Raw genomic sequence first — 288,358 nt, 5'->3', positions numbered from 1 at the left:
TGCTTAAAATTATGTAAATACTGAAATAGGATATTTTTTTACATGATCCCTGTCCAGAGCGTGTCGACCTAATCTGTTTTTTGTCAGAAATATGAGAATTGTATTACTCAATACATTGGATCATCAGACCGGCAAATTGCATTTCATAAAATGAATAACATCACTACATCATTAAGAGAAAGCTGTTTGTATGTGTATATATCCCCTCAGTTTGTACCAGATATACACCAGAAATGATTTTATTGAAACAGAAGACGATGTATCCGTTAATAAGCAAAACATGACATTGACTGGGGATTTTAGTGCCAAATCTGTGTGTGATAATATCTTATTACATTGTAACAGGTGAAACATTATCCTAAATAGTGTGGATATCAATGATGATAGAGATAATATGTACTTCTATCAACAGTTACTTATTCAATAAAAAGATATAGCATGGATACCGAAGTCCCATTCAATATCGTTCTCGTCTAGTCGGCGTTCGTCATAGAGGAAAAAAGTATAGAGTCTGCAGGAGTTAGTTCCCTTGAAACTGTAGGAGATAAATTAACTGATAAGTTACAAATATAAAAACTTCATCGTTATACTCTCGGAAACACCAGAATGTATGCAAAATGCTTTAGATAATATAACGGAACTGTGATATATAGAAACCAGAGGTAGATATAAGTAAAACCAAAGTAGTTTCTAATAAGCGGAAAACTACACAAGTGTATAATTTTGTGTTACATAGAAAGGTCGTAGATAAAACAGACATTTTACATATCTGGATATTACATTTAAACGATATTTTTTCGTGTGTTATAAACGGATTGGTTGTACAAGCACGGAAATCGATTATCTAGAATTCCAGTCAGTTTTTCCTTGTTTGTGTTGTTGTTGTTGTTGTTGTTGTTGTTGTTGTTGTTGTTGTTGTTGTTGTTGTTGTTGTTGTTTTTCTGTATAATGTGAACCTGTTGTGTAACACAATAGGACTATGTAGCCTACAGTTAATATCTGACGATTATCGGTTTTTTTTTCTATAGATAGCTATAAACGGTTTATTCTCTTTTCTCCCACTTTCTTTTAGATTAGAGGAATTATATAAACACTGGAAAACAAAATGTATTTTGTCCTGATATCGGAGCGAATTACCGTGATTTGTCAAAATCCTCTTCCGTAATGTCGCTTTTTTGTCTTTGGTGATATAATTTCATAATACTGATCCAGCTGATGAAATCGGTACATTGTACATAGTATGTAAAAATAGCTAAAATCATAAAAAAAAACTATCGCAGTTTGTGTGCTATATATATAGGATACATATATAGTGTAGGAGAACACATCCTACAGACAGGTACCTGTAGTATATATATATATATACGATACATGAGAACACATCATACATATACGATACATGAGAACACATCCTACAAACATGTACCTGTAGTGTATATATATATACGATACACGAGAACACATCCTACAGACAGGTACCTGTAGTATATATATACGATACACGAGAACACATCCTACAAACAGGTACCTGTAGTATATATATATATACGATACATGAGAACACATCATACATATACGATACATGAGAACACATCCTACAAACAGGTACCTGTAGTGTATATATATATACGATACACGAGAACGCATCCTATAAACAGGTACCTGTAATATATATATATATATATATATATATATATATATATATACAGACACAACCTGTAGTATATATATATATATATATATACGATACACGAGAACACATCCTATAAACAGGTGCCTGTAATATATATATATATATATACGATACATGAGAACACATCTTACAGACAGTTATACGATACACGAGAACACATCCTACAGACAGGTACCTGTAGTGTATATATATATATATATATACGATACACAACCTACAGACAGGTACCTGTACTATATATATATATATACGATACACGAGAACACATCCTATAAACAGGTACCTGTAATATATATATATATATATACGATACATGGATACATGAACACATCCTACAGACAGGTACCTGTAGTATATATACGATACACAACCTACAGACAGGTACCTGTACTATATATACGATACACGAGAACACATCCTATAAACAGGTGCCTGTAATATATATATATATATATACGATACACGAGAACACATCCTACAGACAGGTACCTGTAGTATATATATATACACAACCTACACAGGTACCTGTACATATATACATACACGAGAACACATCCTATATATATATATATATATATATATATATATATACGATACATGAGAACACATCCTACAGACAGGTACCTGTAGTGTATATATATATATATATACGATACACGAGAACACATCCTACAGACAGGTACCTGTAGTATATATACGATACACAACCTACAGACAGGTACCTGTACTATATATACGATACACGAGAACACATCCTATAAACAGGTGCCTGTATATATATATATATATATATATATATATATACGATACATGAGAACACATCCTACAAACAGGTACCTGTAGTGTATATATATATACGATACACGAGAACGCATCCTACAGACAGGTACCTGTAGTATATATATATATACGATACACGAGAACACATCCTACAGACAGGTATCTGTAGTATATATATATAATATATATATGATACACAACCTCCACACAGGTACCTGTGATTGTTTATTGCACCTGAAGTCACTAAACATCAAGGCAAGGACACAACAAAGTATCTCTCACTTACTATTGGTGTGATAACAAAACATCTTGTTAGTGTGTACTTTAAGACCTTTCTAACATACTGACAACGAGTTGTTCTTGTTATGTGTAGCAAAGACTGTAAACATCGAAAACAAAGGCAAATCAGATGAAACAAACCCCACGTGTATCCGGCGATATTAGCTTTAATTTGCATGGATAATATTCGTAGCGATTTATTTATTTATTCTAAATTCAATGATTGAGACGTTAAGTTCAAAGCACTATATCCTCGATACTCACTATCTCAATCTGTACCCCTGGAACCATCCTCCATACTCCAGGGGTTATGCTCACTATCACTCTCTGTACCTCTAGAACCATCCTCATACTCCAGGGGGTACGCTCACTATCACTCTCTGTACCTCTAGAACCATCCCCCAAACTCCAGGGGTTGCAGTCACTATCACTCTCTGTACCTCTAGAACCATCCTCCATACTCAAGGGGTTACAGTCACTATCACTCTCTGTACCTCTAGAACCATCCTCCATACTCAAGGGGTTACAGTCACTATCACTCTCTGTACACCCCTGGAACCATCCTCGATACTCCAGGGGGTACGCTCACTATCGCTCTCTGTACACCCCGGGAACCATCCTCGATACTCCAGGGGTTACAGTCACTATCGCTCTCTGTACACCCGTGAAACCATCCTCGATACTCCAGGGGTACCCTCACTATCACTCTTTGTACCTCTAGAACCATCCCCCAAACTCCAGGGGTTACAGTCACTATCGCTCTCTGTACACCCCTGGAACCATCCTCGATACTCCAGGGGTTACTTTCACTATCACACTCTGTACCTCTAGAACCATCCTCGATACTCCAGGGGTCACAACCACTATCATTCTCTACACCCCTATAACCATCCTCAACAATCTTGAGGTTATTATCACTTTCACTCTCTGCACCCCTCGAATCATCCTCGATACTCCTGGGGTTCCGCACACTGTTACTCTCTGCACCCCTAGAACCATCCTCAATACTCTAGGGTTACGCTCATTATCACTCTCTGTACCCCTAGAACCATCCTCGATACTCCAGGGGTTACAGTCACTTTAACTCTCTGCACCCTTGGAGCCATCCTCGAATACTCCAAGGGTTACAGCCACTATCACTCTCTGTACCCCTAGAACCTACCTCAATACTCCAGGGGCTACGCTCACTATCGCTCTCTGTACCTCTAGAACCATCCTCAATACTCAGGGGTTACGTTCATTATCACTCTCTGTACCCCTAGAACCATCCTCGATACTCCAGGGGTTACAGTCACTTTCACTCTCTGCACCCTTGGAGCCATCCTCGAATACTCCAGGGGTTACAGCCACTATCACTCTCTGTACCCCTAGAACCACCCTCAATACTCTAGGGGTTACGTTCATTATCACTCTCTGTACCCCTAGAACCATCCTCGATACTCCAGGGGTCACAACCACTATCACTCTCTACACCCCTATAACCATCCTCAACAATCTTGAGGTTATTATCACTTTCACTCTCTGCACCCCTCGAACCATCCTCGATACTCCAGGGGTTCCGCACACTGTTACTCTCTGTACCTCTAGAACCATCCTCAATACTCAGGGGTTATTCTTACGCTAAACCCACTGAATGTCGCCTTTTCTTTTCATAAAATAAAATGACGACATTGGGCAAGTTTTTGCTTTGGTTATATCAAACTCGAAAATACGAAAAGACGACAAATGTTGTGCGAAAAAGGAGAGACTTTTCAAGTTTAGCATGGCGCCTTTTTGTTTCACTGTGTTGCCTTTCGGTAGGCAGGTTTGTCTAAGTGTACAGTTTGTACCACTGTATCTGCTTTCTGTAGAACAATTCAATATATCCTGTTTTAATGAGAACATTAGGTTATACTGCCATTTAGTACACTTAGTCGTTCTCGATCAAACAGCCATTGTAGCTTTCTTAAGTACAGATGTTGACAAACCATCCATTCCGGACAGGGAAGAAAAGAAAGCTAATACCGGTATATTACTGGCTTATTGTATCACGAATGATACATAAATGATTCGCGATTTTAACTAGTAACCTGTTCAATATATTTCAATAAAATACAACTAGTTAATTAATGTCTGACGTCATACATTATACATATAGTTCTGTATTTGTAGCACGTCACGATTATGATTAATTGTGCGAATACTGAAAAAAAAAAATAGACGCTCCGGTGTTAATGACAAAACCAACTGCATGAACCAGTAATGTATGGAATCATTTACACTTTTAACATCTTAATTTGTCTTTATTTCATCAAAATATTTCATGATTCCTTTCAAAAAAGAAATGTTTAAGCTTCAATTTAAATCAAGTAAAACATAATCATAAATTGACGCCGGCGATACCGTTCTCGCCCGAAACCTCTCCGGCAACATCGTTCGCGCCCGACACTTTTCGGGCAACTCCGTTCTCGCTCGACAATCCTCGGGAAACACCGTTCTCGTCCGACACGTCTCCGGCAACATCGTTCTCGCCCGACACTTCTCGGACAATTCCGTTCTCGCCTGACACTTCTCGGGCAATTCTGTTCTCGCCCGACACTTCTCGGGAAACACCGTTCTTGTCCGACACTTCTCCGGCAACATCGTTCTCGCCCGAAACTTCTTGGGCAGCACCGTACTTGTCCGACACTTTTCGGACAACACCGTTCTCGCCCGACAAATTATCCCAACACAGACCTACATGTGTAACTAGTCTTTTCTGTGTACTTGTCCTTAATATCTATATCGATAGTTCAACCAAAATAGTTGAAAAATAAAGGATTTTAAAATATCACGTTTCTAAATTCAAGACATAATCTTACATCTAAACGATAAAAGTTGATTATTTCGAAAGTCTTTCTCTTACATACATGTACAGATCTATGTAAACATGTACAAGCTGTATTAGTAATGATGTGTAACTTTTAACCATAGACATATAAAACAGATTTATACGTCCCTGCTTTTAAAGGATGTTTTCTTATAGTCAATAATTTCAGGATCAACCAGAGAACGCCTATAATTTACATCAACATCTATATTAATGTGAATTATTCACCACAGCTTCAATAAACTTAATTAAACGTCCATATGATTACTAATGAAAAAGAAAGAGAGCAGGACATGATGTCCAAAGTGCCTGTATCACTCACCTGGCCTTGGCTAGAACTGCTTTATCTACACAGAAGAAATTCTGAAGGGTTATATAGATGTCCCCACCCCTCAACCCCGAGAGGGTCAGCCAAACAATTTATACAAGCCTTCACCACAGGATGCTTTAGACTAAATTTAGATAGAATCCTGCCATTCCTATAGAAGGATTTTGAAGAATTGCTTTGTTTCACCTCCTTTCCCCAAAAATGTTCCCGGCCAAATTGGTCAAAGTCAGTCCAGTCGTTAGCATTAGTAGATAATGGCAGAAAAAATGAAGGGAGGACACTGCAGTATGCCATCTGACCTAACCCTTCAGGCTTGGGTCCAGGTGAGCTAAAAATGATGTGGATACATAGTGGGTATGTCTGGTCACACCCCTGTACCAGGGACACAGCTAGACTAGTATGTATGTAGATACATAGTGGGTATGTCTGGTTACCATGAACACAGCTAGAATAGTATGTATGTGGATACATAGTGGGTATGTCTGGTTACACCCCTGTACCAGGGACACAGCTAGACTAGTATTTATGTGGATACATAGTGGGTATGTCTGGTTACACCCCTGTACCAGGGACACAGCCAGGCTAGTATGTATGTAGATACATAGTGGGTATGTCTGGTTACCATGGACACAGCTAGACTAGTATATATGTAGATACATAGTGGGTATGTCTGGTTATACCCCTGTACCAGGGACACAGCTAGACTAGTATGTATGTAGATACATAGTGGGTATGCCTGGTTACACCCCTGTACCAGGGACACAGCCAGGCTAGTATGTATGTGGATACATAGTGGGTATGTCTGGTTACACCCCTGTACCAGGGACACAGCTAGACTAGTATGTATGTAGATACATAGTGGGTATGTCTGGTTACACCCCTGTACCAGGGACACAGCTAGACTAGTATGTATGTAGATACATAGTGGGTATGTCTGGTTACCAGGGACACAGCCAGGCTAGTATGTATGTGGATACATAGTGGGCATGTCTGGTTACCATAGACACAGCTAGACTAGTATGTATGTAGATACATAGTGGGTATGCCTGGTTACCAGGGACACAGCTAGACCAGTATGTATGTAGATACATAGTGGGTATGCCTGGTTACCATGGACACAGCTAGACTAGTATGTATGTAGATACATAGTGGGTATGTCTGGTTACCATGGACATGGCTAGACTAGTATGTATGTTGGTGTATTGTTGAATATTATATACAATAGACAAGTAGCTGAGGGTCACTGCTTACATGCCTGTGAGGGGACCTAGGTATTCTCTGCTGGACTGATTTTTGCAACCTGACATCATTTTGGCTGCCAAAACCTACATCTCCACCTGACAAACGTATAACGTGCTACTTCAGTCTTCCGTGCGCTTGTAGAGATGTATCAGTATTTACTTAACTGCATCATTTTTTCTAGACTAAATGTGAAATCATGGCAAATCCCTTTAATTACAACAAAACAACTTGTCTGTTTTTAAATAAATTTAATAATGAATGTATATAGGTATACATATTGTCAATGAATAACATTGCAAAAAAAATCAATAGATCACTTTTAAACAAAGTAGAAATGTATGCAATATTAACATACGTTTTATAAAGTTGTGAAAAAAGCTTAAGAAAACAGCAGATTTCCCTTAACCAATTAAAAAAAACTCCTGTAACAGATCTTTCATTGAAAATTCAACCATTGAGACAACAAAACGGGAAAATAGCACTTCAGGTGAATTGAACATTCTCACACGGATTCATAAGAGCAGTAAGAACACAGTCTTCACATAGAAACAAATTCCTACGAGGAAAATAGAAATTTTACCAGCTCTCTGTAATTCTACAGGAAACGTTTGTCTCCATGCTAAATTTAATTATAGATACAAATATTGAATATTGAAATGCAAATATCTGTTGAAATGCAACAACTACATTATAAAAAAGATTGATCTCTTTCATCAGTGGTCTAATTTCCTGTTTATCTCCCATCAGAACGCCTCCATCTTTGTCACCAAAATTTTCCATTTGTTTTACACATCTCAATATATACACATAATTTCCACTACCTCATATAAACAGCAACAATTAAGAACTTGTTACAAAACTTCTAGGATCAAAATATAAGTCTGAGCTTCTGTCATGTGCCACAAAACGTCCAACTATGATAATTTCGGAGCAGTCCTACTGTTAAAGTACTAATGATGGAAGTTTGTTGGTTGAAATGCACGTCATATGGAATTTTGTCCTTTTCTCCATGGTAATTTTTCAGCAAAATATTAATTTTATTGTGAGTTAATCACTCCTGATTTTTTGACTATAATGACAATTCTCTCCAAGTGATCGCAGTGTTGTTGGAAATATATTCGGACAGGTATCGACCTCCAGAGCTGAAACACGACACTTATATTTCATGTAGAGATTTTGATCCATGATTCACAAAGGAGAGTTAGGAACAGACTTCCACAGGTTTCATAGTTAGGTAGAATTGTTTCGATTGTCAATTTTCAAGATATTCTCAACGGAAATATTTCCAGTTTATTCATTTCACCAACAAAAAAAACATCCATTTGAAAGTTTTCTTTGATCAGCTGGACAATCAAGGGAAAAAACATGCAAACAAAAGGATTTCACTCTCCATCAACTAAAAATAGTTCTTCAATCACAAGAAAAATTTTATAAATACATGTCAGTAATTTTATTAATAGTGATAATGTTGTGATAGTATATCATAAGCCAATAATAGAGCCACATTCATGCATATTCATATACCATATATATCAATACGTTACTTTGTTCATACTTACAAAAATAGACATAGTTAAGGGATATTCACCATCAACAGGGCCATGTTGTTTGATGGTAAACTGTTTTTACAAGCCTTTAACCAAGATTTTACAAAATGCAAGCTTTGGAAAATATAATGTAAATTTAAAGTAGCTCTAAAAATGTCTTTGTAAGGGAAATTGAAATGAAACATCTCAAAAGAGACTGACCATTAGGCCATCTTCGGATTCTTCAGGCCATTTTTTTGTAACAATTTACCATATCAATGACTACACATTCCACCAAAAATGCTTAAGATGAAACGCTCGCAACATTTTTTCCACATGGTAATGAGCTTGGATCTGTCTGGTCCCCCATCTTTACAGCATATTCTTAAGATCACAAAAGGAAATTTTGCACAAAAATAAAATGTAAATGTTTTAATATTATCACAATTTTTTATCCCAGTGTTTCACAATTTAAAGGCACAACATGTGATTTCTCAGTAAATTTATTTCAATATACTAACAAACAACAAATCTAAAACATAACCTGGCCAGAAAATTTATCAGGAAAATTTCAAACTTCAGAATGTGCAGGTATCACACAAATAACACATAGGTGACTGGAGTTTGATTTACTGGACAATGAAAGTATGTTGGTCACGTGTTCAACAAGAGGATTTTCCCTAGGGACACTGTTCCCTCCCAGTCCTTTCCATGCTTCTATCTGAGCCAGCAAGAGTTTTCAATTTAAGCTGTCAGCTTGGTTTGTAGTGAAATAAATATTACTAAATAAAGTTTATATATGTAGAAATATTATTTTTAACGCTTACAAGACCTTTTAACGTGTACAAGACCGTCATTCTCAACAATTATATAAAAATTTCACATTTTTACTACTTGCTGTTATCAGAACCTATCAGAATCCACTTTCTGAAAGTTTTCCAACAGAATATTTTATTTCATAGCCATCGTTTGAAATCACAACTGGGATTTAAGTTTTTGTTGGTATACAAATTTAACAGGCACTACATACGTATGGATGGATATGTCTGTCATAATTATCAGGATACAAAAACCTCTCACACAACTTGATTATACTTCTATACCATAAAAAAATATCAACATACATGTATATAGGTAAGGTTGAACACATTTATGTTTTCATTAAAAAAAAATCTAAGATGAGAGTGTCCTCTAAACGATGAAAAAAAAATTTAAATTCAATTTAACCTCAAGTCCTCCTATAGAGATCACAATCCCCTTATCAATTGTTCAGTCTCTACAGACTATTCAAAAAACAATTTTCCTGATAAAGTAAATTTGTTGTGGGTAAAATAGCCATTCTGTATAAGAAATATGCCAAATCCTTCTTTCCTTCAAATGATTTATTTAAACAGGAGGAAAAAATAATTAGCATAAGAATTTTTCCTGGGCCTATATAGGGGGAAAACACCCATACATATATCAGTCCGTATCCTTTTAAACAGTAAAATATTTTCTGAGGTTTTAATTCTCTGTTATAATGTTTGCTGGACATTTCATTTTGAGCTATCTTTATAAACTGCAAAAAGCATGAAATTAAATCCCCTTGAATATTAGCAAGTCAACAGTATCACAAATGAAACCCTTGTTTCCCATTCTGTACCATGACATGTGACCAAGCAATAGAGATTATTATTGATTTTGTTAAAACACACTGGCACCACTGTTTTCCAGAGTTAAACCACATACTGCACCAGATATAACAAAACAAAAATCAAAAGTTCAATCTTGATATCGATTTATAATAAATAAAACAAACAATTTCACTTTTATGTATTATCAAATTGAATACAAAGTTTTATAAAGAATAATATGTCCTAACAAAGATTCATAAAAACAATGTGTTCTATCAAAAATGTACACATCTTCTAACAAAGCTACACCCATGTACAAGACACAGATCTTCCAACTGTAGTACCAGCTTAAAACATATTGGCAAGATACTTAAATGTACATATATTGCCATATTTTCAATTCAAAATAGTCAATCTGTAGATCTGTTATATACTTTTGTCAGACCAAAGCTTTGATCACCGATATATCTCCATTTTACAATTTTAGACAAAAACTTAGTGCTAAGTAGCAGATGAAAGACATATCTTTAATATGTCAACTGTTGAACACAAATGTTTTTTTTGTTTTTTAGAATACTGAATCTTGATCATAAACCAGGATCTTTGCTCTATCAGGACTTATTTACGTTTTAGTTTACCTATAAACATTGTCCTTAAGAATAAGTGAAAGCAAGCATCCTATACATCCATTGGGTAATGACCAGTTTATTTTATACATCTAAACATTGGTAAACAAACATTATACATTCTTAAATAGAATTTATGAATATCTAGGAGTGTGAAAAATATCACAGTTTATCTGAAAGCCATGAAAATCTGACTGTTAATTGAGACTTTTAAGCTTCCGGCCAGTGTAGGGCTAGGTCAGCGCCCTCTTTACGAAACATTGGTGTACTGGTAGCAGCAGCTGGTCGTATTGCTACCTGACGTCTCTTGTTTCCCAACATGCATGAGATGGGTTTGGATATGGTAACCTTTAGTTCTTTGCCTTTCCTGATGAAAACAAATTATAAAAAAATTTCAAACTATACTGTCAACACTTGAAATCAAGCTATATTTTCAACACTTATAATCTTAAGGTACGAAATTACAGCAAATATTTTAAAGTTCCACATCTCAGATATTTCTCAAAAACACAAAGAGCTTAGTATATACTCACAATTGCCAAAACCTGCAGAGTGTACCGACAAATTCGCCGACTCGTTCCTCCTTGCCTGGACTGGACAGACAGATGACCAGGTCATTTCCCCCATTAAGGTGAATGACCACCAGCTGGTCGGAGTCAGCGGTTATGCTTAGACCGGTGACCTTGAAAACAAGACAAGGATCAATTCTATACACATCCTCAATACTCAAAGGGTTACAATCACTTTCACTATTTGCACCACTGGAACATATGGTAAAACTGAAGTTTCTCATGAATGCAATAAAGAAATTCATTTATAATAACTGAATGTTGTTTTGTTACTTTAATAAAATAAAAATACACTCAGTTCTTAAAAGGGGGAAGATTTTCCAGGACTATAAATCTTAGATAACTCTATGGTAGGTATACAGTTAGACATGATAACTGTACAGGACACCGATCAGGTTCAGCAGTGAAGTCTTACATCAGCTGTTGGTATGCCTTTCTTCATGGGTTTAAACTTTTTATGAGGGTCCAGCTTATAGATAAACTTGTCTGTTACTGCTACTGCTCGCTCAGCCTGCTGGTTGTGCTTGTTTACCTGTTATAGGGGAAACAACTCTTATAAAACAGTATAACTACACCATATGATACAACTCATTGCACAAGAACAGAAAGTCTTGGTCAATATTTGTTCAGTCCTAAACTGCATATCTGAATATAATGATATCACACCCACTTGTGTTTAAATAATGATGTCCTACATTCATGTGTACCTAAACTTAATGATGTCACAACTTTGTATAAATAATGATGTCATACATTCTTGTGTACCTAAACTTAATGATGTCACACTGTTTATAGTTGATATTGTACAATCTTGACTGTTTACATGAACTTTTCTTGATATCATGTGATACACTGTAGGGTGCTTTACCTTCTTGACATAAGAGGAGAACAAAATCTTGGTGAAAGCATCATGAGTTTTGAGGGAATTCATCTTCGTTACAAAGTCTGCAGTGCTACTGTTGTCCTTTGTCTGAAATAAAAACCACTATTACACACAGAAGTTCTCAAAATTTTATATGTAACTGATTTTATCTCGTTAATTCAGAGTAGTACAATGTATTTGATCCGATTAAGCCATATTTGCTGTTATATCTTCTCAAACTCTGCCCATTCCATCAGACCGTCCAATTTCTAATTCTACAGTATAACACACTTAATCTGCATCAGTAAATCTAAGGAACAGTCCACATGTCACATGATAAAATGTTATTGATCAATAAACATCAACATTGGATCTATTTAACTCACCTGAGTTCAGTTATGAAACGTATACATACAACTTAAATTGTCTCACACTCCAAAATAAAAATAAGAATTTTCTCCTCACTGTCATATGAAACTGTATTCATTTTATCTCAGTTTTGTACAAATGATCATTTTAATTCCATAACAAAAAAAAAAAAATTTTCATATTTTTTCATAACTTTATGTTGAAAATATTATCAGCTGTAATTTTTCTAAATTCTTGGTAGATCACAAAAGATCATACATGCAAAGAGAAATTTGAAATAACAACTTTTATCTGAACAATTTTTTAGGCATGCCTTTTACCTGAACGATTTTTCAGACACGACTTTTATCTGAACGATGTTTTAGGCAAGCCTTCTACCTGAACGATTTTTCAGCCACTACTTTATCTGAACGTTGTTTTAGGCATGCCTTTTACCTCCACAACTATTTAGATACACCTTTTACCTAAACATTCTTTAAACATGCTTTTTACCTGGATCATCCTTTACCTGAACCATCTGTTAGACTGCCTTTTACCTGCATAAAACACCTTATACCCAAAACTTTACCGAACCCAATATTCCCTGCCAGAGAAGTAAAAAATCTAACACCATTATACCGACATGTGTTAATACTTCAATTCATGCACCATGACAAAATTTCATGAAAAATATTTATTTCAGACCTGAAAATAGTTCACATTTCTCATCATTTATAAAAACTTAATGTAATGAAAGTTTGTCTGAAAACTAATGTAAAAATAGAATGAAGCAAATTTTATCAACAGAAACATTGAAAAATAAATTGTCACAATGTTTAAATTAAGATTTCTTGTACAGTAATAGATTCAGGAAATATCTGCAATCAAAGTACCAGTCAATAATAGTGACCCACTGTCCGTGTCAGTCTGCAGTCAACGTACCAGTCAATAATACTGACCACTGTCCGTGTCTGTCTGCAATCAAAGTACCAGTTAATAATACTGACCCACTGTCCATGCCAGTCTGCAGTCAACGTACCAGGCAATAATACTGACCTATTGTCTGTGTCGGTCTACAGTCAATGTACCAGTTAATAATACTGACCCATTGTCCGTTCTTTTAAACGTACCAGTCAATGATACTGACCCACTGTCCATTACTGGTCTACAGTCAACGTACCAGTCAATAATACTGAGTTACTGTCCGTTACTGGTCTATAGTCAACGTACCAGTCAATAATACTGACCACTGTCCGTGTCAGTCTACAGCCAACGTACCAGTCAATAATACTGACCACTGTCCGTTACTGGTCTGCAGTCAACGTACCAGTCAATAATAATGACCACTGTCCGTGTCAGTCTACAGCCAACGTACCAGTCAATAATAGAAACCCACTGTCCGTGTCGGTCTGCAGTCTACGTACCAGTCAATAATACTGACCACTGTCCGTGTCAGTCTACAGCCAACGTACCAGTCAATAATAGAAACCCACTGTCCGTGTCAGTCTACAGCCAACGTACCAGTCAATAATAGAAACCCACTGTCCGTGTCTGTCTGCAGTCAACGTACCAGTCAATAATACTGACCCACTGTTCGTTACTGGTCTGCAGTCAACGTACCAGTCAATAATACTGACCACTGTCCATGCCAGTCTACAGCCAACGTACCAGTCAATAATAGAAACCCACTGTCCGTGTCTGTCTGCAGTCAACGTACCAGTCAATAATACTGACCCACTGTTCGTTACTGGTCTGCAGTCAACGTACCAGTCAATAATACTGCCCACTGTCCGTGCCAGTCTGCAGTCAACGTACAAGTTAATAGTACTGAGCCACTGTCTGTTTTGGTCTACAGTCTACGTACCAGTCAATACTCCTGAGCCACTGTCCGTGCTGGTCTGCAGTCAACGTACCAGTCAATAATACTGACCACTGTCCGTGCCTGTCTGCAGTCAACGTACCAGTCAATAATACTGACCACTGTTCGTGCCTGTCAGCAGTCAAGGTACCAGTCAATAATACTGACCCACTGTTCGTGTCCGTCTGCAGTCTACGTACCAGTCAATAATACTGACCACTGTCCATGCCAGTCTGCAGTCAACGTAGAAGTGAATAGTACTGAGTCACTGTCCGTGTCTGTCAGCAGTCAACATACCAGTCAATAATACTGCCCACTGTCCGTGTCTGTCATAATACTGACCCACTGTCCGTGTCTGTCAGCAGTCTACGTACCAGTCAATAATACTGACCACTGTCCGTGTCTGTCAGCAGTCAAGGTACCAGTCAATAATACTGACCACTGTCCGTGTCTGTCAGCAGTCAACATACCAGTCAATAATACTGACCACTGTCCGTGCCTGTCAGCAGTCAAGGTACCAGTCAATAATACTGACCACTGTCCGTGTCTGTCAGCAGTCTATGTACCAGTCAATAATACTGACCCACTGTGCCATATAACATGGCTGTTTTTTACAGGGGTTAGTCAGAATTAAGGATGCTAAATCTGAACAAGGGAAGCAATGTGTACTTTTACAATTTCCAAGCATTTAAAAGAGAAAAAAAATAGTGATTTTCGCTGAAAGTCTTAACATCCATCCCATATTTTTCATTTTTTTTGACAATTAATATACTTTGAGGCTAATCTTTATTATTATGTAGCGGCCTGAAGGCTCTACTTGACAAATGTGGTCCTATTTACTTATATAATGACAGAATTGTCTGACTTGTGTACTGATGATCATTGTGTTAATCACAAACTGGAGTTAGGTTACTATTCTTCTAAATAATTCAGGATTTGGAAAAATGATAAAACTTCAAACAAATCCTGATTTTATCAGATCATTATTGTCTAATCTTTCATCGTTTAAAAGTGAGAAATATATGGGATAGATTACAAGGTCATTGTAAGAGTTTTAAAATCAGATAACTATCGTGTGTAAACAAAACAAGCAGTGACAAGAATTGGAAACCAAAATGTTAGCTAGACAGTATAATTGTTTTACCTGGTTATCTATATCACAAAGTTCTATACTTTAAGCTAGCTTGTATATGTCATAGTAAAAATATAGTAATATATTGTTCTTTATCAATCACAGATTTTCAGAATATACCTAGTTGGTTGAGACCCAACATTCTCTAAATTTTGTCCTGTTTCATGTGTACACTTAACATGATACTGTAAACTAGCTTCCTTTGTGGCTAATGACTTTTTCAGCAATACAACAAGTTTGTGGCAATATGACTATTGTAAATATGGTACATATTATCCTGATGAACAAGCATACAAAGTACTGCTGAAGCAATACATGTCCCAAACTGGTCCCCAAAAGCTATCAAACTGTAATGATTTATAAATTTGCTAAAAACAGAAACATTGACCTTTAATTTCTACCAACAACCCTGAAACAAGATGTAGTACAAGATAATTTGATGTAATATAAGTTTGTAAAGTTTGATGAGAATCCCTCAGGGAATCAAGCCATTAGATCTCTGATAATGATTTCTTAAGATGTTAAGTGACCTTGACCCTGACTCAAAATACATTAAACTTGAACATGTCCAAGATAAGTTGATGTTTAATAAGTTTGTGAAGTTTGATGAGAATCCATCGGGGAATGAAGGCACTAGAGTGCTGAAAAATTTTCACAGACACAGGGATAAATGGATGGACAGACACAAGGACAGATGGACAGACATAAGGACAGAGGGATGGAGAAGAAATCTATTATAGTCCATCCTGATTTCACTGTCAAGGGACTAATAAACTAACTTCAAAATTCATTATGTGTTGCATGCTTCTGTTTTGATAGCAATGTGAAGGTCATTCAGAATTATTTAAAAGCTTGTACAACTTTCTATACAGGTGACACTGTCCTTATACTCAAACACACTAGCGATCTCCATCTGATAGTTATCACTAAATCTTTCCTGACACTAAACAACAGAACCAAACACACTACATATATATATAGCTCTATGTACTGTACATGAATATTCATGACATACTACACACAATATAAATAATCATGTTTATTAATAAACAAATTCTTATCATTACTATGAAGTACATTTTATTATTTTTAATTTGAAGTCAGTAATTTTTGTGATTGTGGCTCCATCACCAAAAATCGTGAGAGTAAATTGAACAGAAAAGAAATTAAGAGATGTGTATTTTTTTTTAACCAGTTAATTTGAACTGATTTGGCTCCCTGGGCAATTCAGTATAACTTTTGTTTCACTTCGATATATCCGAAACATCATTTTTTTAATGTCAAATTGAAAAAAAAATTTGCATTGCAAATATATTACATTCAACCTTCTATGTTTTTACTTTGAAAATGAGACCACTTTAAGCTGTAAGTCTGGCACAATACTTGCAGACAAACTTCTATATGTTCTTAAACTATGATTTAAATATACAAGGCAATCTACTGTATATAACAGCCTACATCTACACACTAAAACCTAAACATTTTAGTGATCACCAGACAAAGAGTAGGGTAGGATTTTGTGACGTCATTGTTTAGAAATCCAAGCAATCTTAGACAATAATAGTGCTTAGCAGAATAAAAATACTGTTTGTCTTTCTTCTGTGGACGAGTCATATCTATTACACTGTATCATCAATTATGTAATACATTACAATACTGTAAAATCACTCATTTTTGTCGGATTTTATTTTCCACGATTTTGTGGTTACTCTAAATCCATGAATTTATTAATCCAGAAAGTAATAAATGGATGAAAGTTGACAGGGATTAAAGTTAAAAATAAAAAGTAAATGAAAATGTATATTTTTGGAAAAACACAAAATTTGCCCCATGAAAACTAATGATTTTAAAAGATTATTAGAATTATTATGATTGTGTGTGTTTAGATTTCTTATTCCCCCTTTTTTTTGTAAAAAGGTATACAAATCTTAGAATTTACTGATTGGTTGAATGTTTAGGTTCTTAAGTGATACTCATTCCATCCACATAAAAAAAACAAACAGGGAGATATAAAAAGTAAGGCGTTGCCCTGGACAGCAGCAAGCTAATACTTATACCTGGGACACTTCAGGCGCCTGTCAGATAAAGGGAAGAAACTCCAGTACAACAACTCATGCAGATTGTGTAAATTACAAAAGGATATAGATTACTAAAACCCTGAATCAGAGAGTTTAAATCTTATTTCCAGATAAACAATATCTTATCAGTGATAAAAATTCTGTCAATTTATTTCTCATTTCCCCCGTCCCCCTCCCGCAGAATTTAGAATGTTTATTTAGAATGACCAGAAGTCACACATCTTTTGCTATACCATATTATATTTATGATTATAGATAAAATATTTTAATACCAGATCAGGCACAACATTAACAATATACAGTTAACATGTCTGTTATACTATGAGATCAAGTAGAAAGCCAGGGTTTAAGATATAACAAATAATACACTTAAAAATAAACAAAACCGAAGCAAGCACAGACTCACATAAAACTCCCCCCCCCCCCCCCCCTTTACCTTCTTGTTTATTTATCATTATTGTCTGCTGAAAGGCTGGAAGCCATAATAGTGGACATAAAACCCATTAAATCAATCTTCATGTTTTTTACTCAATCTGTCTGGAGGATAATGAAACATCTTTTACTTTACTTATTCATTTCACTGCTGGTCAAGTTTGGCCTCTGGCCCTTTAACCTTGACCACCAAAATATTATCAGGTGTAGACCTTCTTCTTGTTTTACTGTGAATATGAATGAAGTTTATATGTCCAGGGGTTCATGAGATATCTTATACACAAGGTTTTCATTTCATGAGTGGTCAAGGGTGACCTTTGACCTTTACCAATGACCATCAAATGATAATCATCAGGTATAAAATATAATGCTATGGTGTGAATATGAAAGAAATTTGTTCAAGGCTTCATAAGGTATTTGAAAAAGCTTTGCATGCACACACTGATATACAGCTGCACTCACACACAGGAGCAGTGAAAAAGTAATTCCTATATAAACCCCTATTTACTATGTGTGGGGTACATAAATACACTTTTGATAATACATCTTCAAAGTCCAAGGGTTCTGCTTTCAAATTTGAAGATGTTGATATGCTTGTGGTAACAACATGAAACACACAGATTTACACCCAAAACCAGTGGGAAAAAAATGAAATTATTATTTTTTCACAACTTGAATGACATTCAACATCTACACAACTAGTGTGTCTAACCCTAATAATACTTACAGATGAAAGATAGTTGGCCTCCCACTTCCTGCGGTATCCCCAGTCTGACCTTTGTCCTCTGAGAACATCCTGTGCTGTGACCTTGAGTCTTAGTACAGGCCATTCTGACTTAGGCTGATTTCTGAGAATCATGTGTGCACGCCACCTATACAACATAAACATGCACTCTATATATCATACACACGCCCTCTATACATCATAAACACGCGCTCTATACATCATAAACATGTCCTCTATACATCATATACACGCCCCCTATACATCATAAACACGCCCTCTATACATCATACACACGCCCTCTATACATCATAAACACGCCCCCTATACATCATAAACACGCCCCCTATACATCATAAACACGCCCTCTATACATCATCAATATGCCCTCTATACATCATCAATAGGTCCTCTATACATCAAAAACATGCCCTCTACACATCATAAACATGCCCTCTATACATCATAAACATGTCCTCTATACATCATATACACGCCCCCTATACATCATAAACACGCCCTCTATACATCATACACACGCCCTCTATACATCATAAACACACCCCCTATACATCATAAACACGCCCTCTATACATCATCAATATGCCCTCTATACATCATCAATAGGTCCTCTATACATCAAAAACATGCCCTCTACACATCATAAACATGCCCTCTATACATCATAAACATGCCCTCTATACATCATAAACACGCCCTCTTTACATCATAAACATACCCTCTATACATCATAAACACGCCCTCTATACATCATACACATGCCCTCTATACATCATAAGCATGCCCTCTATACATCATAAACATGTCCTCTATACATCATAAACATGCCCTCTATACATCATAAACATGCCCTCTATACATCATACACATGACACCTATACATCATAAACATGCCCTCTATACATCATAAACATGCCCTCTATACATCATACACATGACACCTATACATCATACACATGACACCTATACATCATACACATGACACCTATACATCATACACATGACACCTATACATCATACACATGACACCTATACATCATAAACATGCCCTTTATACATCATAAACACTTCCTCTCAAAGTTACACCTGGAAATTACTGACGAGTTAAAAATGTAGGCTAGATATCTAATTTTGTTCTACATTAATTGGATATTACCAGCTATGCTGTACCAGTTTAAAAATAATCAGTTGGCAGGTATATGTGTATTAACAAGGCTGCTTTAATCCACAAAGAATCTATGAGAAACCATCATTTCATCCATTTCACTGGTATTTCATTAATAGGAGAGATCTCACTCACCGTCCATGGGTCTGTTGTAACATGGCCACCATACCTTCCAGTACGGACGGCGGCTTCGGCCACTGTATGGACTTCCCGAAGTCCTTCATTTTACGGACATTCCTAGGAGCGACAAAATCAACAAACACTACATTCTTGTCACTAACAGTAAATCACTGAAGTCACATCAGGTTGTTGTCAAAACAATTGCTCTTTTAACAGGACAAACTTTAGTAACATAAGATTTGTACATAATAAATGAAATAATTACACTGTACCACAACAAAGCTGTATAATATAAGTAAACAGTAACCCTGAAGGTCAGTATCTACTGGTCAAAATACTATTGGACACTTAAAAGGCATTATTGGGCAAAAACCAAATAATTCAGAGCTTGTTATACAAAAAGAACATTTGAGAGTGATTACAATGTCTGATGGAGACTATCCCGTAATGGTTTAAGAGAATTTGAGAGCGGTTACTACAAGGTGACTAATGGAGACTTACCTGAAGTGGTTTAAGAGAATTTGAGAGCGGTTACTACAAGGTGACTAATGGAGACTTACCTGAAGTGGTTTAAGAGAATTTGAGAGCAGTTACTACAAGGTGACTAATGGAGACTTACCTGAAGTGGTTTAAGAGAATTTGAGAGCGGTTACAACAAGGTGACTAATGGAGACTTACCTGAAGTGGTTTAAGAGAATTTGAGAGCGGTTACTACAAGGTGACTAATGGAGACTTACCTGAAGTGCTTTAAGAGAATTTGAGAGCGGTTACTACAAGGTGACTAATGGAGACTTACCTGAAGTGGTTTAAGAGAATTTGAGAGTGGTTACGACAAGGTGACTAATGGAGACTTACCTGAAGTGGTTTAAGAGAATTTGAGACCAGTTACCACAAGGTGACTAATGGAGACTTACCTGAAGTGGTTTAAGAGAATTTGAGAGCGGTTATCACAAGGTGATTAATGGAGACTTGCCTGAAGTGGTTTAAGAGAATTTCCGAGTATTTACCACAAGGTGACTAATGGAGACTTACCTGAAGTGGTTTAAGAGAATATGAGAGCGGTTACCACAAGGTGACTAATGGAGACTTACCTGAAGTGGTTTAAGAGAATTTGAGAGCAGTTAACACAAGGTGAGTAACGGAGACTATCCCGAAGTGGTTTAAGAGAATATGAGAGAGGTTACCACAAGGTGACTAATGGAGACTTACCTGAAGTGGTTTAAGAGAATATGAGAGCGGTTACCACAAGGTGACTAATGGAGACTTACCTGAAGTGGTTTAAGAGAATATGAGAGCGGCTACTACAAGGTGACTAATGGGGACTTGCCTGAAGTGGTTTAAGAGAACTTGAGAGCGGTTACTACAAGGTGACTAATGGGGACTTGCCTGAAGTGGTTTAAGAGAACTTGAGAGCGGTTACTACAAGGTGACTAATGGGGACTTACCTGAAGTGGTTGAAGAGAATTTCTGAGTATTTACCACAAGGTGACTAATGGAGACTAACCTGAAGTGGTTTAAGAGAATTTGAGAGTGGTTAACACAAAGTGAGTAATGGAGACTATCCCGAAGTGGTTTAAGAGAATATGAGACAGGTTACCACAAGGTGAGTAATGGAGACTTGCCTGAAGTGGTTTAAGAGAATATGAGAGCGGTTACCACAAGGTGACTAATGGAGACTTACCTGAAGTGGTTTAAGAGAATATGAGAGCGGTTACCACAAGGTGACTAATGGAGACTTACCTGAAGTGGTTTAAGAGAATATGAGAGCGGCTACTACAAGGTGACTAATGGAGACTTACCTGAAGTGGTTGAAGAGAATATGAGAGTGGCTACTATAAGGTGACTAATGGAGACTTGCCTGAAGTGGTTGAAGAGAATTTCCGAGTATTTACCACAAGGTGACTAATGGAGACTAACCTGAAGTGGTTTAAGAGAATTTGAGAAGTTACTAAAAGGTGACTAATGGAGACTTACCTGAAGTGGTTTAAGAGAATTTGAGAGCAGTTACTACAAGGTGACTAATGGAGACTTACCTGAAGTGGTTTAAGAGAATATGAGAGTGGCTACTACAAGGTGACTAATGGGGACTTGCCTGAAGTGGTTTAAGAGAACTTGAGAGCGGTTACTACAAGGTGACTAATGGGGACTTACCTGAAGTGGTTGAAGAGAATTTCCGAGTATTTACCACAAGGTGACTAATGGAGACTAACCTGAAGTGGTTTAAGAGAATTTGAGAGTGGTTAACACAAGGTGAGTAATGGAGACTATCCCGAAGTGGTTTAAGAGAATATGAGACAGGTTACCACAAGGTGAGTAATGGAGACTTGCCTGAAGTGGTTTAAGAGAATATAAGAGCGGTTACCACAAGGTGACTAATGGAGACTTACCTGAAGTGGTTTAAGAGAATATGAGAGCGGTTACCACAAGGTGACTAATGGAGACTTACCTGAAGTGGTTTAAGAGAATATGAGAGCGGCTACTACAAGGTGACTAATGGGGACTTGCCTGAAGTGGTTTAAGAGAACTTGAGAGCGGTTACTACAAGGTGACTAATGGAGACTTACCTGAAGTGGTTTAAGAGAATAATAGAGCGGTTACCACAAGGTGACTAATGGAGACTTACCTGAAGTGGTTTAAGAGAATATGAGAGCGGCTACTACAAGGTGACTAATGGGGACTTGCCTGAAGTGGTTTAAGAGAACTTGAGAGCGGTTACTACAAGGTGACTAATGGAGACTTACCTGAAGTGGTTTAAGAGAATATGAGAGTGGCTACTACAAGGTGACTAATGGGGACTTGCCTGAAGTGGTTTAAGAGAATTTGAGAAGTTACTAAAAGGTGACTAATGGAGACTTACCTGAAGTGGTTGAAGAGAATATGAGAGTGGCTACTATAAGGTGACTAATGGAGACTTGCCTGAAGTGGTTGAAGAGAATTTCCGAGTATTTACCACAAGGTGACTAATGGAGACTAACCTGAAGTGGTTTAAGAGAATTTGAGAAGTTACTAAAAGGTGACTAATGGAGACTTACCTGAAGTGGTTTAAGAGAATTTGAGAGCAGTTACTACAAGGTGACTAATGGAGACTTACCTGAAGTGGTTTAAGAGAATTTGAGAGAGGTTACCACAAGGTGAGTAATGGAGACTTACCTGAAGTGGTTTAAGAGAATTTGAGAGTGATTACGACAAGGTGACTAATGGAGACTTACCTGAAGTGGTTTAAGAGAATTTGAGAACGGTTACCACACAGTGACTAATGGAGACTTACCTGAAGCGATCCACACAGCTGTTGATGTAGCGCCTCATCTTGTACTTTCTAAACCGTGACATGATCAGATAGATTGCCCGCATGAACTTTGCCTTTCGTCTAGCATTAGCTCCTCGCCACATCTGACCAAAAGAATCAAGTTCTATAATCTAAACATTTCTTTTGTAAGAATTGGTGAGGTCAAGCTGGACATTCGTACTGATATTTTATCATGATATAACATTGGCTGTCCATTCTTTCTCTAAAAAAGACGTTTTTACTATATGTTCCTTTTATTTTAATTCAGAATCCAATTAATTTTCTATTTTTCAGGTTATACAATTTTCGTTTTGTCAGTACTTTGAAGTGACCAAATCATGCCTGTAGATTAAAAAACAAAAGAAAACAAGGTAAATATTTAACAAAATACCTAATAATTATTCAAATTATTAATCAATATTTTATAATTAAAATGAAAATATTAGTTTGAAACTTGTATGCTTCCAATCTATTGTATAAAGATATAAATAGACATAGTGATTCCAATATATTGTATAAATAGAGTTTTATCAAAAAACTTATAAAAACAGATTTTTATCAAAAAACTTGTATAAATGGGTTTTTATAAAAAAAGCTTGAGGTAACTAAATATATGTGGTAACCTGTTTTTTGTTCAACTTTATTCCATCAAAGACAATAACAACCCTTACTACACATCTTAATCATAGCAGGAAATATAATAATATACCACTCCATTTTCTTTGTTTCATTAAATACATTGATTGTGCACCTTCTGCATGAAGATTATGATCTTTGGTAAAGACCTGTCCCTCTCTTCCTCAAGGGCAAACAACGTCTGGGGTGAGCGGATAAATATCTTGGATTTCCCGTACTTAACATCGTCGTTATAATTGAACTGGTTAATGATCATTTTCACACCATCAATATCAAGTCCTCGGAAGTTTGGCCAGGTTCCTTTAGTGGTACATTTGTATCTGAAAGTTAAGGAAACGAAATCAATGTGCTTTCAGAAAGGTCTTTAATTTGAAACAAAGTTTTAAGCCAATTATATATAAACAAATGAGCATGTCAGAATTTTGGCATGGCCATTTGGATACATAACCATCAACTGAAGGATAGCTGATGGTTACCATAACAAACAAAATAATTAAATGCAAAATTAACACTCAAAATATATCAAGCTGACCTGTTTCAATAAGTTACAACAGTGAAATGAATGTTTCTAATTTTCTTCAATTCTTGTTTGAAAATTGCCACTTATCACCGGTTATCTTTAACAAGCCATTGAACAACTGGGACCTGATGGTTAAGTTATCTGATGTTTAAGATATATAACATAATGTCTGATGGCAAATATATGAACTGTTTCTATGAGTTTAACAAACATCAACCATTGCTAGATAGAAAAGATAATTTTCACTCTATACCGCTGTAGGAATCTGCTATATCCAGCCCTGTAGGCGAAGCCAGCCCTCCGTACATGGACATTCTCAAGCAGGCCAAGGTACATCACCTGATGTTGGACACGCTCAGTGTCAATGCGTGACGGAGACTTGATCTCATTTGGCTTAATACATCTGACATAGTGAGGTTCCTACAAAGCAAACGAGAATGCTTAAAAAAACATTTTTTCCAGGATTAAATGAATTTTTGAAATTTTTCAAACTAATCAATATATTTTGTTTATCATAAAATGTGAGTAAAATAAAGTTTGTTTACTATTTATTTAATTAACTATACATCTCCAAGGATTGTACCCCTAAACAGTCTAATATGGACTGTATTCCTTTTCCAGTACACCATGCTATACTACCTAGTGTCCATCCCTCTATACTACACATTACTGTCTGACAACTTGCTGTAACCACTGTCCATCTTAGTCACTTTAGTGGAGGATAAGCCATACTACAAATGATTATAACTAGACCTTATAAATAGTTAAATCATTGACAGCCAAAATGTGTAAAACAGATAATCCCAATTAACTGATGAAAAGCATTGTTTATGAAGTACAATTGTACCTCTCCATACAGTCTGTTTTTCACTTACTTTTGAGGCAAGGTTTTGCACCAGAGCTATGATGGAGTTTTTGAAGTTTGTTCCAGCTGTTGTAGGACGTTTTGTTGTCTCTGTAATTTTTTGGCTGCCCTCTGGCCACATTTCCTTCAACAGTGCTTCTTTACTGTAAAACAGGAATTCCTTTTATACCACATACACATAATGACAGTGTAGTAAAATTCTCTCGATCTGTGTTATACTGACAATATACCAATGTTCACTGAATCTATAGTACACGTCTGCTCTGGTAAAACCGTCTTGTGCAATTATTGTCGGATTATACAGCCTCGCACAAGTCTTGACAAGAGAAGTGGTTCTACCTTTACTATTTACAGAAACAACTTCTGTAAAGTAATCGTTTGCTATCTTACCTGTTGTAGAGTAATCGTTTGAAGTCCTGAAACAACGTATCCTTGTTCTTGTCAATGAAACCAATGACACTGTACTGCACTTGACCAGCGTAGTGTTTAATTCGAAAATCCCGACTGTGTTCCAAAGTCTTGTCTGATGGGGCTAGCTGTAACAGTTATTTACACGTCCGACTTTTGTTTATTATAAGTGTAATCAACACAATGTCTACTACTACAATATCAGCTGAAACGGTAAAATGTAGATTAATCAGAACAGTTCATAAAGTGATGCTAATTACTTACACAATTAGACAAATATTAACGTAACAAGACACCAGAATATATTTCACTATTTTGTTTACTTGATTTCGTTAGTCATAAACAAACTTATTGTTCCATTTTCTCATCTCACATCAATATCAATATAAATCAACATTCTTTATCTGGTAAAATCGGGCCATGATTAAAATAACATTACTGAGATCAAAAACTAACACAGAGAAACTATAAATATATTGTTGATTTTGTTTCTAAACCAAAGTCATTTTTATGTCACTATCACATCAAAATAGTTGACAGTTGAACCAGAGAGAAAACCTTCACTAAGGCACAATGACATTAAGACTGATTGTTATGAACATATCAGAAAGGAAACATGTTAATGGATTCTAGCCGGTAAATTGCAGTACTGTAATACATTGTCTGTGCAAAGAGTTTTTACGGTTTTCTAAGTTCAGCTAAGTCTCTGTTTTTTGGCTTTTTAAAGTATTTTTTAAATTCAATAATATCATAATATATATCAACATTAAGTGGTATACGGCTATTGAAGGCTGATATTTCATGCAGTTCACTATTGAATATCCTTCTTATCTAATACATCACTGTTACTAATACAGAAAATCCCCAGTTAGTGGTTTTGATTTGATATCAATTATTACAATAACAATTAAAACATTAGATTGAAAAGTAAGTAATTGTTTAAAATTGTGGAATTCAGTGCCCCCCACCCCTCACTAAAACCAAAAAAATCAATAAAAAATAAAATAAGAAGAAAAAAGCCCATTATTTAGTGGACATTTGATTTCATGGATAAATGTCACTGAATAAATGTCTTACAACTAATGATATCAGTTGAAGGACATTTGAATTATGGATTAAGCGTCCATGAAATCAATAAACATAAAAACCCCACAAAAATGACTAATTTCACAATATTGTCTAATACAGGAGACCTTTATAACGTGAAGGTTATGGTCATATTTGACAGATAATAAGCTAAAATTATAACGATAAGTCTGTATTCAGTAACATCACTGCCTACAAACTGTACATCTAATGAATAAGAACCTGATTGCCATGTAAATGAAAGAGTTATCTCCCTTTAAGTGATGTCGGCTTAACAGATGATGCCTTCATTTATCAATGAAAAAATGTTCAAGCCTGATACATATGTTGTATTCTGTCACAGGTAAGAGTAGTTCTTCTGTGTCCAGGTAACTGTGTAAGCTGGCAATGATAAGTAAGAAAAAATAAGAAAAAAGATTTAAAAAGAAGAAGATTTTGGCTGTTAGATACATATATATCACCATATCCCACTTACCTCTCTACATGTAAAATGGTCATGCTTGCCAAGTTTCTGTGCCATCACCGATAAAAACATCTGAAAAAAAAACCACATCAAATAGCACAATTAATTTAAACAAAAACATCTCACCCTAACATTTAATTACAAGAACCCCAGGGTCTGATATCGTATCTAAAAGAGGAATGCCATATCTTATTTCACATGTTAAAAGACATCATGTTAGGAAAACCGAGAAATTCTAACGACACACTACACAGTAAATTTTTCAGCTCCTGAAAATAACAAGTGCCCGATAACCCCGAGAAATAATGTCAGATGACAATGGAAACCTGCAGTTTTATCACAAATGGTTTCTTGTTTGAGTTCATCCATAATAAGAATAATGATTCCATGTTTGTGAAAATAAACCCTACAGATCTACCACTACTAGTTATGATTTTGTTTTGTGATTGTGAAATCCTTCTGTTCTTCTAATAAGTTTGAGTTGTACCAATAATAGTTTAAACAATTTTGTGAGCGAATTCCTACAGTTCTACCAACACAGCTTTCCTAGTGTTTTTATAATATTACTGACACTTTAAACATTGTGGGCTGACATTATGATCATGGGATCAGCACAACGAAACAGGGAAAGTGCTTAAACCAGGACAAGCAAACAGAACCTGTCACATTTCTGATGGACACAAATAGCCATGACTGGGATTATATTATTTGGCTACAGTTACAATACCTCGTCAGTGACCTTGCCCACACTTAGGCAGGCTTCATCAAGGATAGCCAGTACACCTTTATGTGGTTGTTCAACCAGGTCACAGATGATCTTGTTGTTGAAGTATTCGATGTGTGTCCACTGTATCCCCTCCCTCATATACTCTTCCTGTTCCTGTTTCAGTACCAGCTCTATAAATAACTGCTGGAGCTTCTCGTTACAGTAATTGATACAGAACTGCTCAAAGCTGCAATAGATACAATGAGAAATCTGTTGAACAACATTCTGACTTCAAGTAGAACTAAGCAGATTATAAATACTGATGTATAAAAAATCTGTGAAATTTTAAACTGGATATAATACATTGTGCTGTCATGTGTGGCTGCCATCTTCATTTCTATCAGAAATAGGCTAAAGCATTGTGGGTAATAAAAGCATTGTGGGTAGTTATGTAATGCACTTATATCTTGAACACAAGCTATCCCAGAGGGATCATGGTCAATACCAAGTTTGATCTTTTCCGTTCCTTTTTTCTTCTTTCCTGTGTATTTCCTCTTAAGTGATAATCTTTAATATCATATCCAAGATAGTTGCCTGTCTACCATTTGTTTTCTCGGATCAATCTCAAAATTGTAAGGGCACAACTAGGGACGAAGGAAACCAATTTGTGAAATATGAGAAAGATCCATCAAGTACTTCCAGAAATAGTGATAACAATAACTATATACTGATGAACAGACAGACCACAGACAATGAGGTGGGCTAAAACTTTTCTACAGTAAGCTTTCAGTTTGTTTCTAAAACCTGATTTCACATGCAAAGAAGTATTATTTGGTAGATTTCTGGTGTTTCTGTGCAGACAGTGCAATCAAAAACATGATATCAAAGATATCATTACATCAAGAGATTGTTTCAAAACACTGCAGTTTTATACAGATGTACCAGAGTTGATACACAAAGATCTAACATGGATGAAAAGTAAACATTTTTGTGTTAGTAAAATCTCTCTGCTGTTGTTGTCATGTGTTTTAAATTTGTAAAACCTCTCACCTGTTGTTGTCGAAGATTTCAAATCCATAGATGTCAAGGACGCCAATGACTGTGTTTTTTCCGACATAGCCTACCCCGCTGACCTTGGGGTCAATAGCCTCATTGATCTGTGCCACAATCCACGAAAACATGCGGTCATAAATTGCCTGTAAAATAAATGAAGACGAGAAATATTAAAGCATTAGATGCCTTGTTGTGTAGCACACCATTATTGTATACCATCTAATCAACAGTCAAGGTACTTCCCAGACATTTACTGAAAAGGTAAGACATTACAATGGACCATAACTCTGTAAGTTACAACTGAATCAGTCCCATAGTTCTTCAGATCCTAGTGCTCAGTTATAGTAAGCTGCATACTATGTTTTATTGGAATCCGTTCATATTTACCTAAGTTACCATGTTCACAAGGTCCAATGGTAATAAACCTGGAAAGGGCCATAACTCTGTACTTATAGTTGAATTTGTCTCATTGTTGAATTAGTCCAAAATCTTACTGATATATGGCCGTATACCAAGCATGTTTAGTTAAGGTAACATCTTCACAACAATGGATAAAGAATGATTTCAACAGATCACCTTGACCTATGGTGGAGGTGGTAGCAGATTGATGATCACAATTTGACAAAATTATACCTTGGACTGTGTCTCAGATCTAAAACAGTGAAAGGAATACAATGTTAATCATAACTATAGATATCATTACAAACACAACCTTTAGACTGAAAGGAACAGGATAAAAACAGCGTAAATGCATCCCTTACATACTAACCTAGATGAAGGCATCCCTTACATACTAACCTAGATGAAGGCATCCCTGACATACAAACCTTGCTGAAGGCATCCCTGACATACAAACCTTGCTGAAGGCATCCCTGACATACAAACCTTGCTGAAGGCATCCCTGACATACAAACCTTGCTGAAGGCATCCCTGACATACAAACCTTGCTGGAGGCATCCCTGACATACAAACCTTGCTGAAGGCATCCCTGACATACTAACCTTGCTGAAGGCATCCCTGGCATACAGAGCTTCTGATGTACTGAGTCCCTTCTCAACAATCTGTCCTCCTGCTGCAATAACACGGTAACACAGCGCCTTCTCGAGTTCATCAGGGCTTACTGACAACATGGCTGCTATGTTGCTCAACAACTTCTTGTCTTGGACAAATGCCACATCATGATCTTCACTTGTTCCATATTCCACATTTCCCTGAAAACACATTCATCTCTTGATAATGGTACATCAATAATTCTATCTTCAAATCACACAAATACAACAATGATAATCCCACAATGTCAACAGAATCCATTTAAACTCTAGTTCCAGGAAAATAAACAATCCCACAATGTCAACAGAATCCATTTAAACTCTAGTTCCAGGAAAATAAACAATCCCACAATGTCAACAGAATCCATTTAAACTCTAGTTCCAGGAAAATAAACAATCCCACAATATCAACAGAATCCATTTAAACTCTAGTTCCAGGAAAACAAACAATCCCACAATATCAACAGAATCCATTTAAACTCTAGTTCCAGGAAAACAAACAATCCCACAATGGCAACAGAATCCATTTAAACTCTAGTTCCAGGAAAATAAACAATCCCACAATGTCAACAGAATCCATTTAAACTCTAGTTCCAGGAAAACAAACAATCCCACAATGTCAACAGAATCCATTTAAACTCTAGTTCCAGGAAAATAAACAATCCCACAATATCAACAGAATCCATTTAAACTCTAGTTCCAGGAAAATAAACAATCCCACAATGTCAACAGAATCCATTTAAACTCTAGTTCCAGGAAAACAAACAATCCCACAATGTCAACAGAATCCATTTAAACTCTAGTTCCAGGAAAATAAACAATCCCACAATATCAACAGAATCCATTTAAACTCTAGTTCCAGGAAAACAAACAATCCCACAATATCAACAGAATCCATTTAAACTCTAGTTCCAGGAAAACAAACAATCCCACAATGGCAACAGAATCCATTTAAACTCTAGTTCCAGGAAAACAAACAATCCCACAATGTCAACAGAATCCATTTAAACTCTAGTTCCAGGAAAATAAACAATCCCACAATATCAACAGAATCCATTTAAACTCTAGTTCCAGGAAAACAAACAATCCCACAATATCAACAGAATCCATTTAAACTCTAGTTCCAGGAAAACAAACAATCCCACAATGGCAACAGAATCCATTTAAACTCTAGTTCCAGGAAAATAAACAATCCCACAATGGCAACAGAATCCATTTAAACTCTAGTTCCAGGAAAATAAACAATCCCACAATGGCAACAGAATCCATTTAAACTCTAGTTCCAGGAAAATAAACAATCCCACAATGGCAACAGAATCCATTTAAACTCTAGTTCCAGGAAAATAAACAATCCCACAATGTCAACAGAATCCATTTAAACTCTAGTTCCAGGAAAATAAAACATCACCCAAAGGTTGACACAGACAATCCTAAAAAAGTACACTGAGAATAAGTCCAATTACTAACTTGCTATTCAACTTAAAAAAAAAAAAAAAAAAAACAGTCAAACATCCAAATTGAAACATGAATATTAGATAAAATTTTTAATTGTAATGTTATGAATGTGACTACTGTATATAGAACAAGGCAATTCAGAGCAGATTCAGTGTAGAAGAAATTTTGAGGGAATAACTCCAAGAGTCACTACTGTTATTTAAGTGTATTGTTTTAGTACCAGCTGTAGGATCGCAGACAGAACCCTCCACAAGGCCTCAGCATTGCTGTAGGCGAATCCCATTGTCTTCATGGCAGACATGACAGCACGGTAATCATCACGGTCATTCAACGTTGCACACTGTAATGAATTGATGTCAGTATGACTAGATTACGTTTGTGTAGATATGTTATATGACAAATCCCTGTGTTAATTACAATATTCATGTCTGCTAAGCTAGATCACCAACCCCTGTGTAAGTTACAATATTCACTTCTGCTAAGCTATATGACCAACCCCTGTGTAAGTTACAATATTCACTTCTGCTAAGCTATATGACCAACCCCGGTGTTAGTTACAATATTAACTTCTGCTAAGTTGTATCAACAACCCCTGTGTTAGTTACAATATTCACTTCTGCTAAGTTGTATCACCAACCCCTGTGTTAGTTGCAATATTCACTTCTGCTAAGCTAGATCACCAAACCCTGTGTTAGTTACAATATTCACTTCTGTTAAACTATATAACCAACCCCTGTGTTCGTTACAATATTCATGTCTGCTAAGCTATATGAGTAACCCCTGTGTAAGTTACAATATTCACTTCTGCTAAGCTTGATCACCAACCCCTGTGTTAGTTACAATATTCACTTCTGCTAAGCTATATGACCAGCCCCTGTGTAAGTTACAATATTCACTTTTGCTAAGTTGTATCACCAACCCCTGTGTTAGTTACAATATTCACTTCTGCTAAGCGATATGACCAGCCCCTGTGTAAGTTACAATATTCACTTCTGCTAAGCTATATGACCAACCCCTGTGTTAGTTACAACATTCACTTCTGCTAAGCTATACAACTAACCCGTGTGTAAGTTACAATATTCCCTTCTGCTAAGTGATATGACCAACCCCTGTGTTAGTTACAATATTCACTTCTGCTAAGCTTGATCACCAACCCCTGTGTTAGTTACAATATTCACTTCTGCGAAGTTGTATCACCAACCCCTGTGTTAGTTACAATATTCACTTCTGCTAAGCTATATGACCAACCCCGGTGTTAGTTACAATATTCACTTCTGCTAAGCTATATGACCAACCCCGTTGTTACCTGGTAGTTACAATATTCACTTCTGCTAACTTGTATCACCAACCCCTGTGTTAGTTACAATATTCACTTCTGTTAAACTATATAACCAACCCCTGTGTTCGTTACAATATTCATGTCTGCTAAGCTATATGAGTAACCCCTGTGTAAGTTACAATATTCACTTCTGCTAAGCTATATGACCAACCCCTGTGTTAGTTACAATATTCACTTCTGCTAAGCTATACAACTAACCCCTGTGTAAGTTACAATATTCCCTTCTGCTAAGCGATATGACCAACCCCTGTGTTCGTTACAATATTCACTTGTTCTCAGCGATATGACCAACCCCTGTGTCAGTTACAATATTCACTTCTGCTAAGCTATATGGATAATATCAATAACTGAATTGAAACAAACTTATAATAAACAATATATAAAAATAGTTGAACATTTTTCAGGTTCAATACCATACTTAAATGCAATATAAGAAATTTTCATCAACAGCACTTCAATCATGACCTTAGTGATAGGTTTCAAATTTCTGATATTGTTGGTGAAATAACAAATTTATGAATTCTCGTGCAAATTTTTACTTAGAAGTAAAAAACCTGAAATTTCAATACTTGAACCAATTATGTTTACATTATCTAAATGGATCTGCAGAAGATAATTCTCTGTTTTCACATGTACCCATATATAGTACCTTTGGATCCCCGCCCTGTCTGATGAAGTGATATTTCATGGGGTCTCGTGTTAACTTCAGTTCCGCTAGCTTCTCATCCTTAGCACCATACAGTAACTACAAATAAGGAAATTACAAAAATTTCTTTGTTAGCAAACATTTGATTTCCTCATACCTAGCTTTCCAGACAACCAACCAAACAGTATCACAACAAAGATATTTTTACTTTACTGAAAGACAGGAGGGAACAGCAAATTCGAAAGTTGAAGGTCATATTTACAATCTGACGATGACAAACCCCTCTTGTTTGTAGCATCTGTACATATACTTTGTCACTGTGTCAGATTGTAGAAATGAAACCCACTGGTCTGTACCATCTGTACATATACTTTGTCACTGTGTCAGATTGTAGAAATGAAACCCTCTGGTCTGTTTCATCTGTACCTATAATTTGTCACTGTGTCAGACTGTAGAAATGAAACCCTCTGGTCTGTACCATCTGTACCTACAATTTGTCACTGTGTAAGACTGTAGAAATGAAACCCTCTGGTCTGTACCATCTGTACCTACAATTTGTCACTGTGTCAGACTGTAGAAATGAAACCCTCTGGTCTGTTTCATCTGTACCTATAATTTGTCACTGTGTCAGACTGTAGAAATGAAACCCTCTGGTCTGTACCATCTGTACCTACAATTTGTCACTGTGTAAGACTGTAGAAATGAAACCCTCTGGTCTGTACCATCTGTACCTACAATTTGTCACTGTGTCAGACTGTAGAAATGAAACCCTCTGGTCTGTACCATCTGTACCTATAATTTGTCACTGTGTCAGACTGTAGAAATGAAACCCTCTGGTCTGTACCATCTGTACCTACAATTTGTCACTGTGTCAGACTGTAGAAATGAAACCCTCTGGTCTGTTTCATTTGTACCTATAATTTGTCACTGTGATTGGATCCAGACTATTACCTGAGCTGATTCAGTACATACCTGGTAGAAGGAATGGAAATTCCTCTCACCCATCTGTTGATGAACAACTCGAGACTGAAATATAACATACACATGTTAATATTGATGGCAGAAGATTTTATTATGCAGCTTTTTGTTAAAGGTATTTAACTTTCATTTTATATATATTAATTTACATATACATGAAAGAGTTGATCATTTTGTTATGAAAATGATTTGATATTTCATTCAGTTCATTAAAGTTTTTAAGGGAGATATTGTGTTAAGATCTAGGTCAATTATCTCCTCTGAGAGGAGTCACTTGTTGAGGAAATCAGTGGTAACTAAAGTCACAAATTTTACGAGTCACTGGTAACATAAATCACTATCTCAAAGTGGGACACTGATAACCAAAGTCATAATTTTACAGTGAGTCATTAGTAACTAAAGTCACTATTTTACAATCAGTCACTGGTAACTTAAATCAATATTTTACAATGAGTCATTGGTAACTCAAGTCATTAATTTACGAGTCAGTGGTAACTTTGGTCACTATTTTACGAGTCAGTGGCAACTATTTTACAGCAAGCCATGGGTAACTTGAGTCCACTGATAACTGATAACCAAAGTCATGATTTTACAGTGAGTCATTAGTAACTTAAGTTACTACTTTACAATGAGTCACTGGTACCTCAAGTCACTTTTTTAAAGCAAGTTACAGGGAGTCACTGGTAACCAAAGTGACTATTTCAAAGTGAGTCACTGTTAACTTACAATTACTTGAGTCAAGTATGAATCACTTACTTTTTCTAATAAGTAATTACTGATGTGTCCACCAATAGGATCACCTTTGAAGTCAAAGTTGATATCCATGTACTTGCCAAAACGACTGGAATTGTCATTACGATTGGTTTTTGCGTTTCCAAATGCTTCAAGGATGATGTTAGATTTGATGAGAACATCCTTTACTCTGAAAATATTTTAATATCAATGAAAGCAAACACATATTGACATGTCAACACAAATTTATATACTGTGTAATTGCTTACAGCCATGAGTGTTTTTAATTTGCTAAATTTGCAAATTCATTATAATTATTTTTGTCTTTTTTTTAATGCTAATCAAGGTTTACAAGTCGCATCACATATCAGATATTAAGACAACTTGATATCACACAATGTCTGTCCAATTTTTTATAATGATAGAAACACATTTATTAACATTTTTACTTTATTTTTGCCAGAGGAGAGTTTTAAGACACATGGATTTCCTGAAATAGATGTAAATGGATCCTGATTGTGACTAAATACTGACTCTGTCTTGAAGACGACTTTGTTGCTGGTCCAATCATTGTCATTGCTGTTTAATATCAGTATCGTACTCTTGAAAACAGAATACAAAGCTTCCGAATGTTTAATCAAGTTTAATGTAATTGCTTATTATCATGTTTGTTTTATATAAAAAGGCTGTAGAACTGTGAAAACCTAATCGTTCAATTAAAGTTTCAGTCTGACTTTGGTACCAGCTTCCTCAATCATCCAGTTTATACAATGTTAGGGACTAGGAATTATACTGTCTATTTATGGCAAGGTTTTATAATACATGCAAAAATTCTACTCTGGCTGCTTGTCAGAATCTGTGATAAAATTAGAACACAGAACCTATACCAGGTAACAGACGGATCGAGTGATCCTTTTCCGAAAGAATTGTTTTGAAAAGCTGAGATTTTGCATTAACAAGTGACAGTGTGAACAGCTGTTTAACGTTGCCCAGCATGATGGCTGTTTAATATTGACTTCTACTGTAATAGTGAACAGACCCTCGGCAATGGATGTCTACAGGACAGGCTTACTATATCAATCAATACCAGCCAGTTACATGACAAGTTTAGATATTGTGCTGTAATCTTGTTCCAAAATATTTCAGCATTACAAATCGATGTTGATTACAATGAAACGAGTGTGATATTCCACAATTACTTTGAACATAATTTCATTGTCAAAATAAAACATGATTCAATTAATTAAACACGTTCCTAACATAACAATGATGAACAAATAACAATAAAGACAAAGTTACGTAGATATAATAACTGTTCCTGTAATAACAATGATAAACAAGTAACAATAAATACAAAGTTAGGTAGATATAATAACTTATCTGAATTATAAAGAAAATTTCAACAAACTATTTCAATGGAAGTTCACAATGAAAAAAATCAGAGATTTTAAAATCTGGGTACAAAAAAATACAGAGATGAAACTAAATACGATGAGAGATTTATGAGGCACTAGTTGTAGGCAGTAAAGTTTGGCGTTCTAAGGTAGGCTAGATGTGATAAGGTGTAGCAGAATCTATCAGTGTACAGAGACAGCAAGGCTGTTCCAGATCTTCAAGAACAAATATAAAACTGCAATCAATATCTTTATGAAAATAAAGACTCAAAATTTAAATTGTGATTTGTTAAATTCACAGCAAAGAGATTAAAAGAAATAAAACACAAAATCAGACATGGTAACTTAATTGTGTTTAATGAGATCTATGAAATGGGATTATCTATTTTTTATTTTTTATGACAAATTCAACAAACCCAATCTATCAATACAGCAATTACATGTAGTACATAAGCAGAGAAGAAATTCAGAATGAACACAAGCTTCTAACACAAATTTAGAAAAAGCACATGGAAAATTGATCACAACTTAGAAATAATAACTAAAATTTAATCATTGAAACTATTTTTCAATTTCCCAATCATAAGATCGTTACTAACAAGGATATCAATTTTATAACAACTACAATTTTGAAACTGACATGGAGAATCAAAATGAATCAATTCAATACATCACTGAAATACTCAGTTACATATAATTGTCAAGTACAACCAGAGAAAGTGACAAGATAGGATCTATGACTGTTAATGATTCAGAGTGGATCTGACACAGAGATGGGTCTTTAGACAGGTGACTTTGCCGTAAAATCGCAGAGATGATCTCTGTATAAAGACATAGTGTTTCATCAAATAGTGCATGCACAGATAATGACAGACATTCACAAATTCTGTAGAGATGGATTAAGTGTACACAATCAATCGAGTTACCTTTCTACCTCATTCCTGTAAAAACATTTCAATAGATATCATCATGTGATTTTGTTATAAAAAATTTCTGAGTATGTAGTCATAAAGTCTGTACAAATTTAGTGTTCCAGCTGATTTGTTTCTAAATTTTTATTTCTTTTACTGTCAACAGTTTATCAAGCTATCAATTTTATATCTCAGATTAAAAGACATCACTGCAAAAACCTATTAAGATAATGTTTAAGCAGTCTATTTAATATTACACTGGGATAAAAGCTAAACCCAAAAAGAGATTTGCTGTAACATGCCTTGTTTTCCAGTGACGTGTCTTGTTTTCCTGTTAACTGTTAAATGTCTTGTTTTACTGTAACATGTCTTGTTTCCTGTGACGTGTCTTGTTTTCCTGTGACGTGTCTTGTTTTACTGTAACATGTCTTGCTTTCCTGTGACATGTCTTGCTTTACTGTGACATGTCTTGCTTTCCTGTGACATGTCTTGCTTTACTGTAACATGTCTTGTTTCCTGTGACATGTCTTGTTTTCCTGTGACGTGTCTTGTTTTACTGTAACACGTCTTGCTTTCCTGTGACATGTCTTGTTTCCTGTTACGTGTCTTGTTTTACTGTAACATGTCTTGTTTTCCTGTGACATGTCTTGTTTTACTGTAACATGTCTTGTTTTCCTGTGACATGTCTTGTTTTACTGTGATGTGTCTTATTTTCCTGTAACATGTCTTGTTTTACTGTGATGTGTCTTGTTTTCCTGTCACATGTCTTGTTTTACTGTAACATGTCTTGTTTTCCTGTGATGTGTCTTGTTTTACTGTTTTACTGTTGTCTTGCTTTCCTGTGACATGTCTTGCTTTACTGTGACATGTCTTGCTTTACATGTCTTGCTTTACTGTAACATGTCTTGTTTCCTGTGACATGTCTTGTTTTCCTGTGACGTGTCTTGTTTTACTGTAACACGTCTTGCTTTCCTGTGACATGTCTTGTTTCCTGTTACGTGTCTTGTTTTACTGTAACATGTCTTGTTTTCCTGTGACATGTCTTGTTTTACTGTAATGTCTTGTTTTCCTGTGACATGTCTTGTTTTACTTGATGTGTCTTATTTTCCTGTGTCTTGTTTTACTGTGTCTTGTTTTCCTGTCACATGTCTTGTTTTACTGTAACATGTCTTGTTTTCCTGTGATGTGTCTTGTTTTACTGTAACATGTCTTGTTTTCCTGTGACATGTCTTGTTTTACTGTGATGTGTCTTATTTTCCTGTAACATGTCTTGTTTTACTGTGATGTGTCTTGTTTTACTGTGACATGTCTTGTTTTCCTGTGATGTGTCTTGTTTTCCTGTGATGTGTCTTGTTTTACTGTGACATGTCTTGTTTTCCTGTGATGTGTCTTGTTTTCCTGTGATGTGTCTTGTTTTCCTGTGATGTGTCTTGTTTTACTGTGATGTGTCTTGTTTTACAGTTACATGTCTTGTTTTCCTGTGACATGTCTTGTTTTCCTGTGACATGTCTTGTTTTACTGTGATGTGTCTTGTTTTACTGTGATGTGTCTTTTTTTCTTGTAACATGTCTTGCTTTAATGTAACATGTCTTGTTTTACTGTAACATGTCTTGCTTTCCTGTGATGTGTCTTGTTTTCCTGTCACATGTCTTGTTTTACTGTAACATGTCTTGTTTCCTGTGACGTGTCTTGTTTTACTGTAACATGTCTTGTTTTCCTGTGACATGTCTTGTTTTACTGTGATGTGTCTTATTTTCCTGTGACATGTCTTGTTTTACTGTGATGTGTCTTGTTTTACTGTGACATGTCTTGTTTTCCTGTGATGTGTCTTGTTTTCCTGTGATGTGTCTTGCTTTACTGTGATGTGTCTTGTTTTACAGTTACATGTCTTGTTTTCCTGTGACATGTCTTGTTTTCCTGTGACATGTCTTGTTTTCATGTGACATGTCTTGTTTTCCTGTGACATGTCTTGTTTTCCTGTAACATGTCTTGTTTTACTGTGATGTGTCTTGTTTTCCTGTAACATGTCTTGCTCTAATGTAACATGTCTTGTTTTCCTGTAACATGTCTTGTTTTACTGTGATGTGTCTTGTTTTACTGTAACATGTCTTGTTTTCCTGTGACGTGTCTTGTTTTACTGTAACATGTTTTGTTTTCCTGTGACGTGTCTTGTTTTACTATAACATGTCTTGTTTCCTATAACATGTCTTGCTTTCCTGTGATGTGTGTTGTTTTCCTGTAACATGTCTTGTTTTCCTGTGACATGTCTTGTTTTACTGTAACATGTCTTGTTTCCTATAACATGTCTTGCTTTCCTGTGATGTGTGTTGTTTTCCTATAACATGTCTTGTTTCCTGCGACGTTTCTTGCTTTACTGTAACATGTCTAGTTTTACTTTGACATGTCTTGTTTTATTGTAATGTGTCTTACTTTGCTGCAATACATTTTGTTTTCCTCTGATGTGCCTTGCTTTGCTCCAATATGTTTTGTTTTGCTGTTACGTGTCTTGTTTCCTGTGACGTGTCTGTTTTCCTGTGATGTGTCTTGTTTTGCTTTACTGTAACATGTCTTGTTTTACCGTAACGTGTTTTGATTTACTGTGACGTGTCTTGTTTCCTGTGACGTGTCTTGTTTTCCTGTGACATGTCTTGTTTTACTGTAAAAATTTTACAAGTTTGTAGGCTCTCATTTTACAGTTTCCAAAAATATATATTTTCACAAGTAAATGATTTCATAGACATGTCTTACTAACAATTTTTGTAAATATATTTCTCTATCATTTAATGTATATAGAAATTCATGATGATGGTTATCCATTAATGAAAATAAATCCCGATGAAAAGGCTTTTATTCTGGGACTTGATGTGACAAACAGGGGAATCTATATGTTAGTTTCCAGAGAAATAGAGATAAACAGATGATTCTATGGTATATTAAGGTAAACAATATATATACCTTTCCACTTCCTTCTGTCCACTAAGATTGGTCACCGCGGCGATGTATCTCATGATAATTTTGGAAGCCTCTGTTTTACCTGATCCACTTTCACCTGTAATATAAAAATTAATTGGAACAGTTTATAGCTTTTTGTAAAATAAATTTGATGTCTATTTAATCTTTATTTACTTTTCAAAAATCTACGTCTATTTAATCTTTATTTACTTTTCAAAAATCTACGTCTATTTAATCTTTATTTACTTTTCAAAAATCTACGTCTATTTAATCTTTATTTACTTTTCAAAAATCTACGTCTATTTAATCTTTATTTACTTTTCAAAAATCTACGTCTATTTAATCTTTATTTACTTTTCAAAAATCTACGTCTATTTAATCTTTATTTACTTTTCAAAAATCTACGTCTATTTAATCTTTATTTACTTTTCAAAAATCTACGTCTATTTAATCTTTATTTACTTTTCAAAAATCTACGTCTATTTAATCTTTATTTACTTTTCAAAAATCTACTTCTATTTAATCTTTATTTACTTTTCAAAAATCTACGTCTATTTAATCTTTATTTACTTTTCAAAAATCTACGTCTATTTAATCTTTATTTACTTTTCAAAAATCTACGTCTATTTTATCTTTATTTACTTTTACTAAATTTACTTCTATTTTACTTTATCCTACTTATTTTTACTTCTATTTTACCGTCATTTTTATGTGAATTTTATTTCTATTCTTATTTTACTGATTTTTGTAGTCTACTGGCCAAACATCATTACCTAGATCTACTGGCCAAACACCATTACCTAGATCTACTGGCCAAACATCATTACCCAGATCCAAACACCATTACCTAGATCTACTGGCCAAACATCATTACCCAGACCTACTGGCCAAACACCATTACCTAGATCTACTGGCCAAACATCATTACCTAGATCTACTGGCCAAACACCATTACCTAGACCTACTGGCCAAACACCATTACCTAGACCTACTGGCCAAACACCATTACCTAGACCTACTGGCCAAACACCATTACCTAGATCTACTGGCCAAACACCATTACCTAGATCTACTGGCCAAACACCATTACCTAGATCTACTGGCCAAACATCATTACCTAGATCTACTGGCCAAACACCATTACCCAGATCTACTGGCCAAACATCATTACCTAGATCTACTGGCCAAACACCATTACCTAGATCTACTGGCCAAACATCATTACCCAGATCTACTGGCCAAACACCATTACCTAGATCTACTGGCCAAACATCATTACCCAGATCCAAACACCATTACCTAGATCTACTGGCCAAACACCATTACCTAGACCTACTGGCCAAACACCATTACCTAGACCTACTGGCCAAACACCATTACCTAGATCTACTGGCCAAACACCATTACCTAGATCTACTGGCCAAACACCATTACCTAGATCTACTGGCCAAACATCATTACCCAGATCCAAACACCATTACCTAGATCTACTGGCCAAACATCATTACCTAGATCTACTGGCCAAACACCATTACCTAGATCTACTGGCCAAACACCATTACCTAGATCTACTGGCCAAACACCATTACCTAGTACCCAAACACCATTACCTCTACTGGCCAAACACCTAAACATGATCTACTGGCCAAACATCATTACCAAACAAACATCATTACCTAGATCTACTGGCCAAACACCATTACCTAGATCTACTGGCCAAACACCATTACCTAGACCTACTGGCCAAACACCATTACCTAGACCTGCTGGCCAAACACCATTACCTAGACCTGCTGGCCAAACACCATTACCTAGACCTACTGGCCAAACACCATTACCTAGACCTACTGGCCAAACACCATTACCTAGACCTACTGGCCAAACACCATTACCTAGACCTACTGGCCAAACACCATTACCTAGACCTACTGGCCAAACACCATTACCTAGACCTACTGGCCAAACACCATTACCTAGACCTACTGGCCAAACACCATTACCTAGACCTACTGGCCAAACACCATTACCTAGACCTACTGGCCAAACACCATTACCTAGATCTACTGGCCAAACATCATTACCTAGATCTACTGGCCAAACACCATTACCTAGATCTACTGGCCAAACATCATTACCTAGATCTACTGGCCAAACATCATTACCTAGATCTACTGGCCAAACATCATTACCTAGAACTACTGGCCAAACACCATTACCTAGATTACCTACTGGGCCAAACATCATTACCCAGATCCAAACATCATTACCTAGATCTACTGGCCAAACATCATTACCTAGATCTACTGGCCAAACATCATTACCTAGATCTACTGGCCAAACATCATTACCTAGACCTACTGGCCAAACATCATTACCTAGATCTACTGGCCAAACATCATTACCCAGATCTACTGGCCAAACATCATTACCTAGACCTACTGGCCAAACACCATTACCTAGATCTACTGGCCAAACATCATTACCCAGATCTACTGGCCAAACACCATTACCTAGATCTACTGGCCAAACATCATTACCTAGATCTACTGGCCAAACATCATTACCTAGATTGTATGTTATTTCAATCTTAATTGATCATTTTGTCTCATTTTTTTGAGATGGGTAGTTTCAGAAAGTCATAGAAAGGTAAACAAGGTGACCAAGCTTAATGGCACTATTTGAATACCTGATATGACGATACATGTGTCGCGACTGTTCCTTTTCATCGTCTTGTAAGCACTGTCGGCCAGGGCGAATATGTGTGGTGGTCGTTCGTAAATCTCACGTCCCCGGTACTGGTCGACATAACTACTATTGTAGATGTCCAGCGTCCGGTATGGATTAACAGACACAACCACCTCCCCAATGTATGTGTAGATTCTGTTTTTCTCATATCTGAAATAAGGAAATATTAGAGAATAATTTTCTATAAATAGTAACTGTAACCTTTTCTTCAAACTTTGAAACAAGCACCCATGAAAGGTTTTGCTGTTGTTGACCTTTGTATAAGGTCTCATGAAAATCCCTTAACAAATGAAGAAGCGAGTACAGACATTAATTTGTGATGGGATCACAAATCGGATGTGATGGCAGGATTCGACAGTGTGAGACAACATTATAATGCCCCCCACCCCCACCACACATAACATGAAACAAACTTAAATTACTGTCTACTACTTTGTCCATTTCCTGGGTTCTAAATAATTATCCTCATCTATGCAATGCCTACTGGAGTTAGAATACTTATGGAATTTATTCCAATGGAAAATCAAAAACAAATTTCTTTGGAAATCTAATGAAATTTTCTGTGTGGTACTTCTTCATTAGACATTACTAATTCAACTCTTGTGACCTGGTAAAAACCAGTAACCTTAAGCTCAAGGTAAGTTTTAACCTGGATTTGCAAATGTTGGAAAATAAAGGATATTTTTTGTTTTAATCAAAGTACTGAAAGTACTGGTATGCTAAGACCATTAAAAAATAAATTCTTTGTTATTAGCTTGCTATATACTGAAACCAACTATATGCAATCAGTAAATCATTGCAGCCCATAAAAAATGACCAGCAGATATCAGAAATAACAAGCATAGTAGTATTACTTATGTAATACATGTCCCAAGTAGGCTCCAAGATGCAATGATAGGTAAGTTGTCCATTTCTTTGGATACATTGTAGGGAATGTTGATCATGGACACCATATCATCACTTTAAAGACTGTGTATCCTATTGGTTTAAGACCATTAGTTAGACCATCATGCAAATAACATGCTACATACAAATATTGGACAGCTTCATTTTCCAGATTGTTTGTAAATGACTGCATAAGAGTGCCAATTTTCTAAAACAAACATGACTTGTCACCATAACTTAAAATAGAAGATGCCTATTCTTCCAGAAAACCTGGTCTTATTCTCCTTGTACTTTTTCTGGGAATCTTCAAGTAGATATTGACTTTGTTCCAATTTTTCATGTTTATATATTCTTTGTTCTCTAAAACTTGTCACAAGATATTTTATTCCTCTTGTATTATCATTTTTTTTAACATCCTTACAGTGACCTTGAACCTTGAAATTTACAAGATGTGAATATCTTTTAGGTTGTGAAATTTGATAGAAAAACGAGGGTAATACAATGGAAAAACACCCCCATGCAACTATCCGTTTTTTGACTGTGACCTTGATCTTTGATATCTGACCCTGAATTTCTAAAGAAACCGACTTCTCCTCACAAGGGATACATGTTCCAAATTTGATTAAGGTATACTAACTGTCTTGGTCTCAATGCGTTTACAAGGTAATCATATAGTACTTATGCAAGTACTGTGACCTCTACATTCAATCCTCAAAATCATTACTATATCCTCTCCACATTGCCCAGGGATAACTGAAACTGTAATCCAAATGATAACTAATACCCCCATCACCCACAGCCTTAGTTATCTCCTCATGGTGACCTTTTGCAAAAAAACATCCTCTGAAACACAGCGGCATGTGCACATGTTCCCTAATATTCCTGCGAAGTTTTGTTGAAATTGGTCCACAGGTTTAGAAGTTGACCGACATGCAAAACCTGTCTATATTGACCAGATGCCATGGCAATCAATATTTCCAGGGGAAAATGGTGCATGCACATCTACACATTGTCCCGAATATTACTGTAGTTTCATTGGAGTTGTCTAGACAAGATGTGTCTACAGACAGACAAACAGATGGATGGACAGATAGACAACTTGATTCGATTTACCCACCCTTTTGGTGGTATAAGAATGCACAAGAGTGCTTACAAATTCCATGTGGACAGACATCATGGAAAAATAATAATGATAATAATAAAAATAAAAACATGATAAAGATGCTTATATCTTGTTTTCTTTATTCAGTATTCTTTCCATGCTTTGATCAGCAATGTAATCTTGTCATGTCAATATCCTAGTACAAGATTGCATACACAAAATTGTTGTAGGTAGACTTTTAAGATAAATAAAAAAAAATACATGTCTAAGTTTAAATGAAGGTTTTAAACAGAAGTCGTATTATGTTCAGTATACAGTGATTTTTCTAGACAATTGTAAACTATAAACTCGGTATACAGCGATCTTTTCTACACATTTGTAAACAACAAACTCAGTATGCGGTGATCTTTTCTACAAAAAGTTTTTTTATATATTGTATATACATAACTCAGAAAAAAAAAAAGTAAACCTTTCTATGTACACTACAAACTCAGTATACAGTGATCCTTTCTACATAAACTTGGTATAACTAGTGAATCTTTCTACTTAAGTAAATTGAAGATTGTAAAGAAATTTACTACAAATGCAGCATACAATGATCTTTTCCACATTTTTTTAGTTTCTGCCATTTGTTGATTCTTCTTTTGTGATGGTAATTATATTGCCGCCTTTAGAGAGTACTGTGACCTTAAAAGGCAACATGGTTGTTAGCATATCCTCAAGTGATTAACCATCTTCAACATCTAATTGGAGGTCAGAAAGAAGGACGTTTTTCTCCACCATAAGGTCCTCAAATCCATTGTTGGTCACAATGGCCAATTCCAAGTTAGAATAATCAACCATTTCTACCATTCCAGATTTCATTTCTTCAGGGACATCCACCTGCTGAAAGAGAGTAAAGCAAATAAATAACTATATTTCTTTATTGCTATGATTATGTGCAAGAAATATACACTTCTGTATAAGCTTATAGTCTTGAACTTCCCAATAGGAGTCTATATTAAATATAATTAATTGTTTTGACATTCAGGACTGTCAAATTATGAAGTGATGGACAGCTAGAAAATAAGAATATCTTGACCATGGTCATACAGAGATTGAATCATAAAGTTAAATTCATGAGATAAATCTGTGCAGTATGATAATTTATTTTGACGTTTGTATTTCAAAAATCATTATGACTTGAAAGGTAATGTGTAATTTAATTAATTACATTGGACCGTCATGCAATGACAATGCCATTTTCATAATATAATTGTAATTTCATTAATTACATCATCATGTAATTGAACCCATGCCTGTTACAAACAGTAGCTGTCCTAACTGATCCTAAAATTAAATTTGGCTATGTCTATCACAAAATTAATGTTGGCTGTCTATTACAAATGCCATATTTAGCTACAGTAGAGGTATTTCAAAAATGTATGTCATTGTAACTGAAAGGACACAATTAATGGTTACTTAACCAGAACAGTTCTGAACAAACCACTACAAAGCCTGGTTAACTGTACTAAGAAAATGTCTTCTCAATTAATCAATTTCATTGATTATTGACATCTTATTGTTGTACTTACAGTCACTTGAGTTTCTTAAAAGTTGCAATTTGACTTTTAATAAGGCCCAAAATGATAATACTGCAATGTCTTAATTAGCTCTCGAGGGGTATTGGTTAGACTATTTATCTCATTTCATTCCATTCACCATGAAAACAAAACTCTAAAAAACAGTCGACAATTAATGACAAATATTGAGTCTAGGGCTGGGTAAAATTGATGAATCAAAAGTGTTGAACTGAAAGTGGACGCAGTTGACATAATACTGAAATTTCTGAGATGAACAAATACAGTACATATATCAAAAAGTTCAATTGTACCAATAATACTTTACACATTCACACTGGGACTTTACACATTCACACTGGAACTTTACACATACACACTGGGACCTAACACTTTGCTAGGTTTATCCTAATCTTTATTAAAATACTTTCCGGGAATCAGATGTTAATTGACATCTTCATTATTCCTAATCTTCATATTGTAATCGTTCACATGCATCACTCTTCAACAGAATCAACGAGACATCATGTCAGAAAGACAAAAACTAAAATTAAGCTAAAACTATATATATTAACTTCACATGTAAACCTTAAAATTAGCATAGCTGTAGAGTTCCCGTACGATTTCATACTCTGGCCTTGGGCCGTTGGGGTACTTATAAATTATCTCCGATCAGAAATTTGAAAGAGCTAGACCTACAATAGCGCGGACAGTGACAGATATTTTAAAGTAAAATCGATATATTACCCGACAGATTCCTAGATCTATTCACAGTAGCGTAAGTAGTACAGTACAATATTACGGATAAGTTTTTTTTCTGGTTAATTTCCGATCTGTTGGGCCACTGACAGAAGTGACTGCGATGAGACCATTATGAAACGATCATTCCAAAATAAATCCATTTCAAAGTACTGAAATACTTTACGGAAGCAACAAAAATGTGCTAGATGCTTACATAACATTTTTCAAATGCATACTGCTTCAAGGGAAAGGTCTTGAAAATATTTTGAAAAAAAAGTGCTATGGCGGCAGTGCCCAGCTTGCGCGTCGCCGTCAAGCCTAAATTCAATAGACGCGAAGGCTCATTCCAAATGAATTGTTGCAAAAAATGCAATTGATAGTTCAGTATAAGTATTGACTTCAAATTCAGCTAACACATATATATATAGTGATACTTACCTACATGAATTATCCGCCATCTTCTTTCAGCCGCCGTCTTCTTTCAGGGTCCAGCAGCACAGAGCACCCCGGCTGTTTCCGTCAAAATTTTATGCTACTCTAAATCATTCTTATTTTAGTTTCATTTTTATTTTCAACTACATATATCAGTATTTTTAATAGTTATCAACAGTATTAAACGGGAAGTAAATTTTCGAAAAAAGAAAAATAGAAAGATATACAAATGTATATGACTCCCACAATGCATCGCACGGAAAAGAAAGTTAAGCCGCCATGTTGGCATCGCCTCGCAAAATTTACCACCATAAACGTGAGTCTTTGTCATTGTATTTACAAATTTCGATGTCTGATTATCATTAATACACAACAAAAAACATTTTCTTGATGTACAGGTAATGAAGAAAATGTCGATAAGGTTGTTTCATTTAATGACTAGCATCAGCAACTTGTAGGGGCGATAATCCAATGATTACGGTAATGTCCGGCAGATGGAGTAGGAGTAAACTTTCGATTTATGAACCAATGAAAACGAAGTACTGATACTCAGCCTCAGGGGCGATAGCAACATGCTGAAGAGCATTGAAAATGCTCTTAGCATAAAAATGACTTCTTTACAGAGTTGAGGCCCCAAATTGTGACAGATCTGTGATATATAAAAAAGTGGCAAAAAATCAATCACAGAATCAACTGCTAATGAGTAACATGTAGGATATGTAAAAGTAGAGTACAGGTCACATTCCTAACCTTGAGTGTTTGTATTGTCATCCCTCCTAGCATGTGTCCATCATAAGTTATCATTATGTATGTACTAGCTGTCCTTCTGACAGGACCCTCATAACTAGGAGTAATATATCAGTCATAAAGATCACCAGTCACCACTCTCCACCCTAATGATAGCTTTACCTTTGATGGCTTCAATCACAGTTCAGGGGCCAAGGTCAAGGTCAATATCAAACTGTCAACTTCAGAAGTACCACTATATTACTATCCTATTTCATCATTTTCTGATCCCAATTCATTCAATTTCTATACCCTCTGTAATTATTTTCTCAGTTAAAACATTAATCAAAATCCTTTAAATGTTCATCAAATGAGAAAGATACCATACACCCACTTAATTTGGTGCAATCAAATTTTTGTACAATGTCACTTTTGCATGTGTGCAATAATTACTATTATTATCAGAACAGGCCAATCTACCAGTACAATAACATTTTGGTGCTTCAGCTAGCATGAAAAGATTACCAATGAAATATCACACATGTTTATAGCATTTGATTTCAGTGATTTAAATCCCTCAGAACAGTTCATAGAAAATGTACAGCACATTTGGGCAAAAAAATGAACCAAGTAAATAATAGAACTGAACTAGTTTTCGGGGTAGCCTCTTTATAGAAATGTCATAATATTGAACAACTAAGTGATATCAAGAAATGTTTTTATTTTAAGCACTAATCACCAGTGAGATTCAAAAACATTACATAAAATAAATCACAACACATACATTAAAATCAAATATACTTTCCTGGGGCTCAAATTTCATAGATTTACAAAAAACACTTTTTGGTGGACACTTAATTTCGTAGATAAATAAAGCTCAATATGTCTAATATATTTATTTCAAAAGTTCATGAACATAATGAATTGGTGGAATAAAAGTACACATGAAATTAACAAAAATAAATCTCCCACGTAAAATTACTGATTTAACAGTATATATAAATAGTAATTATAGATCCCAGGAAAATTACTGATTTAACAGTATATATAAATAGTAATTATAGATCCCACGAAAATTAATGATTTTTCAGACAGGAGGCGATTAATAGAACACAAATTTTCATAATTTGTTGGTCATGACATGCCATGGCTGCCACTTAAAAACATTGTTTAACAAACTGACGAATTACTCAGCAAAGAATGCATTTGAAAATTGCAGTAATTGTTGTCAATTGCATTCTGATAACCTGAATTCTTGTATGAAATGACACGATGTCAACCGTGTCAGCTTCAGTCAAAAACATACAATGTATAACAAAATAAAAAAACACAGCGGTATATAAGCCAGTCTGTTTCTTAATAAATCCCACATACCTTATAACAATGTCTGGGACAAAACGAAATTACGACACTGCTTTCAAGCTTAAAGTAATCACCTTCGCAGAGGAGAAGGGTAAACATGCCGCCGCGAAAGTGTTTGGTGTTGACAGAAAACGAGTGCGGGACTGGTGTCAAAACAAAGAAAAATTTAAAAATCTTTCTAAAACATCTAAACGCTGTAAAGGAAGTGGGAGGCATGTCAGATATGAAGATATTGACAAAAATCTGATGAGATGGCTACAGGACAGACGGGAGGCCGGAATACGAGTGACTGGGAAAGCATTGCGGTTTGAGGCCCTGCGTATGCATAAGGCAAATGGTAGTCAATCGTTCAAAGCCTCATATGGATGGTTTTCTAGATTCAAAAAGAGACATAACATTTCGTTCAGGCGATCTACGCATGTGGCACAACATGAAGTTTCATTAATTGATGATCGTATTGACAGTTTTTTGAATTTCGTGGTAAGAATGCGTTGGCTACGAGAATACCCCGATAGCCATATCGCTAACATGGACGAAACCCCGGTGTGGTTTGACATGCCAGGAAAATCGACATTGACAATAAAGGGGGGAAAAGGAGGTCAGAGTTTACAGTACTGGCCACGAAAAACAGAAAATAACGGTGACACTGGCAGCATATGCCGATGGGACTAAAATTGCCCCCCTTGTGCACATGCCAGGCATTCGTCCCCTTCCGAAAGATGACATACCAAGTGGTATTGTGGTATACATGTGCGGGGCCGGACAAAAATCCTGGACAAACAAGGAAAGTATAAAAATTTGGTTAAAAAAACTCTTGGGTGTGAATAATACAGCTGGGCGGTTATTAGTATGGGACGCTTTCAGTGGTCATCTTACTGAAGATGTAAAAAAACTGGTTTGTCAAAAATATAATTCAGACATCTGTGTTATACCCGGAGGATGTACATGTAAGCTACAGCCAGCCGATGTGTTGTGGAATAAACCCTTCAAACAAAAACTTGGAGTTGTATGACGAATGGTGTTTCAGTAGCCCCATTGAGAAAACCAAAGCAGGGAATTGTAAAGCCCCATCTAAAGCTGTAATGTTGTCTTGGGTCAAGACAGCAAGGGATAGCATTAGCCCGGACACAATCAGAAGATCGTTCAAAAAATGCGTTATCACAAACTTGTTGGACAGTAGCGAGGATCATATTTTCCAGCATGATTCTGACGATGAGGAATTCCAGGGGTTTAGTGAAAAGGATGTCCAAGCTGCAGATGACGTTTTGCAAAATTTAATGGGTGATGTGAACGCACCTTCTATTCCACAAATAGAACTTAGTGAAAGCGAGACTGGGGAAAGTGAAAGTGAAGACAGTAGTTCGTACGGCAGTCCCGGCCATTAGGCCTGCAGTATATTGAAATGAACCATGGATTAAATTGATATTACTTGTGTACATGTCGTGACAGTGTAATTTTCTTGTGCCAAAATTCATTTGTTCATGTTCATGGATACCAGGAATTTAAAATTTATTAAAAGGTAAGCTTTGTAAGCTGACTCCTGAGTTGTTGAAATTTACTGAGAAAACAGGTGGGAGGCGTTTATTAGAGACGGCACGTTTATTTGAATAAATACGGTAAAGAGTAATTATAGATACCACAAAAATTAAGGATTTAACAGTATATGCAAATAGTTATCATAGATACCATGAAAATTAATGATTTAACAGTATATGTAAATAGTTATCATAGATACCACAAAAATTAATGATTTAACAGTATATAAATAGTAATAATAGATCCCAGGAAAATTACTGATTTAACAGTATATGTAAATACAAAGGAAAAGAGATCCAATGTCTGGTGCAATCGTACGGTAAGTTCAATAGTCCACACAAGGCGGATTCCTTTATATTCAATATATCAGACAGACCGGCAATTCTATCAGGGAACGCTTCCATGGCCGATATTAGAAATAAAAATATACACAAGCCAGTCTCGCGTCACTTCACCTCCACGGGACACGACGCAGGGAATGTTAGAATTATTGGTCTCCAAATCACCCCAGTGAATGTAAACACACGCCTACGTACAGAAGAAGCCTTTATTACATATTTGAACACCGCGGAACCACAGGGACTCAATATCAGACACAGATAATTATAATCCTCACTACGTCTGGATACCGGATATAAACTATTCATTATCGCATTTCAGTGTATTTATTCTATAAATATTAATTTGCATACCGAGTGATTAACCATGTGGTTTTACATTTGTTAACCTATAACTTACAGTTGTTTGTATATATACATATGTACAGTATTAATTTTGTATTGAAGATAGATGTGCAAGCCATTGGAACTGTAACTCAGAGGAGATACATACAGAACAGGATTGGATTACTTACCGATTGGGTATATAAATCTTCAGCTATAATACACTACGCGGCATATGTTTTCATATATATCGGAGATACTATTGGTATATTATTGGTATTTTTTATTTATTATAAACTCAAATAATCAGATTTGTACAGTACTCAGTAGTAACTTATTACATTGCGGAGTTCCGCCTATATCTACTTTCTAGTATCATGACGTCACTAACACACCACGTCATTGTAACCAGTGTACTATCTATGACGTCAAATATCAATGACATGTGTAGTTGCTATGCATAGGCAGTATATATAGCCCTGTAGTTTGAATATTTACTCTGTTCTGAGGACGACACACCTAGTGTGTCGAAACTTGTAAACCATTAAACTCGACTGAAATCTACCGAAGGCGTTGTCTGGCTGTCTGTTCCTTTAGTATATGTAAATAGTAATTATAGCAAAGAAATTTCTTCTAGTGGAAAGCACACTAACATATGCATTCCTCTTTACATCAACATAATATGCTGTAGTACAACTTTACCAGTAAAATACACTATCATCAAGCTAGACAATGAGTAATGTTTCCATGTGATCAGAGTTGATACCGAAAACTTGGTTAAAACACAATTTGAATTTGAAAAAAAAACAGATGTTATAGGTTAAATACAGAACATTTTGTCAGCACATAAAGGACTTTACACAAGTAATTATATCACTTAAAGTGGGTCTAAACACAAAATATATATATATATACATTCTACAAAAAATATGTTTATCAGGCAAAATGAAATTATAATACACAATGAGTATAAATATAGCTCAGCAAACAGGAATAGACTGCTTTTTTAAAAACTATCAGATGAAATGATTCAACCATACCAGAAAACAGGTTGAAATCTGCTAGTTTTGATAAATATTTTAGAGTACTGTTTATGACATCAAACATGATATCATCAGGCCACGCCCCCCAGTGTCCTATTTAATGACTACTGGGGTGTAGATTTCGTAGTCTTGAACATTCAGGTCAGCTGTTACATAGGAATTTTACTACTTAGTACACTGACCTACTCCTGTATATAAACTGGTTACTTAGACACCCATCATTGAATACAATCCACATAAATAGCTGACAGGGTGTTCACAATTTGTAGTACAACTATCAGGCAGGTTACATATCATTGAATATAGTCACATAAATAGCTGACAGGGTGTTCACAATTTGTAGTACAACTATCAGGCAGGTTACATATCATTGAATATAGTCACATAAATAGCTGACATGGTGTTCACAATTTGAAGTACAACTATCAGACAGGTTTATATAACTTGACAGCAATCAATGAAAACAAGGGTTACTGGCTGGATTGTTGGTGTCAGGACAATGTTTGGCGATTTATTTCTAGCCCAACTTGAATATTCCATAAGTTCAGTGTGACAATCATTCTGTTAAAACTAATATAGTTTATATATATACCTGTGATATTAAAGATCAGTGAGACCTTTGTAATTCTTAAGTTTTCTGCCTCTTCAGTTCTTCCTATTTATTGCTCGGCACTATCTCACTGGAAAATATCAGTATTCTAGTGACACAAGAGGGTGACCAGTGTATCCCCTCAAGAACAACTATATCTAGACTGATATTAAACCTAACACTGTGATACTGGCCACCAAAACATTGGCAGGAATGAAATGTTTATGAATCCCTTGGAAAATGTAAGATTCCTGCTAGACATAATTACAATACAACACAGTCCCATCCTTCCTACACCAACACAAAGTATCCTAACAACATATGCCATGTTACTGAAATCACTTCAAAAAGTGTCTTGCATTGAAAAAGTCCTGTAAAATTAATCACTATTTATTCTGTTGTGTACAAAACAATTACCTTCCACTACCAAACAGTAGTCCCCCAGCACAGGCCAGACATCACCTCTAATTGGGGGTATAATTTAACTTCTGACAAGTGGTCTATCTCACACATCAGTTTGTATCTGTGTTCCTGAAGCAGCCTAGGTGGCCCTTTATCAACCTCTTACAGTTCTAATAATACAACATCTTCTCTTTTGTTTTGGTTTTGCACTGGTCCAACAGCCAATACATCACCACACCATGATACACAACTGTGTGTTATCTACTGGTGTAAAAAACATTGAGTTTGTTATAATATAGAAATCATTGATGCTTAAACATGGTCTAAGGTCACAAGGGCCATAACTCTGTAAATTAGGTGTGACATCTATTCACTATCAGAGTGCATCAATAACATCAATCAAATTGATCAAATATTTACACATAATGAAATCTGTACAAGAATGAAGATCACAAACAAATTTTCAAATCCATATTCTGACTCTTATGAGTAAATAATGATTAATGTTACGTTTATTTATATCAATGGTTTGTTCATAAACAAATAACGTAACAATGACTACCTGCTAACAAGGGCAGATAACTCTACATTATGGAAAGACAGAATATGGTTTTGTGAATTATATACATCAGGATCCTTAATGTGGGAAATAGACAAAGTCTATCGTGTATGAGGGAGGTATGTCTGAATGTGTACACTGTCACCTCAAGCCTGTAGTTTACTCCAGCAGATATACAATAAAAATCAGATAACCAAACTCAATTTTAAATATCAGTAAAAATTCTACAGTTTTTCCAAAACCTTATCCATGATTGATATGTTATCAGTAATTTGTACTAAGTAAAATTAAGTTAATAGATCTATATTTATCTATAGTAAAATGTGACATCAAGACAGAAATTTCTTAGCAACATTATATACCCTTTGCTGATAAATATTTCTGACCAAATACCCCTCTTTGGTAACTATATCTGACCATATACCCCTCACTGGTAACTACGTCTGGCCATATACCCCTCATCGGTAACTATATCCAACCATATACCCCTCATTGGTAACTATATCTTACCATATACCCCTCACTGGTAACTAAGTCTGACCATATACCCCTCATTGGTCTGACCATATACCCCTCATTGGTAACTATATTTGACCATATACCCCTCATTGGTAACTATGTCTGACCATATACCCCTCACTGGTAACTATGTCTGACCATATACCTCTCACTGGTAACTATACCTGACCATATACCCCTCATTGGTAACTATATCTGACCATATACCCCTCACTGGTAACTAAGTCTGACCATATACCCCTCATTGGTCTGACCATATACCCCTCACTGGTAACTATGTCTGACCATATACCCCTCACTGGTAACTAAGTCCAACCATATACCCCTCACTGGTAACTATGTCTGACCATACACCCCTCATTGGTAACTATGTCTGACCATATACCCCTCAGTGGTAACTAAGTCCGACCATATACCCCTTACTGGTAACTATGTCTGACCAAATACCCCTCTTTGGTAACTATGTCTGACCAAATACCCCTCTTTGGTAACTATGTCTGACCATATACCCCTCATTGTTAACTAAGTCCAACCATATACCACTCATTGGTAACTATATCTGACCAAATACCAGTCATTGGTAACTAAGTCCAACCATATACCCCTCAGTGGTAACTATATCTGACCAAATACCCCTCATTGGTAACTATGTCTGACCATATACCCCTCATTGGTAACTATGTCTGACCATATACCCCTCACTGGTAACTATGTACAACCATATACCTCTCATTGGTAACTATGTTCGTTCTAGTACCCCTCATTGGTCCATGTCCTATTATACAAATATTTCTGAATACCAAGGAAATTAATCAGGATCTAAATATTCTTATTTCTTAGTAACAACATTTTATCACAGAAATTCATTTAAATGTGTAAGTAATGAAAAATAAAGCAATGTAACATATTTACAATTAGAAACTTGTTGTAAAGAGTAAAATTCATTAAAGTTTTAAGCCTCAATAATAATATATCAGATCAATATATTTGAGTTTAATGGATAATTTGATGAGCTTAAAATTGATGTAGAGTAAGTTTGTGTAAAGCTGACCCTGCAGTAAAACTGACGTGAATTTGTGATTCAGATCCTGTAAGTCTTCCTCAATATCATTTGTCTTAAATACACAAGGATATACCAGCCAATACAGAGTGGGTGTTGTCAAGTTCTAAAGTGTTTTGGTTGGTAATTACAAAAATATCTCAATTAGTTTATCCTGTCTATGGAGAGATTTTAGGTCATAAGTTTCACCCTGTTTCCTAAAGCAGGAAGTTTTGAATTTTACTTTTTTCTTTTAACTGCAGTCAACTTTGAAACTTTATGCAGATGTTAAATAATATTACAAATTTTCTTCGAGATTTAATCTACATTACTATGAAAATTTTCACCATCATATCCGGGGAGCATGTTCAGGACTACAGTTAAGTCCTCAACTTTTCTACTTATCACTCATCATGTGATATTACAGATATTGAGTTTCAATTTGGTTTTGACATTTCCAAGAAAAGTCTTGTCAATTCATAAGTATAAAAATCATCAATTAAATGATATGGTAAACAGCTGATCTTTAAATTTATCAATTAAGATGAGCAAGAAATAGAAGTCTATCTTACTACGGCATTTACAGCTGTATTTAATGATAGAACTTCGCAAGCTTTATACATCATATTTGCCAATATTTAAGTAGTTCATTAACTGCGTGATTCTCTGAATGAAAACTGCCATTTTGAAGATGCACTATTTTCATAACGTCATGATGGTGACAGGTCATGTGATTAAATGCAATTATTGTCTATGACACTTTAGTCAGGTATGTTACTATATGGGAAATATTATGTAAATATTATCCAGATGAAGCAACATCAGATCTGTCCTCAAACAAGTAAATATAATATAACGGTATGTAAACATATATATATATTTCAAAGTTCCTGGACTTTCGCAGTATACATACATGATAACAAATTCAGACATGTATCAGTGGGTTTGGGTCAAGTTACATTAATGGGAAACTTCTTAATTAAACTTCTTAATTAAACAATGAAATACTTTGTTTACTTATAGGACACCTTATACCATATGACAACTTTTACAATATACATGCCAAAGAGGACACAAATCCTCAGGGAGCAGGGAGGAACCCTAGAAAGTATGCTCCTTTAAGTAACAATACATGTTTTCTCTTGTGTCAATGATCTTTTTAGCATTTGAAGTGACGAGGTTCAAACTACAGATGTGAAGCACTAATTTGAATCAGAAGTATGGTGACAACCCTACTATCACTCCATGACCCCTTCAATCTTGTGAAGTAGTTAAGACCTATTATAAAACCAGGGGTCCACGGGTTACCCACAGGATACTGCCCCACCAGGAACAAACATTAAAATCTACTATATAGATATCCAAAGATTTCTCTCGGTGTTTGGCAGTTATGCCTAACTTTGGAGGAATTTAACCATACAGGACCAACGAGTGTTTGATAAAAGAATTCTTTGCGAAATTTTTGATAAAAAACTGAAGCATTTTCAAAGGCAAGTGTTACAATTTTCTGCAAATTGATGGCTTTTTTTTCATTAATGGGAAGGGACACATCCTAAAGTTTGGAAGATTTGGCAAAAAGGGGGAGGGTAGTGGGGAGAGGGGGTTATCATTACTGAGAATGCCTCCCATCCCTCCCACCCCCCCAACCACCAGACTCATTTGTTGAATAAATCTAATAAATAAAATGGCATGTTGATATAAATTATGGAATTTTCTTTACTTTTAAATGTCCGTCAGTAAAGACAAGAATTTTCTTTCATGGTAATTATACTATCATCAATTCAGACCAAAATTTCCCAGTAAGTCTATGTTATCAACAAAGACATGGAAGTAAGCTCAAGCCTTTTAACTTATACAAAGTTTACACTTCAAGGCAAACCACGATACATTCTACAATTATTATAGTTATTTTAAGAAATTCTCAAAATCTGTTTATCAAATTTGAAGCAAAATTAGTCTTGCATATCATGCAGTGTGTATACAAGTCTTGTTTTCATGCTTATATAGTCACTCATATTAAAATGGTTTGTCAACGTTCCAAGCAATCTGGTATAAATATATACATTCATTGTATAGCTATACAAGTAGCTGATTAGGTACATATATTGCATGCATGTTGCTGTACATCGATAAATCAATCTGACCAGGATGCACAATGGTTTGGGAATTCAACATACAGCTGTGTATCAACATTGATATAACTTAACCAAAGACTATTAATGTGACATTTGTTTTGTTTCTGAACCAAGGGCTATTTGGTGTGTTGTTAGTTTTGTTGCTGAACCAAGGGCTATTTGATGTGTTGTTAGTTTTGTTACTGAACCAAGGTCTATTTGGTGTGTTGTCTGTTTTGTTACTGAACCAAGGTCTATTTGGTGTGTTGTAAGTTCTGTAGCTGAACCAAAGGCTATTTGATGTGTTGTAAGTTCTGTAGCTGAACCAAGGGCTATTTGATGTGTTGTAAGTTCTGTAGCTGAAACAAGGGCTATTTGATGTGTTGTAAGTTCTGTAGCTGAACCAAGGGCTATTTGATGTGTTGTAAGTTCTGTAGCTGAACCAAGGGCTATTTGGTGTGTTGTTAGTTTCGTTGCTGAACCAAGGGCTATTTGATGTTGTTTGTTTTGTTACTGAACCAAGGGCTATTTGATGTGTTGTTTGTTTTTTTACTGAACCAAGGACTATTTGATGTGTTGTTTGTTTTGTTGCTGATCCAAGGGCTATTTGATGTGTTGTTAGTTTTGTTACTGAACCAAAGGCTATTTGATGTGTTGTAAGTTCTGTAGCTGAACCAAGGGCTATTTGATGTGATGTTAGTTTCATTGTTGAACCAAGGGCTATTTGATGTGTTGTAAGTTCTGTAGCTGAAACAAGGGCTATTTGATGTGTTGTTAGTTTCGTTGCTGAACAAAGGGCTATTTGGTGTGTTGTTAGTTTCGTTGCTGAACCAAGGGCTATTTGATGTGTTGTAAGTTCTGTAGCTGAACCAAGGACTATTTGATGTGTTGTTTGTTTTTTTACTAGCTGCACTGAGGGCTATTTGATGTGACTTTAGTTCTGTAGCTGCACTGTAGGCTATTTGATGTGTCTTTAGTTCTGTAGCTGCACTGTAGGCTATTTGATGTGTCTTTAGTTCTGTAGCTGCACTGATGGCTATTTGATGTGTCTTCAGTTCTGTAGCTGCACTGAAGGCTATTTGATGTGTCTTTAGTTCTGTAGCTGCACTGAGGGCTATTTGATGTGTCTTTAGTTCTGTAGCTGCACTGTAGGCTATTTGATGTGTCTTTAGTTCTGTAGCTGCACTGATGGCTATTTGATGTGTCTTCAGTTCTGTAGCTGCACTGATGGCTATTTGATGTGTCTTCAGTTCTGTAGCTGCACTGTAGGCTATTTGATGTGTCTTTAGTTCTGTAGCTGCACTGTAGGCTATTTGATGTGTCTTTAGTTCTGTAGCTGCACTGATGGCTATTTGATGTGTCTTCAGTTCTGTAGCTGAGCAGAGTGTTATTTGATGTGTCTTCAGTTCTGTAGCTGAGCAGAGTGTTATTTGATGTGTCTTCAGTTCTGTAGCTGAGCAGAGTGTTATTTGATGTGTTGATGATTGATTAAATTGGGTAGGGTTATAAATCTCAGTAAAGATTATTTGTAGAACTTCTTCATACAAACTGCAACTTTAAAATGTAGAATTAAATCTGCTCTCACTTGTGAAATAAATCATTTTTAAAATCAATTATTTATTTATACCTTAAGAAGTGATCTCATTGGATCACAATCTATAGGAAGTATGTTAAAAGTTTTAGGAAATGATGAATTTATAAAACAGGGGAAATTTTTACAGAATGTTTAGTCATACACTCAAAGTGTAGGGAATGAGTCAGCTTGGCAAATACACATAGTTTTATTAATGTTAAATACATCATTGTACAAATCATTACTACAAGTGACACCACACATGAAGTCATCATTTATAGGGTTAGACTAGATTAAGTGGGTCTAACACGAGCCCGATCCAGCAGCCAGAACCTCTGTGATCTGGGATAACCTTGACAAATACCGTCTTTTTCATTTTTCAGAAGGCACTTCTTTATGTTTTTCATTTTCTTTTTTCTCCATTTTGTGAATATATATTTTTACATATGTGACAGTCATTTTCAGTTGTAAAGTAGCTCAAAAATCAAAGCAAGAAAGGAAATTAAACATTTTATCTCAGCTCTGTTTATTAAGAGTTGGTGTGTGTTATACCGAGGGAAATAAATCAGTAGCGTTATCTGCTTTCAATTTTGATGTGGCACTGAATGGAACAACTACGGTATTATGTTTCATCACTTTCATTTTCAGAGGTGCCATGGGTTTTTTTTCAGGAAAACGTGCACATTTTAGTGAAAAAGTGCACACTTCAGAGGAAAGTGCAAAACAGACGGTTAAAGAAGAATGTTTAATTTACTGAAAAAGACACCGTATATGGTAAAATGAAATCTACATCAAACTAGGAAATGAAAAAAAAAATACAAAAGTTACGTCCCTTGTTAAATACCGCGGATTCTGATATTTGTCGTCCTATAACATTTATGACTAATATTCATTTCCTATATATCCTAATAACGACAGATACGAACCAGTCTGGTTTAAACCCGTTAAACGTAATGCCAAATTATTCAGAAGAGGACCGCGTTAACTGCCATGTGTAATATCACTATATTTGCAGGTCCCGGCAAACTTCAAAAGAGCGGAGAGGGTGCGGACCCGTGTGTCGCCTGTCTGGGGATACGTAAACAACTCACCTCAGCTGTAAATTAGACATAAATGCTTGCATGGACACTTCTGGTAACAGGACAAAATCCCCTGTGCCATATTCCGGCCCTTCATGGATGCTGCCTGCCATTCTGTTGGTTTTTTCTTTTTCTGGCAGTTACATAGTACCTAAGTCGATGCACCACGAAACTCACCGCACAGGTACTCGTTTGCTTTGCGATCGGTAGATGGCGTAACCTCCTGTGTATTCCGTGAGGCCCGCCGAAGGGAAATTCTAGATCAGTCTTATCGCTGCAGATCTCATGCCAGGAACTTGTTTATCAACATATAACAGTTTCAGCCGGCAATGTTTGAGAAGAGAAATGTTCTATAAAGTTTATCTCAAGTAAATGTAACTATCGTGAGTATTATTATGTATTAAAGGGAAATTTGTACGAAAAAAAAATGAAACGTTCACTTTGTTTTCTTCGTGTTTTCTTTTGTGTTACGTTGCGTTATTTCATATAAGGTATGGCACGCCAACATGTGAAACAAGACATAGATACTTAAAGTTTAAATACTTTACCTTAATGTCAAATAATATGTTTTATACTCAAAGTAAAATAATTAACGTGAAGGTAAAAATTATAGACACGCGATTTAAAAAATACCGTCAGATGATATTTTTACGTAGTCAGTAAAACTTTCATACACAAGTATTTGTTCACATTTCATTAACAGAAAGGGCTAAAAAGTAAGATAGAGAAAACGATTGATTATTTTAGTCCGGGAGAAAATCAGCTTCTTTCTTTGATTGTTTTATCAAAATCGTAATGAAATCGTAGACTAAATACTTGAGAGATATCAAACTGGTAACATGAGGACTACCGTCAATTTTAGTGGCTGACGCAAATTAATGCCCCCTCCCCTACATTAGAAATATCCTGTAATCACTCTACAGGTGAAAACTGACCATTAGGTGACCTGATCATGACCTTTATACTGAGAAATTACCTAATCAGTGTTACATCGTTAGATCACTACCCCCTTTCTCGCGGTCGTCACGCTCGCGTACACACACCACTGATGAGTAAGCAATGACATTAGGCGTGTTCTCTGAACGCCAAAAAATTTTTCTTAACAATAGGAAGGTGATGTTTCGGGAAACAATGGCAAGTTAATTATATACTCTTTCATTCAAACTGTCATTTTTTATCTGGATTCTTCCCTGAGATCGGTATCTGTATTTCATTCAATACATTTTTGATGAATAATAATTTTGAAAGCATTAAAACGTTGTAATTAACATAATAAATGCGTGAAATTTCAAAATTGATGATTTATTATTTATCTTATTGTTGTGGTATATAAATTATTATAAAAATATCACTGAAAATATATATGGAAAGAATTGCTGACTTCAAATTAAAGAGATGAAATTAATATGAAAAAATTGGGATTTTCAAATTAACGGGATGAAATACACATGGAAACCATTTGGGACTTTACAGACGAAAAACTCCTAACTTACCTAATAACATTCCTAAACAAACAAAGTATTTGATTTTTTCCATTTTCAGAGTTCGCCATCAAATCTATTTTTAGCTACAATAATTGTCCCTCTACAGATTTACGAAATAAAACATAGGCGTGGTACATACGATTTGTGGTACGTCATCGCCTTGTGTTTGATTTCTGCTTTATAGTTATACAATAGTTCTCTATTTTAGGTATTGAAACAGAGGTACAAAACTTAATGAAGGACAACCGTTTTTGTGCTGCTTGCCTGTCTGTCTGTTTGTTTATTTGTCTGTCTCAAAATTTAAAAAAAAAAGCATTCTGACAACTGACGTACAACGTAGCTGCATAAATATTAAAACAAGCATTTTACTTTTGTATTGAACTAGTTCAACCTGTGTACACAGTGGGTTTAGATTTCTCTTCTTGGTTTAAAAAATGGAACAGCATGAGTATGATATAAGTGATCGTGGGTGAAAATGTAGGGGGTATACCACTTAGAGTCTAAAGTTTGGAGAACGACAAAGAAAATACAACAGTCATCTAAACCTTAATGTCTTAAATTAGTTTTCATCTCAAATGAGTTTTTATGAAAACAGTTCTTTTGTGGTTTTTTTTGTCAAGCCTTCAAGAGTGATATACTTAAAACAGATGAAACTCCAAATCAAATGATATTATGTCATATCACCTGTACATTCCGCTTGTGTACTGGTATATAGGTATCAGATATTATTGTATACTGGCCTCAGGCATCACGTGATACAGGTCTCAGACATCACGTGATACAGGTCTCATACATCACGGGTTACAGGAACCAGACATCACGGGTTACTAGTCTCAGACATCACGGGTAGAAAGGTCTCAGACATCACGGGTTACAGGTCTCATACATCATGGGTTACAGGTCTCAGACATCACGGGTTACAGGTCTCAGACATCACGGGATACATGTCTCATACATCACGGGTTACAGGTCTCAGACATCACGGGTTACAGGTCTCAGACATCACGGGTAGAAAGGTCTCAGACATCACGGGATGCAAGTCTCAGACATCACGGGATACAGGTCTCATACATCACGGGTTACAGGTCTCAGACATCACGGGATACAGGTCTCAGACATTACGTATAACAGGTCTCATACATCACGGGTTACAGGTCTCAGACATCACCGGTTACAGGTCTCATACATCACGGGATACAGGTCTCAGACATCACGGGTTACAGGAACCAGACATCACGGGTTACAAGTCTCAGACATCACGGGTTACAGGTCTCAGACATTACGGGATACAGGTCACAGAAATCACGGGATGCAAGTCTCACACATCACGTATAACAGGTCTCATGCATCACGGGTTACAGGTCTCAGACATCACCGGTTACAGGTCTCATACATCATGGGATACAGGTCTCAGACATCACGGGTTACAGGAACCAGACATCACGGGTTATAAGGCTCAGACATCACCGGTTACAGGTCTCAGACATTACGGGATACAGGTCACAGAAATCACGGGATGCAAGTCTCACACATCACGGGTTACAGGTCTCAGACATCATGGGTTACAGGTCTCAGACATCACGGGTTACAGGTCTCAGACATCACGGGTTACAGGTTTCAGACATCACGGGATACAGGTCTCAGACATCACGGGTTACAGGTTTCAGACATCACGGGTTACAGGTCTCAGACATCACGGGTTACAGGAACCAGACATCACGGGATACAGGTCTCAGACACCACGGGATACAGGTCACAGACATCATTGGGATACAGGTCTCAGACATCACGGGTTACAGGTCTCAGACATCACGGGTTACAGGAACCAGACATCACGGGATACAGGTCTCATATATCACGGGTTACAGGTCTCAGACATTACGGGATACAGGTCACAGACATCACGGGATGCAAGTCTCATACATAAAGGGTTACAGGTCTCAGACATCACGGGTTACAGGAACCAGACATCACGGGTTGCAAGTCTCAGACATCACGGGTAGAAAGGTCTCAGCTATCACGGGCAACAGGCCTCAGGCATCACGGGTTACAGGTCTCATACATCAAGGGTTATAGGTCTCACACATCACAGGATACAGGTCTCAGACTTCACGGGTTGCAGGTCTCAAACATCACGGGATACAGGAACCAGACACCACGGGATACAGGTCACAGACATCACGGGATACAGGTCTCAGACATCACAGGTTACAGGTCTCAGACATCAAGGGTACGGGTCTCATACATCACTGGATACGGGTCTCACACACCACAGGATACAGGTCTCAGACATCACGGGATACAGGTCTCAGACATCACAGGTTACAGGTCTCAGACATCACGGGATGCAAGTCTCAGACATCACGGTATACAGGTCTCATACATCACGGGTTACAGGAACCAGACATCACGGGATACAGGTCTCATATATCACGGGTTACAGGTCTCAGACATTACGGGATACAGGTCACAGACATCACGGGATGCAAGTCTCATACATAAAGGGTTACAGGTCTCAGACATCACGGGTTACAAGTCTCAGACATCACGGGTTACAAGTCTCAGACATCACGGGTAGAAAGGTCTCAGCTATCACGGGCAACAGGCCTCAGGCATCACGGGTTACAGGTCTCATACATCAAGGGTTATAGGTCTCACACATCACAGGATACAGGTCTCAGACTTCACGGGATACAGGTCACATACATCACGGGATACAGGTCTCAGACATCACAGGTTACAGGTCTCAGACACCACGGGATACAGGTCTCACAAATCACGGGATACAGGTCTCCCACACCACGGGATACGGGTCTCACACATCACGGGATACGGGTCTCAGACATCACGGGTTGCAGGTCTCAGACATCACGGGTTGCAGGTTTCAAACATCACAGGATACAGGAACCAGACACCACGGGATGCAGGTCACAGACATCACGGGATACAGGACTCAGACATCACAGGTTACAGGTCTCAGACATAAAGGGATACGGGCCTCATACATCACTGGATACGGGTCTCGGACATCACGGGATAAAGGTCTCAGACATCACGGGTTACAGGTCTCAGACATTACAAGATACATGTCTCAGACATCACGGGTTACAGGTCTCAGACACCACGGGATAAAGGTCTCAGACATCACGGGTTACAGGTCTCAGACATTACAAGATACATGTCTCAGACATAACGGGATACAAGTCTGAGTCGTCACACGAAACAGGTCAGACGTCATTGGGGTCCTATGAAAAAAGTTCAATAAACGGTGAAAAAATGACGATGTATGTACGTCGGCAAACATAAAAAATTTTACTGGTGGAAGGGAGCTAACTCGGCTTTTTCATGAAGTTTTAATTTTAACTACTCCTGTCAACAACCAGATTAAATGTAGATTGCAAAAAAACGAATAAATAAAGAAAGAAATCAACTTTCTTTTTTCAAATGGAAGGTATTTGACAGGGCATTGAGGAGGAGGAGAGTATTCTGATACAGGCGGGAGGTGATTAAGGAAAAGGATTTATACAAGTTGTTTAACTTGTTTCCAATTCCAATTCCTCTGAATACTTTGCTATGTATTACTCGCATGTTGTTATGGGATAAAAATAAAGTTTATATCAAGGAACGTGTTTTACTTGGTTTAATTTAGATTAAAGGGTCGAACAGGGGACAAAGGTGTCACAACGACAAGTAATACATTGTTTTTGATAGACTTTAAAATAAATTTGATATTTGATATATTTCTGAATTGATACATTCTTAAACTAAGGAACCTCTCATGTTACAGGTTATTTAACCAGGAAGTTAAGGAACCTCTCGTGTTACAGATAATATAACCACAAAGTTAAGGAACCTTTCGTGTTACAGGTAATATAACAAGGAAGTTAAGGAACCTCTCGTGTTACAGGTAATATAACCTGGAAGTTAAGGAACCTCTCGTGTTACAGGTAATATAACAAGGAAGTTAAGGAACCTTTCGTGTTACAGGTAATATAACAAGGAAGTTAAGGAACCTCTCGTGTTACAGGTAATATAACCTGGAAGTTAAGGAACCTCTCGTGTTACAGGTAATATAACAAGGAAGTTAAGGAACCTTTCGTGTTACAGGTAATATAACAAGGAAGTTAAGGAACCTTTCGTGTTACAGGTAATATAACAAGGAAGTTAAGGAACCTCTCGTGTTACAGGTAATATAACCAGGAAGTTAAGGAACCTCTCGTGTTACAGGTAATATAACCTGGAAGTTAAGGAACCTCTCGTGTTACAGGTAATATAACCTGGAAGTTAAGGAACCTCTCGTGTTACAGGTAATATAACAAGGACGTTAAGGAACCTTTCGTGTTACAGGTAATATAACAAGGAAGTTAAGGAACCTCTCGTGTTACAGGTAATATAACAAGGAAGTTAAGGAACCTTTCGTGTTACAGGTAATATAACAAGGAAGTTAAGGAACCTCTCGTGTTACAGGTAATATAACCAGGAAGTTAAGGAACCTTTCGTGTTACAGGTAATATAACCAGGAAGTTAAGGAACCTCTCGTGTTACAGGTAATATAACCTGGAAGTTAAGGAACCTCTCGTGTTACAGGTAATATAACCTGGAAGTTAAGGAACCTCTCGTGTTACAGGTAATATAACAAGGAAGTTAAGGAACCTCTCGTGTTACAGGTAATATAACCTGGAAGTTAAGGAACCTCTCGTGTTACAGGTAATATAACAAGGAAGTTAAGGAACCTTTCGTGTTACAGGTAATATAACAAGGAAGTTAAGGAACCTTTCGTGTTACAGGTAATATAACCAGGAAGTTAAGGAACCTCTCGTGTTACAGGTAATATAACCTGGAAGTTAAGGAACCTCTCGTGTTACAGGTAATATAACCTGGAAGTTAAGGAACCTCTCGTGTTACAGGTAATATAACAAGGAAGTTAAGGAACCTTTCGTGTTACAGGTAATATAACAAGGAAGTTAAGGAACCTCTCGTGTTACAGGTAATATAACCAGGAAGTTAAGGAACCTCCCGTGTTACAGGTAATATAACCTGGAAGTTAAGGAACATCTCGTGTTACAGATAATATAACAAGGAAGTTAAGGAACCTCTCGTGTTACAGGTAATATAACAAGGAAGTTAAGGAACCTCTCGTGTTACAGGTAATATAACCTGGAAGTTAAGGAACCCCTCGTGTTACAGGTAATATAACACTGAAGTTAAGGAACCTTTCGTGTTACAGGTAATATAACCAGGAAGTTAAGGAGCCTTTCGTGTTACAGGTAATATAACAAGGAAGTTAAGGAACCTCTCGTGTTACAGGTAATATAACCTGGAAATTAAGGAACATCTCGTGTTACAGATAATATAACCACAAAGTTAAGGAACCTTTCGTGTTACAGGTAATATAACACTGAAGTTAAGGAACCTTTCGTGTTACAGGTAATATAACAAGGAAGTTAAGGAACCTCTCGTGTTACAGGTAATATAACCTGGAAATTAAGGAACATCTCGTGTTACAGATAATATAACCACAAAGTTAAGGAACCTTTCGTGTTACAGGTAATATAACAAGGAAGTTAAGGAACCTCTCGTGTTACAGGTAATATAACCTGGAAATTAAGGAACATCTCGTGTTACAGGTAATATAACACTGAAGTTAAGGAACATCTCGTGTTACAGGTAATATAACAAGGAAGTTACGGAACCTCTCGTGTTAAAGATTATATTACCAGGATCTCTCGTGTTACGGGTAACCTTACCAGTTCAACTGATCTCTCGTGTTACGGGTAACCTAACCAGGTTAACTGATCTCTCGTATTACGGGTAACCTAACCAGGTTAACTGATCTCTCGTGTTACGGGTAACATAACCAGGTTAACTGATCCCTCATGTTACGGGTATTCTATCTAGGTCAACCATCCCCTTGTGTTATAAAGTTTGTCTGATGGAAACGTTACCAGTGACAAGTGAGTGATTGAACATTAAACTTGAGCAACAAAATCATAGACACACTTACTTTATTGTAACTTATTCAGGCAGATTGATACAATATGATGAAGTCAGTAATTATTGACGTTTGTGATAGAATAGCACAGACCTTTATCTACCACAGACTTAACCTCTGTTAATCATGACAATTTTATGTCTGGTCGCTATCTACCACAGTATTGCTAATAACTGCTACCCGATTATATGATGAACATTGTTAGTTTACAACAAAATCAAATTGTTCATTGTACCTACATCGTCTATACTGCCCCAATATACACACATATATATATACAAGTAACTAGGTCTATAGACAAAGACTATGTACATTATCAATAATGTTTAAAATTGAATGTTTACAATTTGTAAATAATACAGTTTTATTTATAAATAGTAATTCAACCGAACCCTTGCACTAATCAATTCAAACTTGTAAAGAAACCCAAATGCAATGAACATGTTCGCCATGTTTCAACAGTCATGCTGGTAGTCAACCGGTCTATACACACAGATGTGGTGCTGAGATAGAGGCCGATAAGTGCCCATCAAAACTAAACCAGAAAAGTCTAGATGGAGCAGTCAAAATGACGGACTTGACAAATATTACTTTTGGCGTATTGTCCCTTTGACGGCGGCGAGATAAAAATACGGTTTGTGTTCGGGTCCACGCTGACAACATCTCCTCTTGCTTTGTAAATTTGTGACCTGAGTCCTTTTGAATATACACTGAACTCTTCCACGTGAGTTGGACTTGTCACCACAATATCGGGCCCACGTGTTGCAACCCCGCGTGTGCTGTAGTTCCCAAAGTCTTGGGTGCTGATTACCCTCAGTGAAGTACCATGACTACCATCCACGGCCAAAGTGATGAGACGGTTATCTTCGTCGTCTGTCACATACAAAATGTCGCCATTGTCATCGAATGCCAGATACCACATCCCACCTGGTTTCAAAGTAGGCGCTTTCTCTTTTATCCATGTTCCCAAGTCTTTCCCTTCTGTCCGATTAACGACGTGTACGGAACTCCCCTGTCTGCTCCTACAGATGAAAGCCAGTCGTTGTCCTCGAATGTCGATACCATAGCAACGACCTGGAGTTTTGACATTGCCCATTGAACCTGTGATTTTTCCGCCCTTGATTTTGAAGAATTGAATGAAATTGTCGTCAGGGAAACTCACAGCTATGGCGTTACCCCCAGCATAACAGACATCCCATGGATCGGAGCTGAAACCCATTTCCGACAAGAGATTGAACGATCGGCCAAAGAATTTAATCTTGCCGTTGTTTTGGTCGGTGATAGCGAGAATCCCATCAGGTAAAAACGTACTTCCGGTGATCAAACAATCGTCTTTATCCCGGCTTGTTCGGACGTTGAGATTTCCTTTCGGTATGAATTGCGTTGCATTCGGATTTAAGCGTGAGGTATCCCAGCGTTGGACCAACTGTGCCAACTGAGTAGGAGACGGAAATATCCTTGGTCCTGCTGCTTCATCACTTAAATTCTTTTGAAGTGATGCTGAAGTAACAGTAGTTTGAGGGACAACTAAACTGCCAATTCCTGATAGAGACTTTTTCAAGGATTCGTTTCCTTTAAAACTAAGTTGAAAATGGCTGTTATCAGAATCCACAGAATTGATTACCTCTGTAGCTTCAGAGATGACGCTGCTAATACTAGTTCTGGCTTTCAGAATTCTCTTATTGCTTTGCGTGCTATCACAAATGTCAGTTTTAGCATTTTTGAGGTTGTGCATGATGTGCTCGCCGTGCTGGATAGCCTGCTCCAGTTGACTGATATCTTTGGCTGCCACAGTCTGCAACTGCTCCGTTACGTGAGATTCCCATTGGTCCAATTCCTCGTCGACTTCTTTCCGCCAAGACCGTACAGCAGCTTCAACATCAATTAGGCGGGTATGAATTTCCCGTCGTTTGCTTTTCTTTTTATCCATCCATTTGGCAAGCCTACGAAGTTTTTCCTCCAGTTCCGACTCTTTGTCTCTTGTTTTGTCAGCTGCGGCTTCAACTGTATCGACTTCGCAACACTGCCTGTGTTCCAGAACAAAACACTGTGAACAGATTGTGGTTTCGTGATCCGTACAGTAATATTCCACCACTCTCCCCTTGTGGTAATCACACATACTTTCCGAGTCCTCCATTTTGAAGTTGTCCTGCAAAGTACGAATCGTGTGGTTGGACGGGAAAGAGTCCGCCCATTCCTCAAGCGCTACGTTTTTCGGACCGTAAACTTTCCTTCTACATGATGGACAAAAGAAATATTTCTTTACGTCGGATTCCATAGATTTTAAAATCAACAACTGTAAGCATTCCTTACAAAATGTATGGAGGCACGGCAGTGCTTTCGGTTCCTCAAAGTCTTCGTAGCATATTGGACAGGAGATGATATCGCGAAGGTCCGCGGGAGGCATTTCCATGGATTCACAAGGTAAATCAATATCCTGTAAAAAAAAAAGAGAGACAAAATGTTCGTGTTTTTATATACAGCTTGTAAAAGGAACTAGATCAACTGAAAACATCATTACGACAGTTTAAACAATGTTTGCCTTAACAAGATCAAAAATTTTATTGAAAATGTTGTACTGATGACATACAAGGACATACAAGCATGGAAATGTTCTACTGATGACATACAAGGACACACTAGCATGGAACTGTTCAACTGATGACATACAAGGACATACAAGAATGGAACTGTTCTACTGATGACATACAAGGACATACAAGTATGGAAATGTTCTACTGATGACATACAAGGACATACAAGCATGAAAATGCCTTACTGATGACATTCAAGCATGGAAATGTTCTACTGATGACATTCAAGCATGGAAATGTTCTACTGATGACATACAAGGACATACAAACATGGAAATGTTCTACTGATGACATACAAGGACATACAAGTATGGAAATGTTCTACTGATGACATACAAGGACATACAAGCATGGAAATGTTCTACTGATGACATACAAGGACATACAAGGACAAACAAGCATGGAAATGCTCTACTGATGACATACAAGGACATACAAGCATGGAACTGTTCTACTGATGACATACAAGGACATACAAGTATGGAAATGTTCTACTGATGACATACAAGGACATACAAGCATGGAAATGTTCTACTGATGACATACAAGGACATACAAGCATGGAAATGTTCTACTGATGACATACAAGGACATACAAGGACAAACAAGCATGGAAATGCTCTACTGATGACATACAAGGACATACAAGCATGGAACTGTTCTACTGATGACATACAAGGACATACAAGTATGGAAATGTTCTACTGATGACATACAAGGACATACAAGTATGGAAATGCTCTACTGATGACATACAAGGACATACAAGAACATACAAACATGGAAATGTTCTACTGATGACATACAAGGACATACAAGGACATACAAGAATGGAAATGTTCTACTGATGACATACAAGGACATACAAGTATGGAAATGCTCTACTGATGACATACAAGGACACACTAGCATGGAACTGTTCTACTGATGACATACAAGGACATACAAGCATGGAATGTTCAGTTTAATCAATGTTTGCCTTAACTAGATCAATTTTTTTTATTGGAAATGCTCTACCTTTGGCATACAAGGACATACAAGAATGGAAATGTTCTACTGATGACATACAAGGACATACAAGTATGGAAATGCTCTACTGATGACATACAAGGACATACAAGGACAAACAAGCATGGAATGTTCAGTTTAATCAATGTTTGCCTTAACTAGATCAATTTTTGTTATTGGAAATGCTCAACCTTTGGCATACAAGAACATACAAACATGGAAATGTTCTACTGATGACATACAAGGACATACAAGCATGGAACTGTTCTACTGATGACATACAAGGACATACAAGCATGGAAATGTTCTACTGATGGCATACAAGGACATACAAGCATGGAACTGTTCTACTGATGACATACAAGGACATACAAGCATGGAAATGCTCTACTGATGACATACAAGGACATACAAGTATGGAAATGCTCTACTGATGACATACAAGGACATACAAGGACATACAAACATGGAAATGTTCTACTGATGACATACAAGGACATACAAGCATGGAAATGCTCTACTGATGACATACAAGGACATACAAGTATGGAAATGCTCTGCTGATGACATACAAGGACATACAAGGACATACAAGCATGGAACTGTTCTACTGATGACATACAAGGACATACAAGCATGGAAATGCTCTACTGATGACATACAAGGACATACAAGCATGGAAATGTTCTACTGATGACATACAAGGACATACAAGGACATACTATCATGAAAATGTTCTACTGATGACATACAAGGACATACAAGGACAAACAAGCATGGAAATGCTCTACTGATGACATACAAGGACATACAAGCATGGAACTGTTCTACTGATGACATACAAGGACATACAAGTATGGAAATGCTCTACTGATGACATACAAGGACATACAAGTATGGAAATGCTCTACTGATGACATACAAGGACACACTAGCATGGAACTGTTCTACTGATGACATACAAGGACATACAAACATGGAAATGTTCTACTGATGACATACAAGGACATACAAGCATGGAAATGTTCTACTGATGACATACAAGGACATACAAGGACATACTAGCATGGAAATGTTCTACTGATGACATACAAGGACATACAAGGACAAACAAGCATGGAAATGCTCTACTGATGACATACAAGGACATACAAGCATGGAACTGTTCTATTGATGACATACAAGGACATACAAGTATGGAAATGCTCTACTGATGACATACAAGGATATACTAGCATGGAAATGCTCTACTGATGACATACCAGGACATACAAGCATGGAAATGTTCTACTGGTGACATACCAGGACATACAAGCATGGAAATGCTCTACTGATGACATACAAGGACATTCAGAAATATGTTATATCAGCCCTTTTTTATACAGTGTAAACTACAATAATACAACACGGAACAACATAGACCCTATATTTCCCTTACCATTACCACAGAATAATCTGTAGTGAATCCTAAAGGATAATGGACCCATACCTTGGTATTTCCTTTACGATCAGTTAAACTATTCACCATGATAAACAAATCACAGAATCACTTTATCGGAGTCCAAAGGATAAACGTCTCGTAGTGGACTGATTGTAAAATAATAATAATAATAATAATAAACATATTGCGTCAAGGCTATATATAGTGTTCGCGCGTGTGTGCATGTGAATATCATATCAAGATGGTAAGAAAGTACGGTTTCCTGGGCCGGCATGATTCATATACAACACTACACGATAATCGTTCAACCATTTTCTACAATGTTCTGTAAAGTTTTAAAGATAGAATATCAACTTACTGATTTCAAATACATTTGATTTAGTATGATTTTTTAACTGAAACTAGTCATAATACACTAAACGATTGTAAAGTGACAAAGTAAGTGTAATTTTAGGTTGTTATCTAAACGACCGCCTTGTGGCAGTTGAATGGGCTCTGAATAAATATACACCTTACAGTAATTCAGATTTAAGTAAATATTATCATGACATCATCCCTATTTATAGATATGGCGGAAACTCCAAAATGTAAGCAGTAATACACCAAAAGTTATACACCAGTAGTCATGTTTCACTGGGTTTAGCAGGCTGTATGTTTATATAATATGGAACTCGACAATTAACCGGAACTCGACAATTAACCAAACAGACTATAACCCGTACACACGTTCTCGTGATAATATGCTCTCACAAAACACCCCGTAACAGCTATATATGGCCGACATGGGATACACGAAGGAAATACCATACAGAAACACTCCCATATGTGTCAAACACGCTGAATATTTTAAATATCTATTTCTCATCAAAGCTTTTTTGAAAAGTCATACCACAATGAATTCAACTGTGACGTTTTCAAGTATGTAAGGTTGAATGACAGTGACTTAAGGGGCCTTTACTCGCAATTAGCTGTTTATATAGCTTGTAAATTAACTTACATCAGTTTTGGTGCTGTATACTGTGACACTGATAAAATAGACAGAATGATGACAGTGTCCAGATCTGATAACATAGACGGAATAGTGACCAGTATCCAGACCTGATAACATAGACGGAATAGTGACCAGTGTCCAGAGCTGATAACATAGACGGAATAGTGACCAGTGTCCAGATCTGATAACATAGACGGAATAGTGACCAATCCAGAGCTGATAACATAGATGGAATGGTGACCAGTGTCCAGAGCTGATAACATAGACGGAATGGTGACCAGTGTCCAGATCTGATAACATGGACGGAATAGTGACCAGTGTCCAGATATGATAACATAGACGGAATAGTGACCAGTGTCCAGATCTGATAACATAGACGGAATGGTGACCAGTGTCCAGATCTGATAACATGGACGGAATAGTGACCAGTGTCCAGATATGATAACATAGACGGAATAGTGACCAGTATCCAGATCTGATAACATGGACGGAATAGTGACCAGTATCCAGATATGATAACATAGACGGAATGGTGACCAGTGTCCAGATCTGATAACATGGACGGAATAGTGACCAGTGTCCAGATATGATAACATAGACGGAATAGTGACCAGTATCCAGATCTGATAACATAGACGGAATAGTGACCAGTATCCAGATCTGATAACATAGACGGAATAGTGACCAGTATCCAGATCTGATAACATGGACGGAATAGTGACCAGTATTCAGAGCTGATAACATAGACGGAATAGTGACCAGTATCCAGAGCTGATAACATAGACGGAATAGTGACCAGTATCCAGATCTGATAACATAGACGGAATAGTGACCAGTGTCCAGAGCTGATAACATAGACGGAATAGTGACCAGTGTCCAGAGCTGATAACATAGATGGAATGGTGACCAGTATCCAGATCTGATAACATAGACGGAATGGTGACCAGTGTCCAGATCTGATAACATAGACGGAATAGTGACCAGTGTCCAGAGCTGATAACATAGACGGAATGGTGACCAGTATCCAGATCTGATAACATAGACGGAATGGTGACCAGTGTCCAGATCTGATAACATAGACGGAATAGTGACCAGTGTCCAGATCTGATAACATAGACGGAATGGTGACCAGTGTCCAGAGCTGATAACATAGACGGAATGGTGACCAGTATCCAGATCTGATAACATAGACGGAATGGTGACCAGTGTCCAGATCTGATAACATAGACGGAATAGTGACCAGTGTCCAGAGCTGATAACATAGACGTAATGGTGACCAGTGTCCAGATCTGATAACATAGACGGAATGGTGACCAGTGTCCAGATCTGATAACGTGAGGTGTTTTTGAGAATAAAGAACCTATAAACGTACTATATACACATTTTCTGTATATAATATTTCATATATGTTTAATATGAACTTTACATTAAAAATTCTCAGAAATGAGTGAAAGACAACAAACAGAACTCATTCTTGGAAAACGTTCAAGTAACATTGATATATCGAACAATCATTGGGCTGATATGATGAAATGCATCCCAAAGGTGATTCCTAACATGTACATGAAAATGAATGATATCGTAACACTTAAATCATGAACTGACGAAATATTGAACTGGGGAAAAAAACTTTACTTTCATCTTTAAATATTTAAGTCATTCTTTTGTCACATACTATAATTCTATGTACTGCACTATGTTAAAATGTTTGTAATCTCAAATGAATGAGGAAATAAAGAATATCTCTCTATCTCTCTCTATCTATCTATCTATCTATCCATCCATCCATCCATCCATCCATCCATCTATCCATCCATCTATCCATCATCTATCCATCCATCCATCCATCCATCCATCTATCTATCTATATATCTATCCATCCATCCATCCATCTATCTCCACGTATATCATTTCTATCAAACATTTACACGAAGATTATCTTTGAAAAATGATCGGTTTATTTCAATCCAGAATATAAAGATATCAGTGTGAACGTCGTATGTTTATATATAGTACCTCCGTAACAAAACATATGACACGATCTGTTCACGTGAACGGAATAAAATCTATTTTTAGATCATATCTAATGGATAAAAATGTAGAAGGTTGTGTATGTCAAAGATAATATACTGGACAGGAAATTCAGTGATATTGTGCAACACAGTTGATATTGCAGATAAATGTCCTAATTATCAAACTGACTTTATGAAGCTAAGAATAAATACATGCACTGGGGTAAAAATAAACAAATCCATGGTGATATTTTCTTTTCTGTAAACTAATGCAGAAGGAAAAAGTCATGGAGTCAAGCTATGGTTTTGTATCAACTATAAATATCCAGAGTAACTAATAATCTCCGTCACCAGGTTTTAATCACAATGACGACGACACAATTCTATACTCGGGGTAAAACCTGATGGTAAAAGGAAGCTATTTCTCTGGTCTCTGAGAGGAACTATGTTAATTAGTTCTTACGAAACACGTCACTAGTAAGGACGCCAGAATTAATATCGATAATGTTGTACAGATATTGTATGTGTAGATTATAAAAGATAAAAATATATTTAAGCAGAATACCGTTAACGCTATGAAACTTACCTCCAATCTGTGCAACCGATGGTACTGATCTAAAATTAGAACTTGGGATTTCCATTACAAATACCTGTTACATATTAGCTGTATTTATTTTTAGCGTTTTTCATTAAGGACGCAATGATAGCTGGGTAGTCATACTCACTCACTAAAATAGAACGACTGTTAAAACTACGTGAGAAAAGAAAGTATTAATACAGATAGGTTTTAGGATAAATAGGAGGTCTCAGTTAGTCACGTGATTAAGGACTTTCTATATACATATAGGGTTTAGGATAAATAGGAGATATAAGTTAGACAGGTGAAAGGACTTTCCATATACAGATATGTTTCAAGATAAATAGAAGATAAAGTTAGTCACGTGACTTTCCATATACAGATAGGTTTTAGGATAAATAGGAGATCTCAGTTAGTCACGTGACTTTCCATATTAGTAACCATTTTTCTAACCGTGATATCTTATAAAAGAAATTATCAATAAATCTTATTTTGACACGAAACGAAAGATTTCTTTACCCCCTACCCTCTATCATCTACACTTTACCATCTACCCACTACCATCTTACCCTTTACCATTTAACCCCTACCCTCTATCATTTACACTTTACCATCTACCCCCTACCCTCTATCATCTTACCCTTTAGTCTTTACCCCCTACTCTCTATCATCTACCCTTTACCCCCTACTCTCTATCATCTACCCTTTACCCCCTACCCTCTATCATCTATCCTTTACCCTTTACCCCCTACACCCTCTGTCATCTGCCCTTTACCCTCTATCACCTATCCTTAACCCCCTACCCTCTTTCATCTACCCTTTACCCTCTACCCTCTATCATCTACATTTTACCCCCTACCTCTATCATCTACTATTCCTCTTTACCCGCTTCCCTCTATCATCTACATTTTACCCCCTACCTCTATCATCTACTATTCCTCTTTACCCTCTACCCTCTATCATCTACATTTTACCCCCTACCTCTATCATCTACTATTCCTCTTTACCCGTTTCCCTCTATCAACTACACCTATCCTCTAACCTCTACCTGCTATCCTGTACCCCTACCCTCTAACCTCTACATCTGCCCTTTAACCTCTTCCCTCTACCCTCTAACAACCACCTTCTATCATCAACCCCTACCCTTTAACCTCTACCCCTGCCCTCTATCCTCTACCCCTACCCTTTAACCCCTACCATTAACCCATATCATCTACCCCTATTCTCTCACTTCTACCTCCTACCATCTACCCTCTAACATCCACCTTCTATCATCAACCCCTACCCTCTAACCTCTACCCCTACCCTCTAACCTCTGCCTTTTAACCTCTACCCTCTAACCTCCACCTTCTATCATCAACCACTACCCTTTAACCTTTACTCCCTACCCTCTATCCGCTACCTCCTACCCTCTACCCTCTAACATTCACCTTCTATCCTCTACCCCTACCCTTTAACCTCTATTCCTTTTTTACTCTCTACCCTCTATCATCTACACTTTACTATCTACCCCCTACCCTCTATTATCTACCCTTTACCACCTTCTTTCCTCTACCCCTACCCTATACTCTCTACCCTTTACCACCCTCTACTCTACCCTTTACCACCCTCTACTCTCTACCCTTTACCACCCTCTACTCTCTACCCTTTACCACCCTCTACTCTCTACCCTTTACCACCCTCTACTCTCTACCCTTTACCACCCTCTACTCTACCCTTTACCACCCTCTACTCTCTACCCTTTACCACCCTCTACTCTCTACCCTTTACCACCCTCTACTCTCTACCCTTTACCACCCTCTACTCTCTACCCTTTACCACCCTCTACTCTCTACCCTTTACCACCCTCTACTCTCTACCCTTTACCCCTTTTACTTTGATTGTGTGTCTTGTGTTTTTACGTGTGTGTGTGTGTTGTGTGTGTGTATTGATTGTGTCTTGCGTGTAAATATGTGTGCTTGTGTGTGTGCGTGTCTGAGTGTGGTGGTGGGTGAGGATGTGTGATAGTGTGTTTGTGTATATATTTGTAGAGTGTGAAAGGGTGTGTCTGAAAGTGGGAGAACGAGAGGGCGTGTGAAGGTGTGGGAAGGTGTGTGTGTGTTCGTGTGAGTGAGGATGGGGTGTTCCCAGTTTGCCAACACCAATTATCTGGTATGTTATTTTAAGGGATTAAAGTCAGTTTCTTAATTATGGGTTACCTGTAGAATGTCTGTTTACCTGTGGGAGATACTTTGTGGGCAAACATTTGGACTATAGACTTATAGGCTAATATGGTTGGTTAATTTTAGAAGTTGTACATTTACATTAATTCTATTTAGTATTTTATAAAAATGATATAATTATTTATTGTATTTACTATAATCTTGTTTATATACAATAACTGTATTTAGTATTTTATAATATAGATATAGATAGGGTATTGTATTAAACAAAAGTGTTATTATATCGTTAAAAATAATAATGAAATATTTTAACCTTATGGCGTTATAGTAATTGATATGCCCAAGCCACCCCAGAGGATTATAGTAAATGGGTACTTTATTAAATTGACCAAGCTGTTTCAGAAAATTATCAGCACTGGTGACATGAAACACTTGTCACTATGAACATCCCAAGCCTTTTCCTTAGTAAATGGGTACTTTACTAAATTAGTAAATGGGTACTTTACTAAATTAGTAAATGGGTACTTTACTAAATTAGTAAATGGGTACTTTACTAAATTAGTAAATGGGTACTTTACTAAATTGACCAAGCTGTTTCAGAAAATTATCATCACTGATGACATGAAACACTTGTCACTATGAACATACATGCATAATTTTGGAAACCATCATTCGATTCATCACTACGATCCTGAACAACAACTATGGCAAATGCACAGATACAGATCAAATTTGTTCGTAACAAATTTGGACGACAGAATCTGACCCACAACGGTTACATCTACAGCGTCAAGACCAGACGTGCTGAGAGAACATACTGGAGATGCGTTGTTGCAACCTGCCCAGCCACCATTAACACCATGAACGATCTCCCCACTGGATTTGGACAACATGACCACACTCATCCCGCTGATCACGCAAATATTATAGCCCGAGATATCATGACCGCTATCCACAGCCGATGCGAGAAGGAGGTGAAACCTATCCCATCCATATATGATGAGGAAGTAACCAAGCTTCGTACCAGCGACTGGAACGACGAGACAGAGAGAACAGTCAAGCATGTACCGACATTCTACGCCGCTAAGTCATCACTTTACCGGACCAGACGAAAACAACTACCACGCCTACCCACTACAAGACGAGACATCAACCTGACCGACAGCTGGACCAAAACGACTACAGGGGAAGAATTCCTACTATTCGATGATGATGGAGAAGAATCCCGTATGATTGCATTCGCCACATCCCAGAACCTCATCGACTTCGCCAACGCCAGCACCATCTACTGTGACGGAACTTTCTACACCTGCCCGAAACTCTTCTACCAGATTTACTCAACACACGCACAAATAGACGGACACATATATCCTTTGGTCTACGCTCTACTTCCAGGAAAGACACTAGATTTTTCACTTTGTTGAAAACGACCATGGCCAACGTCAACCTCCCACTCAACCCGACGACTGCATTCCTGGACTTTGAGATAGTTGCCCACAACGCCCTTCGACGAGCCTTCCCTGCAATCAACATCCGCGGATGTTTTTTTCCACTACACCCAGTGTATTTGAAAGAACGCCCAGACCAATGGCCTAAAGATACCCTACCAAGAAAACGACGACATCAACCGCCTTGTGAGACTGGCAGCAGTACTACCCCTGATACCACTGGACCGCGTCGAGGATGTTTGGTTCAACGCCCTGGAGGAACTGGAGGATGCTGATGTACCCTGCGACACAACCCGCATCACTGATTACATCGTCACTCACTGGATAGAAGGAAACAAACGCATGTGGAACCATTACGACACAGAAGGACCCAGAACCATCAACCACCTGGAAGCCTGGCACGGGAAGCTGGAGAAGAAGAGGAGATACAGGCAGTCAACGAGCTTACCAGGATACAGCGCAGCGCAGGAGGATCTTACAGACCACGGGCCAAGAAATACCGAACCATTGAACACAGACTCGCACAGCTGAAGGAACTTCTTCACAACAACACAATGGACCTGATAGATTACGCCAACGCAGCTTCTCACCTTGTTCATCTCGGCGACGTATAAGTGTTTTGTGTTACATGTTTATTATATAATTACATTAATGATATTAGTGCTATATATTTGTATTTATCATTCGCAATATGAGTCATTTTTTATGTTAATTAATATTGGTAGTGCTATATATGTATATATCTTTATTTAAAATGTAAGTATATATTATGAATGTATAAGATTTTTATTAAATTAAAAATATTTTTTTACTGTATTAATTTCTTTTATTTTAAGAGACTAAAGTTCTATATACATATGTATATCATCATTTTACTACATAGTAATTTGAAAATAGATATGTTATATACAGGTAAATTTATCTGTACAGGTACATTTTTACAGGTAACAGGTGGCGCTTTTATAGAACAAACTATAATTGTTTTTCCTTTGTTTTCCATTTTCTTTCATCTAACCAGTGTTGGCAAACTGGCACACACCCGTCAGGATATCGCAGGCTCCACGCTGTATACTTAATTAAGTTGGTTGAGTTTATCGCCCTGAACACCCACGGTAATTCTGAGGCGGAATCAGTCTAGGCCTGTAGAACCTGGTGGCGTACCCAATGAACAACGTCCGGGAGGTCCTTCGAAGGCTATCCAGACGAGTCGCGGTAACGTGTCTTGCTAAATGACACAAGCACACCTGTTCAGGGCAATCTGTGATACCAGTTTCATGAAAAACACGAACCTCTCCGGGTAGGGATCATTGAACATACTTCCTTTAAATGTCAGTAAATGTTACTATTGTGATTTATCTATACATTCTATTGCGTTCGTACGACCGAATAAAAAGTTACTCATCCCTAAACGTGTTCTAGTTTCGAGACGAAAATCTACCTGAATAACATACGAAGATTCCGGGGAAAGTGTTCCTTTTGAGGAGTCAGATGTAGGAGGGGACGCCCTCTTGGATGAGGCAGAGCTGGAGCAGGAGGAGCACCCTTAGAACATAGAGCAACCTGAGGAGGACGGCTCGTCTGAGGAGGACGGCTCGTCTGATGATGGTCAGTATCCACTCCCTAAGGGAATGCCACATCTCAGAAGATCCCAGAGAGAACGGAGGAGACCCGAATGGATGACGGGGGGGTGGGGGTGGGGGGGGGGCATATGTTTGCTCACAGCAGCAACAGGAACCGGAATGGATGTCTCGTGCCCATTTGTTGCCTCGGCTGTAATCCTCCAACGTCTTCAAAGATAAGGGAGAGGAAGTCGCTGTGGCGCTCCTCAACATCATCACTGGCAAATGATTTTGTTTCTAAAAATTGTTTTCGGGATATTCATCTTATGTGTTTTGTTTCTAACTAGTCTGTGCTACATGTTTATTTCCTGGAGTTTCAGGCTTTGTATAAATTTATAACCATTTGGATTTAGAAGTACATGTAAAGTAATGTAGTGGTTAAGTTGTTTTCATTTTATTTCAGATATGTAATTAATTTCAGTATTTAATGAATTAAATGAATGGAATGTTTCTCTTTCCAGATTTATTGTTGAAAATCCCTGGTTTTCAGAAATATTTGTCGTGGACGACTTCCACAAAGCAGGGGAGGATGTAGCAGAGATGAAATTTGCTATTTTTATTTATTTGTTTAATTAATAAGTGCAATATCTGTTTTTTAACGCGCCGACTGTCCTTGACTGTACCGTGTTTTCGTTTATTGTTAAAACCGCGTCCGTGTATCGTATCCTATGGTGTGATTGGTTATAGTGTTGTGTAACTCGTCAGGTATGTCGTTCTGTTCGTATCCTATGGTGTGGTCAGTAATTGGTCATTGAGTTAGTTTTTTATTGGTTCGTTCCGTCTGGTCAGTTTGGCGCCTTTTTCTTTTGTGTCCGTGCTTTGTTCTTAGTTGGGCCAGTACCCTTAGTGGACTTTGTAAAGGTCGGACGTGACAATAGTATCGGCGTTCATGGTGTTCATCTGAAAGGCTCTGTGCCATACATAGGTATGTGCAAATTGTATATTTTTGTATATTTATGTAATGTCAAAAAATCTAAGATATGTTTATTATCAATTAATTACAAGTCACATCTTGTAACTATTTATTGTAACCGTATATGTAGTCTCGGTGAGTTGAAAAGGTATAAGAGTTATTTCCCTTATATTAAGTTAATTATTAAGTTAATGTGTACGTGTGAATGTGATTTGTGATACGTGATGTGTACGTGTGAATGCGATTTGTGATACGTGATGTGTACGTGTGAATGTGATTTGTGATACGTGATGTGTACGTGTGAATGCGATTTGTGATACGTGATGTGTACGTGTGAATGCGATTTGTGATACGTGATGTGTACGTGTGAATGCGATTTGTGATACGTAATGTGTACGTGTGAATGTGATTTGTGATACGTAATGTGTACGTGTGAATATGATTTGTGATAAGTGTATATTAGGTTCTAAATGTTGTTATTTGTGCTTTTTGCAAGGTTTGTTGTGTACGTATTAAACCGTCAATAAAGGACAGAGAAACCTAAACAAGTGGAGTGTTTTATTTCAAACGCCATGCCACTTCTGAGTGACCACCCGTTCCAAAAGGAAAGGAAAGTTAAAATTTCACAACTTCTTTTCCTTGGGCAGCACATTAGCTAATGATGACAAATGTATTAAATTTTGTCAGGACTTCAAGCTATTACCAAAATCTGCAAATTGTACAAACTGTCGAAATACTTTAGATAAGTTGAATACTTATACAACGTGCCGGACACAGACGTTGCACATACAAATTTCAATGTAACCGCAGAAAATGTAAAGTCAGCCATAAAAACCAGGACCCTCTGTGGAAGAATACATGGTTTTCTGGATACCATTTGTCCCTGCGGAAAAGTTTGTTACTGATTTACTGTTTTTTTAATAAATTTCCATAAGTTGGCTATTGAGGAAACTTCAGTAAGTTCAGCATCTGCATCAGAGACTGATGCTGAAAGTATAGAGTTTGAAAGGTTTCTACAGGACATAGTCTTTCCATGTCAATAGGTGAGTACGATATTTACCATTTGATTTTCTTGATAACCCTTAAAATCAACCCTTTCAGACACTTGTATTATATTTACTAGGTATAATAACCCATTGGTAGACACTTTGGGTGGGGGTTCAAAAGGAACTCTTACCGATTCCGGTATATTCTCGTGCACATGAATCGTGACAGCACAAACCGAGTCCGTTTTCAGAGAAACAGACACTAGTCCAGTTGACAGCCCTATGCCTGCAATGGCTGAACCTAGACATTGTCTTTCCTATGAACTTTTGATTTGTGTTGCAACATAGTCACAGAAGGCTTGGTTGCCGTACACTGAAACTGGTTTCATCTCGACTACATAGTCTATGGATTCTTTTATTTTTACACCCATTCATCATCTGTATTTATTTGATCAGACACATCCCCAGTATCTTCATTATCTCCACTCTCCTGGTTAGAGACGTCTTCGAAACCCTCCTCCTGACTATCAACGTCCTCAACAACGCTAGGAGCCTCTACACTTCCATCGCCGCCAGCGTGTGTCCTGGTGTATGGATTGGAGCAGTCTTTCTCTCCACAACACGAGCAGCATGACGTGCACGTAAGATGTTCTTTGTGACAATTGCAGGCCTTTGTGATGCATCTGTTGTTCTGTGCCTTGCACGGACATTGGATGACATCGATCAGCTCTGGTGGAGCTGGATTTCCCCGTGAAATATTGGGAACAGGTATGCCATCGCGAATCTCCCAGCCAAATTCTGTGATATCAGATGATTCATCTGGTGGACCTTGATGACCTGCAGCTTTCCATAACATGACCGGAAGGTGAGCTCGCAGCACATGCTGTAACAGGTTGGCAGTTGTAGGAGGAATGGCCATTTCCTTGGGATTTTTCTTCTTCTTGGTGAAGAGTGTGAACCGAGCAGACTCCATTGACATATCAGATGGTTGACCAAACAGAACAGCGAAGAAGGGTTTAGCTGCTGCCATTAAGTCTGCCTGCGTTGTTGTGCCTTTCTCGACAAGTACATCGGCCAAACCTTCAAAGTTTCCGGCAAGCAAGGTATTAAGTGCACCGATCTTGCCTTTACCATATGGATATGAGGTTGTATCACACCCACTTAGAGCATGCATGCCCAACAGCTGCAAGCATTTGTATCAGAGGTCGGCGCATGTCGCATTGATATCCAGCACGGTTCCATTCCATCGCTCCATTTGCACCTTGCACTGCAATTCTGCCCAATATACCCAATATATTAGCTGAACAAACACATTTGGGTCGTCGCTTAGCATGCCTTGTCACAATTGCCAGCCTTTAGTACATATGATATCATCGTGACATCTGCCTTGTCATGGCCAAACACGCCATCGTCCCGGGTCTCCATAGATGCATTATTCCCTAACTCAAATGTACACAAAATTGGTCTTTTCAGAATGAACAGGCACCTTTCGAAATTCATCAAAACAGTGAACATGGTATTGCGCCTCAGCTGCAGAAAGATCATGTACACTATGACAGCGTATGGGGACTTCCCTGCTCCATTCATCGTTACAGTCGTTACAATATTGCAATGCAACATCTTTGAAAGTTGGCGCATCTTTAACACCTTTTCTTTCGCACTGTATTACCCTTTCCCATCTATCAGGGTGTTTGGGGTCCAAAGAGTTGCAGATTTTGCCACAGAACAGGAATTGGTTTTAGAAATCGAACTCCAGTCCTTGTAACGTCCTTACTCTTGCAACTGGTGGCTCTTCGCTGTCTACCGAACCATCCTTCCTTTTTTTCTTGCCAAGTGACGTTTTATGTTCTTTCGATGTAAATGAACAATAACAGTTTTTATGGAGTTCAACTGAAACGTCAGGTCCCTGAGAATCCAAAAATACTTTGCATTGTTGCAAGGGACTCCTTGTCATGTCGCTCTATTGCACACTCAATAACTTTCTTGACCGCTTGCAGCTTGAAAGTTTGAAGAGGTCCAGATCTGTTACAAGTCGTCAGAAGGCACTTCCTTGGATCAGGCGTTAAATCAGCCATGACAAATTCTGAGAACAAAGACAACATAATATCTTGATTTGACCTAAATATCACAAAAAAGTAGTCAAGTTTGACCTTTACAGCCAAACACTGTTGTTGAATCGACAAACTAGTACCATAAATCGATTCTACGCCCTGAAACACCCCATAAAACATGTATTATACATCAATCTAGGACAAATGCTTAATAAATTAACTTTTCAAGCAGTTGGCGGCCATATTGGATTGATGCAAATTACTAAATTTGCCCAAACCTGCCATTATGGCAACAAAGCCACATTCATTCCAGGACTACATGGCAATGCAAAAAATACAAAAAGTTCATAGGAAAGAACATTTCTAGGTTCAGAAGATTTCTACTGGACTACACAGGTAGGGAGCATCGACCCACGCACCTCAGACCTCACCTGATGTACGTAGACGTACGCTCCACGGACAAGTGAAGACCATTTTAAACAATCTACATTAGCTTTGACCCAAGTATTCTGTACGTGTCTATTTAAAGTTTAAATTCAGAGCACTTAAACGTCTAAGTAAACAAGCACCGTTGTTTTTTTCTGTTCACACAACATATGTTATGTCATTGCGTGCTGGGTTTCGTCTGTGTGATATTGAAGCACAGGGACTTGGCACGAATTTGCAACCCATCGACCATATCATGGCTACTATAATACACATATCTATATGATCACTGGGTTGAGAATTTGTGCAAAGTCCCTGTGTATTGAAGTAATGAAATGACATTGTAATTTTACAATATATTAATTGTGATATATTCCTACATTCAAATAGTCTTCCAACCAATCTACCATTAAAAACATTAACGTCAACATCCATTGACTTATCGCTCAGCAGATTTGTTTCCGGTTCGGCATTAAACATCGCACACAAAGATAAAATCGTTTGGGTTTGTGTAACCGAAAATATCTCGGTAAGTGATTTGGTATAGATGTCACGAATTCAAGTAAACATAAAGACCTGTTTTAACAGACCATGAAGTTTGTGATTCTTGGAAGTAAAAAACAAGTTTAAAAACGTATATGCGGTATATAACCCAGCCAATATTGAGTTTTGTTGTAATGTTTCATACTGCGAATCTCGTGCCAAATGTTTTATAATATAAGGATAATTATGACATATATATTCTATTCTTTGTTGAATTGAAAAGCAGTTCTCCTTAAAAATTATGATATCATTAATTATACGATAGCTCTCGCGGGCTAAACAGCTGTTTGATGTTGTCGTTGTACAACATTAGATATAAATATCAATATAAACTTTATTTATTTTACAACAATTGCGAAACAACTTATACTAATCACTCTTGTTGGCCCGGATGTAAGTGCGCGAGGGGTCTTATTGTGGGAGGAAACTGGAGTATCCGGGGAAAACCCACGTGGTACGGCAGGTGACTCCTTACCTTTTCACGTCCGTTCCGGGAATCGAACTAGGTGAAAGGCGAGTGCGTTACCACTGCGCCATCCGACCACCCTAACATTAGAATGGTTGATAAACAAACGTTGAAATTATCTTTTTCCGCGATGAAAATCTTTTATATCACAGGTCAAGACGTACCCAATGTTATATAATACACTGAAAATCTTTTATATCACAGGTCAAGACGTAACCAATGTTATATAATACACTAAAAATCTTTTATATCACAGGTCAAGACGTAACCAATGTTATATAATACACTAAAAATCTTTTATATCACAGGTCAAGACGTAACCAATGTTATATAATACACTAAAAATCTTTTATATCACAGGTCAAGACGTAACCAATGTTATATAATACACTGAAAATCTTTTATATCACATGTCAAGACGTACCCAATGTTATATAATACACTAAAAATCTTTTATATCACAGGTCAAGACGTACCCAATGTTATATAATACACTGAAAATCTTTTATATCACAGGTCAAGACGTAACCAATGTTATATACTGTGTTTTATTTTTGTAATCGACAGAAAATGATACTTATGGGTATTTGAATGTTAATGTACTATGTAAATGTCGGAGTGTTATCGAAATGGAGCGTGAATTGAGATCCTGTTAACATCTCCGTATCGCTGGTCAGCTGAACAAGGTAAAGCATTATCTCCGTAGTTTGTGTTGATCAAACAATCAAAGAAGAATTACTTTTTACATATGTGTACATACATGTGTATTATACATGTGAAATAACAAGGAAAATACTCATTCTTTCCGCGTGGCCTGAAAGGAATCGAACCCATTTCTCCGGCTCTACCACCTGTTACTGATGAGCCAAAGAAGCAAGTTCTTATTAGCTGAGTGATACTGTGTTTTAGAGATAAGTTACAACGAAAGCGTTCGACTCGGATGACTGCGTAACATGACTATTTACAATTAAAAGCCGGTGTGTATAGCTGGGTATCGACCCGACAGGTAGAACGTATTTATTTATAGGACATTTTGCATTGTAATGACGGGCTGGGCAGAACATACAAGTCATGAACTGGATCGTTGGATTCTTACCTAGATTTTCACAGTGTTGTCGGGTGTAGCAGAATTTGACAAGTTTGTAGACGATTGGCGATGACACAGGTGTCGATGGTAGGATGTGTTCGATGTTCTGTGTGGCGTATCACCTGGCTTATTTACTGATCCTGTACATAATACAACCATGTATCGGAGGGAGTCGTACATTACACAAACCTGGGGGACTTACGTACCTTCACACAGGTGAGTCCGAATCACACCACGCGTTGTTTGTGTACGTCACTATAGAGTATTGATGATAAGCTAATTACAGTTACCTAAAACTGAATAACTTTAACAATGGATAAAAATCTCCGCATCAAAACGTGAATGTTCTATATGTTACCTGTAACTGTACTATATGTTACCTGTATCTGTTCTATATGTTACCTGTAACTGTTCTATATGTTACCTGTAACTGTTCTATATGTTACCTGTATCTGTTCTATATGTTGCCTGTAACTATTCTATATGTTACCTGTAACTGTTCTATATGTTACCTGTGACGAAACATATCTAAGTACATTTGTGTAACTTCCTTATTGGACAGTTAAAGGTAACCCGAGATTGTCTATTATCCTTAAGTGGAGAAAAATAGTCGTGTAAAACAGGTATACTATTAGAGAATCCTATTACAAAATAGCAGGTTGAATAAAATCTTCACATGGCAAAAAATAATTTATAATTAACAAACATGTTACATCCAATTTATTCCAAGAACAGGAAAGTGTGTAGTGTGCCATCTACTACATACTTCACCAAAATATCCTACAAAGGTTTGTCCCATTGCTCACAAGATGATAGTTAGTTTCCAAGAAAAGGACATTTACTTTTAGTATTCATGTAGTGCTCTTAAGTGTCTTTATTTGGGATTTTTTTTTTTATCTTTTTCACTGTTTTGAAGATGATGGAGCCACTTCCTGGTGTTGCTTCATCAAATATTCAGCGCATGTTTAATAATTCCATGCGTGGGTGGTAATAGTCATTTCCCTTCAGAAAAATGATTAAACAGATATATAGAAAACACTTATATAATCTGATGGGGGGAACCCTTGTTTCTATGTATACAACCCTATAAGTTAGAGGAACCCTTGTTTCTATTTATACAACCATATAGGTTAGAGGAACCCTTGTTTCTATGTATACAACCCTATAAGTTAAAGGAACCCTTTTTTCTATTTATACAACCATATAGGTTAGAGGAACCCTTGTTTCTATGTATACAACCCTATAGGTTAGAGGAACCCTTGTTTCTATGTATACAACCCTATAAGTTAGAGGAACCCTTGTTTCTATGTATACAACCATATAGGTTAGAGGAACCCTTGTTTCTATGTATACAACCATATAGGTTAGAGGAACCCTTGTTTCTATGTATACAACCCTATAAGTTAGAGGAACCCTTGTTTCTATGTATACAACCCTATAGGTTAGAGTAACCCTTGTTTTTATGTATACAACCCTATTGGTTAGAATAACCCTTGTTTCTATGAATACAACCCTATAGGTTAGAGTAACCCTTGTTTCTATGAATACAGCCATATAAGTTAGAAGAACCCTTGTTTCTATGAATACAGCGCTAAAGGTCAGAGGAACCCTTGTTTCTATGAATATAACCCTATAGGTTAGAGTAACCCTTGTTTCTATGAATACAGCCATATAAGTTAGAAGAACCCTTGTTTCTATGTATACAACCCTATAGGTTAGAGTAACCCTTGTTTCTATGAATATAACCCTATAAGTTAGAGTAACCCTTGTTTCTATGAATACAACCCTATAGGTTAGAGTAACCCTTGTTTCTATGAATACAACCCTATAAGTTAGAGGAACCCTTGTTTCTATGAATACAACCCTATAGGTTAGAGTAACCCTTTATTTCTATGAATACAGCCCTATAGATTAGAGTAACCCTTGTTTCTATGATTACAACCCTATAAGTTAGAGGAACCCTTGTTTCTATGAATACAACCCTATAGGTTAGAGTAACCCTTTATTTCTATGAATACAGCCCTATAGATGAGAGTAACCCTTGTTTCTATGATTACAACCCTATAAGTTAGAGGAACCCTTGTTTCTATGTATACAACCCTGTAGGTTAGAGTAACCCTTGTTTCTATGAATACAACCCTATAAGTTAGAGTAACCATTGTTGCTATGAATATAACCCTATAAGTTAGAGTAACCCTTGTTTCTATGAATACAACCCTATAAGTTAGAGTAACCCTTGTTTCTATGAATACAACCCTATAGGTTAGAGTAACCCTTGTTTCTATGAATACAACCCTATAAGTTAGAGGAACCCTTGTTTCTATGTATACAACCCTGTAGATTAGAGTAACCATTGTTTCTATTTATACAACCCTATAAGTTAGAGTAACCCTTGTTTCTATGAATACAACCCTATAAGTTAGAGTAACCCTTGTTTCTATGTATACAACCCTATAGGTTAGAGTAACCCTTGTTTCTATGAATACAACCCTATAAGTTAGAGTAACCCTTGTTTCTATGAATACAACCCTATAAGTTAGAGTAACCCTTGTTTCTATGTATACAACCCTATAAGTTAGAGTAACCCTTGTTTCTATGAATACAACCCTATAGGTTAGAGTAACCCTTGTTTCTATGAATACAACCCTATAAGTTAGAGGAACCCTTGTTTCTATGAATACAACCCTATAGGTTAGAGTAACCCTTTATTTCTATGAATACAGCCCTATAGATTAGAGTAACCCTTGTTTCTATGATTACAACCCTATAAGTTAGAGGAACCCTTGTTTCAATGTATACAACCCTGTAGGTTAGAGTAACCCTTGTTTCTATGTATACAACCCTATAAGTTAGAGTAACCATTGTTGCTATGAATATAACCCTATAAGTTAGAGTAACCCTTGTTTCTATGAATACAACCCTATAGGTTAGAGTAACCCTTGTTTCTATGAATACAACCCTATAAGTTAGAGGAACCCTTGTTTCTATGTATACAACCCTGTAGATTAGAGTAACCCTTGTTTCTATGAATACAACCCTATAAGTTAGAGTAACCCTTGTTTCTATGAATACAACCCTATAAGTTAGAGTAACCCTTGTTTCTATGTATACAACCCTATAAGTTAGAGTAACCCTTGTTTCTATTTATACAACCCTATAAGTTAGAGGAACCCTTGTTTCTATGTATACAACCATATAGGTTAGAGGAACCCTTGTTTCTATGTATACAATCCTATAGGTTAGGGGAACCCTTGGTTCTATGAATACAGCCATATAAGTTAGAGAAACCCTTGTTTCTATGAATACAACGCTATAGGTCAGAGGAACCCTTGTTGCTATGAATACAGTCATATAGGTCAGAGGAACCCTTGTTTCTATGTATACAACCCTATAGGTTAGAGTAACCCTTGTTTCTATGGACACAACCCTATAAGTTAGAGGAACCCTTGTTTCGATGTATACAACCCTGTAGATTAGAGTAACCCTTGTTTCTATGAATACAACCCTATAGGTTAGAGGAACCCTTTATTTCTATGAATACAGCCCTATAGATTAGAGGAACCCTTGTTTCTATGAATACAACTGTATAAGTTAGAAGAACCCTTGTTTCTATGTATACAACCCTATAGGTTAGAGTAACCCTTGTTTCTATGAATACAACCCTATAAGTTAGAGGAACCCTTGTTTCTATGTATACAACCCTGTAGATTAGAGTAACCCTTGTTTCTATGAATACAACCCTATAGGTTAGAGGAACCCTTTATTTCTATGAATACAGCCCTATAGATTAGAGGAACCCTTGTTTCTATGAATACAACTCTATAAGTTAGAAGAACCCTTGTTTCTATGTATACAACCCTGTAGATTAGAGTAACCCTTTATTTCTATGAATACAGCCCTATAGATTAGAGTAACCCTTGTTTCTATGAATACAACCCTATAAGTTAGAGGAACCCTTGTTTCTATGAATACAACCCTAAAGGTTAGAGTAACCCTTGTTTCTTGTTGCTATGAATACAACCCTATAGGTTAGAGTAACCCTTGTTTCTATGTATACAACCCTATAAGTTAGAGTAACCCTTGTTTCTATGAATACAACCCTATAAGTTAGAGTAACCCTTGTTTCTATGTATACAACCCTGTAGATTAGAGTAACCCTTGTTTCTATGTATACAACCCTATAGGTTAGAGGAACCCTTGTTTCTATGTACCCCTAAAGGTTATAAATAAGGTCAGAGTAACCCATTCATTTTATGATAAATACAACCCTATATCATTAGAGTAACCTTTAGTTGAAATATATACAACCCTATAGAGTTAGAGGAACCCTTGTTTCTATGTATATCAACCCTAATATATAATGTATATATAGACATACAAATTGTTTCACGATATATAACCCTATAATGTTAGATATATATTGTTACAAATGTGAATGTTTACAACCCTATATATAGATGTACAAATGTGGATGTTTCATATATATAGAGTACAAATGTGGATGTTTCACGATATATATAGACTATAAAATGTGACCCTGTTTCACGATATATATACATACAAATGTGAATGTGAGTATATATATAGACCTTGTTTCATATATATAGACATACAAATGTGAATGTTTCATGATATATATAGACATACAAATGTGAATGTTTCACGATATATATAGACATACAAATGTGAATGTAACACATATATATAGACATACAAATGTGATGTTTCAATATATATATATAGAACAAATGTATGTTTCACGATATATATAGACGTACAAATGAAATATATATAGACGTACAAATGTGAATGTTTCATATATATATATCGACATACAAATGTGAATGTTTCACCCTATATATAGACATACAAATGTGAATATATAATGATATATATAGACATACAAATATGAATGTTTCACGATATATATAGGCATACAAATGTGAATGTTTCACGATATATATAGATGTACAAATGTGAATGTTTCACGATATATATAGACATACAAATGTGAATGTTTCACGATATATATAGATGTACAAATGTGAATGTTTCACGATATATATAGACATACAAATGTGAATGTTTCACGATATATATATATATACAAATGTGAATGTTTCACGATATATATAGACATACAAATGTGAATGTTTCACGATATATATAGACATACAAATGTGAATGTTTCACGATATATATCGACATACAAATGTGAATGTTTCACGATATATATAGACGTACAAATGTGAATGTTTCACGATATATATATATAGATGTACAAATGTGAATGTTTCACGATATATATAGATGTACAGATGTGAATGTTTCACGATATATATAGACATACAAATGTGAATGTTTCACGATATATATAGACATACAAATGTGAATGTTTCACGATATATATAGACATACAAATGTGAATGTTTCACGATATATATAGACATACAAATGTGAATGTTTCACGATATATATATATAGACATACAAATGTGAATGTTTCACGATATATATATATAGATGTACAGATGTGAATGTTTCACGATATATATAGACATACAAATGTGAATGTTTCACGATATATATAGATGTACAAATGTGAATGTTTCACGATATATATAGATGTACAAATGTGGATGTTTCACGATATATATATATAGATGTACAAATGTGAATTTTTCACGATATATATAGACATTAAAATGTGAATGTTTCACGATATATATAGATGTACAAATGGGAATGTTTCACGATATATATAGATGTACAAATGTGAATGTTTCACGATATATATAGACGTACAAATGTGAATGTTTCACGATATATATATATAGATGTACAAATGTGAATTTTTCACGATATATATAGACATTAAAATGTGAATGTTTCACGATATATATAGATGTACAAATGGGAATGTTTCACGATATATATAGATGTACAAATGTGAATGTTTCACGATATATATAGATGTACAAATGTGGATGTTTCACGATATATATAGACATTAAAATGTGGATGTTTCACGATATATATAGACGTACAAATGTGGATGTTTCACGATATATATAGATGTACAAATGTGGATGTTTCACGATATATATAGACGTACAAATGTGAATGTTTCACGATATATATAGATGTACAAATGTGAATGTTTCACGATATATATAGATGTACAAATGTGAATGTTTCACGATATATATAGATGTACAAATGTGAATGTTTTACGATATATATAGATGTACAAATGTGAATGTTTCACGATATATATAGACGCACGAATGTGAATGTTTCACGATATATATAGATGTACAAATGTGAATGTTTCACGATATATATAGACGCACAAATGTGAATGTTTCACGATATATATAGACGTACAAATGTGAATGTTTCACGATATATATAGACGTACAAATGTGGATGTTTCACGATATATATAGACGTACAAATGTGAATGTTTCACGATATATATAGATGTACAAATGTGGATGTTTCACGATATATATAGACGTACAAATGTGAATGTTTCACGATATATATAGATGTACAAATGTGAATGTTTCATGATATATATAGACATACAAATGTGAATGTTTCACGATATATATAGATGTACAAATGTGAATGTTTCACGATATATATAGATGTACAAATGTGAATGTTTCACGATATATATAGACATTAAAATGTGAATGTTTCACGATATATATAGATGTACAAATGGGAATGTTTCACGATATATATAGATGTACAAATGTGAATGTTTCACGATATATATAGATGTACAAATGTAAATGTTTCACGATATATATAGATGTACAAATGTGAATGCTTCGCGATATATATAGATGTACAAATGCGAATGTTTCACGATATGTATAGATGTACAAATGTGAATGTTTCACGATATATATAGATGTACAAATGTGGATGTTTCACGATATATATAGATGTACAAATGTGGATGTTTCACGATATATATAGACGTACAAATGTGGATGTTTCACGATATATATAGATGTACAAATGTGGATGTTTCACGATATATATAGATGTACAAATGTGGATGTTTCACGATATATATAGACGTACAAATGTGAATGTTTCACGATATATATAGACGTACAAATGTGAATGTTTCACGATATATATAGACGTACAAATGTGAATGTTTCACGATATATATAGATGTACAAATGTGAATGTTTCACGATATATATATAGATGTACAAATGTGAACGACTACGAGGGATGATTGATATGTTGTAAACTTTGTATTGAAGGAGTTAATCAGGGATGTCCTTTTTCATTTCTACTATTTCCTGACTATTTAAGGGCATGTACCCGAAGACTGGTGTCATTTAGTCAGTTTTTGTCGATGAGGTAACTCTCTAAAGTAAACAAGGAAATTGACTTTTGCAAAATGGACAAAATCGCTGAAGGAGGAGCGATTCAATATCTACATAAGAAATGTGTAGCACCTAAGGATATCCATACTGATATGGTGAATGATGAAACGTGGGCATCATTTCACCCCAGTGGCCAAACAACAGCTTTAATAATGGAAGCACCCTGGTTCACACCCGCCAAAGAAGGCAAAGACTGTTCAAAAAGCTGGAAAGGTTATGGTCTTGGTTTTCTGGGATGCTGATGGTATTGTAATGGCAGATTACCTACGAAGGGGACAATCAATCAATGGCACATATTATGCATCACTTTTTAGGAAGTTAAGAGAAAATATTTAACTCAAGCACCACGTAAAACTCAGTAAAGGTGTGTTTGTTCTACCAGGACAATGCTCATGTTTACTAGCCTGTCATTTCCATGGCTGCCATAAACGATTGTAGATTTGAATTGATTGAACATCTGCCTTATTCGCCTGATCTCGCTCCATCAGACTTTATCTACTTTTGTAGAAAAGGTCATTTCTGGTATCCACTTTCGACCAGATAATGACGTCATACACGCAGTGGAGGACATTCTGAAGCGTGATTGGAGAAAAAAATACAGGAAATTTTTACCATGCGATGGCTCGGTCCTTAGTAACATGATCACAAAATGCAACGAGACCGAGCCTTCGCATGGTCAAAATTTCCTGTTTTTTTTCTTCAATCACGCTTCCCATTCCGTCACAGAAGATTGTCATTCGATTAGAGGCTTATCAAATCTTCAGTTTGAAATTAAAACTCTGACTGGATTTATTCCACTGTTTTAGCTAGGGCTGATTGTTGAGCTCACACCCGCTTGGATCCAACAGATCGGCATGTTGACAAGGTTTACACGCAGATTGCACTACATTTTAAGTCTATCATCATCCAGATAGACACGCACAACAATATAAGCACTATTTGCGAATCAGATTTCAGATTTCAGATTTTTTATTGTACGCTCAGACACACAGAGTGTGTTACAAGAGGTCACATATAAACAACAAATATTAAAACATGGCGGAACAATTTATTGGAGACATCTGATATTATTTTCTAGAAAAAATTCTTCTAAATCATTTAGATAAATTGCAAATAAAAATGGGGATAAATTTTCCCCTTCAATTACAATTGAACAGACCTGACATAGTGTTTCCTTGTTTGACACATGATTTATTGTTATACAAATTTATTATGACTTTCAAAATTTTCCCGGTAATATTACTTTTCTGGACTTTTTTCCATAATCCGATACGCCAGACCGAGTCGAAAGCTTTTTTAAAATCTACGAACGAACAATACAATATGTGTCATGATCATAGTGAGTATATAAATTGTTTGAAAGCAGAGCATACTTTCCGGTGTTACGTTGGTCACGATGTAAAGAGTCACATGTAATCAAATCCTCAATTTGCTGCTATTTCTAAAATATTATTCGATATGACGTAGGTTTGTATATATTTTAAGCAATATTCGTCTGTCATCATTCGGTATTGTCTCTGTCCGTTATTCAATATTACATATATTTGTCATTATTCGGTATTGTCTCTGTCATTTATTCAATATTACCTACGTTTGTCTGTCATCATTCGGTATTGTCTCTGTCCGTTATTCAATATCATCTACATTTGTCTGTCATCATTCGGTATTGTCTCTGTCCGTTATTCAATATTACCTTTATTCGTCTGTCATCATTCGGTATTGTCTCTGTCCGTTATTCAATATTACCTACATTTGTCTGTCATCATTCGGTATTGTCTCTGTCCGTTATTCAATATTACCTATATTTGTCTGTCATCATTCGGTATTGTCTCTGTCCGTTATTCAATATTACCTACGTTTGTGTCATCATTCGGTATTGTCTCTGTCAGTTATTCAAAATTACCTACATTTGTCACTTTTCATCATTCGGTATTGTCTCTGTCCGTTATTCAATATTACCTACATTTGTCACTTTTCATCATTCGGTATTGTCTCTGTCCGTTATTCAATATCATCTACATTTGTCTGTCATCATTCGGTATTGTCTCTGTCCGTTATTCAATATTATCTACATTTGTCTGTCATCATTCGGTATTGTCTCTGTCCGTTATTCAATATTATCTTTATTCGTCTGTCATCATTCGGTATTGTCTCTGTCCGTTATTCAATATTACCTACATTTGTCACTTTTCATCATTCGGTATTCAATCGGTATTGTCTCTGTTCGTTATGTCTCTTCGGTATTGTCTCTGTCAGTTATTCAATATTACCTACATTTGTCCGTTATTCAATATTACCTACGTTTGTCTGTCATCATTCGGTATTGTCTCTGTCCGTTATTCAATATTACCTACATTTGTCTGTCATCATTCGGTAATGTCTCTGTTCATTATTCAATATTACCTACGTTTGTCTGTTATCATTCGGTATTGTCTCTGTTCGTTATTCAATATTACCTATATTTGTCCGTCATCATTCGGTACTGTCTCTGTCCGTTATTCAATATTACCTACATTTGTCTGTCATCATTCGGTATTGTCTCTGTCCGTTATTCAATATTACATATATTCGTCTGTCATCATTCGGTATTGTCTCTGTCCGTTATTCAATATTACATATATTCGTCTGTCATCATTCGGTATTGTCTCTGTCCGTTATTCAATATTACCTACATTTGTCTGTCATCATTCGGTATTGTCTCTGTTCGTTATTCAGTATTACCTACATTTGTCACTTTTCATCATTCGGTATTGTCTCTGTCCGTTATTCAATATTACCTATATTTGTCCGTCATCATTCGGTATTGTCTGTCCGTTATTCAATATTACCTACATTTGTCACTTTTCATCATTCGGTATTGTCTCTGTTCGTTATTCAATATTACCTATATTTGTCCGTCATCATTCGGTATTGTCTCTGTTCGTTATTCAATATTACCTATATTTGTCCGTCATCATTCGGTATTGTCTCTGTTCATTATTCAATATTACCTATATTTGTCCGTCATCATTCGGTATTGTCTCTGTCCGTTATTCAATATTACCTACATTTGTCACTTTTCATCATTCGGTATTGTCTCTGTTCATTATTCAATATTACCTATATTTGTCTGTCATCATTCGGTATTGTCTCTGTTCGTTATTCAATATTACCTATATTTGTCCGTCATCATTCGGTATTGTCTCTGTTCGTTATTCAATATTACCTATATTTGTCACTTTTTATCATTCGGTAATGTCTCTGTCCGTTATTCAATATCATCTACATTTGTCTGTCATCATTCGGTATTGTCTCTGTCAGTTATTCAATATCATCTACATTTGTCTGTCATCATTCGGTATTGTCTCTGTCAGTTATTCAATATTACCTACATTTGTCCGTCATCATTCGGTATTGTCTCTGTCCGTTATTCCATATTGCCTACATTTGTCTGTCATCATTCGGTACTATCTCTGTCCGTTAGTCAATATTACCTATATTTGTCTGCCATCATTCGGTATTATCTCTGTCCGTTATTCAATATTACCTACATTTGTCTGTCATCATTCGGTATTATCTCTGTCCGTTATTCAATATTACCTACATTTGTCTGTCATCATTCGGTATTGTCTGTGTTCGTTATTCAATATTACCTACATTTGTCTCTCATCATTCGGTATTATCCCTGTTCCTTATTCAATATTACATATATTTGTCACTTTTCATCAACGTTGTACATTTCTTCTCTGTATCATGATGGGTGTATCAGATTGTTGTCGTGTTAGTATGAGAAATAAATGTCTATTTCACAATGTTTTTCATTTCTGTCTCTTTCAGAGATAAATGAGATTCATTTCACCAATATTACTTTCACAACAAGCCATGACAGAGAGAGTGCCCGTGGCAAGCTTCCAGAGATACTTCCAATCTCCTTCAATGCACGTGTCCGTGTCCGTGATACTGTTTTATCCCTACATTTTTATAAAAATCCCAAACTTTCGTCCAATGTGCCAGTCTATCTTCGTGATGCCACCTCTAGAATTACTGCCCAAAGGGCTAGCGATCAGGTTAGTACTTCGGTAATCCTCCTCAGTATGGACCCATCTTGTCTCGATAATCTTGATATTTTATAGGAAACAGCCTTATCCATTTTTACTTCGTTCAACGTTCTCTAATTAGTCAAATCAATCTTGTTTTGAACGAATTTATTTTCATTTTATATTTTGAGCGATTTTTTTTTTAAAAATCTTCTTTTGAGTAATTATTTTGTACAAAATGGTTTCTCAAGTTGAAATTGGATTTCAGCGAATTATAAGAAAATCAATCTTATTAGCGTCAGAAAATTTCCTGTGTCAAATTTCAACGATCTTATAAGGAAATAAAATCTTATTAGCGTCAGAAAATTTCCTGTGTCTGATTTCAGCGATCCTATAAGGATATGCATCTTCGAAATGAAACCGTCTGAAATCACAAATGATGTATCAAATAAGAGATACTTATTCTATTGCTGGTTTAAATGAGAGATGCCAGTAGGGACCTTTCTGTAGGCGGTCAGTGCCAAGTCTTTTGTAGCAGAAATATGCTTCCTTCCTCCCAGACAACCACTTATCTATCGCGACACTTCTTCTAGGTTATGGAGGAAAATGTTGTCTAAAGGAAAAAGTTGATGGCGGACGGACGCTGCACCTAACGAGCTAAATTAATATAAAATAATTTTATAACAATCGATTAACAATTTCTTTCACCTTATACTAACGATTCTCGTTGGTCCGAATGAAAGCAGGCGAAGGTTATGATTGCGGTACGAAAACAGGGCCTCCGGAAAGACCTGGTCGCTGATCGAGCATCTTCGGGAAATAGACGTCTAGGTTGGAGGCGATTGCGCATGCGTTACCGCTGCAGTACCCGGTTATCCAACCATACATTATAAATTACAGAGTTTTCCCGTGACACAATGTCTCTCCTGTTCGGATGTAGAGACTTATTTTAGCCTTACTTTGGTAAAGACAATGAAATATCACGCATTATAATTGTTTTTGGCCTCGCAAATTCATTAACGGAAAGGCCTTGTCTGCTTCTGTTGTCATAGAAACGTAACAGTATCAAATCTAAAATGTCTATTCGGAAAGAAATTGAAAATGCGTTGATTTTTACGATTGGTAAGAAGATGAGATATTTACACTTTTAGAAACAAAATTATGAGAATAAAAACATTTCCATTTTATTGGTGTTTTGGTGGCGCATGGTAATAAAGGGGTAGATTTCTACCCCGATCTTCGCCGTGTCTATTATAGACTGAAACACGATTTATTATGTTTACATAGAAATAGAAATGAATGCAAATTTAAATATTTACTTTCTAGTTTAAATTTGTGTCTGTCATGGCTAGGTATACTCCAAACAGGTTTCAAATCTAGTTAGGACGGTAAATCTATGATGTGAAGTTTCGTGTGTAAATGCCTCGATAATCTCTAGCGTTTTTCACCTCCAGTTACCCAACGCATTTTATCAGGATGTGAGTCACATGGCCTCCATGCACGTGGAATGTTTGAGTAATGTCGATGAGGAGCGGTGTAGTGAATTTGAGTTTGTAAGTATATATATACTCAAGACTTCAACAAAAACTTTAAACACCCTATGAAAATAGAAGAAATGAAGTAAGTTCTGAAAACTGAACAGGGATTTCTAAAATATTTTGTGTATCATTTGACATTGTATATGATTAGCATTACTTCACAAATGAACAGCAACGATTTTGTTGATTTCTGTCATCAGTATCTTAGCTGAAATCATGGCACAACCCTTACAGTCACAGTGCTAATGTGTCTATAATGAATTACCAATATTAAACTATTTCACCAATATTAAACTATTTCACCAATATCAAACTATTTCACCAATAATAAACTATTTCAACAATATTAAACTATTTCACCAATATTAAACTATTTCAACATATTAAATTAATTCAACAATATTAAACTATTTCACCAATATTAAACTATTTCAACATATTAAATTAATTCAACAATATTAAACTATTTCAACAATATTTAACTATTTCAACAATATCAAACTAATTCACCAATATTAAACTTTTTCACCAATACTTAACTAATTCACCAATTTTAAACTAATTTAACAATATTTAACTAGTTTAACAATATTAAACTAAAACACCAGTATTTAACTAATTGACCAATATTAAACAAATACACCCATATTTAACTAATATAACTGACATTAATCAAGTAGAATAAGAGTAATAGCATCCATGAAATAAAGAAAAATGAACAAGGAATCAACACAAGATCATTGAAAATCACGTATTTAATAGAAATTGCAATTCCTTCAACTTGTACACATAAAGTTTTGTTGAACAATGTATCAATCACTTGAAGAGATCTGCCTTTCTTTACATGTTGAAGTCAAAACATTTCCAGATTAAAAAGGAAAAGATATCCAAAAGCTCACACATACTTGATAAGATGCACCACTATGATTGTCTCCTTTTCCTGTTACAGTTTGGAACGTTCTACCTAGGACAAGAGATTTATATCATAGAGTCAGAGAGTGGTATGAATCATAGAACCAATACAACTCGTTCCTGTACCATTACTCAACCCTTTGTACCTCTTCGTTTTGTCAACGATCACAGCTCAGGTGAGAGGTATCACTGTGTGTATATTATATCTATATATATTATATTCAATAAAATTTGTTCAAAATACAAACAAAGAAAGATGTACCCATTGACCCCTGCAAAAATACAAGGAGAATAAAAACAAGGCATTCAACAAGGGTAAGCATCTTCTGCTTCAACAGGGCCACAGACCCAGTAAATCTTGGTCAATCCAAATAAGAAGTGTCACATTCCCAGATCAGAAAGGTAAACATCTACAAAACCAACAGGTATCATAACTAATGAAAATAAAGGAAACCGAGCATTTACCAGTAAAATCATCATAACAACAAGAAAACTTCCTAAACATCAGATGTGGAGAGTCTGTCATGTCCTTGATGTAGAGTCATGTCCTTGATGTAGAATCTGTCATGTCCTTGATGTAGAATCATGTCCTTGATGTAGAGTCTGTCATGTTGTTGATGTAGAGTCATGTCCTTGATGTAGAGTCTGTCATGTCGTTGATGTAGAGTCTGTCATGTCCTTGATGTAGAGTCATGTCCTTGATGTAGAGTCTGTCATGTCGTTGATGTAGAGTCTGTCATGTCCTTGATGTAGAGTCTGTCATGTCCTTGATGTAGAGTCTGTCATGTCCTTGATTTAGAATCTGTCATGTCCTTGATGTATAGTCTGTCATGTCCTTGATGTAGAGTCTGTCATGTCCTTGATGTAGAGTCTGTCATGTCCTTGATGTGGAATCTGTCATGTCCTTGATGTAGAGTCTGTCATGTCCTTGATGTAGAATCTGTCATGTCCTTGATGTAGAGTCTGTCATGTCCTTAATGGAAAGTCTGTCATGTCCTTGATGGAGGGTCTGTCCTGTCCTTGATATAGAGTCTGTGATGCCCTTGATGTAGAGTCTGTCATGTCCTTGATGTAGAATCTGTCATGTCCTTGATGGAGAATCTGCCATGTCCTTGATGTAGAGTCTGTCATGTCCTTGATGTAGAATCTGTCATGTCCTTGATGGAGAATCTTGTCCTTGATGTAGAGTCTGTCATGTCCTTGATGGAGGGTCTGTCCTGTCCTTGATATAGAGTCTGTGATGCCCTTGATGTAGAGTCTGTCATGTCCTTGATGTAGAATCTGTCATGTCCTTGATGGAGAATCTGCCATGTCCTTGATATAGTGTCTGTCATGTCCTTGATGTAGATTCTGTCCTGTCCTTGATATAGAGTCTGTGATGCCCTTAATGTAGAGTCTGTCATGCTCTTGATGGAGAGTCTGTGATGCCCTTGATGTAGAGTCTGTCATGTCCTTGATATAGAGTCTGGGATGCCCTTGATGTAGAGTCTGACATGCCCTTGATGGAGAGTCTGTCATGTCCTTGATATAGAGTTTGTCATGTCCTTGATGTAGAGTCTGTCATGTCCTTGATGTAGAGTCTGTCATGTCCTTGATATAGAGTCTGGGATGCCCTTGATGTAGAGTCTGACATGCCCTTGATGGAGAGTCTGTCATGTCCTTGATATAGAGTTTGTCATGTCCGTGATGGAGAGTCTGTCATGTCCTTGATGTAGAGTCTGTCATGTCCTTGATGGAGTGTTTCATGTCCTTGATGTAGAGTCTGTGATGCCCTTGATGTAGTGTCTGTCATGTCCTTGATGTAGAGTCTGCCATGTCCTTGATGTAGAGTTTGTCATGTCCTTGATGTAGAGTCTGTCATGTCCTTGATGGAGAGTCTGTCATGTCCTTGATGTAGAGTCTGTCATGTCCTTGATGTAGAGTCTGTCATGTCTTTGATGGAAAGTCTGTCATGTCCTTGATGTAGAGTCTGTCATGTCCTTGATGTAGAGTCATGTCCTTGATGTAGAGTTTGTCATGTCCTTGATGTAGAGTCATGTCCTTGATGTAGAGTCTGTCATGTCCTTGATGTAGAATCTTTCATGTCCTTGATGGAGGGTCTATCATGTCCTTGATGGAGGGTCTGTCATGTCCTTGATGGGGAGTCTGTCATGTCCTTGATGTAGAGTCTGTCATGTCCTTGATGGAGAGTCTGTCATGTCCTTGATGGAGAGTCTGTCATGCCTTGATGTAGAGTTTGTCATGTCCTTGATGTAGAGTCTGTCATGTCCTTGATGGAGAGTCTGTCATGTCCTTGATGGAGAGACTTGTCCTGGATGGAGTCTTTCATGTCCTTGATGGAGTCTTTCATGTCCTTGATGTTGAGTCTGTCATGTCCTTGATGGAGAGTCTTGTCCTTGATGGAGTCTTTCATGTCCTTGATGTTTAGTCTATCATGTCCTTGATGTAGAGTATGTCATGTCCTTGATGTAGTGTCTGTCATGTCCTTGATGTAGAGTCTGTCATGTCCTTGATGTAGTGTCTGTCATGTCCTTGATGTAGAGTCTGTCATGTCCTTGATGTAGTGTCTGTCATGTCCTTGATGTAGTGTCTGCCATGTCCTTGATGATATCTGTAAGAAATGGAGTGTGTATTTGTTTCTGGTGTGTCTGATACTTAGATATCTATCAAGATTGATTTTCAGGTTTTCATCTCTGTAAAAGAGTCACATTGCAGAAGGCTGTTATTCATCATTGCAGAATATGTTTACTCCCAATAATTGATGGTATTATCATCTAATGAGCATATATTACTGATGCTTCGGTGTGTACACCATACATTATTTTTGTATGCCCATGGATCGAAAGATTGGGGGCTTATTGTTTTTGTGCTGTTTGTTTGTTTCTTTGTCTGTTGTCAACTTTAACCTTGCCCATAGATATTGCAATTTAAGAGGTAGGGCTTTCATATTTGTTTGCAGAACATTTGACAAGCAGTTTCTCAACACAAGGCAGAACGGGTCGAAGTAAGAGAGCCAGTGGGTTGTACAGAGTGGAACTCTTCGTGGTCGTCGATTATTCAGTATATAAATAGTATGTACAATATTCTCATACTAATCGTAAACTGAGGTAATATTCATGAAGTAACCTGACACTTTACACACAGCAATTTACTCTATGTGATGCGGGCTCTTGATTCAGTGCAAGTTTTACTACCCAAGTTTAGATGCAAGCAATGTTATGCACCAGATAACAAAGGGCAAAAATTCTGTAACTGAGGGGTTGTGGGCCCTGAATTTTGTGTATTGCACATCTTCTCAGTGTGACCAATGTATACATATTATATCATGATCCTAGGTTTAGTGTGGTCAAAGTTATGCTCTGGACAAGAACAGAGGGACAGAGAGAAAGTTGTAAGTTATATAAGCTACCTGAAAAGTGAGGATTGGGGTGAGGGAAGGGGGTGAGGAAGGATAGAGGATGAGGGGGATGGGGATATGGGGAAAAGGATTGGGGGTGAGGGAAGGGGAATGAGGGTGGGGTTGTGAAGTAGACAGTAAAAGGGGTAAGGGGTAAGGGGATGGGGTTGTGAGGGAAGGGGATGAGGAAGGATAGAGAATGGGGGGAGGGGATGAGGGGGAATTGGGGTGAGGGGGATAAGGGAGAGGGTAAGGGGAATGAGAGTAGGGCTGTTAGGGGGAGAGTAAGGGGGATGAGGAAGGGATTGTGAGGGAGAGGGTAAGGGGGATGAGGATGAGGTTGTGAGGGAGAAAGGGGTTGGAGGGGTTGAGATGAGGAGGAATATGGATGAGGGGGATAAGAGAGAGGGTAAGGCTGTGAGGGAGAGAATAAAGGGGTTGTGTGTTGGGATGAGGAGGAATGGGGGTGAGGGGGATAAAAGAGAGGGTAAGGTAGATGAAGGTGGGGCTGTGAGGGAGAAAGTAAGGGGTTCGGGGGTTGGGATGAGGGGGAATGGGGGTGAGAGGATAAGGGATAGGGTAAGGGGGATGAGGGTAGGGCTGTGAGAGAAAGAGTAAAGGGCTGGGGGTTGGGATGAGGGAGATAATGGAGAGGGTAGGGGGGATGAGGGTGGGGTTGTGAGGGAGATAGTAAGGGGGATGAGGGTGAGGTCATGAGGGAGAAAGGGGTTGTGGTGTTGGGATGAGGGGGAATGGGGGTGAGGGAGATAGTAAGGGGGATGAGGGTGAGGTCATGAGGGAGAAAGGGGTTGGGGTGTTGGGATGAGGGGGAATGGGGGTGAGGGAGATACGAGAGAGGGTAAGGGGGATGAGAGTGGGTTTTTGGGGAGAGAGTAAGGGGTTGGGGGTTGGGATGAGGGGGAATGGGGGTGAGAGAAATATGGGAAAGGGTAAGGGGGATGAGGGAGGTGTTGTGAGGGAGACGATAAGGGGGATGAGGGGGAGGTCGTGAGGGAGAGAGTAAGGGGTTGGGGGGTTGGGATGAGGGGAAATGGGGGTGAGGGGATAAGGGAGAAGGTAAGGGGGATGAGGGTGGGGTTGTTAGGGAGAGAGTAAGGGTTTGGGGAGTTGGGACGAGGGGGAATTGGGGTGAGGGAGATAAGGGAAAGGGTAAGGGGGATGAGAATGGGTTGTGGGAGAGAGAGTAAGGTGTTGTGGGAGGTTGGGGTGGGTGGGATGAGGGGGAATGGGGGTAAGGGGGATAAGGGAGAGGGTAAGGGGGATGAGGGTGGGGCTGTGAGAGAGAAAGTAAGGGATTGGGGGTTTGGGATGAGGGAGATAAAGAAAAGGGTAAGGGGGATGAGAGTGGGTTGTGGAGGAGGGGGTAAGGAGGGATGGGGGTTTGAGTATGGGGTTGAAGTAGGGATGGCAGCATATTATACACCCATTAAAGTCCTATAACGAATTGGCGGCTAACTGAATCTTATTAATTTATTTTTATGATAAATTCCCATCTTATTATAACCTGGATTTACCTGACATGCATTCATAAGCACCGCACTGTGTTGTTGCATGCAATTATGCTTTTCATTAAATGTATTTGTAGATGATAACTCATGGTTTGATACCAACATTCTACCTCTATTTACAGTTGGTATGATGCCAGTTCACAGACCTCTATTCAAGGACGAAAAAATGATGCTCTGAACACAATAAAAACATTTGTCGCCTTCCATATCAACGGGGTATGTAGAGGCAAGTCATCAGACACATTTATCTGGATCTGTTTCCTGGTGGCTAATTTTATTTTAATTCTCTCTAGAATATCACATTTATCTGGATCTGTTTCCTGGTGGCTAATTTTATTTTAATTCTCTCTAGAATATCACATTTATCTGGATCTGTTTCCTGGTGGCTAATTTTATCTAATTCTCTCTAGAATATCACATTTATCTGGATCTGTTTCCTGGTGGCTAATTTTATTTTAATTCTCTCTAGAATATCACATTTATCTGGATCTGTTTCCTGGTGACTAATTTTATTTTAATTCTCTCTAGAATATCACATTTATCTGGATCTGTTTCCTGGTGGCTAATTTTATTTTAATTCTCTCTAGAATATCACATTTATCTGGATCTGTTTCCTGGTGACTAATTTTATTTTAATTCTCTCTAGAATATCACATTTATCTGGATCTGTTTCCTGGTGGCTAATTTTATTTTAATTCTCTCTAGAATATCACATTTATCTGGATCTGTTTCCTGGTGGCTAATTTTATTTTAATTCTCTCTAGAATATCACATTTATCTGGATCTGTTTCCTGGTGGCTAATTTTATTTTAATTCTCTCTAGAATATCACATTTATCTGGATCTGTTTCCTGGTGGCTAATTTTATTTTAATTCTCTCTAGAATATCACATTTATCTGGATCTGTTTTAGTTTAAGTCACTGTAGAATATCACATTTATGTAGATCTCTTTCCCAGTGGAGAATCTTTAGGATAAGCTGAAGATTGTATAATATATGTGAGAGATGATAGATCAAGTCCTGTCAAGTAGATTTGCGCTGTTTACCACTCCATGTGTAGAACCTATAAGAGATTGAGATGTTTCCTTGGAGATATTGAACCTGGATTGTTATTGTGTTCAGGGTCTGAAGACCATGAGAAGGAAGGAGTTGTGTAATAGTTGACAGTACAGGTTGCGTTACTAGCCTTGACTAGTCTGAATTTCCCTTTTGTTGAGCAGTAGAGTGTACTGCATCGTGTCCTTTCTGAGTGAATGACTATAATCTACAGTCATGGAATCTGCTATTTCAGATGACAAAATGTAAGATTTCGAGGTTCTGCAAGGATCTGTGCAAGGACTGTGAAAATGTTGTCTCTATTGACACCCTATCAGGAAAACATGTAGTCAACCCAGCCGTCATAATCATTGAAATTCTGATGGTACACAAATCTAAATGGTTACCACACCAGAGGGTTAAATGACAGGGTGAGGATATGTAGAAATTTTAAAGCTAACTAACATGATACTAGGATGAAATACAGTATGGTGGAAAACACTGTGTGTATATCTGGTAGTTTATCACAGCTGATGTCTGCACTTAGATGCATTCAAGTTTTTTTCCTCTGTAATTTATTGATGCATGACACTGTGGTATATATGATATGTATATAATTAACCACCTGTAAAAAGTCTAGAACACTGCAGCACGTCTGGTTAACTGTTAGCAGAACCTTGTCACTATCTATCAGACATCAGGGTCACTGTGATCTGAGACGGAACCTTGTCACTATCTATCAGACATCAGGGTCACTGTGATCTGAAACAGAACCTTGTCACTATCTGTCAGACATCAGGGTCACTATGATCTGAGACGGGACCTTGTCACTATCTATCAGACATCAGGGTCACTGTGATCTGAGACGGGACCTTGTCACTATCTATCAGACATCAGGGTCACTGTGATCTGAAACAGAATCTTGTCACTATCTATCAAACATCAGGGTCACTGTGATCTGACAAGGGACTTTGTCACTATCTATCAGACATCAGGGTCACTGTGATCTGAGACAGAATCTTGTCACTATCTATCAGACATCAGGGTCACTATGATCTGAGACAGAACCTTGTCACTATCTATCAGACACCAGGGTCACTATGATCTGAGACAGAACCTTGTCACTATCTATCAGACACCAGGGTCACTGTGATCTCAGACGGGACCTTGTCACTATCTATCAAACATCAGGGTCACTGTGATCTGAGACAGAACCTTGTCACTATCTATCAGACATCAGGGTCACTGTGATCTGAGACAGAATCTTGTCACTATCTATCAGACATCAGGGTCACTGTGATCTGAGACAGAATCTTGTCACTATCTATCAGACATCAGGGTCACTGTGATCTGAGACAGAATCTTGTCACTATCTATCAGACATCAGGGTCACTGTGATCTGAGACGGGACCTTGTCACTATCTATCAGACATCAGGGTCACTGTGATCTAAGACGGGATCTTGTCACTATCTATCAGACATCAGGGTCACTGTGATCTGAGAATCTCTCATACTGTGACTTATCATAGTAAGTGATAAACACTGCTTTGGGACTGTTGAAATGATTTTGCTTGAAAACAGCTTTTATCATCTGCTGCCAGAAAGTCAAAAACTTCAGAAATTTAAGAAGGAAGTCAGAAATAGCTTTTTTCCCCTCCATCTTTTCAGACTTGAAAAGCGTCCTGTACATATTACTGTAAACATATTTTATTTCGCGCTTTCAAATAGCTTATTGTCACATTTTGGCAAATAGCTCATTAATATACCTGTGTATCAATGATAATTACTTTATATAAACCATATACAGAAGAGATAATTAGTTAAAGTTCCCGCTTACACAACCAGTGGTGATTTAACACCGTGTGAGATTCCTCCCCACACCATAGCCAAATTACCCCCAAATACATCCATCTCTACTACAAAGCAGTCAGCAAAACATCCTCCATACACGTCGATAGTCTGCTCGAAACAGGGTGATTTGGCAATCATAAGTAAACAAGACCCGCCTCCACTGCCTCAATGGGAATATTCTGGGGGCATGTGCTGCCACCCAAGCCATACTATGCTGGTGACAAACAGCGGTAAGTGGCAAACCTACAAACGGGTGACATCTCCGCAGACCAACTTCACGCAATCGTTTCCTTACAATTTTTGCATGGAAAGGACGGTTATGAGTACCAAAGGTATGAAGGGCAGATTCAGTGGCAGTAAAGTGCTGATTGCACAAATGCGCGAGATGAATAAACCTGTCCTGACGTTGTGACGTCATGCGTGGACGCCCAGGCCAAGATCTGTCAGCAACACGCCCAGTTTCCCTTAGACCTCTAACAAGACGTTCTGTAGTGCATTTATGGACACCAAAATGTCTGGCAACCTGTATTTACCTTTGACCTTGCATGATCATAGCAATTGCCTGACCCCTCTATACTTCTGTCAGCCGTGCCATTGTTTAATGCTATCAGAAATTAATCAAAATATCGGAAAATGATGTGTCTCTATGAAGACTACCTGATGGTATGACGAGCAGTGTAACTCAATGTCACAACACCGCTGTGCACGAGATTTTCCCGTTTTTGTGCTTTTCCCGGAAGACATCGTCATGCAATATAATAATACAAGATTGGACCACATGCACTGTAACCTAGAGAGTTGCTTGACCTATTTTCATTGTTTTTGAACAACACATTTGCAAGATATTGCAAATAATGTCACCTTGTGTTTCTTTATCTCTTGAGTACATATCAATGCATTATCATTAAAAGTGAGGTACATGAAGTCAGTGTTTTTAATAGTGAGTTATATGCTTGCAATATTTTCATAGTTATATGAATCCAGGTGTTTTTTTTTACCTAGAAACTAATTTATTGGTACACACTCTGGGATCAGACTAAGAACTTGTTGCCAGGATTTGTCAGCTTTTGAGGATAAGATGGGTGTATGATTTAGAGATTCTTTATAAAATGAGTATTTTTTCCATGTTGATATTTTCTCTATGATATTGTCACACCGATGTAAACTCACTACAGCTGTTTGCTTCATTCCATATTCTTACTGACCTTCAGATTGATGCTCGATATGCTTCACTGAATTTAGGATACACAATGGATGTCAGCTTTGCAGGAATTTATATTGCTGAGGTAAGTTTTCCTTGTCAATATCTTTTTTAAGGGTAGAGAGAGGCATCATGTGATTGTAAGTATTCATGCATTCCATACTTGTTTTAATCTGTTTGTAAATCTAATGTTAACAATACCCATAACAGAATGAAATCATGTTTTGGGGCCGAGGGCCAAGGGCAAGGTCACAATTGCTGTGTTTTACTGACATTTTCTTGTTAAAGAATTGTGGAATAGCATGAACATTGCTCAGTAAAAAACTTCTTATTTGTTACAAAAATTCTTTAAGAAACAGAAGTCCTCTTTGACAAACAAACCTGGGTATCTAATGGTGCCATGACTTTGTGAGGTTAATATTGCTATAGTTTCAGAAATCAGCCTTACATCAGTTATATTGTCTCGAGATGACAAAGCAGTGAATGTGTGAGGCTTCAGTGATACGTTGATACACTTAGCATGGATGTACTATTCAGAAAATCACACTTTGGCACTGAGAAATTCTCCTTTTCTTGGTGCAAGTTAAAAACAAATGAAGAAGTGCAGGTTAAAAATCAGGTTGACCTAGAGTATTTTTTTTTCAGCTTTTATCATGTAATGTGTGTAAACTTTTTCATTTTAAACTTCTTCTCTAGTTCTGTTTGTGGAATTCAGCTGAAAGTTGCCTGTAATGATCCTGAGATGGTCTGCAATCCAATATGGCTGCCATGGCTGCCATCTTATAAGGTGCATTTTAAACTTCTTCTAAAGTTTCAATTGCAGTTGAGTTGAAATTTTATCCTAATGTTAAGAAACAGAAATGAGAAGGGTTTCTTTATCTTAAATAAAATATTCTGAACTGATTTAATAACTGTTTTTACTACTGCTGTTTTATAATATAAAGGTCTTTATAGTGAAATGACAGGTAGACCCATTGGGCCTCTTGTTATTTCTACAAAGTGAGCTTATACTGTGGTGCAGAATCCATCGTTTGTCTATCCATTTGGTGTCAAATTTTGATTTTAAATGACTTCTCAATAAGCAAACGGCCTAAAATCCTGATTTTCGGCAGCAAGGTATCTTGAATGAAGCCTAGTAAATTATATATATAGCTAGTTAGTTTTGCAGGGAAGATGTTTTCTCTATTTTGCAGTACATTAAAGTGATCAGGAAAATTAAGCACATGATATAATGGGGCATTGGTGTATAAGACGTCCTTTGACATCTTGACCACGAAACTTTTGCTTCTTTAAAATATAATTTGATCGTTTGAAATGAAAATCGCAAAGAATTTTGACTTGCGATAATTACCAGCCATACCATATGTTAAAACATTCAAACAGCTTCTACTGATTAACGAAACAGTCAAACAACTTCTACTGGTCAACGAAACATTCAAACAACTTCTACTGGTTAACGAAACAGTCAGACAACTTCTACTGATTAACGAAACAGTCAAACAACTTCTACTGATTAACGAAACAGTCAAACAACTTCTACTGATTAACGAAACATTCAAACAACTTCTACTGATTAACGAAACATTCAAACAACTTCTACTGATTAACGAAACAGTCAAACAACTTCTACTGATTAACGAAACAGTCAAACAACTTCTACTGATTAACGAAACATTCAAACAACTTCTACTGATTAACGAAACAGTCAAACAACTTCTACTGATTAACGAAACAGTCAAACAACTTCTACTGATTAACGAAACATTCAAACAACTTCTTCCGATTAACGAAACAGTCAAACAACTTCTACTGATTAATGAAACATTCAAACAACTTCTACTGATTAACGAAACAGTCAGACAACTTCTACTGATTAACGAAACAGTCAAACAACTTCTACTGGTCAACGAAACATTCAAACAACTTCTACTGAATAACGAAACATTCAAACAACTTCTTCCGATTAACGAAACAGTCAAACAACTTCTACTGATTAACGAAACAGTCAAACAACTTCTACTGATTAATGAAACATTCAAACAACTTCTTCCGATTAACGAAACAGTCAAACAACTTCTACTGATTAATGAAACATTCAAACAACTTCTACTGATTAACGAAACATTCAAACAACTTCTACTGATTAATGAAACATTCAAACAACTTCTACTGATTAATGAAAATGTCTGGTATCTTGATGTTTGGCAGGTAGGGTCTAATTACGCATGGCAAAATTTGCAAAAAGAAATTACCTTGACCCAAATTTAAATTCAGAGAGGTTCAAGCTTTTAATGACTTCTTCTCATTAACAGAGATTTTTAATGTCAATGATGTGAAATTTTAATGTATTAGTGAAAGGCATTGAGTAACAAGTGAGCAATGCAGGTCCATTTGGCCTCTTGTTGGAATTTATTTAATCTCCTCTATTAATTCTTTGGAATGAAAATTTGAATATGTTTTCTTTAACATATGGACTTAGCTGATTCAATCAAAAACAATGTATTCTGTTTTAGATATTGTTGTTGTTTTTGTTGCTGTTGTTTGTGTCGTTTTTTGTCACTTGTTTTGCTATTCCTATCCCTCATGTATTGGTCCATGATTGTGGGGCCTGATCATGTGTGACATAGTTATTCATTTATCATCTGTATGCTTTGTCACGATATGTCAAAGGTATAATTGTGTAACTGTTTACAGAATATAACCAGTTCCCCGTGGACAGAGCCAGTGAAGACTGTAAGTAACACAGTTAATGTTGTCACCGTCATCAACAACTTCAGGCTGTGGATACAAGCAGAAACACAGGCTGAGAATATCCCTGCCCATGACCACGCCATGCTCTTTAGCAGGTAAACAACCCAAAACAACACGAATCATATATACAGTTTTTTTTAAAAGATATTTAGATGGACACATTCTTTATATTACAATAATTGCAAAACAAGTTATTTCATCTTGTATTAATCACTATAGTTGATGCAGATAGAAACACACAAAGTGTCTGTCTCCTGTAAAAAAACCCCACATGGTTTGGCTGGTCTTTTCATGTCTTTTTGGGGAATCAAACCCAGTGTAGTATGGTATTGTGAAGCATAGGGAAATAAACCAGGGTAAAATACAATAATGGTGAAATGAAACACGGTTCACCTCCCCTGATAGACAGGTACAGTATAGTGATGAGTTATAGTATGTTATAGGACTTTTCTTAACCATCAGCTTAATTTCATCATACGACACTGGTGCATTATCACTTGAAACACCTGACGACCCTTAACAATATTGTGGAGAATTTCAGTGTGTATTTATAAACTGAACTCTCTAGGGTTGTTCCCAGGTCCTAACTAGTAAGTGATACAGTAACAGGGAAGGTTACTCACATTTGAGAAGATGTCTGTACACTTTGGAAGTCAAAAGTCAAAACAGCTCTGTCATGTAAAGGTAGGTATCTCCCACAGTATTTAAAATGTGGATGTTTTGTAAGGACAGTGAACTTTTGACCTGCTGATTGGTTCAAATTATCTTGTCCTTCAAAAAGATCCTTTCAGATTTTCATGCTGAAATATAAACCACTAAAACTGAATAAAATCTATTTTACAGACAGATATACATTGGTGGTTTGAAATGCATGTCGTCAAAAATAAAAAAAAAATAAAATAAAATTGACCAATTTCCTGTTCACCTGAATTCTGGTTTATAGTGATCGGAACCCTTGGTAATTTTACACCAAAGACAAAAAATATTACATGGGTCAGGTGCCCATGGTTTCCAGTATGGTTTAAAGGCATCGGAGTTTTTCATATAATGAGAAACCAATCTGTTTATTATATATAATAAAAAATAAATAAGGATCATTTGAATTCAGTTATGATTAAATGTGTACAAAATTCATTTCAAAATGAAGTACAAACTACTTGAATGAAGACATGGGCAATTCAACAGACATTTGATTTTAGGCAGTGTTTTTTTTTTCTTATTCATCTTTTTATTCTAATAATTATGTCATGTAAAGTGATATTCTGAGTTCTATAATTAGGCTTATCTTTAGTTTTAAATTAGATTGGTAACCATTTGGAATAAATTACCTGAATATGTCATTTCTGTTAGTAATATCAACAAATTTTACAATGAATTAGACAAACACTAGAAAAAAAAACAAGAACTGTTCTTTAATTACAGAGCTGTAATCACATAATTTCCAATTTGTATACATGATGTACATTTGCAAGAGGTCTATGTTAAATAACAGTAATATTTTTAATATTTCAATATTTTGTATAATGTATTTTTTTAGTCTGGTATAGAGGACTTGCATGTAAGTCCTGAACCTGAAATAAACTTATCTTATCTTATTGTTTGTGACATATATGTCCTCTTGTAAACAATGTAAGGTAAATTATATGTAATTCTAATGTAGAAATTACTTAATATAATGGGTTACTTTCACAGGTAAAAAATTCTCATGATTTTTGTTTTAAAATTATTTAATTATATTTTAAAGAAATATAAATTTCATGGTCTGAATGTTAAAAGACATAATACCCATGTGTCTCATTATTTCATTAATTTTCATGTTCACATTAATGTTACTGTGTAATAAGCATAGCATCATCATCGCAAAAATAACCGACATTACGGTATATTATGTGGTACTGCTTCATTAGTAGTATTAGTTGACAGCTGGTACCTATCAAAACAACTGGCTTTCAGATATCTATTATACTGATTCACAGTTTTTAATTCCAGCATTCTTATTGCACAAAAGAACAAAACTTGAAAAATTTGCTCCTTCTCTAGAGTTCCTAGGGGTCAGTCAAGGTCAAAATATGCAAATCATTTATGTGAGATTCTCTGGTCATGAAATTTACAATTTTGATAAAATATCTGAAAAGCATCAGAATTGGGTAAGAGTTTTTGAGATGTTGAAAATACTAATTGTTTAGGAAGCAGACTACACGACAACTGGCTAGTGCAATCTTAGTAAGTCACTTCAGACCTCGTCTCAGAAGTAAGGAACAATATAGTGAAAATATATAAAATATATAATTATCAGGGGTCCTTATTTATCTCAGTATAACTCTGTTCTGGTGATAAATTGGCTGACACCAGGATTTCTGGCTTACTAGTTTTACACTCAACCAATTGAGATCAAGAGAATTTCTGTCAAACAGAGTGGTATATGGTGTACCAGAGTAATGGTAAAGTTAGAGAAAAAGAAAATCCATTTTAAGTTCAAAGCAGTATTTCAGCAAGCTTACATATACACCTTCTGCTCCCTGCCCCCTGCTCCCTGCCCCCTCTGCCTCTAAAAATAAACTCAAGAAACAAAAGTTTGAGATGAAAACTAAGCTGTATTGTGATATTGTTGTAACTTTGTTTTGTTTTTTAGGTATAACTTCATATCAAATGGAGATGACGGAAATATAGGTAATGGTTTGACTAATTAAGATTAGAAGGGACGTGTGTCTTTATTGAAATATCAGAATATTGATAATTGAAGCTGTGTCTGTTATTACATAGTGGGTATCATTGTTAATCTTATATCTTCAACATCATATTAGACTAAAACAAAGCTTTGTCATTTATGTAAATGTACCCAAGGGATAAAGAAACACAAGGTGACATTATTTGCAATGTCTTGCAAATGTGTTGTTCAAAAACAACGAAAATTGGTCAAACAACTCTCTAGGTTACAATGCACGTGGTCCTGTATCTAATGGTGCATTATTTTATTACATGTTGATGTCTTAGGTTATACAATGTGTTTCTTGGTAACCTAGTGTCCTGTGTCTGTGGTTATACAATGTGTTTCTTGGTAACCTAGTGTCTAGTGTCTCAGGTTATACAATGTGTTTCTTGGTAACCTAGTGTCCTGTGTCTGTGGTTATACAATGTGTTTCTTGGTAACCTAGTGTCTAGTGTCTGTGGTTATACAATGTGTTTCTTCGTAACCTAGTGTCCTGTGTCTCAGGTTATACCTGATGTTTCTTGGTAACCTAGTGTCTAGTGTCTCAGGTTATACAATGTGTTTCTTGGTAACCTAGTGTCCTGTGTCTGTGGTTATACAATGTGTTTCTTGGTAACCTAGTGTCCTGTGTCTCAGGTTATACAATGTGTTTCTTGGTAACCTAGTGTCCTGTGTCTGTGGTTATACAATGTGTTTCTTGGTAACCTAGTGTCCTGTGTTTCAGGTTATACAATGTGTTTCTTGGTAACCTAGTGTCCTGTGTTTCAGGTTATACAATGTGTTTCTTGGTAACCTAGTGTCTAGTGTCTCAGGTTATACAATGTGTTTCTTGGTAACCTAGTGTCCTGTGTCTCAGGTTATACAATGTGTTTCTTGGTAACCTAGTGTCCTGTGTCTGTGGTTATACAATGTGTTTCTTGGTAACCTAGTGTCCTGTGTTTCAGGTTATACAATGTGTTTCTTGGTAACCTAGTGTCCTGTGTTTCAGGTTATACAATGTGTTTCTTGGTAACCTAGTGTCTAGTGTCTCAGGTTATACAATGTGTTTCTTGGTAACCTAGTGTCCTGTGTCTCAGGTGATACAAGTGTTTCTTGGTAATCTAGTGTCTAGTGTCTCAGGTTATACAATGTGTTTCTTGGTAACCTAGTGTCCTGTGTCTGGTTATACAATGTGTTTCTTGGTAACCTAGTGTCCTGTGTTTCAGGTTATACAATGTGTTTCTTGGTAACCTAGTGTCCTGTGTTTCAGGTTATACAAGTGTTTCTTGGTAATCTAGTGTCCTGTGTCTCAGGTTATACAATGCATTTCTTGGTAACCTAGTGTCTAGTGTCTCAGGTTATACAATGTGTTTCTTGGTAACCTAGTGTCTAGTGTCTCAGGTTATACAATGTGTTTCTTGGTAACCTAGTGTTTTGTGTCTCAGGTTATACCTGATGTTTATTGGTAACCTAGTGTCTAGTGTCTCAGGTTATACTTGATGTTTTTTGGTGACCTAGTGTCTTGTGTCTCAGGTTATACAATGTGTTCCTTGGTAACCTAGTGTCCTGTGTCTCAGTTTATACAATGTGTTTCTTGGTAACCTAGTGTCTAGTGTCTCAGGTTATACAATGTGTTTCTTGGTAACCTAGTGTCTTGTGTCTCAGGTTATACAATGTGTTTCTTGGTAACCTAGTGTCTAGTGTCTCAGGTTATACAATGTGTTTCTTGTTAACCTATTGTCTTGTGTCTCAGGTTATACCTGATGTTTTCTTATATTTAGTGTCATGTGTCTTAGGTTATGCCTTCCAGGCTGGAATGTGTTCTGATAACAGCCAGTCCATTGTAGAGGACCAGTTCAACTTCATCGTAGAAACTACAGCTGCACATGAACTTGGACACAGGCAAGTGAACATGTAGTAGCAAAAACTAATTATCTTTCTTTGAGTAAAATACTTTTGGGAAATAGAAACTACCTCTGATTTATCACTTCGTTACCCTGTTGTGACCACACATGGTATATGACCTAGTGGGATTTTAGTTGGATAACAATACTCATCATTACTTCACAGATTTATCTGCATAGTGATGTCACCAAGGTTAGAGAATAAAAATATTGCCAATTATGTCACTCTAATGGAATGTTTTCACTAAAAGCTAAGTTCTATGATAAACAGAATCTTAAATTTGTTCCCATGTCAGGAGATTGTTGAAAATTGTGAGCAGTCATTCATTTAGCATTGCCAGCAGCTTGGTAAATTTTTTAAAATAAAAATCTAAGTTTGTTTCGTCAACATATTTTAAATGGAAATCCTTAAAAAAATCTGCTATATCATCTCATGCAGTAAGTAGTGATGTCATCTGGTAGTAAAATTATCTGGTAGGTAGTGATGTTATCTGGTAGGTAGTGATATTATCTGGTAGGTAGTGATTTTATCTGGTAGGTAGTGATATATCTGGTAGGTAGTGATTTTATCTGGTAGTGATATTATCTGGTAGGTGGTGATATTATCTGGTAGGTAGTGATTTTATCTGGTAGGTAGTGATATATCTGATAGGTAGTGATTTTATCTGGTAGGTAGTGATATTATCTGGTAGGTAGTGATATTATCTGGTAGGTAGAGATATTATGTAGTGATATTATCTGGTAGTGATATTATCTGGTAGTGATATTATCTGGTAGGTAGTGATATTATCTGGTAGGTAGTGATATCTGGTAGTGATATTATCTGGTAGGTAGTGATATCTGGTAGGTAGTGATTTTATCTGGTAGTGATATTATCTAGTAGTGGGATTATCTGGTAGGTAGTGATATTATCTAGTAGTGATATTATCTGGTAGGTAGTGATATTATCTGGTAGTGATATTATCTGGTAGGTGGTGATTTTATCTGGTAGGTAGTGATTTTATCTGGTAGGTAGTGATATTATCTGGAAGTGATATTATCTAGTAGTGGGATTATCTGGTAGGTAGTGATATTGTCTGGGAGGTAGAGATATTATCTGGTAGGTAGTGATATTATCTGGTAGTGATATTATCTATTAGGTAGTGATATTATCTAGTAGTGATATTATCTGGTAGGTAGTGATATTATCTGGTAGTGATATTATCTGGTAGGTGGTGATTTTATCTGGTAGGTAGTGATTTTATCTGGTAGGTAGTGATATTATCTGGAAGTGATATTATCTAGTAGTGGGATTATCTGGTAGGTAGTGATATTATCTAGTAGTGGGATTATCTGGTAGGTAGGGATTTTATCTGGTAGGTAGTGATATTATCTGGTAGTGATATTATCTGGTAGTGATATTATCTAGTAGTGATATTATCTGGTAGGTGGTGATTTTATCTGGTAGGTAGTGATTTTATCTGGTAGGTAGTGATATTATCTGGAAGTGATATTATCTAGTAGTGGGATTATCTGGTAGGTAGTGATATTATCTAGTAGTGGGATTATCTGGTAGGTAGTGATTTTATCTGGTAGTGATATTATCTGGTAGGTGGTGATATTATCTGGTAGGTAGTGATATTATCTGGTAGGTAGTGATTTTATCTAGTAGTGATATTATCTGGTAGGTAGTGATATTATCTGGTAGTGATATTATCTGGTAGGTGGTGATATTATCTGGTAGGTAGTGATTTTATCTGGTAGGTAGTGATATATCTGGTAGTGATATTATCTGGTAGGTAGTGATATTATCTGGTAGGTAGTGATATTATCTGGTAGGTAGTGATATTATCTGGTAGGTAGTGATATTATCTGGTAGGTAGAGATATTATGTAGTGATATTATCTGGTAGGTAGTGATATTATCTGGTAGTGATATTATCTGGTAGGTAGTGATATCTGGTAGTGATATTATCTGGTAGGTAGTGATATTATCTGGTAGGTAGTGATATCTGGTAGTGATATTATCTGGTAGGTAGTGATATTATCTGGTAGGTAGTGATTTTTATCTGGTAGGTAGTGATATTATCTGGTAGGTAGTGATATTATCTGGTAGGTAGTGATTTTATCTGGTAGGTAGTGATACTATCTGGTAGTGATATTATCTAGTAGGTAGTGATTTTATCTGGTAGGTAGTGATATTATCTGGTAGGTAGTGATTTTATCTGGTAGGTAGAGATATTCTGTAGTGATATTATCTGGTAGGTAGTGATATTATCTGGTAGTGATATTATCTGGTAGGTAGTGATATCTGGTAGTGATATTATCTGGTAGGTAGTGATTTTTATCTGGTAGGTAGTGATATTATCTGGTAGGTAGTGATTTTTATCTGGTAGGTAGTGATATTATCTGGTAGGTAGTGATTTTATCTGGTAGGTAGTGATATTATCTAGTAGTGATATTATCTGGTAGGTAGTGATATTATCTGGTAGGTAGTGATACTATCTGGTAGGTAGTGATATTGTCTGGTAGGTAGTGATATTATATGGTAGTGATATTATCTGGTAGGTAGTGATTTTATCTGGTAGGTAGTGATTTTATCTGGTAGGTAGTGATATTATCTGGTAGGTAGTGATATTATCTAGTAGTGATATTATCTGGTAGGTAGTGATATTATCTGGTAGTGATATTATCTGGTAGGTAGTGATATTGTCTGGTAGGTAGTGATATTATATGGTAGTGATATTATCTGGTAGGTAGTGATATTGTCTGGTAGTGATATTATCTGGTAGGTAGTGATTTTATCTAGTAGGTAGTGATATTATCTGGTAGGTAGTGATATTATATGGTAGTGATATTATCTGGTAGGTAGTGATTTTATCTAGTAGGTAGTGATATTATCTGGTAGGTAGTGATATTATCTAGTAGTGATATTATCTGGTAGGTAGTGATACTATCTGGTAGTGGTATTATCCGGTAGGTAGTGATATTATCTGGTAGGTAGTGATATTATCTGGTAGGTAGTGATATTATCTGGTAGTGATATTATCTGGTAGTGATATTATCTGGTAGGTAGTGATATTATCTGGTAGGTAGTGATATTATCTAGTAGTGATATTATCTGGTAGGTAGTGATATTATCTGGTAGTGATATTATCTGGTAGTGATATTATCTGGTAGGTAGTGATATTATATGGTAGTGATATTATCTGGTAGGTAGTGATATTATCTAGTAGTGATATTATCTGGTAGGTAGTGATATTATCTGGTAGTGATATTATCTGGTAGTGATATTATCTAGTAGTGATATTATCTGGTAGGTAGTGATATTGTCTGGGAGGTAGTGATATTATATGGTAGTGATATTATTTGGTAGTGGTATTATCTGGTAGGTAGTGATTTTATCTGGTAGGTAGTGATATATCTGGTAGTGATATTATCTGGTAGGTAGTGATATTATCTGGTAGGTAGTGATATTATCTGGTAGGTAGTGATATTATCTGGTAGGTAGAGATATTATGTAGTGATATTATCTGGTAGGTAGTGATATTATCTGGTAGTGATATTATCTGGTAGGTAGTGATATCTGGTAGTGATATTATCTGGTAGGTAGTGATATTATCTGGTAGGTAGTGATATCTGGTAGTGATATTATCTGGTAGGTAGTGATATTATCTGGTAGGTAGTGATTTTTATCTGGTAGGTAGTGATATTATCTGGTAGGTAGTGATATTATCTGGTAGGTAGTGATTTTATCTGGTAGGTAGTGATACTATCTGGTAGTGATATTATCTAGTAGGTAGTGATTTTATCTGGTAGGTAGTGATATTATCTGGTAGGTAGTGATTTTATCTGGTAGGTAGAGATATTCTGTAGTGATATTATCTGGTAGGTAGTGATATTATCTGGTAGTGATATTATCTGGTAGGTAGTGATATCTGGTAGTGATATTATCTGGTAGGTAGTGATTTTTATCTGGTAGGTAGTGATATTATCTGGTAGGTAGTGATATTGTCTGGTAGGTAGTGATATTATATGGTAGTGATATTATCTGGTAGGTAGTGATTTTATCTAGTAGGTAGTGATATTATCTTGTAGGTAGTGATATTATCTAGTAGTGATATTATCTGGTAGGTAGTGATACTATCTGGTAGTGGTATTATCCGGTAGGTAGTGATATTATCTGGTAGGTAGTGATATTAGTTGGTAGGTAGTGATAATATCTGGTAAGGAAGTGATATTATCTGGTAGTGATATTATCTGGTAGTGATATTATCTGGTAGGTAGTGATATTATCTGGTAGGTAGTGATATTATCTAGTAGTGATATTATCTGGTAGGTAGTGATATTATCTGGTAGTGATATTATCTGGTAGTGATATTATCTGGTAGTGATATTATCTGGTAGGTAGTGATATTATATGGTAGTGATATTATCTGGTAGGTAGTGATATTATCTAGTAGTGATATTATCTGGTAGGTAGTGATATTATCTGGTAGTGATATTATCTGGTAGTGATATTATCTAGTAGTGATATTATCTGGTAGGTAGTGATATTGTCTGGGAGGTAGTGATATTATATGGTAGTGATATTATCTGGTAGTGGTATTATCTGGTAGGTAGTGATATTATCTGGTAGTGGTATTATCTGGTAGGTAGTGATATTATCTAGTAGTGATATTATCTGGTAGGTAGTGATATTATCTAGTAGTGATATTATCTGGTAGGTAGTGATATTATCTGGTAGTGATATTATCTGGTAGGTAGTGATATTATCTAGTAGTGATATTATCTGGTAGGTAGTGATATTATCTGGTAGTGATATTATCTGGTAGTGATATTATCTAGTAGTGATATTATCTGGTAGTGATATTATCTGGTAGGTAGTGATATTATCTGGTAGGTAGTGATATTGTCTAGTAGTGATATCATCTGGTAGGTAGTGATATTATCTAGTAGTGATATTATCTGGTAGGTAGTGATATTATCTGGTAGTGATATTATCTAGTAGTGATATTATCTGGTAGTGATATTATCTGGTAGGTAGTGATATTATCTGGTAGGTAGTGATATTGTCTAGTAGTGATATTATCTGGTAGGTAGTGATATTATCTGGTAGACAGAAATAAATAAAAAGTTCTCTCTGAAACATGCTTCATTAATAATACTTGTTAATTGTTGATGATTAATTAGCATTTTAACATTATTTACAGTTTAGGGGCAAAACATGATGGTGTGGACAATAACTGTCTAGCTAATAATGCATATGTCATGGCTGCATCAAGTTCTTCACAGACCGGTACTTCTGCTCGACATCCCTGGATATTCTCTAGCTGTTCTGTCATTGAAATAAATAACCTGCTGGATAACTTGGACAGGTAATCCAGAGAAAGAATTAGAATAACATGAAATTGTTATTTTATTGAAAGAAAGTGACTCACCCATGTATACTGTAAAATGACTGATTTTCAGTCTATGAATTCAAACATCTAAGGTTAAAGTAAGTAAAAGTATATTCATTGAGCTATATCTACCAATGAAATTCAGTTTCTATGAAATTACATTTTTTGGAAAAACCCCAAAAATTGAGCTCCTTAACTATAAATGGTTTTACACGGCCTCATCCCTTTGATTGGTAGTGGTCCTAAAAAAACCCAAAGTTCTTCACTTTACATCAATCAAGTCTTGTCTCCAGGGTAAAATCAGATATCACAATTCACCTGACAGTGGACAAAACTTCTTCCTCCTTCAGCTTGGTTGTTTCTCGGGAGTGGACAAACATTCCCATCCTCCCTTTTTTTAAAACCTGGATGCGACCTGATCTAGGGCGGGGCCGATGTTATTGAATTAGGCAATACGTTTGCTATGCTGTTTCTCAATTTCATCTTCCAAGGCAAAAAAATATCACTTGATGTTCTGTTTTGAAATATATTTTATAAAAAATGAGTTCAGGTGATATTTTGTGATCAAGTTATTAGACACTGTTTCAGCAATGGAAACAATTGTCTCCTCACCACCGACTCCTCGACCAATCCTGACGAGTTAAACCCTTACACTGTGACAGAGATCGGCCAATTGTTCAACGTTAATCTTCAGTGTGAGTTGGCTGTAGGTCAAGGATCGTACATTTGTTTGGTAAGAAATCTAATCACCCTGTCTATAGACATATCCCCTTCCTGTCTATTCTGTTGCCCTGTCTATTCTGTTCCTCTGTCTATTCTGTTCCCCTGTCTATTCAGTTCCCCTGTATATTCTGTTCCCCTGTCTATTCTGTTCCTCTGTCTGTTCTGTTCCTCTGTTTATTCTGTTCATCTGTCTATTCTATCGCCCTGTCTTTTCTGTTCCCGCTGTCTATTCCGTTGCCCTGTCTATTCTGTACCTCTGTCTATTCTGTTCCCCTGTCTATTCTGTTCCCCCATGTCTATTCTGTTCCCCTTGTCTATTCTGTTCCCCCTGTCTATTCTATTCCTCTGTCTATTCTGTTCCCCTGTCTATTCTGTTGCCCTGTCTATTCTGTTGCCCTTTCTATTCTGTTGCCCTGTCTATTCTGTTCCCCCTGTCTATTCTATTCCCCCTGTCTGTTCTGTTTCCCCTGTCTATTCTGTTTGCCATCTATTTTGTTCCCCCTGTCTATTCTATTCCTCTGTCTATTCTGTTCCCCTTTCTATTCTGTTCCCCCTGTCTATTCTGTTCCCCTGTCTATTCTGTTCCCCTAGTCTATTCTATTCCCCCTGTCTGTTCTGACCCCCCTGTCTATTCTGTTCCCCCTGTCTATTCTATTTCTCCTGTCTGTTCTGTTTCCCCTGTTTATTCTGTTTGCCATCTATTTTGTTCCCCTGTCTATTCTGTTTTCCTGTCTATAATGGTATCTTGCCTATATAGACCTGTCCCCTCTTAAAAGACCATAAATACATAGACCCTTGTCTATATATATCATATCTGTGTGTTAAGAAAACCTCTCTATAGAGATCACCTGTCTGTTGAGTTCGACTCCCTATAGAGACCTCCTGACTATTAAGGTCCCATGTCTATAGAGACCTCCTGTCTGTTGAAGTCCCGTTTCTTCAATGACCATCTGTTTATTAAGGTCCCCTGTCTGTAGAGACCACTTGTCTATTGAGGTCCTTGTCAATAGAGACCACTTGTCTATTGAGGTCCCTGTCAATAGAGACCACTTGTCTATTCAGGCCCCTGTCTGTTGAGACAAACTGTTTATGATAACTAATCATCTGTAAAAATCAATTTAGAATGAAAGTCCCATATATGGGGCCAACTTAACTGCAAATTTCTCCTAGCAATAAAAACACCTGTCTATAAAGGCCTCAGTCTACTGAATCCACCTCTCTACAAATCTATGGAGACCACCTGTCTATTAAGGTCCCCTGTCTAGAGAGACCACCTGTTTATCAATCTAGAGACCGCCTGTCTATTAAGGTCTCCTGTCTATAAATATATAGAGACCACCTGTCTATTAAGGGCCTCTGTCTAGAGAGTCCACCTGTTTATTAATCTTGAGACCTTCTGTCTAGTAAGGTCTTCTTTCTATAAATAAATAGAGACCACCTATCTATTAATGTCCCCTGTCTATAAATTTATAGAGACGACCTGTCTATTAAGGTCTCCTTTCTATAAATAAATAGAGACCACCTGTCTATTAATGTCCCCAATCTATAAATCTATAGAGACCACCTGTCTATTAATTTCCCTGTCTATAAATCTATCGAGACCACCTGTCTATTAATGTCCCTTGTCTTTAAATCTATAAATAAATAGAGACCACCTGTCTATTAATTTCCCTGTCTATAAATCTATCGAGAGATCACCTGTCTATTAAGGTCTCCTGTTTATAAATCTGTAGAGACCACCTATCTATTAAGGTCTCCTGTCTATAAATAAATAGAGACCACCTGTCTATTAATTTCCCTGTCTATAAATCTATCGAGACCACCTGTCTATTAATGTCCCTTGTCTTTAAATCTATAGAGATCACCTGTCTATTAAGGTCTCCTGTTTATAAATCTGTAGAGACCACCTATCTATTAAGGTCTCCTGTCTATAAATAAATAGAGACCACCTGTCTATTAATGTCCCCTGTCTATAAATCTATAGAGACCACCTGTCTATTAATTTCCCTGTCTATAAATCTATAGAGATCACCTGTCTATTAATGTCCCCTGTCTATAAATCTATAGAGACCACCTGTCTATTAAGGTCTCCTATCTATTAATTTATAGAGATATTTGTCTATTAATGTCCCCTGTCTATAAATCTATAGAGACCACCTATTTATCAATATAGAGACCACCTGTCCATTAAGTTCCTCTGTCTAGAGAGACGACCTTCCTATGTAGTATTTGTATATGTGGATATCCTGTCTACAGTGACTTACACCACTGTTCTAATAATTCTATAGATATATTCCTTGTTTAAATTTTCCTTAAAGACGATTCATTGGCAGTGTTTTTGATAAATTTGACTTTTATTTTAATTTACATATGATTTATTGCATGATTTCCTTAGGTACATTTGTTTCATGGTGTTGAAGAACATGTTTGACTGTTGTTGTCTATCAATCTAATATACATTTTGTTATTTCTTCCTCAGCAATTTTACACAGATTTTGAGACAATCTGTACCGGATTATGGTGTAAAACTTTATCATCCTCCTCGTGTACACTAATCTTACCAGCTGATGGAACAACATGTAATACAGCAAAGGTGAGAGTCATTATCACATGGAATACAAGTGACACCTGTATGTCTAGGTAGAAATAACCCAGGTGACACCTGTATGTCTAGGTAGAAATAACCCAGGTGACATCTGTATGTCTAGGTAGAAATAACCCAGGTGACATCTGTATGTCTAGGTAGAAATAACCCAGGTGACACCTGTATGTCTAGGTAGAAATAACCCAGGTGACATCTGTATGTCTAGGTAGAAATAACCCAGGTGACACCTGTATGTCTAGGTAGAAATAACCCAGGTGACACCTGTATGTCTGGGTAGAAATAACCCAGGTGACATCTGTATGACTAGGTAGAAATAACCCAGGTGACATCTGTATGTCTAGGTAGAAATAACCCAGGTGACACCTGTATGTCTGGGTAGAAATAACCCAGGTGACACCTGTATGTCTGGGTAGAAATAACCCAGGTGACATCTGTATGTCTAGGTAGAAATAACCCAGGTGACACCTGTATGTCTGGGTAGAAATAACCCAGGTGACATCTGTATGACTAGGTAGAAATAACCCAGGTGACACCTGTATGTCTTGGTAGAAATAACCCAGGTGACATCTGTATGTCTAGGTAGAAATAACCCAGGTGACACCTGTATGTCTAGGTAGAAATAACCCAGGTGACATCTGTATGACTAGGTAGAAATAACCCAGGTGACACCTGTATGTCTGGGTAGAAATAACCCAGGTGACATCTGTATGACTAGGTAGAAATAACCCAGGTGACATCTGTATGTTGTGGTAAAAATATCCTGTAAGCTGTATGTTTGTTGGTGGAATCATGCTCACGGATCTTCCTAATGTGACAGATATGAAAAACAGAAATGATCAAATCTAAAATTGTTTATGTATTTTGTATATTTCAGTGGTGTCAACAGGGAAACTGTGTGGCTTCAAACAGTGCACCTACACCACCTAGTATGTATCATCACTCTCAACACCCATCATTAACCATCACAATAACCCTGTACCACCAAGTATTTATATATATCATTAACCTTCACAATAACCCTGTACCATCAAGTATTTATATATATCATTAACCTTCACAATAACCCTGTACCACCAAGTATTTATATATATCATTAACCTTCACAATAACCCTGTACCACCAAGTATTTATATATATCATTAACCCCCACAATAACCCTGTACTTTTATGCCAACCTGTCAATCTATTTGATATAAAATCTATCATTGATATGTGTTATTGCAAGTGTATACAACTGTAGGTTGCTGTATACTATATTTATATATATACTAAACAAAAAAAGAAAGGTAACACTACTTTATTCTGTGATTAATTAATTAATCCCTTCATAAATCCTTACCAATCATGTACGAATAAAGTAATTGATCAATTCTGATAAAACTGCAATCATGGTTCATTATAAAACCTTGCGTTCAGTTGATTTTATTCGACTGTAAAGGACGTTGGGGTCAATTTCAAAGGTAACACCATTAGTAACGGGTATGGCCACCGTTTGTTAAGTAACCAGCATTGCAGCGTCGTCGCATGGAACTCGTAAACCGGTGGATAATTTGAGGAGAGATGTTGTTCCATTCAGCGATCAAGGCTTGGGCCAGCTACTGCAAGTTTGACGGCTGATTTTGTCGTTTTCTCACGTGTCTCCCAAGAACATCCCAGACACGCTCAATCTGTGACAAATCAGGTGATTTAGATGGCCAATCTAACACCTTTATGTTATTCTGCTGCAAGAAATTTCTGCTGACGCGACTGGTGTGCGCTATTGCGTTATCCTGTTGAAAAATGGCGCCAACGGCATGGTGTCTTAAGAATGGGAGAACCACTGGTCTTAAAATTTCGTCCCGATATCGAATGCCAGTTAAATTGCCATTTAACACAACAAGCCTGGTACGAGTCCCCCCACAAATACCACCCAAACCATTACACTTCCGCCGCCAAAGCGGTCCCGTTCTGCGACGCAGCAGTTCGCAAAACGCTCCCCTCGTCGCCTCCACACTCTACGCCTTCCGTCACCGTGTTGCAGACAAAACCTGGAATCATCTAAAAACAGAAAATTGTTCCATTGTCGTAAGGCCCAACGACGGTGAACACAGGTCCAGTTATGCCGATTAATATGGTGACGTCGCAACAAATTGGGTCCAGTGTAGGGACGCCGTGCTTTCAATTGGTAGGCCCTCAACCTGTTGCGGACTGTTTGGGGAGACACACGATGCCCAGACAATGTCCTTGTAGTCTCTACTGCGGTTACGAATTGATTGTGCAAGTGTATCAATCGTATACGACGGTCATCCCTGGCTGTCGTTTTACGGGGTCGGCCGCTTCGGGGACGATCGGATGTTGACTCAGTTTGGTTTAAACGACTTACCAACCGGCAAATTGTCTTAACACTGCAACCAACATGCCGTGCAACTCGATGGCGAGACTCCCCAGCCTGCATCATGCCTACAGCCCTTTCTCTCTGTACTTGTGACAGCCGGGGCATAATGATAAAGTTGATAGATAGCAAGATTCGGTGATTTCTAAGTCCTAAGGATCTGAGGAACAGTTGTCAGTTTGAATGTTCATGAAATTCAAGCGAAGATACAAGTTAGTCGCAGAAAACCTCGTGCAGCTCTTTCACTAATACAGACTTTCACGCTTGAATGATTTTGGTAACCCCCCTGGATTTTGTAATGTTAAACATTACCATTTTCTAATATTGCACAAACGTCACTTTGTTTTCACTCATTTACAGGTATTCGCCAAGGAAGCATGTTAACCTTTCTTTTTTTGTTGAGTATATATATGGTGACTCCCAATTTCTTGTTGATTTTTTGTATGTACATGTCTATATATATGTCTATGGGGACTCCCAATTTCTTGTTGATTTTTTGTATGTACATGTCTATATATATGTCTATGGTGACTCCCAATTTCTCGTTGATTTTTTGTATGTACATGTCTATATATATATCTATGATGACTCCCAATTTCTTGTTGATTTTTTGTATGTACATGTCTATATATATATATATCTATGGTGACTCCCAATTTCTTGTTGATTTTTTGTATGAACATGTCTATATATATGTCTATGGTGAATCCCAATTTCTTGTTGATTTTTTTGTAGGTACGTGTCTATATATATATCTATGGTGACTCCCAATTTCTTGTTGATTTTTTGTATGTACATGTCTATATATATATCTATGATGATTCCCAATTTCTTGTTGATTTTTTGTAGGTACATGTCTATATGGTGACTCCAAAGGTGTTGTGTACAACACTTTAACTTGTCAGGATATGGCAAAACTTTCACCCTGGGGCTGTTATTCCTACAACTCCAGCTGTTGTGACACATGTCAGTCTTTATACACCGGACAGAATGGTACAGTATATCAAATAATACAGTGACATGTGTCAGTCTTTATACACCGGACAGAATGGTACAGTATATCAAATAATAGAGTGACATGTGTCAGTCTTTATACACCGGACAGAATGGTACAGTATATCAAATAATAGAGTGACATGTGTCAGTCTTTATACACCAGACAGAATGGTACAGTATATCAAATAATAGAGTGACATTTGTCAGTCTTTATACACCGGACAGAGTGGTACACTATATCAAATAATAGAGTGACATGTGTCAGTCTTTATACACCGGAAAGAATGGTACAGTATATCAAATAATACAGTGACATGTGTCAGTCTTTATACACTGGACAGAATGGTACAGTATATCAAATAATAGAGTGACATGTGTCAGTCTTTATACACCAGACAGAGTTGTACAGTATATCAAATAATACAGTGACATGTGTCAGTCTTTATACACCAGACAGAGTGGTACAGTATATCAAATAATACAGTGACATTTGTCAGTCTTTATACACCGGACAGAGTGGTACACTATATCAAATAATAGAGTGACATGTGTCAGTCTTTATACACCGGACAGAATGGTATTCAAATCTATCAAATGTGATGACTTTATATTACATCAAATGATTTTGAAAAAGACAGACATAATACTTTCACTTTTACATCAATGCTTTGATGAAATCTGACTGATACAAAATAACCTATATGAAAAATTTAAAAAAAAGTAATCACACAGAGGTAAGAGCCATGAGAAATTCAAAGCAAATTCAAATGTGATTAAGGATCATCCATGGTGAAGTCACTGTTCTTGGAACTTTCTGAAATATTCTTGAAAATAACTTAACAAAAACCTCTAAACATTTCTCCTTGGCTCAAAAGACTCACTGAAGGAGGCAATTAATGAACTGTACAGCATTTGCAGAAATTTCTGGATTTAGAATTAATGTCGGGAAAACACAAATACTGTAGATAGGCAGCAGAAAATAGAGTCAACTTATTTATTTTCCTGAGTGCAATTTGCGGTGGTGCAATACTGCAATACAAATTTTACTCTCGCAGGTATTGAATTTGATGTGGATTTGCACTTAGTCATCAAATCTAACTTTGATAAAAAAACTGTAAAGCTAAAATCTGTTGTAAGCCCTGGAAAAGAAAGATTATTACTTTGATAGGAAAAGTATATAAAACCAAATCACTGATTATATCATATAGCTCTTCCAAATTCAAATAGAAATTTTCTTCAAAATCTAAAAGCAGAATTATTTGACTTTCTATGGAACAGTGAAGTAAGCAAAATCATATGATAATGATATGATAATTAAACGTTTTCTGGAGGGTGGTTGGAAAAGAATCTTTTATGGAAGTATGTATGTGGATAAAAGGACTATATAGAACAACTAGTAAATGGTTATTTTTAAAAAAAAAAAACTTTTATTCATTTAAACAAATTGTCTAACCAATGTTCACAAGCCTTGTGTTTTTGTTCTGAAATGATGTCACCAGTTTCTGACCAATGATCACAAGCCTTTGTTTTTGTTCTGAAATGATGTCACCAGTTTCTGACCAATGATCACAAGCCTTTTGTTTTTTGTTCTGAAATGATGTCACCAGTTTCTGACCAATGATCACAAGCCTTTGTTTTTGTTCTGAAATGATGTCACCAGTTTCTGACCAATGATCACAAGCCTTGTGTTTTTGTTCTGAAATGATGTCACCAGTTTCTGACCAATGATCACAAGCCTTTTGTTTTTTGTTCTGAAATGATGTCACCAGTTTCTGACCAATGATCACAAGCCTTTGTTTTTGTTCTGAAATGATGTCACCAGTTTCTGACCAATGATCACAAGCCTTGTGTTTTTGTTCCGAAATGATGTCACCAGTTTCTGACCAATGAAAATGATGGATTATATTATTTACAATGTTTACAATTTAAACCTACATGTAGCAAACATATAACTTAGAATTTCACTTTTAAATCAGCTTCTTACTTTACAAAGTAATTATACAGTCAATTAAAAGAAGCATAGATTTTCTCCGTAAATGTCTTTCTGGAGACTGTAAACATATGTTGTTAGCTCTAGTGATTTTCCTGTTTTGGAATGATGGCACAATATTTTTTTAAACTGAAGAAATAATTTTTCAAACAGCATTGGTAAAGTTTTGGCCTCTTGCAGTAAACTGACAAATACCTACTGTTACTAGGTATAATCTGTACCTAGCCAGAATGTTACATTTTACAAAAAATGTTTCTATGTCTTTGTTTGTCCAGGTTGTGAATATGGAGATAAAACAAACTGTACACAAGTATCGGCCAATCAGTGCTATGCTGGAACAAATGCTGATATCTGCTGCAGGAAATGTCAGAGTTTCAATACAGGAATTCAAGGTAGGTTTTCCTTTACAGCAAACCGGTGTCGCTTCAGGGCCTTTCTAGAATATTTTGTCTTATACAACAGAATATGAAATACATTAAATCCTGTAATTGTTATGTAATAATGAAATATTTAAATTCCAACATATCTTACCATATTTTCAGATCAAGAAATCCTGTCTTGGACAGTTTTTAATTTACATCTTCTTTTTAATCTCACGTGAATATTAACCTCTGGATACAAACTGGAGCCATATTTTGATTAATTAATTAACACAATGCATCATATACAGGAATGCATTTTTGTATTTAGCTTAATATGAATAGGTATAAACGGTTTCAATATTATATTATTAGATTTTACATGTTTGATAAGTTAGACATGTTTGGTCTGACTACCTTGATCATTCATCATTTTATGGAACACTCATCCTTGTTAGAAAAGGTATATAAACCCTTTCTGTATCTAGATACGGAATCAGATTTCAGATACATACCAGAGTACACCCCTTGTACATATCACATGTCTGTTTGTCCCTCTGTCCGTCTGTCCATCCGTCACAATTTTGTCTGGAGCATATCACTAAAACTTGAGGCGGTATCAACATGAAATTACATCTATTAGGGAGGTAGATCTCGTGAAGAAGTGCAGTGTACAAGAGCCATAACTCTCGTTTGCATAATTAGCCGTCTTTAGAAGTAATGTTTATTCAGGGAGCATCCGTCAGTTCTGTATTTTCTCTTCTTACCATATATCAAATTACTGAGTCATTTACAGATTTGTCTGGATAGCTAGTGTGATTTAAAGTTTACAACAAGTTTTCTGGCTAACTCATAATAAAAACAGTTACTGTGTAATTGTTCATTTATGTTGGAAGTTTATTTTTGTGGATGCTCTCCAATCAGTAAATTCATCAGTCCATGAATTGAGTAACCATTATAATGAGAAATAATCAGCATGAACCAACCAGGATAGAAAATCAAGGATACAACTGACTCTCTAATGTACATCAGCCACTCAGTTTAATCATTTTCTGCAACAAAACAAACAGGGACAGCATTTTTTTAAAGAAATATAAGTCATGACAATTTCAAGTCCTCTAGCTACCATTGTGAATGTAACATTTCTAGGTAGTAACACCCTGCTTCCACAATCTATGACATTTACATCTAGTAGTTAGTTTTCACGTTGATGCTGACACTTGACAGATAAACTGTATCTAACTTTAACTTATTTACTGAATCGCTATTCACTCGTCTTTTGTACAATCTTCGATGATTTTAGGTTTGCCACATAGTTTAATTTATTGTTAATCACGTTTTCGTATAGGAATATGACATAACACACTTGGATTAAGCAAGTTTTACATGGCAGATGTCGTTGATGAAGCAGAAAATGTTAACTCTTCCTGTACACCTGGATTAGTTCTCTGTGTAGATCTTTTGTTAGTTCATTTAGTGGCTGGTGTCATTAATGAAGCAAAAATATTTAATCTTCAAGAACACCTGGAATAGTTAAATTTGTAAATCCTTTGTTAGTTAATTTTTGTCCTCGTTTCATTGAACTGTATTTAAATTAAAATGCTGTTCTATAAAATATAGAAACACAGTGTAGCTATGATATTGCTTGCTTTAAAAAGTATGCACATAAATAATATTGAAATTACAGCTAGCTTGAAATTCATGTGTAATTTGTTATCGTCAATTTGATGCCTGTGTTGAGGTTTGATTTGATGGAGGTTGACCTCTGTGATATCATCATAACCTATCAATCAACAGCTTTGCTCATTAGTTAAAATGTTTTTCGTCCTCATAAAACTTAATAGGCAATTGCTTCGCTGTGCATTCTAATCTTAAATGGCCTGAATAGCTTTTGAAACTTTCTCTGGGACATGATTTCTCCACCAACGATCTCAGGAAATTCTGCTGGGATTTCCAACTATCCATCTAGGACTTTGAAGTTTTCTCCAGGAATTTTTCATCAAGAATTCAATGCTGGCATTTACAATTTCCATTATTTTACATAGGATATGATTTACGGAAGCACTCAAAGGATTCATCAATGTTTTCATCGCATCCAGGGAAAATTCCAAATGTGCTTCATCAATTATAGGAACTGGATTTTGTTTTCCTAAGCTTTTAAAAATTATTTAACACATTAAGTATTACAACAATAAGACTTCAACAATCTACAAAGTTTATCTCATGGCACCAACGATGTTTACTTGTACCACAGAAACTTTTCGTTTGTTTAGGTTGTGAATATGGTGATCGAACGAATTGTACAGGAGTGACAGGCAGTCAGTGTTATGTTGGAGACAACTCAAACATTTGCTGTCAAACATGTCTCACCTTCTACACAGCCATTCCAGGTCTGTCAACTTTTAAAAGATACAAAGCGCCATGTGACCTCATTATTCCACCAGACACATGCACTCTTAACTGTTTTGCACAAAACCCATTTTACAACATCATTCTAATCAATATGTACAAAAGATTCTTAATTTAAAACATCATTTGTAAAAAAGACTTTGCAAAATAATTCTTCTTTATTCAAAACATCTTCTTTAAACATCAAAAAATCTTGACTGTGGATGGACAGAGACAAGCTGTTTGTAGTCAGGGTTGACAGTGTGGCAAGTTGTAACGCTGAGATGCATTAACATTTTTCAGGCTGTTTGTATGGCGACAAAGCCCTTGGTTGTCAACAAGGAATGTGTCGTTTTTATAACCAAGCAGATTTAGATAGCTGTTGTTTAACTTGTTATAATGGAACCTTACCATCAACACCAGGGCTCACAACAACATCAAAACCCGTAACAACACCAGTGCCCACCACCCAGGAAACAACAGTGGAGGCACTGCCAACAACAACCACCACCAGCACGACAGAAACACCAGGTATGGAGGTCATAGTGCCAGAACAAGGTCTTGTTGTCATAGCTACCAACACTGAATCCTTGCATCATTTCTGTGTTTTTACAATAACTCACTTCCATTGTAGAATGTCTTCTTTGTTTTTACCATAACTTACCTCCATGGTAGTGTCTTCTTTGTTTTTACCATACCTTACCTCCATGGTAGTGTGTTTCCTTTGTTTTTATAATAACTTACCTCCATGGTAGTGTGTCTTCTTTGTTTTTACCATAACTTACCTCCATGGTAGTGTGTCTTCTTTGTTTTTACAATAACTCACCTCCAAAGTAGTGTGACTTATTTTTGATGGTGTGTCTTGTTTGCATGCAGTTGGTAGAAGTTTTACATACAACTGTTCAGAATTTGTTCACCATTTTTTCCTGAACATGAACAGTTTGTTATAGAGGATGAACAATTTGTTCTAGAGAATGAACTTTGTTCTAGAGGATGAACACAGATGTTTTTCTTGAATGATAACAGGTTGCTCTAGAGGAAGAAAGATGAAATATTTGACTCTCATTTGCAGACCTAACAACAATTGTTAGTTCTTCATCTGACACAACCGTACCTATCAACAGCACCACCAGCTCTGGTAGAGAAAATCCTCAAGGTGAGCTCCCACTCACCATTACAATTTTTGGCATCATCAGCTTCGCTTTGTCAGTAAAAGTATTCTTTGTGCAGCAGTGTACCTGTGTTGTTTTGTCTGTAACAGTGTACCTGTGTTGTTTTGTCTGTAACAATGTACCTGTGTTGTTTGGTCTGTATCAGTGTACCTGTGTTGTTTTGTCTGTAACAGTGTACCTGTGTTGTTTTGTCTGTAACAATGTACCTGTGTTGTTTGGTCTGTAACAGTGTATCTGTGTTGTTTTGTCTCTAACAGTGTACCTGTGTTGTTTTGTCTGTAACAGTGTTCCTGTGTTGTTTTGTCTGTAAAAGTGTACCTGTGTTGTTTTGTCTGTAGGAGTGTACCTGTGTTGTTTTGTCTGTAGGAGTGTACCTGTGTTGTTTTGTCTGTAACAGTGTATCTGTGTTGTTTTGTCTGTAGGAGTGTACCTGTGTTGTTTTGTCTGTAGCAGTGTACCTGTGCTGTTTTGTCTGTAGGAGTGTACCTGTGTTGTTTTGTCTGTAGGAGTGTACCTGTGTTGTTTGGTCTGTATCAGTGTACCTGTGCTGTTTTGTCTCTAGGAGTGTACGTGTGTTGTTTTGTCTGTAGGAGTGTACCTGTGTTGTTTTGTCTCTAACAGTGTACCTGTGTTGTTTTGTCTGTAGGAGTGTACCTGTGTTGTTTTGTCTGTAACAGTGTATCTGTTGTTTTGTCTGTAACAGTGTACCTGTGTTGTTTTGTCGGTAGGAGTGTACCAGTGTTGTTTTGTCTGTAACAATGTATCTGTGTTGTTTTGTCTGTAACAATGTATCTGTGTTGTTTTGTCTGTAACAGTGTACCTGTGTTGTTTTGTCTGTAGGATTGTACCTGTGTTGTTTTGTCTGTAACAGTGTATCTGTGTTGTTTTGTCTGTAGGAGTGTACCTGTGTTGTTTTGTCTGTAACAGTGTATCTGTGTTGTTTTGTCTGTAGGAGTGTACCTGTGTTGTTTTGTCTCTAACAGTGTACCTGTGTTGTTTGGTCTGTATCAGTGTATCTGTGTTGTTTTGTCTGTAACAGTGTACCTGTGTTGTTTTGTCTGTAACAGTGTTCCTGTGTTGTTTTGTCTGTAAAAGTGTACCTGTGTTGTTTTGTCTGTAACAGTGTATCTGTGTTGTTTTGTCTGTAACAGTGTACCTGTGTTGTTTTGTCTGTAGGAGTGTACCAGTGTTGTTTTGTCTGTAACAATGTATCTGTGTTGTTTTGTCTGTAACAATGTATCTGTGTTGTTTTGTCAGTAACAGTGTACCTGTGTTGTTTTTTCTGTAGGATTGTACCTGTGTTGTTTTGTCTGTAGGTGTGTACCTGTGTTGTTTTGTCTGTAGGAGTGTACCTGTGTTGTTTTGTCTGTAACAGTGTATCTGTGTTGTTTTGTCTGTAGGAGTGTACCTGTGTTCTTTTGTCTGTAGCAGTGTACCTGTGCTGTTTTGTCTGTAGGAGTGTACCTGTGTTGTTTTGTCTGTAGGAGTGTACCTGTGTTGTTTGGTCTGTATCAGTGTACCTGTGCTGTTTTGTCTCTAGGAGTGTACGTGTGTTGTTTTGTCTCTAACAGTGTACCTGTGTTGTTTTGTCTGTAGGAGTGTACCTGTGTTGTTTTGTCTCTAACAGTGTACCTGTGCTGTTTTGTCTGTAACAGTGTACCTGTGTTGTTTTGTTTGTAGGAGTGTACCTGTGTTGTTTTGTCTCTAACAGTGTACCTGTGTTGTTTTGTCTGTAGGAGTGTACCTGTGCTGTTTTGTCTCTAGGAGTGTACCTGTGTTGTTTTGTCTCTAACAGTGTACCTGTGTTGTTTTGTCTGTAGGAGTGTACCTGTGTTGTTTTGTCTCTAACAGTGTACCTGTGCTGTTTTGTCTGTAACAGTGTACCTGTGTTGTTTTGTTTGTAGGAGTGTACCTGTGTTGTTTTGTCTGTAACAGTGTACCTGTGTTGTTTTGTCTGTAGGAGTGTACCTGTGTTGTTTTGTCTGTAACAGTGTATCTGTGTTGTTTTGTCTGTAGGAGTGTACCTGTGTTGTTTTGTCTCTAACAGTGTACCTGTGTTGTTTGGTCTGTATCAGTGTATCTGTGTTGTTTTGTCTGTAACAGTGTACCTGTGTTGTTTTGTCTGTAACAGTGTACCTGTGTTGTTTGGTCTGTATCAGTGTATCTGTGTTGTTTTGTCTGTAACAGTGTACCTGTGTTGTTTTGTCTGTAACAGTGTTCCTGTGTTGTTTTGTCTGTAAAAGTGTACCTGTGTTGTTTTGTCTGTAACAGTGTATCTGTGTTGTTTTGTCTGTAACAGTGTACCTGTGTTGTTTTGTCTGTAGGATTGTACCTGTGTTGTTTTGTCTGTAGGAGTGTACCTGTGTTGTTTTGTCTGTAGGAGTGTACCTGTGTTGTTTTGTCTGTAACAGTGTATCTGTGTTGTTTTGTCTGTAGGAGTGTACCTGTGTTGTTTTGTCTGTAGCAGTGTACCTGTGTTGTTTTGTCTCTAGGAGTGTACCTGTGTTGTTTTGTCTGTAGGAGTGTACCTGTGTTGTTTTGTCTCTAACAGTGTACCTGTGCTGTTTTGTCTGTAACAGTGTACCTGTGTTGTTTTGTCTCTAACAGTGTACCTGTGCTGTTTTGTCTGTAACAGTGTACCTGTGTTGTTTTGTCTGTAACAGTGTACCTGTGCTGTTTTGTCTGTAGGAGTGTACCTGTGTTGTTTTGTTTGTAGGAGTGTACCTGTGTTCTTTTGTCTCTAACAGTGTACCTGTGCTGTTTTGTCTGTAACAGTGTACCTGTGTTGTTTTGTCTGTAACAGTGTACCTGTGTTGTTTTGTCTGTAACAGTGTACCTGTGTTGTTTTGTCTGTAGCAGTGTACCTGTGCTGTTTTGTCTGTAGGAGTGTACCTGTGTTGTTTTGTTTGTAGGAGTGTACCTGTGTTCTTTTGTCTGTAGCAGTGTACCTGTGCTGTTTTGTCTGTAGGAGTGTACCTGTGTTGTTTGGTCTGTATCAGTGTACCTGTGCTGTTTTGTCTCTGGGAGTGTACCTGTGTTGTTTTGTCTGTAACAGTGTACCTGTGCTGTTTTGTCTGTAACAGTGTACCTGTGTTGTTTTGTCTGTAGGAGTGTACCTGTGTTGTTTTGTTTGTAGGAGTGTACCTGTGTTCTTTTGTCTCTAACAGTGTACCTGTGCTGTTTTGTCTGTAGGAGTGTACCTGTGTTGTTTGGTCTGTATCAGTGTACCTGTGCTGTTTTGTCTGTAACAGTGTACCTGTGCTGTTTTGTCTGTAGGAGTGTACCTGTGTTGTTTTGTCTGTAGGAGTGTACCTGTGTTGTTTGGTCTGTATCAGTGTACCTGTGCTGTTTTGTCTCTGGGAGTGTACCTGTGTTGTTTTGTCTGTAGGAGTGTACCTGTGCTGTTTTGTCTGTAACATTGTAGCGGTGTTGTTTTGTCTGTAACAGTGTACCTGTGTTGTTTTGTCTGTAGGAGTGTACCTGTGTTGTTTTGTTTGTAGGAGTGTACCTGTGTTCTTTTGTCTCTAACAGTGTACCTGTGCTGTTTTGTCTGTAGGAGTGTACCTGTGTTGTTTGGTCTGTATCAGTGTACCTGTGCTGTTTTGTCTGTAACAGTGTACCTGTGTTCTTTTGTCTGTAGCAGTGTACCTGTGCTGTTTTGTCTGTAGGAGTGTACCTGTGTTGTTTTGTCTGTAGGAGTGTACCTGTGTTGTTTGGTCTGTATCAGTGTACCTGTGCTGTTTTGTCTCTAGGAGTGTACCTGTGTTGTTTTGTCTGTAGGAGTGTACCTGTGTTGTTTTGTCTCTAACAGTGTACCTGTGTTGTTTTGTCTGTAGGAGTGTACCTGTGTTGTTTTGTCTCTAACAGTGTACCTGTGCTGTTTTGTCTGTAACAGTGTACCTGTGTTGTTTTGTCTCTAACAGTGTACCTGTGCTGTTTTGTCTGTAACAGTGTACCTGTGTTGTTTTGTCTGTAACAGTGTACCTGTGCTGTTTTGTCTGTAGGAGTGTACCTGTGTTGTTTTGTTTGTAGGAGTGTACCTGTGTTCTTTTGTCTCTAACAGTGTACCTGTGTTGTTTTGTCTGTAACAGTGTACCTGTGTTGTTTTGTCTGTAACAGTGTACCTGTGTTGTTTTGTCTGTAACAGTGTACCTGTGTTGTTTTGTCTGTAGCAGTGTACCTGTGCTGTTTTGTCTGTAGGAGTGTACCTGTGTTGTTTTGTTTGTAGGAGTGTACCTGTGTTCTTTTGTCTGTAGCAGTGTACCTGTGCTGTTTTGTCTGTAGGAGTGTACCTGTGTTGTTTGGTCTGTATCAGTGTACCTGTGCTGTTTTGTCTCTGGGAGTGTACCTGTGTTGTTTGGTCTGTATGAGTGTACCTGTGCTGTTTTGTCTGTAACATTGTAGCGGTGTTGTTTTGTCTGTAACAGTGTACCTGTGTTGTTTTGTCTGTAGGTGTGTACCTGTGTTGTTTTGTCTGTAGGAGTGTACCTGTGCTGTTTTGTCTGTAACAGTGTACCTGTGCTGTTTTGTCTGTAACAGTGTACCTGTGTTGTTTTGTCTGTAGGAGTGTACCTGTGTTGTTTTGTCTGTAGGAGTGTACCTGTGTTGTTTTGTCTGTAACAGTGTACCTGTGTTGTTTTGTCTGTAACAGTGTACCTGTGTTGTTTTGTCTGTAACAGTGTACCTGTGTTGTTTTGTCTGTAACAGTGTACCTGTGTTGTTTTGTCTGTAACAGTGTAGCGGTGTTGTTTTGTCTGTAACAGTGTACCTGTGTTGTTTTGTCTGTAACAGTGTACAGTGTACCTGTGTTGTTTTGTCTGTAACAGTGTACCTGTGTTGTTTTGTCTGTAACAGTGTACCTGTGTTGTTTTGTCTGTAACAGTGTACCTGTGTTGTTTTGTCTGTAACAGTGTACCTGTGTTGTTTTGTCTGTAACAGTGTACCTGTGTTGTTTTGTCTGTAACAGTGTACCTGTGTTGTTTTGTCTGTAACAGTGTACCTGTGTTGTTTTGTCTGTAACAGTGTACCTGTGTTGTTTTGTCTGTAACAGTGTACCTGTGTTGTTTTGTCTGTAACAGTGTACCTGTGTTGTTTTGTCTGTAACAGTGTACCTGTGTTGTTTTGTCTGTAACAGTGTACCTGTGTTGTTTTGTCTGTGTACCTGTGTTTGTCTGTAACAGTGTACCTGTGTTGTTTTGTCTGTAACAGTGTACCTGTGTTGTTTTGTCTGTAACAGTGTACCTGTGTTGTTTTGTCTGTAACAGTGTACCTGTGTTGTTTTGTCTGTAACAGTGTACCTGTGTTGTTTTGTCTGTAACAGTGTACCTGTGTTGTTTTGTCTGTAACAGTGTACCTGTGTTGTTTTGTCTGTAACAGTGTACCTGTGCTGTTTTGTCTGTAGCAGTGTACCTGTGTTGTTTTGTCTGTAACAGTGTACCTGTGTTGTTTTGTCTGTAACAGTGTACCTGTGTTGTTTTGTCTGTAACAGTGTACCTGTGTTGTTTTGATTGTATCAGTCTTTTGTTGTTTTGTTGTTATTATTATATATGTATAGCCAATTAAAAGCTAAAAAGCATAAACAATTCACTATTTTCAAGTTGAAATGACATTAAAAGTTTCCTCTTTATATATTGTTTCTGGGAAGGCGGTCCACGGACACGGTATACATAATCCTCCGTTTCATTGTTTTCTTTCTGCTTCGCTTCCTTTTACAATGCCTTCTCTGCTTCTCTTTCACAATGTGTTAAGTCGTTTCTTATTCCTATTGAGGAAAGTTGGCTTGATTTCTTACTTTTCAAATATTTTAAAGATTCCTTTCTTTGGTTGTTGTGACTCAAAATGAACCAGAATAGGCCGGCTGTTATTGGTTATGTCACTGGACTCTGGTCTCTTTCCCAATCGTATAATTTTTCTAGGCCTATCTTTGTTTGACACTCCACAGACTTCTAATACATCTCCTACAACTTTAGCATCTTCTTCCATACGTTTCTTTCCTTCGTGATGGGACTGTTCTGGAACTCCAAATAGAAGTATGTTGTTTTCCCTCTCTGTTCGCTCTTTAATTTCAGCAACTATTTCGTCTTTGCTTGGTGCAGATTTCTCATATTTCAAGTTCATTTCCAGTTCAGCGATTAACCCTTTTACCTCCCTTTCAAGTTCTGCGATTCTATCTTCAAATTCTTGCGTGATTTGCCTTCACCTCTCTTCTATTTTTCTGTCCGTGAGAATATTCTTTTCGACTGTCATTCTGCATGGTGGACAAAACCACACGGTATCTGATTTTGATAGGATGTCCTGTTTCTTTGAATCAAAATCCAGACATCTGATGCAGAAAAGGTCCTGGCAACAATCACAATTCATGTACTTCTTTGCTTCCTTCCAGCATACTGTTCCACCATCAATGCGTCGTTGAAGGACTCTTTCGAGTTGAATCCCATTTTAGAAGCCGATTTCTTGCTACTTCTTGCACTTCCGGTTTTGCCTTTAATCATTGTATTTGTTATTTCGCGAATATTTTCGTATCCACGAATTCACACTAAATCTAGGATGGTCTCCTGATCACTTCCATACTATATGTATTGATAATTACCTCCTTATTGGCAAATTATCGACAAAATTTACCACGTTGGCTAAGGAGCATCCTGAAGTACAACTTCATCCATGGCGAGACGTCACAATCAATCTCAATCTGTGTTGTTTTGTCTGTAGGAGTTTACCTGTGTTGTTTTGTCTGTTGGAGTTTACCTGTGTTGTTTTGTCTGTAGGAGTTTACCTGTGTTGTTTTGTTTGTAGGAGTTTACCTGTGTTGTTTTGTCTGTAGGAGTGTACCTGTGTTGTTTTATCTGTAACAGTGTACCTGTGTTGTTTTATCTGTAACAGTGTACCTGTGTTGTTTTGTCTGTAGGAGTGTACCTGTGTTGTTTTGTCTCTAACAGTGTACCTGTGCTGTTTTGTCTGTAACAGTGTACCTGTGTTGTTTTGTATGTAACAGTGTACCCGTGTTGTTTTGTCTGTAGGAATGTACCTGTGTAGTTTTGTCTGTAGGAGTGTACCTGTGTTGTTTTGTCTGTAACAGTGTACCTGTGTTGTTTTGTCTGTATGAGTGTACCTGTGTTGTTTTGTCTCTAACAGTGTACCTGTGTTGTTTTGTCTGTAACAGTGTACCTGTGTTGTTTTGTCTGTAACAGTGTACCTGTGTTGTTTTGAAGTATAGCTTCCTTATTTTGTCAGTAGAAGTATAGCTTCCTTATTTTGTCTGTAGAAGTATAGCTTCCTGATTTTGTGTGTAGAAGTATAGCTTCCTTATTTTGTGTGTAGAAGTATAGCTTCCTTATTTTGTGTGTAGAAGTATAGCTTCCTAATTTTGTGTGTAGAAGTATAGCTTCCTTATTTTGTGTGTAGAAGTATAGCTTCCTAATTTTGTGTGTAGAAGTATAGCTTCCTTATTTTGTGTGTAGAAGTATAGCTTCCTTATTTTGTGTGTAGAAGTATAGCTTCCTTATTTTGTGTGTAGAAGTATAGCTTCCTGATTTTGTGTGTAGAAGTATAGCTTCCTTATTTTGTGTGTAGAAGTATAGCTTCCTTATTTTGTGTGTAGAAGTATAGCTTCCTTATTTTGTCTGTAGAAGTATAGCTTCCTTATTTTGTCTGTAGAAGTATACTTTGTTCTGATCTGTTTATACCACTTTTGTTTGGGTTGTTGAAGTACACTTCCCTTGTCATGTCCTTTGTGCTTTGGTTGTAGAAGTATGTTCCAGTATATCAGTAACATTAACATATATTTGTAATTATGTGCATCATTTGTGAATTTTTCTGCTTTTTGGTTAGTACTAATTCCATGATGACAGAAAATTATTGAGAATTATTATGTCTGATTTGTAATTCTGTAAGTTTGTTGTGCAAGTTGCCCTGTCCCACTGAGTTATTTTCTGTTGGTTTATAAGTAAAAGTTTTCTTTATTTTTCACAGCGACAGAGGCATTGTGACTGATGTTTGAAATAAAACAAATTATTTTCAAATAAGGATATACTTCATGGACAAAATACACACACACACACACACACACACACACACATATAGTGTACCTGCAAGAAAACCTAAATAATCATAAATTAAGTGAACAATAGTGAATATTTCTTGTAGTTATTTCCCATGTAACTATTTTAAGAGGGCGTTAACAATAAATTCACAGTTCAGAATTTTTTTTTTTTTTACATCTGCCTGCCACTTCCTATATCACCTGAATGACATGTATAGGTAACACCTGGTATGAATTAGCATGTGCAAATCTCAAACCATCACACCACCTATTGGCTCTGCATAGAGAAAATAGTTTCAATCTAATTTCAATTGGTCAATTGGTTGAAATTTATCGATATATAAATAAACAAGCTACAAAAACAAAATCCGATATAGATGCCATCTTTGAGATAGTTGTTTCCAGCTAAGTAAATTTGATTGAACTTTCAAGGTCACAGGGGTCAAATGTGTTGAAGTCTTTAAACAACTTCTTCTCAATAACAAAAAGGTCTGTGGTGCTGATATTGGGCCTGAAGCATGCTGGGATGAAGGGCTACCAAGTTTGTTCACTTTGACCTACTGTCAAGGTGACAGTTATCAACAAGCAATATGTCCAGTGTAATGGCATTTGTGTAATACATGTATAAAGAATATGAGTTAAAGTTTGCAGAAAATGTCTTTATGAACCAACCAGTGTCTTCTATGTAAACTGTAGCATAGCTGAGCAATTTATTTTTGGCCTATTTGGACTCTTTCATATATATGTCTTTGTAGTCAGATGACCCTTAAGGCCTGTGGGCCTCTTGTTAATGTATCTTACACTGTCTTTTTAGTGTGTCTTACACTGTCTTTTAGTGTACATTAATAAATGTGTCTTGCATGAGTGTGCATTTAGTACTTTTCTGAGTTGTTTCCCTTGATACATAACTCAAGATTGTATTCCAATATTTATTGAAGTCTCTATCTGTAACTGAACACAATGAAAGTACAAGCTAATTCATGATTGAAGTCATTTACCTACATCTTGGCATAGTGTAAAGTAAGACCTTTTTTTTTTCTCTGTTTATTTAAGGCAAAAATTAATAAATAAAAATACTCTGACACTATAGAATTCCTTGGAACTAATGCTGTCAACATTTTCAGTTGTGTACACATGTGTTTTTCTTGTAACTCAACCAAATGTTTTACACACAAAGAAATGTGGTGTTCAAATGAGAATTCCATCCAAAGATTCTGATAGCTCCAGGTACAATTCTTTAAGTTGCAGAATCATAATTATTAAATCAAATACAAGCAAAACATGTTTGGTTGGTTGACATTTATACATAATATTGGTAATAGAAGGTCTGTGTTGATATCACATGACAGATTGTAATGTAGTTTATCATTGGTAATAGAAGGTCTGTGTTGATATCACATGACAGATTGTAATGTTGTTTATCATTGGTAATAGAAGGTCTGTGTTGATATCACATGACAGATTGTAATGTAGTTTATCATTGGTAATAGAAGGTCTGTGTTGATATCACATGACAGATTGTAATGTTGTTTATCATTGGTAATAGAAGGTTTGTGTTGATATCACATGACAGATTGTGATGTGGTTTATCATTGGTAATAGAAGGTTTGTGTTGACATCACATGACTGCTTGAGGAACCTGTGTAAGAATTGTTAAGGCTATCATTACATTATTACAAATAAAATATCTTATTCAGAAATGTTTCCATAAATGAGCATTTTTCACATTTCCTTGTGTAGAGCTCAAAGTTACTTTAACAGATCAGAATTCCAGTGTTCACCATTGCCTACTTTATGGAAGAGGTGCGACACAATTCTTAACTGACATCATTTATCAAAACGCTGTCACCACAATACAAATATTGTATTCAAACCCTGTGGTGAGCCTCATTTCCATACGATAGTTTGGTCATGACAGACAAGTGCATTAAAGACACAAGCCTGTGAGTTATGTGTTATATGAAACTTCATTAGGCGATGTTATCATCTGCTAATTAATTCATGGCCACATGGTTCTGTTTTGATATCAACCAAGGAGAACGTTGATCAGGGTTGATTAAATGCTTGTATATTTTCGTTTATGTGTGACTGTTATTGATGTTGGTGATTATAAGTGTAAATCACTTATGACTTAAACTAAGACCAAAACGTAATCTAATTTGTCACTGTTTTAAACTCTAACATACAGATTTTATAATTAATTTGGATTAGAATCATCTTTGATGACATTATTTTTGGATACAACATTCAATATTTCAGTTTCCCTGTTATACAGAATATCTGAATTTGATTTTTACATGTTGATGATGAAGTTGATGATATGATGTAAATGATGAAGCATATTAGATCATATGTTACACAGTGTTGATGTGGCCATGTAAATCACAGAAACTCATGTCCTATATCTGTATATGTGTATTTTTTAAATATAAAACTTCAATGTGTAAATATGTTCTCTGACTAATGTTGTTGTGAATTAATACCCATTTGACATGTCTTTTATCAAAGAGGTTAATTACTTAATTAATGTCAAATCTATTAATTAATCTTATTGAATTATCTCCCTTTGTGTAGTGTGTGATGAATACATATAACCAGTACATAAAATTTCCATTACAAAATTTGAAGCTGTATAAATCCCAGGAATTCCCAACATTAATCACTCATTAAACATCAATCACCGATAAATTTCAACTCATAGTGTTATTGATTAAACAATAATATTTTATTTATATAATAATTTTGTATAATTTCTGCCTTTTTAACAAATAATACTACTAATGAAAAAGTAAAAAAAAAAAAAACACAATCTCTGTAATACCGATAACAAATATTCATTGGTGTCAAATATTTACTGTAATTTTAATCAGTTAACATGGTTACAGTGTGGATAACATAACTGTTGCCCCCCCCCCCCCTATTCCTATCAATATTCGCCCCCTATGAAATCCTGTTACTACTCACTACCTTTCTTGGCTCAGGCAACCCTCCAAAGTGAGCTTACACTGTTGTATAATGTCCCCTTTTTGTCCATCCATCATCCAATTTTCGTTTTAGACAACTTCTTAATAACAAAATGGCCAAAGGTCATATGATATTGTGCCAGTAGCATGCTGGAATGAAGGTGCTACAATGTTTATTCAAGTGAATTACCTTAACCTGCTGTCAAGGTCACAGGTGTCTTCAAAGAGGCCAAGAGGCTAGGGTCATGATATTGGGCTAGTAGCATACTGAGAAAAGTGCTACCAGCTTTGTACAAATGACAGACCTTGACCAACTTTTAAAATCTTCAAGCAATATTTTTCCAATAGCCAACCAGTCTAGGGTCATAATATTGGGCATATATCATACATTGTACTGAGATGGCAGGATACAAAGTCTGTTTAAATATTTGACCTTGACCCACTTTTAAGGTCAGAGGAATCAAACATATTGAAATATTTAAGCAATGTCTTGTTGAATAGGTCATGATATGAGACCAGTGGCTGACCAGGATGTAGGACTACCAAGTTTGTTCTAATGAAGTATCCAACTTGGTTTGTCAAGTGGGTCAAATGTGTTCAAAATAAATACAACTTCTTCTCATAAACTAAGAGGCCCAGAGTCATATCATTGAGCTAGTAGCAAGTTATGTGAAGTGCTATCAAATGACAAATCCTGACAAACTGTCTTCAAGATCACAGTGGTCATATGTGCTAGAATTTTTAACTAATATTTTCTCATTGACCAAGAAGCCCGGTGTCATGTTATTGTGCCAGTAGAATGCTTTTATCTACTTTCAAGGCTACAGAAGTCAAATGCATTAAAATTAGGGGTCATATGTGTTTTTTTTGTTAAAAATATTTTCTCAATAAGCAAGAATCTCAAGATCCTGATATTTGGTGGGTGGTATGATGGGAAGAAATGCTACAAATTGTTTAAGTAATTGATCTCGACACTTTCAATGTTTCAGGAGTAAATTGTGTACAACATTGTTTCTTGTGTTCCTGATTCTGATCAATGTTTATAAATTTTCAGGGTGGGTCATTCCTGTCGTAGCTACGGCTGTTGGTGTTGTCTTTATCCTGGTCCTGGTTGGTACTATTTGTTATTTTGTCCGTACCAGGAAGGCGAAGACAGCAAAGGCCACAGGAAGAGGACCATCAGTAAGTCTTTTTGAACTCACCTGGCTCAACAGAGTAAATTCTTTAAAATCTACTCCTCCTGTAGGAATGAATGGATATTTCCCAAATTTAGTCTGAAGTATTCTTGGGTGTAGCAGAATCAGTTGTGTGACCACAAGGGTGGGACTCGTACAGAAATTATATCAGAAATTATTTGTCATATATAAAATTCTTTATTAAAAGGTTGAATAGGTAAATTAGCCAGGTGAGTGATGCAGGCCCCTTGGACCTCTTGTTCTTGTTTGTAAATGATTAATTGTACACATTTTTACTTTTTTTAAAAAAGTTTTTATATCAGTGTGTTGTAATATTTATATTTGCATAAATATCTTACACATCAGTTGTTCACTCAGATATCTTACACATCAGTTCTTCACTCAGATATCTTACACATCAGTTCTTCACTCAGATACCTTACACATCAGTTCATCACTCAGATATCTTACACATCAGTTCTTCACTCAGATACCTTACACATCAGTTCATCACTCAGATACCTTACACATCAGTTCATCACTCAGATATCTTACACATCACTTCTTCACTCAGATATCTAACACTTAGCTTATACATTCAACAATATTTGAGATGAGAAGTACAAAGAGATTTGTTGATTGTATTTACAGACCATTTCTCAGCATGACTTTGGTGGAGCCCGAACACAGTCCTTCAGTGGTATAGCTAACATAGCATATCAGGTGGAATCTGTTCCTGGACCTGATCACTACGATTACATCTCACCTCAAAATGTCAGGTATGAACATTAAATTGTCACTCTTACTCTAATCACAATATTTCAGAATGGATTTTGACCAGATTTTTTATTGTCATGATTTAAAGACTGACTTCTGATATTTGAGATGAACATGGAAGTTTAAGATGCTACATTGATAAAATAGACATTGTAAAAGCAATGCTGCTGTTTTGTGAATTCACTGGGGTTTTGGTAAGACACACCAATGTTATGATGACTTTAGGTTTACTAGTAGTATACACATGTACTTTACACTGTTCTAAAATTAAGAAATTTATTTGATTATAGTGCTGCTGCACCGACCTGTGTAGATATTGACGTTTTGATTGTAGTGCTGCTGCACCGACCGGTGTAGATATTGACGTTTTGATTGTAGTGCTGCTGCACCGACCTGTGTAGATATTGACGTTTTAATTATAGTGCTGCTGCACCGACCTGTGTAGATATTGACGTTTTAATTATAGTGCTGCTGCACCGACCTGTGTAGATATTGACGTTTTGATGATAGTGCTGCTGCAACGACCAGTGTAGATATTCACTTTTTTTTGTTCACTTTGGATTTTCCTCCAAGGCTTCAAAATTTAGGTCCTTATCATCACTGAAGTGTCCTAGAAGGATGAAACAGCTTTATGATGGAGTTTATTTGATTGTTTGGCTCTACTGTATCCAATTCTGAATTATTTAAAGGTGCTCTTCATTTACGTATCTCTTGTAAATTTCTTTTTTGTGATATTCTGAGATCAGAAAAACTAGAACATATTCATTAGATGTTGGTTGAAAATTACTCAGGTATGAATTCTGAGAAATGACATTAAAAAAGATATTTCAATGTTTTATTTTTAGTGGACCTCGTGTATCAAAGCAAATGGTACCACCTGGTTGTCCACTGCCACGTCGACCTCCACAGCCCTCTATCAAACCAAGCACAGGGCCACACCCATCTTCCATCAAATCACATGTTTCTCATGAATATGTAGAAGTTACTGACTATCAGGCGCTAGGGCCACGACACAGTACAAAGTCCACCGCATACAAATCTTTGAAAAATCCTAAGAGTGGAGCAGAGAATTCAGTTTGAAGGTGAAATCTTAATATAATTTTCCAGGCTATAATTTGTTTAAAGTACTTTGTGTTCATTATCACACAGTTATTCAGAGTACATTAGGTAAATGTTTACTGACACCTGTAAAAACAAACAATACTTAAATCAATACTATTTACATATTATCATTCACCTAATCATTAACATATTATCAACTTTTGTTTTGTTAAGTTTTGTCACCCATGAGCAGCCAGGGACATTTTAAGGCAGGGTGTCTGGTAGTAGCTGGTGGCTTCCTCACTGAACAACATATGGGAGGCCACGGCATGCTGCTTAGAACGACTAAGGTGTCCTCTTGCCCAAGGACAAAACAATGTCATCCTATAGACTAGTCCATTTGCCAGCTTCCTGAGAAATGTGAACTGCCATTGGTAGAACCATGCTTCCATTTGGTTTTTGATTTTTTTTTTTTTTTAGCATTTCTGCAAATTAATATCCCAGTTCCACAGAAATAACACTTATTTTTTATGAGATTATCAAGTTAACGTACACAGGACATTTTATAGACATATCAGGGGCTTTATAGTCAACTGTCTGTAAAAATGACATCCCTACTTAATACTAATTACTTAGATATATTGCATTTTCAATATGCACCATACTGGAGTGTCATTTCTACCAAACGTTGAATGTAGTCTGTCAAAAATGTTACGTAATGAGTGTAACAAATCAATTTGGACAGGTCAAGATGTACCGGTAACAAGGTCTCAGGCCCTTGTGGTCAGGATATAGGTCCAAATATACCTGTAACAAGGTCTCAGGCCCATGTGGTCGGGATATAGGCCCAAATATACCTGTAACAAGGTCTCAGGCCCTTGTGGTCGGGATATAGGTCCAAATATACCTGTAACAAGGTCTCAGGCCCTTGTGGTCGGGATATAGGTCCAAATATACCTGTAACAAGGTCTCAGGCCCTTGTGGTCGGGATATAGGTCCAAATATACCTGTAACAATGTCTCAGGCCCATGTGGTCGGGATATAGGTCCAAATATACCTGTAATAAGTTCTCAGGCCCATGTGGTCGGGATATAGGTCCAAATATACCTGTAATAAGTTCTCAGGCCCATGTGGTTGGGATATAGGTCCAAATATACCTGTAACAAGGTCTCAGGCCCTTGTGGTCGGGATATAGGTCCAAATATACCTGTAACAAGGTCTCAGGCCCTTGTGGTCGGGATATAGGTCCAAATATACCTGTAACAATGTCTCAGGCCCATGTGGTCGGGATATAGGTCCAAATATACCTGTAATAAGTTCTCAGGCCCATGTGGTCGGGATATAGGTCCAAATATACCTGTAATAAGTTCTCAGGCCCATGTGGTCGGGATATAGGTGAAATATGGTCTAAGATCCCTGTGGTCTCCTTTCAATATACTACAACATATAAATGATTGTTAAAGTATCAAACTGAAAATTTGGCCTTTGATTTGTACTATATGTATTATATCCAGAGCTTTTATAGATTTTTATCAATATATATGTGTTTAAATGTGTCGGTCCTATAGGATGAAACTGCTTTAGAGAAAATTGAATTATTTTTGTTAATTTTAATAATATGCTGGTTTTCCATAAATAATGGTAAATTACTGGTGTTTTTAGTCGATATGAAAGGATATCAGAGTTTCAACGTTTGATTTTTTTAATGTGACATAAACCTAGAACAAGGAAAGAATTGTCTTCCGACAATATCAAATGTATTTTCTAAGAAAAAGTATTTTTAAATTGAAACTAAGATTTTCAATAGGATTTTTAGTATAGTATTTGAAGTTTAAGGTTTTTATTAAAGAAAATTATAAGTTGAGTAAACTGTGATAAATTGTATGGTTGACTGGAATGAAAGGAAAATGGAAGTTTAGTGCATGGAATTGTAGAACAAGAGATGTTGACAAACAATAGTAATAATGTATTTATTCTGAGCTATATGGTTGTATTGGAGTGTATGAAATATTTTTATCTTCCGGAGAACTACCGTTCAGAGAAAAGACCTCGAGAAGCATCACATCTCTCATAAACTTTTGTGTCCTATTTTCAGTTATAGCATCAAAGTCAGTATCCCATCTCAAAACTTAAAATGTGATTAAAAGACACAAACTGCTCTGAATTGTAAATGAAATATTTCGAACTTCTCTTTGTAATTAATTTTCAGTTATTACAGATCTTGGATTTATATCAACAAAATCTAAAGCAGTGTTTCACCAATGTTTTGTAAATGTTTTGTTTTTTATTTTTCAATTTTATGGAATTTTATTTTATTTTTAACTTTTCCTTTTTTGTGTGAGTTATGAAAAAATGAGAGGGATAAGATTAATATAAATGCAATTTAATAAAAACATTTACAAATTATTTTACACATGTATTTTTTTAGTAAAACTTTTTTTATTATGTTTTGGAAAGGCTTCTAAGTCCATAAGTATACATTCCACTTCTATCCCCCCAAAAACAATTATTGAAAGAAAAAATAATATTGGAATGGCAGTCATTTTTTATTGTGTAACTTGCAACTTTTACTTTTGATCTATTCCTGTATATAGTAAATTTATCTATGTGTACCCTGCAATAAGTCCAGGCCATTTCCTGATTCAAAGTCAAGAGATGGGCTTATTACAGGACTGTTATGATCTATGATGATTTGGAGATATGAATTGATCATATTGCCTCTATAAATAGAATAGCTCTGGAGTACAACTTTTTACACTTTATACCAGTGTCCTTTTTCACCTCGCAAAAATTCATACATAATCGGAACTAGGCAACTCCTCCACTTATTTATAGAATATTCTTCATGGAATCAGTTAATTGACTGAACAATGCTTAATACAATGGTAGCTGTACTCATTTGGTGAAATCCCATATATTCACTCAATGCCGGCCATTCATGTTGTTTTAACATTTAACAGCTTTACATTTTATTACACTAGGCCAATCACCAAGTTGTCAATATCAGTTTTTTGTTATCGTTGAGCTGTGATTCTTGGCCTTTGGTTGGATAAGAATTTCTTGACAAACATAAAACAGGTCACTTTAAATGCCTCCCAAAACAGATGATTCTTCTTTTCAGTGCTATATATATTGATCTTTTGAAAAAAAAAACCTGCATAATTCACGAATGGCACAAACTCTGGTAATTAGTTCTAGTACCGTTAAATTGGGTTTGTCCAATCATGGGTAAAATTTTTTCAGGCAGAGATCTGGAACCCTTCTAGATAATTATTCAAAACTTTGAATCGGTACTCTAGCAGTTCCTTTTTTTATGAAGAAGGTCTCTATTTAAATACTTTTTGTGATACCATGGTAACAAATAGGCCAAATTACAAATTTCAGTATTTCTGGACCCAAGTTCTGAAACTTTGAACAGTTATCAAGCTAGTCACAGTGACAAGTTTTCATTGTTTATCATTTTTGTCAGTACCAGACTAACATAGTCACCTTTGAGGTGCCTTTTCAGTAAAGGACTATTCAATTTATTTTTTTGTTACCATGGGAACAGATAAGAGCAAGAAAAATGACCAGTATCACAGTTTCCAGAGCATTAAACAAAATTGCTCCAACACCGTCTGAACCTTTGTCCTCTCTGTACACACTAAAATTTGCTTCTGGAGGAGTTTTTTTTATCTTGATAAATATTTTTCAGTTGTCTGTCAGATATAGCATTATAGTCTATGACAAACCAATTTTAGAAGTAACTTCCATATTTATACATAGCCTTTAATAAATTATATAACAAAGGTTATTATTTAATCTTTTTATTTGGGAATGATCCAAATCATACTCAGAAACATCAACAGTAAAAACTGACATTTGTCAAAACATAAATAACAGTGGTGGATTAACGCCTGTTATTATAATAGGTATTACATGATTGTCATTGATTTAAACAGTGGGGGATAATGTCACACTTGTGTTAATATGTGTTGTAACTGAGATGTATGAATCTGATAATCATGCGACAATGATTCCTCTGTGTCTTAATTGGAATAAAATTTTATTGATGCTTGTATTTTTGTGTTCATTTTCAGTAACTGATATAGAAAATCCTAGTGTTTTTGTGTCGAAGGAGAATTAGACAAATAGTTTACTATTACTTAAGTTACCTAGCTAACATTGTGCTGATTTAATAAACCAGAGTATCAGTAAAACTGATTAATACTCCCAGAGAAACAACAGTAACTCTGTAATTTGGAGGTTGTGGGACTTTGGTACACCAGGGACCATAATAATATCCTTTCTCTATTGAAGGGACAATATATCAATGTCTTGGTATAATTGCATATTTTGTTTATATTGATTTAAATGGCATCAGTTTTTTTTTCTTGCTGAAAATACTAAATATTAAGCCACATGCATCCAGAAAACTTTTTGTTGGCTTTCAAGGATTTCTTAGAGATAAAGCCACAAAATGAAGGTGTCTTAAAATTGTCTTACTGGTGTCTTCAAATTGTCTTAAAATTGTCTTACTGGTGTCTTATAATTGTTTTACTGGTGTCTTAAAATTGTCTTACTGGTGTCTTAAAATTGTTTTACTAGTGCCTTAAAATTGTTTTACTGGTTTCTTAAAATTGTCTTACTGGTGTCATGGACGATTTTACAACATTTTAAAGACAGGAAGATCAAATAGATAAAAACAGCATGCCCATAGGGCCTGTATTGCTCCCAAAAGTCTCTTTCACCAAAACTTGGTCCACACCAAACAGAATCCTGCCTTTCCTACAGCAGAAATGACTTTTCACAGCATTGCTCTATTTTCCCTTTTGGGGCCTGCTCATCCCATTCCATCCCATGGGGATAAGATCCACTTGTATACAAAATGAATTTCACTTTACCCATGGATGCTTTAGATAAAATTGGGACTGGATCTACAAATTCCCAGAGAAGATTAAGGATTTTAAAGAATTTGCTCTATTTCCCCTATTAGGTACCATGGCAATTAGACCCACCATTTATACAGAATTGATTCTTCTTCATCCAATGATGCTTCCCACCAAATAAGGAAAAGAATTTGCTTTTTGCCTCTATTTGGCCACAAGCTGAAATCCACTGTTAATACAAAACTGTTTTTCTTTACCAAAGGATGCTTCAGACTATTTGACAAAATAAACTCATTCTTAAAGGAGAAGAAATTTAAAGAACTTACTAAATTTTCCCTTTTGGACCATGCTACTCAGTTTCCTGGGAACTGAAAACCATTATTTAAACAAATTTGCTACCACTTTCCCAAAAGATGCTTCTCACCAAATATGGTCAAAATCCATTAAGTGGTTCATCACTAGTAACAATTTTTTGTAAAAAGTTGACAGTCAACAAGACAATTGACATGAGCATAAGAAATCTTTTAGATCACAGAGTCATTTAATAATAAGGAAAAACAAGAGGCCCCCATGAGCCTGCATTACTCATCAGGAATTTGATAATTTTCATGAATACATCGATTGGTTGCATCATTAAAATTCAAAATGTTGGTTAATGAGAAGAAGTAAGTCACTTGAAAATTTTAAGATTTCTTTTCCTAAACTTTGTTGAACTTCATCCAATGAACCAACAAGCTTGTATGAATATGACCCCTCCGGGCTGGTACCTTGAATAGAACTCAAGGTAATTTCTTTTCTCAAACTTTGTCTGGCTTCATCCATGGTAACATGTAGGCGTTTTGGTTAATCTGAAGAAATTGTTTAAATGTTTTTAAAAATCTGATAACTGTGACCTTGATTATAGGTGAAGGTCATATATCTTTACACAAACATTGTTGGGCTTCATCCAAGGAACCTTACAGACAAATACAAAGTACAATGTGACCCACATATAATGAACTAGGATACCATGGAAACTATTTTTGTATGAACACAAACACAATCCCTGTCCGATTTCCTTTTCAATTCATGTATTTATCTCTTACATAAAATTAATCATCTGTTCTGAAATCCCATGTTTTATGAATGATCTATTCAGTCTCCATTATAGTTAATTTTTCAACTTATTGTATCCAAATATCATATACACACCTGGTTTGTCAGGCGTGAATGCACAGAGTTACTTGACCGTGAAATGATAGTATGTATTTAAGTATGTAATAAGTTGCCAAAGTATTCTGAAATCAGATCCAGCTTTGAGTGAAAGGTGAAACTTGTAAAGGCATGAGGAAATGGTCAGTTCTTGCCAAAATATAAATGTTTACAATCAAGAAATTAACCATGACATTGAGCAACATTAACCTAACCCCGTTGTTGGCAATTATATAAGACATCTTTGTTTAAATGACACATCACCAGTAACGGGGATAACTTTCGAAAGCTAACCAACATACATGCCTGGTTTTAATGATGCTTGTTTTAATGAAGTCTGTTTATCATAAAGAAATACTGAGGGTCCCCAGGATATAACGTGTAGTATGATAAAGTGAAGCCCCTGGTAAAGTGAACCATTGTGAAATAAACCTTGTATGGTAAAGTGAACCATTGTGAAATAAACCTTGTATGGTAAAGTGAACCATTGTGAAATAAACCTTGTATGGTAAAGTGAACCATTGTGAAATAAACCTTGTATGGTAAAGTGAACCATTGTGAAATAAACCTTGTATGGTAAAGTGAACCATTGTGAAATAAACCTTGTATGGTAAAGTGAACCATTGTGAAATAAACCTTGTATGGTAAAGTGAAACTGCTTTAAACTTTTTATTTTATGTTTCTATGCTAATTTTTTCCCATTCATTTTAACACACAATTTACTATCTATATGAATGAATACCAAGAATTAGAAAAAAAAAAAAAAAAATGATGGAAAAAGTTGATTACAGTCTGAAAATAGAGAAATGTTTTACTTCACCATGGCCATGTTTAGGAATTTATACCCTTGAATAATAACATGTTTGGTAGTTATGTGACAATGTGTGAATGTGTAATTGTTTTGCAACATCAAAATAAGGATGTTGTAAGATGCTGCGTCGTCACATTAGACAAGCTTCCCGAGCAGCTTAACTGCTAAAAAGTGGATCACCAGACACAGATGTTTGTTTGTTAAAGGCATAGTGATAAAGCCAGGTGTTTAAATCAAGGACTTGGCCGTGTTGGACAGCTGAGCAGACAGACCATTGATCTTGAGTCTGTGTTCTATTTGGAAACCTATCAGTGGATGCAGCTGTTGGAAAATCAGGGCTATTTCTAGTGTCTGGGTTCTACCACTACATGCTGCTGCAGAAAGTTTGGTGTTCATCAGCACCGGACAATCTGACAGAGACTTTATGTCTGAGAAGAAATTGAATGTTTGTGTATGATGTGTTCATAACTTGTGAATATTATTATATTGTATCTGTTAACTGTTGCACATATGAATAACAATTAAACTACTATTGTGTTTTCTTATCCTATAACCGAGAATAACCTCCCTTATGATTTTTAGACATGTTGTGTATAACAGGTGTTCCCTACCTTATCTAGATTTACAAATCTTGGACACTTGTGTACAACAGGTGTTCCCAACCTTATCTAGATTTACAATTATTAAACACTTGTGTACAACAGGTGTTCCCAACCTTATCTAGATTTACAATTCTTAAACACTTGTGTACAACAGGTGTTCCCAACCTTATCTAGATTTACAATTCTTAAACACTTGTGTACAACAGGTGTTTCCAACCTTACCTAGATTTACAATTCTTGGACACTTTTGTACAACAGGTGTTCCCAACCTTATCTAGATTTACAATTCTTGGACACTTGTCTGAGTAAATAAAATAAAACAATATAAAGTGATTTTTTTACTTTCTTTTATTGAAAACCAACAATTTTGTTGAAGAGTTTCACATCAGCTGTAGTATTTATCAATGTGTTACAAACGGACAGATTCTTGTATTTCCTGACAGTCCTTGATTTTAGAAATCAACCTTCTCTCTATTCTTCTCATATCTGACTGATTTTGGAATAACTAGTATTAAATGTTCTGGTGATCTTACTACAGGAATTCTACAGCACTTTCATGATTATTCTCAACCTTTCAAGAATTAACCGATCCTTGATGAATTAAGAAAAATCCTTTGTGTTAACAGTTTCCATTTACAGACTATCATCTGTAGACATAAACACAGGTCCATCGTCCTTCTGTAGACATAAACACAGGACTATCGTCCTTCTGTAGACATAAACACAGGACTATCTTCCTTCTGTAGACATAAACACAGGACTATCTTCCTTCTGTAGACATAAACACAGGACTATCTTCCTTCTGTAGACATAAACACAGGACTATCTTCCTTCTGTAGACATAAACACAGGACTATCATCTGTAGACATAAACACAGGTCTATCTTCCTTCTGTAGACATAAACACATGACTATCATCCTTCTGTAGACATAAACACATGACTATCTTCCTTCTGTAGACATAAACACAGGACTATCTTCCTTCTGTAGACATAAACACAGGACTATCTTCCTTCTGTAGACATAAACACAGGTCTATCTTCCTTCTGTAGACATAAACACAGGACTATCATCTGTAGACATAAACACAGGTCTATCTTCCTTCTGTAGACATAAACACATGACTATCATCCTTCTGTAGACATAAACACATGACTATCTTCCTTCTGTAGACATAAACACAGGACTATCTTCCTTCTGTAGACATAAACACAGGTCTATCTTCCTTCTGTAGACATAAACACAGGTCTATCTTCCTTCTGTAGACATAAACACATGTATCGTCCTTCTGTAGACATTAACACAGGACTATCTTCCTTCTGTAGACATAAACACAGGTCTATCTTCCTTCTGTAGACATAAACACAGGTATATCTTCCTTCTGTAGACATAAACACAGGACTATCTTCCATCTGTAGACATAAACACAGGTCCATCATCCTTCTGTAGACATAAACACAGGTCCATCGTCCTTCTGAAGGCATAAACACAGGTCTATCTTCCTTCTGTAGACATAAACACAGGACTATCGTCCCTCTATAGACATAAACACAGGTCCATCTTCCTTCTGTAGACATAAACACAGGTCCATCGTCCTTCTGTAGACATAAACACAGGACTATCGTCCTTCTGTAGACATAAACACAGGACTATCTTCATTCTGTAGACATAAACACATATCTATCATCCTTCTGTAGACATAAACACAAGACTATCTTCCTTCTGTAGACATAAACATAGGTCTATCTTCCTTCTGTAGACATAAACACATGTATCGTCCTTCTGTAGACATTAACACAGGACTATCTTCCTTCTGTAGACATAAACACAGGACTATCTTCCTTCTGTAGACATAAACACAGGTCTATCTTCCTTCTGTAGACATAAACACAGGTCTATCTTCCTTCTGTAGACATAAACACAGGACTATCTTCCATCTGTAGACATAAACACAGGTCCATCATCCTTCTGTAGACATAAACACAGGACAATCTTCCATCTGTAGACATAAACACAGGTCTATCGTCCTTCTGTAGACATAAACACAGGTCCATCGTCCTTCTGTAGACATAAACACAGGTCCATCGTCCTTCTGAAGGCATAAACACAGGTCTATCTTCCTTCTGTAGACATAAACACAGGTCCATCGTCCTTCTGTAGACATAAACACAGGACTATCGTCCTTCTGTAGACATAAACACAAGTCAATTGTCCTAATGCAGACAGGTCTATACCATTCATTTCTTTATCAGTGTGCTCTCGAGTACCATAACAAGAATTTACAATCAACATGGTTAATTACACGTTTCTTTAAATTCACTGAAAGTCTTGGGCAGAACAAATCAACATCTCTCATGGGCAGAACAAATCAACATCTCTCATGGACAGAACAAATCAACATCTCTCATGGGCAGAACAAATCAACATCTCTCATGGGCTGAACAAATCAACATCTCTCATGGGCAGAACAAATCAACATCTCTCATGGGCTGAACATAGCAACATCTCTCATGGGCAGAATAAATCAACATCTCTCATGGGCAGAACAAATCAACATCTCTCATGGGCAGAACAAATCAACATCTCTCATGGGCGGAACATAGCAACATCTCTCATGGGCAGAACAAATCAACATCTCTCATGGGCAGAACAAATCAACATCTCTCATGGGCAGAACAAATCAACATCTCTCATGGGCAGAACAAATCAACATCTCTCATGGGCAGAACAAATCAACATCTCTCATGGTCAGAACAAAGCAACATCTCTCATGGGCAGAACAAATCAACATCTCTCATGGGCAGAACAAATCAACATCTCTCATGGGCAGAACAAATCAACATCTCTCATGGGCGGAACATAGCAACATCTCTCATGGGCAGAATAAATCAACATCTCTCATGGGCTGAACAAATCAACATCTCTCATGGACAGAACAAATCAACATCTCTCATGGGCGGAACATAGCAACATCTCTCATGGGCAGAACAAATCAACATCTCTCATGGGCAGAACAAATCAACATCTCTCATGGGCAGAACAAATCAACATCTCTCATGGGCAGAACAAATCAACATCTCTCATGGGCAGAACAAATCAACATCTCTCATGGGCAGAACAAATCAACATCTCTCATGGGCAGAACAAATCAACATCTCTCATGGGCAGAACAAATCAACATCTCTCATGGGCAGAACAAATCAACATCTCTCATGGTCAGAACAAAGCAACATCTCTCATGGGCAGAACAAATCAACATCTCTCAAACACTTTATACAGGTCAGGCAGGTTAGCAATCTGTAGGATACTTGAGTCGTTTGCCAAAGAAGATGGCGGTAAAATTGATGTTCTGAGGGCTGGATACAACACATGTTCTGTACACCATTTATACTTGTCCTGAAATTGGAAAAGGAAATATGATCAATACCATGTATCATTGGTGATGCTGATTAAAATCAGCTCTTATCTCGTCTGAAATTCTCCTTGTATAACTTACAACACAGACTACTTACCATTGGTACCTATTTAATCTGATAACTGACAACACGCACAACTTCATATTGGCCCCTATTTGGTCTGAAATTCTCCTTGTATAATTGACAACACGCACAACTTCATATTGGCCCCTATTTGGTCTGAAATTCTCCTTGTATAATTGACAACACGCACAACTTCATATTGGCCCCTATTTGGTCTGAAATTCTCCTTGTATAATTGACAACACAGACTACTACACATTAGACCCTATTTGGTCTGAAATTCTCCTTCAAATCCCTGAAACATGGAGTAATCTGTGGTTTTGATTGAGTGTCTGGAATCAAGATCTCATAGTTCTATACATGACCATATTTTGATGATAATTACATGCTGTGTGTTTTTTAAGAATCCTTAAGTCCAACATAAATTGAAAATCAGGCCATAAATTATGCAACAACTTGTTGAGGAGAATTTTGTATCTATGATTATTTCAGAATACACAAGATGGTAAAGACAACTATCTAAAACTAATAATAAAATATGGATAATAAACATATCCCTGACTACCAGTTATAGAGGTAAAATTTGTATGATAATAAACATATCCCTGACTACCAGTTATACAGGTAAAATTTGTATAATAAACATATCCCTGACTACAAGTTATACAGGTAAAATTTGTATGATAACAAGAGGCCCATGGGCCTTAACGGTCATCTGACAAAAAGCAAGCCAAACCTAGAAAGTGGGTTGAGGTCATTCATTTGAACAAACTTGGTAGCCTCTCCTCCAAGCATCTTACAGGCCCAATATCAGCACTCGTGGACTTTTGCTTGTTGAGAAGAAGTCGTTTGTATATTTTAACATATTTGACCCCTGTGACCTTGAAAGTGGGCCAAGGTCATTCATTTGAACAAACTTTGTATTGAGGCTCCATATGCCAGCATGCTATGGGCCAAGTATTAGCCCCCTAGGCCTTCTAGTATTTGAGAAGAAGTTATTTAAAGATTTTGACATATTTGACCCCTGTGACCTTGAAAGTTGTTCAAGGTCATTCATTTAAACAAACTTGATAGCCCTTCATCCCAGCATGCCACAGGCACAATATCAGCAATCTGAGCCTTTTGGTTATTGAGAAGAAGTTGTTTAAAGATTTTAACATATTTGACCCCTGTGACCTTTAAAGTGGGTCAAGGTCATTCATTTGAACAAACTTGGTAGTCCTTCATCCCAGCATGTCACAGGCCCAATATCTACACTCTGAGCCTTTTGGTTAATGAGAAGAAGTTGTTTAAAGATTTTAACATATTTGACCCCTGTGACCTTGAAAGTGGGTTGAGGTCATTCATTTGAACAAACTTGGTAGAGCTCCATGCCAGTATCCTCTGTGCCAAGTATTAGCCCCCTAGACCTTCTAGTATTTGAGAAGAAGTCGTTTGAATGAAAAGTTTACGGACGGCGCACGACGGCGGACGACGACGGACGAAGCATGATGACTATAGGTCATCGGACCCTTCGGGTCAGATGACCTAATAAACATATCCCTGACTACCAGTTATACAGGTAAAATTTGTATAATTAACATATCCCTGACTACCAGTTATACAGGTAAAATTTGTCTAATAAACATATCCCTGACTACCAGTTATACAGGTAAAATGTGTATGATAATAAACATATCCCTGACTACCAGTTATACAGGTAAAATTTGTATGGTAATAAACATATCCCTGACTACCAGTTATACAGGTAAAATTTGTATAATAAACATATCCCTGACTACCAGTTATACAGGTAAAATTTGTATAATAAACATATCCCTGACTACCAGTTATACAGGTAAAATTTGTATAATACACATATCCCTGACTACCAGTTATACAGGTAAAATTTGTATAATACACATATCCCTGACTACCAGTTATACAGGTAAAATTTGTATAATACACATATCCCTGACTACCAGTTATACAGGTAAAATTTGTATAATACACATATCCCTGACTACCAGTTATACAGGTAAAATTTGTATAATAAACATATCCCTGACTACCAGTTATACAGGTAAAATTTGTATGATAATAAACATATCCCTGACTACCAGTTATACAGGTAAAATTTGTATAATAAACATATCCCTGACTACCAGTTATACAGGTAAAATTTGTATAATTAACATATCCCTGACTACCAGTTACACAGGTAACATTTGTATAATTAACATAATCCTGACTACCAGTTATACAGGTAAAATTTGTATAATAAACATATCCCTGACTTCCAGTTATACTGGTAAAATTTGTATGATAATAAACATATCCCTGACTACCAGTTATACAGGTAAAATTTGTATAACAAACATATCCCTGACTACCAGTTATACAGGTAAAATTTGTATGGTAATAAACATATCCCTGACTACCAGTTATACAGGTAAAATTTGTATGATAATAAACATATCCCTGACTACCAGTTATACAGGTAAAATTTGTATAATAAACATATCCCTGACTACCAGTTATACAGGTAAAATTTGTACGATAATTAACATATCCCTGACTACCAGTTATACAGGTAAAATTTGTATGGTAATTAACATATCCCTGACTACCAGTTATACAGGTAAAATTTGTATGATAATAAACATATCCCTGACTACCTGTTATACAGGTAAAATTTGTATGGTAATTAACATATCCTTGACTACTGATTATACAGGTAAAATTTGTATGATAATAAACATATCCCTGACTACCGGTTATACAGGTAAATTTTGTATGATAATAAACACATCCCTGACTACCAGTTATACAGGTAAAATTCGTATGATAATAAACATATCCCTGACTACCAGTTATACAGGTAAAATTTGTATGATAACTAACACATCCCTGACTAACAGTTATACAGGTAAACAAGTTACTTACCACGCTTTCTGTGGTCGGAACAAATAAACTTTTCTTCACACAGTAGAAATTGCTGGTTTCTCTGGCAAAACTCTCAAAACAAATCTTTTCAACATCCCAGTCAACCTGTAGGAATCAAAAATTTCATTAAATGACTGAAGCATCAAATATGTTTTGATAATAAGAGCTAAAGATCTAGATGCTATACACATTTGTGCCAAAAATATAGATTCCCAAAATGTTTAGATTTCAAAAAATTTGACCCCTGTGACCTTAAAGGTGGGTCAAGATCACCCTTTTTTAAGTAGGCTAGATGGGCAACATCATAATTTTATGATCCCTGGTTATTCAGGAGAATTTGTTGGAAGAAACAAGGACACCAAATAAATAGAACAACTGATATCCTAATGTTTCCATAGATCCATCATTTTTATCCTCCTAAATCTACGATGGACAAGAAGTAGCAAAAACAAACTTTCAAAATCGAAATCCAAGATCAAATTATCATTTACAAGTGGATTAGCAGAAATATAAATTGATGTTTGCACCTTTATAACTATATCAATAACTTATAGTGTTTCATTAACACTTTCAAAACCAAAACTTCTAAAATATCCAGGTTTAAGTAAGTTTTACCCAGTTACCTCTGTTGCAAGGCGAAGTATATACATAGGTAGGCCATCCATATCAGGCACAAAGTTCTCTAACAACATCGGCACGGTACACAGGTTACCATTCTACAACAAACCATAGACATTATACAAAGTTCTCTAACAACATCGGCACAGTACACAGGTTACCATTCTACAACAAACCATAGACATTATACAAACGATTGTTTACACAGAAACCTTTTGGTTTGTTTAATGTTATTTCTTTTTGGATCGTTGTGTGTTTTACCGTTTGATGGCCCTAATGATGTTTTATGTGTTGATATCCCACTAAGAATGGAATAATAATAGTTTACACAGAAAGTCTATCAACAATATGTACCTACCAATATGTCTCTCACTTTACATAATATTTAAATTCATATTTTAAACAATTTTGATTCAGCAAATATTGATAGTGTTATACTGTCCAGGCAGAAAAAGTCGGAGGTCAGTATTTTTCTACCAGGTCAATACAATTATTGATGTTATGTTGTTTATACAAGATTTGATAACCTTGGAAAGGTGATAATCTGGGAGGCTGCAGGCCCAGGGACATATCACCTTTCAAAGGTTAACAAGACCTTGTATTAACCTACAGAAGGTCAATGACTGTTTTGTTATATGACATGGCATTTAAGATGTGAGTTGGAAAAAAAATGAAAGTTTTCTGCATTGCAAATTCAGCTGTCCTATTTCTGACAACATGGTTAAGTGTATATCAGATTATTTGGAACGTTTCATGTTCTTAGTGTCAAATCGGCTTTCTTGACCTTGTGTGTGACTCAAGCTCTGGTCATCCGCCATGTTTGTAAACAGAGAATGCTGTCTTCTTATTGGTGAAAAGTACATCTTGACATGTAAATTACCTGTTACCATTTTTTGACAAGGTTATCAATTTGTGATGTTAACCTCTCATGTAGGAATTCACTGGTTTCATGTTAACATTGTATTTTGTCAGAACCTGTAGGAGACTTCAGAGCCAATCACAGTGGAGGGATTTTCTCAGCCATAAACCAAAACACCATATTGATTAAACTCAAACTTCCCTGTTTTTATATTACATACTAGTAATTGCCTTGTATTTTATATAATAATCTCGTCTTCAAATTGAACATTCAGATAAAAAACATGCTAATCAACAAATGTCTTTATTTTTTATCAGAGTACAAATGTACTTTAAAAACAAATAAGACTAGAATTGTCCTTCAAGACAAGTATATCAGATTGTGGAGGCCATATGGTCCAGCTGTTCTCAATTTCGAAACATTTTTTTTATTTTGACATGCACAAGAGACCCTTATCAGAACAAGGTCAAAAGGCCAATGACCTTAACAGTCATCTGACTATCAAGGCTGATAAATGATACAATGGTAACAGTAGTGGTGTAATGTGAACAAATATTAACTGATGAAAACAGTTCGGAATATTTTAGCAGTATCTTAATATTCTCACAGAATTTCAGACAAGAGGCATCACTGCATTGAACTATAGGGATAAATTTTAAAATGTGTTTTTCAAGATAGCTGCCATGGCAGTCATTTTAGATTTCTGACCAATCATTTCAGGCAATTTTCAGCTCAATCACAGTGGTGGAACTTCAGGAGAAATTTAAAATGTGTATGGTTCAGGGAAACCATGATTGGGCAATCATTGTTACACTATAGCAGCCATACTGAACTTTTGATGAGGCCAAAAAATAACAACACTTCATTGGTTTATTTCATCTATATCCCTACCCAATTTCAGCTTTATGGTACTTATGGAACATCATAAGAAGATAAAACTAGGTTTTTCAAGAGAGCTGTCATACTGGATTTCAGACTGACCTGAAAAATAACAACACTTGGTCAAGACCACCTCAGGACCATTTCAAGCAGAGGCAGACAGTACATGGTGACAGAGGAAACACAATAGTTGTAGGTTATCCTGACTCTTCATGTCAGATTGCCTAAATCTTGATATATTAACACAATCCACCAAATCTATGTTTATATACCTGGTCTATTTCCATGGAGAAGTAATCTTCTAACATCTCCCGTTTACTGGAGAGAAAGTCCACAATGTAGGTCGCTAGATCCTCTTTAGGGCCATCAGCCTCAATCCAACCACTTTCCTCAAGGTCAAGGGCAAGCATAGCCAGTTCATATATAGGTGCTGGTTCCTACAAGGGATAGCTCATGGAATGAGGAGATAATTCTGACAGAAAACCTAAGTAAACAATGAACATAAAGGGGAGATAACTCTCAAAGTAAATAAGAACAATAAATGGAATGTATCCCCAACAGTAAAGAAGTATATTAAAGGGAGATGATGCCAAAATAAATAACACATACAAAGAGAAGACAACTCCAATGATAAATAACACACATCCAGGGAAGATAACTCTAACAGTCAATAACACTCATAAAGGGACGACAATCACGTAAATAATGGGGAATATTTTCTTGTTCTTATTTTTGTTTCATACCTGAGCAGAAGTTTAAAGTCAACAAAAGGCCTGACAGCCTTAACAGTGTCCTGAGCACAGGTATAGGCCAACAAAAGGCCTAGCAGCCTTAACAGTGACCTGAGCAGAGGTATAGGCCAACAAAAGGCCTGGCAGCCTTAACAGTGTCCTGAGCAGAGGTATAGGCCAACAAAAAGCCTAGCAGCCTTAACAGTGACCTGAGCAGAGATATAGGCCAACAAAAGGCCTGGCAGCCTTAACAGTGTCCTGAGCACAGGTATAGGCCAACAAAAGGCCTTACAGCCTTAACAGTGTCCTGAGTAGAGGTATAGGCCAACAAAAGGCCTAGCAGCCTTAACAGTGACCTGAGTAGAGGTATAGGCCAACAAAAGGCCTAGCAGCCTTAACAGTGACCTGAGTAGAGGTATAGGCCAACAAAAGGCCTAGCAGCCTTAACAGTGACCTGAGCAGAGGTATAGGCCAACAAAAGGCCTTACAGCCTTAACAGTCTCAAGAGAAGAGGTATAGGCAAACAAAAGTGACCTGAGCAGAAGTTTAAAGTCAACAAAAGGCCTGGCAGCCTTAACAGTGTCCTGAGCACAAGTATAGGCCAACAAAAGGCCTAGCAGCCTTAACAGTGACCTGAGTAGAGGTATAGGCCAACAAAAGGCCTAGCAGCCTTAACAGTGACCTGAGCAGAAGTTTAAAGTCAACAAAAGGCCTGGCAGCCTTAACAGTGTCCTGAGCACAGGTATAGTACAACAAAAGGCCTAGCAGCCTTAACAGTGACCTGAGTAGAGGTATAGGCCAACAAAAGGCCTGGCAGCCTTAACAGTGTCCTGAGTAGAGGTATAGGCCAACAAAAGGCCTAGCAGCCTTAACAGTATCCTGAGTAGAGGTATAGGCCAACAGAAGGCCTAGCAGCCTTAACAGTGACCTGAGTAGAGGTATAGGCCAACAAAAGGCCTGGCAGCCTTAACAGTGTCCTGAGTAGAGGTATAGGCCAACAAAAGGCCTAGCAGCCTTAACAGTATCCTGAATAGAGGTATAGGCCAACAGAAGGCCTAGCAGCCTTAACAGTGACCTGAGTAGAGGAATAGTCCAACAAAAGGCCTGACAGCCTTCACAGTGACCTGAGTAGTAATTTGAAGTCAACAAAAGGCCTGGCAGCCTTAACAGTGACCTGAGTAGAGGTATAGGCCAACAAAAGGCCTAGCAGCCTTAACAGGGACCTGAGTGGAAGTTTAAGTCATCAAAAGGCCTAGCAGTCTAAACAGTGACCAGAGTACAAGTTGAAATCCAACAAAGGGCCTAGCAGTCTTAACAGTGACCTGAGTGGAAGTTTAAGCCAACTAAAGGCCTGACAGCTTTAACAGTGACCTGAGTGAAAGTTTGAGCCAATAAAAGGCCTAGCAGTAAAAACAATGATCTGAATGGAAGTTTGAAGCCAACAAAAGGCCTAGCAGCCTTAACAGTGACCTGTATAGAGGTTTGAAGCCAACAAAAGGCCTTGCAGCCTTAACAGCAACCTGAGTAGAGATTAAAAGTCAACAAAAGGCCTTACAGCCTTAACAGCAACCTGAGTAGAGATTAAAAGTCAACAAAAGGCCTTACAGCCTTAACAGTGTCCTGAGTAGAGATTAAAAGTCAATAAAAGGCCTAGCAGCCTTAACAGTGTCCTGAGTAGAGATTAAAAGTCAACAAAATGCCTAGTAGTCTGAACAGTGCCCTGAGTAGAGATTAGAAGTCAACAAAATGCCTTGCAGCCTTAACAGTGTCCTGAGTAGAGGTTTGAAACCAACAAAATGCCTGACAACCTAAGCAGCAATCTGAGTAGAAGTTTTAAGTCAACAAAATGCCTAGCAGCCTGAACAGTGTCCTGAGTAGAGGCCTGAAACCAGCAAAAGGCCTGACAACCTTAACAGTGCCCTGAGGTAATATTAACATAAAAGTCATTAGGGTATCTAGTCAAGTGTCACGAAAAATCAATTGTAATATTGATTTTAATAAGATTTAAAGGATATGATTTAAGCCCCAGGGAGTCGGCCAGTTTCAATATCGGCATACCATCAAACCTATACACCAAGTTTGACTTATTACTGAAGAAAATAAACAAATTTAGGCTCAGAAATGCCACTTTCTTATAAAAACTACATTAAACTTTTCCCCCGTCAGGGTTTTCCACTAACCCTCACAAACCATCATTTCGATTCCTTAAATTGACAAAGGACCCCAAAATTACGAAAGTTTAACTCTATTTCATACATATTATGAGTCCCAGGAGCAGTGGTTCCTAGGGAGAACCCAGCCCTCCCAGGGAGAATGTTGGGCACTGGGGTCATGAATTCCACTAATTTAGTGAAGCGCCTTGATACCTTTTTCATCCATAAAGACTATTGATTCTACAATAATTGCTGTTAAGAAGGAAATTTTGGATTTTGAGTCAATTTGACCTTTTTTGGTCCCACCCATCAGCTGTTGGGGTCAGTCAGGATCAATATATTCATGTTATCAAACTGTTATCCTATACTAATATTTAAAACCAAGATTGAAAACTATTTCAAATGAAATTATGCTCAAAAATGTAATTTTCCTATATAAACTTTGGTAAACTATACCCCCTCTGCAGGGGGAAATATGAGGAAATTTACAATTTATATACAGCATCTTACCCTTACATGACCCTAACATCAATGAAAATCATTTAGTTCTACCCTATGTCAGTATTGAAAAGAGGAATTTAGAAATTTGAGTCAATTTGTCTCAGGTGACCTAAAATTATCTAATTTATCTTCTTGGATCCTGTTTCTATGTTTAAGGACACTCTTGACCAAATTTGGTCAAAATCCTTTCATTTGAACATGAGATACAAATTTTTACAGACACAGACGAAGCAAGAAAGATCAAGTGATGGACATTGTTAATGGACAGATAAAGGACCAATGGAGGAAATTTGGTGGTCAGGTGGCACAGTGGTAACGCACTCGCCTTTCACCTAGCTGTCCGGGGTTTGATTCCCAGAATGGATATGAAAAGGCATGGGGTCACCTGCCCGATCACGTTGGTTTTCCCCAGGTAACAAGAGTGATTGATATAATATTTAATATGTAATTGTTGTAAATTAATGAAGGTTATCATTATCATACAAATAGAGGAAAAAATAGTGGCCGTGTGAAGGTGCAGGGTTATTTAAACATCAATCTGAACTTATATACAGCATTCTTACCGAAAGCCTCAGGTTTCCAAAGTTACCAAAGTCAAAAAGAAGGATTTGGTAGAATAGCTCTTTACTGAAATAAAAACAAAAAACCCATCAAAACACCACAAACTACAAGATATCCTAGAGGGATGTTGGCATGTACCATTGCTTGATATTCATTTGTCCTTTAAAAGTTTTCTCTTTTCAGTTCTTTTTCTCTTTTTTCCTTTTATTGGCTCTAGATTATAGGAAACTTGAGAGGTCCACATAAGAAAAAAGCAAAAATAATCTTGATCTGTCAAATGAAATTTGGTCCCCTGTCAGCTATTTTGCTTTTCTGATCACTCCCAAAATCAAAAAAGCATAATTCAGGGAACATGGGGAAACTACTTATGAAATCTGAGAAATATTCCTCCAGTTTATTCTCAAGAAATAATGGTGACTAACATACATTGTTAGAATATAAGATGGCTGCCTGTCAGCAAATATAAAAAAGGAAGAACTGTTTAATGACGTATGATGGACTACAGCCTTACGTCCGAAGATCACAGACCAAAAACCAAAAATATAGGGCATTTTGATTAGCCCACTATCTGAATGCTGGACCAACATTGGTACAATTATACAATTGAGAGATAGGAGTAGTAGCATTTGTGTACTTACCTAACTGTTGTTGTGTTCACTAAAAACAACATTGTCTGATGTTGTATTAAAGAAAATTCCTCATTGACACAACCAACAAACTTGTGATTGCGGAACATTTCAGTCAGACCTGAAATATTGAAATTCAGACAACAAATTTACTATACATACACTACACACAGCAACATATCACTACAGAGAATAAACAAGAGTATCAGTGAAAGTGAAGAATGCTCCCCAAATAACAACTTTTTTGGATGCAAAATTTTAACAAAGGGCAATAATACTGTAATTAAGGCATCTCAGGCCTTGAACTTGGTAACTTGAAATCCTTTCTGTATGACCAATGTAAAGACCAAGTGTCATTATCCTAGTTTAAATGAAAGCAAAGACACAAAAGGTTTAAGGAAGGACAATAACTTTGTAATTGTGGGGTTACAGGCTCTGAATTTGGTACATGGCACATTGTCATAGAATGACCACACCTAGTTTCATTACCTTAGTTTTAATGCAGGCCACACTATACTCAGGACACAAAACTCTGTTAATAAGGGGTTGTAGGCCATGAATTTAGTAAGTACATAGGCTTTGTATGATCAATGTTAACAAGGGAGGGAAGGAAGGAAGGATGGAAGGAGGAAGGAAGGAAGGAAGGAAGGAAGGAAGGAAGGACGGACGGATGGATGGACGGACGGACATACATACATGAATACATATGTCTCAGCATTTTATGGAATAGATTTTCATCATCACATTACTGTACCACAAAATAGAGAAAATATCCCCCCATCTCCTTAAAAAATAATGGACTATACAAACCAGTTCTTAATTCAAGGCCTTTGTTTGTTTATGGAAGCCATCATAAAGTAAACAGAGCTGCACATTTCACATGATAAGCTACATTTATTGGCAATGACCTGATTTACACAGACATTTTCTGTTTTAACGAGAATGACCCATCTGAGAAGTCTGTACAACATTGATAACACAAGATAGATTTCTGGAAGTCATCTGTGGAAATCAGTAGCTACGGTTTTGGTAACCACAGCATCAAACTGTCAAAAAAACCACAAAAAATATATCCAGACATAGACCAGTCATAAAATGCTATAAGGTTGACTGTAATCAGCTAAACAGATGTATGAATTGATTCTAGTATAACCCCTTGTAGACAGATGTATGAACTGATTCTAGTATAACCCCCTGTAGACAGATGTATGAACTGATTCTAGTATAACCTCCTGTAGACAGATGAACTGATTCTAGTATAATCCCTCTGTAGACAGATGTATGAACTGATTCTAGTATAACCCCCCTGTAGACAGACGTATGAACTGATTCTAGTATAACCCCCCTGTAGACAGATGTATGAACTGATTCTAGTATAACCTCCTGTAGACAGATGAACTGATTCTAGTATACCCCCCTTGTAGACAGATGTATGAACTGATTCTAGTATAACCCCCCTGTAGACAGACGTATGAACTGATTCTAGTATACCCCCCTTGTAGACAGATGTATGAACTGATTCTAGTATAACCCCCCTGTAGACAGATGAACTGATTCTAGTATAACCCCCATCCCCTCTCCCCTGTTGACACCAATAACCTTGTTTTTGTTATGAAAGACACTTATAATTTCCAGAGGTGATCTAACCGTCTGTGTTGTATAATTTTGAGTATGCGGGATTCTCTATGTTACGCGATAATGCTGTGAGTAAAGACTGCTTCTACTTCACCGTCATTATAACTTCACCATTCAATGAAATCCAAGACATTATCATGCTTATCCATAAAGGGCTTACAATACGCTTTGTAATGCCGTTAATCAGAATCTCTATTGATTTATATATTACCTCATTCTTATCTCAGGCATAAAAGCATTTTATCCTTTCATCTGTGTTTCTACATTTGGAGGGCTCTATAGGCAGTTTTATGCAGCATGTGTTTACTTGGACACATGGGAGTAGCAAGAGAACATCAATGTGTCTGAGGGTTTAAGTGGTAAATCAGAATGACATTATACATTCTGATCTTTAGTCCCAGAGAGAGACACTCTAAACACCTGTCTACTTTGTATCCTAATGCTGTATAAGATTTTTTTTCAAATTTTGGAAATTAAAATAGGTTTTGATTTCATCCCCAGCTGACTTTTAATATATGTGTAAGTAACAAGCCATTCAGAATATCAGCTTATCTGCTTACACACTCTGGTGATCAACATAATTATGCCAGAGATTAAAAATTATCTAGCTCCTGTTTAAGGCTGTTGACTGTCCCAGGCTATAGACTGCAGACTGTCCCAGGCTATAGACTGTTGATTGTCCCAGGCTATAGACTGTTGACTGTCCCAGGCTATAGGCTGTCGATTGTCCCAGACTATAGGCTGTTGACTGTCCCAGACTATAGACTGTCGACTGTCCCAGGCTATAGACTGTTGACTGTCCCAGACTATAGACTGTTGACTGTCCAAGGCTATTGACTGTTTACTGTCCCAGGTTACAGACTGTTGACTGTCCCAGGCTATAGACTGCAGACTGTCCCAGGCTATAGACGGTTGACTGTCCAGACTATAGACTGTTGACTGTCCCAGGCTATAGACTGTTGACTGTCCTATGCTATAGTCTGTTGGCTGTCTCAGGCTATAGACTGTTGACTGTCCCAGACTATAGACTGTTGACTGTCCAAGGCTATTGACTGTTTACTGTCCCAGGTTACAGAATGTTAACTGTCCCAGACTATTGACTGTTGACTGTCCTTGGCTATAGACTGTTAACTGTCCCAGGCTATAGGCTGTCGACTGTCCAAGACTATAGACTGTCAACTATCCCAGAATATAGACTGTTGACTGTCCCAGACTATTGACTGTTGACTGTCCCAGGCTATAGACTGTTGACTGTCCTAGGCTATAGACTGTTGACTGTCCCATGCTATAGTCTGTTGGCTGTCTCAGGCTACAGACTGTTGACTGTCCCAGGCTATAGACTGCAGACTGTCCCAGGCTATAGACGGTTGACTGTCCAGACTATAGACTGTTGACTGTCCCAGGCTATAGACTGTTGACTGTCCCATGCTATAGTCTGTTGGCTGTCTCAGGCTATAGACTGTTGACTGTCCCAGACTATAGACTGTTGACTGTCCCTGACTATAGACTGTTGACTGTCCCAGGCTATAGACTGTTGACTGTCCAGACTGTTGACTGTTGACTGTACCAGGCTATAGACTATTGACTGTCCAGACTGTTGACTGTTGACTGTACCAGGCTATAGACTGTTGACTGTCCAGACTGTTGACTGTTGACTGTACCAGGCTATAGACTGTTGACTGTCCCATGCTATAGTCTGTTGGCTGTCTCAGGCTATAGACTGTTGACTGTCCCAGACTATAGACTGTTGACTGTCCCAGGCTATAGACTGTTGACTGTCCAGACTGTTGACTGTTGACTGTACCAGGCTATAGACTGTTGACTGTCCAGACTGTTGACTGTTGACTGTACCAGGCTATAGACTGTTGACTGTCCAGACTGTTGACTGTTGACTGTACCAGGCTATAGACTGTTGACTGTCAGGCTATAGACTGTTGACTGTCCAGACTGTTGACTGTTGACTGTACCAGGCTATAGACTGTTGACTGTCCAGACTGTTGACTGTTGACTGTCCCAGGCTATAGACTGTTGACTGTCCAGACTGTTGACTGTTGACTGTACCAGGCTATAGACTGTTGACTGTCCAGACTGTTGACTGTTGACTGTACCAGGCTATAGTCTGTTGGCTGTCCCAGGCTACAGACTGTTGACTGTCCCAGGCTATAGGCTGTCGATTGTCCCAGACTATAGGCTGTTGACTGTCCCAGACTATAGACTGTCGACTGTCCCAGGCTATAGACTGTTGACTGTCCCAGACTATAGACTGTTGACTGTCCAAGGCTATTGACTGTTTACTGTCCCAGGTTACAGAATGTTAACTGTCCCAGATTACAGACTGTTGACTGTCCCAGGCTATAGACTGCAGACTGTCCAGGCAACAGACTGTTGACTGTCCCAGGCTATAGGCTGTTGACTGTCCCAGGCTATAGACTGTTTACTGTCCCAGACTATAGACTGTCGTCTGTCCCAGGCTATAGACTGTTGACTGTCCAAGGCTATTGACTGTTGACTGTCCCAGGCTATAGACTGTTGACTGTCCAGGCAACAGACTGTTGACTGTCCCAGGCTATAGGCTGTTGACTGTCCCAGGCTATAGACTGTTTACTGTCCCAGACTATAGACTGTCGTCTGTCCCAGGCTATAGACTGTTGACTGTCCAAGGCTATTGACTGTTGACTGTCCCAGGCTATAGGCTGTCGATTGTCCCAGACTATAGACTGTAGACTGTCCCAGACTATAGACTGTTTACTGTCCCAGGTTACAGACTGTTGACTGTCCCAGGCTATAGACTGTTGACTGTCCCAGGCTATAGACTGCAGACTGTCCAGGCAACAGACTGTTGACTGTCCCAGGCTATAGGCTGTTGACTGTCCCAGGCTATAGACTGCAGACTCTCCAGGCAACAGACTGTTGACTGTCCCAGGCTATAGGCTGTTGACTGTCCCAGGCTATAGACTGTTTACTGTCCCAGACTATAGACTGTCGTCTGTCCCAGGCTATAGACTGTTGACTGTCCAAGGCTATTGACTGTTGACTGTCCCAGGCTATAGACTGTTGACTGTCCAGGCAACAGACTGTTGACTGTCCCAGGCTATAGGCTGTTGACTGTCCCAGGCTATAGACTGTTTACTGTCCCAGACTATAGACTGTCGTCTGTCCCAGGCTATAGACTGTTGACTGTCCAAGGCTATTGACTGTTGACTGTCCCAGGCTATAGGCTGTCGATTGTCCCAGACTATAGACTGTAGACTGTCCCAGACTATAGACTGTTGACTGTCCAAGGCTATTGACTGTTGACTGTCCCAGGCTATAGACTGTTGACTGTCCCTTGCTACAGACTGTTGACTGTCCCAGGCTATAGACTGTAGGCTGTCCAGGCTATAGACTGTTGACTGTCCAAGACTATTGACTGTTGACTGTCCATACCATAGACTGTTGACTGTCCCAGACTATAGACTGTTGACTGTCCCAGGCTATAGACTGTTGACTGTACTAGGCTATAGGCTGTTGACTGTCCCAGGCTATAGATTGTTGACTGTCCCAGGCTATAGACTGTTGACTGTAATAGGCAACAGACCTTTGATCTTCCAGTCTGTTAATTGTCTCAGGTTTTAGTCTAGTTAAGTAACTGATAATTCATTAGTTTGATCCTTACCTTTATGGGCGTCATCTTTTACAGTCTGCTGAAGGGAGAGTACACTGGACAGCTTTATTTGACGCTGTTTTTGTTGTGTTTTTGGCTCAGTATCCTCTTTTGAACTTGTAGTTTGCTCTTTGCTGTATGAAACATATATGACAATATAAATGTCATTTAGGAGCATTTAATCAGAACTCAAACCAAAGAAATATTTCTCTTGTGATTCTAGACTTTAATAGGGAGAGAACATCAAACTCACAATTCCTTGCAATAATTACTGATTATCACCAAACTGGCCCACATTTTACCCACCCTTGTGGGAGAGGAGCTGTTTATAAAGATGCCCCACAATGCTTAGAGAGACCCCACTCATATCACTTCCAAGCATTAGGGTGTCTGGTTGATCTAATTCTCTAGACTAATATATTGCACAGTTTGACTGATATTGAAAGTTTAATTATACTAATACTGAACAATCAATACTAATAATGGACAGTTTATATTAATTATGGTCAGTCTGGTCAAACATGGCATTGATCCTCCTGTGGACACTATCACCATATGTCACCTGCCACGACCATCTATCACCAACTCAGACAAAACTTAAACTGGTTTAAGTTTCCATCACATCTCATCACGTCATCTTTAATAACATCAGCCTAAACTGACAAAAGACTATGGCAGGTAATAAACTGTGCAGGGATAGGAGACAAGGACAGGTCAAAGGTCAATGTCTCCATAAAGACATGCTAACTTACTCAATAAAAACCTCTATTGCTGAATTATCTTCATTCCTGTCTGCTCTTCCCTCCCTGTTGGTTGTTGATACTTGGTTACTGGATCCAGCTCCCTGAGTGGTTGGTGCTCTAAGGAAAGTGTCAAGTTTTTGTTCCTTACTGTCAGTCCTCACCATGTGATGCGCATATGTCTTATCTCCAGATCCTATACAGAGAGATGTTTGTCATTACAAGAGTTCCTGGGACCTTGATGGTAACCAGGGAATCCTATCAAATAATTGTCATTAAAAGAGTTCCTGTGACCTTGATGGTAACCAGGGAATCCTATCAAATGTCATTAAAAGAATTCCTGTGACCTTGATGGTAGACTGAGAAACTACAAGAGTACCTAGGACTTTTCTGGCTAATGGAGAAAATATCAAATGTTTGTCATTGTTACAAGTGGTTCAGAGACCTTGAGGTTTACTAGAAAAACCTGGCAAATGTTTGTTACTTAAGGAATTAGGAATTGTGACAATGTTGAACTCCTCCTAATACAACTACACCTAAAATTTCAGATAAATATCTCCAAGCACCACTGAGAAAATGAATGAAAGCTTATTCCTTGAAAATCAAAGGGCCACAACTCTTTGGAAATCAAGGCCAATACTGCTGTTATTTTTGTAACAAGTTGTAGAAATCACCTTGTTAACCAAGTAAGATTACTTGACATTGTATATATATAGTGCAAATGTAAAATCTGCCAAAATGAACAAGGACATCATCATCAAGATCCCCCCACCCATGTTCATTTGTAAAATATATACATTTAAAGTGAGCAACATGGAAAACTAGAAAAAATATCCGCCAATCAGGTCACAACAGCCTCATTAAATATGCGCACAATTTGCCAATTATCAAACTTGAAGAAGGGGTTAAGATAACAAGTCTACCAAGCAAATCTCATCATAATTCATCTGTTCCTTCATAAAGAAATGTGTGGAAAGCATTCAGTTAACAGTGCCAATAGATATCAGCCAATCAGGTCACAGCAGCCTCATTTCATTTGTGCAGAATTTGCTGAACAGTTTTGTAGCCCTTTATCACTGCATACTAATGGCTCAATATCAGCACTATGAGGGCTTTTTGCTTATTGAGATGAAGTCATTTAAGTGTTCTCACACATTTGAGCCCTGTCATCTTGTAAGTGGTCAAGGTCATTAAACTGAAACAAGAGGCCCATGGGCCTTAACGGTCATCTGACAAAAAGCAAGCCAAACCTAGAAAGTGGGTTGAGGTCATTCATTTGAACAAACTTGGTAGCCTTTCCTCCCAGCATGCTACAGACCCAATATCGGCACTCATAGACTTTTGCTTATTGAGATGAAGTCCTTTGTATATTTTAACATATTTGACCCCTGTGACCTTGAAAGTGGGCCAAGGTCATTCATTTGAACAAACTTTGTAGGGCTCCATGCCAGCATGCTATGGGCCAAGTATTAGCCCCCTAGGCCTTCTAGTATTTGAGAAGAAGTTATTTAAAGATTTTGACATATTTGACCCCTGTGACCTTGAAAGTTGTTCAAGGTCATTCATTTAAACAAACTTGATAGCCCTTCATCCCAGCATGCCACAGGCACAATATCAGCAATCTGAGACTTTTGGTTATTGAGAAGAAGTTGTTTAAAGATTTTAACATATTTGACCCCTGTGACCTTTAAAGTGGGTCAAGGTCATTCATTTGAACAAACTTGGTAGTCCTTCATCCCAGCATGTCACAGGCCCAATATCTACACTCTGAGCCTTTTGGTTAATGAGAAGAAGTTGTTTAAAGATTTTAACATATTTGACCCCTGTGACCTTGAAAGTGGGTTGAGGTCATTCATTTGAATAAACTTGGTAGCCTTTCCTCCCAGCATGCTACAGACCCAATATCGGCACTCATAGACTTTTGCTTATTGAGATGAAGTCCTTTGTATATTTTAACATATTTGACCCCTGTGACCTTGAAAGTGGGCCAAGGTCATTCATTTGAACAAACTTTGTAGGGCTCCATGCCAGCATGCTATGGGCCAAGTATTAGCCCCCTAGGCCTTCTAGTATTTGAGAAGAAGTTATTTAAAGATTTTGACATATTTGACCCCTGTGACCTTGAAAGTTGTTCAAGGTCATTCATTTAAACAAACTTGGTAGCCTTTCCTCCCAGCATGCCACAGGCACAATATCAGCAATCTGAGCCTTTTGGTTATTGAGAAGAAGTTGTTTAAAGATTTTAACATATTTGACCCCTGTGACCTTTAAAGTGGGTCAAGGTCATTCATTTGAACAAACTTGGTAGAGCTCCATGCCAGTATCCTCTGTGCCAAGTATTAGCCCCCTAGACCTTCTAGTATTTGAGAAGAAGTCGTTTGAATGAAAAGTTTACGGACGGCGCACGGCGCACGGCGCACGGCGGACGACGACGGACGAAGCATGATGACCTAAAAAACCCTTCATCCCTTCAGCCCAGTTTCTGCATCTTGTGCATCTTGGTTATTGAGAAGTTAAAACTGTAAATTGTCTATGACACATAACAAACAATGAAAGGGAAAAAGTGATTACATGGGTCACTTCAACTTCGACCTAAAAGTCACCATGAACCAATTCAAGCACTTCACATGCATCTTTTCAACATACAAATTTATACAAAGTAAATGAACAGCAGTAAAATTCTTAAGGAATGATGACAGGGTAGGATTTCAGAATAATGAAAATGTAGAATGATGATATAAGAGAAATGCCAGAATGACAGAATAATGAAATGACAAAAAATGATTACACAAATGAATGATGAAATGACAAGGTAACAAGAGGCCTACATGGCCTGTATCCCTCACCTGGTTTTGTTTGCTGAAATAACTTCATTAAAACTAAAGGAAAGGTATTGAAATAATTATTTACCCTTGAATGCCCCTGCCCCTCTGACCCCATCCCCCTCTGCAATAGCCCTCTAACCCACCCCTTCTGCCCCTGCCCCTCTGACCCAAGGAGGTTAAGATGCATAGATAATATAAAACAAAGTACTCTTCACTCAAGAATGTTTCAGATTAAATTTTGGCAAAACTGGATCATTCCTATAGAAGAAGGTTTATAAGGAATCTACTCTGTTTCAGGTATTGTGTTCTGCTCCTTTTGCCCCAGGTAGCCAAGACCCAAGAATGTTTCAGACCACAGGTGGTCAAAATCCATTCATCCCTACAGGTGAAGTAAGATTTAAAAGAATTTCTTTTATTTCCCTTTTTGGGTGCTGCCCATCTTGCTGTTGGAGGCTGAGACCTGCTGTTTATACAAAATTGATTCCGCTTCACTTAAGGATGCTTCAGACAAAACTGATACAGAATCCAGGAAGCCCTTAAGGATAAGAACAATTTTAAACAATTTGCTCTACTTTCCTTATTAGGCCCTGCCACTCCAGCCCCATAGGGCTGAGAAATCTGTTTATACAAAATTTATTCCCTTTCACTTAGCAATGCTTTAGACCAAATCTGAGCAAAATCCAATCATTCCTACAGGAGGAACAGAATTTTAAAGAATGTGTCCCGATTTCCCTCATTGGACTCCCCCCCCCCCCCCTTCACTCTCCTGCCCCAGGGGGCTGAAACCCACTGTTTATAAAAATTGATTCTCCTTCTCAAAACTATTCTTCAGATCAAATTTTGTAATAAACTATTCATTCCTATAGGATGATTAGGGAAAAAAATGAAAAAAAAGTTCCCTTTTGGGCCCCAGCCCCTCAGTACCCAGGGGACTGATACCCACCATTTATCTGTTCTTCTTCCACCATGGATGCTTCTGACCAAATTTGGTTAAAATCTACTTTGTCATTTATGACTAATAGCAATTTGCAGTGCATGCTGGATGCTGTATGGCATAAGCTCACCAGTCTAGTGGACCAGGTATTTTATGGCGGGTTAAAAAATTTAACAGAAATTTGTCACCCTAACATGCTATAGGCTAATTAAATTGGTTTCTTGTCCAGAAGTACTCTGTAGATTTAAACTCATTTAACTTCTGTAGTCTCCTTAACCTTGACATACCTGTCAGGCAGGTGTGTTAATAACTGACCAGTGTGAGAAGTGGTACTATACGCAGGCATAAAAACAAGGGGAGGTAATAACAGATTACTTGATGACAATTAATGTACAATAAATCTCCAAAATTAGAATATATTAGTGTGAGAGGCTTTTGTGGATATCAACCAGCCCTTGTATAAAGGATCAAATCATTGTTTGTGTAACCCGGTCAATCTAGATTTTATTATACAAGTGTCAAGTAATTCATTTGATGAAGAAGCTCAATGGGTCAAAGATTGTTCTCTGTTACTTCTCTATTGAGATATTTGTAGTAGTATCAAATGTCATGTGTTTGCAAACCATGACTTGTAGAAGTCTCTGTCTTTGATTCATATCTAAGCAATGCCGAACTTAATTGGATTTCCAAAATATCTTGAATTAATTTTCAGATTTCAAAGTAAAAACAAAAGTTAGGTTTGACTATAATATATAGGATCACCACTGGAGGTGTGACTGTAATATAAAGGATCAACACTGGAGGTTTGACTGTTATATATAGGATCAACACTGGAGGTTTGATTATAATATAAAGGATCAACACTGGTGGTTTGACTATAATATATGGGATCAACACTGGAGGTTTGACTGTAATATAAAGGATCAACACTGGAGGTCTGACTGTAATATATAGGATCAACACTGGAGGTTTGATTATAATATAAAGGATCAACACTGGAGGTTTGACTGTAATATAAAGGATCAACACTGGAGGTTTGACTATAATATAAAGGATCAACACTGGAAGTTTGACTATAATATAAAGGATCAACACTGAGGGTTTGACTGTAATATAAAGGATCAACACTGGAGGTTTGATTGTAATATAAAGGATCAACACTGGAGGTCTGACTGTTTTATAAAGGATCAACACTGGAGGTCTGACTGTTTTATAAAGGATCAACACTGGAGGGTTGACTATGATATATAGGATCAACACTGGAGGTTTGACTAAGAGACAGAGAAATATTTCTACACAGAAGCTGTCTGTAGACAACTGCCAGGTCAATGTAGCATGTAATAAGAGTGATCGACTTAAATGGTGCGGGCCACTGGGAACAACAAACTCTGTCACTAACAGTCCAGGGATTATCAGTGAGGATGCACTACAATCAAGGTGAGTAGTATTTTCACTAGCTTTCATGGGCTTTTTATTTTTGTTGTTTTCATTCAGTATAAAAGGATTTCTTAATGTATAGAAATAACATGATCCAATATTTTAACATCCGGACCTGGACCTCCGGAAATTTTCTCATTCTATGCCTACAGTAACACAGTATCTCTGTATCTTAGAAACATTTTCCATACACTTCATACCACAGAGATAACAAGCTTCACACTTCATTTTTCTCTGATAAAGGTGGACATTGTCATTGATTTACCACAATTTAATCTTCTACTGGTTGCATTATTAGAAATTTGTTAAGTTTTGTTATATATTATCAGTTACACAGCATATTTACTTAATACACATTAATAAAAAGACAAGAGACCCATGGGGCCTGCATTGCTCACTTGGATGTTTCAGTTTTCACTTCAAATAATTTTTCTTCACTGTCATATTGTTATCTTTTCCCCCCAAACATACAAACCCTCAAACTGAATTTGAAAAAAAACTTCTTCCAAGCAGAAAAAGAACCAATCTACAATTTGTTTCTGATATCGGGCCCTGTCCCTCACCAGACTTTGATCTACTTCAAATAGAGACCTTTACCCAAAGGCATTTCAAACAAAATAAGATTTAAGTACTTTTATTGTAACGACTAAACCAAAGGGAACTGTCAGATAAAATCTGGAAAATGATCCATCCAGTTCTCTTCCAGAAAGCCTGTGGGCCTTATAATGGTTAATCTGACTACAACAACAAATACAAGATAGAGGCTCCATAGATATCAATAACTCTGATGCTCAAACTGCTAACACAGTAAAAACTTTATAAATTCAATGTCTGTAAACATGAAATCCTATTCCTCAAGCATGCTACACAACTACTATAACCCAGGACCTATGGCTTGTTGAAAGAAGATTTTTGAAGCCTTCAATTCATTTGACCCCAGTGACCTTTAGATTGGATTAAAGTCAATCAGTTGCATAAAAGTTGGTTGTCCTTCATCCAATTATGTTGCACAACAAATATCAATGTCCTCAACTTTTTGTTTATTAAAAAGAAGTTGTTTGAAGATTTTAACATGTTTGATCGTTTTAATATTAAAAGTCAGTCAAAGTCATTCATTTAATGAACTTAATAGCTCTTGATTCCAGCATGCTACCGACCCCAATAGCAGTCCCATTGGCCTTTCAGATATTAAGAAGTTGTTAAGAGATTTTGACACATTTGACCCTTCTGGCCTTGAAAAAATGGTCATGGTCATTCATATGAACAGTTTGGAAGCTCTGTGTCCTAGCATGCTAAAGGACCAATATCAACACTATTAGCCTTTTGGTTAATGAGAAGAAGTTCTTTGAATGGAAAGTTTATGCACACAACAATGGACAAAGCACAATGGCTATAGGTCACCTTGACCCTTTGTGTCAGATGACCTAATGACAATAAAATACTTTCATTGTCCAAATCCACAATGGCTTAATGGCCAAAAGGGGACCTATTAGCCAGTTTGGTTTTCTATCAATCATAAAATTAAGAGGGGCCCACCTAGTAAACTTCTTCAGAAATTTTCAAAATCCATCCACTACTTATGAAGAACAAACTTCCATTTTCAAAATCCAAGCTTGCTACCTGTCAGCTATTTTATTTCCTCATCAGTTCAAAGGAACAAGGTCAACTTATACGAAATGAAATTGATTAAATAGCAATAAGAACTTCATTGGTGTCACGATTTAGGCCTTTATTGACCAGGGCTGAAACAGCTGTATAATGATGCAGATTAATTCATCATTTAGCTTTTCTATACAAGTGATACTTGTGCATCATCCTTAGAGAACTTTTCAAGAAGTAAAGATAACAATGTTTCCTACCCCGAAGTCTAAAATGGCCATGTGTCAGGCATTTCATTTTTAAATAAAATCAGTACAACTAGGGACCAAGGAGAACAAACAGAATTTGGGAAAGTTCCATCCAGTATTTGTCAAGAAATAGTAATATCAACATTTGGTGGTAGTAATGACAGTTGGCTGAAATTATACTTAATGACATACTGTTATTATCTTCAGCACTAATTAGGATATATTTACAATTCATCACATCACTTTGTACTGAAACGTTTTGGTAATTAAATGTGTAGAAAATATGCAAAATATACTAAGTACATATGCACCCAGGTCAGATTTAACTCACCTGACACATTGTACTGAAAATGAGAAATGAACTAAGTACATATATACCCCCGTCAGACTTAACCAACCTGACACATTGTACTGAGAATGAGAAATGTGCTAAATACATACATACTCAGGTCTGTTCTAACTTACCTGATGATGAGGCCTTGTCATCTTCTGTGAAGGACACACCAGGAAGCAGGGCCTAAAACACACAATAGCTTAATGGGTCTTTATCACAAGCCTCACAAGATAAAATTGTATTCAATCAACAAGGGCTCCCAGAGGGATCTTGGTGCTCACCATTGTTTGATCTTTCTTTGTTCTTTGAAGATTGGATTATTTTACCTTCTGCTATCTTTTCTTTCACGTTTTTGCTCTTAATCCAAAATGACCCGTCTTTTAGCCATTTTGCTTTTCTGATTGATCCCAAAATTGAACGGGCACAACTAAGATCCAAGGGGACCCAATGCAAGATATTTGAGCAATATGTATTAATATGAATTTTAGAGAGATCCATTCACTGCTTCAATAAACTTTAGAAAAATCTAAACATCAGTAGTTCTCAATAAATAGTGATAACAATCTTTCAACGTAAAAATTGAAGATTTTGGTCTTCCACCCGTTTTGTGTATCTGATCAGTCACAAATTAAACTGACACAACTAGGGACCAAGAGACCTTGGGACCTGTATTTCTCAAAGAAAAAACCATAAGAAACATCATTGAAAAAGTCAAAAAAGGCCACCTGTCTGCCATTTTGTTTCTTCTGATCAGCAGTCCCAAAATCAATCAGGCATAACTAGGGACTAAGGAAAACTGACCTATGAAAGTTGAGAAAGATCCCTCAGACACTTCTCAAGAAATAGTGATAACAAAATTGTTTATGGATGGACGATGGATGGATGGATGGATGGACGATGGATGGATGGACCAAGGATGTAGGGTGATTTGAATAGCCAACCATCTGATGATGATTGGCTAAAGAAGTTGATACTTTCTCTTTCCAAAAACTGGCCAAATATGACAAAAGGTTACTTTGGTTATTAAATATCTTGAAAGTGATATAAGGATATTTAAATTTTACGTACAAAAGAATTTATCACAGCATTCTACTATAAATATGTCATGATGTCATGCTAATGTCAATACGTCATGTTTTTATCAATATATTTTGCTTCTGTCAATGTGTCTTGCTACTATCTATGCCTTTCTATTATCAATGTGTCTTGCTACTGTAATATCATGTGTGACTCTGGTTTAGGGACATGGTGGTTCCCATAGCCCAAACATGCCCAGACATTTCCAGGACCCTCGGTCATTAACTTCTCTAATTTTCCAAGATTTTCTGATGTTAAATTTTAAGACATTAACATTACATCATTAGACTTTTCTGTGACAGTGATCAAAATGTTCTTGATCTGATCTTGATCTTGATTTACTCCTATTCACATGGATATCAGCAGTCCTGCTCAACTAGACTCTTGTCTGTACACCTACATGTATGTTGTGATTAAGCATCTGACTGAGCAAGACAAGGACATTAGGCATGGTGTAATGAAAGGGTACAGTGACTTTTCTTCCAACAAGATGGGTAGTTTTCAGTTGAAGTATTCTTATCTCTATGAGTTAATTGTAAGTTCCATGTTTTGAAGATGTATAAATTGTCCATTGTTCGGGATCGCTGCTGGAGGCTACTGAAGTCAGAAATGCGAAGAAATAAAACTAGTTAAAGTCTGTGTAACAATATTTTGGAAATCAGAATTTATCAAGTGAATGGGATTCTTTATTATACTATAGAGTAAGATACATCAAACTGTGCGTCTATATGTAGTTTATAGAATGGTTGCTACACATGTTCTTGTGAGAAACCTAAGTAACAATAGTAAGTCATTGCCAAATCTGGACAATACTCACTTAACAATTTCAACATTTACCACAGGCAATATATCTGTAGCCGTTTACCTCTACCACAGGCAATATATCTGTAGCCGTTTACCTCTACCACAGGCAATATATCTGTAGCCGTTTACCTCTACCACAGGCAATATATCTGTAGCCGTTTACCTCTACCACAGGCAATATATCTGTAGCCATTTACCTCTACCACAGGCAATATATCTGTAGCCATTTACCTCTACCACAGGCAATATATCTGTAACCATTTACCTCTACCACAGGCAATATATCTGTAGCCGTTTACCTCTACCACAGGCAATATATCTGTAGCCGTTTACCTCTACCACAGGCAATATATCTGTAGCCATTTACCTCTACCACAGGCAATATATCTGTAGCCATTTACCTTTATCACAGGCAATATATCTGTAGCCATTTACCTCTACCACAGACAATATATCTGTAGCCATTTACCTTTACCACAGGCAATATATCTGTAGCCATTTACCTCTACCACAGACAATATATCTGTAGCCATTTACCTCTACCACTGGCAATATATCTGTAGCCGTTTACCTTTGGAGCTTTGGAGCATTCTAACAAGATTTTTAATGCTTATTTTCAAAATATGATTAGAACCAGGTGCAGCTGAACAAAGATAATGTGCTACTTTTGGTAAGTTTCTTATGTTTTATAACAGCCTCAAATTTCTTTCTCTTCTGAAAAAGAATGAAGCACACCACAGCTATTTGTTACAATAAGGGGATGAGACATGTGATATAGATGTATGAAGGCTTAGAGATTAGAACTAGACAATGACATGTCTGTACATCCTGGGATAATGAACCATTCACAGTGTTACTGGCAGCCAAAGCTGCTACTTGCAGCTTAATTCTAGAATAACACAAGAGGTAGGCTAAATATGTAATGAATACAGTATTGTATAAAATTACTGATACAAAGCGGTTAATTTATTTGTATTCATGTTTTATGCTCTGCGTTTAAGTGGTTTTGATAAAATGTTTCACTCTGAGAGGTTTGGTATACTGTCTGTTATAGACGATATGTATACCTGTGTAGTAGGTGATATGTATACCTGTGTGGTAGGTGATATGTATACCTGTGTGGTAGGTGATAGTTATACCTGTGTGGTAGGTGATATGTATACCTGTGTGGTAGGTGATATGTATACCTGTGTGGTAGGTGATATTTATACCTGTGTGGTAGGTACACAGGTAGGTGATATGTATACCTGTGTGGTAGGTGATATGTATACCTGTGTTGTAGGTGACATTTTTACCTGAGTGTAGAAGGTTCGAGATGAGTTGGACCCCAGCAGTTTTGCCTCCACAGCTGTCTGTACACTTTCTATAATGGCATCCTCATGCAGAAAATGAACTTCATGTTTTGTAGGATGAACATTCACATCGACATTCTGAGGGGCGATCTCCAAGCTGTAGATATACAAGAGGCCCAAGGGGCCTTAACGGTCACCTGATGAATATTTGTCAATAATCTGGGGATTTTAAAATGTTGCAAAAATGTAACAACACTTGTGCAGGACCGTGTGTAAAACATCTGTACCAAGTTTGAACATGATCCACCCAGTGGTTCTTGAGAGGAAGTCCAAAATGTCTTTGCCAAACAGAGGCCAGGGTTGCATATTCACATAAAGCAAATCATGTTTTCATTTACAAGTTGAAATATAGCTTAGTAGATATATGTATAGCTAAAGTATACAAAAAATCAGATCAATTTCAAGTCTATCCACAATCTTTTCCTTTCCTAATACAATAAGGCATCCAACTAAAAAATCTCACATAAAACAATGTGAAAAAATCTTGTGGTACTTCTGAGACAGGAATATATATGTATCAAGGCTGAGAAATGTAGTGTTACCACAGGTATTGAACCATATTATACATGTAGCTCAGAACATAGAAGGTTCAGCGAGTAATAAGATCCGGGTTTGATGAAAGATCTGGCTACACATTTTTTCTCGCCTATATGGTTGTCATAAACACACAACATGTCTTTATTAAAGATTAATATGTAACAAATATCAGAAGAGCTAATTTTGGACCAGTTATTTTTATTCTCACAAACTTTGCAGTCTTTTCCCTAAAGATCATCTATATGAAGTTACACTTTTGGTTCAGGACAACAAGATTTGCTAAGATTTAACAAATTCTACCCCTTTCTACCCCTTAAATATGGCCCCATTGAGGCCACACCTTTTTCTATTGTAAACTTAAAGAAGCTTACTTTACCTCATTTTACTCCTTTTTTACCCCCACCTGGGGCCCCTATTGCAGCCATTACTTTTTTTTTTACTAAATGTGTCTTATTACACAGATGCTTTGTGCTTAGTGTGGTTGTAACCCAAAAACATGGTCAATGCCATTAGAACCCATTTTCAAAAAAAAATCTAACTGACTCCTTTTTGCCCCCCATGAGGCCCCAGAACCCCTCCGACACTTTTTTTTCAAATCAAAGTCACATGTTCTTCACTAGAGGACCCTATATACTAAATTTGGTTGAAATCCGTCAACTTTGAATTTTGACCCCTTCTTAGTGCCCCCTGGAGGGCCTGTTTTTTTCTAATTCGCAAACTTTGTAGAACTTGCTCTAAGAATAATTAATTTTGAATTTTAAGAAAATCTGATACTTGGTTCATAAGAAGAAGATTGTTGAAGATTTACCTAATTTTACCACTTTTTGCCCCCTCCTGTAGCCCCTATTGGTACCACATCCTTTTCTTTCACAAACTTGATGCATCTTACTATAGGGATACTTTGTGCAAAGTTTGGTTGAAATCCATCCAGTGGTTCTTGAGAAGAAGTTGAAAATGTGAAAAGTTAACGACGCACAACGGACGACGACAGACAAATCATGATGGCAATAGGTCACCATGAGCCTTTGGCTCAGGTTACCTAAAAATCCAGCAGTATATCAAACATCAAACAGCTAGAATTATTAGACAGAATTAATCCCAGGATCTCTTATAAAACAGCGGATGGAATGGTAAGAGTAAGCTATATATATTTGGACTGTTTTAGACTAGTTTTGGATTTCCGATTATTATTGAATAATGAGGACTAACCTGAGGTACATAAATGGATGGGAGTTCTTTGGCAGATAGGCCTGATATACTGTGTCCAGGGACTTCCGCAAGGCAGTGGAATCCACCAAGCGATCTGTGGACAAATCAAAACTCTATTGTTATGTATCCAACACAATGTCCAGCTCTTCAATATGACATCCATGATAAACTTCCTAAGTTACGACTAATCACTTCATTGTTTTCATCATCAAGGGTGTCCTTCTCCTACCCGTGTAACCTCATTGTGACAATAGGCTAAATTCCTGTCTGTATGGCCCTCGCCCATTCAGGGAGTCAGTCCTAGAATATGTATTTCCCTTCTAGCAGATGGTCCTTTGGACAACTAGTGGGTCAGTCCCTGTATCTGTAGGCCCCTGAGACAACTAATGGGTCAGTCCCTGTATCTGTAGGCCCCTGAGACAACAAGTGGGTCAGTCCCTGTATCTGTAGACCCCTGAGACAACTAGCGTGTCAGTCCATTTATCTGTAGGCCCCTGAGACAACAAGTGGGTCAGTCCCTGTATCTGTAGGCCCATGAGACAGCTAGTTCGACAGTCCTTGTATCTGTAGGTCCCTTTGTTGACCCAGGGTCAGTCCCTTTATCTGTAGGTCCCTTAGTTGATCAAGAGTCAGTCCCTTTATCTGTTGGTCCCTTTGTTGACCCAGGGGGGTCAGTCCCTTTATCTGTAGGTCCCTTAGTTGATCAAGAGTCAGTCCCTTTATCTGTTGGTCCCTTTGTTGACCCAGGGGGGTCAGTCCCTTTATCTGTAGATCCCTTAGTTGACCCAGGGTCAGTCCCTTTATCTGTTGGTCCCTTTGTTGACCCAGGGGGGTCAGTCCCTTCATCCGTAGATCCCTTAGTTGACCCAGGGTCAGTCCCTTTATCTGTTGGTCCCTTTGTTGACCCCGGGGGGTCAGTCCCTTCATCTGTAGATCCCTTAGTTGACCCAGGGTCAGTCCCTTTATCTGTAGATCCCTTTTGATTAATCAACATACAGTCCCTTTTTACAGTCTCTCAGCTACACAGAGGTAAATGATATTATTGAGAAACACGTGTTATTTGGTAGTTACAGGAAATTATAATATCAACAGAAAGCTGACACCACATTATCATTATAATAAATATGATCTGGTTTTGACAGTGGTAGTGTCAGCTTCATCCTTTCAGATTCCTGTAAATGATAACAAGAGGCCCAGGAGCCTTCACCGTCACCTGAGTTATAATGCTTCTCGTAACATGTCACAGAGATGATTTTGTTAAAAAAAAGTAAGATAACTTTAACTACATTGTACACATAATACAAACATAAACTGTGCATAACATTACCTGCTGTCCCATGCTTAGGCTTCTAACCAAGTTTGAATTAAAGAGAATTCAATTCAACATATAAAATCTTCCATCCATCAACAGTAGAACATCTTTGAAATTTCAATCAATTTGAACCAATTTTGACACCGCCTATCAGCCCACAGGGGTCATCCAAGGTCAATATGTCTGTCTCATTAAACTGTCATCTTCTACTAATAATTCTAACCAAGTTTGTACTATTTCTAAAGAAAATAAACAAATCATGTTTAAAAATGTAATTTTCATATAAACTACAGTAAAAATTTACCCCCTCCCCACGGGGGAAAGTTGACAACTTGGGGATCGTGAAATTTACAAATTTGGTAAAACATCCAAGAAGAGTATTTGGTTCTACTTTATATTGGCATAGAAAGGAGAATGTTGTTGAAATTTAAGTCAATTTGACCCATTTTTGGTGCTTTTTTTTCACTGATGTCATTTAAAGAGTTTTCCAGTAGAAGTCGCTTATGTATGCTTATGACGTATGACACACAATGCATGTTGTTGAAGAGATCCCAATAGGTCACCCTGAGCCTTTGTTTCAGGTGACCTCAAAACTTACGATTTATGAAGAGAAGCATTGTACACTTCTTTGTAGAATAATTAGCATTTGTCACAAATCCATGGACTTTAAAACACAGCCTGCTGTCCTCGTGTTCAATTTCCACCAGCTCCCTGAAATATTACAAATAAAACTGCAATAACTACAGACAGTTAGAAAATCAGGCTCACAGAATACATCTCCCTCCATTCTCTGGGTCAGTTAGGCTCTTAGAATACATCCCCCCTCCAATCTCTGGGTCATCTCTCTTGTCTCTTGGTCAGTTAGGCTTTTGGAATGCATTCTTCTCTCAGAATACATCCCCTCTTCACTCTCTCATGACTAGAAGTGATCTTTATTATAAAGTTGAAGAACCCCCAATCCCAGGTCATGGCATAAGCTAACCAGTCCTTTAAACCAAATGAGATGAAAAATTCTTTATCTTATTTCAATGTACTGTACCTATATTTTTCAAATGTTGATGAACTGTATCTCATCGCGATCTATTTTAATACACTGTACCTTATCTATATATAATTATATCAAAGTGTACCTATATTTATCTAATTTTAACAAGAGGCCTAGAGGGCCTGTATCCCTCTCCTGGATATTGAAGTCTATAATGCAAAACTTCACATTTTTTCAGAAGGAATATATTTTCCCTGATGAGCCTCACCCAACGTATGGCTTCAATATTCCTAGGGGTGGGGACAGAGATCAGTTGTTAAACTCTTGATGTCCAGCAAGGCTTTTAAGTTATTAGATGTTAATCTCAAAGGCTTCAAAGATATAGTCTGTCCTGGGGTGGGACCACATCCGAGGACAAATTATCAGTTATGATTGTGTTATCTCCTGATGCTCAGCAATGTTTTAGTTATTCAGCTGGAATCACAACTGTTTCCAAGAACCAAACATCAAAATGAACTGTTGATGGTGCAAAGTGGACAATATCCTGCAATTCCTGAAGAACAATACAGATTTAAAGAAATTAATAGATTCCCATATTGAGCCCATCCCATCTGGACTCAGGGGGCAGCAATCCATTGTTTACACAAAACTGATTTCCCTTCACCAAAATATGCTTCAGACCAAAATCTGAACAATATCCTGCAATTACTGAAGAACAATACAGATTTAAAGAAACTGATAGATTTTCCACATTGGGCCCCACCCAACTGGCCCAAGGCAGGAGAGAGCCACCTTATCTTGATCCATTTTAATACACTGTACTTTATCTCTATCTAATTATGTCAAACTGTACCTTTATTTATCTAAATTTAATAAACTGTAACAATATTTTTCAAATTTTGATAAACTGTATCTTATCTTGATCCATCTTAATACATTGTACCTATATTTGTTTTATTTTAATTAAACTGTAACTGTATTTTTCAAATTTTGATAAACTATACCTTATTTCGATCCATTTTAATACAAAGTATGTTCAATTATTGTAAACAGATAGAATGCTACATCCCTTTGATGATATCGACCAGGAGATATCCAAGCGTGAATGAAATCAGCTGCAGATGTTATATCAGTTGCAGGAATAAAGACACTTTTATAAATTTGTGGTTTAAATGAGCTATATATATCTCAGTGTGATTATAATGTGTATATAAAATAGCCATTATCACCGAGAATTATCTCCATAGGTCACCTTGAAGGCTGTATACCCAATGTTTATAAGGATGAGAGATTTCACCACACAGAGATATGACACAACTTGAGTTTATTTATATCTATAGGTAAAACAGTTAACCACAGCAACCATATAATGAACCCTGTTTGTATGGTGTTAACAAGCCAAGGATTTAGTGTTTTATACAAGAGGATATTCACTGACTGTACCAAAGTAAGTAGTTAGCACTTTAAGGAATACAGACAATATCATAGTCACAGGACCAGTAACACAGACAATATCACAGTCACAGGACCAGTAACACAGATAATATCACAGTCACAGGACCAGTAACACAGACAATATCACAGTCATAGGACCAGTAACACTGACAATATCATAGTCACAGGACCAGTAACACAGATAATATCACAGTCATAGGACCAGTAACACTGACAATATCATAGTCATAGGACTAGTAACACAGACAATATCATAGTCACAGGACTAGTAACACAGACAATATCACAGTCACAGGACCAGTAACACAGTCACAGGACCAGTAACACAGATAATATCACAGTCATAGGACCAGTAACACAGACAATATCACAGTCATAGGACCAGTAACACTGACAATATCATAGTCATAGGACTAGTAACACAGACAATATCACAGTCATAGGACCAGTAACACAGACAATATCATAGTCACAGGACCAGTAACACAGTCACAGGACCAGTAACACAGATCACAGTCACAGGACCAGTAACACAGACAATATCACAGTCACAGGACCAGTAACACAGACAATATCAAAGTCACAGGACCAGTAACACAGACAATATCACAGTCACAGGACCAGTAACACAGATAATATCACAGTCATAGGACCAGTAACACTGACAATATCACAGTCATAGGACCAGTAACACAGACAATATCATAGTCACAGGACTAGTAACACAGACAATATCACAGTCACAGGACCAGTAACACAGACTTTATCTCTTTCTATGTACTTGTAACACAGACAATATCACAGTCATAGGACCAGTAACACAGACAATATCATAGTCATAGGACTAGTAACACAGACAATATCACAGTCATAGGACCAGTAACACAGACAATATCATAGTCACAGGACTAGTAACACAGACAATATCATAGTCACAGGACTAGTAACACAGACAATATCACAGTCACAGGACCAGTAACACAGACAATATCACAGTCATAGGACCAGTAACACAGATAATATCACAGTCATAGGACCAGTAACACAGACAATATCACAGTCATAGGACCAGTAACACAGACAATATCATAGTCACAGGACTAGTAACACAGACAATATCAAAGTCACAGGACCAGTAACACAGACAATATCACAGTCACAGGACCAGTAACACAGATAATATCATAGTCACAGGACCAGTAACACAGACAATATCACAGTCACAGGACCAGTAACACAGTCACAGGACCAGTAACACAGTCACAGGACCAGTAACACAGATCACAGTCACAGGACCAGTAACACAGACAATATCACAGTCACAGGACCAGTAACACAGACAATATCAAAGTCACAGGACCAGTAACACAGACAATATCACAGTCACAGGACCAGTAACACAGATAATATCACAGTCATAGGACCAGTAACACAGATAATATCACAGTCATAGGACTAGTAACACAGATAATATCACAGTCATAGGACTAGTAACACAGACAATATCACAGTCACAGGACCAGTAACACAGACAATATCACAGTCATAGGACCAGTAACACAGATAATATCACAGTCATAGGACTAGTAACACAGACAATATCACAGTCATAGGACCAGTAACACAGACAATATCATAGTCACAGGACTAGTAACACAGACAATATCAAAGTCACAGGACCAGTAACACAGATAATATCATAGTCACAGGACCAGTAACACAGACAATATCACAGTCACAGGACCAGTAACACAGTCACAGGACCAGTAAGACAGATAATATCACAGTCACAGGACCAGTAACACAGACAATATCACAGTCACAGGACCAGTAACACAGACAATATCATAGTCACAGGACCAGTAACACAGACAATATCATAGTCACAGGACCAGTAACACAGACAATAACACAGTTACAGGACAGTTAATCCAAACAGAAAATTTGAAATACTGCATTAACAAATGAAATAGAATTGACCCTGGAAAGTTGAAATGAAAACATGAGATATGATTGACGGAGTAGTGATAGGAGCTATCAGCTAGACTTGTAGGTATACTGGTGTTGGTTGTGTACAACAAGCTTACACTGTAAATACAATTACTGGTCAGCACAGATATAACACCTAACACAAATTATTGGGTTAACATAACAGACCAGTGTCAGCATATCAGACGGTCAGTCAGGTTCAAGGTAAGAGTAGGGTAGCACCAGTGGCACTCTCAATGATCAGGAAACTAATGGAATGGGTCGCAAAGTAAGTAACCTTTAACAAAGTTACTTTTAAAGTTTAAAATTAAATGCCAGTCAACATATATATTGACAGGTAACACCAGTATTGGTAACATCAGTATTGACAGGAAACATCAGTATTAACAGGTAACATCAGTATTGACAGGTACATCAGTACTGACAGGTAACACCAGTATTGACAGGTAACATCAGTACTGACAGGTAACATCAGTATTGACAGGTAACATCAGTGTTGGTAACATCAGTATTGACAGGTACATCAGTATTGACAGGTACATCAGTATTGACAGGTAACATCAGTCTTGGTAACATCAGTATTGACAGGTAACATCAGTACTGACAGGTAACATCAGTACTGACAGGTAACATCAGTATTGACAGGTAACATTAGTATTGACAGGTAACATCAGTACTGACAGGTAACATCAGTATTGACAGGTAACATCAGTATTGACAGGTAACATCAGTACTGACAGTTAACATCAGTACTGACAGGTAACATCAGTATTGACAGGTAACATCAGTACTGACAGGTAACATCATTGTTGGTAACATCAGTACTGACAGGTAACATCAGTATTGACAGGTAACATTAGTATTGACAGGTAACATCAGTACTGACAGGTAACATCAGTACTGACAGGTAACATCATTGTTGGTAACATCAGTATTGACAGGTAACATCAGTATTGACAGGTAACATCAGTATTAACAGGTAACATCAGTATTGACAGGTAACATCAGTGTTGGTAACATCAGTACTGACAGGTAACATCAGTATTGACAGGTAACATCAGTACTGACAGGTAACATCATTGTTGGTAACATCAGTATTGACAGGTAACATCAGTACTGACAGGTAACATCAGTATTGACAGGTAACATCAGTACTGACAGGTAACATCATTGTTGATAACATCAGTAATGACAGGTAACATCAGTACTGACAGGTAACATCAGTACTGACAGGTAACATCAGTATTGACAGGTAACATCAGTACTGACAGGTAACATCAGTATTGACAGGTAACATCAGTATTGACAGGTAACATCAGTACTGACAGGTAACATCAGTATTGACAGGTAACATCAGCACTGACAGGTAACATCAGTATTGACAGGTAACATCAGTATTGACAGGTAACATCAGTACTGACATCAGTACTGACAGGTAACATCAGTATTGACAGGTAACATCAGTGTTGGTAACATCAGTACTGACAGGTAACATCAGTACTGACAGGTAACATCAGTATTGACAGGTAACATCAGTACTGACAAGTAACATCATTGTTGGTAACATCAGTACTGACAGGTAACATCAGTATTGACAGGTAACATCAGTATTGACAAGTAACATCAGTATTGACAGGTAACATCAGTACTGACAAGTAACATCATTGTTGGTAACATCAGTACTGACAGGTAACATCAGTACTGACAGGTAACATCAGTATTGACAGGTAACATCAGTACTGACAGGTAACATCATTGTTGGTAACATCAGTATTGACAGGTAAAATCAGTATTGACAGGTAACATCAGCACTGACAGGTAACATCAGTATTGACAGGTAACATCAGTACTGACAGGTAACATCATTGTTGATAACATCAGTAATGACAGGTAACATCGGTACTGACAGGTAACATCAGTATTGACAGGTAACATCAGTATTGACAGGTAACATCAGTACTGACAGGTAACATCAGTATTGACAGGTAACATCAGTATTGACAGGTAACATCATTGTTGGTAACATCAGTATTGACAGGTAACATCAGTACTGACAGGTAACATCAGTATTGACAGGTAACATCAGTATTGACAGGTAACATCAGTGTTGGTAACATCAGTATTGACAGGTAACATCAGTACTGACAGGTAACATCAGTATTGACAGGTAACATCAGTATTGACAGGTAACATCATTGTTGGTAACATCAGTATTGACAGGTAACATCAGTATTGACAGGTAACATCAGCACTGACAGGTAACATCAGTATTGACAGGTAACATCAGTACTGACATCAGTACTGACAGGTAACATCAGTATTGACAGGTAACATCAGTACTGACAGGTAACATCAGTATTGACAGGTAACATCAGTATTGACAGGTAACATCAGTACTGACAGGTAACATCAGTATTGACAGGTAACATCATTGTTGGTAACATCAGTACTGACAGGTAACATCAGTATTGACAGGTAACATCAGTATTGACAGGTAACATCAGTACTGACAGGTAACATCAGTATTCAGTATTGACAGGTAACATCAGTATTGACATGTAACATCAGTACTGACAGGCAACATCAGTATTGACAGGTAACATCAGTACTGACAGGTAACATCAGTATTGACAGGTAACATCATTGTTGGTAACATCAGTACTGACAGGTAACATCAGTACTGACAGGTAACATCAGTATTGACAGGTAACATCAGTATTGACAGGTAACATCAGTGTTGGTAACATCAGTACTGACAGGTAACATCAGTATTGACAGGTAACATCAGTATTGACAGGTAACATCAGTATTGACATGTAACATCAGTACTGACAGGTAACATCAGTGTTGGTAACATCAGTACTGACAGGTAACATCAGTACTGACAGGTAACATCAGTATTGACAGGTAACATCAGTATTGACATGTAACATCAGTACTGACAGGTAACATCAGTATTGACAGGTAACATCAGTATTGACAGGTAACATCAGTGTTGGTAACATCAGTACTGACAGGTAACATCAGTATTGACAGGTAACATCAGTATTGACAGGTAACATCAGTATTGACATGTAACATCAGTACTGACAGGTAACATCAGTGTTGGTAACATCAGTACTGACAGGTAACATCAGTACTGACAGGTAACATCAGTATTGACAGGTAACATCAGTACTGACAGGTAACATCATTGTTGGTAACATCAGTATTGACAGGTAACAAGTTGCTACAAACTTTTCCCTGTATAAATGACCCTAACTGTATAAAATGTTATGTAAATTTGTGTTTTTCACAAAAATAGGAACATTTTACTTCATTTACATATAAAGTATTAGTTAATAAAAAGTTGTTTGAAGGTTTTAATGCATTTGATGCCTGTGACATTGAATATGGGTCAAGGTCATCTCTTTGATCTAAAGTTTGTCTGATTTCACCTCCGGAACCTACTGTCAAATATTATGATTCTAAGCATTTTGTAATTTACAAAAAGGGGCTGCAAAGCGTGGCATTATTTCCCAACTTGGCTGTTGGTGTAAAACCCAAATATGATGTTTATATATCAGTATAACAACTTGTGATATCACTCAATTATGTATATGCTATTATGAACTGATGACCTAATATAGTGTAACGCTAGTGCAAAATGTAATGTTTTTTTTTGTCAATTACCAATTAAATTTCCTTGCATCTCCTCAACTTGTACATTTTATTTATATATCTTATATATTAACCTTATAGCCTGAGTTCATATCTTGATGTAGATCCTGTGTTTTTGACTGCTGATATTTGAATAGAGCTTCGTAATGTCCATGAATAAATTTATGCAACACGCTATAAGCTCTGGAGTAATACAAGAAGTTACAAGAAATCAAAATTTGATGGTTGAAGGAAAAGATAAGTAATAAAATGTCCTCAATAAGAAATGGCACAACTAGGGCTATAACCTAATATAAACAGAAAGTTTTGTTGAGTTGCAGGAGTACAAAAGTTTCGAAGTTGTGGCCCTGAAAGGAAAGTCAACATATTTCCATGGTAACAAAAAAATATATAAAAATAAAATGTCATCAATAGCAAAAAGCACAACTAGGGCAAACACCTAAAATGGAGGATAAAATGTTGTTAGAGTAAACATTATGCCTGTAAATAGGGGTCAAGGTTATTTTTTTCACAAACTTTATCTGGCCTCATCCCAGGAATTTTCCAGCCAAATATTGATCCAGACCCTTTGTTCATGAGAAAATGTTGTTTGAAGGTTTTAACAAATTTTTATCCTTGTGAATTTGAGTATGGTGTTATATATATACCATGTGATCTAAAAATGACCTTAAATGAGCTAAAAATGACCTGTTTTACTGAATATCTTTACCAAATTTCGACAAGGTCAGTAACACTCTCTGTCATGTGTATGACAGATATAGATCTACATAAAAATAGAATTAATTCCATGAAATTTTCATTGACATAATGATTATACTGTGATACTCTTCATCATGAATTTATTATCAGCTGCTTTATAAGAGTTTGCGTTTTGTCTTGATTTGAACCTGTCTTTCTTAGTAACTTGTATGAACCAGCCAAGATTATCTTATCCTGTTATACATAATGGCCACACAACACAGATTTCATTGTAATTCTAATAAATAGTATAAGATATGGGTGGGTACAATTTTTACAAGTTATCATGAATGTTTATATACCGACACAGACCACAGACACTTTTTATGGTCATGTAATCAGGATTCCTGATGAAAGAGGATTAGGTGTGCAGTGACTGTTAAAGCAAGAGGTTTACTAGTATTACTAACACTTTTCCATTGTGAGAAGTGTTAAGTATGTTGTAATGCAAAGCAATGACCATCAAACCCAGGTACAATAACGACAGGTAATTCAAATTCTGGAACCTTCAGATTAATAACATTATTGTATATGATAGGTTTTGCTAATTAATTGATAATTTGGAACATTGCCACTAAATTTGAGGTTTTTTAATGTAAAACCAATTTTCATGATGTAATACTTACCATAACTTTAGTATGCAAATACAGTACCTACACCCATCTTTGTATCCCAACAACAAAAGATTCAAAAGAAAAACAATCCCGCCCTCCCTACGATCCATGAGCCATCACGGCAGGAACGCAGAGTGATCTCCCTTCCTCTAATAACCTTTATGGCGTAAACCCCACAGAGGGGCAGCCAGGCAGATAAGGAAGAGGGGAGGATAGGGTGGGACTCCATAAAGTTATGGTAAGTATTACATCATGAAAATTGGTTTTACATTAAAAAACCTCAATTTCATTTCAGTAATAATTACCATAACTTTAGTATGCGAATTCGTCTTACCGTAGTGGTGACTAGAAGCCAGGCAGCCCCTTCAGCACAACCAAAGTAGTAGGGGGGGAGAACAGAGTGCTAAAGTGAAGGAAGGGACCTCTCTGTGAAAGAGCAGGTGTACCCACATGCCGCCGTACGGAAAGACATGGCCCGGGGCTAACGAGGAGGCCCAGCCACTGACTATGCCACCACCAAAGGTCCCAATGAATACAGGCTTTCACTCTCGCCCGAGCCAGATCATCAAAATGCTCGTAAGCATACTAAATCACCTGGCAAACCCACCTGGAAACCGACTGGGAGGAGATATCTCGTTGCCCCTGTTTAATGGGCAAAACAGACGGGATCGAGAGCCCCGCCCCCCCCTGGTTTTATCAAGATAAAACCTAAGAGCCCGACAAGGACAAAGCAACCTATCTTGCTCCTCCGAGCTAGTCACAGCCAGGATCCTGATGGGATCGTGCGAGAACCCCGGAACCTGATTCTTCGCTAAAAACAACTCTATTCATAGCAAAGCCTCTGATTAGGGCAGAAAGAGAGGAGGACTAACCGATCTCCTTCCTGCCATAACAAGCAAGAACTCTGGCAATAGCTGTACGATAGCTAGCAATAGTGCCAGGTGGCAGATAGCGGTACCTAAACAGAGAGATTAGGAATTCCGCAATCAAATGCAGAGGCTTCGAATGAATAAGCTTCCTTGCCGACACACCAATCACAGAAGATCATCCAACGTGACTGGTAGACGGCAGAAGAGGAAGCCCTGATTGATTGCTCAATGCAATCTGACACCTCTTGAGAAAAGCCTGCCTTGGCGTGGCTTCCAGAGATAGCCTCAGTGCGTGAAGGTGGAGGATCTCTGGTCAAGAGTGTGTCGTTCTGGGCCAAGGCTGGCGAAGGAGATTCGGTCTGGTGGGGAGAGCCAAGGGCTCCTCCACCAGAAACGACAAGAGCTCCTGAAACCAAGCTTGCCTCGGCCACAGAGGGGCTCTCAGAAGTAAGGAGCAGTGATGCTCCCAGAACTTCTGTAGAACCCTGCCCACCAGGTTGAAGGGAGGGAATGCATATGCATACGTCCCTTCCTATTCCAGAGAAAGGGCGTCCACAGCCCACGCCTTACGGTCTGGGACCGGGGAGACGAAGGTTAGCAGCTGGTTGTTCAGGGAAGTGGCAAACAGGTCTATAATAGGTCTGTCCCACGCCTGACAATTCCCCTTGAAAATCAAGGGACACAGCTGCCATTCCGTCAACACCGGCTGGTGGCGCCTGGAGAGTGGCCACCAACACACTCAGCCTGCCAGAAAGATGCTTGACCGCTATGGTCAACTGCATGTCCTGGCAGAGAAGATGGATGTGGATGGAGAGGGCACACAGGACATGAGACCTGGTGGCCCCTGTCTCTCCAGATACGCGACAACTGTTGTCGGTAGCCACACTTTGGACTGCAGGATACCCCTAAAGGACTGCAGAGCCAAATGAACAGTCTCATCTCGAGTACACTGATGTGCTCCGAGAGTTATTCGCCAGACCACTCCCCCATCGAGGTAAGCTCACATTCCTGTCATGAACGCGTCCATGAACAGGATCATAGAGGGGATAGGCTTGGTCAGAGGTACCCCGTGGAAAACGTTCTCCTGAATGGTCCACCAGCAAGAGAACTCCCTGACCGACTGGGTAAGCGGGATCCAGGCCTCCTGGATGACGGAACCCAGTCAGACAGGAGGAACATCTGGAGAGGTCCGATGTGAATCCTCCCTAGGGGGACCACATATGCCAAGGAGTTGAGATACCCCAGAAAACTGAGGAACCAATGTACCTGGACAAGCGACCAAGTGATGAAAGTCATAGCCAGAGCCCTGACCTTCTCAAACTTCTCCAGAGGTGGAAGGGCTAAGCCCCGAACCATGTCAAAATGGTTCCCCAGGAAGAAGAAGTCCTAATATGAAGGAACCTCTGACTTCTCTCTGGAAGGAATGAAGCCGACTCTGAGCAAGAGTTTCAGGACCAGACGAGTGTCCTTCACTAACGATTCCCACACCAAAAGAGGCATGAGGGAGTCGTCGAAATAGATGTGGACGTCTATTCTGCAGGAGTGAAGGAAACACCAGCAGCAACTTGGTGAACACCAAAGGAGCTGTCGTGAGCCCCAAGGGCATCTCTGCCTTGGCAGCATGGTCCCTACTTCCTCCTGGAGCACCCGTGCCCTTTCTGAATCCCCGGGAGGAGGAAAGAAACAAAAACGGCCAGGAGGCGAGGGACGAATCCTGAAGAAGGGGAATACCTAGACCCTCCCTGACCACCGACAAAAGCCCAAGCGTCCTCTGTAATATCCTGCCACTAGGAAAGGAAAGCAGAGAGACGTCCGCCCACAGGGAGTTCCGGATGGGGCAGATCGAGCCCCTGCCAGACCAGAGAATCGTCTGCCCACCCGGAGCCTGAGCCTGCAGGAGAAGGACATGAGCCCGGGAAAGGAGAACCACCGTCCACCCGGCCATACCCTTCGCCTTTCGCGGCCAAGAAGCAGAAATAGTCAGGAACCCTTCTTCTTGCCCCCAGGAGGTTTCTTACCCTTCCTACCCTTCCCCTTGTTGCCGTTGAAGTGAGGTTGGGACTTGGGCTGTGCAGAAAACTGAGCAGCCGAAGACTTCGCCTTCTTCTTAGGAGGCACTGACCCCTGCGAGGCACTGGCCTTCTCAGCCTGAAACCTCTTCACCAGAAGTGCTGAGGCGACCGAGTCCTCCTTCATATCCTTCTGAACCCAAGGAAGAGCTCCCCTGAACAGGGTAGAGCCCTAGAAGGGGGCATTCAACAAGCGGAAACGGTAGGGTTACTGGACTGGGCGGAATTTCAGAACTGAAAACTGCCTAGCCAACACGGCATTGACGAGCAGAGAACCTGCAAGGCTGCCGTGTCCTGTATGTCGGCTGTTCTGTCTCGGATAACCGACACTCAGGCAAATCGGATACCCTGTATAGACAAACTGTCAGGAAGTCTATGTATGACAGAACTTGGATGGAGAGGTGCAACATTCTCTCCATCCTGTGGTGCTCTTTGGGATCGAGCACCACCTGGTCCACTGATTTGCCGGGCCAGGCAGCCAGCTGTCTCAACTCCAGCTGTGCTGGTTGAGAGGCCAGCTGCCCATCATGTGTGGCATAGTCGGAAGATGAAGCCTCCGACAATTCACCAACACTGAGCTGCAGACCGACAAACCCGAGAGCACGGGTAGAGAAGGAGTCCTTCTCTAAAACCGGAGCCCGGGCCGTGGCCAGAACCAAAGACATGATATTGCCTTCTGGCAGAGACCGATCTGAGCGAACGGAAGCCCGAGGAGCCACCAGGGAACCCAGAAGGATGGTGGATTCAGGCGCTGACGATGCTGAGGCGGTGGGCAAACCTCCGCCCTGAGAATCCGGGAGATGTTGGCCCGGAGGACCCACATCCCAGAAAGCACATGCTGAGCCTCAGCTTCAGCAGTCTCAGGGCCATCTTCCCCTTGTGAACCCTCTTGGCCCAGGAGAAAGATGAATGACATCGTCTTCCTCTGCCGAGCCCGCACCCTCGATGTCCATCTCCTCCTCAATAGAGACCGAAGTCCCCTTGGGAGGAACAGGGGCCGCCAGAGGAGCCATCTCCGCAGAGGGGAACTCCTCTTTATGGCATTTGGACGCAGCGCGACCAACAGCTGTAGCTGTAGGCTTGGGTCGGAGACCCGAAGCCGACCCCTGGGAACAGGAGACCGACGGGTCCGCGCTGGAGGCGGAAGTCCTTAAGGTCTGGCAAACCTTTATAGGACCGGCCAACAAGGCCCCCGAAGTAGCAGAACATTGGGGGGATTCCGCACTGCTATAACATCTCCTAGAGGAGAGACCAACCCCTATGGGTTCCACGAGTGAAGACCCATGGGGTAAAAACCCAAACCCCTGAGGGAATGGGAACGGTCCAGCGGGCCGGGAGTGACCCCAGAACTGGCCAAGATGGCCTGCCTGAGTCTGGGGCTGGACATCCTGTCCAAAGGACCAGGATGAACCGCCACTCCCACCAGGTGGAAACCCAGACATGTACAGGCTAAGCCCGTAACTGCTGAGTAACTGTTGGTACCCAAAACCATCCGCAGGTTGGCCTGGGCGACCCAGGAATAAGTGCCCGCAGGCACCCCTACTCCCTGAGCCCGGGGGAAAGGGAGACTGGAAACCGGACTCCTGGCCTGAAGCCCCAAACCCTTGGAGGAAAACCCCCTGGGAAACCCTGCACTGGGAAATCTGGATTGGGACGGAAGGTCCAGAGCCAGAAGCCTGTGAGGGTGGGAAAACAGACCCCGCGCTGACACCAGGATTAGTGAACTCAAGTGTCACTAATCCCCGTAGCCACAGACAATCCTGACAAAAAGTCTGTGGCCCCTGAACCTACTGTGGATTCATTTATTTTCGTTGGGTTCAATTTTCGTTGTTTCTACAAATTAGACAGTTTCGTGGACTCATAAATTCGTGGATTTTTGATTCTGTGGGAAAAAAATAAAAACGTTAGAATTTTCTCTTTTTGCTTCCAGTCGAAATTATTTCTGTTTGTATTAAGGCTATGTTCACAGGAATTAACACTAATGACAAGAATAAAAGAACGTTTTTTTTCAAGATGGCGTCCTGTGTTTTTATAACGCTGTTTACAACAGTCTCGCATTAATATCAAACCACAAATCAGTATATATCCTGGCGTGTAATCAATCGGTAATTATCAGAAACAATTGTTTTCAGTGGATAAACATTGTGTGCTGATCAGTCGGTGTACCGCAGTCATATGAAAACACCACGCGTAACGATTGGACCATGTGTGTAAACAGGTGTGTAAACAAGATCTGCATTATTAATAATTATTGTGAACCTGTAGTCGGATAGAAATACGGATCCAATCTTCAATCGACAGGATGGTCCGATCAAGCCTAGTGTCCACAGTGTCGCTAACGACTGCGATCCCATCATACTTAGCATCACAATGGGTACTTACCCTTTGTTATGTTTAATAATATATAATTATATATCGTTGACACCAATTTAGCGTATCCATGTCGAGCCTCAGACTACCCGACTCCCGACTAATTACGGGGCTTCTGTCATTACCGGTGGACGTTTCCGGTGTCGGCAAAGATTACTTGGTCAAATTTCAAAATTACTTTAGTAAGTAGTTCATATTTCGTTGTGTTTTTAAATTCGTGGATTTGCTCATCCACGAAAACAACGAAAATTGGACCCCCACGAAATAAAATGAATCCACAGTATACCCGAAGGCACAGTTCCGGAGTCAAAGAGGCCCCCACCAACGACGCCACCTGGCGTGCCGAGGTCCCTGAAGGAATCAGAGACCTCGACCGGAAGTCCCTTTCCGACGGTAACACCGCCGCCTATCGAGAGCTACCGGTCAATTCGACCCTTGACTGCGCCGAGTCAGGGTCGGGCTGCCCCCCCCCTACTCCAGGACGCACCTGGACAGGGGGAGCCACCCCCTGCTGAAGGGCGGAGCTCGGTGGAACGAGAGCACCCCCAGCAGGAACGCTCTGGTTCAGAACTTCAGGAGGGAGGTCTTAAAAAGCTTACTTCCCTTACCGGAAGAAGAGGACGAATCCCTCTTCCGGCGGAAAGTTAACTGGAAAGGCATGGGAGCCTAAGCAGCAGACTCCATGTGCAAACAAAGTTCACATAGTGAGGTCTGGCTGTAATGTCGGCAAATGGGACAGGTATCATGGGGTTCCCATTATCTATAGAAATAGGAACATCCATGCGCTGACCCCCGACGTAAACCCGGCACCTTTATCCAGCATCGAAACAATAAAAAATTGTAACAATGAAAACAAGGATAAAAAGTTTTCTAACAATCAAAAAACTACGAACGAGATCATAAAACCTACCGTACGCAGCAAGATTGTACTGCAAAAAAAGAAAACGGTCGTACAAAACGGCCGACAAAGCAGCAAGAAAACAATTTCAACTTCACGAAAATCCGAGTGACGAGACAAGTAGTCACTCACTCGAACACGCGGAGTAAAAACACGGCCGGAAACGAAGTTCTCGAACAATCAAAAAACTACGAACGAGAGCACAAAGCCTACCGTACGCAGCAAGATTGCACTGCATAAATAAAACGGCCGTACAACACGGCCGACAAAGCAGCAAGAAAACAAATTCCAACTTCACGCAAATCCGAGCAACGAGACAAGTAGTCACGCACTCGAATACGTGGAGGAAAAAACGGCCGGAAATACGGTCAAAATAAACAAATGACAATACTTAATTTCACAATATAAGTTGGGAGATGGGTTTATAGACTACTAATAGAGTAACAATATACTCAAACGACAATGGCAGTACGAAGAGAAGGAGTAAGAAAAGCACTTAGCTCAGACACCTCTGCACTCGTCGGCAGCCATAAAGGTAAGAGGAAGGGAGATCACTCTGCGTTCCTGCCGTGATGGCTCATGGATCGTAGGGAGGGCGGGATTGTTTTTCTTTTGAATCTTTTGTTGTTGGGATACAAAGATGGGTGTAGGTACTGTATTTGCATACTAAAGTTATGGTAATTATTACTGAAATGAAATTTATAATTTACATCAACACCTGTCCATGAATTTTATAATTTACAACAACACCTACCTGTCCATGAATTTTATAATTTACATCAACACCTGTCCATGAATTTTATAATTTACAACAACAGCTGTCCATGAATTTTATAATTTACAACAACACCTGTCCATGAATTTTATAATTTACATCAATACTACCTCAACACCTGTCACTGAATTCTATAATTTACATCAACATTTGCCTCAACACCTGTCACTGAATTCTATAATTCACATCAACAACTGCCTCAACAACTGTCACTGAATTCTATAATTTACATCAACATTTGCCTCAACACCTGTCAATGAATTCTATAATTCACATCAACAACTGCCTCAACACCTGTCACTGAATTCTATAATTTACATCAACATTTGCCTCAACACCTGTCACTGAATTCTATAGTTTACATCAACATCTGCTACTGAATTCTATAATTGACATCAACATCTGCTACTGAATTCTATAATTGACATCAACATCTGCTACTGAATTCTATAATTGACATCAACATCTGCTACTGAATTCTATAATTGACATCAACATCTGCTACTGAATTCTATAATTGACATCAACACCTGTCACTGAGTAGTTTAATTTACATCAATTCTAACTCAACATCTGTCAATGAATATTCAACTGCATCTATCAACAAACCACCGAGATATACTTTCATGTAATGCGACCGAGATTAGATCAGTGTGCCTATGTTTGTTACAGTGAGCCTGAGTATACATATCAATGTTACAGTACTGACTGTTCACTTATCATCACTGTAAAAAAAACACTGCTGGAATTTAGGTATATACGCTGACCTACTATCAGTTAATCTATTACTGCGACACACCGAGCGAATAACAGGGAGACAATCGTAAGTATAGCAATACATGAGATTACTACAGTAAACAATCATCAGATACTATACAGTATCTACATTGTCACAATAGTGATTATGTTGAAGGGTACCTGTATAAACAATGGTTTCTATTGTAAAGGGTACCCTGGTACACAATGGACCCTATTTTGAAAGGTACCCTGGTACACAATGGACCCTATTTTGAAGGGTACCCTGGTACACAATGGACCCTATTTTGAAGGGTACCCTGGTACACAATGGACCCTATATTGAAGGGTACCCTGGTACACAATGGTATATTTTGAAGGGTACCCTGGTACACAATGGTTCCTATTTTGAAGGGTACCCTAGTACACAATGGTATATTTTGAAGGGTACCCTGGTACACAATGGACCCTATTTTGAAGGGTACCCTAGTACACAATGGACCCTATTTTGAAGGGTACCCTGGTACACAATGGTTCCTATTTTGAAGGGTACCTTCGTGCATAATGGTATATTTTGAGGGGTACCCTGGTACACAATGGACCCTATTTTGAAGGGTACCCTAGTACACAATGGTTTCTATTTTGAAGGGTACCCTGGTACACAATGGACCCTATTTTGAAGGGTACCCTAGTACACAATGGACCCTAATTTGAAGGGTACCCTGGTACACAATGGTTCCTATTTTGAAGGGTACCTTCGTGCAAAATGGTATATTTTGAGGGGTACCCTGGTACACAATGGACCCTATTTTGAAGGGTACCCTGGTACACAATGGTATATTTTGAAGGGTACCCTGGTACACAATGGTATATTTTGAAGGGTACTCAGGTACACAATGGACCCTATTTTGAAGGGTACCTTCGTGCACAATGGTATATTTTGAAGGGTACCCTGGTACACAATGGACCCTATTTTGAAGGGAACCCTGGTACACGATGGTTCCTATTTTGAAGGGTACCTTCATGCACAATGGTATATCTTGAAGGGTACCCTGGTACACAATGGACCCTATTTTGAAGGGTACCCTGGTACACAATGGACCCTATTTTGAAGGGTACCCTGGTACACAATGGTAAATTTTGAAGGATACCCTGGTACACAATGGACCCTATTTTGAAGGGTATCCTGGTACACAATGGTATATTTTGAAGGGTACCCTGGTACACAATGGTACATTTGGAAGGGTACCCTGGTACACAATGGTATATTTTGAAGGGCACCCTGGTACACAATGGTATATTTTTAAAGGTACCCTGGTACACAATGGTATGTTTTGAAGGGTACCCTTGTACACGATGGTATATTTTGAAGGGTACCCTGGTACACAATGGACCCTATTTTGAAGTACAGACATTGTATCTATAGTACAGTCACTATATCTACAGTAGTCAGTATATCTACAGTACAGTCAGTATATCTACAGTACAGTCGGTATATCTACAGTACAGTCACTATATCTACAGTAGTCAGTATATCTACAGTACAGTCAGTATATCTACAGTACAGTCGGTATATCTACAGTACAGTCACTATATCTACAGTAGTCAGTATATCTACAGTAAAGTCAGTACATCTACAGTAAAGTCAGTATATCTACAGTACAGTCAGTATATCTCCAGTACAGTCACTATATCTACAGTAGTCAGTATATCTACAGTACAGTCACTATATCTACAGTACAGTCAGTATATCTACAGTACAGTCAGTATATATACAGTACAGTCAGTATATCTACAGTACAGTCACTATATCTACAGTACAGTCACTATATCTACAGTACAGTCACTATATCTACAGTACATTCAGTATATCTACAGTACAGCCAGTATATATACAGTAGTCAGTATATCTACAGTACAGTCACTATATCTACAGTTCAGTCAGTATATCTACAGTACAGTCTGTATATCTACAGTACAGTCAGTATATCTACAGTAGTCAGTATATCTACAGTACAGTCAGTATATCTATGTTACAGTCAGTATATCTACAGTACAGTCAGTATATCTAGTCACTATATCTACAGTACAGTCACTATATCTACAGTACAATCACTATATCTACAGTACAGTCACTATATCCACGTTACAGTCAGTATATATACAGTACAATCAGTATATCTACAGTACAGTCACTATATCTACAGTCAGTATATCTACAGTACAGTCAATATATCTAATTACAGTCACATATCTACAGTACAATCACTATATCTACATTACAGTCACTATATCTACGTTACAGTCACATATCTACAGTACAGTCATTATATCTACAGTTCAGTCAGTATATCTACAGTACAGTCAGTATATATACAGTACAGTCAGTATATATACAGTACAGTCAGTATATCTACAGTACAGTCACTATATCTAGAGTACAGTCACTTTATCTACAGTACAGTCAGTATATCTACAGTACAGTCAGTATATATACAGTACAATCAGTATATCTATAGTATAGTCAGTACATCTACATTACAGTCACATATCTACAGTACAGTCAGTATATCTACAGTACAGTCACTATATCTACAGTACAGTCAGTATATATACAGTAGTCAGTATATCTACAGTACAGTCACTATATCTAGAGTACAGTCACTTTATCTACAGTACTGTCAGTATATCTACAGTACAGTCACTATATCTACAGTACAGTCAGTATATCTGCAGTACAGTCAGTATATCTAGTCACTATATCTACAGTTCAGTCACTATATCTACAGTACAATCACTATATCTACAGTACAGTCACTATATCTACAGTACAGTCAGTATATCTGCAGTACAGTCAGTATATCTACAGTACAGTCACTATATCTACAGTATAGCCACTATATCTACAGTACAGTCAGTATATCTTCAGTACAGTCACTATATCTAGAGTACAGTCACTTTATCTACAGTACAGTCAGTATATCTACAGTACAGTCAGTATATATACAGTACAATCAGTATATCTACAGTACAGTCACATATCTACAGTACAGTCAGTATATATACAGTACAATCAGTATATCTATAGTATAGTCAGTACATCTACATTACAGTCACTATATCTACAGTACAGTCAGTATATATACAGTAGTCAGTATATCTACAGTACAGTCACTATATCTAGAGTACAGTCACTTTATCTACAGTACAGTCAGTATATCTACAGTACAGTCACTATATCTACAGTACAGTCAGTATATCTGCAGTACAGTCAGTATATCTAGTCACTATATCTACAGTTCAGTCACTATATCTACAGTACAATCACTATATCTACAGTTCAGTCACTATATCTACAGTACAATCACTATATCCACAGTACAGTCACTATATCTACAGTACAGTCAGTATATCTGCAGTACAGTCAGTATATCTACAGTACAGTCACTATATCTACAGTATAGCCACTATATCTACAGTACAGTCAGTATATCTACAGTTCAGTCACTATATCTACAGTACAATCACTATATCTACAGTACAGTCACTATATCTACATTACAGTCAGTATATCTACAGTACAGTCAGTATATCTACAGTACAGTCACTATATCTTTAGTACAGTCAGTATATCTAGTCAGTATATCTACAGTACAGTCAGTATATATACAGTACAGTCTGCATATCTACAGTACAGTCAGTATAACTACAGTCATTATATCTACAGTACAGTCAGTATATCTAGTCACTATATCTACAGTACAGTCAGTATATATACAGTACAGTCTGCATATCTACAGTACAATCAGTATATCTACAGTACAGTCAGTATATCTACAGTACAGTCAGTATATCTAGTCACTATATCTACAGTACAGTCACTATATCTACAGTACAGTCACTATATCTACGTTACAGTCACATTTCTACAGTACAACCACTATATCTACAGTACAGTCACTATATCTACATTACAGTCACATATCTACAGTATAATCACTATATCTACAGTAAAGTCAGTATATCTACACTATAGTCAGTATATATACAGTACAATCAGTATATATAAAGTACATTCACTATATCTACAGTACTGTCAGTATATCTACAGTACAGTCACTATATCTACAGTACAGTCAGCATATCTACAGCACAGTCACTGTATCTACAGTACAGTCAGCATATCTACAGTACAGTCACTATATCTACAGTAAAGTCACTATATCTACAGTACAGTCAGTATATCTACAGTACAGTCACTATATCTACAGTACAGTCAGCATATCTACAGTACAGTCACTATATCTACAGTAAAGTCACTATATCTACAGTACAGTCAGTATATCTACAGTACAGTCACTATATCTACAGTACAGTCAGTATATCTACAGCACAGTCACTGTATCTACAGTACAGTCACTATATCTATCACAGTATATATATCTACAGTCAGTATCTAAGTTACATATATCTACAGTACAGTCACTATATCTACAGTACAAGTCAGTATATCTACAGTACAGTCACTATATCTACAGTACAGTACAGTATATCTACAGTATATCACACTATATCTACAGTACAGTCAGCATATCTACAGTACACAGTATACTACAGTCTAGTATCTACAGTACAGTCAGCATATCTACAGTACAGTCACTATATCTACAGTACAGTCAGTATATCTACAGTACAGTCATATATCTACAGTACAGTCAGTATATCAGTACAGTATATATACAGTACAGTACAGTATATCTACAGTACAGTCAGTATATCTACAGTACAGTCAGTATATATACAGTACAGTCTGCATATCTACAGTACAATCAGTATATCTACAGTACAGTCATTATATCTACAGTACAGTCAGTATATCTATGTTACAGTCAGTATATCTACAGTACAGTCACCATATCTACAGTACAATCAGTATATCTACAGTACAGTCACTATATCCACAGTACAGACACTATATCTACAGTTTAGACACTATATCTACAGCAGTCAGTATATCTACAGTACAGTCAGTATATCTACAGTACAGTCCCAGTACAAACAGTATATCTACGTTACAGTAAGTATATATAAAGTACAGTCAGTATATCTACAGTACAGTCAGTATATCTACAGTACAGTCACTATATCTACAGTACAGTTAGCATATCTACAGTACAGTCCCAGTACAAACAGTATATCTACGTTACAGTAAGTATATATAAAGTACAGTCAGTATATCTACAGTACAGTCAGTATATCTACAGTACAGTCACTATATCTACAGTACAGTCACTATATCTACAGTACAGTCAGTATAACTACAGTCACTATATCCACAGTACAGTCAGTATATCTAGTCACTATATCTACAGTACAGTCACTATATCTACAGTACAGTCAGTATATATACAGTACAATCAGTATATCTACAGTACAGTCACTATATCTACAGTACAGTCACTATATCTAGTCACTATATCTACAGTACAGTCACTATATCTACAGTACAGTCACTATATCTACGTTACAGTCACATTTCTACAGTACAATCACTATATCTACAGTACAGTCACTATATCTACGTTACAGTCACATATCTACAGTATAATCACTATATCTACAGTAAAGTCAGTATATCTACACTACAGTCAGTATATATACAGTACAATCAGTATATATAAAGTACAGTCACTATATCTACAGTACTGTCAGTATATCTACAGTACAATCACTATATCTACAGTACAGTCAGCATATCTACAGCACAGTCACTGTATCTACAGTACAGTCAGCATATCTACAGTACAGTCACTATATCTACAGTACAGTCAGTATGTCTACAGTACAGTCATATCTAGAGTACAGTCATTATATCTACAGTACAGTCAGTATATCTAGTCACTATATCTACAGTACAGTCACTTTATCTACAGTACAGTCAGTATATCTACAGTACAGTCAGTATATCTACAGCAGTCAGTATATCTACAGTACAATCAGTATATCTACAGTAGTCAGTATATCTACAGTACAGTCAGTATATCTACAGCAGTCAGTATACCTACAGTACAGTCTGTAAGTAAATAGTCTTGTATATCTATGAACAAATTTGACTTAATGTTGACAGTGATAGCAGAACAGAAGTCTTCATTTATTTAAACTTGTAGAATTTCACAAGTCAATGAAGGGATAGACAGGTCACATAGTGTTAATGATGAGAGATGTTTTGAAAACCTGCAGGGCACCGTAACTATGATAACATGAAAATGAATACACTAAATGTACTTATATGTTGATGCCAGAGGGTCGAGTTCATAGGTTAGAGTCACTCAAATGTACATTTCGAAAACGAGGAAACATTCCTCAATATTACCACAAATAAATAGTCAACACCTGCTTAGTTTGGTAAAAGTCTGGTCTCATCATCCCTTCCTTACAAATCACCTCTGTTGTATTTCTGGTCGAACTGGAACTATCATCCAAAGGATAACTAATACCTCCTACAGATACACACTTCTATATACCATATTTGGTCAAAACTCAATTAAAAAGTCAAATCTAGTTGAAAATTAGTCTTGACATTCCTTCATACTTCCATAAACAAAATTAGGTAAAATTCAGGCAATTATCACCTGTTACTTGTCCCCTTTTACTGTTCCTCTTAAGGTCCCCTCTATCATATTTTTTTGTCAAATTATCCCTCTTATAGATCCCCTTTATTTGTACAGTACCCATCAGTAAGTTTTGTCTCTGGTCCTCATATACTTTACTTTACTTTTACAGGGCTATCCTGAGGATTGATGATTGCTATAAATAGACAACAGCATCTGAATCAGTGGACCAAGGCATGCTATATATAGTGAGAAGCGCACTGAACAGTGGATTGAGGCATTCTATATACAGACAAAAGTGCACAGATCAGGAGACTTACACTTTCTTTAAATAGTTGGAATTGCACTGATCACAGGACTGAGGCTCTCTATATATAGAAACAAGTGTACAACCAGCAGGCTGCCACTTTCTATAAATAGGCACAAGTGCAGGACCAGAGAAGTGTTGGATCAAAGGACCAACGCTTGCTATAAATAGACTAGAGTGTCCTGCCCAGTGGTTATTAATAGACATCAGAAAGATGTCACTGTCAGTGCTTGATAGGTAACAGTGCTTACAACAGGTCACAGCAATATACACTTTTACAGCACCAAACTATTTATATCTACCAATCTCAGTATATTTTCCAGTTAAAGCCTCTGGGTGTGAGAATATTTTTGTCCTAAAACAGCCTGCAGTCATACAACACGATTTATTACCACCTGTACATAGAGTAGCATCATATACACAAGAAAGAGGCCTTTCTCACCAAACTATACTCATATATGTAATATATAGAAGGCTAATAGGCAGGACTTTTTCACTGGAAAAGCTTACCATTGAAAGTCATATCATTCTATTAACGTATATTACAGCCTTAATGAAGGATCATCATAACATTTCTGGGAATTCAATATGATTATTGCTTCAGTGTTTCTATAACCGTATTCTCAGGATCTTTAAATACACGGAGAGTGAACATTTACCATGAAAACAATAAGTGACAAGGACTATCAATGCACTGAATCAATATTTGTTTATTTACGGAGAGTCGGAGTGTGTAGTAGTTAGTTACGCTAGGTAACAACAAGGATGTACAAAATCTTTTTATGTGTACAGCAGCGCATTTTCCTTCAAATTACCAGTAAAGTGACATGACTTTTTATTTAACATTCCAGTTATACAGTCTAAGAGCTGTCTATGGCTAAACGGTGAAAAGTGGACACAAGCTAAAAAAATGGCAGCCATGAATGTAACTGCGAGTCCGTTATATGCTTTTTTCAACAGCACAGATCCAAGTTTACTCACACAGTTCTCTCATGTCATAAATGCAACATCGTGGACAAACCTGCAGCCGCAGAACCTACATGAGCGGGCCGAAGTGATCCTTTCTCAGCCAGAAACAATTCTTATTTTGGTCCTGAGTTTTTTGGCTCTGTTGGTAAATACTTTGTCTATATGTGCCACCGCAAGCATCCCACATGGTCTGACTACTCACTCCAAACTCATCATCAGCCTTGCTTTGTCTGATATTCTTGTCACATTCAGTGTCTTTATACACGTACTCAACAAAGTTTTAAATCCCGCCAAAATTCCACCACTCATGGATCCATATGAACGATTAACATCGTCCTGTATGTTTGCTTTGATCAATGGATTAAACACCATGGCGCACTTGATCTCTCTCCTAAACCTTCTAGCAATGGCCATTGACCACTACACTGCAGTCCTCCAACCTCTCTACTACAACACCATTCTGAGTCGAATTAAAGGAAATATTATGATCGCGTTGCTATGGATACTAGCCATTATTGGTGGATTCTGTAACTTTTTAACAGGTCTTAGTACATACAAAGATCGTGAACGCTATCTCAACTATTGTGAGGTGATCATGTACAATGATTTTCATGGGGAATACCTGATCATGACTGTAACCTTCATATGTCTGGTTTCCATCTCCTTTATCTATCTCCGAATATACTGTGAGGTCAAGGCTATTAACAGTAGACTGACATACCTACAAAAAGACAGTTTTCATAACAAGAAGTCACTCATTACAACGTTGCTTATAATCGGCACCTTCGTCCTCTGCTATCTTCCAACATGCATTTTTCAAATTGCAATGGTGATACAAATTCACGTTAATCGGGAAACGGTCAAAAAGTTGTTTGTGACACTGCTACGTGCTAACAAATATCTTTACGCATTGTTATTGCTAAATTCTGTGTGTGATCCTATTATTTATGCAGTGCGTTTAAAAGACGTTCAAATGGGCTACTACAGACTTCTATCACGTTGTTTCAAGTGCTATGCAATCAAAATCAAAGAAGAATGGCAAAATTCTTATCTGGATCGTCGAAACACACGCACCAAATCTTCCATTGTAGAAATAGAAGATGGCGACTCGGATGAAATGTGTGAGCCAATTACAGACAATAATGAGCAAGATTACGATATAGAAATGGCTGTAACTTCACAAGGAACAAAATTCTTGATGAATGGGCAACTACAGGAAGAAGAAAACCCATTATAACTGGTTTTTAGATTAAGGAATCAATATTGACTTGTCTTACCTCTCAAGACAATTCATTTGAGTTCATTATATAATACCTACCTAACACAACCAGTATACACTAATACGGGCCATTCTTTTTTTGTTGATTTACATTTTTTTCCCCAAATCTGATCTTTAAACTTGGTGTTGATTTGTAACAACTGTAAATGATTGATTTAAATGTCAGACTGTTCAAAAATAGTAGTAATAGATTGTGTTCATAATTACTATCTGAAATTACATCAAATTCAAAATTTCTCATATTTCATCCCATGCTACCAAACTTTTTTTTTCTCTTTTTGATAAATTTTAACCAGAGAAATTTCTTTCTTTTAAGTGCTAACATTGTCATAACAGAATGTTCTTGACCTTTATGTACACACATTAATCAATTTCACTACACGGACACTCATGTGTTAATATTTCACTATTCTGACACCCATGTATAAATATTTCACAACACTGACACCCATGTATAAATATTTCACTATTCTGACACCCATGTATAAATATTTCACTATTCTGACACCCATGTATAAATATTTCACAACACTGATACTCATGTGTTAATATTTCACTATTCTGACACTCATGTATAAATATTTCACATCACTGACACCCATGTATAAATATTTCACTAAACCACTCTCAAATGTTAATATTTCACTGACGCCCACAGTCACGTGTTAATATTTCACTATTCTGACACTCATATATAAATATTTCACAACATTGACACCCATGTATAAATATTTCACTAAACCACTCTCAAATGTTAATATTTCACTGACACCCACAGTCATGTTAAATATTTCACTATTCTGACACTCATCTATAAATATTTCACAACACTGACACCCATATATAAATATTTCACTATTATGACACTCGTGTATAAATATTTCACAACACTGACACCCATGTATAGATATTTCACTAAACCACTCTCAAATGTTAATATTTCACTGATGCCCACAGTCATGTATAAATATTTCACTATTCTGACACTCATGTGTTAATATTTCACAACACAGACAATCATGTGTAAATATTTCACTATACTAACAGTCATGTGTACCAGCCATGTGTAAATATTTCATTCTACTGACAGTCAAGTGTAGATTTTTCCCTATAATGACAATTATGTGTAAATATTTCACTATACTAACAGTCATGTGTACAAGTCATATGTAAATATTTCATTCTACTGACATTCAAGTGTAGATTTTCCCTATAATGACAATTATGTGTGAATATTTCACTATACTAACAGTCATGTGTAAAAGTCATATGTGAATATTTCATTCTACTGACAGTCAAGTGTAGATTTTCCCTATAATGACAATTATGTGTAAATATTTCACTACACTGACATTCTGTGTAAATATTTCACTATACTGACATTCTGTGTAAATATTTCACTACACTGACATTCTGTGTAAATATTTCACTACACTGACATTCTGTGTAAATATTTCACTACACTGACATTATGTGTAAATATTTCACTACACTGACATTATGTGTAAATATTTCACTACACTGACATTCTGTGTAAATATTTCAGTAAATATTTCACTATACTGACATTCTGTTGTACAGTGGTATATAATGCCTCACTTTGGAGTCCCAGCATTCACCACAGCCTATTATATGGAAGTTTGCCACCGTTAAATTCACAGTCACCATCATATATGAAACCTGTTGTAATAAATTCCCATTTGACAACATCCAGGGTGAAGGACAGCACAAAAGATTTGTATCCTACATAAACAAACATGGCTTGATGACCAAGATGGTTTAGGAATTTCAAAGACATTAAAAAGAAAATATATTATCATAACAGAGGAACTTTAAAACAACTCTAAGAATTGAACAGCTGCAGATGAAATAAGAGGATATTAAATCTGTCCTAACTGATTGAATTCAAAACTTTTCTAGTTAGTGTTTGATTTGCTCTGTCGAGTAACATTTTCCGTACTTCAATAAGACTTATATTTCCTCAGCAACTTTTTTCGAAAAGTTTTGTCCATCAGCATCCAAGAGACAAAAATATCACTGAAACTTTTACACAGTGTGAACTTGTCACTTATCATAGTAATATCAAATAGCAGTCAGATTGAGAAGCACCAATGGTGATTACAAATGCAGATATCTTGTACACAAGTTGTAATACATTAAACTATGATCAAATATATTCTAATTTTTCAACTGTTTTAAACTCTAACATACAGATTTTATAACAAAAGTAAACTTGGATTTAGAATCATCTTTGATGACAATAGCTCTGGATACAACATTCAATATTTCAGTTTCCCTGTTATACAGAATATCTGAATTTGATTTTTACATGTTGATGATGAAGTTGGTTATATAATATAAATGATGAAGGCCAGATGTTAAAAGGTATGGGGTAACAAGCCCGACCATATGGATTTTCCCTGGGCATTCCGGTTTCCTCCCACAGTAAGACCCCTCACGCCCTTACATCCGAGCCAACAAGAGTGATTAATATAAGTTGGAAAATTTATTTCACAATTGTTGTAAAATAAATAAAGTTTATTGTTATTTATCATATGGACTATGTGACCAAAGAAAGCCCAGAAATCCATGTCCTATATCCCTGTACATTTAATTATTTCTTGCTACAGTAGGCCTCGCGACCTTGACTGTCACTTGAGGTAAGCAATATTAAACATGGATATATGGTGATCAAGTGCCACGAAAAATAAATCACAATATTGATGATAGTAAGGTTTAAGTGATGTGATTGAAGCCACCAGGTTCAATATGTCATTACATGTACCATCAAACTGTAAGCTAATATTCCTAAACAAATTATAATTATTTTCAATTGAAGTTAAGCATATTATGCTCAAAAAAATAATTTTCCTCTATAAACTATGGCATTTGAGCACATACGAGACCCCTCCATCCATGAAGAGTATTTGATTCTGTCATGTCAGGGGATGAGGACCACATCATTCACAAATTTGGTTCTTCTTTGACTAAGGAAGTTTCATTTGAATACTTTCAGAGGGTTTGAGAAGAAATCAGAAATGTTACAGAGCTAACAAACTCACATTGCTGTATCGGGTGACTTAAAAACACTGTTAATGTCTGAATACATTCTCTGAAAAATGTTTAGTTAAAAAAGTTACAAAAGTTACAAACTCACATTGCTGGTCTCGGGTGACCTAACAACACTGTCTCTGAGAAATATTTGAGTGAATTAAAACCCATTTGTGATATCGTTCATCAAACAGGTTAATTACGAAATTAATGTCAAATCTATTCATTAATCTTATTGAATTATCTCCCTTTGTGTAGTGTGTGGTTAATTAGATCAAGTAAACCCAATGCATGAAATTTTTATTGGAAAATCTCGTTACGCATTATCTTCTCTAATAGAATTTAAAGATGAGGTGAACCCTGTGGGCCCGACAAAGAGACTCTCTTGTACAAAGTTATATACCATCTCACTCTCCTACACCTACAATGGGATTGTGATGTACAGTTAAGTATATATAGGCTAAAAAAATCAGAGATGGAAAGTAAATTAGAGTAATATTGATTTCATTTCATCATTATACACCGAACAATAAAATCAGACAATCAATGTATACACTTAGCTCCTATTGAATATTTCCATTATTTGAATGATGTGTAATTTTCTACAGTATCTAGATGGTTGAATAAACTCAAATACATATCTAAGGTGTTTATTTTTTCTATTTCTATTTTTCCAAAACTTAATCACCAGTTTCCTAACTGATATTTCTGTATCTTTCCATCAAGTCAATCTCTTCATTGCCTTGTACATGCTACAGTTACCCTGGGGACTGTTACATATCACAGTTACTGTGGGGACAGGTACTATAGGCATTATGGGGACTGTTTGGTCCATACTGGAGTTGAAGTAGGAACTGCTAAGAATATGTATAGGTATACATGTATATATGTTGAAATGTATTTCTTTCTATAACATACAGTCCTGAGCTATAAATAACTTTCTGGTCAGAATTATCATTATCATATATCTGCAGTGACAGCTGCGTGTCAGTTTACTAACAAATGTGTACTGTATTCACAAGGAATGCTGCATTCCTTGTATTTGCTTCATTTATATACGGCATGTGGTGAGCAGTACATCAGCATTAAAATGTCTGCATACTAATCTCAAGGACATAAATTTCATAGTTATAAAACAAATACAATAATACAGAGACAGTATCTATCACATGATCTATCATTAGGTACATGTATTCTGTACACATGATCTATCATTAGATACATGTATTCTGTACAGTATCAGGATCTATCATTAGATACATGTATTCTGTACAGTATCAGGATCTATCATTAGATACATATATTCTGTACAGTAACAGGATCTATCATTAGCTACATGTATTCTGTATACATGATCTATCATTAGATACCTGTATTCTGTACAGTATCAGGATCTATCATTAGATACCTGTATTCTGTACAGTATCAGGATCTATCATTAGTTACATGTATTCTCTACACATGATCTATCATTAGATACATGTATTCTGTACACATGATCTATCATTAGATACATGTATTCTGTACACAGGATCTATCATTAGCTACATGTATTCTGTACACAGGATCTATCATTAGATACATGTATTCTGTACACTTACAGGATCTATCATTAGATACATGTATTCTGTACAGTATCAGGATCTATCATTAGCTACATGTATTCTGTACAGTTACAGGATCTATCATTAGATACATGTATTCTGTACAGTATCAGGATCTATCATTAGATACATGTATTCTGTACAGTATCAGGATCTATCGTTAGGTACATGTATTCTGTACAGTATCAGGATCTATCATTAGCTACATGTATTCTGTACAGTATCAGGATCTATCATTAGATACATGTATTCTGTACAGTATCAGGATCTATCATTAGCTACATGTATTCTGTACAGTTACAGGATCTATCATTAGATACATGTATTCTGTACAGTATCAGGATCTATCATTAGATACATATATTTTGTACAGTATCAGGATCTATCATTAGGTACATGTATTCTGTACAGTATCAGGATCTATCGTTAGCTACATGTATTCTGTGCAGTATCAGGATCTATCATTAGATACATGTATTCTGTACAGTATCAGGATCTATCATTAGATACATGTATTCTGTACAGTATCAGGATCTATCATTAGCTACATGTATTCTGTACACAGGATCTATCATTAGATACATGTATTCTGTACACATGATCTATCATTAGCTACATGTATTCTGTACACAGGATCTATCATTAGATACATATATTCTGTACAGTAACAGGATCTATCATTAGATACATGTATTCTGTACAGTTACAGGATCTATCGTTAGCTACATGTATTCTGTACAGTATCAGGATCTATCATTAGATACATGTATTCTGTACAGTATCAGGATCTATCATTAGCTACATGTATTCTGTACAGTTACAGGATCTATCATTAGATACATGTATTCTGTACAGTATCAGGATCTATCATTAGATACATGTATTCTGTACAGTATCAGGATCTATCATTAGATACATGTATTCTGTACAGTTACAGGATCTATCATTAGATACATGTATTCTGTACAGTATCAGGATCTATCGTTATCTACATGTATTCTGTACAGTATCAGGATCTATCATTAGATACATGTATTCTGTACACAGGATCTATCATTAGCTACATGTATTCTGTACAGTATCAGGATCTATCATTAGATACATGTATTCTGTACAGTATCAGGATCTATCGTTAGGTACATGTATTCTGTACAGTATCAGGATCTATCATTAGATACATGTATTCTGTACAGTATCAGGATCTATCATTAGGTACATGTATTCTGTACAGTATCAGGATCTATCGTTAGGTACATGTATTCTGTACAGTATCAGGATCTATCATTAGATACATGTATTCTGTACAGTATCAGGATCTATCATTAGCTACATGTATTCTGTACAGTTACAGGATCTATCATTAGCTACATGTATTCTGTACAGTATCAGGATCTATCATTAGATACATGTATTCTGTACAGTATCAGGATCTATCGTTAGGTACATGTATTCTGTACAGTATCAGGATCTATCATTAGATACATGTATTCTGTACAGTATCAGGATCTATCGTTAGGTACATGTATTCTGTACAGTATCAGGATCTATCATTAGATACATGTATTCTGTACACATGATCTATCATTAGATACATGTATTCTGTACAGTATCAGGATCTATCATTAGATACATGTATTCTGTACAGTTACAGGATCTATCATTAGATACATGTATTCTGTACAGTATCAGGATCTATCATTAGATACATGTATTCTGTACAGTATCAGGATCTATCGTTAGGTACATGTATTCTGTACAGTATCAGGATCTATCATTAGATACATGTATTCTGTACACAGGATCTATCATTAGATACATGTATTCTGTACAGTATCAGGATCTATCATTAGCTACATGTATTCTGTACATTGTATACCATTACTATCTACCACTTTACATTGTCCATGTTTGACCTTGTCCACCAAATTGTCCATTATGGTCAATAAGTTCTAATAAAAGTCCACTGATAAAACTTTAAAGGCTACAGGGTTGTCATTTCCAGTCTTATTGACTCAAGATGTATACAAGTAATCCCAGATTTCCAGTTGATATTGGGGTTTGCTGTCACACATCAATGAATCCTTCCTTCTAAACAATCACAGAATGCCTGAGAGTTGACTGACCTGTGAGATCAAACCTACAGAATTACTTTGTTTTGTGATGAGAGACAGTATATGAACCACCCTGACGACCAAGTATAATAACAATATTATCATACATGTCCAGGGTTGCTTAATATTCATCTGATTGACAAGGGACCAATTTGTGTAGGGGATTGATACAAACATCTGTGGTAAAACATGTTAAGACTCTCACTGCATTTTGCATTTGATAATCAACACAAAAAACACTGAATATCTAAAAGGGATTGCCAAGAGAAGTCATTATTTTAACCTGTGATAACTCATTATAAAATACTGCAGTCAGCAAAGATGATGAATGTTGTATAGAACACCACTGTTAACTCTCCCTAATGGAGGACTAATGGCATACAGTTTCTAGTTATTGAGAATATCAAATGGAAAAGTGTGGGAAAGATAAACAACATAGAACAATGACCTGTCTCGGTTATTGGTGGTCACACATCAACCTGTCTCAGTCCTCATAGGCCATACAATGACCTTTCTCAGTTCTCACAGGTTCAACAGAGACCTGTCACAGTTCTTTGAGGTCCAATAGCAACCTGTCTCAGTTACTGGTGGTCACAGTGACCTGTCTCAGTCCTCACAGGTTAAACATCAACCTGTCTCAGTCCTTGTAGGCCATACAATGGCCTTTCTCAGTTCTCACAGGTTCCACAGAGACCTGTCTCAGTTCTTTGAGGTCCAATAGCAACCTGTCTCAGTTACTGGTGGTCACACAGTGACCTGTCTCAGTCCTCACAGGTTAAACATCAACCTGTCTCAGTCCTTGTAGGCCATACAATGACCTTTCTCAGTTCTCACTGGTTCTACAGCGACCTTTCTCAGTTCTCACAGGTTCCACAGCGACCTGTCTCAGTCCTCAAAGGTTCCACAGAGACCTGTCTCAGTTCTTTGAGGTCCCATAGCAACTTGTCTCAGTTACTGGTGGTCACACAGTGACCTGTCTCAGTCCGCACAGGTTAAACATCAACCTGTCTCAGTCCTTGTAGGCCATACAATGACCTTTCAGTTCTCACAGGTTCTACAGTGACCTTTCTCAGTTCTCACAGGTTCCACAGAGACCTGTCTCAGTTCTTGGAGGTCCCATAGCGACCTGTTTCAGTTACTGGTGGTCACACAGTCACAGGTCTCAGTCCTCATAGGTTCCACATCAAACTGTCTCAGTCCTCATAGGTCATACAATGACCTGTCTCAGTTCCTGGAGGTCACACAGCAACCTGTCTCAGTCCTCACAGGTTCCACAGTGACCTGTCTCAGTCCTCAGGTTCCACAGCGACTTGTCTCAGTTACTGGTGGTAACAAAGCTACATGTTTCTGTCCTCATAGGTTCAATATCAAACTGTCTCAGTCCTCATAGGTCATACAATGACCTGTCACAGTCCTCACATGCTCCAATGTGACCTGTCTTAGTTACTGATGGTCACACAGCCACCTGTCTCAGTCCCTGGAGGTCACACAGCAACCTGTCTCAGTCCTCGTAGGTCATACAATGACCTGTCCCAGTTTCTAGAGGTCATGCAGCAACCTGTCTCAGTCCTCATAGGTTCAAGTTCAACCTGTCTCAGTCCTTGTAGGTCATACAATGACCTGTCTCAATTCCAGGAGGTCTCGCAGTAACCTGTCTTAGTCCCTAGAGGTCATACAGCAACCTGTCTCAGTCCCTAGAGGTCACACAGCAACCTGTCTCAATTCCTGGAGGTCACACAGCGACCTGTCTCAGTCCCTGGAGGTCACACAGCGACCTGTCTCAGTCCCTGGAGGTCACACAGTGACCTGTCTCAGTCCCTGGAGGTCACACAGCAACTGTCTCAGTCCCTTGAGGTCGCACAGCAACCTGCCTCAATTCCTGGAGGTCACACAGCAACCTGTTTCAGTCCCTGGAGGTCACACAGTGACCTGTCTCAGTCCCTGGAGGTCACACAGCCACCTGTCTCAGTCCCTGGAGGTCACACAGCAACCTGTCTCAGTCCCTGGAGGTCACACAGCAACCTGTCTCAGTCCCTGGAGGTCACACAGTGACCTGTCTCAGTCCTCGTAGGTCACACAGCGACCTGACCCATTCCCTGAAGGTCATAACGCTGTCTGACTCAGTAACTTAAGTTGACCTCTGTCCCCTGGTCACGCATTCCCTAAGTGATTACATCTGTCTGCTGCTATATACCCTATTGTCTACAATATGCCTAAGGTTAAAGATGCTTTCTCAGTGATCATGACAGATAGCAATATTTACACTTTACAGTCTCCCATTAAATAAATTTCAATCTAAATTGTATTCACCGGAGTAAGCAATACTTTGTAGATCACAAGATATAAATAGCTTATCATTTTGGTGATATTTTCACCTCTGTTATGTTTATGATTTGTGTATGTCAGCTCAGATAATACACATCATAATATTTACATCAACCATGTTGTGTAAATAAACATGCACAGAAAAATCATAATGAAATAGCCATACTGATGTCTTAAAATATGTCACTCTCTGAACAACTGTCAGATTGTATTTATCGATAGGAATGCAGTCTTAGACAGATAAACAATCATGCCATCATACCAACCGTCACCCAGATTACATTGACAAGAATATAATTTGATAACTGAAAATGCACTTTCAATCTCTGAAGCCTAAACATGTAAATTTACTGATTATTCAAAGAAAAAATATGAAAGGATATTAGTAGACTGTAATATTTTACAGGCCAGAACATGAAACGAAAAACCAGTTTCTGTAACCATGGCGACAATCTGTGAAAAAAATTATACCAAAACAAAGTAGTAATATCAAATGATAGTCATCACATAATTTGTCATTGTTTTAAACTCTAACAGATTTTATTATAAACTTGGATTGAATATCTGAATTTGATTTTTACATCTTGATGATGAAGTTGGTTATATAATGTAAATGATGAAGGCCAGATGTTACAGTGTCGACAAATGAGAAAATATTAAACAAATTTATGTTAAGATCATACTACAGCTTCTGTTCAGGGTGTTATGTGGACTAAAAACCTGATAACTATTGATATGGCCTTGTTAAATCACATAAATTCATGTCCGTTTCTATGTACTATTACTTGATACAAGATGCCTAGCAGTCTTGCAGGTCATCTGACTGATCTCAATTGAACGCATTGTTGAACTCATCCGAGATCTTACTGATGTACAGCTACATACAAAATCTCATCAAAATTCATTCATATTTACTCAAGTTATCATGTTTACAAGGTCCAGAAGCAAAATAAATAAAAATATAAATCAATAAACAAATAAACACAAAGAGCTTTACCTCTTACATGGGTCCCATTGTCAAACTCATCCAAGATGATACAAGGCTGCATACCAATGTCATAATTCCATTTGTATTTTTCAAGTTCACAAGTTTCAATAATAAGTATTTACTGTAACAGGACCTGTTACACAAGTCCTGGTAACCCCTTCAGATGTGAAGGATGCTTATTAAAGTAAATTAACAGTAAGACTTGGAAGATCTGAGGAACAGGATGATGTGCAAGCTTTAAACAATCAATTTTACATTGACAGGGAGCCCTCATGTACAGTATAGTTGAGGTGATTTGGTACACAAACCCAGTTAGAATGAGCAAAAAAAAATTAAACAAGGACCGTCAGAGAGTCACAGATAGATTATGATCCCCAAATACGGTGAAATTTAAGTACAAAAATAACAAAGAGCAATAAGAGTGTAATGATCCAGACAAAATTTAATTAAGAACAAGAGATCCCAGTGGGATCTGGGCGCCCACCATTTGGGGATCTGTTTTCAGTTCTAGAAGATTTGTTTATTATTATTTTTTTTGGTTACAGGTGTTGTAAATGCTCATGAACTGGTCTTCATTGAATGTACTCAATGATGGCACAAGATATTTTTATTAAGCACCTATTAGCAAATATCATTTGAAAAAGATCCCAAAGTATTATTAGATAGCAGTCAGTTACAGGTGGGTAATGGACATAGTCTTGAATCAATATGATAGAATATCGAAGAAAATATGTTTGTGCTATATTACTGTCTACATCCAAGATGGCTGCCTTTGATTTCAAATCAGTCAAAAAAAAGTACAACTAGGGACCAAGGGGAACCTGCATATGAAATTTGAGAAAGATCCATCCAGTACTTTCCCAGAAATAGCAGTAACAAGAATTGTTTACAGACGGACGGACGGACCACGAACGCAGGGCGATTTGAATACCCAACCATCTGATGATGGTGGGCTAAAAACTAAATAAAGGGCAATAACTCCTAAATCATGCCAAAAGAGAGTGATGGTTCTGGTGCACTGCACTTCTCCTTGTTGAGATTTATCTGCCTATGAGTTTTAGGTTGATATCTGTTATAATTTTGTTGTAATGCTCCGGACAAAATTTAATTATGAAAAACAACGAAGGGCAATAACTCCTAAATCATGCCAAAAAAAACAATGTTTCTTGTGCACAGCATTTCTCCTTGTTGCGATCTATCTACCTATGAAGTTTCACGTTAATACCTCTCATAGCTTTTGTGTTATGCTTCTGACAAAATTTTGATGGATGGACAAATCGACGACTCTATGCTCACTCTTCTGGAAGCATAATAAATCTATCCCACTATACCAACCAAGTGATGTCACAGAAAGATTGCTCCTGTGGTGATGACGAGTAATGGAGATTATAAGCAGCCTTCTTTTTACCAGGTTGATGTAGTGAGAAGATTGCTCCTGTTGCCATGACAAACTATATAGAATTATTAGGCAAACTTTGAATCACTTAATTGACTACAAGTTTAGAAAGGTTTGTGATACTGGTGTATTTTAATGATAAGAATTACATAGAAAACATATTTCAAATTTATACTGAAATTATATCTAAAACTTAATCCAATTAAGTTTCAATCACAACACACACCAAGCGTCACAATTGGTGGGATATTTATTTGTAAGACAAAAAATTTCTTATTTAGTTATTGATTACATTACCACAGTATGGAGTTCTGTCAGCATGTTTTCTCTCCATTTGGTATCTCCGTCATGTGATATCTACCTCTTTGTTTAATTTCTATTGTTTTTACCAAGTTAGCGACAAGTTGATAAATTTGGCCATGTTTCTGTTCTGTGACATCAACTATAGTATGCAAATATGGTACCTACACCCATCTTTGTATCCCAAAAACAAAAGATTCAAAAATCCCGCCCTCCCTACGACCATGAGCCTTCACGTCATGAACATAGAGTTATTTCCCTTCCTCTTATCTTTATGGCTACCGGAGCGGGCGGACGTGCTATATTCAGCTGAGTGCCTTCCTTTTCCTTTTAGCTTAAGTCTACCTTATAGCCGATTATTTATATATCGGTTTATTGCTTTAAACCCATCCTTAACTATAACAGTCTTTGCAGACGTTTATTTAGTTAATATATCCTGCTTTTAGGCCTTAATCGGCCGGCCTTTGTTCGGCCTTTGTTCGGCCATTTTGCTATACTCCACGCACCGAGCGCGTATCTACGTGTTTTGCGCTGTTCGGTTTTTTCGTGAAGTTTTTTCGCTTTTTATCGGTCGTATTATTTATTCGACCGTATATTTTGCTTTGCTTTTTTACGTTTCGTTAGCTTTTGCTTTCGTTCGTATTTGTTTGTTGGAGTTGTGTTTTTTCACTCCATTTATTTTTGTTACGTTTATTTGTATTAATAACTGTTGTTATTTGATTATTTATTTCGTAACAATTATGGATTCAGGGATGCGTCGTGGTTCAGCACATGGGTGTTCTCACTTCTACGGAGAGCAGGACCCCCATGATGCCTGTCCCTTATGCCGACCTTGCAGCGAGGCCTCGCCGTGCGAACTTTGTTTGCACGCCGGGTCCGCTGTAAAGGCTCCCCTACCCAGTCGGCGAACTTCTCGCCGGAAGAGGGATTCGTCCTCATCTTCCGGTAAGAGAGGTAAGCCATCCAGGTTTTCTACCCCCGGCCCTGAGCCGAGGGGTGAGGTTGTCACTGCTGGGGGTGTTCTCACACTGAGCTCCGCCCTCGAGCAGGGGGTGGCTCCCCCTGTCCAGGCGCGTCCTGGTATAGGGGGGGAGCAACCCGACCCTGACTCGGCGAAGTCTAGGGTCGAATCGGCCGGTAGCTCTCGACAGCCGGCGGTGCTACCGTCGGAAAGGGACTTCCGGTCACAGGTCTCTGAGTCTTTCAGGGACCTCGGCACGCCAGGTGGCGTCGTTGGTGGGGGCCGCCCTGACGCCGGACCGGTACCCTCGGGTATGGGGTCAGGGGTCACTGATTTTTTGTCAGGGTTGTCAGTGGCTACGGGGATTAGTGACACTGAGTTCACTAATCCTAGTGTCAGTGCGGGGCCTGGGTTCCTACCCTCACAGGTCTCTGGATCTGGGGCTTTTCGCTCTAGTCCAGATTTTCCGGTGCAAGGTTTCCCAGGGGGTTTCCCCCAGGGATTTGGGGCCCCAGGTCAGGCTTCCGGTTTCCGGTCGCCTTTTCCCCCGGGCTCGGGGTGTAGGGGTGCCTGCGGGCACTCAATCCCGGGCCGCCCAGACCAACCTGCGGATGGTCATGGGTACCAACAGTTACCCAGCTGTTACGGGCTCGGCCCGTACATGGCTGGGTTTCCACCTGGTGGGAGTGGAGGTTCATCCTGGTCCTTTGGACAGGGTGTCCAGCCCCAGGCTCAGGCAGGCCAATTTGGTCAGTTCTGGGGTCACTCCCAGCCCGCGGGACTGTTCCCATTCCCTCAGGGGTTTGGGTTCAACCCCATGGGTCTTCCTTCATGGAACCCTTGGGGTATGGTCTCTCCCTCTAGGAGACGTTTTAGCAGTGCTGAATCCCCCCAACGCTCTGCTACTTCGGGGGCCGTTTTGGCCGGTCCTAAAAAGGTTCGCCGGACCTTTAGGACTTCCGCCTCCCGCGCGGACTCGTCGGTCTCCTGTCCTCAGGGGTTGGCTTCTAAGCCTACAGCTTCGGCTGTTAGACGTTCTACGTCTAAACGCCGTATAGAGGAGTCCCCCTCTCCGGAGAGGTCTCCTCTGGCGGCCCCTGTTCCTCCCAGGGCGACTTCGGTCGTTAGCGAGGAGGAGATGGACGCTGAGGGCGTGGGCTTGGCAGAGGATGACGATGTTATCCATCTGTCTCCTGGGTGCTCGGCGATTGATCCGTCCGAGTCATCGGCAGATGACCCTTCTGACCAGGAGGGTTCCCAGGAGGTAGGGGGCTCCGAGATTGCTGAAACCGAGGCTCAGCATGTTCTTTCGGGGATGAGGGCCCTACGGGCCGACATTTCTCGGATTCTCGGAGCGGAGGTATGCCCACCCCCTTCTGCATCGTCGGTGCCCGAGTCCACCACCCTTCTAGGTTCTTTGGTGGCTCCTCGGGCTTCCGTTCGTACTGACCGGACTCTGCCAGAAGGCACCATTGTGTCTTCGGCTCTGGCCACTGCCCGGGCACGGGTTCTGGAGAAGAATTCTTCATCTACCCGCACCCCCGGGTTTGCCGGTCTGCAGCTCGGTGTTGGCGATTTGTCAGAGGCTTCTACCGCTGACTACGCTACACATGACGGGCAACTGGCCCCTCAACCAGCAAAGCTGGAGTCGAGGGAGCTGGCTGCCTGGCCCGGCAAATCAGTGGACCAGGTGGTGTTCGATGCTAGAGAACACCACAGGATGGAGAGGATGTTGCGCCTTTCCATCCAAGTTCTGTCTTACATAGACTTCCTGACTGTGAGTCTATACAAGGTATCCGACTTGCCTGAGGGTCGGGTACCAGAGACGGAACAGGCCGACATTCAGGACAGGCTTACAGCTGCCCTGAACGCGGCGTTGAGGGCATCGGCGGCCTTACAGGTCTCCCTGCTCGCCAATGTCGTGTTGGCTAGGCGATTTTCTATTTTAAAGAATCGCCCAGTCGAAGAACCTTATCTTTCCCGTCTATTGACTGCCCCCTTCACTGGCTCTACCCTGTTCGGGGGAGCTCTTCCTTCTGTCCAGAAGGATATGAAGGAGGACTCGGTCGCCTCAGCACTCTTGGTGAAGAGGTCGTTCCGAGAAGGCCAGCACCTCGCAGGGGTCAGCGCCTCCCAAGAAGAGGGCTAAGTTTTCGGCTGGGCAGGCGTCTGCCCAACCCAAATCGCAGCCATACTTCAAGGGCAATAAGGGGAAAGGTAAGAAAGGTAAGAAACCTCCTGGGGGCAAGAAGAAGGGTTCCTGACTCTTTCTTCTCCTTGACCGAGACAGAACAGGGGTCTGGCGGGGTGGACGGCGGTCCTCCCGTTCAGGTCTCTTGTCCTTCTCCCGCAGGCTCAGGCTCCGGATGGGCGGACGATTCTCTGTTTTGGCAGGGACTCGATCTGCCCCAGCCAGAGCTTCCTGTGGGCGGGCGTCTCTCCGCTTTCCTATCCCAGTGGCAGGAAATTACGGAGGACGTGTGGACGTTGTCGGTGGTCAAGGAGGGTCTAGGTATTCCCCTTCTTCAGGATCCGCCTCTTACCGCCCAGCCGATCTTCTTTCCTCCTCCGGGGGATTTGGAGAAGGCTCGGGCGATCCAGGAGGAAGTAAGGACCTTGCTTGCCAAGGGCGCGGTAGAGGAGATTCCTATGTCGGAAATCACTCCCGGCTTCTACTCCCGAATGTTTCTCGTTCGGAAGAAGTCCGGAGAGTGGCGCCCGATCATAGATCTCAGTGCCTTCAACAGGCACGTAGATTCTCCTCACTTCAAGATGGAGACCCCACGGGGCATCATGGCCTCCGTGAGGGAAGGGATGTGGGCAACTTCAGTAGATCTGAAGGACGCCTATTTCCATATCCCCATCAAGAAGTCGGCACGGAAGTTCCTCCGTTTCACGTGCAACGGCAAGGTCTTCCAATTCCGGGCCATGCCCTTCGGGCTGACGACAGCTCCCTTGGTGTTCACCAAGCTGCTGCAGGTAGTCGTGGGATTCCTTCACTCTCGCGGAATAGACGTCCACATCTATTTCGACGACTCCCTCATGCTTCACAGGGTGAGGGAATCGTTAGTGAAGGATACCAGGCTGGTCCTGAAAGTCTTACTCAAAGTCGGCTTCATTCCTTCCAGAGAGAAGTCAGAGGTTTCCCCATCTCAGGACTTTGTCTTCCTGGGGAATCGTTTCGATACGGTTCTGGGCATAGCCCTACCACCGGTGGAGAAGTTCGAGAAGGCCAGGGCTCTAGCTCTGTCCTTCATCGAACGGTCGCAGGTCCAGGTACGTTGGTTCCTCAGTTTTCTGGGGTATCTCAACGCCCTGGCAGATGTGGTCCCCCTAGGGAGACTTCACATCAGACCTCTCCAGATGTTCCTCCTGTCCAACTGGGTTCCGTCATCCAGGAAGTGGGAGGCCTGGATAACTCTCACTCAGTCGGTCAGGGAGTTCGCTCGCTGGTGGACCATTCGGGAGAATGTTCTCCGCGGGGTTCCTCTGACCAAGCCTGTCCCCTCTATGACCCTGTTCACGGATGCTTCCATGACAGGATGGGGAGCTTACCTCGACGGCCATTGTCGCTCGGGGGAGTGGTCTGGGGATCAGCTCTCGGAGCACATCAACGTGCTCGAGATGAGGGCAGTTCTTTTGGCACTGCAATCCTTTCGGGGATTCCTGCAGTCCAAGGCGATTTGTGTGGCTACCGACAACTCTACAGTTGTCGCGTATCTGGAGAGACAAGGGGGCACCAGGTCTCACGTCCTGTGTGCCCTCTCCATCCGCATCCTTCTTCTCTGTCAGGAGATGCAATTGTCCATTACGGTCAAGCATCTTCCGGGCAGGTTGAATGTGTTGGCGGATACCCTCTCCAGGCGCCGCCAACCGGTGTTGACGGAATGGCAGCTGTGTCCCTCGGTCTTCCGGGGAATTTGTCAGGTGTGGGACAGACCTTTGATAGATCTGTTTGCCACTTCTCTGAACAATCAGCTGCCAACCTTCGTCTCTCCGGTCCCAGATCCGAAGGCTTGGGCTGTGGACGCCCTTTCTCTGGACTGGGACGGGATGCATGCTTATGCATTCCCTCCCTTCAACCTGGTGGGCAGGGTGCTTCAGAAGTTCAGGGAGCATCACTGCTCCTTACTTCTGATAGCCCCCCTGTGGCCGAGGCAGCCTTGGTTTCCGGAGCTCTTGTCGTTTCTGGTGGAGGAGCCACTGGCTCTCCCCACCAGACCGAATCTCCTGCGTCAGCCTCGGTCCAGGACGACACACTCTCGACCAGAGATCCTCCACCTTCACGCGTGGAGGCTATCTCTGGAAGCCTCGCCAAGGCAGGCTTTACTTGAGAGTTGTCAGATCGCATCGCGCGATCTATCAGGGCTTCCTCTTCTGCCGTCTACCAGTCCAGATGGAAGATCTTCTGTGATTGGTGTGTCGGCAGGGAGGTTGATCCATTCGAAGCCTCTGTTCAGCTGATTGCGGATTTCCTACTCTCTCTGTTTAGGGACCGCAATCTGGCACCTGGCACTATTGCTGGCTATAGGACAGCAATTGCCAGTGTCTTGGCTTTTTACGGCAGGAAGGAGATAGGTTCTTCCTCATCTCTTTCTGCCCTAATCAGAGGCTTCTCTTTGGATAGACCCAGAGTTCGGCAGCTGGCCCCGCAGTGGAATTTAGCCTTGGTGCTAGATTCCCTGACGAGGTCACCTTACGAGCCTATGGAGTCTGCCTCTTTGAAGTTTCTAACTTTTAAGACAGTCTTCCTTTTGGCTCTGGCCTCTGGACGTAGGAGGAGTGAAGTGCACGCCCTGTCGTCACTTCCTTCCTGCCTTCGTTGGTCCAGAGGCTACGCTGCCGTTACTCTTTTAACTGATCCTTCCTTCCTTGCGAAGAATCAAGTCCCGGGGTTCTCGCCCGATCCCATCAAGATTCCGGCTTTGACTAGCTCGGAGGAGAGGGATAGATTGCTTTGTCCCTGTAGGGCTCTTAGGTTTTATCTCGATAAAACCAGGGGGGGGGCGGGGCTCCAGATCCCGTCTATTTTTGCCTATCAAACAGGGACAGCGAGACATCTCCTCCCAGTCGGTGTCTAGGTGGGTATGCCAGGTCATTAAGTATGCTTATGAGCATTCTGATGACCAGGCTCGGGCGAGGGTGAGAGTGCGGGCTCATGAGGTAAGGGCCCTCGCTGCATCCTGGGCCCTTCTTAATGGGTCCTCCTTTCAGGAGGTCATGTCTGCTGCCTTCTGGCGGGGCAGGGATACATTTACAGATTTTTATCTGAGATCCCTGGCTTCCCACTCAGAAGGTTTGTATTCTTTGGGACCTCTGGTGGTTGCACAGTCTGTGGCTGTGCCCCCCCGTTAGCCCCGGGGCTCGTCTTTTCCGTTCGGCGGCACGTGGTTTACCTGCTCGGTCACGGGGAGGTTGCCCCTTCTTATTCTATGCACTCTGTCCCCCCTCCCTACTAAGTTTAGTGTGCTAGATGGGCTGCCTGGCTGCTAGTCACCACTACGGTAAGACAAATTCGCATTGTTATGGTAATTATTACTGAAATGAAATTGAGGTTTTTTAATGTAAAACCAATTTTCATGAGGTAATACTTACCATAACTTTATGGAGTCCCACCCTTTCCTCCCCTCTTCCTATCTGCCTGACTGCCCCTCTACGGGTGCTACATAAAGGCTAAGAGGAAGGGAAATAACTCTATGTTCATGACGTGAAGGCTCATGGTCGTAGGGAGGCCGGGATTTTTGAATCTTTTGTTTTTGGGATACAAAGATGGGTGTAGGTACCATATTTGCATACTAAAGTTATGGTAAGTATTACCTCATGAAAATTGGTTTTACATTAAAAAACCTCAAATTTGATAAGTCTTGTGATACAGGTAGTATACAATATGTTTACTGATCCATGACCTGTACTAGTAACACCTATGGTAATGACATAACAGGGGTCATAAATTACAAATGTTGTCATGGTATATAAATTTCTATCAACAGTTCTGCGTGACCAATCACAGGTTTCTGTACTAAATAATATTTGTGATCAAAAAGAGTATAACTAAGTTTAAGCAATGTATTTACCCTCATCATACAGAGATAATTATACCACTAAGTTATACAATGTATTTACCCTCATCATACAGAGATAATTATACCACTAAGTTATACAATGTATTTACCCTCATCATACAAATAATTATACCACTAAGTTATACAATGTATTTACCCTCATCATACAGAGATAATTATACCACTAAGTTATACAATGTATTTACCCTCATCATACAGAGATAATTATACCACTAAGTTATACAATGTATTTACCCTCATCATACAGAGATAATTATACCACTAAGTTATACAATGTATTTACCATACTCAATGTATTTACCCTCATCATACAGAGATAATTATACCACTAAGTTATACAATGTATTTACCCTCATCATACAGAGATAATTATACCACTAAGTTATACAATGTATTTACCCTCATCATACAGAGATAATTATACCACTAAGTTATACAATGTATTTACCCTCATCATACAGAGATAATTATACCACTAAGTTATACAATGTATTTACCCTCATCATACAGAGATAATTATACCACTAAGTTATACAATGTATTTACCCTCATCATACAGAGATAATTATACCACTAAGTTATACAATGTATTTACCCTCATCATACAGAGATAATTATACCACTAAGTTATACAATGTATTTACCTTCAGACTCATTTCATTCTCAACATTGAAATTACCATAAAAAGTCAACATTATTATATTACAAGGTGAAAATCACAACCCTCTTTCCTTATTTTTTTTTTTTTTTTTGAATTGTAACCCAAGACAGCTGTTGAATGTAGAACTCACGACTTTGTGGAATATAATCCTACTTACATTTATCACAATGAATAAATTAACACAATACAAACATATACCCCGAGAAAAAGTGGAGATCATAGTTGTAATCTAGTACATGTATCTACCCATTAAACACACATTAAAAAACAAGACAGCTAAAAGACACAAAGTTGGAATTGTATTATAAGAAATGATAAGATGATATCTTATAAAATTCAATTAAGTAGAAATCTATTTTATCCTATTCTAAACGCAGATCATTATACAAGTAGATCTACAAGCACCTTAACACTTAAAACGATTACAATCAAAAGTATTATTTCAATACCATATGTTTAAACCTGAAAAAATATGCTTGCATTAAATTTGTAAACGCCTGCAGCTGCATACATGTACTAATACGTACATGTCTAAATTCATTCTATTGACACAATATTGGACTTTTAACTTCCGACCAATAGATAAAGAAAAGCAGGGTGACATTATTTGCAATATCTTGTAAACTCGTTCCAAAACAATGAAAATCAATCACGCAACTCTCTCGGTTACAGAGCAAGTGGTCCTGTATCAAATATTGCATTATTGTATTGCGTGACGATGTCAATCAGGGAAAGCACTTAACGGTAAAATCTCATACACAGCAGTGTTGTGACATTGAGCTACACTGCTCGTCATACCATTAGGAAGTCTTCATAGACATATCATTTTCTGATATTTTCAGTAATTTCTGATAGCATTAAAGAATGTCATGGGTGACGGAAGTTCAGAGGAGTCAGACCATTGCGATGATTATGCAAAGTCACCGGCATATACAGGTTTCCAGACATTTTGGTGTCCATATTTGCACTAAAGATGGTCTCGTTAGGCGTCTAAGGGAAACTAGGCGTGTTGCTGACAGATCTTGGCCTGGGCTTCCACGCATGACGTCACAACATTGGGACAGGTTTATTCGTCTCACACAATCAGCACCTTACTGCCCTGAATTTGCCCTTCATACCACAGGTACTCATAATCACCCTATCCTTGCAAAAACTGTAAGGAAACTATTGCGGAAAGTTGGTCTGTGGGCACATCACCCATTCGTAGGTCTGCCCCTTGCCACTGCTTGTTGACAGTGTCGTATGACTTGATGGCACATGCCCCCAGAATATTCCCAATGAGGCATTGGAGGTGGGTCTTGTTTACTGTTAGCAGACATGTCTCATCCCCTTATTGTGGTATGCATCTTTTTTTAAAAGAGGAAGAAATCTGAGACTGTTATAAAATGAAAGAAACTATCCAAATTAGCACTTTTTCTACCCCATCGGACAAAAATATAAACTAAAGATTTGGCAAGGGTTAGACTGTCAGGAATCTGAGGGTAAATATAAACTTTATTTATTTTACAACAATTGCAAAACAAGTTATGTTAACTTATACTAATCACTCTTGTTGGCCCGGATGTAAGCGCACGAGGGGTCTTATTGTGGGAGGAAACCGGAGAACCCGGGGAAAATCCACGTGGTCGGGCAGGTGACCCCTTACCTTTTCACGTCCGTTCCGGGAATCGAACCCCGGTCGGCTAGGTGAAAGGCGGGTGTGTTACCACTGCACCACCCTACCACCCTGAGGGTAGACCTTCTTCTGTCCTACCCTCAAGCTTACTATAAATAAAATACAGTGACAAATATATTCTGACAAATATGCAAACAAAAGCAGGCAAATAATAACTTCATTTTTACCAATTTGTAATTTACATTAAATATTGTACAAAACCAATTGTAATGATAGCTCATGGTCATGCATTTAAAATAGATTGGTATGAACAAAGATGATCAGATACTGTCTCACAAAAATATTGAACTTATCATACACTGTAAACATGAATCATTCAAGTCTCTCGCGCTCTCAAATGAACAACTTTAGAGCTTTTGTATGTTCTGAGCATGCAGACTGACTTAGATAGGCAAGATAGAGATATCTTAACCTCACCGGAAGTGTAGATATTTCTGTCTGGCGGGGTAGAAAACAGACATATATCACATTACCCTCACCAGAAGTGTAGATATTTCTGTCCGGCGGGGTAGAAAACAAGACATATATCACATTACCCTCACCAGAAGTGTAGATATTTCTGTCTGGCGGGGTAGAAAACAGACATATATCACATTACCCTCACCAGAAGTGTAGATATTTCTGTCTGGCGGGGTAGAAAACAGACATATATCACATTACCCTCACCAGAAGTGTAGATATTTCTGTCTGGCGGGGTAGAAAACAGACATATATCACATTACCCTCACCAGAAGTGTAGATATTTCTGTCTGGCGGGGTAGAAAACAGACATATATCACATTACCCTCACCAGAAGTGTAGATATTTCTGTCTGGCGGGGTAGAAAACAGACATATATCACATTACCCTCACCAGAAGTGTAGATATTTCTGTCTGGCGGGGTAGAAAACAGACATATATCACATTACCCTCACCAGAAGTGTAGATATTTCTGTCTGGCGGGGTAGAAAACAGACATATATCACATTACCCTCACCAGAAGTGTAGATATTTCTGTCTGGCGGGGTAGAAAACAGACATATATCACATTACCCTCACCAGAAGTGTAGATATTTCTGTCCGGTGAGGTAGAAAAACCTCTCTGTATCTTATCATTACACCATGGCTAATGTCCATGTCTCATTCAATCAGACGATTGATCACGGCATGTGTAAATGTACAAACAAGAATCTGGTTGTGCAAGACAACAGGTATTTGAGTGAATATGATTAAACAGCAATAAATCTAGAGGTGTTCCACAGGCAGTCATTGTGAATGAAAAATGGGAGTCAAATAGGTGAGTCACTTATGGCAGTCTAAATATCGGGCTGACGCGGGGAAATTTGGTGAGATGGCAATACCGGTTCGAGCACTGCATTTGTCTGCTTGGTTATAGTAACCTATCCAATTAATATAGATTTATTTATCTACGGTACATAAACAGTCACACCAGGGCTAATCATCAGTGTTGTTATCACAGATACAAGTCATTATCTACCTATTAATGATCTGTGCTCATGACTTCTTTGTCGCTTTATTCAACGAGAATAAAATGAAACTTGTAATTTCTTAACAGTCAAACATGTACATGTTTCTAAAGACCATCATATTATAATTGACATATCGTTCAATGTCCCAGAGTGCATGGCCACTGTCTTTACAATTGCGATCACGGTTTTGAAAACTTTGTCCTGATTTTGGATGATGAAGATTTAGATATTAACATTAATATACACAGAAATTATCTTATCTACTCTTGTTGCTCAAAAATAAATTGTCAAAACTTTCTTGTGTCAGTTTTGCATACCAGATAATCCTGACAACAACTGCGGCCTCATAGAATACCAGATAATCCTGACAACAACTGCGGCCTCATAGAATACCAGATAATCCTGACAACAACTGCGGCCTCATAGAATACCAGATAATCCTGACAACAACTGCGGCCTCATAGAATCTTCAATTTTTCACAAAAGTAAAATGAAAAAATCCATTAAGCTATGTAATGTGTGCATGCCCAACTTTGGACCTTTAATTTCTCATTAAAAGCTGGGTATATTAATTATGTAGGTTTTTACGGAATTCAAGTTATTGTATTGCACAATAACTGTTGCCATTGATCGTCCTTTCTGCGAAGTCACTCTCTCCAGAGTCCATTTCATTTTGTATAACACCCTATCTATATTTGGTTTGGAGCAATATCCTATCGTTTGTGTTCTACTGAAAGATCCATTGAGTACTTTTCAAGAAATAGCAATAACAAATTCTCCTTGGCAAAATCCAAGATGGCCATCTGTTGGCCATTTTGTCTATCTGATCAGACCCAAAATTAAATGGGCACAACTAGGGACAAAGGGGAAACCTGGATAGGAAATTTGAGTGAAATCTATCCAGTACTTTTCAAGAAATAGTGATAAGAAAAATAAAAATCCAAAATGTCCACCTGTCAGCCATTTTGTATTTCTGATCAGCCACAAAATCAGACGGGCACAACTAGGGACCAAAGGTAATTTGAGTATGGTCCATCCTGTATTTCTCATGAGATAGTGGTAACAAAAATTGTTTACGTATGGACAGAAGCATGGATGTCAGACAGACGACAAACCATGGTCATAGGGCCATTAATAGCCCACCATCTGATAAATAAGGGTAGAAAAACAGGATGGTCACTCATAATCAGCAGTGGTATCAACACGGATATTAATATTGTAAACTTTGTGCCTCTTATAGCAGTCTACAATCATGATCGTCAGAAATGATACAGAATGTAAACAGTCATAATTGAAAAAAAATACACAAGAGTGCTCTGTTTTATTTCCTCTGATAGGGTAGGTCAGATTATCAATAGAAGTACTGGTAATGAAATGTTGAAAAAAGCTGAGGTTAGGCCACGGTTATACTTTCTAAAGTGAAAATCAGTTTTACTGTTGTTATATTGAGTGGTGTAAATGAGTGATATTGTTACATTACAATACTGTCAGACAGACATATCAATGGGTAGAAACTTCTGTATTACTGTGGAGTCACACGATAACCATGAATTGAACACAAGTGATAGAGAAGTATGAGACTTTTCAGGTGTACTTATCCAGAATGCTCAGAACTGTACTTAAACCACAATGTCATATTGTACAACACTACCAGCAGTATAATCAAACATCATTTCAAAAAGAGTTTGTTTTTTGTCTGTTTATTTTAATATACGTATGTCAAATTCTTCAATGAAATTGAAATCAAAGTACTGAAAGTACTGGTATGCTAAGACCATTAAAAAATAAATTCTTTGTTATTAGCTTGCTATATACTGAAACCAACTATATGCAATCAGTAAATCATTGCAGCCCATAAAAAATGACCAGCAGATATCAGAAATAACAAGCATAGTAGTATTACTTATGTAATACATGTCCCAAGTAGGCTCCAAGATGCAATGATAGGGAAGTTGTCCATTTCTTTGGATACATTGTAGGGAATGTTGATCATGGACACCATATTATCACTTTAAAGACTGTGTATCCTATTGGTTTAAGACCATTAGTTAGACCATCATGCAAATAACATGCTACATACAAATATTGGACAGCTTCATTTTCCAGATTGTTTGTAAATGACTGCATAAGAGTGCCAATTTTCTAAAACAAACATGACTTGTCACCATAACTTAAAATAGAAGATGCCTATTCTTCCAGAAAACCTGGTCTTATTCTCCTTGTACTTTTTCTGGGAATCTTCAAGTAGATATTGACTTTGTTCCAATTTTTCATGTTTATATATTCTTTGTTCTCTAAAACTTGTCACAAGATATTTTATTCCTCTTGTATTATCATTTTTTTTAACATCCTTACAGTGACCTTGAACCTTGAAATTTACAAGATGTGAATATCTTTTAGGTTGTGAAATTTGATAGAAAAACGAGGGTAATACAATGGAAAAACACCCCCATGCAACTATCCGTTTTTTGACTGTGACCTTGATCTTTGATATCTGACCCTGAATTTCTAAAGAAACCGACTTCTCCTCACAAGGGATACATGTTCCAAATTTGATTAAGGTATACTAACTGTCTTGGTCTCAATGCGTTTACAAGGTAATCATATAGTACTTATGCAAGTACTGTGACCTCTACATTCAATCCTCAAAATCATTACTATATCCTCTCCACATTGCCCAGGGATAACTGAAACTGTAATCCAAATGATAACTAATACCCCCATCACCCACAGCCTTAGTTATCTCCCCATGGTGACCTTTTGCAAAAAAACATCCTCTGAAACACAGCGGCATGTGCACATGTTCCCTAATATTCCTGCGAAGTTTTGTTGAAATTGGTCCACAGGTTTAGAAGTTGACCGACATGCAAAACCTGTCTATATTGACCAGATGCCATGGCAATCAATATTTCCAGGGGAAAATGGTGCATGCACATCTACACATTGTCCCGAATATTACTGTAGTTTCATTGGAGTTGTCTAGACAAGATGTGTCTACAGACAGACAAACAGATGGATGGACAGATAGACAACTTGATTCGATTTACCCACCCTTTTGGTGGTATAAGAATGCACAAGAGTGCTTACAAATTCCATGTGGACAGACATCATGGAAAAATAATAATGATAATAATAAAAATAAAAACATGATAAAGATGCTTATATCTTGTTTTCTTTATTCAGTATTCTTTCCATGCTTTGATCAGCAATGTAATCTTGTCATGTCAATATCCTAGTACAAGATTGCATACACAAAATTGTTGTAGGTAGACTTTTAAGATAAATAAAAAAAAATACATGTCTAAGTTTAAATGAAGGTTTTAAACAGAAGTCGTATTATGTTCAGTATACAGTGATTTTTCTAGACAATTGTAAACTATAAACTCGGTATACAGCGATCTTTTCTACACATTTGTAAACAACAAACTCAGTATGCGGTGATCTTTTCTACAAAAAGTTTTTTTATATATTGTATATACATAACTCAGAAAAAAAAAATAAGTAAACCTTTCTATGTACACTACAAACTCAGTATACAGTGAGCCTTTCTACATAAACTTGGTATAACTAGTGAATCTTTCTACTTAAGTAAATTGAAGATTGTAAAGAAATTTACTACAAATGCAGCATACAATGATCTTTTCCACATTTTTTTAGTTTCTGCCATTTGTTGATTCTTCTTTTGTGATGGTAATTATATTGCCGCCTTTAGAGAGTACTGTGACCTTAAAAGGCAACATGGTTGTTAGCATATCCTCAAGTGATTAACCATCTTCAACATCTAATTGGAGGTCGGTTAGAAGGACGTTTTTCTCCACCATAAGGTCCTCAAATCCATTGTTGGTCACAATGGCCAATTCCAAGTTAGAATAATCAAGAGATACCTTCTACCATTCCAGATTTCATTTCTTCAGGGACATCCACCTGCTGAAAGAGAGTAAAGCAAATAAATAACTATATTTCTTTATTGCTATGATTATGTGCAAGAAATATACACTTCTGTATAAGCTTATAGTCTTGAACTTCCCAATAGGAGTCTATATTAAATATAATTAATTGTTTTGACATTCAGGACTGTCAAATTATGAAGTGATGGACAGCTAGAAAATAAGAATATCTTGACCATGGTCATACAGAGATTGAATCATAAAGTTAAATTCATGAGATAAATCTGTGCAGTATGATAATTTATTTTGACGTTTGTATTTCAAAAATCATTATGACTTGAAAGGTAATGTGTAATTTAATTAATTACATTGGACCGTCATGCAATGGCAATGCCATTTTCATAATGTAATTGTAATTTCATTAATTACATCATCATGTAATTGAACCCATGCCTGTTACAAACAGTAGCTGTCCTAACTGATCCTAAAATTAAATTTGGCTATGTCTATCACAAAATTAATGTTGGCTGTCTATTACAAATGCCATATTTAGCTACAGTAGAGGTATTTCAAAAATGTATGTCATTGTAACTGAAAGGACACAATTAATGGTTACTTAACCAGAACTACAGTTCTGAACAAACCACTACAAAGCCTGGTTAACTGTACTAAGAAAATGTCTTCTCAATTAATCAATTTCATTGATTATTGACATCTTATTGTTGTACTTACAGTCACTTGAGTTTCTTAAAAGTTGCAATTTGACTTTTAATAAGGCCCAAAATGATAATACTGCAATGTCTTAATTAGCTCTCGAGGGGTATTGGTTAGACTATTTATCTCATTTCATTCCATTCACCATGAAAACAAAACTCTAAAAAACAATCGACAATTAATGACAAATATTGAGCCTAGGGCTGGGTAAAATTGATGAATCAAAAGTGTTGAACTGAAAGTGGACGCAGTTGACATAATACTGAAATTTCTGAGATGAACAAATACAGTACATATATCAAAAAGTTCAATTGTACCAATAATACTTTACACATTCACACTGGGACTTTACACATTCACACTGGAACTTTACACATACACACTGGGACCTAACACTTTGCTAGGTTTATCCTAATCTTTATTAAAATACTTACCGGGAATCAGATGTTAATTGACATCTTCATTATTCCTAATCTTCATATTGTAATCGTTCACATGCATCACTCTTCAACAGAATCAACGAGACAGCATGTCAGAAAGACAAAAACTAAAATTAAGCTAAAACTATATATATTAACTTCACATGTAAACCTTAAAATTAGCATAGCTGTAGAGTTCCCGTACGATTTCATACTCTGGCCTTTGGCTGTTGGGGTACTTATAAATTATCTCCGATCAGAAATTTGAAAGAGCTAGACCTACAATAGCGCGGACAGTGACAGATATTTTAAAGTAAAATCGATATATTACCCAGACAGATTCCTAGATCTATTCACGGTAGCGTAAGTAGTACAGTACAATATTACGGATAAGTTTTTTTTCTGGTTAATTTCCGATCTGTTGGGCCACTGACAGAAGTGACTGCGATGAGACCATTTTGAAACGATCATTCCAAAATAAATCCGTTTCAAAATACTGAAATACTTTACGGAAGCAACAAAAATGTGCTAGATGCTTACATAACATTTTTTAAATGCATACTGCTTCAAGGGAAAAGTCTTGAAAATATTTTGAAAAAAAAGTGCTATGGCGGCAGTGCCCAGCTTGCGCGTCGCCGTCAAGCCTAAATTCAATAGACGCGAAGGCTCATTCCAAATGAATTGTTGCAAAAAATGCAATTGATAGTTCAGTATAAGTATTGACTTCAAATTCAGCTAACATATATATATATAGTGATACTTACCTACATGAATTACCCGCCATCTTCTTTCAGCCGCCGTCTTCTTTCAGAGTCCAGCAGCACAGAGCACCCCGGCTGTTTCCGTCAAAATTTTATGCTACTCTAAATCATTCTTATTTTAGTTTCATTTTTATTTTCAACTACATATATCAGTATTTTTAATAGTTATCAACAGTATTAAACGGGAAGTAAATTTTCGAAAAAAGAAAAATAGAAAGATATACAAATGTATATGACTCCCACAATGCATCGTGCGGAAAAGAAAGTTAAGCCGCCATATTGGCATCGCCTCGCAAAATTTACCACCATAAACGTGAGTCTTTGTCATTGTATTTACAAATTTCGATGTCTGATTATCATTAATACACAACACAAAACATTTTCTTGATGTACAGGTAATGAAGAAAATGTCGATAAGGTTGTTTCATTTAATGACTAGCATCAGCAACTTGTAGGGGCGATAATCCAATGATTACGGTAATGTCCGGCAGATGGAGTAGGAGTAAACTTTCGATTTATGAACCAATGAAAACGAAGTACTGATACTCAGCCTCAGGGGCGATAGCAACATGCTGAAGAGCAAATGCTCTTAGCATAAAAATTGATGATTATTCCATGAAAATTGAAGAATAAAAGAAACAAGAGGCCCATGAGCCTTAACGGTCATCTGACTACAAATACTTTCAGCAGGGAGAAGGGTTATTTTTTCTACTTTGAATGAAACCTTGCTAAGAAGCCATGATGTAGATGGTAGCTTGTGGTTTTAAAGACAATGTCCAAGTGTGTGAAGTTTAACTAAATTCCTACAATGAAGAAGCAACTAAAGTAGGTGTCGTATTTTTATGCACTCACAACTAATGTTAAGAATGGATGTGGGTAAGTTTTCCTACATAACGTAACTATGTCAAATATCTTTTTAGAGTACCATAATATCATGAATGAGTTGAAGTTTCAGGGTTAAAGGGTCAAGGTCAAGGTCTTCATGACTATTTTTAGAAAATCAGTTTGTTATTTATTTAGAATTTCAGCCAACAACTTTGAAAGAAGTTATCTAGGCAAATCAAGTATTCTTATTACAATTGAGGAGCATAATTCCATATGAATAGGATTGTGTATTAAAAAAGAATACTCCTTTAGATGCCAAACCTGAAGACATAGTCATGATTAAAGTTTTACTGCAAATTACCAAAAAAGTCCAACAAAGGGACATAACTCTAGAAATCCAAATGAAAACTAGAAAATGTCTTTAAGACATAGATGGCTCTGCTCCTTTACAAACCAGAATCTGATCAGGTGTAAAACATGATGTAATGATCCTATGGAGAAAATATGAACAAAATCTATTGGCAGGTTCTCAAGAAATGACTCTGATCTAAAACCTGATTGGATGGACAGATATCAAAAGAAGTTATGAGTAGTTACGATTTGCTCTTAAACAAGAATAACACACTGGACCTACTTTGCAATGGACGGTCCATATATGGTACGGATGTTGTGGACAGCTGATGAATTTGGAGGGGTCCGAACATCAGCAGAACTTTCCCCATACTGTAAAAAACATCAATAATTCACTGCTATATCATAACAAGAGTATCGGTGAAACTGATGAATCGTCACTGAAATCAGCTTTACTGGACACAAAGTTTAAACAAAGGGCAATAGTTCTGTAATTAAGTTGGTATCAGGGTTTGGTATACTGTACATCCTCTTTGTATGAAAAATGTTTATGTTTCATTACACTAACTAAAGTCAAGAAAAGCCAGCTACATGCATATCAGTTTGATATGACCAATATCTACACCAAAATTCATCACCCTACTTTAATGGAAACAAAATTAGGCTCCAGACATCAAATTTTAACAAAGTGCAATAACTTAAATTAACTCGAAACTTAAAACTTGACAAGTGTTTTAAGGCATTATTTAATGCACATCATCGCAAATTTTAGGGGAGCATAAAAACATTCCTAATAACTGCTAATTCTCTATACTGTTCAGAAAAATCCTAGTCACTCTCCAGAATACTGTAAAGGAGATCACAGAAGGTGCCCAACATTGTACGATCTTTAAAAGTTCTCTGACTGTAAGTTGGATCCCAAATTAGACAAATACACAACTAAGGACAAAGAATATCAATTATATGTATCATGAGGATAATGAATCAAGTGATTTTTAAAAGACATCAATAACTAATTATATCTGTCAAAATTCATGATGGCTGTCGGTTTGACTTTTTTTCTCCAATCAGTCAATAAATAGCAAATGCATTCCTAGAGACCTATGGGAACTTTCATATGAAACAGTGGTAACAAGTTATAACTGTCAAACTTCAAATGTCATCTGTCTAGTAAATTAGTTTTCTTATCTGTCTAAAAAGGACTAGTGGAATGTGTGTATGATATTTAGGAAATGATCAGACTTGTAATTCATTAGAAATGTCATGGTAACCAAACATGTCATAAATTCCTACCTTCTTTAAAGTAAATCCAACTCGACTATTGTGAACAGCATACCTGAAACAAAGAAACAGTGACTGAATATTCCTCTAGATCAAAATCACCTTTATAGTGAACATTATCTATAGCAGCCACCTGAAACAAAGAAACAGTGACTGAATATTCCTCTAGGTCAAAATCAACTTTATAGTGAACCCTGTCTATAGCAGCCACCTGAAACAAAGAAACAGTCACAGAATATTCCTCTAGATCAAAATCACCTTTATAGTGAACCCTGTCTACAGTGACCACCTGAAACAAAGAAACAGTCACAGAATATTCCTCTAGATCAAAATCAACTTTATAGTGAACCCTGTCTATAGCAGCCACCTGAAACAAAGAAACAGTCACAGAATATTCCTCTAGATCAAAATCAACTTTATAGTGAACCCTGTCTATAGCAGCCACCTGAAACAAAGAAACAGTGACTGAATATTCCTCTAGATCAAAATCAACTTTATAGTGAACCCTGTCTATAGCAGCCACCTGAAACAAAGAAACAGTGACTGAATATTCCTCTAGATCAAAATCAACTTTATAGTGAACCCTGTCTATAGCAGCCACCTGAAACAAAGAAACAGTCACAGAATATTCCTCTAGATCAAAATCAACTTTATAGTGAACATTATCTATAGCAGCCACCTGAAACAAAGAAACAGTCACAGAATATTCCTCTAGATCAAAATCACCTTTATAGTGAACCCTGTCTACAGTGACCACCTGAAACAAATAAACAGTCACAGAATATTCCTCTAGATCAAAATCACCTTTATAGTGAACCCTATCTATAGCAGCCACCTGAAACAAAGAAACAGTGACTGAATATTCCTCTAGATCAAAATCAACTTTATAGTGAACCCTGTCTATAGCAGCCACCTGAAACAAAGAAACAGTCACAGAATATTCCTCTAGATCAAAATCACCTTTATAGTGAACCCTATCTATAGCAGCCACCTGAAACAAAGAAACAATGACTGAATATTCCTCTAGATCAAAATCAACTTTATAGTGAACCCTGTCTATAGCAGCCACCTGAAACAAAGAAACAGTGACTGAATATTCCTCTAGATCAAAATCAACTTTATAGTGAACCCTGTCTATAGCAGCCACCTGAAACAAAGAAACAGTCACAGAATATTCCTCTAGATCAAAATCACCTTTATAGTGAACCCTATCTATAGCAGCCACCTGAAACAAAGAAACAATGACTGAATATTCCTCTAGATCAAAATCAACTTTATAGTGAACCCTGTCTATAGCAGCCACCTGAAACAAAGAAACAGTCACAGAATATTCCTCTAGATCAAAATCACCTTTATAGTGAACCCTATCTATAGCAGCCACCTGAAACAAAGAAACAGTGACTGAATATTCCTCTAGATCAAAATCACCTTTATAGTGAAACCTGTCTACAGTGACCACCTGAAACAAAGAAACAGTCACTGAATATTCCTCTAGATCAAAATCACCTTTATAGTGAAACCTGTCTACAGTGACCACCTGAAACAAAGAAACAGTCACTGAATATTCCTCTTAACAGATCTATAGACAGAACAATATCACCTTTATAGTGAATCCTGTCTATAGTTTTATAGCTCCGATTTAAAAGTTTAAATAATATGTCTGAAAAACAGTGAAGTTAAAATGGTAACAATTTTCTTAATGTTTTTGGAAAGGGTTGGTCATTTCAGTCAAAGTGGAGTTGAATTATCAAAATACTGTGGTGCAAAACACATCTTCAAAATGAATGTTATGATAGACAGGGTGTCAACATATTCTTGTTACAAACACACACTAACATACCTCTGTGACCTTGGTGTGTTAGAGAGGTGTCAACATATTCTAGTTACAAACACACACTAACCTACCTGCTGACCACCTCTGTGACCTTGGTGTGTTAGAGAGGTGTCAACATATTCTTGTTACAATAACACACTACTGGCCTGCTGACTACAACTGTGACCTTGGTGCGTTTGACCTGCTGACCACTTCCATGACCTTGGCATGTTAGACGGGAGTGTTGTCATATTCTGGTTACAATTACACACTAACTTACCTGCTGACAACTTCTGAGACCTTGGCATGCTCTTCTGATGGACTTTTCAGTGCTTTTCTTCGTGTGTTTATGTTGTAAAATAAATCCTCAACCTTCATAGAAAATGATACAAAATATGATTTCACAGAGATTTTACAAATTGTCTTTTTTCACACAGAGATTTTACAAATTGTCTTTTTTCACACAGAGATTTTACAAATTGTCTTTTTTCACACAGAGATTTTACAAATTGTCTTTTTTCACACAGAGATTTTACAAATTGTCTTTTTTCACACAGAGATTTTACGTGAAAGTCTTTTTTCACATAAAAAATTTTACACAAGATTCAATTTCACAGAGAAGATTTTTCACGAGTATCGGTTTCACAGAGAAAATGTTTCATTAGCGTCTATGAGTAAACTCAATGGGGAGAAGAAGCCACAAAATGTGGCATTATCCCCCACACCCAGATATTACAAACTTTGACGTCACTCAATTGTATGTGAACCGCCACTATCATCTGAAGATCTAATACAGTGAAAGCACTAGTGCAAGATGTAATGTTTTCTTTTGTCAATGACCAATTAAATTTCCTTGCATCACCTCAACTTCAACATTTCATATATATTTATAAATAATCATATACCTTATATATTGCAGCTTGGTATTGTCTATGGACGAATTTATGCAACACTCTATAAACTCTGGAGTCATACAAAAAGTCCAAAGAAATCGAAAATTTTCATAGTAACAGTAAAAAGATCAATAATAAAATGTCCTCAATAAGAAATGGCACAACTAGGGCTATAACCTAATATAAACAGAAAGTTTTGTTTAGCTGAGTGCAACAATTTTGATGTTATAGCCTGGAAAACCCCTAAGACAGACGGACACATGCACGCACAGATTAATGGAGCCCAAATTAATGTCCCAGCAAATGTGCTTCGCTGGAGATCAAAATTATTTCCTTTTGAGATATGAAGTTAGAACTTTTTTGTTGACCTTGTTCTCATTCAGGAATGTGATATCATTTACTTGTTGACCTTGTTCTCATTCAGGAATGTGATATCATTTACTTGTTGACCTTGTTCTCATTCAGGAATGTGATATCATTTACTTGTTGACCTTGTTCTCATTCAGGAATGTGATATCATTTACCTGTTGACCTTGTTCTCATTCAGGAATGTGATATCATTTACTTGTTGACCTTGTTCTCATTCAGGAATGTGATATCATTTACTTGTTGACCTTGTTCTCATTCAGGAATGTGATATCATTTACTTGTTGACCTTGTTCTCATTCAGGAATGTGATATTATTTACTTGTATGAACCAAACTTCCTATTTGTCATCAATGAAGCAGAAAACACTTATCCTTCAGGAACATCGGGTTTTAATCTCCTTGTACTTATTCTGGGATGTATGTTGTTAATATTTTGCCAATATATCATGTAATTTGAGTGTGAATTAAGATTCTGTTGATACTGTTGGTATTTTATCTGTTGTTTACATCACAAGACAGAAAATATCAGTTATCTGAACAATTTCGTTCTCAGTCCCAAAGGCTTAACAACATCAAATTCTAAGATTGATTCCTGTCATCATTTTTAGATCAGTTCAAAAAAATCAAATATGCCCAAGTAGTAACAAAGGAGAACTTGCATATGATCTTTAGATTGTTTACCTAATACTTAAGAAACAGCAATAACAATTATTCAAATTCAAAATTCAAGATGGCCACCTGTCATCCATTTTGATTCTCTCATCTGTCCCAAAAATATACAAAACACAACTACAGAACAAGGGGAACCTACAGATGAAATTTGAAAACTGATCATCCAATTCTTTTCATGAAATAAAGATTACAAACTTGCAAATTAAAAATCCAAAATGACTATCTGTCATCCATGGAACCATGAAAATAAACCAGCATAGTGAGTATGGCAGAAGCAATACACGTCCCCTACCAGCCCCCACAATACATGTCCCCTACCAGCCATCTCAAGATATACACCTCCCATAATATATGTCCCCTACCTGTCCCGACAATACATGTCCACTGCCAGCCCCCATAATACATATCCCCAACCAGCTCCTACAACACCTGTCCCCTACCTGCCCCTATAATATATGTCCCCTACCTGAACCATAATACATGTCCCCTACCTGCCCCCAGGTGGATGGAGAGGCAAACTATAGTCGTGTGCAGTTCGAACAGCAGAGGAATAAAAAGGCACAACTAGGGATGAATGTCTTCTATATGAACAGAGTTAATAATTCTATACCGTAATCTGAGTTCCAATGTTTCCTGCACATGGCTTCACTGCTTCCTTTAGCTTCCCATCAATAAACTGAGCTCTGTAACAAAAGGTCATGTGGACATGTATAGTGTAGAAATACACTAATAACCAATACAGACTTTCTGCTGTAAAATTTAAATGTGAGGCTTACTGTTCATTACTGTTTCCTGGACACTTTGGTAAGGATAGCTCAATAAATCATACTTATTTTCACAGTTCACTGTAATATGAATGCCTTGACTGCAAGTACCCACAAAATTAATGAAAATCAACCTCCAACAGGAATTTAATCATTTCACAGTAATCATTAGGAGCCGTATGTAAACCTCATACTCAATTGTGTATAATGATATAGTATGTTGATTCTTTTTTTTTAATATAATCATGAATTTTTTTAAAATCTTAAAATCAAAATTTAAACGAGACCATCAATCAAGCAGTTGATATTCCCTTTTATTTTCCCCGATTTTCCCCGATCAATGTATAAAGAATTTCAATATTTCTGTAAAATAGCAATTCACCAAGATGACCAGGAACACAGGAACTTGATTTGTTATAGATTTAGAGACAATACCTGTCCTCCTTTTCTGATCTCTATATTTACCGGAAGGCACATTTAGAATCAGCTGTTCTTGTTGTTATAGTTACGTGGGCCACATGGCTAATACTCGCTAAGGCTTCTCCCCGAAATCCATAAGTCGCGATGGAGTTGAGATCATCAAAAGATTGAAGTTTGCTTGTTGTAAACCTTTCACAAACAATAGACATGTCTTCTTTCTATACAACAAAAAAAGACTGGCTTTAGACTCAGTCCATCTTTATTATGACTTGTGAAATTTGTGTATAAATAACAAAGCATCACTCCTATAACACTATACAAAGAGGGTATCTATATACTCGGCGCCAATGAAAACGCAAGACTAAAATTTTGGACATAATATATTCTTCACAACAAGGATTAGATTCTTATTCTGCTGTATTTAGCCACAATTCAATGCACTACAAAACTAACCAAATAATGGTCGAGTAATATCAACTCCTTGTCGTACCACAGGGCATTGTCGTAAAAGCATGAGTTTGCATGTTGGCGCTCTAAAGTGCGTTATATCCTTGCTCAGTCACTATAGTGAACAATGTAGTTACAGGCAGACATTTTTCCGTCATCAATTTTTTAAATTGTCATCATTATTTGCTACAAATGCCTCGACTGACAGACAATGAAAGACACGAAGCTCGGGGTATGCTGGCAGGAGGGCTTTCTCAGAGGGAAGTTGCCAGGAGAGTGGGTTGTTCTGCTTCCACAATCAATCGACTGGCAGAATGAGTGCGACAAACCGGATCCGTGAGAGATCGACCTCGTCCGGGGCGACAGAGAGTGACGACGCCAAACCAGGACCGTTACATTCGACTAAGTCACCTGCGAGATCGTTTTCAAACCACGACAAGAACGGCTAGACAGACGATAGGAAGTCATGGCAGACATTTGTCAGCTAGTACTGTGTGCCATCGCCTTCGCACAGCCGGATTGGCGTCGCGCCGTCCATTTAGGGGAAACGAATTGACTCAAATTCGCCGTCAAATTCGTCTAAATTGGACAAGACTGCGCCGAGGATGGACCCAACGTCGGTGGGCTGGCGACCTGTTCAACGACAAATCGAGATTCCGCCTCAGAGGAAATGACGGTAGAATTTGAGTGTGGCGACGTCGAGGTGAAAGGTTTTTGGACTGCTGTGTAACAGAAACGGATAGGTGGGACGGGGGCAGTGTGATGGTGTGGGGAGGTATCTCTTTTGTATACCATACCCCTCTAGTAATTATTGACGGCAATCTAACAGCACAGCGCTACATCAACGAGGTCTTAACTCCTGCTGTTGTTCCATTCTTTGCTGGACACCCAAATGTAGCGTTATTACAACAGGACAATGCACGACCACATACCGCTCGTATCACTACAGACTACCTTCAACATCAGACACTGCAACCCTTCCGTGGCCCGCGTTTTCCCCGGATCTTAGTCCGATCGAGCATCTTTGGGACCAATTGGGTAGGGCTGTGAGAGAGCGACCACAACAGCCCCAGACGTGTCGGCAGCTTGAAATCGCTCTTCAGAAAGAGTGGAGGAACATTCCTCAAATCAAAATTCAACGCCTTATCGGTCAATGCCTCGAATATGCCGCGCTTGTGTCACTGCAAATGGTGGCCACATTAGATATTGAACGTGGTAATTTTGATTTTGGGGGTATGGACATTAATCACCGGAAATCAAAGTATTCCCATGATGTAGTGCTGATTGCATTGAGTGAATTTTGTTATGGACATAATCAACTTTTAGGTATTTTATTAAATATTGTATTCAAAACTATAACTGGTAAATTTTGACAGTAATTTAAAGGTGTTGCGTTTTCATTGACGCCGAGTATAGTAACTCCTATCACAAAATGTTACTGAAGACTTTCACAGTATAGGTAAAGGGAGGTAATTCAATGTATGTATCTACCCCATCAAACTGTCATCCTGTACTAATAATTTCAACAAAGTACAAAATATTTCCAACAGAAAATAAACAAATTATGATCAAAAATGCAAATTTCCTATGTAAACTATTGTAAGTTTCAGTCTCTCCCCAGGGAGAAATGTGAGACATTGGGATCATGAAATTTACTATATTGGTAAAACACGCTATATTTCCATCCATGAAGAGTATTTGGTTCTATAATATTTGTGAAAGATTTTAAAAATTTCAATCAATTTGACCCTTCAAGTTTAAATAGTATCACCCTGATACACAGCTATACCTACCCTGATACACAGATATACCTACCCTGATACACAGCTATACCTACCCTGATACACAGATATACCTACCCTGATACACAGCTATACCTACCATGATACACAGATATACCTACCCTGATACACAGCTATACCTACCCTGATACACAGCTATAACTACCCTGATACACAGCTATACCTACCCTGATACACAGCTATAACTACCCTGATACACAGCTATAACTACCCTGATACACAGCTATACCTACCCTGATACACAGATATACCTAACCTGATACACAGTTATAACTACCCTTATACATAGCTATAACTACCTTGATACACAGCTATACCTACCCTGATACACAGCTATACCTACCCTGATACACAGCTATACCTACCCTGATACACAGCTATACCTACCCTGATACACAGATATACCTACCCTGATACCTGTGCCATTGTCCTGAATCTGTAACAGCTTCAGTCCTCCTTGCTTCACTGTTACCTGAATATTGGTGGCTTTAGCATCCAGACTTGAAAAAATGAACAAAGCCCACAACAGAGTCAGAAATTTAGATATAGACTTATCATATCAATTAGATCATTTGCTACAAACTTACAAAAGTTTAATCAATATAATAAGTGTGCTTTGTTCTATGAATGGATCCTTTTGATTTTAGAATGTTAATGTGACAAAATCTACTGAAGTTTTACCAACATCTTTCATTGCTTGATGAAAATCTCTGCAACAAAATTATAATTCAGATCTACATGAAACACCAGAAACCAAATTTCAGTATCCCACATAAGGTATGTAGGATACATTTCAATGTTTGCTACAAACCTAAATCTTATATAAAAACTGTCAAACTTCAATGTTCCGAAGTACAAGGGACTGCCAAAAAAACTTTGAATCATTCGTGGTGGGTTATGTCTACATTTTCATGTTCATGACTATATTTAGTTGTTGACACGATGTTTCTACCCAAGCAAACACAAGAAATACCAAAACACAAGTTTAAATGAAAAGATGCATTTTTAAACAAAACATTTTCATTCATGAAAACAAAACCTAACTTGATATAGAAATCATCAAGAAATCATTCCTTCATGTCACACATGTATTTATAGTCATACGAATATATAGTCGACCTTAAAATGAAATGACGAGTTGAATTAAAACGGGCTTCACATGTTAATTAATATCATAATGTATTCTGTCCAGAAATGACAGCACTAACATCACAGATCTTCAGTCGTAGAGATTACAAGATTGTTTGCCAATGTTCTGAAAACGGCTAGTGTGAATTAATAGGAGAACGCATGATTGACATATAAATCCTCATATTTCTTCTCAAAATTGAAAAGTGACATTTTGGGAATGGGTAAAATCATCATACAAATGATTTCCTCCAACTGATTTCAAAATTCCATAAATTAGATCTAACTAAATGCCTACAATTGTGAAGGTGAACATCACACGGCGTCCCATTATCTCTGATTAAATATCATGGCTTGTCCAGTCATTTATTAACCTCACAACAGAGAGCCAGATTGCAGGCTATTATAATCCTATTGTCAGGTAGCGCTCTCCATTGAAATGTGTGAAATTTTGTCACAAGGTGAAATTACCGGCACAGTACAGGTAAATGATTTGTTCGCACCATAAGGTATCAATGACTATGTTATCATAGCTTAAAAACTTTGGCACCTCAAAAAGTTTGATTTAAAAAACTTTGATTCATAAGAAGGTAAGTTAGTAGTAATATATAGGAACAAGAGATCCCAGAGGGATCTTGGCAGCCACCATTTGAGGATCTGTTTTCAGTTCTTGAAGATTTGTTTATTTTTTTTTTTTGTTACAGGTGTTGTAAATGTTCATGAACTGGTCTTCATTGAATGTACTCAATGATGGCACAAGATATTTTTATAGGGATATAGTGATAAAATGAACACCCTTTATTAAGTTGTATATTTATTAAATTCAAAATGGATGATGATGGTGATGATGATGGTGATGATGATGATGATGATGATGATGATGATGATGATGATGATGATGATGATGATGATGATGATGATGATGATGATGATGATGATGATGATGATGATGAAATGATGCACATGTACAAGAGCGCAACAAGTATAATAAAAGTTCAAAGTTTTTTAAAACTACTTTTTTTTTTTTTTTTTATCAAATTTTAAATTTTATATTTTATTTTATTACATTAATGTTTTTGTAACACCAACACTTAAACATTAGGAATTATTGACATTTTTAATAAATCAATTCTTCTGTTACTTCTCATGTGTCAACCCATATGCCATTAACTCAATTCATTGCATGGTTTAGTATACATACCCTAAACAGTGTATTTTTCAATGTTTACTTAATTTAGAAAATCTGAAACTTGAGAATGACTGATCATGTAGGTAAGAAATAGCCATAAAACAATTACTCGCTGTTCAAATCCAAGATGGAGAGCTATAGGCCATTTTGTTTTTCAGTTCATTCTAAATATGGGACAATGCTTAACTAGGTACCAAGAGGAAGCTAAATATGAAATTTGAGAAGGATCCTGTGACAGCCATAACAAACTACTGTATTACTTTTGACATCCAAGATGGCTGCCTGTGGGCCACCTTGATTTCAAATCAGTCAAAAAATGGTACAATGCACAATTAGGGACCAAGAGAAACCAATACCTATGAAATATCAGAAGTATCCATCCACTACTTCCTCAGAAATAGTGGTAACAAGATTTTACTCCCAAAATCCAAGATGGCTGCTTGTCAGCCATCTTGATTTCGGATCAGTCCAAAAAGGAAAAAATGCACAATTAGGGACCAAGGGGAACCTGCATATGAAATTTGAGAAAGATCCATCAAGTATTTTCCCAGAAATAGTGATAACAAACTTTTACTTTCAAAATCAAAGATGGACGTCTGTGGGCTATCTTGAATTCGAATCAGTCCAAAAAAGGTACACTGCACAACTGAGGACCAAGGGGAAACTTCATTTGAAATTTGACAAAGATCCATCCAGTACTTTCCCAGAAATAGCAGTAACAAATTTTTACTTTCAAAATCAAAGATGGCCACCTGTCGGCCATCTTGAATTCGAATCCGTCCAAAAAAGGTACAATGCATAACTAGAGACCAAGGGGAACCTGCATATGAAATTTGACAAAGATCCATCCAGTACTTTCCCAGAAATAGCGGTGACAAACTTTTACTTTCAAAATAAAAGATAGCCACGTGTCGGCCATCTTGAATTGGAATCCGTCCAAAAAAGGTACAATGCACAACTATGATATGAAACTGCATATGAAATTTGAGAAAGATCCATCCAGTACTTTCCCAGAAATAGCGGTAACAAGAATTGTTTACGGACGGACGGACGACAGATGGATGGATGGATGGACGGACGGACGGACCACGGACGCAGGGTGATTTGAATAGGCTGGACAAAAAATTTGATTCATCAAGAAATTTGAATCATAAATGTTTGATTCAGAAAAGTTTGAATGTATTACAAACAAATGTATACAAATCACTACACCAACATATTTTCCAGTGCAATTACTTTTCACATGAACTAACTTTCACTTACATACAATCAATACAGTTGAGTATAATCTACTTCAAAAACCTAAACTAATATGAATATGTTCCAGTGCAAAATTTGTAACACTTACCAATTTTCTATCATTTCCTTCAGAGTGTTAGTCTCTGATCCACTTACCAATTTTCTATCATTTCCTTCAGAGTGTTAGTCTCTGATCCACTTACCAATTTTCTATCATTTCCTTCAGTGCGTTAGCTGGTCTCTGATCCACTTACCAATTTTCTATCATTTCCTTCAGTGCGTTAGCTGGTCTCTGATCCATTTACCAATTTTCTATCATTTCCTTCAGTGCGTTAGCTGGTCTCTGATCCACTTACCAATTTTCTATCATTTCCTTCAGTGCGTTAGCTGGTCTCTGATCCACTTACCAATTTTCTATCATTTCCTTCAGTGCGCTAGCTGGTCTCTGATCCACTTACCAATTTTCTATCATTTCCTTCAGAGTGTTAGTCTCTGATCCACTTACCAATTTTCTATCATTTCCTTCAGTGCGTTAGCTGGTCTCTGATCCACTTACCAATTTTCTATCATTTCCTTCAGAGTGTTAGTCTCTGATCCACTTACCAATTTTCTATCATTTCCTTCAGAGTGTTAGTCTCTGATCCACTTACCAATTTTCTATCATTTCCTTCAGAGTGTTAGTCTCTGATCCACTTACCAATTTTCTATCATTTCCTTCAAAGTGTTAGTCTCTGATCCACTTACCAATTTTCTATCATTTCCTTCAGAGTGTTAGTCTCTGATCCACTTACCAATTTTCTATCATTTCCTTCAAAGTGTTAGTCTCTGATCCACTTACCAATTTTCTATCATTTCCTTCAGAGTGTTAGTCTCTGATCCACTTACCAATTTTCTATCATTTCCTTCAGTGCGTTAGCTGGTCTCTGATCCACTTACCAATTTTCTATCATTTCCTTCAGAGTGCTAGCTGGTCTCTGATCCACTTACCAATTTTCTATCATTTCCTTCAGTGCGTTAGCTGGTCTCTGATCCACTTACCAATTTTCTATCATTTCCTTCAAAGTGTTAGTCTCTGATCCACTTACCAATTTTCTATCATTTCCTTCAGAGTGTTAGTCTCTGATCCACTTACCAATTTTCTATCATTTCCTTCAGAGTGTTAGTCTCTGATCCACTTACCAATTTTCTATCATTTCCTTCAGAGTGTTAGTCTCTGATCCACTTACCAATTTTCTATCATTTCCTTCAGTGCGTTAGCTGGTCTCTGATCCACTTACCAATTTTCTATCATTTCCTTCAGAGTGCTAGTCTCTGATCCACTTACCAATTTTCTATCATTTCCTTCAAAGTGTTAGTCTCTGATCCACTTACCAATTTTCTATCATTTCCTTCAGTGCGTTAGCTTGTCTCTGATCCACTTACCAATTTTCTATCATTTCCTTCAAAGTGTTAGTCTCTGATCCACTTACCAATTTTCTATCATTTCCTTCAAAGTGTTAGTCTCTGATCCACTTACCAATTTTCTATCATTTCCTTCAGTGCGTTAGCTTGTCTCTGATCCACTTACCAATTTTCTATCATTCCCTTCAGAGTGTTAGTCTCTGATCCACTTACCAATTTTCTATCATTTCCTTCAGAGTGTTAGTCTCTGATCCACTTACCAATTTTCTATCATTTCCTTCAGTGCGTTAGCTGGTCTCTGATCCATTTACCAATTTTCTATCATTTCCTTCAGTGCGTTAGCTGGTCTCTGATCCACTTACCAATTTTCTATCATTTCCTTCAGTGCGTTAGCTGGTCTCTGATCCACTTACCAATTTTCTATCATTTCCTTCAGTGCGTTAGCTGGCCTCTGATCCACTTACCAATTTTCTATCATTTCCTTCAGTGCGTTAGCTGGTCTCTGATCCACTTACCAATTTTCTATCATTTCCTTCAGAGTGCTAGTCTCTGATCCACTTACCAATTTTCTATCATTTCCTTCAAAGTGTTAGTCTCTGATCCACTTACCAATTTTCTATCATTTCCTTCAGAGTGTTAGTCTCTGATCCACTTACCAATTTTCTATCATTTCCTTCAGAGTGTTAGTCTCTGATCCACTTACCAATTTTCTATCATTTCCTTCAGAGTGCTAGTATCTGATCCACTTACCAATTTTCTATCATTTCCTTCAGTGCGTTAGCTGGTCTCTGATCCACTTACCAATTTTCTATCATTTCCTTCAGAGTGTTAGTATCTGATCCACTTACCAATTTTCTATCATTTCCTTCAGTGCGTTAGCTGGTCTCTGATCCATTTACCAATTTTCTATCATTTCCTTCAGAGTGCTAGTCTCTGATCCACTTACCAATTTTCTATCATTTCCTTCAGTGCGTTAGCTGGTCTCTGATCCATTTACCAATTTTCTATCATTTCCTTCAGTGCGTTAGCTGGTCTCTGATCCACTTACCAATTTTCTATCATTTCCTTCAGAGTGCTAGCTGGTCTCTGATCCACTTACCAATTTTCTATCATTTCCTTCAGTGCGTTAGCTGGTCTCTGATCCACTTACCAATTTTCTATCATTTCCTTCAAAGTGTTAGTCTCTGATCCACTTACCAATTTTCTATCATTTCCTTCAGAGTGTTAGTCTCTGATCCACTTACCAATTTTCTATCATTTCCTTCAGAGTGTTAGTCTCTGATCCACTTACCAATTTTCTATCATTTCCTTCAGAGTGTTAGTCTCTGATCCACTTACCAATTTTCTATCATTTCCTTCAAAGTGTTAGTCTCTGATCCACTTACCAATTTTCTATCATTTCCTTCAGTGTGTTAGCTAATCTCTGATCCGCTTACCAATTTTCTATCATTTCCTTCAAAGTGTTAGTCTCTGATCCACTTACCAATTTTCTATCATTTCCTTCAGTGCGTTAGCTGGTCTCTGGATCACTTCTCCTGCGGCTATTCTATTCACAACCACCTCATCCAGTTTACGTATAGTACCTGGTAATGACGTCTGTGAGGCCATCATTCACCTAAAATCAAAATTTTAACATCTTTTATTGCTTTTTTAACTTTGTTTTGACAACATTATCTTTGATAACAAAAATTCTTATTTTCGTTTTCTTCACTTTTGAGATAAAAAGGTTCCACTCTTGACATCCAAGTTACTTCATGTTTTTTCAAGGTCTTTTGAAAGTACTAACATATCTCAATGACAAACAAATTTTCAAGATATTGTAACAGTTTCACATTTCTGACACTTTTCATAACCTTAATTTTGCCAATCAAGTCAAAATAATGTGTCAAGGTGGTTGTTTGAGGGCAATGTACTTGTACAACACTTGTAAGATACATTGTCACAAACCCACTTGGAGTGTATTGATGGTTGATGGTGGAAGATTAATGGCAACAGTTTGTTAGTGTTGGTTTGACATTGTCAGTTTGGTGGTGTTGGTTTGATGTTGTCAGTTTGGTGGTGTTGGTTTGATGTCAGTTTGGTGGTGTTGGTTTGATGTTGTCAGTTTGGTGGTGTTGGTTTGATGTTGTCAGTTTGGTGGTGTTGGTTTGATGTCAGTTTGGTGGTGCTGGTTTGATGTGACATTGGTGGTGTTGGTTTGACATTGTCAGTTTGGTGGTGTTGGTTTGACATTGTCAGTTTGGTGGTGTTGGTTTGATGTCAGTTTGGTGGTGCTGGTTTGATGTGACATTGGTGGTGTTGGTCTGACATTGTCAGTTTGGTGGTGTTGGTTTGACATTGTCAGTTTGGTGGTGTTGGTTTGACATTGTCAGTTTGGTGGTGTTGGTTTGATGTCAGTTTGGTGGTGCTGGTTTGATGTGACATTGGTGGTGTTGGTTTGACATTGTCACTTTGGTGGTGTTGGTTTGACATTGTCAGTTTGGTGGTGTTGGTTTGACATTGTCAGTTTGGTGGTGTTGGTTTGATGTCAGTTTGGTGGTGTTGGTTTGATGTTGTCAGTTTGGTGGTGTTGGTTTGATGTTGTCAGTTTGGTGGTGTTGGTTTGATGTCACTTTGGTGGTGTTGGTTTGATGTCAGTTTGGTGGTGCTGGTTTGATGTGACATTGGTGGTGTTGGTTTGACATTGTCACTTTGGTGGTGTTGGTTTGACATTGTCAGTTTGGTGGTGTTGGTTCGACAATGTCAGTTTGGTGGTGTTGGTTTGATGTCAGTTTGGTGGTGTTGGTTTAATGTCAGTTTGGTGGTGTTGGTCTGACATTGTCAGTTTGGTGGTGTTGGTTTGACATTGTCAGTTTGGTGGTGTTGGTTTGACATTGTCAGTTTGGTGGTGTTGGTTTGATGTCAGTTTGGTGGTGTTGGTTTGCCATTGTCACTTTGGTGGTGTTGGTTTGACATTGTCACTTTGGTGGTGTTGGTTTGACATTGTCACTTTGGTGGTGTTGGTTTAATGTCAGATTGGTGGTGTTGGTTTGATGTTGTCACTTTGGTGGTGTTGGTTTGATGTCAGTTTGGTGGTGTTGGTCTGACATTGTCAGTTTGGTGGTGTTGGTTTGACATTGTCAGTTTGGTGGTGTTGGTATGATGTCAGTTTGGTGGTGTTGGTTTGATGTCAGTTTGGTGGTGTTGGTTTGACGTGACTTTGGTGGTGTTGGTTTGATGTTGTCAGTTTGGTGGTGTTGGTTTGATGTCAGTTTGGTGGTGTTGGTTTGATGTTGTCACTTTGGTGGTGTTGGTTTGATGTCAGTTTGGTGGTGCTGGTTTGATGTGACATTGGTGGTGTTGGTTTGATGTTGTCAGTTTGGTGGTGTTGGTTTGATGTTGTCAGTTTGGTGGTGTTGGTTTGATGTCAGTTTGGTGGTGTTGGTTTGATGTTGTCAGTTTGGTGGTGTTACAATACAAGGAATACAAGGAACACAGAATCGCACAATAGGGGGTATTCAAGGAACGTTGGAGGAAGTGGTTTATATTGGATTGTTTGTCAAATAAAAGTGTCTATTCTATCTTCTAGGAAGTTCATAAATGAAACCCATTTTGTAATATCTTGATCAAAAGACATAATATTACGCCTGTCCCCTTGTATGAGACAAGAATATAACCAGATAAAAAACAGTGTTTGTGTTTAGTCGTTCCACCAGTTTCCGCGGCATCATTAATACAAATATGGAATAACACAAAAAGAAAACCTGCACTGTTTCTTTTGTCCTCAGGAGTCTTTCCTATGCCCTGACACGTATGTGAATAGTATAGCCCTATCATGATCATGTGCTCTGAGCCTACAATTGCAAGATTTTGTTTTACAAGATGCAGCTTTGATTCTAATCAACAGCCATACACCATGCTCTTTTTCCTTCGCATGCTATTTCATAAAGACCCTTAAAACACCATTATCTCACTGTGACAATCTTGTGACCACCGTTGCTCTTCCACACTCTGTAATATACGTGGGCGATCCCAGTATGTATGCTTCTTATTTGTTTCAGTAGATCTCAAAAAATGACCAGCACAAATATAATGTGCCCTGGTATGACACGAGTGAAGATTTTTTTACAATCTACACATCTGAAAGGTCATGACTGGGTCTTCGTCCAGCGTAATGGGTGATTTAAGTTTTGTTTATGTCAAATCAGACTTATCATTCAGTTTCATTGAAACAACCCGCAGTGTTATATGATGTTTTTATAACAATACATAATATTACATGTAAATGAATGATAAAAAACAGTCAAAAATGCCTAGTCATATCTTGTCAGTTAAAGTTGCCAAAGTCTGGTTTGGGACTAGAGTAAACTTACGCTACCAACTACAAATTTACGTACCGGCCGGCTAAAATAACGTATTTTTTACCAACTAATGACAGCTGTCACGTGCGCTGTTTTCCACAACAGTATCTCGCGGGAAATTCCCACTACTTTTTTAAATCTCCATAAGAGGAGAGTTCGATAGATTTGTAAACTTCCGTCAGCGGAATAATCTCCTTGGAAACGGCAATCTTGAAAACCTAGTTCGTAAATATCGTAATTTCGTAACTTAAGTCCCAAACATATCTTTATTTGAAAGCATAATTTTATTTTTAACATTTAAGTTAAACTAGTTAATTAAATGTATTATTAATCTCCATGTAAAACAAAATTATGGTTGTTATCATGAACTATTTTATTATTCCTTCCACAGGCAGTGACAGGGTCGTAAACAACATGGCGGAAAGTACCTAAAACCACAATACGGCTTGAAGGGAAGAATTATGTAGATAACGCGAGATTGTTTCATTTCTGTATAATGTTGAATTGGATATAAAGCAAAATGCCAGCTGTTACTGCGATGAACAGGGCCTTTACGGACCCTGTGGGTCTATCGGGAGAGAAAGGCCTGCTGATTGACACCATGCAACTCGTCGAGCCAAAGGCACAGCAACCTGTTCCCAATCACCTGTTGGAAACAAGTATGACTTCATAAATTTAGAGATAGGCAGTATATGAGATATCAACTAGTATCCATTCGTTGTAGATTTGTTAAGTACCGTGAATTCGAAATAAATCTTTATTGCCATACCATTACCAGGTCTTGAACAATGTAAATCATACATTGTTTCAAAACATATTCCTTTTAAGATTCACTCCCGGAGCTAAATCCAACAATTATTTCGCACGTTGTTGAATGGTACAATATATATGACATTATTAATGTGTCAACAAATGCAAAATACATTTGCACCCTTTCATTGTCTTGTCTAACAATTATTAGATTAATTAGTGAGCTCACTCAAATAAATGCGTTAACACATATATTAAAGACACCACCATAAACTATGCTAGCTAAGGGTGTTCATTAACAAATACTTTCTGTTATTCTCCACATGGCACTAACACCATACCTCTTTAGCATGGAGGTGACATGTACAGTGACAAGTTGCTGGTTCTCCGACTTTAGGAGGAAGTTACAAAGAAGAAGATGATGCATGTGTTGACATTTACGTTTTATATATAGTTACATTGTATGTTATGCACATGATAGATCTGATGCCCAAAAGTTCCTATGTTATAATTGTCCAAATTTAATTAATTTCAAGCATACATATGTTATAGGAAGGGGTAATGGAAAACACCCTGCCTTTGGTGGGGTTCCAACTAAGTGACCCTTTGGTCTCTAGCTGGACACTGTAATGCTTGATTAGAGAGAAATTCCCACCAGCTGAGGCTAATTAAGGCAACCTGTACTTTCAACTTCTACACTACTCCCTCCTTCACAAAGTTTTCGACCCCACAGACACCAACAACCCAGGTTCAATGTCTCCAAGGAAGCATCTCAATCTCCTATGGTTTCTACCCTTGGAGTGGTCTTTGGCACCAAATCTGTAATAGGAAGGAGTAATAAAAAAATCTTGCCCTTGGTGGGGATCAAACTTGCAACCCTCGGTCTCTAATCAGACACTCTACCACTAAACTAAAGGGGAATTCTCACTACTCAATGCTAGAAAAGCGACCTGTACTCTTTAATTTCTACACATACATATATATATATACTCTCAATTTTCAAAAATGTAAAAAGTTTGTTTATTTATTCTTCTTCACTGAAATAATGTTTTTGCTTAGTTGAAAAACATTTTGAGTTAATATTTTATTTGATGGCAATTGTAATTCATAAATATCTATTGACCTCATGTGATGTGCTTGTATACTGTAGTAGCATTTCATCACTGATTGACCATATGTGTCACAATGTATACCACACAAAACAAGAAACCTATGTATGTACTGGTAATAAAACTTGCAGTTTTTACAATCTAGTAGACTAAAGTAGTTACACAAATGTGTTTCTCCAGGAAGGTTTGAGAGACTAATAAATCATCACTTCACTTCACAGAGATCTATTCTACTGTTGCTCAAAATGCCATGGTACAAGCTAAACCAGCAGTGGTGCACTTCGGGGGATATACCTTACACAAGAAACAAGTCCAAACACTAAGTATTGTCAACGCCTCCACAGAAGTCATCAGGATGCATATTATTCCTCCCCAAACAAAATACTTTTACCTCAAGTATAAAAAATCAGTAAGTATCATACATTTAAAATTAAGACATCATTATGTTTATAAGTGTATTCAATGGAACTTTCATTAACATATTTTTTTCATATGAAAACATTACAAATTTTATGAAGTAGATATTTTGAGATGTTTTCCTTGAACTCTGAATACTTCTCCACTGATAGCTGTAACTGCTGTAAATAGAATGATTTTTCTTGTGGTGATAAAATGTACTAAGAACTAGGGTGTGTATGGAGGAGGGGGGTGATGATTTTTGTTTATGTAGTGTAGTACACATTGATGAATGTACATGAACAAATTTACATCTTGATATTGCAGGAGAGGTTGGTTCCCGGTCTCACAATAGAATGTACGATAGAGTTCACTCCGGATGAGTGGCGTTACTATTATGACTGCATAAGGATTAATTGCCCTGTAAGTGGAAGGCTGTAATGGAATCATGAGGCATCAAGTAAATCAATATGTCAAAACGAGATAAAAACTGAGGTCTTTTATGTCACAACCAGAAAATTATATGTGACATTTTGATGAATACACTGTCACCTTTCTTAATTATGTGATGACAATGAAATGGTGACCTACATTAAGTACATTAGATGATAACAATGAACTATTCTCTAAAAATTGATTTAGCTATGTTGGTCAAAGATGTGTAAGATTCTTTGGGTTTGTTGAACAATTGTTGCATCTCTTTAAGTTTTGGTTGGTGTTTTATTTATAGGGTGAGGAGAACCTGGTTATCCCCATACATGCCTATCCAGTGATGAGCACAGAGGATTTCCCACAGCAGTTTAGTTTTCCTCCTGTACCTGTTGGACACAAGTAAGTCATTGCGTACACTGTCACAGTTTTCTGGTGACTGCCACTGTCAAAAGTCTTGTGAAATGATCACTATCACAGTTTTCTTGTGACTGCCACTGTCAAAAGTCTTGTGAAATGATCACTATCACAGTTTTCTTGTGACTGCCACTGTCAAAAGTCTTGTGAAATGATCACTGTCACAGTTTTCTTGTGACTGCCACTGTCACAAGTCTTGGGAAATGACTGCCACTGTCACAGTTTTCTCTGTGACTGCCACTGTGACTGCCACTGTCAAAAGTCTTGTGAAATGATCACTGACTGCCACTGTCACAAGTGACTGCCACTGTCTTGTGAAATGATCACTGGAAATGATCGTTTTCACAGTTTTCTAGTGACTGCCACTGTCACAGTTTTCTTGTGACTGCCACTGTCACAGTTTTCTTGTGACTGCCACTGTCACAGTTTTCTTGTGACTGCCACTGTCAAAAGTCTTGTGAAATGATCACTGTCACAGTTTTCTTGTGACTGCCACTGTCACAAGTCTTGGGAAATGATCGTTATCACAGTTTTCTAGTGACTGCCACTGTCACAGTTTTCTTGTGACTGCCACTGTCACAGTTTTCTTGTGATTGCCACTGTCACAGTTTTCTTGTGACTGCCACTGTCAAAAGTCTTGTGAAATGATCACTGTCACAGTTTTCTTGTGACTGCCACTGTCACAGTTTTCTTGTGACTGCCACTGTCAAAAGTCTTGTGAAATGATCACTGTCACAGTTTTCTAGTGACTGCCACTGTCACAGTTTTCTTGTGACTGCCACTGTCACAGTTTTCTTGTGACTGCCACTGTCACAAGTCTTGTGAAATGATCACTATCACAGTTTTCTTGTGACTGCCACTGTCACAAGTCTTGGGAAATGATCGTTATCACAGTTTTCTAGTGACTGCCACTGTCACAGTTTTCTGGTGACTGCCACTGTCACAAGTCTTGAGAAATGATCACTGTCAGAGTTCTATAGTGCTTACCCAGTATATGTTTTCTTTTTTAGGATGACAAAAGTGTTTCCCCTACGATGTGATGCACCTATTGACTTTGAATTCAACTTGACCTACATCCAACCACATCCATCATTTTCAGTCCAACCAATGACAGGTGAGTATTTCAGTCCAACCAATGACAGGTGAGTATTTCAGTCCAACCAATGACAGATATTTACTCAGCAGATTGGCTTAAGCCTTTTTTGACTCTGAATAAATAGGTAATGTCATATAAAGTTTCTAACGAGAAATAAATACGATTCAGCCATGTTTACAAGATAAAAATAGCAGCGGTTTAAGTTATACTTACTGTGAAGAGATCTACTATTTATATAACAATTTTCATGAATCTTTAATTTTCTCCTATCTGATGAATGAAATGAAACAGAAGAGAATTGCACAACAACTGCTGAGACTAATGTTGTGTCTTGTTTGTAGGTGTAATACCAGCCCATGGCGAGAGTGAAGTTTCTGTGACATTTGCTCCGTTGGAATTCCTAACAGCCATGATGAAGATACAATTAGTTATATCACAGTTCAATTCAAAACCTATCATCTGTAATTTTTGTGGGACTTCTCTACCTGGAATGTTAAAGTAAGTCATTTTAGTATACAACAATAGGCAGTGTCATTCTACTGTAACTAAATGTTGGATTCTCTTTCTCTTGGTAGTGATTGGTTACATGTTGCCTTGGTAACACACTCACCTTACACTTAAGCAATTTGGTCTCATTTACCTGATGTGGGATGAAAAGTTTGGGGTCAGTTGTCTGTACTGAGATGTAAGCTTTTCCTGTGTTACTGCAGTATCCACCTTCAGTTAGATCCCTTCATGCCTCCTGAAAGGGACAGCAAGTGTAATACAATATCCGATATATTAATATCTAAATGTAACTTGTTTCACAATTCACTAAAAGATTGAGTTTATCTTGGCAATTTCTCCTTTTTATCAAAATTTAATGGCAGCAATTCAGACATCAAGTGACATTGTACCTCCATCCCCCTTGTTCTGTTGTGATTGTTTCACAATAGAATTTCTATACAAACTGAAGAAATCTGTTATCTCCCTAGGGAAATATCAGAACAGCAATATGAAAGTGAGGAGATTCTTGACCCACGCTCTCTGACCCCTCTCGGAAGGTCAAGGAAGAAAAGGCAAAAGGTCAAACCAAGAAAAACAAAAGAACCAGAGGTAAACAACCATGTCATCTTTCAACATTAATATTGTATAAATGCATATTTTAGTTGTCATCATATTTTAGTACTTTTCTCACGAAAGATATTACACATAAGAATGTGATTTTCTGTATGTTAATATAACCATTATTTCAAATGTGCAAATTCATTATTTGACTTATTTGTTCAATATTGATATTGTACTTAAAGTTATTGTGCGAGAGTAAGGACATCTAGAGCTTTACTGTAATAATTTATATCTAGAGTTGAGGTTTGATCATTTGTCTTATGTTACAAGGAGGTAGAGTATGGTGGAGTGCGTTTTCCACCTCAACTAGACACACCCTATGCTGTAGCTCAGGTTTTAAATCAAGAACCAGGCAAGCTTCGAGCCAAGGACCTCAGAGAAAGTAAGACTTGACATCAAAAATATTATTTCATGTTCATATTTCACAAAATGTCAAAATTATAAAAATCAACATACTATTCCTGTACTTAAAATGAGATAAGAAAACATCACACCTCTGTAGAGATTTTATAGATAAAATATCACAGCTCTGTAGAGATTTTATAAATAAGATATCACAGCTCTGTAGACATTTTATAGATAAAATATCACAGCTCTGTAGAGATTTTATTGATAAAATATCACAGCTCTGTAGAGATTTTATAGATAAAATATCACAGCTCTGTAGAGATTTTATAGATAAAATATCATAGCTCTGTAGAGATTTTATAAATAAGATATCACAGCTCTGTAGAGATTTTATTGATAAAATATCACAGCTCTGTAGAGATTTTTTAGATAAAATATCACAGCTCTGTAGAGATTTTATTGATAAAATATCACAGCTCTGTAGACATTTTATAGATAAAATATCACAGCTCTGTAGAGATTTTATTGATAAAATATCACAGCTCTGTAGACATTTTGTAGATAAAATATCACACCTCTGTAGAGATTTTATAGATAAAATATCACAGCTCTGTAGAGATTTTATAAATAAGATATCACAGCTCTGTAGACATTTTATAGATAAAATATCACAGCTCTGTAGAGATTTTATTGATAAAATATCACAGCTCTGTAGAGATTTTATAGATAAAATATCACAGCTCTGTAGAGATTTTATAGATAAAATATCATAGCTCTGTAGAGATTTTATAAATAAGATATCACAGCTCTGTAGAGATTTTATTGATAAAATATCACAGCTCTGTAGAGATTTTTTAGATAAAATATCACAGCTCTGTAGAGATTTTATTGATAAAATATCACAGCTCTGTAGACATTTTATAGATAAAATATCACAGCTCTGTAGAGATTTTATTGATAAAATATCACAGCTCTGTAGACATTTTGTAGATAAAATATCACAGCTCTGTAGAGATTTTATTGATAAAATATCACAGCTCTGTAGAGATTTTATAGATAAAATATCACAGCTCTGTAGAGATTTTATTGATAAAATATCACAGCTCTGTAGACATTTTATAGATAAAATATCACAGCTCTGTAGAGATTTTATAAATAAGATATCACAGTTCTGTAGACATTTTATAGATAAAATATCATAGCTCTGTAGAGATTTTGTAGATAAAATATCACAGCTCTGTAGAGAATTTATAGATAAAATATCACAGCTCTGTAGAGATTTTATAGATAGAGTATCACAGCTCTGTAGAGATTTTATTGATGAAATATCACAGCTCTGTAGAGATTTGAATAAGATGCGAAGAAGAGAACAAATTTTTTTTTTTTTGATGTTTTATGAAAACCTATGGGGGAAAACCACACATCACCTATTGTTACCAGTTTGCCTCAATCTCATGTTCTGGGTGGAGATTGTCTGACAGTCACATATATAGTCAACACACTTATCACAATAGTCAGCATATATCTGACCAAAGCTTCTGAAGCATTTGTAGGATATAAAGTAGAGACCTTTTAAGCATAGGATATAGTGTGTAACATTGGCAGATTGCTGTGGGTAACACATGAAGTCTGTACTCTTCTACAAGTGGTTGTACTGTCATATATACAGGTACCAGATAGCCCATGTCCCAAGATAGCCCATATCCGCGATAGCCCATATCCCTAGATAGCTCACCTCCCCAGATTGCCCATATTCCCAGATAGCCCATATCCCTAAATAGCTCACCTCACCAGATTGCCCATATCCCCAGACAGCTCACCTCACCAGATTGCCCATATCCCCAGATAGCTCACCTCCCCAGATTGCCTATATCCCCAGATAGCCCTATCCCAGATAGCTCACCTCCTCAGATAGCCCATATCCCCAGATAGCCCATATCCCCAGATAGCCCATATCCTTAAATAACTCACCTCACCAGATTGCCCATATCCCCAGATAGCCCATATCCCCAGATAGCTCACCTCCCCAGATAGCCCATATCCCCAGATAGCTCACCTCCTCAGATAGCCCATATCCCCAGATATCCCATATCCCCAGATATCCCATATCCCCAGATAGCTCACCTCCCCAGATAGCCCATATCCCCAGATAGCCCATATCCCCACATTGCTCACCTCCCCAGATAGCCCATATCCCCAGATATCCCATTTCCCCAGATATCCCATATCCCCAGATATCCCATTTCCCCAGATATCCCATATCCCCAGATAGCTCACCTCCCCAGATAGCCCATATCCCCAGATAGCCCATATCCCCAGATTGCTCACCTCCCCAGATAGCCCATATCCCCAGATAGCCCATATCCCCTGATAGCCCATGTCCCCAGATATCCCTTATCCCCAGATATCTCATATCACCAGATAGCCCATGTCCCCAGATATCCCATATCCCCAGATAGCCCAAATCCCCATATAGTTTACCTCCCCAGATAGCCCATGTCCCCAGATAGCTCACCTCCCCAGATAGCCCATATCCCCAGATAGCCCATATCCCCACATTGCTCACCTCCCCAGATAGCCCATATCCCCAGATATCCCATTTCCCCAGATATCCCATATCCCCAGATAGCTCACCTCCCCAGATAGCCCATATCCCCAGATAGCCCATATCCCCAGATTGCTCACCTCCCCAGATAGCCCATATCCCCAGATAGCCCATATCCCCTGATAGCCCATGTCCCCAGATATCCCTTATCCCCAGATATCTCATATCACCAGATAGCCCATGTCCCCAGATATCCCATATCCCCAGATAGCCCAAATCCCCATATAGTTTACCTCCCCAGATAGCCCATGTCCCCAGATAGCTCACCTCCCCAGATAGCCGATATCCCCAGATAGCCCATATCCCCAGATAGCCCATGTCCCCAGATAGCCCAAATCCCCAGATATCCCATATCCCCAGATATCCCATATCCCCAGATAGCCCATATTCCCAGATAGCCATCCCCATCCATATAGCCCGAATCCCTAGATAATAAATTCCCCTACAAATTTAACACCTACACAATCCAGTATATATGACTACACAGTATGTATTAATATTACATGTATACCTCTGAGTTGAATGCTGATTTTCCTTCCATTCATTGTTTTCAGCTGTCATTACTAAAAGCAAAGACAAGCCAAAGGCTGCTACAAGACAGATGAAAGTAAGTATATTTCATCTTTCCATGGTATTTCCAAGGACATGCTCTCCCAATTCAACCATATTATCAAATATGAAAGAATGGAAATTTATATAAATAAAGATTTTATTAAGATAAAGAACTTACTCTGCAAATCTTTGTTTTGGAAATATAAAAAACAGAAATATTTGATAAAGTGAAATATATTCTTTATCTGCAACGACATTTTTTTAACATGACATATATAAATGTAGGTATTTTCCTCGATTTCTGAGGATTGTCCTTTTGTTGACAGTCTGTATACTGTTTTTAGTCATTAGGGATCAAGCTTTAAGGGTGGGGCTTAAGTCCGTGTACATATATTGTCTCTGATATAGTCCTTCTTCAGTATGTTCATGCTTGGTAATGAGCCCATCAATATTGCTGTGCAGTCAAATTATAAACCAATGTAGATTCATTGTCCGTAAATAAGCCCCCCCCCCCCCCCACTCCCCCCTCTGGACTGGATGGAGAATACAGTTTATCAACACTAGAATCTAAACTGTGTTAAACCGGTATGAAATGACCAGTTATCTCCCTTCGTAATTGAAATGACCAGTTATCTCCCTTTGTAACCTAAATGTTGTTTTCAGGAGGCTGTATTTGAACACAGTGTGCGACAGAACGTATATGAAGAGAGACAAAATCAGTTAAGATGGCAGGTCAAATTTGGTGATGATCAGATAACTAATGCGGAGAGGGAGAAAATCCTTGTGGCTCGCAAAGATGCCTGGGATCAGTATAAGGTAGGTCTTTTTTGTCCACGCTCTCGGTAATCAAAGGAACTCTCCATTTCTCTATAAATGTTTATCAGAAAAATACAGAGGAAATGAAGGAAATGAATTCTATATTTAAATGTGTGAATGAGATATGGAAAATTTATGGAGAAAGTATAAAGAAAATGAGGAAAAACTAATACTGATAAAGATTTATTCAAACAACTTGACTTACTGAATTTTTCTCCAAAGCAAAATTTTGAGTTTTGCCTAGAACAATTTTGATATTGAAAAGTACAGAAAATTAAGGGAAATTTTCATAGATAACCAAAAAGCTACTCTAGTTAGGACAGAAACCAAAACAGGAACAGAAGTGGTTGATTTTTAAGTCTTGCTGGTGAAGTAGATGTTTTACTTGAATAATACTAAATGGTTTGTTGTTCTGGAAATCAAGCTTTTGTGGTTCTGGTAATGATCAATATTTTGGTTTGTGTCTTAGTGTAAATAAATTGTGTTCACAGTATGAGCGGCGAGGAGATCCCATCCCAGAGGATGAATATGGTCGACAAGAAACTGCTTCCACATTTAAACGTACATTCCGCGAGTCAACAACAGTAAGTCTATAATAAACAGCTGTAGAGTTATTTAACATCACTGTGCTGATTTATTAAACACTACAGAACTAATATTTCCAGTCATATATTTGTGACTAGTCCTAGTATTGTCCCCTTAATATATCAAATTTTGACAAGTTCTCATGAATATTTCTGTTCCACTTGCGTCCCCTTGTTTATCGTCTAATTTTGTCAGCTCTTTTTATAATCTTCTCAGATTATCATCTGAGAAAAAAAAAACATCAGTGCATTTGAAATTATTTCCTTATAGTTGGCACTGGAGACAGCTAAGTTTGACACATACACCAATGATCTGTGGGCTGTTCGCCATGCGGCACTTGAACGATTCTCTCAAGCTGGACGTAAGGTCATCTTGCATGCTCGGGTTAACCACAAGCTGAACTCACTACGTAAAATGGTGGAAGACTGGAGGAAAGAGAAATTCAGTGCAGGAATCGTGTCCCGTAAGTGTTAATGTCTCAAACAGATCTGCTTCAGTACTAGTGAAGCACTGATGTTTAAGGTCATGTCACATATATCATCACATCATAACTTAGGTCTGAAGTCACTGTAACTTAGTTAGTAAACAGTGACTGGTAAATTTTACTGAGGTTTGTAGTCAACAGTGACAGGTAAATTTTACTGAGGTTTGTAGTAAACTGTGACAGGTAAATTTTACTGAGGTTTGTAGTAAATAGTGACAGGTAAATTTTACTGAGGTTTGTAGTCAACAGTGACAGGTAAATTTTACTGAGGTTTGTAGTCAAGAGTGACAGGTAAATTTTACTGAGGTTTGTAGTAAACAGTGACAGGTAAATTTTACTGAGGTTTGTAGTTAACAGTGACAGGTAAATTTTACTGAGGTTTGTAGTCAACAGTGACAGGTAAATTTTACTGAGGTTTGTAGTAAACTGTGACAGGTAAATTTTACTGAGGTTTGTAGTAAACAGTGACAGGTAAATTTTACTGAGGTTTGTAGTTAACAGTGACAGGTAAATTTTACTGAGGTTTGTAGTAAACAGTGACAGGTAAATTTTACTGAGGTTTGTAGTTAACAGTGACAGGTAAATTTTACTGAGGTTTGTAGTTAACAGTGACAGGTAAATTTTACTGAGGTTTGTAGTTAACAGTGACTGGTAAATTATTCTGAGGTTTGTAGTCAACAGTGACAGGTAAATTTTACTGAGGTTTGTAGTGAATTGTGACAGGTAAATTTTACTGAGGTTTGTAGTTAACAGTGACAGGTAAATTTTACTGAGGTTTGTAGTAAACAGTGACTGGTAAATTTTACTGAGGTTTGTAGTAAACTGTGACTGGTAAATTTTACTGAAGTTTGTAGTTAACAGTGACAGGTAAATTTTACTGAGGTTTGTAGTAAACTGTGACAGGTAAATTTTACTGAGGTTTGTAGTGAATTGTGACAGGTAAATTTTACTGAGGTTTGTAGTAAACAGTGACTGGTAAATTTTACTGAGGTTTGTAGTCAACAGTGACAGGTAAATTTTACTGAGGTTTGTAGTTAACAGTGACAGGTAAATTTTACTGAGGTTTGTAGTTAACAGTGACAGGTAAATTTTACTGAGGTTAATTTGTAGTAAACTTTGACTTGAAAATTTTACAGAGGAACGCAAAGATAAGGTTGAAGATGAAGAACAAAAAGAAATGATTCCTGCCAATCTACCACTGCATTACTCCAAGGTCAAACGACACCAGTTTGTCACCTATTCTACTCCAAATGTTAAGGATGATATGGTAAGTTTTTCTTAGTATGATTAAATGTTTTAATGTCTTATTGCAAATCATAAATTAAAGACAATGACACCCTCAGGAAAGTACCATTGATCTCTAATTACGTTTGTAATGACACAGGCCCCTGATGCCCTCGGATAGGCACTATTTATGTTAAATCTCTAATTATGTTTGTAATGACACAGGCCCCTGATGCCCTTGGAATGGTACCATGGATGTTTCATGTCTAATTACGTTTGTGTTTACACAGGCCCCTGATGCCCTCGGGAAGGCACTATTTATGTTAAATCGCTAATTATGTTTGTGTTTACACAGGCCCCTGATGCCCTTGGGATGGTACCATTGATGTTTAATGTCTAATTACGTTTGTGTTTACACAGGCCCCTGATGCCCTCGGTAAGGTACCATTTACACCTACAAATGTTGTTGTCAAAAGGAAGGTACCATATTTTCAACTTAAGGTAAGTTATTTGAAAAAAATTAAAAAACATGATATTATATGAGATATGTAGACTGATACACTGTACGGTATACTAAACTGAATTAAGACATCATAAAAATTGTACCACTGTTTAGAAATACTACTTGGAGTTTTTTTTTTGTGTCTGTATTTTATAAAATGAATGCTTGTATCTGATTTGTTACTTGTATGTGACTAGTACCAAGTTATGATTGTTTGTTACTAGGTACCACAGCAGTATAAAATTCAAGGCTACAGACACCATGATGTACATTCTGCCTCTGGGGGATATGTTGCCCCTAAGTTGGCGCGGCCACTGAGGACAGGGGCAGAGGTGAGTCGTGGGATAATTAAGGGCTTATCTTTGAGGATACAATGTAACATCACCTGATCAACACTTTGTGTATATACACAGTTTGTGTTTTAATGATCACATTTTTATGATGCTGAGTAAACATTAATTTGATCTTGATAAAATTCATTAGTAATCATCAGTCAGTGGTATGGTATAGAAAATAAAGATTTAGACCATTCCAGAGGGCAAGGTAATAAGGGATTCCTGTGTGGGACCAGGGGTCACTTTAAAATCCTACTCCTCCAGAAGGTTGTAACAGATTTTGACCATATTTGTCATTAGATATCATTAAAGAGGCAAAATAAACATTATTTACATGTAAAATGAAGTTAGCATGACCCAAGGGGCAAGAAAATCAGGGACCAGGACCAATAGAACAATTTGGTTTAAAATCCTACTTCTCTTAAATGCCTTTTATATGACAGAATTTTACCAAACTTTGTCTTAAATATAATTGGGCACAGTATATATAGATATATATATTTATGTAATTAAATGAATGTAATACAACCTAAAAAACCATGGGATGAGGCCCAGTAGGGGAATTCTGGACAACACATTTTGAAAATCATTAGGGTTTTAGCTGAACATGTTAAAGTTCAACAAACAGTTTTTAAAATTTGATTGATCAGATTTACTTACTAGTCATATAGATGACTATCTAGGTGTCGGAGCCTCTTGTTGCCCCTATATGTACTGATGGGGATAGATTGACATTTTAAGGCCATATGACCCAAAGGATTATGATGACCTATGGCTATCTTTCATGGTCCGTCGCCATGCACTGTTCGCCGTGCACTGTTCGCTGTCCGTCATCTTTTCCTTTAAAATTCTACGCCTGCTTAACGCTTAGGCAGATTTCAATCAACTTTGGTCTGAAAGATCATAAGGGGTGGAGAATCATTTCTTAAATTTAGAAATTTGATTCAATATTCAATATTTTGCATCAAAATGCTACTCTTTCATAAGGCCTTGATTGATTTCAACTAAATTTGGCAGGAAACATTATCAAATTGTCCTGACCAAATTGTAGTTTTCACTTTGGTCCAAAATCCAACATAGCTCATCTGGAATAAATTCTTTGAACTTCTTCTCATGTTTCATTCACACCAATGAGAGAAATATTTGGAGTTTGGTTTGTTAAGGAAAAGAAAGAGATGATTTGTTATTTTTCAGTCTGATCAAAACTTCAACATATTAACCACAGTAGTTATTTTGTAACATGATTGTGAAAATGTTTTTCATTCACAGAACCTACTATTTATGAGTTTCTGATTATAACTGTCAAGGAATGTTCAAAATTTGAATTCATCAGATTTGTCAAAGATCACCATCAGAGAATTTGTGGTTTTGTCAATTCATTTGTCGGTTGTCGGATGACTGATAAGGGCCATGGCCCTCGTGTTGAGGGTAGACTGCAAGACCCTGTCTATTTAATGTGTATTAATGCTTTGTCCAGGAGGAAGTGATCACAGTAACAGACACTGCTAGCGCTGTAACTCAGATGCGCAGCAGCATGACTGTGGATACAGAAGAAAGGGAGGTACCTGTGGTGGAGACATCAGAGGAAGTGAAGATCAAACCAGTGCCTCTTATTGCTCCCTCGTCTTTGTTCCAACCTGTAGAATATCCATCACTGCATATATTTGTGAGTATGGTGTCATATATACTGAAAAAATCATACATTTTTGTGAGGTTAAATTTTCATGGTTTTTCAAAAATAGCTATAAATTTATAAACTATCTTTCTTAAACTTTTTCTAACTGGCTCCAATTTCACAAATCTTCCTTACACATTAACTTAAGGAAATTTTAACTACTATAGACAAGCATTATGTAAGCTAAGACAAAACTGAAATTTGAGTAAATTTCATTAACTTGTGCAATACTTTCTTATGGACAATTTTAAGTAAAGGAAACTTCCTTAAGTTAAGGAAGATTCATGAAACTGGGGTCAGTTCATGGACATATGAATTTATGCTATAGTAAGTGTGCCCACAAATTCCATGGAAATAAATCCCCCTCAAAAATTAATGATTTTACAAAACTTCCCGGAACATCATAAACAAAAGTAGGGTGCATATTCAGATAATTAGAATCCAGCTAATAGGAGATACAGTAACTCTACTTGCAGTCTGTCTGTCACTCTGTCCGTCTGTTTGTCTGTCTATCTGTCTTTCTGTCCACAAATTTAGTTTTCATATTAATTGACAGATTTACATGAAATTTGGTCAATACGTTCAGTTAAAAAAGACTAATGTCAAAAAGCAGGTCAAAAGTCAAGGTCATTAGGTGCAAAAGTATCTTTTTCCTTGATGACATTTTGTTTTAACATTATAGATGAAAAAAGATCAAGATCGCTGAGCTTGACCTTTGGGTTTAAGAGTCAAGGACAAAAAGGATCAAAATTGAAACAAGATGTCAATAGACTAAAGAAGTTACATCATTGTAATTTTATAATGTGCTCTTCGCCTGCTTTTATTTTTATTTGAGTCCAAATGTCTAATGGCCATATCAGTGACTTAACAGGGATATCTAGTCACTTGATTGAGACCTGTCTGGTCTGTCCATATTCTAGGTTGTATGTGTTTTGTGTGTTTATTCCATCACTCTATTCAACTGAACCTAGTCATTCTTTTGTCCCACAGAATCCGTCCCCAGGGCTGCAAGTTTTTCAGTCTCCGATGCCGTATGCTGAGGTGGATTCAGATTTCCATCTGTGTCCATTGCCACGATACTTTCGCGCAGATCATGCCACTAATCCACATGCAGCTACTCAGAGAAAATACTTAGATAGAGAGGTATGTAGCCCAGGCATTCACATTGTGGGGGCACAAATTTTCTTGGCTTGTAAAAACTACTTATTTCATGGATAAATGAAACTCTAGAAATCCACTGATAACTAAAATCTATCAAATCTATTGACTATGGACGTGCAAAAAGTTTAGTTTGAATATATTTGTTTATGATAACATTGTGCTGTAACTTAAACACATTTTGAAATAACACAACAGTGAGTGTTTAGGGTACAAATCCACTACATACATACAACAATCCAGCAGGAATAACTCAGTTTCACCAATATATTGTTCTTTTGGCTAGCACATAATCCTGTACTTTTTGAAAATAGATATATTTTCAAAAAATCTCAAATATCAAAGATAATTTGAAGAATATTAAAACAGATTTTATATACCAAGTGACTTCAGTAAAAGATGGTTCTGGTTTCTCATCATCTCTTTTTTTAGGTATGTTGATACGTTGAAGTTATTCATTATAACATGAAAAAGTCTATTGCTGTGAAAATACATACATTACATTATTTATATTTTACAAACTTATTGAAGATAAAGATGAGGATGTGTTTATATATGATACCAAAAGAAACACAGTAAATTGTTATAGTACAGGAAGTTATTACAAAGTAAACTATAATATGTCAATCAACTCTCTTACAGCAAAATGATTACACTTTGGTACATAAAGGTAACATGACCTGCTAGGACCAGTGGCTTTCATATTTGTTCAGATTGATGAATTTGACTCACTTTCAATATGAATCATTAAAACTTGCATGGACTGGTGTATATCATATATTATGATTTCAGGATGTGATTCGTGGAATTATGGCCTGGAAAAAGTTTCCGTCACAAGGACTGACGTCATTGACAAACACCCCAACTTTGACCAATGTGTGGGTTCCTAGGTGGTACGTACTTAATGCTATTGACCAATGTCTGTGTCCGGAGATTGTCTGGGTTCTAAGTTACTACAATGATAACATTTCACGCATGATTGAATAACTTCACATATGGCTGAATTTTTTAATTTTTTTGTTTTGATCAACATTGATATAATTATGCCCCAGCATTTGATTGGAGGGAGCATGTTGTGTTGTCTTTATCTACAAAGGTATCATGAGGATAGCTCGAGTTTATTTGTGTTGAAGGTTGTCCTCACTAGTTCTGGAAAGTTTTAAAGTGAAGCATACATCTTCCACAGATATTTTCTAACTTCAGTATTGCTGATTAAAGATAGAACAACAGATACTGGCCGTTTAGGATTGTCTTTATAATATTATTTTCAATTTTCTATATTTGATGAATTGGATTATAAACAAAGACATCTGATAAAATGAATGCATTTTCTGATAGTCTACACGATGGTGATAGTGAGATGGTTACATCTTGTTTTTTTAGGGATGATCCATTTGGAGGAGAAATGTTGCCAGCTTCAGTTCCATCAGTGCTTGACTCATTGCCTGAGGATGACAAGAAAAATATTGAAGAGTGGGTGTATGCATCATTCTGACATTCTCCAACATTCACTGACATTAGAACTTAGACTTTCCATGGTACATGTACCATCAGATACATTCCCTGACATGAAGACACAGATTTCACTGATACCAAGATATCAACAGACAGTCCCTGAAACAAGGACAAAAAAAGACATTCTCAGACATCAAGACACAGACAGACATTCCCTGATACAAAGACACAGACAGACATTCCCTGATACAAAGACACAGACAGACATTCCCTGATTCAAAGACACAGACAGACATTCCCTGATACAAAGACACAGACATACATTCCCTGACACCACAACTAAGACTTTCCTTGGTACTAGTACCATCACAGAGATATTCCCGCACACCAAGACACAGACAGACATGCAAAGACACCAAGACAGACATTCAAAGACATCAAGACACAAACAGACATTCCCTGATACAAAGACACAAACAGACATTCCTGGACACCAACACATAGACACTCTCTAATAATAGGAATGTTATTACAGTGTTATTACACTAATTATGGGGTATTATAACAGTGTTATTACACTAATAACAGGACAGTTATTACACTGATAACAGGATAGTTATTACACTGATTATGGGGTGTTATAACACTGAGTATGGGGTGTTTTAACAGTGGTATTACACTGATAACAGGACAGTTATTACACTGATTATGGGGTGTTATAACACTGAGTATGGGGTGTTTTAACAGTGGTATTACACTGATAACAGGACAGTTATTACACTGATTATGGGGTGTTATAACACTGAGTATGGGGTGTTATAACAGTGGTATTATACTGATAACAGTATAGTTATTGCACTGATAACAGGATAGTTATTACACTGATTATGGAGTGTTATAACAGTGTTATTACACTGATAACAGGATAGTTATTACACTTATAACAGGATAGTTATTACACTTAGTATGGGGTGTTATAACAGTGTTATTACACTGATAACAGGACAGTTATTACACTGATTATGGGGTGTTATAACACTGAGTATGGGGTGTTATAACAGTGGTATTATACTGATAACAGTATAGTTATTGCACTGATAACAGGATAGTTATTACACTGATTATGGAGTGTTATAACAGTGTTATTACACTGATAACAGGATAGTTATTACACTTATAACAGGACAGTTATTACACTTATTAGGGGGTGTTATAACAGTGCTATTACACTGATAACAGGACAGTTATTACACTGATAACGAGGATGTTATTACACTGATTATGGGGTGTTATAATGCTGATAATGGGGTGTTGTAACAGTGTTATTACACTGATAACAGGATAGTTATTACACTGAGTATGGGGTGTTATAACAGTGTTATTACACTGACAACAGGACAGTTATTACACTGATAACAGGATAGTTGTTACACTGAGTATGGGGTGTTATTACAATGATTATGGGGTGTTATAACACTGATTATGGGGTGTTATAACAGTGTTATTACACTGATAACAGGATAGTTATTACACTGAGTATGGGGTGTTATAACAGTGTTATTACACTGACAACATGACAGTTATTACACTGATAACAGGATAGTTATTACACTGAGTTATTACACTGAGTATGGGGTGTAATAATTGTGTTATTACACTGTAAACAGGACAGTTATTACACTGATAACGAGGATGTTATAACACTGATTATGGGGTGTTATAAAACTGATTATGGGGTGTTATAACAGTGGTATTACACTGATAACAGGACAGTTATTACACTGATAACAGGATAGCTATATGATAACTATTAATGTCTGTTCTAGGGAGGACACAGAGGACGACTCTACGGCTACAACAAGTGTCATACTTACTCCGGGCATGGTGAATGCCCAGTTTCCAGTGCTTGATCCCAATGGACCCTCAGATGAAAAGATTTCAGTGTAAGCATTAACAATCCTACGCTGTAATTCTTTGTGTCTTAATTTCTTTCAACACGCTATTTTATTTGAAGATATGATCCTTTTCTCTCTGGATCCTGCTGATTTTGCAGCTGGTTTTAGTTTCTGAAGAACTACATGGTCTGAACTACCGTCATCCAATAATATTGTCACATTTTTACTTAATCCTTCTGAAAAATCCCTTCAATTATTTCAATAAAATTTAACAAAAACGTTCCATGGCCATGAGAAATTAAAATTATAGATTGTCTGATTCCAGCTCCTCAGGAATATGAAGAGAAATTAATTTGCCTAATATCTTAAAAACCTTCTTTAGACCATGATTAACAGCTGGAACAAAATAACTATATTTGGATCAAAATGTCCTTTATAAAAATGTGCTTTATGAAAATTGTGAATTTATAGAAGAAATTGATATAATTTGTTTATTGTGAGAAATGATTCTAGTAAAAGTTATTGTGATTTGAGTGTAGTTTAATGGTATGTAAATTAAGAATGTGTTTAGGCCTGAAGGATGTGACTCAGAGTGGAAAATCAGCTTCTAATATATTTCAAAATTCTTCTTCTCCAGACCCAAATACTGTAGATTAAAAGACTTTTTGTATATTATAAGAAAGGTCCTACGGTGTTTTATCAAACTTATCAATGTCATAACACCTGGCTCCTCTGTTAATTAAGGAAAATAACACTTTTTGGAGATTTTTGTTTATTTTTACTTGGTTTGAATTATTATCATCAGATATGATATAGGGAGGAGGGGTTGGGAAGGGGGAAAATTTTACTATCAGGTGGCTATATGGAAAAATAATTTTCATTTACAGTACAAATTCTATATATGGGATTGCAATTTAATGATTTTAAACCCAATAACAATATATTACCCACCCTCAATGCTGAGGTCCAACTGGGTTCAGGGATCAAATTGGCTCTAAATTTCAGTGGTCTTTTTTTATTTAGCTTTGATAGAATGAAATATTTTTGTGTAGATGTAATTATCACAAGTATAAGGTACATCATGATTTTGATTTTCATTACTCTTAACTATGTTTATTTTTAAAACTCAGATGACAGTTCAGGTCCAATGGGCCTCTTGTGATATCATTACTGAACTCTGTGATTTAGTGTTGACTGTAACCTGATGTCATTAGTTACATTTATTTTAAGAACTCAGATGACACTTCAGGTCCAAGGGGCCTCTTGTGATATCATTACTGAACTCTGTGATTTAGTGTTGACTGTAACCTGATGTCATTAGTTACATTTATTTTAAGAACTCAGATGACAGTTCAGGTCCAAGGGGCCTCTTGTGATATCATTACTGAACTCTGTGATTTAGTGTTGACTGTAACCTGATGTCATTAGTTACATTTATTTTAAGAACTCAGATGACAGTTCAGGTCCAATGGGCCTCTTGTGATATCATTACTGAACTCTGTGATTTAGTGTTGACTGTAACCTGATGTCATTAGTTACATTTATTTTTAAAAATCAGATGACAGTTCAGGTCCAATGGGCCTCTTGTGATATCATTACTGAACTCTGTGATTTAGTGTTGACTGTAACCTGATGTCATTAGTTACATTTATTTTAAGAACTCAGATGACAGTTCAGGTCCAAGGGGCCTCTTGTGATATCATTACTGAACTCTGTGATTTAGTGTTGACTGTAACCTGATGTCATTAGTTACATTTATTTTAAGAACTCAGATGACAGTTCAGGTCCAATGGGCCTCTTGTGATATCATTACTGAACTCTGTGATTTAGTGTTGACTGTAACCTGATGTCATTAGTTACATTTATTTTTAAAAATCAGATGACAGTTCAGGTCCAATGGGCCTCTTGTGATATCATTACTGAACTCTGTGATTTAGTGTTGACTGTAACCTGATGTCATTAGTTACATTTATTTTAAGAACTCAGATGACAGTTCAGGTCCAAGGGGCCTCTTGTGATATCATTACTGAACTCTGTGATTTAGTGTTGACTGTAACCTGATGTCATTAGTTACATTTATTTTAAGAACTCAGATGACAGTTCAGGTCCAATGGGCCTCTTGTGATATCATTACTGAACTCTGTGATTTAGTGTTGACTGTAACCTGATGTCATTAGTTACATTTATTTTAAGAACTCAGATGACAGTTCAGGTCCAAGGGGCCTCTTGTGATATCATTACTGAACTCTGTGATTTAGTGTTGACTGTAACCTGATATCACAGATAACTCAATATGTAAAATGATGGTACTCTTTCTTATCTTTCTTCAGTGACACCTTTCCGTATGGAAACAAACTACCTACTACCAATATTCCTGTGTCCAGCAATGGTCCAGTTCCCAGGTAAACTCTTTGTACAATTTATGTCTTAACTTTAGGTGACAGACCAGTGAAAAAAAAAAGAAATGAAATCAGTTGTTTCATGCAGGAATTTAAAAAAACCAATTGATATTAGAATTTGTGCAATTACACAGCACAAAAAATGTTTGTGTCTGAAAAATAAACATATTTAGTTTATTACGGAAAATGTTTGAAATATAAATTACAAGTATTACAGCTGTAAGTACTATTTATCATGTTTTATTGTCAGTTTTTATGCAACAGGCCATGATAGCGGCTCAGTGGTTAGTGAGGATTGGTCCACATAACCTCGGGTGAAGATACGAGGTGCATGGTTTGATCCTCAAACCCTTACCCATCATGGTTTTTGTTTCCAGGAAGCGGCTGTATGTACTGTCATGGTTGTGTTTTTGGGCAAAATACTTTACTCTAATTGTTCTGTATGACATTGTGATGGGCCTCCCACATGTTGTTCATGGAGGCAGTCACCAGCCTGTATAAATACCCTACCTCAAAGTAGCATGGCTGTTGATAGAGTGACAAACCTATCAAACAAACAGTTTGGATTCACTGTTACTGTACAAATTCATCCATTTCATGCTTGATGGCTTTATATTCTTATTTTTTTTTTTTTTAAATTTTTTTGTGATATTCTGTTCCAGATATTTTACTTGAAAATTGAATGATGTTGTTTTGTTTTTTTAATGCAGAGAGAAAAGAGAGCAAGAGATGGAATATTTCATGAACAAAAAATATAACCGCCTTGGAGCCAAAATACAGGCAAGAACAACAACACTAAACCTTCAAGTAACAGACCCAAATATCCTTCTGCAGTGAGGGAACCCAACTAGTGTGATAAACTGAAAACTATGTGATTCTACAGGAATTGTTTGGTTCCATAGAAACTATGTGGTTCTACAGAAATTGTTTGGTTCTAAAGGAAATTTGTGGTTCTATGGAAATTGTATAGTTCTAAAGTAAATTTGTGGTTCTACAGAAATTGTATGGTTCCATAGAAACTATGTGGTTCTACAGAAATTGTGTTGTCCTACAGGAACTATGTGTGGTTTTACAGGAACTGTGAGGTTCTACAGAAACTGTGTGAACCTACTGGTACAGTGTAATTCTACAGAAATTACCTGGTTCCAGGAAAACTGTAGTTCTACAGATACTGATATTCAATAGAAACTGTGAGTTTCTACAGAAACCATGTAATTCTCCAGATACTATGAGTGTTTCTAGAAATTTCTACAGAAACTGTGTAGTTCTACAGAAATTGTGTAGTTCTACAGACACTCTGTGATACTACAGAAACTGTAGTTCTACAGAAACTGTGTAGTTCTACAGAAACTGTGTAGTTCTACAGAAACTATGTAGTTCTACAGAAACTGTAGTTCTACAGAAACTGTGTAGTTCTACAGAAACTGTGTGATACTAGACACTGTGTGATTCTACAGAAACTG

At 37.4% G+C, this 288,358-nt stretch overlaps 6 protein-coding genes and 1 long non-coding RNA gene across 9 annotated transcripts; 3 read left to right on the top strand and 4 right to left on the bottom strand.

The window, feature by feature from the left end:
- Window positions 1–7,410: 7,410 nt before the first annotated feature.
- Window positions 7,411–61,571, bottom strand: LOC132550680 (unconventional myosin-Id-like). Of its 2 annotated transcripts, XM_060214771.1 has the most exons (23): window positions 61,403–61,571; window positions 43,410–43,618; window positions 40,727–40,820; window positions 35,491–35,656; window positions 34,729–34,782; window positions 33,760–33,855; window positions 31,992–32,111; window positions 30,269–30,478; window positions 29,265–29,410; window positions 28,236–28,461; window positions 27,521–27,580; window positions 25,942–26,087; window positions 25,562–25,694; window positions 24,940–25,106; window positions 24,282–24,486; window positions 23,513–23,634; window positions 20,260–20,361; window positions 18,942–19,086; window positions 17,762–17,779; window positions 12,373–12,474; window positions 11,920–12,036; window positions 11,469–11,617; window positions 7,411–11,302 (listed from the first exon to the last, which is right to left on the bottom strand). In XM_060214771.1, exons 1-23 carry the CDS (start codon window positions 61,501–61,503, stop codon window positions 11,146–11,148), a joined length of 3,045 nt encoding a protein of 1,014 aa, XP_060070754.1. In that variant the 5' UTR covers window positions 61,504–61,571; the 3' UTR covers window positions 7,411–11,145. The 2 variants fall into 2 exon arrangements, with proteins under 2 accessions (XP_060070754.1, XP_060070755.1); XM_060214772.1 differs by lacking the exon at window positions 17,762–17,779.
- A 7,845-nt stretch (window positions 61,572–69,416) lies between these two features.
- Window positions 69,417–71,283, bottom strand: LOC132550665 (E3 ubiquitin-protein ligase TRIM34B-like). Its single transcript, XM_060214755.1, has one exon. It carries the CDS (start codon window positions 71,277–71,279, stop codon window positions 69,417–69,419), a length of 1,863 nt encoding a protein of 620 aa, XP_060070738.1. The 5' UTR covers window positions 71,280–71,283.
- Window positions 71,284–89,291: 18,008 nt separating this feature from the next.
- Window positions 89,292–151,446, top strand: LOC132550664 (uncharacterized). Its single transcript, XM_060214754.1, has 22 exons — window positions 89,292–89,406; window positions 100,424–100,653; window positions 102,078–102,176; window positions 103,111–103,249; window positions 106,033–106,144; window positions 108,122–108,215; window positions 112,096–112,170; window positions 114,780–114,931; window positions 117,469–117,506; window positions 119,322–119,427; window positions 124,621–124,785; window positions 125,398–125,542; window positions 128,012–128,125; window positions 129,012–129,063; window positions 131,358–131,501; window positions 133,770–133,886; window positions 136,127–136,243; window positions 136,545–136,772; window positions 137,314–137,397; window positions 149,469–149,596; window positions 150,241–150,368; window positions 151,212–151,446. The coding sequence occupies exons 1-22, from the start codon at window positions 89,292–89,294 to the stop codon at window positions 151,444–151,446; spliced, it is 2,817 nt and encodes a 938-aa protein (XP_060070737.1).
- A 7,816-nt stretch (window positions 151,447–159,262) lies between these two features.
- Window positions 159,263–265,647, bottom strand: LOC132550642 (DNA mismatch repair protein Mlh1-like). 2 transcript variants are annotated; one of them, XM_060214734.1, is made up of 21 exons: window positions 265,595–265,647; window positions 262,702–262,833; window positions 256,671–256,761; window positions 254,058–254,230; window positions 253,439–253,511; window positions 251,176–251,267; window positions 249,095–249,137; window positions 248,085–248,173; window positions 192,496–192,608; window positions 190,586–190,679; window positions 188,783–188,936; window positions 185,738–185,789; window positions 178,242–178,425; window positions 177,502–177,623; window positions 172,224–172,332; window positions 171,588–171,651; window positions 167,912–168,076; window positions 165,907–165,999; window positions 165,284–165,388; window positions 162,188–162,275; window positions 159,263–159,470 (listed from the first exon to the last, which is right to left on the bottom strand). In XM_060214734.1, the coding sequence occupies exons 2-21, from the start codon at window positions 262,827–262,829 to the stop codon at window positions 159,454–159,456; spliced, it is 2,049 nt and encodes a 682-aa protein (XP_060070717.1). In that variant the 5' UTR covers window positions 262,830–262,833; window positions 265,595–265,647; the 3' UTR covers window positions 159,263–159,453. The 2 variants fall into 2 exon arrangements, with proteins under 2 accessions (XP_060070717.1, XP_060070716.1); XM_060214733.1 differs by having other exon boundaries at window positions 159,263–162,275.
- Window positions 209,095–222,377, top strand: LOC132550650 (melanocortin receptor 5-like). Its single transcript, XM_060214743.1, has 2 exons — window positions 209,095–209,142; window positions 215,838–222,377. The coding sequence occupies exon 2, from the start codon at window positions 216,883–216,885 to the stop codon at window positions 218,176–218,178; it is 1,296 nt and encodes a 431-aa protein (XP_060070726.1). The 5' UTR covers window positions 209,095–209,142; window positions 215,838–216,882; the 3' UTR covers window positions 218,179–222,377.
- On the bottom strand, window positions 243,999–246,676 carry LOC132550651 (uncharacterized). The gene is made up of 2 exons (XR_009554225.1): window positions 246,629–246,676; window positions 243,999–244,771 (listed from the first exon to the last, which is right to left on the bottom strand). It is a non-coding gene; the product is annotated as an uncharacterized LOC132550651 (long non-coding RNA).
- A 344-nt stretch (window positions 265,648–265,991) lies between the features above and the next one.
- LOC132550655 (cilia- and flagella-associated protein 221-like) lies at window positions 265,992–288,120 on the top strand. Its single transcript, XM_060214747.1, has 22 exons — window positions 265,992–266,217; window positions 267,639–267,826; window positions 268,141–268,236; window positions 268,544–268,644; window positions 269,670–269,773; window positions 270,097–270,253; window positions 270,730–270,850; window positions 271,133–271,244; window positions 274,370–274,422; window positions 275,031–275,183; window positions 275,675–275,767; window positions 276,039–276,231; window positions 277,389–277,519; window positions 277,897–277,977; window positions 278,203–278,310; window positions 279,791–279,979; window positions 280,979–281,131; window positions 281,939–282,039; window positions 282,530–282,619; window positions 284,428–284,544; window positions 286,827–286,898; window positions 287,606–288,120. The coding sequence occupies exons 1-22, from the start codon at window positions 266,079–266,081 to the stop codon at window positions 287,730–287,732; spliced, it is 2,679 nt and encodes an 892-aa protein (XP_060070730.1). The 5' UTR covers window positions 265,992–266,078; the 3' UTR covers window positions 287,733–288,120.
- Window positions 288,121–288,358: the final 238 nt, after the last annotated feature.

The sequence above is a fragment of the Ylistrum balloti genome, unplaced genomic scaffold, assembly GCF_031769215.1.
Source record: "Ylistrum balloti isolate Yb309-2 unplaced genomic scaffold, AGI_CSIRO_Ybal_v1 Utg370138, whole genome shotgun sequence".
NCBI lineage: Eukaryota > Metazoa > Mollusca > Bivalvia > Pectinida > Pectinidae > Ylistrum > Ylistrum balloti.
This window is presented reverse-complemented; position numbering and strand designations above follow the sequence as displayed.

Bases quoted from the DNA above. Each gene is read 5' to 3' on its own strand.
- LOC132550665 (XM_060214755.1), bottom strand. From the start codon at position 71,279: ATGGAAATGCCTCCCGCGGACCTTCGCGATATCATCTCCTGTCCAATA.
- LOC132550655 (XM_060214747.1), top strand. From the start codon at position 266,079: ATGCCAGCTGTTACTGCGATGAACAGGGCCTTTACGGACCCTGTGGGT. The intron at 277,520-277,896 runs GTAAGTTTTTCT...GTGTTTACACAG, and splicing joins CAAATGTTAAGGATGATATG to GCCCCTGATGCCCTCGGTAA. The intron at 282,040-282,529 runs GTACGTACTTAA...TTGTTTTTTTAG, and splicing joins AATGTGTGGGTTCCTAGGTG to GGATGATCCATTTGGAGGAG.
- LOC132550642 (XM_060214733.1), bottom strand. From the start codon at position 262,829: ATGATGGCCTCACAGACGTCATTACCAGGTACTATACGTAAACTGGAT. The intron at 251,268-253,438 runs GTATAGAATTAT...TTTTCTATGAAG, and splicing joins ACATTGGAACTCAGATTACG to GTTGAGGATTTATTTTACAA. The intron at 168,077-171,587 runs GTAAGAATGCTG...TATCCCTTGTAG, and splicing joins TTGGAAACCTGAGGCTTTCG to GAACCAGCACCTATATATGA.
- LOC132550680 (XM_060214771.1), bottom strand. From the start codon at position 61,503: ATGGCAGGCAGCATCCATGAAGGGCCGGAATATGGCACAGGGGATTTT. The intron at 43,619-61,402 runs GTGAGTTGTTTA...TCCTTATTTCAG, and splicing joins ATGTCTAATTTACAGCTGAG to ATATGAGAAAAACAGAATCT. The intron at 23,635-24,281 runs GTGCACAATCAA...TCTTTTGGTCAG, and splicing joins TCATAATCTTCATGCAGAAG to ATGTGGCGAGGAGCTAATGC.
- LOC132550664 (XM_060214754.1), top strand. From the start codon at position 89,292: ATGTTCTGTGTGGCGTATCACCTGGCTTATTTACTGATCCTGTACATA. The intron at 117,507-119,321 runs GTAATGGTTTGA...CATGTGTCTTAG, and splicing joins TGGAGATGACGGAAATATAG to GTTATGCCTTCCAGGCTGGA. The intron at 125,543-128,011 runs GTAAGAAATCTA...TTTCTTCCTCAG, and splicing joins AAGGATCGTACATTTGTTTG to CAATTTTACACAGATTTTGA.
- LOC132550650 (XM_060214743.1), top strand. From the start codon at position 216,883: ATGGCAGCCATGAATGTAACTGCGAGTCCGTTATATGCTTTTTTCAAC.